The 288,358-nt window shown below is 41.4% G+C and overlaps 2 long non-coding RNA genes across 5 annotated transcripts; one reads left to right on the top strand and one right to left on the bottom strand.

The window, feature by feature from the left end:
* Window positions 1-104,443: 104,443 nt before the first annotated feature.
* Window positions 104,444-243,441, top strand: LOC119567136. Of its 3 annotated transcripts, none has more exons than XR_005226918.2 (3): window positions 104,444-104,594; window positions 227,377-227,520; window positions 242,467-243,441. It is a non-coding gene; the product is annotated as an uncharacterized LOC119567136 (long non-coding RNA). The 3 variants fall into 3 exon arrangements; XR_005226917.2 differs by lacking the exon at window positions 104,444-104,594 and adding an exon at window positions 169,619-169,691; XR_006283679.1 differs by lacking the exon at window positions 104,444-104,594 and adding an exon at window positions 189,973-190,074.
* Window positions 243,442-261,909: 18,468 nt separating this feature from the next.
* LOC119567086 lies at window positions 261,910-265,605 on the bottom strand. 2 transcript variants are annotated; one of them, XR_006283677.1, is made up of 2 exons: window positions 264,732-265,605; window positions 261,910-262,327 (listed from the first exon to the last, which is right to left on the bottom strand). It is a non-coding gene; the product is annotated as an uncharacterized LOC119567086 (long non-coding RNA). The 2 variants fall into 2 exon arrangements; XR_005226801.2 differs by having other exon boundaries at window positions 263,995-265,601.
* Between the last annotated feature and the right edge of the window lie 22,753 nt (window positions 265,606-288,358).

Below are 288,358 nucleotides of genomic sequence, written 5' to 3'. Positions count from 1 at the left end.
GAGGACGGAATTAGTAGTGAATTATTTTAAATATCCTGTCCTATCCAGGGGGGTTCAATTTAGGGTTAGTTTAGGTCTGTTTGCTTTCATACCTGTTAGGTGGATGTTTTAAAGCTTCTTGTGTTATAAAATACTGCACTGTACCTGTGCACATTTAAACATTGCTTATGGATATTTATGTTTTTGCAAACGAAGGAAAAGAGAAAAATGCTGCCACCCCTTGATCCTGATCCTGTGACATATAAGCCAAACAACATAGACTTTTCTAGTCACAGAGAGAGGTTGAAAAGATTTGCAGTGAAAGAGGAGCTGTTGTAATGATATACATGTTGGAATGAAAGGAAGCACCCATGAGATTAATACGTGGGCATCGTGTTCTCAAGAGAACAAGGTTCAATTCCAGCTCTTGTCACAAATGAAATGAGTTTCATAGTTTGTAGTGAGCAGTTATGCATGACACACCAGACCACTATGCTATTTGACACAGAACATCAAGAATGTTCCATCTAGAACAAAGTTAATCCTGTTTGGTAGAAAATAATTCATAGTGCAGCTCCTTTAAGTATCTGGGGAGGATAAAGCCCATAGACAGAGAGCATTGTTGATTGTAAGATATAGAAAACAGTTCTCCTCTCTCATTGTTTTACTTCGTTTGTGGATCAGCAAAGCGCTTCAGGCACCAGTAGTATTAATCTTTCATTCTTTTATTGGCAAGCAATGCATCACTATACAATTCAGAAATGAGAACTATTGCAGATCCAATCTCTAGCCTTTCCTCCCCCAATAACAATTATACTAGTGAGTCTCTTTCCGAGGAGTTATTTTGTCATCTCTGAATCACTGCGTGACTCATACCAAACATGAGTGTCACAGATTATTGATTTTACAATGTTTGATAAAAACTTCATAATAGCAGTGTAATATCGCTGATATATGATTTTGGTGTGCATCTCGAGGAATGCAGTCTTCAGATACATGCTATGTATATTCTTCAGTTTGCTGTTACATTGTCCTTTCGAAAGGAAGGTTTTCCTAAGAATAACTACTGTAATTTGTTTCTCTAATGGACAATGCCAGCCTGGTTTACTCTCCAAATTTATTTCTGGAATGTCTTCTTGAACCATTTTCTCATATATTCTTTTAGCGTTATTAAAGAAATAAAATACGGTAAATTGTTGGGGGGGTTAAAATTTGTGCTAACATTTGCACTCAAGTGCAGCAGTGCAAAATATGCTCAGAATCTGCTGGATGGGAAGGGGGAATCTGGGGACAGAATTGGTTGGGAAAGTCAGGAACAAGATGGTGCATTTAAGAGTCAGCCTTCCCTTTCTCCGGTTAAAAGGATAGGTAAGTTTGTCACCTAAAAGGTATACAATAGTGTGGCAATAAAGAGGGCAAATTGGTTAGCAAGACCCATACTTAATAGGATCTAGTCACCACCATATTGAAACACTTAAACCCTAGCATACTGACTTCAGTTCATGTGTATTTGGTGAATAACCCTATATTTATATGCATATTCCCTGAACTCTGTCCTGACTCCTAGTTCTCCAGGTATGATATTAAACTAGAGCAGTGTCCTATAATGTTTGCATCACAAAAAGCTCTCAACAAACCCGCCTTTTCTTTCCACCATCTTTCATTGTTGCCCTTTTAACTCTAGTCTATACCAATTATCAAGGCCAAGGACGCAATTGATGAAGTGCCAATCTCAACAATGGATGCCGCTTTTCTATCTTAATAAATGGCAGGCAGATAATTTTACTAATCTCTGATTTCTGCAGAGAAGACCTAACTGACTGATATACCTTTCCACAGCTCTAAATCTGAATAGCTCCCATCACTTCTCAAAACATTTCTCTGAGACACATATGGCTTATAGTACTTTTGCCCCTTTGCCTGTTTCTAGATTGAACTGCAACCAAACCTTTGTTTGCCATGAAATATTACTGTCAGTAGCGGTGGGACTTTTTTTAGAACAACAATTGACCTAAACTGGTGCAAGAAAATAACAAAGTAGAGGGAAATCTTGTCCCACAAACCTGTTCTTGCAAAGACTTTCACAGGATTAAATCAATTAGAGTATTGTCTAAGAAGGACTTTCCACTTCCAGGACAGAGTTCACTGACTCTCTTGGTGTCTCCTTGCTGCTAGATAATGGCTCAAATGGTTTCATGAAACAGAAGCCTAGAGTGGTCTCTGTTCCTTCCCTGTTCCACAAGTACTGCTTTGGAAGCTCCAGAAGAGAGCTCCCCCAGACAAGATAAATAATGACAATAAAAAAGCCAGAAACATATATAGATAAATCAACATATTGCTATGTAGTAAGGATAGACTTTCTCCATTACCTTTTTATGGATTGGGAGGTAGTTACTCAGGTTCCCATGGTATTTCTAGATGTCCCCAACAGTTTCCTGAGATTTCCAGCCCAATTCTGCAGACTTGAAGGTTCAGTTTCAAAAAGTATTCAAACCAAACCTGAACTATTGACTCTCTTTAGGTTTGTAGAACACTAGTTCCAATACTGCATTCCTTATGATGTCCACAAAAGCTGTAGCAAGCAATATATGGTTCTGGGTAAAGTCAGAGAAAGGTCATGGTGAAAAGTGCAAAGGTCAAGGAAATGCTTTAAATGCCACAGTCCTCGTTTTGTAGTCAAGCAACCTTTTCTTTCCCATATTAGTTCAAAATAGTTTATATTAGAACTCTGCTGTGAGAGCAGGGATTATGTAATGGATATGCCAGAAGGAACCTATGTAAAAATCTGACTTAACACTTCAGTTTTTAAGGCTTTTCCTTACCTTGAGGAGGGAGACACCTCATAGCCTCTGGACCTATTAAAGGTCTCATTGAATGTTTGTTTAGATTGCTGCTGAGCTTCTGCTGTCTAGTCTTCCATGATATGCACAGTGTCTAACTGGGCATCATTCAAAGTTCTCAATTCGACTGGTTCAGTAGTTACCATCACTTCCTATCCAACCACATGCCAAAATCACAATGTGAAGTTGCAGATTTGGGGAAAAAAATGAACATCACAGAATCCAGGACTTCAGTTACACAAACTAAGTCCAAGTGTTGACTTTCATCCCTGTAAAAATCCATTTTGACTAGTGCACAAGGCCATTTGGCAGTCATTATAATAGTGCCAGAATTGTGGCCAATACCTTAAAAAAAACAGTTTATTAACGACACTGGTTTATAACTTCCCCAGCTGATTTCTGTAACTTTACCACTTTACTTTTAGGTAACTGCAAATTACAATTATGTAGAGAGTGATAAACCTTTAATCCGATCCACTCATTATTAAGCGATCAGAAGAAAAAAAAATCAAAGAGCACAGTGTAGCCTTAATGGCAGTTTTGCACAGGCAGTACATTGTACTAGAAATATTAAAATAGTATTTTCAACATATTCTGGGTGCATTATTAGAGTCAGTTCAAGATAGGAACAATGAACCATAACTATCTTTCTTACGTTTTTTTAAAGTGACTTTAAAAAGTCTTTTATACCTTGTAATTAATTGGCCAACTAGGGAAATCTGCCATAGAAATAAATGTAGTTCAAATAGTCTTCCCTAGTAGATGGCATTTGTTAAGAAACCTTTTTTGAAGACTATTTAAACATGCATGAGAAGCTACCAATTACTTAGCCCAGTGACAGATTCTTATAGAAAAAGCTGGGGGAATTATCATACAATAATAATAAAAACATTGAATATGTTACCTAGGGCATGAGCTTATGTACTCTTGGTAACTTTAGTCAGTAGGCTTTATTTCTAATTAAGTCGATCAATGTGCTTCAGTACCAGTTTAAATAGTTGATTCCAAATTGAAAAATTAAAATTTATTTGCATGAAATATGCAGAGCTGCAAATCTCAAAGTGACATAGGATATTCACCCACAAAGATATTTTTTCATTCCTATGTAGTGCTTGTTCATTATTTTAAAAACACTGCAATGCATAATGGATCAGCCTTTCATTGGGGGGCATGGCTCATCATTTATCTTGCACTCTCTGTCAGTATCCAGCCCAAGCCAGATAAGCTTATGATCCAAACAACGGATCAAATTTGGTGATGAGTCCTGGTCACATGCCACCTGAGGCATGTTGCACATATGTTAAAAGAGTCTTTCTTCAGGCCAATTTCCCATTTCCCCCAAAGAAGGAAGGATGCTTTGTTAATAAAGCAATGTCTGCATCATTTGATACACATGGCCAAGATCTTTGTTCAGAATCTGTGAGGAGTATATTGATCTGTGTTATGAAAATATTTGTCAGCATTCTCCCCGCCATCTTTTTGGCCCTAAAAAGAATGATAGCTGGTCTACTGGTGAGCCATTCAAGATGTTAGGCCAAACTGTTTGCCAGGGTAAGGTAAACCAAGGTTAACTTGAGTACATAACAGCCTGGGGGACTAGAAGTTAAGGTGATTGAAAGAAAAGCACCTAATAACGTATATGTAGATATAAGATAATACAAGCTCCTGCCCCATCTTACCCTACATACATACTCTTGTTTTGCCAGGTCTAATTTCTGACTTCTCAGAGCATAAATTACACTATCTGATTTAATTTGCATCTCCAATTTCTGTCAAATCTGTGTATGGAGTTACTACTGTTGCTGCTTCCAAAGTCAATGGAGGTGGCATGCTGATGGTGTGGGAATGGTAACCCTAATGACGTGGATTGTCATCATAGCCTTTTCATTAACCCTTCTGGATGAAAATAGGATAGCACATTATGGCAGGGGACAATCGATAAAGGAAAAAGAAAGAACAAAAGAAATCCCGGGTAGGGGAAAATCTATATTGCATTGTAATTTATAGATCTATATTACTACAGCAAAATGTTTATTGGGAATCTGATGATGGAGACATTAAAAACTTGAAGGTAGGCAGAGTTGTACCAGTCCCATTAGCGTTAAGGAGTGGAACATAATCCTTTTACAGACCTATTTCAGTAATCTTACTATTCTGGAAGTTTGAGTCTTTCTTCTGTGTTGTGTTGAGGCTGTGTACATAGATGCATGATTGCATGTGTGAGAGCTCTGTAGAATGTCTTGTAATAAAACTCAAACCCCCTATAAAACTCCCTGGGCTTAGTGTAGACTTGTCTCATTACAAAGTAGAAACACATGCTGTGTTTGTTTGAAAGGTCTGATAAGGTTCATCATGAACCTTTCAAAGAAACCTGAGCTTAGTTAAAAAAAAAAAAAAACTTACCCAGTTTATGGTTTTTCATTGAAGTGATGTGAAATTTATGGGGTCGCATGGGTTAGGTGTGAAACCAGGTGAATCTCAGCTGTTTCTGTAGCATTTCACTTTGACTGAAACCAAAGACACTGTGTGAAGTGAAATCAGCGAGTTTCACACAGTTCTAGTGTGTGTGGGTGTGTGAGAGTGCCTTAGGGCTTGACATCCAATCAATGAGCATCAGCATGTCACTTGTCCTAACAGGAAAATAACAGAGAAGCTTTTCTTTTCAGTGTAGTATTATGGGCATGTTAAATAAAATCAACCCGTTAAAATTAAAACATGTCATTTGATGTGTCTTAGTTTTCTGCCTGTTACAATCTGCTAGTAAATTTAAACAAAACTAAAGACAGCTTGGAAAGTCTCTTTCTTTCTTTTTATGTCTGTGTTATGCGGTGGAATTTCCAAGAGGCCCATTTTTGAGTATTAATTTAATTTACTCCAAATCACAACAGGCTTAAATTTATACAGATTCTCAGTCTGGATGCTAATTTGTTTGCCAAAAAGGGTTTTCAAAGAGTAGGGACAATTTTTAGCAGTGGAGAACGTAATTCATATAGTTATGAAAACTCTAGTTTAAAATAATGAATGTGCTTTTTTAAAAGATCTTATATTCTTGGCTTTTGGTTAGTCTAATGTACAATGGGCACCATTTGAAAATAATTATTTATTGTGACATGGTGTTTGGCTTTTTCACAGCCTTTGATCTATTTCTTAGGGAGGATGTTCACTTGGTTTAGATACAGATAAGGAAGACTGGTACATCCCAGGCATGTCTGATATCCCATATATCTTGTAGAGAGGGGACAAAATGGTTGACATGGGACTTGAGGGTGGACATTGACCCAGTTGGGAATGTAACGTGGCCCACAGCTGCTTCCAAAAAAAGACAGTTGAAAGGCTACTAATACCAAGGTCTATTCGGGTATCATAAGAAATGTATGGGCTCAGTACAGCTCTTTATAAATAAAGTGTGCTTACTAGCTGTTTTTGAGCATTACAAAAGACCCATGTGTGGCGGGGTGGACTAGGTACATAGGCCCCCTGCTGGAGGTCTCACAGCCCTGCGTCAGCCTGCCCCAGAATACAGAAGCAAGAAGTCCTCCAGGCAGCCTAGAGTGGCTGCAGAGGAGCGGCCAATCAGAGGGGCTGCTGGAGCAACCAATAAGGGGCCAGAAGGGCCAGATAAAAGGCAAGCAGCAGAGCAGGGTCTTTGGTTGCTTTGTGAAGACTGGGTGGCTAGAAGAGCAGCAGTACTGCAGATAGCTCCCTGTGGAGAGCTCAATGTAGGCAGGACTAAAGCCAAGGGAAGGCTGCTGAAGAATGGGTACCTGACTGGTGGGAAGAGCAGGAGGACCAGTGGAAGGTCAGTGAGGGCATGCTGAAGCCCAGGGGGACTGAGCACAGAACCTAGCCAGGCCAGTGAGGGTACTGAGATGGGCTCTGCTGGTCTGGTTGATGGCTGAGCCTGGGGGGGGGGGCTGCTGAAGCACCACTAGCTGCAGGTACCAGGATGGGCCCTGGCTTGGTGGTTGAAGAAGGCAGTGTCTCTGGGAGAAGCTTTAGAGCTATGGCACCACACCAGGTCTGTGATGAGAACTTGGACTATATACCCTGGAAGGGAGGACAGTGTATGTGGCTGAGCCAGAGGACTGACCTGCTGAAGACCCGCTGAAAGAACATTGGCTTGGGGGTGGGCGCTTGCAAGAGGCGGGTGCCACTCTGATATAAGAAGTAAAACAAAAGCAGGCTCACACCCAACTGAGAAAAGGGGGTCATCCATGAGAGGTGGGTGCTTCCCTGAAAAAAAGACTGTGATGGCAGGCATATTGGCCAGAGAAATGGGGTGCTTACGAGTGGCAGGTTCTGACCCCATTTCACCATGTTTAAGGTATTTTTATTATACTTGCTTCCCAAAAAGTCAAATAGCATTAAGGGCCAAACTTTCAAAGCCACTTTCATGAACATGCCCACTTAATGGCATTAATTTTGGGCATTTAAATGCAGGATTTTTCAGACATTCCCATTGTGTGGCCTTTTCCATTTCTTGTCAACTGTGGTCATTATATTAATATTATTAATTATTATTATTATTATTATTATTATTATTATTTGTAATTACTTTATCAGAGCCCATAAAATTCCATGGCCCATATTAAAAAAGAAATTTCAGTACTTAACGACCTAGCTAGTGTAAATCTTCTGTTGTCTGAAAATTAGAAAGGTAGCAAAACACAAAGATAATGTATTGGTCTGATCTTTTGCATTTATGTATGTGTTCATTTAACATAGTAGTATCTTAGAAATATCATTAAATTATTAAAAATGTGTGGGAGGTAGAGTCCAAGGGTATTGAAAGTCAGAACAGAGAGAGTTAGTTGAGGAAAAGAAACCTCTCAAGTTTTCTTTGATACAATAAGCATGCCTGAGGATAACTTCAGAATAAGTACACAATCTTCTGCCTCTACACTCAGATCATTATAGCTACACAACATGCAGTGGGAAGAAGGATGGTCTCGTGATCAACACACAGGGCTAGAAGACAGGCAATATGGGTTCTAGTCCCAACTCTGCTACAGACTTCCTGTGCAGCCCTGCCCAAGTCAATTAACCTTCTGTGCCTCCTTCCCCTGCCCATCTATAAAATGGGCTTATACTTGCCCACTTCACATAGAAAGCACTGAGTATGAGCAAAATATTAGTAAATCACCAGTTTTAGCTGCGCAAATGCTGTATTTACATACAATAACAGACGGTCGCTGAGGAAGCAGCCTTTGTTTTTTATTGTAAGTCAAAAGAATATCACAAAAGATAGGGTTTATTTTGTAAACCTGCAAAAAAGGTTTATCCTAAACCTAATCCTTCCTAGACAGTGGTGAGAATTTTTCCTTGTGCTTGTTATTCTTCAGATACAGAAGGAGAACTTCTGCTATCCAACCAGAATTGTGCTCTGAATACTGGCATCTTACTACTTTTAGTCAGTGTTTAATACTGCCAGGTTATCCGGGGGGGGGGGGGGGGGGGGGACGGGGACACACCACTGACTGAACTTTAGGTCCAATAGGCCAGAAAAGCAACAATAAGAAATATTTGTAACTAACAAAGCAAATAATTGAATACTAAGGGGAGGAAAAATCTCCAGTGAATTGTATGTATTTGACAAAGGTTTTCTGTTGGCTAAAATATTAATATCCACTGTGCTTTCACTGTATACTTTCTTGTTTGGTGCGTGTTATCCGATTCCACTTTTCTCAGGTGTGGCTTCAAAAGCTTGAGCCTCATTTGGGGGTAGGGAAAAAGCACCACTGAGTAATGCACCTATCTGGAGGTATTATGGCTCCAGGACACTGAGAAAGCAGTGCACCAGGGACACCTGTACTAAAAGTGTGGTGTCTCTCCCTCCACCCCTCTTTACATCCCATCGCCGCACACTGCAGCCCTTTACATGCTGATTGGCACTCAGGGAGGGAACAAGTTATAGCCTGTTCCGACCTCTTCCAGGCATTCTGGGTACTAGTAAGAGGTCCCACCTCCTCCCATGTTCAGGGAAAGCAGGAAGCCACATTATGATTGCCCTCTGCTCTGGACTATACCTTGATGGCATCCTACTTAAGCAACCTCAGTGAATTTAGTGTGGGGGCGGCCATAGTTTGCCTTTCAGCTGGTAACTGAAAATCTTTTGATTGCTGCAGATATATGGTGAAGATGATGATGATGTAACAGTCTCGTCCAGGGATTGGCAACATTTGGCACGAGGCCCATCAGGGTAAGCCCGTGGCGGGCTGGGACAGTTTGTTTACCTGCAGCTTCCACAGGTTTGGCCAATCGTGGCTCCCACTGACCGCAGTTCACCATTCCAGGCCAATGGGGGCTGAGGGAAGGCGGCCAGCACATCCCTCAGCCCACGCCGCTTCCTGCAGCCCCCATTGGCCAGGGACAGCGAACCGCGGCTAGTGGGAGCCACGATCGGCCGAACCTGCGGATGCTGCACATAAACAAACTGTCCCGCCTGCCAGGAGCTTACCCTGATAGGCCACATGCCAAAGGTTGCCTATCCCTGGTCTAGTAAAAATAGGTGACACTCATTGTGAGTGAAAAAGATTTTAGTGTAAATATGCAAAGGCCACAATGCAACATCCAAATGATATAGAAGGAAATCTGGTTATGTCCTAATATTGTATCTTGTTTGGGTGGTAGAACAATTTCCATGAAACTCAGCTCCTGCATGGTCAGGCAACAAGAGGGACTTAGGCACTACACTCTGGATTGCAACACGTAACTTGTGCAAACTTTCTTGTCAAGTGGAATTCACAGTCCTGAGTTAGGCATCCAGGCTCCCTATACAATTATTTCAGTGCGTAAAAATTGGATTCCCAAAAGCCAGCATGCTGAGTGGGGAACCATCTAAGATAGCCAATAGGAAATGCAGAAGACAGCAATGTGGCCTAAGATCTGTCCCTTAAAGGGAGTTAGGTGCCTAATTGGAGGCTGGACAGAGGCACCTCCCTCAACTTAGGATTCCTGTCCTCTTGTGAAGTGAGGCGTCTAAGTCATGTCAGCCCTCCTTCAAGAAAAGTGGTGGTGGTGGTGCTGCATTCCCTGCCCCCACCGGTTAGAGCACTCACTGAGGATGTGGGAAACATGGTTTGATGTGGAGTAGGGATTTGAATTAGGGTCTCCCACCTCCCAAGAGAATCCTGTTCTATTGTGTATAAATAATTATTCATGGGGCCAGTGAGAGAGTTAGGGCTCTTATCTGGGACCTGGGAGACCCAGGTTGCAGTCCTTGATCCAAATCAGACAGTAAGAATTCAAATCTGGGTCTTTCACATCCTGAGTGAGTGCTCTAATGACTAGGCTAACAGTTATAAGTGCAGTGTAACCACATGCACTGGCTTTTATGCAGATTTAGACATGGTTTAAGCATGTCTACTAGATTGGGTCTTGAAGGCAAAACAGGCAGAAGCGTGCCTTGTTTGTGATTCTCGCTGAGGCTTAAATGCAAGATAGGTGCTGAGCTGCTGGATGGTCTCACAGGTTAGGCAGCCATGCACATGCCAAGACTTCCAAAATTTAGGCACCCTGGGGACACTAACAGTGGAAACTTGGGAGCCTACAGGGTTAGACAGCAGCTGAGCAGGGGGGTTTGTAAATGCCAGCGGCACCTAAATGTTGGACTTAGTTGCCTAAGCCCCCCTTGTATATCCTACCACAAGTTGTTAGATGTTTATGTTATATGTATGGAATGCTAGTTGTAATTCCAAGACTGCCAAATACTAACAATTTAAATCCAGAGATCTCATTTCACCACAAATCCTTGACAATGTTGTTACAAGTTGTGCTATTGTTTAAGAATAATATAATTAGGTTCTTCTTGACAATTGAAGGACTGGTGGAATATCCGTGATCTCAAGGTGTTTAACATCTGTTTTCAAAACTCCTGTTGAGTCACGGATATTTGCGCATGATTTGTGTATGGCTAGTTAGGCATTACACTCATATTCAAGGTTAAGAGTGCACAGCTTTAGTGCACGTATTACATGCATTAATAGAGCCTTTCAGTGCCTGATAGTAAAATATCATTCTGCTTGTAATGAAAAAGTATGGATCATTGAGTTATAGACAAGCACTTATCACAGGGTACTTTGATATCAAATGGCAGTTAAAAAAAAAAACTAGACAAACAATGATACAATGGATGGATAAATGCACCAAACCAAGCACAAAATGTGTTCAAGGTCTTGCAGCACTTCTAACTCAATTCCATTTGCCTAATATTAAAGCCGTAGGGAAGCATGGGGACAATAATACAGATTATAGATTCAAATGGTATTATACAACTGGTCCATGAGATATTGATGTCTATATACATAGCTCAAGGAGAAAACAGTGATATATAACATAGCCTAGCGGATGGTAATCTGAAAAATGAGTTTATTTTAGATTTTGATCTGCCCAAATTTGTGGTAGTAGCTCCAACCAAAACCTTTGATATCACTAGACTTGTTTTTAACAGAGTAACTACCTAAGAGTTTTGTTTGAGATGCCACTGTGGCTTTAGAAGTAATTATATTTACTTTGAGGCACACTCAGGAATGTTGGCATTCAAAGGGGATTAACAGGTGTTTGAAGTACTACAGTCCCTCATAAAGGGAATGGTGTGTATGAGGCACAGTTTATTAATATTCTGTTATGCCCAGAATGGGATCTGTTAGCATCAAAATGTAAATGTTTGCTGTAGCAAGGTGGCTGTTTATGGAACGACCCCTCCTGCCCTTTTTAGCTCCTTTTTGCAGGCCCCTGAAGAACTGCACACTGTCTTTCCATGGATAACAACACACCCTGCCAGGGGCTGGTTTAATAACAAACTAGCTCTTAACAACCCTTGTGGTCACAAAATAAAGTCCATCACCACACAACAGTCCATACTTAGTTCTAGTGCCTTCTGTCATAGCCAGAGCTCTTCTGGCATCGTGGATTCTCACAGCTCACTTTCTAACTCTTCCTAGCTGGAGCTTAGCCTTTTGACACTGGCCTTTAGATAGGCTTTGTAGAATTTGATTTTTATTGTTTTATAATTTTGATCTATAATTTATTTTTAAGCATTTTTTTTCAATTTTTATCCATTTAAATTTTCACGGTGGAGAAATTATGGAAAGGTCAGATAAATATTTAATGGTAATAGACACCTGAGATTCAAGAAGTTAAAACTTTATAGCTGTTAAACACAAATTGTCACAAAGTAAATATCCTTAAATCAAACTCTAGTAAGTTCTCAAGTAGCATTTTGCCTTCTTTAATTATCTGTAAATTTCAGTTGTTGATGGAAATATTTTTTTCATCTGTTTGTGTATGGTGAAATTGATGTTTACCAATGAAAATCTAATCCTTCCAAGCTTACCTATTGGCCCCCAAACTTCCTCCAGGTTTCCCTACAGCAGCATCCTGCTCTCTGGGGTCCTCTCTGTCACAGCTCCCCTGGTCTCAGGATCTTTCCTGCACCATTCAGTCTCTGCAATTTCCTGGGCTTCCCCATTTCATTGCAGTCTTCTGCTGTACTTCATAGGGCAATCACCATCATCTTTCCAAGGTGTGACTCACTCGTAATCAGGGTTGGCTCATCCCAACCCTTAAGGGCCATGCCACTCTGTTACACTTACATAATCAGTGGAGTGTCTTGGATCAAAGTTATGACACACATTGCTGGTGTTTTGCAAAAAAGCACCATTAGTTGGAACATCTGATTATTTTTACTGTCCTTTCATCTATGAATTCAAGAGATTGGAATTAGCTTTTTGTGATGGGCTAGGAAATACTACCTTTTAAACGTTATTAAAGATCTAACTTTAAATTCAGAATAATACTTAGAGTTAAGGTGAAAAACACTTTAAGTCAGGTTATTAAAATATTTTTGAAACATCCATTTTTAATTTGAGTGTAAATTAATGCTTTACATTTACATTTAGAGCATGGCAAACTAAAAAATTTGTTTGAATTTTTATAACAGTAATGGTTTTGCTTTAGCTGTACTTATGTTCTTTTTGTGTTGGTTTTCTGTGATCATTCAAGTAACTCTGCCACAGTGTGTTTCAAAAGCACATTTCCAAGTCATGTGCTCAAGTATTGAAGGAAAGCAGATTCAGAGTGGGGTATGTGAATACCTGATTTTGTCACAAACCATGGCTTGAGTTAAAAAAGTAATCATGTCATCTCTCCTTTTCCCCACTCATGTCATCTTGGCACTTGATTGTAATCATTTTTGTTAGCTGCCACCACTTATTTGATTAACTGTTAACTCCATTGTTGCTTGGCAAGATGTAGTCACTTGATATGTGGGGTCTTGCAGTGTGTGAAAGCTGACCTGATATCACTTTAATATCTGAACGAAAGCAGGAATTGCAAGGCAACAGGATATGTCTGCTGTAGCATAATTCAGCATGGCCGATATTTGTGAGGCATACATTTGGTCTTCAGAGGTCATTTAAGCATCAGAGCACTGGATTTTCATATAGAATTGAGCTGGAAATGTTCAATGCTGATATACACTTTGGGATTCTTAACCAGGGCTAACCAGCATTCGGTCATGTATCTGTTATGCCCTATGTGACTTTGTAACTTATTGTAAATTTATCCCAGATTGACGCTACAAATTTAGAGGCTGTTTCTTTTGGTTAATCTGTTTTTTTTCATTGCTATTGTACATAAATTCCTGACTTTTAAATCAGTAATTGTTTTAAATTTATGATTCACCTGTAATAGCACCATTGTCTTGAAAGGTAGCTGACAGTGGCTCAGAGTGACCATGGGAAGTGAAGAATTGCCTAGCTGCACAGGCTTGAAATAAGAACATTGCACAGCTGATAAGTGGATTCATATTGCCTTTGCTGTGGTTTCCAGCAAACCTTATTAGATTCAGGGCTGGAGCTGAACCACATGCTATGTCCCTTGTCAGACATTCTTCTCCAAAAAGGATATCCAATAATTTTATAAAAGTGTGTGCAGAAGAGTAATTGCAGGCCGTATGAGTCTGCTCCACCACAAGTCTCAATATTTGAGTGCCTTGCTTCCCAGATTGTAAATCGACCCCTCTAATTTGCACTTGGAGGACAAGGCAAAACCGAGGCAGTAAGAAGTACTAGTGGATTACTATCTCTGTACAATCACCACGAGTGAACCCCTACACAAGTCAGACTGTTATGGGTAAAGTGTCTAGCTTGCAGACTAAGACTGTGTGTGTGTGTATGTGTGTGTGTGTGTGTGTATATATATATATATATATATATATATATATATATATATATATATATAAAATAAATAAAATAATATACAGTGTGTCCTGCTACAACTGCAATCAAATGTGCAAAAAACAAATAAAAAAAACCTGTAAGTGCACAGTGTTAGGGATTCCTAGTTTGAAAAAATAAACAAGTCAAGAAATGTAAGTATTAAGTTAATAGCATTACACCCCTCTGTGTGGTACTATGGTGTTCAGTTATACATTTATCCAGAAAGCTGAAAATATTCCTAGTCTCTGTGCAATGCTATTACATCAAGGGTCAGGGATTTTCTGAGACTTCAGCTGTGCAACCATACAGATTGTACTAACTTTTACTTTCTCCTCCCCGCCCCCCACCGCCACACCCCTTGGACTTAGTAAGGAAAAGGGGAAAAGCTTAGGCAACTTCATAAAAATTATAGAATATAAATGCTCCCATTTAGGCTTAAGGAAGTACCCACCATGCTGTCTCTATTGGCTACCCTTCACTCTGTCCTGCATTCCAGCACAGCATTTAAACACATTTCACAAATCTCATTGAAGATAGTGGAAACTCACATGCTTACGTGCTTTGTTAGATAGGGCCCTGTATGAAGTGGAAGGTGTATAGAGTATGTGATATAAGGCTATGAGAGGTGGATGAGAGTTCTAGGGTCACCCTTCACCAGTGTTGCTAACTCTCACAATTTTAAGCATGAGTTTAGTTATATTTAGTGTGTGTGTGTGGGGGGGGGGGGTCTTAAAGCCCAGCTCCTGAATTGATTTGATTACATGAGAATTTCAGCTTTTTTTTAATTTTTCAATTCTTCATGTTGGTGGAGACACACTTAAAAATATAACCCAGGCACATTCCAGAAGCTCAAAACATAAGTTTGTGGTGCTTTTTATTTGATTTCTATTTTTAAGCTAAATGGAGGGGGCGGTATGGACTCCCCATCATTGAAGTTTTTTTAAGAACAAGCATCTGCCAGAGATGGTCTAGATATACTTAAACATGCCTCAGCATGGGGTGGGGGGGCATGGGGGAGATGGACTAGGTGACTTGGAGGTCCCTTTCAGCATTACACTTCTAATGTTTTATGATTTTGGGAGGCTCACTCATGATTTTTCAAGGTTTGGATTTGGCAATATTTTGTAGTGTAATGCAGGCTCTGAATACCAAGCGGAAGAAAGGCAAGCTGCATGCTCAATAAGGTGATGGATGCATCTAATGTCAAAATTAATTTCAGTACAAGTGTTTTGAGTTAATATGAAGAACATCACAGGGGGAGGAAACAACATGGGGCAAAAAAAGCCCCAGTCAGGTTCCCACTTGCTAGTTTTATATGTATTTTCCCTTGTTAAAGCTAATTAGTCCATTAATTTTAAACACACATTTGCTGCATGTCAACAGCAAAATCAATTTTTTTTTTTGTAGGACGAAGATCTTGTTGTGGAAAAGGACTAGGGGTAAAATTTTCAAAAGTGCTTAAGTAACAGAAGGTTTTTGTTTTTTTGAAAATTTTTACTTTAAGTCTCTCATAATCAATGGGACTTGGTTTCATAAGTGCCTATGGGCCAGCTTTATAAAAGTATTTGGGGCCTAACTATGCTGATAGGTGCCTAGTGGGATTTTCAAAAAGTCTAGGTGCCTAACTCCCATAGGCACATTAATACCTTTTAAAAGCTAGCCCCAAGTCACTTTTGAAAATGGGACTTAAATTTTTAGATTTGTTTTTGTTTTTGAAATAAATAGCTCTGAACAATTTTAAGCACTATACTTTCAATGAAAATGCAAATACAGTAGTAGCTTAACTATTTTCACATTGAAATGAAGGAAGAAAATGTTGAAATCTAAACATAATAAAATTCAGCTGTGTAAAAACCTGAATATGCAAATCCTATTGATAAATTAAATCTTACAGATCAGTTTAATTAGTACTATTCTCCTTAACACACTTCCTCAGTTTGGTTTATTTTTATTGCTTCAGCAGTGTTTAGTTAGACTAATACATAGATAAATTAAGTATCTGAAGTTTCCAAGTGACAAGCACCATATTTAGCAGGATTGCTTTTATTAGGATTCCTGATTTCAGAGCTAATAGCATACCTTCCATAAGGATCAGCAGCTGACTATCTGACCAATAGGAATTATACTGACAGTTGAATAAAGAATGAGTTAAAAAACTGCATCATTGAGCCATTAGAAAGCACACATTGCTCCATGTGCCAAAGCTGCCAGTTCTGAGCTGTAGCTCACGAAAGCTTATGCTCAAATAAATTGGTTAGTCTCTAAGGTGCCACAAGTACTCCAGTTCTTTAGATGTAAGATAATGCAATTAACACAAGACTGCTGTTTCACCTTAGTGGAAAGGAAAGTTAGTAAAGTGTTGCAATGTGCACCAAAAGTAACACTGATTTTTACATAAACATACCAAAAAAAAAAAATACTTGGAGGCAGAGACAATGTTTAGAAATTTTTAATCTAAAAAGTTAAAATTCCTATAGAAATATTTTGTGCCTATTTAATTATGTTGGACTCTTCCATCCCAGTGGGAATTCTTGCTTACTGTTCCATGTATATAAGTCCTACCAGTCCACAGCAGAGATCCACAGATCTGTTTCCCTGGAATATCAATGAACACACACTGTCTCTCTACCGACAGCTCATTTGTGCTTTTTCTTCAGTGTTGTCAGACTCTTTGCCAATTTCTACTTTATGCTCTTTGATTTAGTCTAGACTCTTGTACCAGAGAAGCTGTTTTATATATTTGAGGCTAGGCTTGAACTTTGAAATAAGTAGCTAGTGTTTTGAGTTGATATCGGCACCTGGCAGAATTATGAATCTGAGGAAAGCTGGTTTCCCATCTTCCATTTACAGTGATAAAATTGATTTCCAGGGAGTTAATCTGGGGAACTCCAAAAAGGGAATTGTATCCTTGTGTGCTATTGAAATAAAGCATTTGCAAGGAGAAGCTCATTCTCAAAGCAATATTCAGTTTAGTAAGTCAGTGTCCTTGTCCATTGATCTCTCCCAGTATGTATCACTTTTTGTTACAGTCTCATTAACAAAAATCCCTACCCCACAACTCAGTATTAACATCACTTGTGATCAGTGAATTCTTATGTTTTGACTCCGTGTCGGTGAACATCTACATTTCTGCTGTTGAATTCTTCAGTCTCCTTGCTTTTTCAAATACCCCAAGAATTGATTTTATTAATAGCTAGGAAAAGTTAGGCAGCAACTTAAATACATAAATTTAAATCCTTTATATACTAAAACTGTTAAAAATTCAGATAAAATGATTGAAACTCTGTTTTTGGTTTTCCTCTAGTTCAGAGGTTCTCAAACCATGGTCCATGGACAACAAGTGGTCCGCGAGCTCCATTCAGGTGGTCCACAGATAGTTCCCTCTAAGGTGCTCCAGCCACACACACAAGAATGAACAGCCACTCATCTTATTAGTGGAGCTGCGCAGGCATGGCTCCACTAGTTAGGTGCCTGGACCCTGGAGAAGATGTACATGTAAGGTGAGGTGGTGGCCTTGGGGGAAGTAGGGGGTAGGTGGGAGGGGGTGAGAAAAGGGGATGGGGGGAATTTGGGATGTGCAGGGCTGAGGCATCCAGAGAAAGAGGTGACTTTCCCCAGCTCCAGGGCTGTGGCTGCCAGGGAGAGACCCCCCTCCTTCCCAGCTTGGGAACTACCATGGCCGGGGAGAGAGGGCACATCCATTGCATTAGAAAGATAAGACTACTCATATTAAAATATGAGTTGTGTGCTTTTATTTGCCAAACAAAAAAAAGTTAAATCATTTAAGGTTTTTCATACACCACTTTTATCCAAAGCACTTTACAATAGTTCACTAACGGTACAAACAACATTTGGAAAGATCATTAAGTGGTCCACCAAGCCCCTCTGCAATTTTCAAGTGGTCTGCAGGGGGGAAAAAGAAATAATTTGAGAACCACTGCTTCAGTCACTTTTTATCAAACCTCACATAATGATATCTCTGAACTTTGAGTCTCTCAGTATGTTGGTATTCTTTTAGATAATTTCTATATATTTGACTTTTGCTCTCAATGCAGTTTTTTGATCTTCATTTTTAATTGTTCACCTAAAGATACAATGATGATCATTGATCTGATGCTCTCATTCAGTGGCTGAATTATTAAATGTTGATAACTAATGGACTGAGAACAATGCTGTTGCTTTGTGTGGACATTTGACTTAATTGTGGTTTTTAAAATTTCATTCAGAAATAATATTGGGGGTGGGAAGAGATGGGGCAAACTAGTTCAGAAAACTAAACATAGCCCACTCTCCTGAATCTCTAGTATACAGAGGACTAAAGTCTTATACGAATTCCAAGCCTTCTTCAGGTACACTCTTCATTATATGAACCATCTTTCTTTCCAAGTTTTATCTTGTTTAGGACAGGGCATATGTTGCATATGCCCTGTCTGTTTTAGTTTATTAAAATTAAATCAATAGCAAACATTCCTCTACTTATAACTTTTATTCCTTTACTTATAAGCTAATGCTGCTTCAGCCTTATCAGTTTCACACACCTTTGTGTGTGTATTCTCTATCTCCATCAAGGCTCATCTCTCCAGTGCCATAGGCTACTACTGTGTGGAATAAAGCTCAAAATCTCAAATGTTGAGACCATCTCAAAAAGGGCTAACAGCACAAAAGGAAAAGAGGCAATTTCTTCTCCTGACCCCATTAGAGGACATCAGTCACCCCTACTTCTACTACTGGTTCTCTTTCTAAATGGCCTTAGGATATTGACAAAGGGGGTCTCCTTTGCCAACTCAGTCTGTACATGTCTGCATTGTGTTAGAGGGTGCAACAGACAGAGATTATGCTGAAAATCCTATAGGAATTCTCATGAATGAGGGAAGGATTTTGGAAGTATTAGGAGTTCATTAGGGCCTGATCCTGCAAACAAATCTGTACCCAGACAGCCTTTGCAATCAGTAGGGCTTTTAGAGGGCTTAAAGGTTCAGCCACAGAGACTTGTTTGCAGGATCAGGATCTAAATACATAGATATTGGTGTTATTGAATCCCACCTCTGCTTTATTCAGAGCTGCCAGCCAGAATGGGAAGGGATTTTTATTTTAGAAACAAGGAGGTGGTTGGAATTCAGCACATAATGACGAGTGTGGCATTCACTAGAAAGTACTGGATTTACTGTATAAGCTCTTAGAAGCTTATATCAGATAGCAGTATATGAGCTGCTAATTTTTTTAATTTTTAATTTTTTTAAGCAAGTTGAATGCATTGTTGGTGGTGGGGTGTGTAACATGGTGTTCATAAATTAATATCTCCTAGTTTAATATGGTGCTCTAAGGTTTACAAAACCAGTGGAGATCATATTATCTTGCTGGTTGCAAAGGCAACTGTATGCACTCATATGCACAGACTTCTCCCTTTTGCTCTTAGAATGAAAGTTAAAATTAAAATTTTTAATTGACCTTGTCTTCCTATACTTTATTGGTGGTCACCACATGATGCTGCATTGCTTTTGTATGCTCTGACCTTTCACAAAGGCATCTATATGTGAAGACAGAAACAAGAAGGCCCTACCATCAGAACCAGCTTTGATGGCTGCATCCTAACAGTGTCCTGCTGGAAGTCAGATACCATTTAATGATTAGAGTTGATCTCCAGTTGCAGCAGGAGACAATATCTCTCCAACAGTGAGAGGATTTGCAGTCTCAGCACCTCTAATGCTTTGTCATAGAGTAGTATGCTATGGCTGAACAACTGGGTTTTTGACACTGACTTGGCCCACTTCCTGTGCATGAAAAAATATTGTCAGTCTTGGTCCTTTGGTTTCAGACACCCTTGAAGCTTGCAAGACAGCATGCTGCCAACTACAAGAAACTCAGTTCATGTAACACAATGATTTCAAGGCTTGTTGCTGAATCCAGTTAAGTGCCATGTCCCAAATACTTTTCATACCTGTCAGTTGCTGAAGGGCTCTCATCTTTAGATCTGTCCTCTTCAATGTATGTATAGTAGCAGCAGGTGCTGTGCAATTTTCCTTTGCTCTGAAAGGCATTGATTGCATAGGAGTTACTGTTGGTATTTAAAATATATGCCTCTCTATTATTAGAGGTAGAAGCTTATTGTGGCTATTTATTTAGTGCTGCTACCTCTGAATCTGCAGGTTTTTTGGTCCAATGACTTAGTGGCTTCTTGATATAACAAATTATCTATCTATAATTTGAAAAGTGTGGCATGTACCTAATGTTGTGCAGTAGCTCTCACAGCGGAGACTGCGGGAACTGTGGGATAGCTACCCACAGTGCAACACTCCGGAAGTCGACACTTGCCTCGGTACTGTGGAAGCGCTCCGCTGAGTTACTTCACTTAATGCACTTAGAGCATTTTCTGGGGGGACACACACACTCTAATATATAAAACCGATTTCTAAAAAAACGACTTCTATAAATTCGACCTAATTTCGTAGTGTAGACATACCCTAAGGCATAAAGATCAGGGAATTACAAGGTGGTGAAGATAAGGTAGTACAAGCATCAAAGGTTTGGTAATGGCTTACAGACCAGGTCACAGATTCAAACCTTGACATAGGTCTGCCCAATTATTTTTATTTATTTGTATTGCTGTAGCAGCTAGGAGCTCCAGTCATGGACCAGGATCCCCTAGTGGCATGTGCTGTACAATCACAGAACACAAAGATGGTCCCTGCTAAAAAGAGCTGCCCTTTGGTTAATCAGCAAACTACATGCTATGAGCTGGTCTGTCCATTGAATTCCTAATGGATAGGTGTGCACATTGCAAAAAAAAAAAAAAAAAAAAAACCCACCACAGTTAGCACTAATTGGCTCCCTCTTTGGCATTCATAGCAGAGAACCCAGAGGGATCCCTGCACAGTGTGGGAGGCTTGCACTTGCCAAGACCATGCCATATCCCTGAGTGGACAGCAGGCTTCAGTTTCCAAAGCTGCTGATTTTGCATCTTATCACACTAACTTCGTTTTGAAAAGGGAAGAACATTCTTGTGGCTAAAACACAGGACTTGGAGTCTAGAGAGCTGGGTTCCTATTGACTGTCAATGGGACTTTGACTCCTCAATGCCTACATTTTGGGAGGGGGGGGAGGGAATTAGACTTAGCCTTCTAAATCAGGTAGGCTTTGCAACCCTGAGTGCGGCTTAAATACTTTTGAAAATGTGGACATGATTCTAACATGTGGTGCCTACCAAGCCCTGTGTTGTACATGAACATCTATAGAATACTTGTAATTTTTTCCCCTATAGGACAATCTCAAAGTTCCATTTTGTTTAGGCACTTCACCATTTTGTTTGTAAGAAGCAGTTTGTCCACCATATTGGTGACCACCTTGAGAAAATTGGCACTTTTTCTCTAAGGCAGGAATGAGCAAGGGTCACATGGCTGTGTTGCCTAGTAACAGGAGAGCATAGACTGTTGCACCCAAAAGGACTCTGTCCTTCCTGGTGGCAGCACAATACATGTCCTAGCCAAGACTTTGAGGGATCTACAGAAGAGGATCCAAACTTTGTAGTTCCAGCTATCAGTTCCTGATTGATTCCTATCTTACCTGTATCCTGAACTCCCATGTCCTCACCTTGCTGTCCTGATGTATTCCATCTGTGATGTCCTCTGTCATGGGTCCATTCCTCTGAACCTGATGCAGTATGCTGTGTACCTCTGTACCTTACCTGTGATTCCCCTTTGTCCTCATGGGTTTGAGACCTTGACTTTGTCAGGTTTTCTTTTGTGCCAACCTGTACATGTATCCCCTTTGTGTATTTTGCTGGGGGTCATAAGTTGTTTCCTGTTTAAGTCACTGTTTAATAAACCAAGTATCAGAGGGTAACCATATTAGTCTTTAAGGTGCCACCAGACTTCTTTTTCTAAATACAGACTAACAGATTTAGGAATATGTTTTTGTGAGTTAAACACTTCTTCAAATGGTTTAATAAACCAGTTTGCTTTATAGTTAATCCTGTGCTTAGTTTTCTCTGTGGTGATAGATGCGGTTTTTGGAGGAATGAGTCTGCTAGGTGGGGACTCTGAGGTGTGGAACCTAGAGCACATCCAGCTAAACATAGGCAAGATCTGAGTTCTTGGTTAACCTATTTCTAGTGACCACAGCAGGACCCCTTTTTGAGTTTGCTACAGGCGGGTTCCGTACAGTAATTAAAATGTTTGATTTGGTACTGTGTTTGGCTTCAGTCCACTGATCATGTAGGTGGGACTGACTCCAGGACACTGGATTGGTAACCTCCAGTTGGATTAAGGGACACAAAGAAGCAGGCCAGTGTGCAGCTGCTACCAACGGGCCAGTGAGCTGTTTCCCCTCTAGAAAGGAATCTAGGAGGGGCACTAACTGTTAGCAGGCAGACAGAATGGGCTGTCAGCACTTGCCAGGAAGAGTAAATCCCAGCTGTGGACGTGAGAGTCTGGTAGTGGGCTGGGAGACTCACTCAGCACCACAAGCCTCTAGTGGCCAAGACACAGTGGATCAGTACTGCAAGTGGCTTGGTGTCAGTCATGCTGGTCTGATCATCTGGGTGACAAGGAGAGGATAAGATTCTCCTCAACTTTGGGATAGGCATTGATAGAACAGTGACCCTGTTTATGGTTCGGAGTACTGGCATAAAAGCGGGTGACACTTGTGAGCTATAGGAACTGACTGCAAGCAGCAGTAGTCCTGACAGAGTTGCAGTACTCCTTTGACACCCACCAGTCGAAGATGGGAGTGTCTCCTGGTTTACAAAACCAGCAGTGAGTGGTCAGTGTGCCAGCAAAAGAAAATGTAGATTCAGTCTGGGGTAAGTCAGGCTTTGAAACAAAAGAAAACGAGTAAACTTTTTAAATCCAGTGGATGGAAAGTGCCGCAAAATTGGTAATCTATTGAGTATTTGGAAAAGTGAAAAATCCATGGGTTTCAGGATTGTTTGCGGGAACTGGTGCTTACCAAACATTGGATTTAAAATGGAAGGAGTTTAACAGCTAAGCCTTAGCCTTCTTATAAAACAAAGAGCATTAATCTATGGTTTAGCTTTAGTGACTAAGGAACTAAGCAATGTGGGACGTTAGAACAAGATCTCCCAGTTAAAAATCCAGGATAGTGAAAGACTAACAGGCCTAGAAAGAGCAAAATAAAAATAGAACCTTTGTCTGCTCAAAATTTGTCATGTAACACTTAGTCTCCTGCAGTGCAAGCTCTAGTTTGCCTAACACCCTCCTTAGCAAAAGAGAAAAGGAGTGTAACACCCTCCATGTGCAGCATGAAGAATCTCAGGCTGCTATTCAAGAACTAGTTAAAGTTACAGGATAGGCGGCAGCAGCCTGTGAACCACATTAAGTGCCACCAACAATTAGAAGCTCTAAGAGATAAGTTAAAAAAGCACATGGACTTTTAGCTGCCATGGAAGTAGATCCGCTAGAGTGGGGAAGAGCAATAACTGAGTCAGAAACTGCAGAGGAGGAGTACAAACATATCACTGTAAGAGGATTGCAGGGAGAGAAGGATAACTGCTGCACCACAGCTAGAGTACCACCTCCTGCTTCTGTAGTGTTACCGTCAGCACCCACCAAGGAGGAAGACGACAGTGACAAGAGAACGCAGCAAGGAGTACCTATGGCTCCGATAACCACAACTATTGTGAATTATGGATCAGCTAAGCCACCTGAGACCCGCCAGGAAATAAAAGCATATACACCAGAACAAGCCAAGGCAATGGGACGAATGCTCGGCTCCTTAAACTGAGACACCATGGATTGGTTGGCAAGAGTAAACTCCTTACCTGGCATGGGAGAGATGATGTGGCAGTCCTATTAAGAGAGTGGGGGGGGCAGGATAGTTCAGTGGTTTGAGCATTGGCCTGTTAAACCCAGGGTTGAGTTCAATCCTTGAGGGGGCCATTTAAGGATCTGGGGCAAAAATTGGGGATTGGTCCTGCTTTGAGCAGGGAGTTGGACTAGATGACCTCCTGAGGTCCCTTCGAACCCTGATATTCTAAGGTCATGAGGATTATATGGCACTACCTGTCAACATACTAGTTGCAGATATAAACAATTGTGTGAAGATGTTCAAAATATTGAAGTTTTATTTTCTTTGATGTAACACCATTGGGAAGTTCTTTTCAGAGAAGCAATGGAATATGGAATGGCCAGAAGTATACCTAAGTTGCAAGAAACTGTTATACTGGATAGCAGGAGCAGTCTCATGTGAGACACCGAAATTCAAGGAGTCAGTGATCCAAGGTCTGCTCCCCATTCTGCAAATTACCATGGGAGCAACTGATCACAAATGCAGTTACCTTGAAAGAACTGGAGGACAAGTTGAGAGTCTTATGACATACAGAAGAAGGCTTTCCCTATACAGCATACACCTTCTTTTGATGTATCAGTAACATCAGAAAATAAGGGGAAAGGTTCAACAAAGAAAAAGGACATAATCAGAGTAAGTCTGTGTCATAAATAAAGGGAAGGGTAACCACCTTTCTGTATGCAGAACTATAAAATCTCTCCTGGCCAGAGGCAAAACCCTTTCACCTGTAAAGGGTTAAGAAGCTAAGACAACCTCACTGGCACCTGACCAAAATGACCAATGAGGAGACAAGATACTTTCAAAGCTGGAGGGGGGCGGGGGAGAAAAGGGATCTGTCTGTGTGATGCTTTTGCCGGGACCAGGTCAGGAATGCTCTCCAGAACTCCTGTAAAAAGTTAATAAGCAGTCTAACTAGAAATGTGTTAGATTTTCTTTTGTTTAATGGCTGGTAAAATAGCTGTGCTGAATGGAATGTATATTCCTGTTTTTGTGTAACTTAAGGTTTTGCCTAGAGTGATTCTCTGTTTTGAATCTGATTACCCTGTAAGGTATTTACCATCCTGATTTTACAGAGGTGATTCTTTTACTTTTACTTTAAAATTCTTCTTTTAAGATTCTGATTGCTTTTTCATTGTTTTTAAGATCCAAGGGTTTGGATCTGTGTTCACCTATGCAAATTGGTGAGGATTTTTATCAAGCCTTCCCCAGGAAAGGGGGTGTAGGGCTTGGGGGGATATTTTGGGGGAAGACGTCTCCAAGTGGACTCTTTCCCTGTTCTTTGTTTAACATGCTTGGTGGTGGCAGCATAGGGTTTGAGGACAAGGCAAAGTTTGTACCTTGAGGAAGCTTTTAACCTAAGCTGGTAAGAATAAGCTTAGGGGGTCTTTCATGCACGTCCCCACATATGTACTCTAGAGTTCAGAGTGGGGAAGAAACCTGGACAGTCTGCATACCATCCTCCGCAAAAGAAGCATAAGACCAACAAATCAGGCAACATACAGCCAAGAGGGAATGAAGAAAAAATCTTTCAGAAACCAGATATGGAAGCACCTTCTTAAATATGAACCTCGAGAGGCCAGCAATAGACTGCCTACTGAGGAGCTGCTAAGGATACTTGAAAGACATGAGGATAAAGGAAAAACAGGCTGTGAACCAAAAGGAAGAGGCATTATTATGAGGAAGCCAAGCTCCCTTAACTTCCCCCAAGACAGCATCTATATAACATGATAAATGGGGAAGGCCTACCACATTGGCAACTGTAAAGGGTGATTTCTGAACATTTAATCAGTACATGCTTATAGATACTGGTCCTGTTTTCTCTTCTATGCTCCAAGGCAGAACCTCAAACAAAACAATTGCCTACTCAAGAACTAAAGGTCCTAGAAGGTTTCAACAGGCAAAGCTTCGTTCCATTTATAAAACCAATAGTCAGTCTAATCGATCCATTCCTCATAACCACATCCTTTGGAATACAGCATCTGGAAAATAAAGGTATATTGGGCATGGATGTGCTGTCCAAAATGATCACTGTGGACTTGCCTAAGCAAGTGCTGCAGCAAGAAGAAGCTAAGGTGAAAGGATGCCAATGGATACCTGCATCCCATTGAATAGCCGCTGTTAAGGCTCCAGAAGCCTTAACACTGCCCAACTGGGAACCTGAAGTTAAGGAAATTCCTGAAAAGCACATTAAGGTGTTCACACAACAAATTGCAATGTAGAAAAAATCGACATCAAGGTTAGAGTAGATGGTCCAGACCGTCGTCCCCAATGACAGTATTGATATCCCGCAGCTGCAGAGCAAGGAACAAAAAACCATAGCCGCTCTAACTGCACAAGGGGTTCTAACAGACTGAAAGCATTTGCAATGCTACAGTTTGGCCAGTCATGAAATCAGAAAAGAATACCTGGTGCCTCACTATGGAATAATAATAATTTAATTGGGTAACCCCTGGTGGCAAAATATAACAGTGATGGCTACAATTATCACAGGAGCTTGTTGGTTTTCAGTAATAGACCTTTTTCACCATCCCATTGCATGAATCTGCATAATTTTGCATTTACCTTTGGCAATAAACAATATACATTTTTGATTTTCCACAAAGATTTCACAATGCGCCTTCAATCTGTCAGGTGTCAAATGTGGGAGACTCTAGAAGATCAAAGTAATTCTGTTATATGGATGATGTATTAATAGCTACAACTACAAACAGTGAGACCCTGAGAACTGTAGATGTAGTGCTAAACCTAGTCAAACTAGATTTCTGGTGAACCCAGTTAAAGCACAGCTGGTACAAAGAAAAGTTACCTATTTGGGTATAGAATTGGGCAGTGAAGGAAGACTACCAGAGTTTTCATTGGTAGAGCTCATCAGTAAACTACCTGCTCTCCAAGATATTTTGGCTTGAAGATCTTTCTTGGGTCTGACTGGTTTTTTCATGAGAATTCATGGAAGGCTATGCTGAAATAGCACAGCCACTATACAGACTACTAAAGGAAAGTACTGGGAATGGACTGACAAACATGATGCAGTTGCCAAATTAAAACAGGCACTGATGGAAGCACTGGCATTAGCATACCCCAAGCCAGAAGCTCCTTTCCAATTAGAGCTGGTGACTACTGCAAAGGGTCTAAGTGCTGTATTGCTACAAGACAGGTAGTGGTCCCGGACCAATAGCTCACGGGTCCAGAAATTTGACAGACGTGGAGCAAAGATTTTCAGCATGTGAAAGTGCTTGCACTCATATGGGTTCTAAGGCATTGGGAGTACATCATCAGGATGTCTCCAGTGGTGGTGAACATCATACTCCCATCAAGTACATTTAGTCAGTCAAAATTAATGGATGGGTGTCAAATCCCAGATTAGCTGCATGGACCTTAAGTCTGTTAAACTGAGAAGTAAAAGTGGGCAAGGTTCCTCACTTGTTAGCCATGCCATATGCACTTCTTGCCCAAGGTGTAAAACACAAATGCCCACTTTCAGAAGAATTACCAGCATTACCAACATCGCCCTTCAAATTAGATATAACCTACCTGGAAGCCAAGAAGCAAGACATAGATATTTGGGCTGTAAATGGCAGTGCCTTATACAGAGATGAACACCCATGAACAGGTTACGCCACTTTACAACTTAAAACTCAAAAGATGCTTCAAGGTAGTCCATCCCTGTTCAGCCCAAGCTGCGGAGGTAATAGCTCTACTTGCAGTCCTGGATGATTCAGAACCATCAAGCCATCTATTTATCTGTTCTGATTCCAATTGAGTAATAAGAGCCTTTGTCGAGTGCCCATCTGGACTCAAAGAAAAATGACCTCAGATGGAAAACCAGTTGCACACTCAAAGTTCCTTTTACATGCATGAAACATTGCCAAGAACAGAAATGGAAAAATCAACTTGTATAAAGTAAAAGCTCATTGGAAGAGTCAAGAAGTTTCTCAGCTAAATAACCATGTAGATAAAAATGTCCAAAGAAGCAGCCTTACTTGGACCAGAACACTGTTGGACTAAATCTGACAATAAGGCTTACCAAGTCCAGCTGCAGAAAATAACTTTCCATGAGCAGGCAGATTTAAAAGACCTTCAGGAAGCAGATCCTGAAGTACAAGAGCTAATGGAAAAGAATGTAAAGGCCATGAAATGCTTCAATAATAAAGATGGAATCATTTTGGCACTCAAGAATCATTCCTGTAGTTGTAATGCCCACATGTTTAAGAAAAACTGGTTGAACTATATCATCAGGGTCACTTTGGGTTGGAAAAAACTGCAGACAGGTTGTCTACTGTAAGTTGGTGGCCAGGAATGTATAAGGACATGGAAACCGGTATTAACTGCCTAGTGTGTGCAGCCTACAACACAGATCATCAAGTCACTAAAAGACCAGCAAGACACCAGCAGGTGGATGGCCCATGGTCAAGACTTCAAATTGACTACATAGGACCATTGCCAAACACTGCACAAGGAAATAAGTATTGTCTCATGATCATCAATGCCTTCACAAAGTGGGTAGAGGCATACCTGACTAAAAACAATACTGCAGTTACCACCGCCAAGATCCTAATGGAACAAACTTTTGCTAGATTCAGGCTTCCTAACATCATTGATTCTGATCAAGGACCACATTTCATGGGGCATATGAGAGCTTTGTCAGGCATTAGGGATACATCAATGCTTTCACATCATGGGCCATCTGCAAAGTGCTGGATTAGTTGAGCATACAAATTGTACTATCAAGACAGCCTTAAGGAAAATAGTGAGTGCAGAGGGCAAGAACTGGGATCTTAAGTTGTGACTAGTTCTAATGGCCTTAAGATAAACAGTTACAGCTCATGGATATACACCTCATGAGGCACTCAGGTAGATTCATGAGAACACCTGAACATTGGTGGATAGGGGGGTGCCTCCTGATAATCATCAACCTCGGGTACTAACAGACAGATATATCAAAAAGCTGCTAAATGACATCTCTTATACAAAAGAGTAGCAGTCAAGTTAAAAGCAAATGCACAGGTAATAGAAAAAATTAGTCTCAAATTAATTGAATGGAACATCGGAGACAAGGTCCTTTACAAATACTGCTTGGAAAAGGGACATGGGTTAAGTCCTAGATGGGTAGGGCCTGTCCCTATAACAAACAAGGTTAGCCCCAAACAGGGACCTTGGTACAAGTGGCTTCATGGTTCACAGTTAAAAACCTGGAAGGGTTTTATAACCTAGGAAGTTAACATAAATTAACCTGCTTTCTTTGCTCATCCCTAGATACAGCTCCTCTACCATCACCTAACCATATGTCTTACTGTTATATTTGCGCTTAACTGTATGTAATGTTATGGATAAGTGATAGAGAACACTATTTGTTGTATGGAGGTACAGGATTAAAATTCTGCAAAAACTCCCAAAGATCTAATATCACCTTATTATCTGGCACGAGGCCATTTCACCATCTGTGTACATAGTGTGGGAGCTGCATTGTGATATGGCAAGAGATTTCTAATGAGTCTCTAATAGCAGTAGCCGATGTGACAGACGCATTAAAAAGCTACTGGCATAAGAGCTGACCGGATGACACACTTTCAAAAGCTTCCTAAGGCATGTACATGGATCTATACTGACTTGTAGTTAAACTGTTTTGAGGTTATAAAGGTTCCAAACTCCCAGATGTGTGTGAGCCTAAAATCAAATCTTCCATCCCCATCAAGTGGGAGTGTTAACAGTAAGTGTGATCTTGCAAATGCAGGTGGAAACTAAAGCAGTAAAGGTTAAACTCCACACTCCTTCCTGTACCTACATAGGTTAATATGACTTGTTACGATAGAAACAGAGGTACCTGTAATTCAGGTAACGTTAATTCATTTTGTTCAAATGATAATCGTAGATGTCCTGTTTTTTGCTACAGTACCATCAAGGTGAATGTTCGTTCAAATGACTCAGGCATATGGATAAGAACAGATAAATATTTGTCTGTTAGCCCAATCTGGCACAATACCAATGCCTTTTTTAGGTTGTGAGCACAGCATTTGTAAAAGAAAATACCAAATGTATGGTGTTAGTAGAGCCTACATATTCACTAAAACAAGTTTCCCGGTCACTGCAGTTAAACAGCAGTAAAACAGAAAGTAGGTACGTGCCCTTCACAGGACCTCTATTAGGGGATGGCAAGCATGGATTAAATCCATCCTCTGAAGGTGCAAAGGCCAAAAGAGATCTAACTGCATCCATACTTGGAGGTGTTGGCACGGGTCTAGGTGTGTTAAACACCATTGATACAGATATATTGGCAGAGAAGTTAAGTGGCATGGGACATGTGTCCAAGCTAAATAAGCCTTTAATGGACTCATTTAAGCAATTTAGCAATCTGGAGTATGAAATTGTAAAAGCCTTACCAGAGTGGTTAAGCATCCAGATCAAAGATCACAAAAGAATGGTCAGTGCTATAGAAACTTTACAACAGAACGCATCTTGGGCATTGGTGTGCGCTCAAGCAGTCATGGTTACTGAGCGTGGCTAGTGATAAAGTCAGGAGTGGATTCAGTGGGACCATTCCTATAGAGTTAAGAAAAATGCTTCTAAGATGTAAACATCTTTAAGGCTAAACATCAGGCTTGGTGGAAGCTTAACAACTTTACCTATGGCTTAGAAACACAATTACCACTTATATTAAGTATATCTGTAATGCCACAGAGCAGTGGATCTATCCACTTATTCCACTGGGAGCTAATGTTAATAATGCTACCCTTATACCTGTGGATAAATGGGTGTGTTGGAACAATGAATGTCAGTGTAAATGTAAACACAAATGCATGCACCTGGGAGCAGGGAATAGGTTATTCTTGTGCTCCTGAAATGTTAAAGTCCTCTCCAAGGCAAATACCATTTCAATTTACAGCCAAGTCATTGGAATCCCTCATCTATTTTGGTTAATAATCACTGTTTGTGTAAGAAGTCGGTGTCAATCCTTTAGTTAATACGTGATCCATTCAAATCTTTGTCTGTCATGCCTATTCAGTGTCAGGTTGTGACATTAACTTCAGTGTTACAGATACCAGTGCAGGATATGTCCATGCAGTATAATTTATATAATGTTGCTCCAGTGTGTCTAGGAGTCAATATAATAGTGCTCCAGCAGATCATGGATGATCCACAGTTAGAACACAAGAGAACTTGAACAAAAAGGGGAAAGCATAATGTTATCCACGCACCATTCAGCTGAAAAGTGCTAAGTAGAGTTCAAAAGGAATCTTCCTTTTCCCATGGGTGGGAAAGTTTGTTCTTCAGTCCAACTAATTATGAACAAGCCTGGCGTGTAATAATTCATCCTTTTTATTCTATTAATAGTACAAGTTTGCTTAATATTTGCTTTAATTGTTTTTCCTGGGTAAGAAGAAGGTTAAAGTTTCTGTAAACCCCATAAGAAACCCATCCTTTAAAAATTTTATGTGGTGGCAATGATGACCAAGGGTCTCATCCCACCAAAGAGGGGAAATGTCGGGGCGGGGGGGAACACTACACGTTCCATTTTGTTTAGGCATCTTGTTTGTCCACCATGTTGATGACCTTCTTGAGACAATTGGCACCTTTTTCTCTCTAAGCTGGGAATGAGCAAGGGTCACATGGCTGTGTTCTGCCTAGTAACAGGAGAGCATAACAGGAGAGCACTGCTGCACCTGAGAGGAGACTCTGGCCTTCCTAGTGGCAGCGCAGTACATGCCCTAGCCAGGACTTTGAGAGATCTACAGAAGACCACAGAAGAGGATTCTAGTTCCAGCTATCAGTTCCTGATTGATTCCTATCTTGCCTGTATCCTGAACCCCTGTGTCCTCACCTTGCTGTCCTGATGTATTCCATCCATGATGTCCTGTCATGGGTTCATTCCTCTGACCCTGGTGTAGTATGCTGTGTACCTCTGTACCTTACCTGTAGTAAATTCCCCTTTGTCCTCATGGATTCGGGACCTTGACTTTGTCAGTTTGTTGTGCCAACCTATACCTGTATGCCCTTTGTGTATTGTTTTTCTGGAGGTCCTATAAGTTACTATTTCCTTTTTGAGTCACTGTTTAATAATCCAGTTTGCTTTATAGTTAATCCTGTCCTTAGTTCTGTGTGCTGATAGATGCAGTTTGGGGGAACAAATCTGCTGGGTGGGGACTCTGAGGAGTGGAACCTAGAGCCCATCCAGTTAACCACAGGCAGGGTCTGAGTTCCTGGTTAAGTCTTTTGGTACATACTGTCGAAGTGCAGCAGATTAGTTTGATTTTAAACAGAGGCAAATTTGTGGAGATGCTATAAATGCAGTGTTTTTTAAAATATTCAAGAATGTGGGAGGTGTATGCACTTGTGGGAAATAGTCATTTAGTGAGTACACATCCACTGAATTATCCTTAGAGCTCTAGAATGTCCTCTTCTGCCAGTTCTTCCTCTCCTGCTACCTTGGTATCCCTCGAGGTTAGGTAAGTCAGAACAATAACGCAGCATTTGTGGTCTTTGTTGTTTAAATCATTTTTAAAATGGAAAAAAGCTCTTGCTGTACACTACTGTGATCAATTTTTTTCTTTGTTACTGGAGATGTGTTGGGACTGAAATCCCTTCTATTCCCTCTCCCTTTTCTTTCACCCTCCAGCTTCAAATATTGATCACCCACAGAGTGGCATTTGCCATCTGTAATGTCACTTGCTGTATGGCCCTTCTGGGTAGGGAAGGCAGTTGTAATTGTGTTAATTTGTAATGCAGATCACTTTGAAGGCATTTAAATAGTTAAATTCCCCAGACAAAAAGCCTAAAGGAGCAGTTAAGGTTGCTGTTCCAAACACTGCCCTCTGATCATTGTACCCATCCCAGAACAAGGGTTAAACCACCAAACTCAAACAATGGAGACCTAGCAAATGTGGAGTTGCAGTCCCCATACAAGCAACCTTTACAAGAATGTGAGTTGCAATTAACAAGAAAACAATTAAAAAACAACCTTGTATGTTGCTGTTTGAGCCTGCAGCAAAGCGATGATTCACCAGTGCAGCGCCTCCTGCTGGTCATCCTGGGAATTAGCTCTCCAGCATATGCACTTGTGCACTTCTGCCAGAGGCTTGCCTGCCCCAGGTCCCCCCATGTCCCTCCCAGACCCTGGTGCCCCTTACCCTGGGGTTCTGCCCCAGCAGTACCACCACTTTCTGGGTCTCCCCTCCCAGGGGAACTTCCAACCCTCTAAGCCCACCTCACTGGTTACTGCCAGTCATCTAGCCCTCACTCACTGGGGCAGACTACAGTCTATAAACCATTCTTCACTGGCAAGGGGGTTTGGACCAGCTGCCTCTGCCTAACCCCAGACTGTACCTCTGTAGCCCCAGTACCTTCTTTAGGCCTTGCACAAGGCCTTCAGCCTGGGGAGTTACCAGGCTGGAGCTCCCCAACTCCTTTTGCCTTTCCCGGCACTACTCTACCTCAGGTACCCTTCTCTCCCAGGCACCCAAGTCCTTTTCTCTCCAGAGCTAGAGAGAGACTGACTCAGCTCCTGGCTTACAGCCCTTTTATAGGGGCCAGCTGTGGCCTGATGGGGGCAGGGCCCTAGCTGTGGCTGCTTCCCCAATCAGCCTAGCCTTTCACAGGAGCGGGCTCTGTACCCTTAGGCTTTGGCGGGGAGCCAACATAAGCATAGTTGTTGTTGTCCTATTCCTTCCACATATACTTCGTCAGGCATGTGGGAAGAAATAATGGCCTGTGTGTGGTGTGGGTTGGGGAGGAGGAATGAGGCTACTTGAATACTTTCCACTTTCCTTTTGGAAATCATACTGTGGGGGGAGGCAAAATAACAGCTCACCAAGCTGCTGCTCCTCTTCCCTTCCCCACCTCTGTAGCTGATCCCTAACCCACTTCCACTTGCTTTTGCTCTCCATTGGGAGTGTAAATGAAAAGGGCCATCAAGTGCTAAGTAAAATAGCCCTAGCAATATATTTTGAAAACAAACCCATTTTATAAATCCATTTGTTCACACTCATCTTCCATCCATGGTGCTCAGTCTGAAAAGATTCAATGTTAAAATGCAGAACATCCAACTCATGTTGCCAAATGTAATTGGCTGCTTTTTTTAAACCAGCCCCTCATTTTGTGCTATTTTGTATGCACTGTGAACATAATTTTGGAAGCCAGTAAATTAATATTTGAAATGTTTAGCAGTCTACTCTGTTGCATCCCTCACGTTTTCCAATGCACAATATACTGTAAGACTTTATCTGAGGAATAAACAGTTTTTGGAGTAGATGAATTCAAAGCCTGAGTGCTCTAGCCCTTTAGTGAATGCAATAAATTTTAGGATAGATTGTAATCCCGTTCATACTTCGGCTTTTAGAATACCTAACAACTTTTAGCAACTACAAATCATTACCTAAATGCAATAGAATCATAGTTTGCACAATAAAATGTCTACATTTTCAGCAAAGAATTTATTTCTCTGTGTAATTCAGCCATAAATATGCATCTGCCAAATATACTTTACCTTAATGTAGTACATAGACCTTTACTGTATTAATTCATTTTGTACTTAAGACAATCCTGTTTCATACATACTGATTGAAGTTGCATCCAGCCTATCACAAAAGATTCACTAGGTTCCTTAAAAGCTTTTATAGCAACATGCTAAAAGGTATATTAAAAATAGAAAAAAATTGATTTTGTGTAGTTATAAATCAAACTCTTTAAGATTTTGAAACTGTGCATAAAGAAGTATTTAATTTGAGAGCTCTTGTTTGGCACTGAAGGAAACTTTAATTGAGGCCATATCAGGCATCCTCCAAAGCCCAGTGAAGTCACTGAAGATTCCCTTGGAGTTCGGTGGGCTCTGACTCAGGACCATAATGTAATGAAATGTTGTTGCCACTGGCCTAGAACAAGATTTAAATTTACTTTTTATTCTACCCACTCCCCTGCTGTTTCACTTTAAAGCCATGAAGAATGCTGAGAATTTTTAACACTGAAAAACCTATGGGTAAAATCCTGACCCTATTGAAGTCAATGGCAAAACTCCCATTAACTTCAATGAGGCCAGGATTTCATCCCAGGAGCCTTTTGTCCAATTTTTCAGTCTCTTAATAGCAGTATTGTACATGCTGTGTGTAAATACAGCAGAAGACAGTCCCTGACCCAAATAGCTTACTCTTATTGAAAATTCCCCTCTAAGAATCTGTTCATGGCTTTCCTTCCCAACCCCCTCTTTTTCCTTTATTTCTGCTTTCCCTCTAACCACAGCAGCCTCCGCTTTTCTGTGCAATACAAAATGGTTTCAAAGTACTTGTTCCCATTTCATTTGGAAAACTGGAAGTCCACTGCTGCAATGTTTCCAAGTTCAACAAGGAGCAGATTGCCTGAGAACATTTGAGTTCCTTCCGCTTTATCCTTGTCTGTAGTGAAAGAAATATGGAATCCTTTTTTAAAAGCATTTTCTAAATTCCACAGCTTACAAAAAGGTGGTGTTTTGGAGTTATTGTGGAATGTCCTTTTTTGTATGGGAACTATTTTCATATCAGCAGTAGTTATGGGCTCTCTGCAGTGTGACAAGATGCACAGCAAGTTCTGTCATATGTTTCCCTGACAAAGATTATCCTCCTCCTTCAGTTGCTAATAATGCAAATTGGCTCTAGCTGGACTCCGGCCATCTATTGTGGGTTGTTTTCAAGCAGTACTCTACTCTGATTTCCCCCGCCCCCCGTACAAATAAACTCATTGCTAACCTTCATTGTGACCTTTCATCCCACTGTGTGACTGGTTTGCCAATTAAACCTACTGTCTTTAGGGGCAATATTGTTATAAAAGGGACAGTTCAAATCCAAAAGAGGAGAAAAATATAGATCTTGCAAATTTGGGGAGGCAGGGGGGAGGGGTTTGTTTGTTTATTTGACTTTTTGGTTTTTGCAGTTTATGTGGGTCCTAATCTTTCTAACTGGACTTTAAGGGACTCTTAGGCCTTTCTGATATTGTTTCCCCTGTTTCTCCCCCCAGCTGAAGACTGAAATCTGGGTACAACTCTAGTTTCAGTAGAGTTTTGCTGACTTGTTTTTTGGTTCTTATGGGGGGGGGGGGAGTTGACCCCCAGGAGGGTCACAAACAGATTTTGGCAGTGCAGGCTCACAACCATCTTCTCTTTTTAGCTAGATGGGAGGAGGTCTTGAAACTATACCTTTCTAACCCTGTGACTCTATGGCATGAAAGAATTTTGAGAACCACTAATGCTAAATGCACAAAGGTGATTAAATATACCTGTATTTTAAAATAAATTATATTTCAAAATCCACTCCATTAAGTAGCCTACAGTAAAGTGATAATGAATATGATCATTTAGGGGCCGACCCTACAAATACATACTTCTGTTTTATTTCACACAATTCAGCAGTCCCATTCAGCCACTGGGTCTATTCACATGCATTAAGGTATGTGCAAGTATTTGCAAGACTGAGGCTTTAATTTCTGCTAAAGCTAATAGATTTGTTTGTGTATATTAGACCTCACTGTAAGCTGCAACCCAGGAAATTGGTACACTGTAAATACTTGGTAGGTCACCAGTTCAAATCTTACCAGGGCTGTAATGACCACAAGTTGTTGCTGTCTGTTGGAAATGGGTCTATATGAAATTAGCTGGTTTCTCTAGTTCCTACAAGAAGTGTCCACATCACAAAAAATATTAACATAGTTGGTGTTAATTTGCATCCTCATTGGCAGCTGGAGGCCAAGGATTTAACGGGCCCCGGAAACTTCTCCATCTTTGAGTTGGTGACCATCTTATTCAGAGAGATGGTGATTCACATTGTGTTGAAGCACAGTCACACAACAACATGGCATGTTAAGTCTCCACTAGTTCTGCGGATAAATTCAGTCTTCAGTCCCATCAGTCACCTTTCACAAGCACTTAAAAAAACCCCATTGCCTCTTATTTCATCAGTCCATCCATCCAGCAATTATTTAAGCTGTTGGAGCACAGGACTGATAATAAGCACTCCTTGTTTCTGCTTCTGGATATGCCACTGACATAAATTGTTTAACTTCTCTGTGCATCACAGCTCCCATCTGTAAAATAGGCATTGCAATTCTGTGTGCTACTGACCTTAAGGTTCTGGCCTTGGCTGACTGTGTAGAAATAAGCTGATTGTGCTATTGAAAACCAGTTCAAGGATGATGCACAGTCCTTTTATATACAGAATCTTTGCAGGATTGTACTAGACTTGTTTGCCTAGGTTACACATACACAAGGTATGTGTGTAATAAACAAACAGTTACAAAAGTGGCATAGAATGTCCTGTGACGATTACAATGTGTAGGCGGAAGGAAGACTCAAAAGCGTAGAATGGATTTGGGAAGACCGAGCAGACTACTCTTACAGAATAATATTAAATATTTAGACAAGTTTTAGTGTAACTTTTTTTTAGAGCATGCTCTCTCTTTGAAAGTGTAGTGGGCATCTGCAGAGGTTTGGCCTCTAAGGAGTTTAGTTGAGGTCCAAGAGATCGAAGATGATAGAAATGAATCTGTGGTGCCTGGTTCAGAAAAATCATCCTGGTCTTTATACAAATGGATGTATGGTGGAGTTTGGGTATGTGATAAACGTGACTTGACCCCAAAGGCTTGAAGTGAGTCATGTGCTCCTATCAGACTGTCTTGATTGGTCAAACTTTAAAGTTGACATCGCTCCCAGAAAAACTTCTCTCAAAAATGATGTTTTGAGGCAATGTTATCCCGTGGTTAGACAGCAGACTCAGAGTTCAAAGGTGTGGGTTCTATACCTAATTCTTCCACTCACTATGTAACCTGGGCAAGACACTTAATGTTCTTGGGCCTGAGTCTCCCCATCTTTAAACTGAGGATAATAAAACCATCCTCCTTTTGTAAAGCACATCGATATTCTCAGATAGCGTACAAAATATTGGTGCATTTCCTGAAATGACATCATGTGAGTTGCTGCCCGAAGGAACTCCATAGGTGCCCATGTTGGACGGGTTTGAGTGAGTTGGACATGAGCAGTTAAAATACAGATTTCAAGTGGTCACAGTTATGTCTTTGACTTGCTGTATTTCCTTGGAAATGCATCAGCTCACCCATTTATAAAACAGACAAAATACCTACTGTACCTCACAGGGGTATTAAGCCTAAATGCTTACAGTAAAATCCTTTGAGGTCTTTGGCTGAAAAGTACCAGAAAAGTGGAAAGTGTTATATCCCTGAAACATTTTGGATAAATGGGGTTTTATGGCACTGCTATACATACAGTTGCTCCGAGTGCTATTTTCTTGTCTGCGGTACCTCAGCTTCACCGGGGATCCAAGAAGGCTCGAGGTCTGCCTGCATGGAGCTCATTGCAGGATTGTGGCCTGAGTGGTGATATGAGCCACATAGCTTTGTTTTAGTGGCAAAACTAGCCTCCAGTATATAAGTCAAAAGCATGTCCTTTTGATATCTCCAGATGGTTTTTTTTTTTTTTAAAGTGGAATAGCTACCAGATGTGAGATTCATCTTAATGAGACATGTTTGACCATTTAAATGTTAATAGTATTAAACATTTTGCCAGAATACAAACCCAATCTTAAATCAATAAAATGTAATTATAGAGGTCAGTAGGGGTTAGTTCTACTTTTGACTCTGTGAGCCCCCAATAAGCCCTCTCTCCCAGTATCAAAAAGTCAGCCAACAAAGTTCAGAACTGTATTGTACTTCCCCTTGCCAGCTCAGCAGTGTATAAAAATGTCAGCATACACATTTTAGGTTCTTTATCTCAGTTTTAAAGGGTATATTTCACTTTAAATGTACAGCTCATTGAGCCTACAACATATGAATAATTTCTATTAGAGCATTCATTTGTTCAGCAAAAAAGTTACATTTCTAGGGCCTTTGTTACCCTCTCTCCTCTGGTTTTCCTACAGCTTTGTTCTGCCCCCCAGTTTTAAGATCGGAGGGGTCAGGCAGAGTCACTCTTTAGACTTTCAGTCCACTAACAGAGTTGTGGGCCTCACACTTTCACTCCCTACTTCTTAACTCTCACAGATTACCTGTGAGATTCAAAATTTCTTAGATTCAGAAATGTCGCAGTGCCACTTTTGGCTTTTATGCCAAACAAATGGTGTTGGACTCTAGCTCTGAGCTGTCAGAGCAGGCTACAGCCCCAAAGAAAAGGGAATTATTATTCCTTCACTTAAGATGGCAGAACACAGATGGTGTCACTGGGAGAACCAGAGCCAGGCCAAAATTAAATCCCCAGCTGATTAGATATAGTTCAAACATAAATTCTGAAAACTAGGAGTGGGGCTGGTGTTGACCTAATTCTCCTCTCCAGGAGGTCAATCTCATTGACTGCCATAGGAGGAGAGTTAGGCTAATGCTGAACACTTTTGAAAACCATGCCCAAGATAATTTGGAAGATAGCAGTTTATGCATTTTGGGATATCTCACCACTTGGAGAATAAACAAAGGGTTGAGGAAACCTTCAAGAATTCCATGTTAGACGGTGGGAGAGCAAGGAGATGATGTGGGAGCAGCTGGTAAAACCAGAGGAATTTAGGAATAGGTCACTGAGCAGCCAGGAAGGGAAAGGGGCCCACGGGGATATAATTCAAGGTAAACACCTTGTAGGCACAGTGGTACATCAGTGAGGTTATGGGGAATATTTAGATGGAGGATGTGGAGAGCCTAGGGGTCCATGCACATTGCATACAGTTCTTCTCATTAGCACATCCTTGACCTTTAATTTAGTGCTGGATTATTACATTTTATGCAGCTTGCCTGGAGAATCTTCTCCATAGGAAAGTAATAGCTGCCTGAACATCTCTTTGAAAAAAATCTAAACTGCCTCTACAAAAAAATGTTTAAAAGCAGCATTTTAGTCAAGAGTTCAAAGCTATTTTTTGTAATATCTCCTAAAAGACTTAAATTGGTATTTTCAAACTAATTTAGTTGCAAGACCCAGGTGGAAATTACAGGAATTAGGCAGCTATCCTATTCCTAGCTAGAAAGGATTCCAGAGATCACATTAGTAACTTGTTGGCAAGGAGAATGTAGATGATAAATAGAGGAAATAGCAGACAGCAGTGGCAGAGGCAGAATACCTGTAAATCTGTATATTTTTGTGTGTATAGATAGTTGTCGATTCAAAATGCGTTGTACCTGAATGTCATGTGCCAGGCAGGTGCCACTGAAGTTCTTGGATTATTCATAGGCTTTTCCATTACCTCGTTGTTGTATCTGAGTGTGTCTCAACAATTTTAGCCTCTCAGTATCTCTGTGAAGAAGAAAAGGAAGATTATTCCCATTTTACAGATGTGGAAACTAAGGCACAAACAGATTAAGCCACTTATTCAACATCAGATAGTAAGCCTGTGGCAAAGTCAGCAATAGAACTCAGATGTCCAGAATCCCAGTCCAGTGCTGTAACCACAAAACTGTTTTTTCTCTCTTCTATAGGTTAAGGTGGATTACAGAACAAATGTAAGAGATATAGTCTCTGGTGTGAAAAGTTTGAAAATCAAATTTTAGCAAGGATGGGATGAGTGAGTGCAACACATAGTGAGCGGGTTGAAGTGGAGGAAAAGGTATGAATCCCACAATGTGAGGTGGTGGTTCTTTTTTGGGCATGTGCACTTCTTGTTGGTTCAACTCAAATTAGTACTTAAAAGTCCTTTTTCACTTTTTGTGGGCATCATGGAAGAAATTAGTCTCAAGACTGTGTCTTGGCAGAGCAGAATAGGCAGGTATGGGTGCAGCACAGAAGAGTCATAATCAAGATGAAAGATACTGGCCAATCCTTTTTCAAAATATTGGTTTGGTTTACTACTTGGAGTGAAATGGAGATACTACCAAGTGTAGGGACCCAGATGTTACTTAAAGCTGTTGATCAAGGAAACCGCACAGAGACCAATCCTCCTCTGTTTTAGTGATTTCCTTAATTCTGTTTATGCTGTTAGGATCAACATGTAGGTGTTCACACTTCAGTGATAATGGAGAATGGCTGTGTAAAGGGACTCACAATTTTGAAATTTGATTTAATCTGGTCTGTAATTGTGTTTCGTAAATCGGGGGTGGGGAGGAGTTGATTCCAGTGTGACCCACAATATTACAAAAAAAATCATTCTTGATTTGAGAGCTTCAGGATGAACTGAAGACATGGTCAAGGGTTTTATTGTTCCCAACACTGACATGTGTAAAGAATTACCAAAGCAGAGTTCATGGACTGATATTGATTTCTGTTAGCTTTTTAATCTTCCCAAGATACACATGGATTAATCTCTGATAATTGTACTCAATTTATGTAAATATAATCATGTACATTAATATATTTTTCCGATCTTACTCATGTAACAGTCTGGATCAATGCTGTTTGGACATGCTAGGCACAATGTGCAGTCACCTACTTTCAATATATAATTTTCTCCCTTCCCAACTGCAATCCCGCTACAGGCCAGTTTACACATTTTCCTCAGTTCATCTGTCTTAGATCTAGGCAGTTGCCCTAAGGAGCAATGTCATAGGTTCCCAGACTCTCAGCTGCAGACTCACAGTGCAATTGTGTTACCCCTTTCTCTCACAAAGGGAGTGTAAGGGATTACTTGAATGGAGAAGGCCCAAGCTTAGTATCTTCCTGACTTCGGGAAGGCTGAAGGGGCCCTTACAACATGGCCCATAGAAGCCTGGCACATATGTGAGAGCGTCAGTACTAATGCAGATGGGGGTGTTTTGCTTAAAGGCCTAATTGATGAGGGAAGACAGGAGGTCAACATTTGACAGCTGGGGTATGGGGAGAGGGCAGCTTGAGGCGTGCATGGTCTGAACCATCCTGATTTTTTTATTTCACCAACTCGTGGTGTTCAGCAGATATGGAGGGCCAATCTACTAGATATTACAAAACATGACCAGACAGGAGTACCGGGACAGACCGTGGAACCAGGACATTTCCAGTTTTCAGGGACACATTGTTACCCTACAAGGGCATTTGCTGTATCCACACTTGAAAATGTCTTCAGAGGGAAATATGTCTATACCCTACTATACATTTTAATTAAGCAATTATATAAGAGCATTTTTATCAAGTGACTAGGTTCTTTTAAAAGCAGGGTAAAAAAAGAACTTCTAAGAATTGATTTAGAATCTCAGATCCATAGAGTCCTTTGTCTTGTTCTTGTAGCACTATAGGTTTATATATAGCATTTCCTCTGTTTCTTGGTTACCTAAGAGAAATTCTTCCTCTCTTTCTAAGCTTCCAAAAGAGCATGTTCAGAAAACAATGGAAATTAGGATATTGGATCTCTCCTAAAATGAAAAAGGCCTATTTGTGTTTTATTGCCTAGAAAAATATTTTAAATGAATTGATTATTCAAAATAATGTATTTAAAAGATAAGAACGGTCATTCTAAGAAAAGTAGTCAAAGGATAAGAGTGTGGACATTAAAAGATGTCTGGAATGAATTTTTGCATACATGACCAAAAAGATTCCATCCCCCTCCCTCTAAAAAAAAAAAAAATTACCTAACCAAATACTGGATTTACGTAGCCAAAGCCTTCTTTGCAATATTTTGGTCCAGATTTTCAAAATCCTGAGAACCTTTTGTTTTGCTATTTGCATGTAGAAATAATTACAGGCATGGATGAGTTCATCTAGATGTCTGTAACTGCATCTGCATATCAAGTAGCAAATGTCTAAATGACTTCGTACTCAGAGATGCAAGAAGTTAGGATGTATTGTAATTAAGGACCTGAGTCTGCAAACCCTTACTCACGGGCTCTCACTCACACAAGTAGCTGCATTTAAATACATTGGATTACTTGCGTGAGTAAGTTGGTGGACTTGCTCCTAGCCCTTAATGTTTAAGACTCATTTGGCAGATACAGAAATGTTCTGAGTTTAAAATTGAGCGGAGAAATCTGATCAACTAAATTTGAGCAAAATCCCAGAAGTGTCTTAGCTTGTATTTTTTTCACTAGCCGGACTGGTTCTATAGGGCGTTGTTGAACAGAAAGAGTTGTCCATTTACATAAAGTCAGTAGAGCTTCACATGAGTGCCCAAGTCCCCCTGTGTTGCAGGATCACCTTGAGTAGTTTGTTAAAATAGCTGTAATCTCAGGCAGATGAAATAATTTGTAGGCCTGAAATATCCAACTAGTGTGGTCTACAAAGACTTCTTTTGGATGGGGGGATCTTTTTTTCCATGTATGTTTTAGAGACTTGTGACTTTGTAATCAATAAAGCTTTGTGATACTGCCCCAGCCCAATATTCCTAGAAAGTACAAACAGTATTAAGGCATTTACTACACAGGATGCATGTTCATGGTCATAACCATCCCTTGGGTTTACTCTTCCCACACAACAGAAGAGGCATTTTAGACTATTACCTATTTTGTCTTTAAACTACATTACTTTCAGATATCACCAAGTGGTTCCTGTACCAGTGATAAAATTATTTCCGTGGTAACTATTGTTTGTGGAGGGGAAGAAAAAGGGAGGCAGGTTTTGGTAAAAAATGAAAATAAGGTCATCCCATACAAGTAGTAATATACATTATAGCACCATACATTAGACTATATTATCTTTATGTAATGTTACATAGAGGTATTATGGGGGTGTTGGTAGTTGCTCCATAGTTTAGGCTGCATTAGTTGCATTGTGTTGTGTATTAAATTTTATTCAACCTCACCATTAAGGGGGTTTAACCCAGATGGTACTGTATGTGGAGTGTGGTGTAATCTAATGTTTAATATTAATCAGAAAAGAACTAAACCAAAACCCCATTAATATAAACAATACTTTAAGTCCAAGGACACAGATGTATTGGAATCATGCAGAATTGTGTGCAGAATTGTTTTCAAAGTCAGAATTCTGCTCTCTATTATTCATGAGCAAGTGACTGAATTTACCTGTGATGTGCTGCACATATTTTATGTTCTGTGTATATTTATTTATCTGGCTTTTGCCATGATGGATAACAAAATTTATACAAAGAACTCAGTACATCAAACAGATGCCAATACATGAACCAGGTATCTTCCATAATACAATAAAAATAGATAAAATTCAATATACATCAAAGAAATGTCAAAAGCAATTGTACGTTTCAGAAGTAAACATTGCTTAAAAATTTATAAACACCCATCAAAATAATTTTGTGGGATAATTTGATAGCACATCTGATATAATTTATTTTAATTTTTATGTAATTTTGTTTAAAATAATATTAGATTTCAGCCACAAAACCTAATATGTTAGAAAAAGTGCCCATCTGTGTAATTTAGTGAGGAATAATCTTCTGTAGTCACGAAATCAAGAGAAATGAGGTTGCTGGGATTCTGGTCTGCTTTAACCAACCTGATATACTTCCCTATGTGTTGGTGAGTCAGCTGACAGTTGGTTTTTAAAAACTGGACTGGAGATCAGCTTCATGGACATTCTTAATCCATCTTTTAAAAGTTTCCACTGCCAAGTCTTTGGTCAGCAAGCAAACTGTGGCTTTGATTTGTTGGCTCATACATAAGATTTTCCCTCTACTTGTTTGCTGTGTTAATTTACTGGGGAAAGGAATTTATTGGCAGTTTTTGACATTCTCATAGTTGAAGGCTCAATGCAGAAAATGAGGGAACAAGCAGCCTTGGCAACCTAAACCAAAAGTTGGTTTTTATGCATTTTTTCTCCTTTTGTGTGTGTACACACACACACACACACACACACACAAAGGGATATACACTGGAGATAATAGGGAATCCCATTCACTTCAAAGGGATATACACTGGAGATAATAGTTTGCAGAATATATATATATATATATATATATATATATATATATTATATATTCTGCAAACTATTATCTCCAGTGTATATCCCTTTGAAGTGAATGAGATTACATATGGGAATAAATATAATTTGGACTAAGGGTTTACAGACTGTCTAATATTTTGAAGAAAATGAATGTTGTTTTTAAAACAAAAACATACAATCTTAGCACTGGGAAATTAGAATATTTGTAGGTAATAGGCTTTGTATGAAGTTGTACCTTCTAATACTCATGTTGGAATATATCAAAGCATTTTACCAAATAATACGTTAGATACGGTGTCTGTGACTGCAAGCATGCCAACCATAATTCAGTAATATGATACAATATAACTTGGTTCCACATAGTGTTTCACACCAACTGTCATCCAGAATATTTTACATTGGCATTGTAATGTATCTTTCTTTCTTCTATTCTATGGCTAACATGTGGGTGAGGATATAAGGAAGTGGAAGCTTAAAATGAGTCTGCTGAGGCTTGTAGACAGCTGTAGGGATATAGCAATTATTCAGCTCTGGCTGCACTGAAAGCACTTTGGTATTAAAGTGATGCTCCTTTATAAAAGAGAATTTTTCCATGTACCCAGAAAAGGTGGCTACAATGTCAGAGTGGCCAGAACCATCAGATGTCCACTGCGTGGCACTTACCTCATGCTTTTGCATACCAACTTTACATTTAAAATCTATGCAGCCAGACATCTAGGAGTTGAAGAGTTCTTTGATCACACAGTGCCTATATTGGCATATTCCCTTCTATAACACACTTGTGCTGGACTCTGGTGCCAGTGAAAAAGGAGTAGAAACTATGCTATCCTAGGAGGAGAATGATGGAGATTAAATAGTAGTCTACTGTAGTCACCGCCCCAGCAAACCAGAATTAAATTATGCTAACCTTGGCAGGTGCATAATTTTTTATCGGGCATTAGATAGGTAACCCCTGTGTTTGGCTCACCCACCCTGAACTCATCCGCAAGCCCTTGACGCTCCCTCCATTTCTTAAATTTATCTTAAAAAAAAACACTTCTGTTTATTGCCTACAATGGATCTTACTAATATGTACAGAAAATTCCTTTTGTTCCTCTTCTGACTGACCTGGCTGCGTGTATCTGCTTGTCTGATTTAGAATGAGTTTCTGGGGACTGGAACCATTCCCACTTGTGTGCCCAGAAGGTGCCTAGTACAGTGTGAATGGTACCATTAATTAACAGTAGTAATTTAAAATCACTGTAATATTGCTGGGACCCCCAGAAAATGTGTGCTTTAAAAGTCCTGTACCTTTGACAGATTCTGTAATCGGAGCTTCACCCACAGACACTCAGATAAATGTTTGTCTGACTTTTCTTATTCACAATTGTTTCAGCTGAAAGTAGATCAGCATTATGTGCTCTTTCAATGTTATAATTCACACCCCAACTGAAGGACAGATCTAGATACTTTTGGTCAGCTCATGACTTCTTTTTGGCCATTAAATTGCACTTCAAAGGCCCTTCTTCCACACTGATGGGAAGTGTAAGAGTGTTCCTTCACGCTTGCATAACCTTTGCCATCAAAGCACTTTACCAGCTTTTTTTTCCTATCACTTCATCTATTTCTAACGTTTGCCTTGTCTTCCTCTGTAGCAAGAGCGTGGCTTGTAACTAATGTCCCTGAAATCCCAGGGGTACAGGATGACTGATAATAAAAGGAAATTCAGATATTTCTTACCTCCCTGACCCAACATTTCTCAGTGAGCAGAGAGGCAAAGGAAGACAGGGCCTGCAGACTCATCTGATCACCAAGTGGTTAGAGGGTACTAAAGCAGAAAAGCTATTTTTGTAGCGTGGGCTGCTGACCACAGCTTTCCTAGCTTGAGAAATCATAGCCAGAGGTTTAAATAAGCTTTTGTTTTTCAAAAAAGTCAATGGTTGTTAAGGGTGTTGAAATTGGAAATCGACTAAGACATTGACTTCTTTTGGAGAAGAAAAGGCATTATGAAAAATTCTCTGAAAAACAGGAAGACACTGGTTATAGAGCTGCCAGAGAAAAATAATTGAAAAATGAAACTGCTTATACCATCCTTTCAGTGATTTGAAACAGTCATCCTGAAGCTTCTCCTTCCTGTCATATTCACAGTTGTTTCTGACAGGTTATTCAATATTTTTAATGTGCCAAATTAGAAGTATATTGGCACTGAAATACCTGAAATGTCTTTGAAGAAGTGAATATTCTGAGATCCCATTACTACTTTTATGGGATAACATTCTTGTGATATACTTCTATGGAAAAAATAATTGGGAGCAGAAAAATGTGTAGAGTTATTGCAGGAGAGGAATGGTTTGGATTTTGCAGAGCTTAAATTTATATACCTTAAACTCATTTAATCATCTTTATCAACCATTTAAGAATATAAAGCTGATACAAAATGTAAAAACGGGAAGAGGTGATAGGAAGCAGCAAAGAGGAAGAGTTTAATTTGAGGACTTGACTTGAAATAACATGTCACCAGATGATCTGGTTGGCTCACATGGAATTGGCAAATGGGTAAAGGGCTTTTTACCTCTAGGTTTCTAGTTCAAATATGGCCAAGGACAGTAGAGACTAAAAGCTGTTACCATCTGTTGATTGTTTTTATACTTGTGCAAACTGAGTTTCAGTTCACAGCACAAAGTAGAACCATTATATCTGGCAATCATTGATACTCTTGGTTTCATTCTCTGTAGAGAAGCTAAGGGTTGAAAAGCATAGAGAATGAAGCATGATACCTTCTCATTGCTAAAGGTGATTCCTTCAGAACAGGATTAATTCTTATTGGCAGAGTAATTCAGGGGTTTACTGCTATCTGTACCATAGATGTCCTATGGTGAATCTAATGTTTCCTGAATACTGATATATAAAATATTAGAATGATTGACAGATCCAGAGATCTGAGGTGAGCAGATTCTGGGGAATAAAAATGCTCTGTTAGTGTAGTCAAGAATTAAAAATAGAGCTGTTTTTCTGGATATGGGTTGTTAGCATTTTCAGTTCCCATCGATCCCCTCCCCCACCAGACTGCTAGCCCTCCCTCCCCCATTTTACCTTAGATATCTTGGGGAAGGAGCCTTGGTCCATGGTACAGTGCCCAACTCCTACTTCATCCTGAAAATGTATGGCCCCTTCCTCTTCTACCTAGTCTCTTCAGGGGCCACTCTGGGTCCCCATTCCTCCTAATCTCCATTAATTTTTCAAATGGGCAGAGGTCTCCTGATCATGGCATCTTCCTTTTCAATTCCATTCTCAGTCCCAAGTTGTTAAGAAGTGTTCTGTCTGTCCCTGCGTAGGCCAGTGGGAGATGGGAAGCTCTTCTGCTGCTGCTGTCAGTAGCATGTAAGCCCTTCATATCATAGAATGTCAGGGTTGGAAGGGACCTCAGGAGGTCATCTAGTCCAACCCCCTGCTCAAAGCAGGACCAATCCCCAGCTAAATCATCCCAGCCAGGCCTTTGTCAAGCCTGACCTTAAAAACCTCTAAGGAAGGAGATTCTACCACCTCCCTAGGTAACGCATTCCAGTGTTTCACCACCCTCCTAGTGAAAAAGTTTTTCCTAATATCCAACCTAAACCTCCCCCATTGCAACTTGAGACCATTACTCCTTGTTCTGTCATCTGCTACCACTGAGAACACTCTAGATCCATCCTTTTTGGAACCCCCTTTCAGGTAGTTGAAAGCAGCTATCAAATCCCCCCTCATTCTTCTCTTCCGCAGACTAAACAATCCCAGTTCCCTCAGCCTCTCCTCATAAGTCAGGTGCTCCAGCCCCCTAATCATTTTTGTTGCCCTCCGCTGGACTCTTTCGAATTTGTCCACATCCTTCTTGTAGTGTAGGGCCCAAAACTGGACACAGTACTCCAGATGAGGCCTCACCAATGCTGAATAGAGGTGAACGATCATGTCCCTCGATCTGCTGGCAATGCTCCTACTTATACAGCCCAAAATTCCGTTAGCCTTCTTGGCAACAAGGACTCACTGTTGACTCATATCCAGCTTCTCGTCCACTGTAACCCCTAGGTCCTTTTCTGCAGAACTGCTGCCTAGCTACTCGGTCCCTAGTCTGTAGCAGTGCATGAGATTCTTCTGTCCGAAGTGCAGGACTCTCTGCACTTGTCCTTGTTGAACCTCATCAGATTTCTTTTGGCCCAATCCTCTAATTTGTCTAGGTCCCTCTGTATCCTATCCCTATCCTCCAGCGTATCTACCACTCCTCCCAGTTTAGTGTCACCTGCAAACTTGCTGAGGGTGCAATCCACGCCATCCTCCAGATCATTAATGAAGATATTGAACAAAACTGGCCCCAGGACCGACCCTTGGGTCACTCTGCTTGATACCGGCTGCCAACTAGACATGGAGCCATTGATCACTACCCATTGAGCCCAGTTATCTAGCCAGCTTTCTATCCACCTTATAGTCCATATCTTCACATAGGAAACACATTTTCCAGTATCTTTGCAATGATGTGCAAGGGTTTAAGGGGCAGCCTAATTAGCACATTGTCCTTTAAAACACCAAGGGGTTCTGGAATAGTATGTTGGGTTCCCTGCTTCTTGCTTGGCAGGAGGTCAGCTGGCAATAAGCAGATTCCCACCCTTCTGCCCGCTGCCTCCCTCCTACACACACACACACACACACACACACACACACACACACACACACACACACACACACACACACACACACACACACACACACACACACACACACACACACACACACACACACACACACACACACACACACACACACACTAAAGCCTTCAAGCAAACCTGAAATGCTAGTGGGAGTAAATTGGTGGAGTTATGTTGAATGAAACAGTAGAGAGGGCAGTAGGTCTTATATTGGTCCCATCACATTCCCAGAGATGCCCAGAAATAGGAGCCCCTACAGGGGTCTGTGGGGTTGGAGTTCAGGGTGGTAATGGAGAAAATAGCTAGGGCTGTGCCATACTGTGGGCAAGAGGGGTTTTTTCCAGCCTCTATCCCCACCTCCAGTGACCTCAGAGGCTGGAAACCTACATCATGCCTTCCCATGAGGATGTGGAGGGACAAAGCAGATAGAGCTGCGCAGCACTCAGTAGTCATGCCTGCCCCGGATCTCACCATGGACCCCCAGAGGCTGGCATGGCCTGCTGCTGCTTTGTTCACGTGAGTGCCTCCTCTTCCTGGCCACTGATTTATAGTAAACCTGAAACTATGCAGGGTGGGAAAAGTACACCTTCAAGGAGCAGTGATGGTGAGGGTCAGATGGGGCATGTGGACTGAGGGAAAGATGCATTGAGGAATGGGGAGGAATACGGTCTGGGTCAAGGAGTGTAAGTTTTAAGCAAAAGTCACAAGACATACCTAATACTACCTTGAAGGTTTTACTTGTTGGTTGTTTGACTGTGAGCTCTGCAGGGCAAAGATGGTCTCTTTTATATGTTTGAAAAAAGCACCTGGCATACTATGGGTGCTACTGCACTATAATAACAAATCAGGCTACTGTGACAAAGGATCTTTGTTTATGTGGTCCATTTAAATCCAGCTCTGCCAGGTTTGTGCAGCCCTACAATTAAAGGCTTTTGAATATTTTTGATGGCCTACTCAAGCAGAAATGTTAAGTCCCGTGTCCGGTAACAAAACTAATCACATAGTTTCTCCCTTCAGAGATTTCCTGTTACAGACTTTGGCCCCAATCCTGTGAAGATTTACACATGTGCTTAATTTTAAGTATGGGATTACTCACATCCTTAAAGTTAAGCATAAGCATAAATATTTGCAGGGTTGAGGCCTTTGACAGCAATTGCATTACACTTCATGCTGTCCTTCTTTCAGAAATTGTTTTGGATTGTTAGCAGAAAGAAATGAGGGACTGTCAAAGTTCCTTCCCCACTCTGAACTCTAGGGCACAGATGTGGGGACCCACTTGAAAGACCCCCTAAGCTTATTTCTACCAGCTTAGGTTAAAACTTCCCCAAGGCACAAAGTCTTTGCCCTTGGATTAGGTAAAACGCTGCCACCAACAAGTGTTTTAGACAAAGAACAGGGAAAGGACCACTTGGAGTTCCTATTTCCCCAAAATATCCCCCCAAGCCCTACACCCGCTCTCTTGGGGAAGGCTTGATAATAATATCCTAACCAATTGGTACAGTGAACGCAGACCCAAACCCTTGGATCTTAAGAACAATGACAAATCTATCAGGTTCTTAGAAGAAGAATTTTATTTAAAGAAAAGGTAAAAGAATCACCTCTGTAAAATCAGCATAGGAAATACTTTACAGGGTAATCAGATTCAAAACATGGAGAATCCCTCTAGGCAAAACCTTAAGTTACAAAAAGACACAAAAACAGGAATACACATTCCCTCCATCACAGCTTATTTTACAAGCCAAAAAACAAAAGGAAATCTAATGCATTTTCTAGCTATATTATTTACTAACTTTACAGGAGTTGGAAGGCTTGCATCCCTGATCTGTTGCCGGCAAAGGTATCAGACAGACAGACAAAACCCTTTGTTCCCCCCACCTCCAGATTTGAAAGTCTCTTGTCCCCTCATTGGTCATTTTGGGTCAGGTGCCGGAGAGGTTAGCTTAGCTTCTTAACCCTTTACAGGTGAAAGGATTTTGCCTCTGGCCAGGAGGGATTTTATAGCACTGTATACAGAAAGGTGGTTACCCTTCCCTTTATATTTATGACAGGGACATACCTGTCTTACAGATGCATTATCAAGAGTGACGTCCTGAGAGATTGCTTTAAAGCAACAGAGGAGCCTGACCAAAATTGGTTTTCAGATTTCAGTTAGTGGAGGTCATTATAACATAGGTATTTGCCAGTTCATGAACCCTTACAGTTCAGAGGGGTCAGCACATCTGTAGTGTTTTACAACATCCTTCTTTCTTTAAGGCAAAAGAGTTTCTTTTGCAACCTAAAATGCTTCATGAATTTAAAGAGTTGACTCTGGCTACATCCTAGCTATGTAGTTATGAATCTTTGATCAGGACTCTCTTTAGTTCCTTAATTTTTGTGTACACCATGAAAATTCCCTTTGTGTGGTGCTCCTTTCTTCCATCCCTAGTAACCATATCCTTTTCTCTCTGTTTCCTGACACCGTATTTGTTGTCATCTATGAAAGGTCTCACCGGTTCCCCATTCAACAGGCAAGGTCCCTGGGAATTGAAAGTCTTGTGTCAAATCCATTTTCTCTGGTAGTAGCCAGCCTATCTTCTTTCTTTAAGGCCCAGTGTGTTCTGCAGCTCTGTCCTCTTTCAAATCCTAGTCTATTGCTTTTGTGTGTGAGACTAAGTCAAATGTCTGAACTAATAATTGTGTTCCTATCTGATATTCACTATTAAGATTGTCCATAACATTAAAATGCTCCATGTGAATTTCCAAGTGCACCAATGTAGGTGTGGGCATTAAAGATCAAAGCCATAAATGATTTAGGAGCTAGTTACCTACAAGAGTGCTTCTCTCCTAATGCCCTACTGCAACAGTTAAATGCCTGCACATGCATTTCAAGCTCCCTCCTGCTTTGAGATGGAGCTTTGAGCCCTTTACTCTATTGGAACTCAATGATCATCCTTCCTTAGTCCACTAGAGCCTTGAATTGTTAACCTTACGGTCATGCTATAAGTCTCATCTCCTGTCCTGGGCATTTGGGAAGGAGAGGCTTGAGGGGCCATATTCATGGTAGGTTCTCTGAGGAGAAGCCTTACTCACTTTGCTCATTCCATCAAAGAGAACTATCTATCATTTGTTACATTGAATAATGTATGAGACTGTTAATTTATTGTCAGCGTGCCCAGAGCACAGAGTGGTGCCTGGTAACTGCAGCAACACCTTTTTATAAATCAAAAGAAAGACTCCTTTAGGGCCTTTCCCATCTTTAAGTTGGGAAAAGTTGAAGTAATAAAGTAGAAATGTGTGAATCTCCAGAGATTCTAGGGATGAGTTAAGATTAGAATTCTAGTACAGATGTGTGACTACAGTTTATCTATACTCATCTGGTTTCCAAAACTTGCGCTGGAACCCTCAAGAAAATAGGTTTCTTTAGAGATTTGCAATATTTCTACGATCACTGGAAATACTGTATGAACAGCAAAGCCAAGTGAATAAGTTTTAACAAAAAAAGATATTTGTTTCATTGCTTTATCTTTGTGCAAACTGTCCATCAGCAACTTTTGATTTTTCTCAAATTTCTTCATAGTGTGAAAGTATCATATTAACATTTCTATGGATAATTCTTTGTGTAAATTGATTATGAGCAGTTTATTTTAAGCATTTGGTATCTGAACTAGGAACTGTGTTGGCTAGCTTTGATTGGACACATGTCAGCAAAGTATGGTTTTTTTATCCTGATTAGATGAGTGTGACCCCTAGAATTGGTCAAATACTGACGGTTACAAATTCAGACTTTGGCTTTCTACAGGTATTCACCAATATTTGCTCTTCCTACACTCATTCCTGTTTGTTAGTAAAGGTATTTATTGACATATTTGTGTAAAGCACGAATGTAAGTTGTATGAACACTGAAAATGTCGGAAGTATTTGCCTAAAAATGAATAGTGAGGCTTCTCTGTTCTAACCATATACCAGAATTTCAAGGGTGCATGAAAAAGGATGATGAAATAAACCAAACTCCTTGAAACAACTCATTTTTAGTTGTTTCTTCTTTTCCTTCTTTGTTTCTTTTTTACCCAAACTAGTTTATTATTTTATCCGTATTACTTAATAATATAGATCACTGTGGACTTCTTATCCTTTGGGGAAGTTTGAGGCTGATAGGCTAAGTGTAGATTTTTTGTTCCAGTTACATTGGTAACTCCCCTGTGTGAACACTTATTTCAGATTAAGAGTGATTTTTTGGCTTAGTTTAGACTGCTTCCAAAGAAATGTAAGCTAAACTGGGAAAAGGCACTTTTATACTGGAATAAGAGTGTCTGGATGGGGAGTTTTACCAGTATAACTGTGGCACTGTAAATTCACATCCTACCTTATACAGCTATAACGTGCCTATATAGACAACCCCTTAGATATCGGTTTTGAACAATCCTTTCCCCTTCGGAACATTCTCAAAGCAGCAGCAGCTGTAAATCAGAATTTTAGGCTGGAGCACCTTTACAAGGTACACTCATGAAATGCCTCCTGACAGCTCAGTGCTATGATTTCTGGCATCACTCAGCTTCTCCTGTTCTTCTCTAGGAAAGCAGGAATCTTGACTCTTTTTAAAATTTATTTAACTTGCTTAGATAACACATCTATATGTTCTGGCCGCTGGGCAATACGATTGTTCCTAGGCTGAAAGTACCACAGAAAGTACAACAGAAACCAAGCCTAGAGCACAGAACTTGTCTGTGCACCCAAACCTCTTGCCAGATTTTTTTTTTTTTTGAGCAGCCTGTTAATGGGTTATCTGGGGCTAATTTTCCCATGTAACTAACAGATCTGCACTGATAATGAGGGTTCTAGGTGATAATGAACACAAGGAGAGCCAAAGAATTTGTATCCTGTGAGGAAGAACTGAGTTATTCCACTTTCCCAAGAAGCTTGAAAAAGAAAGCAGACATCTGTGGTGTGGGATTTTTCCTCTCTTTAAATCTAAAGGACAACAGCAAAGCAATCTGTTGTTTGTATAGAAAAGAGGGCTAGTAAAGAAAGAAAAAGTACACTCAGGGGAAAGTCTGCTCTAAGAAGCCACTTGAAAAATAAGCATGGAGAAACATTTGCACAACATGCATCACAGCAACAATGAAGAGGCAGGAGGGAATGGGTGGTACATTAGCATGATTAAAGGAAGGTATAGAACAGGTGCAGACACTAGAAACTCTCTCAGGAGAGTTCCAATACTACAAGTCCCATGTGCATGGAACACTCATTGAAGAACTGAGCCTGATGGATAGAATTATCAGGATGATGTTTTCTTCCACCCATTTTTCAATGCAAATGGGATATGACTGGTGACAGAGTTCAGAGGGGCAGGCAAAATGGCAATATAAGTCACTTGTCATCCTGCAGAACAATTGTAAAACATTTGAAAGTGAAAAAATATAGACACAATCTTCTTATAGGGATGCTAAATGCACAATGAACCAAAAGCAGACAGTGGATATTTTCCAGTGCCAGAAGGAACCATTGTGACCATCTAGTCCAAACTCCTGTATAATACAGAAATTAAAGGTGCCAAATTTACTTCCCCAGCCAGAGATCTGGTAGGATTGGAAACTCAGGAGCTCTGCCACTATAAGTAGGAGCAATAGCCTCAGGCCAGGGATGTTTAATTTTAAGGTAGTGGAGGACCACAAAATCCATTAAAACCCATTGGCAGGCTAGTATGTGCATGTGTCTGTGGGGGACAGATACATGAGGGGGGTCAGGTTCTGCCCCCATGGGGAAGGTCTTTTCCTGTCCCCAAGGAGTGACTCAGGGACATGGTGTGTTGGAACCTGCCTCCAGGATCGGAGGCTCTGAGGGGGCAGGGGCGAGGGCTCAGAGTGTGAGCCTGTCCTGAACTCACCCTGCAGCGGTGGCTCTTGTCTGGTGACACTAGGTGGGCTCTCTGCTCCAGCCCATTGTCTTACCACAGTGTCAGATAAATGTGTCTTGCACTTGATAAACTTTACTGTTTTTTCCAAACTGTCTGCAGACCCTTAAACATACTTTTGCTCCAGACACAGAACAACTATCTGGTACCCTAAAAATTCCAATGAACCCTGTGCGTATTGTGCTACATGCTACCGAGTACTGCGAGAGAGTTACCAAGCTGAAACACTTTGGCTCTGCTTAGCCTGCTGAGGGATTGTCAGCAGAGTTGTGTATATCTATAGTGTAAAATGGCTAGCCTATGGTATTTGCGAAGTCTACCAATTCGTATGGATGGCCAGAAGTCACTAAAGGAGAAAAGAGATTCTAAATTCTGTCAAACAAGTGTGAGTTTTGTTTTTATGTCAAATCTTTTCAATTGTTTGCAGTTTCCCTGATGCACTTCTATATATAAAACCAATAATGTCTCAGTAACCTTGGTTATTACTGTCTTACTTTTTTTTTTAGGTATCTGAAATTCTCTTTCTCCCAGCACTTTTAAATTAGATCAGAATCTAGCAGGTATACGTTTTGAAATATATTTAGAGGCAAATTCTGCTCTCTTATATCATTCTTGGTCAGTATTTACACCTAAAAAATGCCATTTAGAGACAGACCTAGAATGTTCAATTGTGTGAAGAAGAGTCAACTAATACAAGGATTCGATTTTTATTGGGTGGATCTTTTTATTGTAAGACACCAATAGGGTTTATTGAATACTTTAGGTTCAGTTTTGCCTTGACTTATCCCCTGATTTAGATGTATCAATACTTCACAGGAGTGTAAAGGATCCCCCAAATATTTCCTAGCCTTTTATTTCATCACAGCTTCTCGACTCATTTTTACTTCTAGTCCCTCATCATAGTCTGCCTTTTTAAAATCTGTCCCTTCAGTCATGCCTGAATTTGACTCCTTGACTAAAAGAACAGGAGTACTTGTGGTACCTTACCTAACAAATTTATTAGAGCATAAGCTTTTGTAGGCTACAGCTCACTTCATCGGATGCATAGAATGGAACATATAGTAAGAAGATATATAGATATCTGTATATACACACACACATACAGAGAAGGTGGAAGTTGCCATACAAACTGTAAGAGGCTAATTAATTAAGATGAGTTGCTATTATCAGGAGAAAAAAAACTTTTGTAGTGATAATCAAGATGGCCCATTTAGACAGTTGACAAGAAGGTGTGAGGATACTTAACATATTAATTCAAGCTCAGCAGTTTCTCATTGGAATCTGTTTTTGAAGCTTTTCTGTTGCAAAATTGCCACCCTTAAATCTTTTACTGAGTAGCCAGAGAGGTTGAAGTGTTCTCCTACCGGTTTTTGAATAAACCGATTGACAGAGCCAGAAGTCACCTACTACAGGACAGGCCCAACAAAGAAAATAAAAGAACGCCACTAGCTGTCACCTTCAGCCCCCAACTAAAACCTCTCCAGCGCATCATCAAAGATTTACAACCTATCCTGAAAAATGATCCCTCACTCTCACAGATCTTGGGAAACAGACCAGTCCTCGCTTATAGACAGCCCCCCAACCTGAAGCAAATACTCTCCAGCAGCCACACACCACACAACAAAAACACTAACCCAGGAACTTCTCCTTGCAACAAAGCCCGATGCCAACTCTGTACCACATATTTATTCAAGTGACACCATCATAGGACCTAATCACATTAGCCACGCCATCAGGGGCTCGTTCACCTGCACATCTACCAATGTGATACATGCCATCAAGCGCCAGCAATGCCCCTCTGCCATGTACATTGGCTAAACCAGACAGTCTCTATGCAAATGGACACAAATCTGACATCAGGAATCATAACATTCAAAAACTGGTCGGAGAACACTTCAGCCTCTCTGGCCAATCAGTAAAAGACTTAAGGGTGGCAATTCTGCAACAGAAAAGCTTCAAAAACAGACTTCAATGAGAAACTGCTGAGCTTGAATTAATATGCAAACTAGATACCATTAACTTGGGTTTGAATAGAGACTGGGAGTGGCTGGGTCATTACACATATTGAATCTATTCCCCCATGTTAAGTATCCTCACACCTTCTTGTCAACTTTCTAAAATGAGCCATCTTGATTATCACTACAAAAGTTTGGATTTTTTTTCTTCTCTTCTCCTGCTGATAATAGCTCATCTTAACGAATTAGCCTCTTACAGTTTTTGAATGGCAACTTCCACCTTCTGTGTGTCTGTGTGTGTGTGTGTGTGTGTATATATATATCTTCTGACTATATGTTCCATTCTATGCATCCGATGAAGTGGGCTGTAGCCCACGAAAGCTTATGCTCTAATAAATTTGTTAGTCTTTGAGGTGCCACAAGTACTCCTGTTCTTTTTGCAGATACAGGCTAACATGGCTGCTACGCTAAACCACTCCTTGACAGGGCACTGATGAGTTGCTTCCAGAGCAATTTATTAATTTTTCTTCTTTTGGTTTTATTTCGTGGGGTGATATGCCTTCACTTTAGGGTTTGGGTATGGATTTTAAGTTTTTTTAATTTGAATGGAACTAAAGTGAAACTACCAAAACTCAAGTTTTGCCTGGTTTGAGGTCTGAACAATGGAAAACCACTAGCTTTTGCACTGTTTTTACCGTAAACACTCAACCCGTGAACTGCTGGTACTAGGTCAAGGTTCAAAACTTCATGAGCCTGGACCAAGTTTCATGATTATTACTTTACTCCTTTTGTGGGGTTCACAATGAACATCGTACACCGCTCTAGTTCCTTTCTGTACTGCAGTTCCTTACTGTGCAAGGTCTGTGTTGATATTACCTCTTTAAAAAAGTTTACATTTCAAGCGCTTAAAAAAGAAAAAGAAATGCACCTATGCTTGCTTTTCTGGCTTTTGAATTTCAAGGCTTTTGTTTTGATCCAAGCAATTGGTTTTTTAAAAGTTTGATTTACTGTATGCTTCCTTTTGTAAAATGTTGGTAGATAACAAAATGTAAAAACTGTGAAATTAAATTGTCATGTTCTGCACATGAGAGACTTTTTTTTTTAATTCATCCTCTTGGTTAGCAAAATATTAATAGGAATTTGCAAGAAAGGATACTTCTCACTGTGCTGTAGATCGAACAACAAACAAACAATATGAATACATTAAACCAAAACACAAGGTTTTGTGCCCCTATCGCAAACAAATTCAACTTTTTTGTAGTACAAACATTCTTTATTCCAACATAACTCTTTGTTTGATGTCTTGAACAGGACTGTGATGGTTTTTCTTCTCATTGCTCCTTGTCAGGGTCAGCACATGATGTAGCAGATGCTATTACTGACTCTCCATGAGACTTCTGAATAACTGTACTTGGGAAACAAGGAGCTCCATAAGCCGTTACCATCGCGCGGTTGTCAGGTAGAATAGTTTTATTGCAAGTAGACATAACCCTTATAATTCAATCCCATCATATAGGAGGTTGCAGCCATCCTGTATACTTTAGTGGCAATTTAAAGGATAAATGAAGAAAAGTCATTTCACATCCTTTTACAATTACAGCATCAAATCATATGAAAGAGTCAGTCTCCTGAGAGGTTTCTGCCTTGGTGACAATCTGCTTGCAGGTTTAGAAATAGTGTTCCCATATTCCTTTTTTTTTTTTCTTTGGAAGAAACTGAATTAAGTCAAAATCTGCAAATGAGGGTCGCTCTTCATTAGTATTCACTGTCCAATTTACTAGGCTAAGCATCATAATCAATGCCTCTTGCTGAGACATTAAACTACTTATCCATAATTTTCATGTCTTACGTGTCTACATCTTTCTCCTGCTTAAAAAAAAAACCCTACTTGTGAATTTTTGAATAGTTGTGCTTCATGAAGGATGAAGACTCACTAGAGAAACAGGTAAACTACAGCCTCATTATCTGCAGTGTGATAGCCCCCTCTCCTATCAGTTTTGGAAATCCGTTTAAATTGGATCTGCACCAGAAGGATTAAGGCTTGTGTAAACCCTCAAACTCTAGTAGAAAGTACCCAAATCTATTCTTGAAAATAACTGTTCACATTCTGTTCAATTTGACTATTTTTATACACCCTTATTGTTGATTAACTCCATTTATTGCTCAGCTGAATATTTATACAAAAACCTATATTCACAGGCAACCAGAGGCCAAATCAAAAAATCCAGGAGAAAAATCCAGTTTAATTCTAAAATAAGTTTTTCTTTTTTCCTTTTAATCAAATTTAAATTCATTTTGAATTGGCTGAAATTTGTTTGCTCAACTCAAAACTGTTTTTTTAACTTTTCATTTTAATTCAGCCATTTGGGGTGCTTTCCATGCTCTTTTGTGTTTCTTTTTTAAATGTGCCAAATTTGAAATCAAAATGCCATTTTAATTGGAAAAGTCAAAATGAAATATTTCAAAATGGCTAAAACACAAATTTTCAACTTTCAAAATGTTTCACCTACCAAAATTAATTTCATAGTCCAAAACAATGCATTTTTCAGTGTAATACAATTAGTTTAAGAAAAAATCACCCACCTCTACTTAGAAGCACTGAAGGGAATCTGCCATTTCCTGTGACTCTGATCCATGCCAGTTCTGGCTTTATGAAAGGTAATCTCATCTGGGCCCCATATTAAGAGATGTTGTCCACACCTCATTGGAAGAAGGGGCAAAATGTAAAATGCACTTCAGTTTACTTTTTCTACAATGATCAAACAAAACAATGCCTTCAAGGTCAGGAACAGGAAGAAGCAAACCTGTGATCAGATCACTTTTGAATTTCATAATTATGCAAGGTCCTCAGATACCATAGTGATGAGTGTGGTATAAATATCCCAGCAGACACCCACTCTCTTTTAGAGCAGCCAAGGGATATAAACCTTTTCCTTGTCTTATTGTATCTGAGGACAGAAGTGGATAGCTGAATGAAAAGAGGCTGTACATTCAACTTGGTGGCATTTTTTTGTCCGTAACACAATAACTTTTGAACACCAAATCTGTTCACTTCCAAATTTTCAGTGAGAATCCTCATGATTTGGTGAAATTGGAAAACCACTAAGCAGGTCCAGAGTGCATATTTGGTTCTGCAGGCAGAGGATTCTCTCTGGTCAAAGACCACTCAAGACAATTAAGCAACACTTCAGTTTGCAGCCCTCTGCACCACTAAAATTTGGCCCAGCCACTCCTCCATTAGAATGGCGGGGCAGCCACGGCAAATTTGAGTGAGTGGTGTTGTGACCTGTTGCAGCTAACTGACAGGAAGATGACATAAAGGGACTCCTGACAAAGTACAGATGATATTGTCCCAGGTCTATAGTTCCCTAGGTGTCAGAGGAGTTGGGTATTGGTGCTCACCTAATAATTTTTAGCCAGTGGTTAGAGCACTCACCTATGTGGGTATGTGGGAAACACAGGTTTAATTCCCCCCCCCTAAGGCAAAGGGGAAGAAATTATTTGAACAGGGGGTTCCCAAACCTCTCAGGAATGTGCTTAACCACTGAACTATGGATATTTTGAGGGAGGCCTCCCTCAATCTCTCTTGTTGAAGCTGTTTATATTCTGGATAAATAATGAATCATTGGAACAGGGGGACTGAATGCTGGGTCTCCCACCTCCGAATGGGTGCCCTAACCCCGCAATATAAACCCCACATTCTTTCTCACTTTCTCTCTGGCCAAATAACTCCTTCAGGGTTTATATACAGTGGAACAGCTTCCAAGGGAAAGACTGAGGGACTCAGAACATCAGAATGTAGCATAGCTCAGTGGGTAAAAGCACTCTCCTGAGAGTCTTGGGAGACTCCTGTTAAAATCTTTTCTCCTTCTCTGTCTAAGGGGGAGAACTAAACCTGGGTCTTCCACATTCCAGCGGAGAGAAGTGTACTAACAACTGAGCTAAAAGTTATATCTTCCCTGCCTCTACCTCCAGTTGTTTTTTGTGAAGTGCTAATGCTTGTGTGGTGTTGATGTTTTAAAGTAGTTAATGACAACATTACAAATCTGCCACCACTTTGGTCTGTCCATAGGCTGTAGCTTCCCAGTTGGTGGGGTCAGCATGATGTGCTTTCAAGTTTGACTTGAACTTGTCTTTATATTGTTTGTACTGACCACACAAGAATGGGTGCCTTGCTCTAGCTGGCCATAAAATAATATGTTGGGTATTCTCGAGTCATCCAGATGAATGAGATGCCCAGACCAATGCAGCTGAATTTTTATGAGCATGTTTTGAATGCAAGACATCCTACAACAATGAAGGGTTTTGATATTGGTAATCTTATCTCATTATTTGCCCCAGCAAATAGACCAAAGATCCATATATGGAACCAATCAAGTTTCCTTAATTTTCTGTATGTTTTAAAGGATATATTTTGTAACAATACGTTGTCCATGTCTCAACAATACTGAAGCACTGAAAGCATGACTGCCTGATAGACATTTAGCTTAATGCTTATTTTGACATTCCTGTAGGCTGTATGACAGCATTCCAAATGCAGAGTTGGCCTTGCCTTTGCGATAGGTAATCTCATAATCAAGTGTGGCATTCTGTGACAGCATACTCTTTAGGTAGAAAAACTTCTCCATGGACTTGAGAGGATCTTAATTGGGTAGACATGCACATCCCCTGGCACAGATTGGTGCAGTACTTCAGCTTTGTTTAGGCTGATTATGAAACCAATACCATTGACTGTGCGAGCAAAGAGATCAGTTATAAACTGAAAGTCATCAATTAAGGGAGCAACCAGTGGATCAATCATCCACAAATAAAAGCTCTTAATCAGTAAATGTGCCACTTTTGTGTAAGCACAGAAGTATTGCAGGTTGAACAACTTCCCATTGGCACAGAAGTAGATAAATACTTCTCTGGATGCATTTCGTGACACTGACATAAGCATAGTGGGGGAAAAATAATGGAAGAGAATATGGAAGCCAGCACACAACCTCGTTTGATGCAATTGATGACCAGAAAGGGATCTGATATCTCACCGTTTTCCACCATTCTGGCCATCATCCCATCATGGAAGGGCCAAAGGACAGAAATAAATTTTGTAGGTATCCAGAGATGAGCAAAAGTTTCCAGAATCCCTCAATTTGCAGAGTCAAAATCTTTAAGTTGACAGACACCATATAAAGATCTGAGTTTTTCTCTCAGTTCTTTTGCTGAAGCTGACGGGCTGTGAAGATCACATCTACAGTTTCACATACAAACCGATATCCACACTGAAACTCAGGGAGGATGGTTTCCACAGTATAGGTGCTAGATCTATTCAGTGTTACCTGCACAAGAATTTTCCCAGCAACACAAAGTAGGGAAATACTGGGGTGATTATCACAGTTTGCCATATCGCCCTTACATTGGATATTCTGGAGAATATAGATAGTTAGGATACACCAGAGATTAAATGGGTATTCTCTATTCAGTAAATATGCAGAAATTTTCTATGTTTTAAAGGATATATTTTGTCACCTCATTAATATTCTTGAAACAACTTTGTGGGAGACGATGTTAGAACTGGAATACACTCCATGACAACTGACTTGTGAATGGCAATGCATAGTGAAATGGAGTTTTTGAGATTGGCATCAAAATGAGGATTCATGTTACACCTCACAAAAGCAAAAAATAGGAATGTTGTTCTAGAGTTTTCAGTGTCCCATATTGTCAAAGACAAGGACATTGACCAAGTATGCTGTCTTACTCTATACAGCATTTTAATAGATGCTGTTTTTTATGGATGCAGCTTTATGCTACTGCTGTCTTGGCACAAAGGATGATCCTAGTGAAATGGGATCTGGCCAAGGCACCTCTGGGCTCCAGCCATCATTGGCTTTCTGAATGGGCTCTTGGAGTTAGAAGCAGCCTGGTCATTTGGCTTCTGTTACTTATGTAGAAGTCACAAATGTCTTACAAAGCTGGACCAGAGATGGGTCACTATTGAGTACCATCAATGGAGGAGTTGCTGGCAAAGAAGGAGACCAAACTCAAAACTATTACTCTGGGTAAATATGACCCAATTTTTATGATATCTGTTCTGCCTGTGAATACAGTAACTGGAAGGCTAGTTATTTTTCAAGCAACCAGCAGTGGGAAAAATAATCAAAGGACTACAGTGACTAAGTCTGGATGGGCACACTTTGATATTTATTTGAGTTGACTCAAAACACCAATAAGTGATACATAACTCAACTGACCAATTTGCAAAACAGCCAGGATCTCATCGATTATATTTTACATAATTGCACAAGTGTGCAGCTTGCTCTTTCGCAAAGAGGTAGCCAATTAGCTTAACATTAATTTGCATAATACTACTGGTCCTCAGTTCCACTGAGGGCTACTGTTGAGTTTGGAACAATATGCTGATCTTCAGAAATCTTATTCATAGAAACATCTTATTCTGCTGCCTGAAATCTCTTTTTTCTGAATGAAAATTGAAAAGATGTCTTACATGCTAGACATTAGCGTGTGTGGTCACATTCATTTTCAGGACAGTCCACATTGTTTTAGAAGCCATATGTGCATGCCGATTTTTCTTTTGCTTCTTAGAATTTTGGGACTAAAGGGGTATGCCTAAAAATGGCAGTTTGCACAGATGTGTTAACATTTGCAAAATGGTTTCCAATTTGTGTGCAAATGTGTGTGTGTGGGGGGGGTTCTTCCCATCTGCATCTGGGGAATCCTCGTGTAATATCTTAGCCCTTATTTTTGAAGTGGGCTTCCATGCAGAAGAACCATTGCATGTGGGTTGCCTGCATATATGTGAACACAGCAACTTTATTTCTTACTCTGAACCACAGCATGAAGGAAGTGACTTGGAAAAGCAGAAGATGAATGCTGTCCATAGACTAAGTTCCTTTCCAGCTCATCATACTAAAACATTCTTTAAAGTGTATCCTGACTGGATCATTGACATGAAGCTTGAATCTTTTTTTTATTTTCTCCTTAAAACTTGGATTTAGTACAACAACGAAAATTTAATCGGAAGACTTGTTCATGTGGGAAATGCTTGTCATGTATAGTATAGAAAGCATCCACCCACTTTGCAGTAGAAGTAAATTGTCTTAAAGCTTTACGGAATGCATCTCAGAAGGCTGATGAAAGGGACTGTTGAGAACAACCCAGTTTCCGCTGCTGACATATGGGGCCTACTCCAAAGTTTCCAATTCTCAAACTTCTCAAATTGTATGTATTTTGATGGCACAGAAGGTACTATTAAAAACAACATTCTCTTGTTCAGTATATGTCTCTGACTATGGATGGCTGTTAGCTCTGCTACCTGACTTCGCACCATGTCACCTTGAGCCTTGTGCTGACAGCACTGCAAATGCACTAGGGATAATGTTATTTAAGAGGAAATGTAATCTGAACACTTGGTAAAGTGAGAAGCTTGGGTAAATAATTAAGTAATAGTATAAGGTTTAATGTCTAGATAGTATTTTGGACCACACTTAGTTGGTACATGGATTGCATGTGAAATCCACAATGTACTTAGACAGCAATAAGGTAGGATTCTGAAAAAAAAAATTGAGAAAATCACTTAGCAGTGTATGATTTATTTGGGTTATGGTTCTGTACATATGAAATATGGTTAATGCAAACCGCGACATATTTTTCTGCCTCTGTTGTTGTTCAACCATTCTCCATTTCTCTAAATATATTGTAAATGAAGTATATGTTAGGGAAGTGTACTACTTCACTTCCTTTTTGGTGGTAATTAAAAAAAAAACAACCTAATATTTAAGTTACCCTGATCAGCAATGTTCAATTAATAGTGGGTTGCCTGGAAGTGTGACCATATTTAATGACAACCATAAGAGTAACATCTGTTTTGGCTTACCCAAGCTGCATTGCTGTGAGAATAGTATTGCCTCTGTTCTCAAGCAACTGGCAGACAATGGAAGGTAGGCCAAATATTAATTTCTTCTTTTACCTTCTAGATCATATTAGTTATTTACTGAGTGGTCTTTAAGGCTGAATCGACTTGTATCTCATAATTCACTGTTATTGCAACTTCGCCAGTGGTAGCAAAATTGGAGGCTGTAGTGTAGTCAAGACTTATGCACTAAAGTTCTGAAAAAAGTGTTTAAATTAGCCAGTATAGGTGAAGCGTAAGTTCTGCTACCCCACTCCCTCAAGTAAACAACTTAATTACCAGCTGAGTAAACAATTGATTGCAGTCTTTGAACAAATTGTGGACATTGTCTGACACCAACTGAGGTGTGAATAGCACCTTTACTGTGTTGCCAGCATTTCCTGAGTGTACGGGAAAACTTTCTAGTTATCTACAGGCATGTTACTATACTATCTAACTAACCTATGTATTTAAACACTATCCGCCACCAAAGTGAATGAGCGTCTATAGTGTTGGCCATACTTTCAGAAACTGGTATCTAAGTTGCATGTGACGCAAACAAGTAATTTCACTGGCCAAAGTAGGTAGTTGCACATGGAAGAAGGGTGACTGTGCATTAGAAAAGGTATTCATTATGTATGCATGCATAGTCACTAATTTGTGCACCTGCTCACACATGAGTAGGCAAGTTGTGTTAACAATTTAGGTACATACTTTCCAAAATCCTATTTTTCTCTGAAATGCATGTGGTATTACTCCCTTGAATTTTCATTCCCAAGAATTGAAAAGGCACAGTAGACAGTCTATTAGACACTGCTTGTGGCTAATTACACAGCCTGTGATATTCCCATCAATCATGGTCTTCAAGTAGCTTTAAGACAATATTATTTATCCTGTAGTATGCAGTTCAATGTTAAACTGACTGTTTTTGCAGGAGCACGTGGGGGAATTTACCCATAAGCAGGGCTCATTCATGGGGGAGAATGCAAGATAAAGACCTTCTATAAAGACCAAAATGCAGATTACACAAACACATTTCAGACAGAACAATGCAAAGATTAATTCCATATATGTATGTACTTTTTGGTCTCCATGGTTTCAAAATCAGATAAATGCATTACAGACAAACCACACAACTTTTAAACAAAATAGCGGTGCTGCTTACTAGGGAGAAGTAGGATTTGAGAATAGGGTGGCATTAACTAATTGTAACCATCCATACCATGCCTTACAACAGACACAGGTATGTGCACAGAATAGTTTTAAGATCCTGTAAAGTTGGGGTTCAGGAGATGTAGAAGTATGAAGATATAGTCTTAATTTCTTAGGATAGGATTTTATAGAGAATGTTTGTACAAATATGGAAGAGTTGAGGGTATTGTGAAATGTATTCTAAACAAAAGAAACTAGGCAATAGAGAGGGTAAAACAAGGCAGCTGTGGAAGGGGCAGAAGGAAAGCGGTATATACATTGTTCAGAAAGGATATGGCAGCATCCAATACTGGGCAGTTGGAAAAGATTAGTGAGAATGCAGCAGGTAGTGGGTAGATGGACAGTGTAATGGTCATGGGACTGGGTGCCATGAACACTCAAGTGCCAGTCCAGTTCTGTGTCTGGTATGGCCCTGGGTAAAGCACTTAAATTGTCTGTGGCTTTTTCAATCTATTAAAAAAAATACCCTCTTCAGAGTATTCTTAAAGAGCATCACTAGAAACTTTGGGTGAGATGTTCATCTAAGCACTGGTTGCCTCAACCATACTGCCACATCTCACTAATATGCAGCCTAACCACCTCTGCTAAATGCACAATACAAGGCAGCTCCAACCGTATCATAGTGGGTGGAGCCCCTTGCAGGGCTCTCATGTCTTCCAGTGGGACCCAGCCTATGGTTGGGTGGCCTAGTGACCCTCCACTTCCCCATCTGAACTCAAATGCTATGAAAGCCACAAATGTGTTTGCCTCCAATCAATCTGATCATGATCTATTAAAAACTAACCTGATAATTTGGGGTCTTGTATGTATTGGAATATGTAGCATGTTAACATAGAATAAAGAAGGCTTTAAAGAGCTGCTAATCAGAGAAATGCCCACGTTAAAGATGTCAATCCTTGGCCTCACTGAAACCCATCTTAAAGGTAAGCAGTGAGAAAAGAATAGGCAACTACCATTTTACGTTTCAGGTACTTGGGATATGAGAAAAAAGGGGTGGAACGCCTCTTTAAACATTTTATTTGGAATGTCATTTGAACCAATTTTCAGTCACTACTTAATGTCCAGTTCCAGCATAAGCATGAAAGATTGACAATGGTCCATCTTTCCTATGGTCCAACCAGTGAGACTTCTGATGAAGAAAAGGGAATTCTACAATTATCTCAGCTCTCTTCTTTCAACTATATCAATTTATGACCTTGTCACTCTCCTCAGTACCTGATTAAATCTCTCCTCATTGGAAAATGTTGATCAGCAACTGGGGAACATATCAGTCTGCTGAGCTCAGTAACTCTGACCACAAATTAGTCTTTTCACACTGCCATCTTAGATTAAAAAGCTCAGGCAAAGCAATGATTGCGTTAACAAAATTAAAATGATCTAACCTAAAAAATCAACAGCATTCAAAATCACTAGGCAGTTGAAATCTCTAACAGGTTTGAGGCCTTGCCAGAGAACACACATGGTGAATCCGCCTCGCTAAATTTCAGATCCCAGATAATTGGTCCATCATTGTTCCCCAAAAGAGAACCAAGAAACCCTGGATTTCTGTTAGTATCATAACCATCATTGAATAGTGTTGAACATCTCATTTTAGAGGTAATATGGTCATAAATGATAAGCTAAATGGCACTGGTTATAAAACAGTATATGCAGACCACAAAGCTTTTATGGAAGCCAAAGCCTTCACGAGCGAGGAAGCTTCGACCAGGAATGACATTACCTGCTTGTATAAAAACTTGCATGACTTCACTAAGAAGACAGGTCATTCACTCAGTGTAGTCCATTCCAGTTCTAGTCAGCTAATAAATACAGAAGCAGAGTGCATGGCATGCTAGAGTCAACATTTCAGCCAGCTGCAAAATGCACCCCCAATTTCTTTGCATTGTGACATTATGGCTGCTCTTGAGTTGACCCATTCCACAGTTAACTCAAGCAGCCAGTCTCATTCTGGTCTGTCCAACAGACTCATTCTGTATTAGGAACACGTGTGGATACAGATCCCCAGCTTTATTTCACACGTTGATGGCAAGTTCATTGGGAAATGTTTGGTATCTTCCCCCAAACTCTGTGGTTTGTCCATTTAGTTCTTATTAGGGAAATGAGGTACATAGTTATAGAGATGAACTTTAAAAACCAAGCCCCTTACAGCATGGGGCAAGATTACTGCTCTGCACCCTGGCAATTGGAGCGCAAGTTGTTAGAGAGCTTATTCCTTCTCTCCCACTTCCCTGATCCTTCTCGCATGAACAGAGAGCAACAATACCCGAAGTCCGAAGGTGCAAACAATTCAGTGTTTATTGGGGTGAACTTCCAGCAAGCTTAAATCCAAGTTCCTTTTTCCTTATTTTCGAATCCCAACTTACTTCCTGTTTGACCCTAATTTATATAGTAATATTCTTAGCTATACCTTAACCAATCATTCTACTGAAATTTACCTAACCAATCCTAACATATTGTAACATGGTTAGCTAACCAATTATATCCCACCACCTTAATTAGTTTACACCCAGCAAAATTAATTATACAGCAGACAGAAACAATCACAGAACCAGACAGAGACCATGCAAATAAACAATAGCAACTATAGGAACTATAATGACAAAATAATACAGAAGTGAGGATTTCACAACGACATCTATAAAGACATAAGGGTTTCCCAGGTGTATCTATTGATAAGTGAGTTCTTACCAGACAAACTATCAACCTAAATTTCCTTTTACATCTTCTAGGCTCTTCCCTTTCTCTGGAGGTGATAGATCGGATCACCTTCCTAACAGCCCCATATTGACTAGTTTGGAATGTGAGGATGTGACCGTTCGCTTCCCAGCTTATGGCTGCCTCTGCTGCTTAGCCAAAGGCATTGGCCTAAGAACAGGGCCTCAGACTGTCACAGTGAGAGAAGGCCCTTACACAGATTCTTTCTTGTATACCTCTATTACTAGCTAAATGATAAACATATACCTACATTCTTAAAGTATAGGCCTTTTCAGGCAGGCCTGAATATCTATATCCTAACACAAGTTTGTCCCTTACCCTGAGGGAGAAAATGCTAGGAAACAAACTCTCTGCCTTGCAGCCAATGGGGGAAGCAGTGGCTTGCAATGAGGCTGATGACCTCACCAGTGAGAAGACAATGATGATGGTGGTGGGGAGCAGGTTTACCACCCTGTGCTGGAAGGTGAAGATTGAAGAGTGAGCTTACCTCATTGCATCATGGTGTGAGAAGGGGGCTGGTAGGAATCTCAGCCCATATCTGAAGTGTGGGGTTTGGGGAGTAAACTGAAGCAGACAATGAATTCTTAAAAAGAGGCATAATCCCCAAATAACAAATATTTCTCAGCTATTGGGGGATTTTTTTTCTGCCCATGTGCATTGCTCCCTGGCATAGCTCTTCAGGTGCCTCCATCCTTATGTTAAACCTTGATTGCACTTTCATTTTGGCAGTACTCCCTTTAGCACCTGTAAGTGGTTACATTTTCAGCACGTTGCATGCTGAAGCAGAATCGCCGCTCCCATTATTGTTAATGATGGTTCGGTACCTGTTTCCTTGCATACTGTGCTGAACATTCACCTTTAATTGTCTATAAAATCAAATCACATCTACTTTATCATTTGACTTTGCTCTCACTGACAGTGTTGCAAACACACTGAAATTGCCTTCTCTGGGTATTTTACACATACCCATTCAGATCCCTTGTATAATTAGTGCTAATTTAAGATTCTCTAGCATGTCACGTTGGGAAATTGCTACTTCGGATGATTAACCTGTTAATCTATTAGACCTTCTCCACATTGCTTTTTTCCCTCCTTCCCCTCCTCTTTTGTGCTTTCTCTTGACATTTATTTATTTATATCTCTCATTTGATCATAGTCCTTCAGATGGAATCATACATGTCCTCCAAAGGAGTGGTTTCTATACAGTGTTACAGATTGTCTCTTCTTAATTTATACAAAAGGAAAGAATGCACTAATTTGCCATGTTTCTGTAGGTTTAAGGTGTAATTTTTAAAGTCTGAATGATAAGAGCAAGAGAAAATAATTTGACAGGGAATGGAGGTTTAAAATCTATTAACCTTCAAAGCTTCCTTTTCCTCACTATTCATGTACAGTACCTGCAGACTGGGTATTTATAGCCCCATATACCTATTGACACCATAAGCTTTCAGCATGTAAGCAGTTCAGGAACAGGTCCTTACTGAGAGCATACTTGTCCTTGTAATGTTCCAGTTTCTCTAGGTTTGCTCATTTAGCAAACCTGGAGGAGGTTTGTTTGCTTGATTAAGTTAACTTTTTTCTGTTCTCTGAAATGTAAATATTGTGGTATTTAATTTCACAGTAAATAATCTCTCAGCATGATGAATATATGCCCTGTACCTAGTATCCAAACGAAGAGCCTGATCCTGTGAGTTGCTGGGAAACTTCAGCCCTTATGCAAGTTGAGGGTGCTCTGCCCTTTGCAGAACTGGGCTGTTGGTCCCCATTCCTCTTCACTCCTACATTCCCCACCCAGTAAAAGATGAATTATATTGTGTCTCTTAATAGACATGCTGTATAACAGCTTCTCAGTATGAAGCTCTTCGCAAACTGGCAGGTTCATCATGGGGTGCTCATGCTCCAACTTTGCAGAAGCCAGCTCTTGCCACCTCATACTTGGTGGCAGGGTACTGCACATCAGTTTGGAGTTGATCGGCACACACCAAACTGGTGGATATCCAGTTTCATGCTGCCATGTGTATCCTCTCCGGCACCCTGTGGCTGACTCCACTCCCATGGATTCCAGTTCTGAGCGTATCAGACAAGAGGATATCAGACACGTCATATCAGACAAGAGATTGCCACTGGCAAGTTACTGGAGAAAGTACGTGCCAACTCAAGCGTGCCAGTGCACAATGACCTTTTTAAACCGCCAGCTGCACGTTTGCCATCACATCGCCCATTATGGTCTCATCCACCACACCAGGATGTTAGGGTGGAAACACTCTGGCAAGAGGAATAGATATCTGTTATAATCCCCAATCAGTTTTTCATTGCCAACCCCACAATTTGCCCACCTGGTTTTGACCTGCCCCGTCACCAATGGTCCCTGTTGAACATGTTCTGGACCAGGCACGGTCTCCATGTAGCCAACCAGTATCACTGGAGTCTTCATGACAGCCCTTTGTGCAGCTGTGGTGCAACACAGATGATGACGCACATTGTCAATGAATGGTTCAGCGGTGGCCTAGAAGAACTGCATCACGCCACTGAAGATGCCATCGCTTGGCTAGATGACTATGCACATGTTAAATAAATAAATTGTATGAAATTAAATGATGAACAGAATTTGGTGTGAAAAAAGAGAAATCCATGAACTTGGAATTAATACCTTGCTGTTAAATTGCTTGGCTAAAATGCAGCTTGTTACAAGTAACAATTTTCATTAACTCTGAAATACATATTTCACTACATTGTGTTTGTTTAGAATGCTTTTTGTCGAAGATGAGCTTTTGCCTCTTTGTATACCAACCTATTTTCCTTGTCCTGGTAAGCATTCGTGGCCTATCAAATCATGTTAATTTCTATCAGATATGACCATCAATAAAAAGTGAAGCATTCTGAGTCTCGAGGTGGTATTGGAAACTTTGTCTCCCCACTGAGTTCAATTAAATAAAACTCCATGTATACATGGCACATCTACCCAGGAGGGACTTTCACTGCTTGGCAATCATCAAGGTATATGGAGTGAAATTTAGTAATTTAATGACAGTACATCAAAATATATAAGCTAAAGCTTCTCCATCTGGGCTTAATTCTTTGCTGCGTTAGTAAGCATTCACAATGCAAATGCTACAGGCTTTTCTAGGTCATTTGGCATTATGTGAGAAATCGCTGCTCTGACCACATATGGTGAAGCGTCAGTAGCTAAACAGATTGGAAGGGCAGGGTCATAACGCACTATAATCCTTGAGGACATCAGTTGCTGTTTAGCCAATTCAAAAGCAGCTTGACATTCCTTTCACCAATGACACTGTGTATTTCACTCTAATAGTTCTGTCATAAAAACTAACTGCAGTGGACAGATTTTATATGAATTTCCTGAAGTAGTTTCAGTAGAACTAGACAAGATTTAATTCTAATGTATAGGATATATGCAGTGGTTTACACAGCGGACTATACATTTTGGAAGTAGAATTAATCTCTTCAACTCCTGCAGTTTATTCTGAATGATTTACCTGATCAGAGAGACTAGTATATGTTTTGAGGCATTGTGGTTTAGTGGTAAAAGCATAGGGCTGAGAATTGGGTCTCCTGTGTTCTACTCCCAGCATTAGTCTCTCACTGAATGGAATCAGGCCCTTAATCCATCTGTTTCAATTTACCCATTAGTAATGTGGAGATCATATCCAGCTATCTTGCAAGGGTGGTCTCAGACCTAGCTAATTAATGTTCACAAGGGACTTTGCTTTTTTACAGTGTTTTTCAACTATATACGATGATCCAACTTCAAACCATGTTTTTTGAGAAAGTCTTGGTTGTTTTCTTTTCTTTACTTCACTAAACAATACACAATAGTTCTTACTGGTAGAAGGTGAGTAACAGTGCAAGTAGTTTTCTTCCTTTTGAGGCAAGTTACCAAAGGGCAGTAGTATAAACTGTTGATAGGGGAAGAGTGAGACTGTCCTCTATGTTTCTCCACAAGGGACTAATGATAAGAGGGGGCAGGCATTTCAGCCAGAAATTCACCCTCCCCAAGCCTGGCAGTATTGGGCCAATAAGATTTCAGGTGGCCAACATCTGAACTGTCCTCTAGAGCAAGGGTTCTCAAATTGGGGGCCGGGACCCCTCAGGGGGTCACAAGGTTATTACATGGGGGGTCGTGAGCTGTCAACCTCCACCCCAAACCCTGCTTTGCCTCCAGCATTTATAATGATGCTAAATATATTAAGTGTTTTTAATTTATAGGGGATGTCGCACTCAGAGACTTGCTATGTGAAAGGGGTCACCAGTAAAAAAGTTTGAGAGCCACTGCTCTAGAGTGTTAGGGGGACTAGCAGTCAGGGCAAAGAGTCTGAAGAAAATCAGTGACCTGGACAGTTAAAGAACTTACATACAATAACAGTGCAGATGGGGAAAACAAAGGGAAAGAGGAGTGGTGGGCGGCCAAGAAAGTGCAAGTAGTGATACAAAACAAGAAAATGGCAAGTTTAAGAAAAAGAGATGAATCCATCAATTGTAAATGAAAACAAATACAAAGAAGCAAAGCAAGCTGCCAATCGGGCAGTGAAGGTCAAAGAGTGCTTCAGACAATGTGTATGCCGGCTTTGTAAACAACCCACAGCTGGCTGGCAAAAAGATCTATAACATCGGAAAAAATGCTAAAAGGAAGGAGGATGGTATTGTAACACCATTTGTTATAAATATAAAGGGAAGGGTAACCACTTTTCTGTATACAGTGCTATAAAATACTTTTTTGGGGGGAGGGGGGAAGGGATAGCTCGGTGGTTTGAGCATTGGTCTGCTAAACCTAGGGTTGTGAGTTCAATCCTTGAGGGGACCATTTAGGGATCTGGGGTAAAAATTGAGGATTGGCCCTGCTTTGAGCAGGGGGTTGGACTAGATGACCTTCTGAGGTCCCTGCCAACCCTGATATTCTAGGATTCTGTGAAAATCCCTCCTGGCCAGAGGCAAAATCCTTTCACCTGTAAAGGGTTAAGAAGCTAAGCTAACCTCTCTGGCACCTGACCCAAAATGACCAATGAGGGGACAAGAGACTTTCAAATCTGGAGGTGGGGGGAACAAAGGGTTTTGTCTGTCTGTGTGATACCTTTGCCGGCAACAGATCAGGGATGCAAGCCTTCCAACTCCTGTAAAGTTAGTAAATCTAGCTAGAAAATGCATTAGATTTCCTTTTGTTTTTTGGCTTGTAAAATAAGCTGTGCTGGAGGGAATGTGTATTCCTGTTTTTGTATCTTTTTGTAACTTAGGGTTTTGCCTAGAGGGATTCTCCATGTTTTGAATCTGATTACCCTGTAAAGTATTTACCATCCTGATTTTACAGAGGTGATTCTTTTACCTTTTCTTTAAATAAAATTCTTCTTTTAAGAACTGGATAGATTTTTCATTGTTCTTAAGATCCAAGGGTTTGGGTCTGCATTCACCTGTACCAATTGGTGAGGATACTATTAAGCCTTCCTCAGGAGAGCGGGTGTAGGGATATTTTGGGGAAATAGAAACTACAAGTGGTCTCTTTCCCTGTTCTTTGTTTAAATCGCTTGGTGGTGGCTGCATATCAGGTTTTTAACCTAAGCTGGTTCCCAAGGCAAGAAAGAAATCTGTGCCTTGGGGAAGTTTTAACCTAAGCTGGTAAGAATAAGCTTAGGGGGTCTTTCATGCAGGTCCCCACATCTGTACTCTAGAGTTCAGAGTGGGGAAGGAACCTTGACACCATTTGTAAATGATAATCAGGGAGACTGCTAGTAACTCCTGAAGAAGTAAAGAAGAGGTGGAAACAATACTTTTGAGAGTCTCTTAAATGAGGCACACCCCTTTAGGGTGGAGTTGCCAACATGAGATCCTAATGTGGTGCCTGAGCATGAGGTAACAGAGAAGTAAGTGAGGAAAGCAGTCTAGGAAATGAAGAATGGCAAGGTAGCAGGACCTGACCAAGTGATAGCAAAGCTGGTGAAAGTCTTGGGTGAGAGAGGCATAAAATGGATGAGCAGTGGTTAAATCCACATGGTGAGACAAAAAAATTCCCAAAGACTGGTGCAAGTCTGTCCTGAAGGGAAGCATCCATGATTGGGGAAACTTTTGAAGGATAAAGCTAGTGTAGCATGGGATGAAGATACTGGAATGTGTCCTGGACACTAGGATTAGGAAAGTAGTGGAACCCCCACTCAAACAAGATGGCAAATGTCAGATGCCATGTTTGTAATTTGTCAAGGAATAGAGAAGCGGCTAGAGTACCAACAGGATAGCTTCTTGGCTTTTACAGACCTAGAAAAGGCATACAATAAAGTGAACAGAAGGATGTGCTCACACCAGTGCTGTTGAAATATGAAGTGTCTGAGGATTTAATAACTGTAAGTCCACTGGTGGTGGTCATATTGATGGACTATGTCAGCAGGAAGATCCTGATGGAAAAAAGGTGATAAGGTGCTGTATGCAGAAAACATAGCAATAAAGGCCCTCTCAAACAAAGATTTAGAGGAAATGATCAGCTAAACTGGTTTGGGATGAAAATGAGCATGACTAAGACTGAGGTCATCTGGGTCATTACAGGTGCCACAGGGAGATAGGACCTAGAGATTAGTGCAGTCAGATTAAACCAGACTGACCAGTTTGACTACGTTGGTGGTGGCTGGGTCAGATTAAATGGCGAGCCTAAACATGAGATACAGTCCAGATTGGAGAGTGCTGGAAGAGCGTGGACTAACATTTCAGGGGTAGTGTCTGACAAGTCTATGCCACTGAGACTAAAAGCCTAACTGGATAGAACAGTGATGCATCCCACAATGCTGTATGGTGCAGAAGTATAGGTGATAAAGAGATGGGAGGTTCAACTCCTACAGGTGTTTGAAATGTCTCTGCAACCTAAGAGGAGTTACACAAAGACAGATTTTGAAATGAAAATACAAATTTTTTTAAATGAAAGCATAATGGTGGAAATCAAAGTCCATGATGTGGCTGACAAAATCCAGGAGGTGCAACTTTGCTGTTGGACACATGCAGAGGATGAATGATTGTTATCTGGTGAAAACAACCTGGCTGGAGAGAATGGTAGGAAAGAGACCGTGAGGAAAATCAAGGAAGTGATTGCTCGACTGCATCAAAGAAGATGGTAAGCAGGTGGACTTTATTGACACCTCCAATAGACAAAAATGGTGGATGTTTTCACGATGACCTTACCTCAACTGATAGGATAACGGGAAGAAGAGGAAGCAGTGGGGCCAGAAGGTGGGGCGGGGACAAAGCCCTGCCACTTTTTGTGGCACTGTTCCAGAGACTTGCCCCGCACTGGTGCCCAAGGTACTGCTTCCAGTTCAGGATTTACCTTTTGAAGGTCCATCACTATTCTCAGAAAAGATGGAGGAGATTCTGCATAGTCTGGAAGACTCTAGAGCAATCCTGAAATCCCTGGGCATTTATGCCCTAGCAGTGAAGTGGAAGGTGTTCCACCCTCATCAGTCTCAGCATTTTCAAGGGTTTGCTCCTCAAGCCCAGGACTTAATAAGGAGGAGAAGAGGTTACAAATGGTGACCACTCCTCCCTCTATGTCTGCACCCCTGCCTCTGTGTCTGCAGCTGCCAGTTCGTTGAGGCAGGTGGCATCTTACAAGACATCATTTTGATTGGCAGGTTGGGAGCAGCTTACCAGTTCAAAGAGTGCCATCTTTTTATTTTCCAATTTTTGCAAACTGCCTGTCCCACTTCTGTCATGCTGGGTCACATCACAACAGATCAGTGGGTTCAAAGCACTGTGGAAGTAGAATATACACTCCATTTTATTTCCACCCCTCTCTCATCCCCCTTCCCTGTCCCTTTTCAGGGACTCATCTCACAAGACAGTATTACTGCAAGAGATACCATCACTTCTCCTTGTAGGATCTATAGAGGAGGTCCCTCCTTTGTTCAGGGGCAAGAAGTTTTACTCCCAGTACTTCCAGGTCCTGAAGGTTAAAGTGGGGTCTCAGACCTATTTTAGATCAAATGCAGTTAAACAAGCTCCTGAAAAAAACCCAAAATTCTGGATGGTCACTCTAGCTTCCATTATTCCTTCCCTGGGACCGGGGGACTGGTATGCTTCTCTCAACTTAAAGGACACTTAAAGGACAGTGGCGAACGGGGGAAGTCCCGGATGACTGGAAAAAGGCTAATGTAGTGCCAATCTTTAAAAAAGGGAAGAAGGAGGATCCTGGGAACTACAGGCCAGTCAGCCTCACCTCAGTCCCTGGAAAAATCATGGAGCAGGTCCTCAAAGAATCAATCCTGAAGCACTTACATGAGAGGAAAGTGATCAGGAACAGTCAGCATGGATTCACCAAGGGAAGGTCATGCCTGACTAATCTAATCGCCTTTTATGATGAGATTACTGGTTCTGTGGATGAAGGGAAAGCAGTGGATGTATTGTTTCTTGACTTTAGCAAAGCTTTTGACACGGTCTCCCACAGTATTCTTGTCAGCAAGTTAAGGAAGTATGGGCTGGATGAATGCACTATAAGGTGGGTAGAAAGCTGGCTAGATTGTCGGGCTCAACGGGTAGTGATCAATGGCTCCATGTGTAGTTGGCAGCCGGTGTCAAGTGGAGTGCCCCAGGGGTCGGTCCTGGGGCCGGTTTTGTTCAATATCTTCATAAATGATCTGGAGGATGGTGTGGATTGCACTCTCAGCAAATTTGCGGATGATACTAAACTGGGAGGAGTGGTAGATACGCTGGAGGGGAGGGATAGGATACAGAAGGACCTAGACAAATTGGAGGATTGGGCCAAAAGAAATCTGATGAGGTTCAATAAGGATAAGTGCAGGGTCCTGCACTTAGGATGGAAGAATCCAATGCACCGCTACAGACTAGGGACTGAATGGCTAGGCAGCAGTTCTGCGGAAAAGGACCTAGGGGTGACAGTGGACGAGAAGCTGGATATGAGTCAGCAGTGTGCCCTTGTTGCCAAGAAGGCCAATGGCATTTTGGGATGTATAAGTAGGGGCATAGCGAGCAGATCGAGGGACGTGATCATTCCCCTCTATTCGACACTGGTGAGGCCTCATCTGGAGTACTGTGTCCAGTTTTGGGCCCCACACTACAAGAAGGATGTGGATAAATTGGAGAGAGTCCAGCGAAGGGCAACAAAAATGATTAGGGGTCTAGAGCACATGACTTATGAGGAGAGGCTGAGGGAGCTGGGATTGTTTAGTCTGCAGAAGAGAAGAATGAGGGGGGATTTGATAGTTGCTTTCAACTACCTGAAAGGGGGTTCCAAAGAGGATGGCTCTAGACTGTTCTCAATGGTAGCAGATGACAGAACGAGGAGTAATGGTCTCAAGTTGCAATGGGGGAGGTTTAGATTGGATATTAGGAAAAACTTTTTCACTAAGAGGGTGGTGAAACACTGGAATGCGTTACCTAGGGAGGTGGTAGAATCTCCTTCCTTAGAGGTTTTTAAGGTCAGGCTTGACAAAGCCCTGGCTGGGATGATTTAACTGGGACTTGGTCCTGCTTCGAGCAGGGGGTTGGACTAGATGACCTTCTGGGGTCCCTTCCAACCCTGATATTCTATGATTCTATGATTCTATGACACCTAATTTCATGTGACAGTTCATAGAATCATAAGGTTAGAAGGGTCATCTAGTCTAACCCCCTGACAAGATGCAGGATTTGTTGTGTCTAAACCACCTAAGACTGATGCTATTCAGCTTATTTTTGAAACCTCCGGTAAGGATCTTCCACGACTTCCCGAGGCAGTTTGTTCCATTGTCCTACCATTCTTATGGTTAGGAAGTTTTTCATGAAATTTAATCTAAAACGGCTATGCTATAGTTTGAAACCCATTGCCTGTAATTCATCAGAACCACAGAAAGTTTCTGAGATTCACTATCAGCAGCTCCCATTATCAGTTCAGTCCTCCTTTTGGTCTCTCAGATACCCCAAGTATTTTTACAAAGAGTATGGTGGTAGTGGTAGCATTCCTATGGAGGTTAGGAGTCCATGTAGTCCCTTACCTGGACAACTGGCTGATAATTGGTCGATCCAGTTGGTGTCTAGCATTCGCATAATACAATCCACCTTTGACATGCTAGGCCTCCTGATCAACTCAGACAAGTCAGTCCTGTTGCCAGACCAGAAAATAGAATATATTGGATTGGTCCTGGACTTGACAACAGCCAGAGCCTTACTTTCACAGGCAATGTTTCATAAAATGCAAAGCCTCACTCTGGACTTAAAGGCTTATCCTCTCACCATTGTGGGAAACCATTGTGGGAAACTGTCAGCATTCACTGGTTTGGTCCTGTATGTCAGACTGCTTCTCCGACTACTTCAGTACAAGGTGGCAATGGTATATTCTCCAAGAGGGCACCACATAGACATGTTAGTGTGCATACCAAGTCACATCTTATCTTCCTGAGCTTGGTGGATGACCCAACCAATGTCTGCAAGGGAGTTCCTTTCACCCTACCTCAACAATCTCTTACCTTAGGCCTGGTCTACACTGGGGGTGGGGGATCGACCTAACATACGCAACTTCAGCTATGAGAATAGCGTAGCTGAAATCGACGTATCTTAGGTTGACTTACCTTGCGTCCTCATGCAGGGTCGACTGCCGCTGCTCCCCCATCAACTCTGCTTCCACCTCTTGCTGCAGTGGAGTACAGGAGTCGACAGCAGAGAGATCGGGGATCGATCATTATCCGCCGATCCAGCGGGTAGTGTAGGCATACCCTAGTCACAGATGGCTTGGACCTGTGGCTCACCTGGGATCCCTGCAGACTCAGGGTCTCTGCTCTCCACAAAATTTCGGTCTGCACATAGCCATTAGGGAGTTGCGGTCTAGCCATTTAGCATGCATGGCGTTCCTTCCTCACTTCAGGGGCAGGGTGTAATGTTCTATGTAAACAAACAGCGAGGAGCCTGGCCCTCTGTACTCAGTAGGGAAGTAATCCTGTCCTGTGACTTCTGCATCAGCAACTCTATACTTCTGAAAGTGGCCCACCTCCGAGGGGCTCAGAATATGCTGGCAGGTCACCTGAGCAGGTTGTTTATCAATCACCACGAGTGGTTCCTTCACCCAGACATAGCAAGATCCATTTTCCAGCTCTAGAGGACTCTCCAAGTAGATCTGTTTGCAACAAAGGACAAACAAAATGTCACCAGTTCTGCTCCAGAGCAAATCACGGCCTGGGTTCAGTGATGGATGATTTTTTATTGCCATATTCAGAGGGTCTGCTGCACACTTCCTCCTCCCCACCCGTTCCCATCCTTCTTCTGCTCAGAGTTCTGTGCAAGGTCAAGCAGGACAAGGCCCATCTGATACTGGTTGCCCTAGCATGTCCCTATCAACACAGTTTTCACAGCTCTTGGACCTCTCAATCAGTTCCCACTGTTACTTTTCTCTACACACAGACCTAGTTTCACAGAATCACAGCCTCCTTTTCCATCTCAATCTTCAGGACCTTCATGTGATGTCCTGGATACTTCATTGTTAACATCAGTGGAGTAGTCCTGCTCCAGAGAGGTGCAGGAGGTACTGCAGAATAGTAAAAATCCCATCATTGAGGACAGCTTACCGTGGTAAGTTGAAGAGGTTTTCCTTCTGGTCGAGGCTGAAAAGAATCTCCCCTATTCTTGTTTCTATTCAACATGTACTGGACTATCTTTTGTATCTGAAACATTAAGGATTGACGATTTAGCTTAACCAGGATACACCTGCCAGTTATGTCAACATTTCACCCTCCTGTGAATAACTGCTCCCTTTTTTCCCAACCCAGTGGCCATAAGATTTTTAAAGTGTTTGGACAGACTATTTCAACACATTCAGAGCCCTATCCCACCATGGACCCTGAATCTAGTCTGAGCAAAGCTGAGGTTTCCCCTTCTAGCCTCTAGTGACCTGCTGTCTTTTGTACCTTTCAATGAAGGTAGCATTTTAAAAAGCCATTCTGTTGGCCGGGAGAGTAGAGGAGTTGAAGGAGTTAGTATTTGATCGTCTACATATGTTTTTTTATACAGATAGTCTATCATTGTCCCCACCCAAGTTATATTATGAAAGTGTTCTCCACTTTTAATATCGGCCAAGAAATTTTCTTACCAGCCTTCTTCCCCAAAGCCTCACGGTAATAAGGAAGGGGGAGACACTGCACATGCTAGACATTAGAAGAGCATTAGCATTTTATCTGGAATGGACTAAACCTCTCAGGTCTTCATCTCAATTGTTTATTGCATTTGCAGATAGAATGAAGGGCAGTCCGGTTTTCACTTAACGGATTTTGTCATGGCTATCCAGTTGTGTTCACCCGTGTTACCAGTTGTCTAACATGAAGCTGCTGGATAGCATCTTATCATTCAACTAGAGCCCGAGCAGCCTCTGCAGCATTTCTGGCTCATGTGCCCACATCACACATTTGCAAAGTGGCAAAGTCACACATTTGCCTCCCAGTATACAAACTCAACAGTCTAGAGATGATGCTAAATTTGGATGAGTGGCCCTCCAATCCCTGTTCAGACAGACTTCGAACCCAGTTCCAGACACAACTTCTTGTGAGTTACCTACATGTGCAGTCTCTCAAAGAAGAAAAAACAGTTGTTCTTAAAGATGTGTTGCACATGTCCATTCTGCCTTCCCCTCTCTATTGGAGTCATTCCAGCAGGAAGGAACTGAGGGAAGATTGCGGTGTCTCGGCCCTTTTTTGTCTGTGTGGTGTGCGTGAAAGAGCAGAGGGCACTTGGGTCATCCCAACAGGTACTACAAAGGGTAAAAACTGACAATTGTGCATTGGAGTGCACAAATACCTACAGTGGAATAGATGTGCAACATATCTTGAAGAACAGCAGTTACGGAAAGGTTAGTAACCATTTTATATCATCTAATATTTTAACGTAATGAAAACTGAATAGTCTTCTAATTCATATATGTAATATCTCTTTACAATCATGATGTGAATAACAAAACAAATATTGTATTTAGAGTATGCATATGCTTCTTTGTGTGTCCTGGTAAATACTCCTATGCTGTTGGTGTTTTGCTTTTTTTAAAGTGCAAAATATATTCCATAGCTTATTTTGGGAGCGGGGGGTGGTCAATTTGTTTTTGACCAAGGTGAATTTTGCATTTTGACAACCTTTCATACAACTGTTTGTTTAAAATCCAGATATGTCCAGAACTGCAACTTGATATGTATAGGTGAACAAACACCTATACATATATATAATCATGTACAAATCTTTGTTATTTTATAAAAATATACCCATCAAATATTGTATGTCTTTTGGGCTAGCAGTTGCAGTCAGAGAAAAATGGCTGTTTTCATGTTGTTATCTGCGATGTTCTTCAGCTTGAAATGCAGGTCTGTTAGTTCAAACACTTCAAAACGTCCTTTAATCTCCACAAAGTACTGTACTCCCCAAAGTATCATTCATCCATCTTCAGAATTATCCTGTGGCCTTTTTCCTCTTGACATAATGTTTGTTGCTCTTATTTATCTTCTGCTTTTCTTAATTTTCGGTTGATTCATTAAAATGTACTGGTTGTTTGTTTCACTCTCCCTCCCTTTGGAAATATGCTTTCTCTCTTGGTCCCGCCCCCTTCCCCCTCTCCACCCCCCGCTTTCCCTTGAATTTGTTGTCTTCAATCCTAATTCCTAGGGATTCAGACATCCAAGGTTTATTTCTTTCTCCATTTTTCTGTTTATGTTCTGACATACGCTACAAATCTAGTCTCAAAGTTACTGTCAGCTTTTTCACACATCTCGGCCCAACTCCCCTGCCCAGCCCGTCCTTTCCTCCTTTTTTTATAAATCCCTAAGAAAAACTTGTACCAATAGTATCATTTTTAACTGTGGTTGTATGATCCCCCCCCACAAAGTAACTTTCCTTGCTTTGCCACAGCCTTTGCTAGTATACTTGAAATGTTCACATAATACTATTATACATGATTTCTTGAACTGTTTTAAATGTTCCTAAATGCTTTTATAGGCTCATATGGAGCAAGGTCAGATATAATCCAGCTACATTTCAGAATTGCATTACTGTGTGCAGGAAAATAGTTTCCTTGGGTCATTAACAGATCTGGTGTCTCAAAAAAATTAATTTGTATTTCAAGCCCTTTGCTATCATTTCTCTGTAATTTACAATACTATGCTAAGAAAATTGGTTCAAATGCTTGGCTTGCTCAGATGATGTTTAAATTTTAATCTTCACTGAATAACAAGAATGGAATTCTTTTGTTATCTGTCAGCATTTTATACTGTCCACTGGGAGTCTTGGGTAACTTCAGAGGAGACCCATCTGTTTTGCTGTTCTGCTCATTACGCCAATAGAAAGTCACTTCCCATAGTGTGTAGAGAGCCACACAACACTTTCAGTTCAGTCAGAGAAGAAAATGAAAAACGAACCATCAAGACTAATTTTTGACTATTGTTTCTCCTTCAGGAATTTGCATTTCATGAATAGAACACTCAGCAAGTTACCTTTTAACTTAGTTTTTAATTAGTTGGTGTAATAACTATTGCCTTTGCTGTAGGGGTATGTCAGTATTATTGATATGACAATTAAATGCAAAATGATTAGTCTATTAAAGAAGTACTAATTGACTTGTGTCATACTAGACTATACTATTTACACTTGATTAGTCAAAATAGTGAGTTCTATCTGTAATTATTAGGCTGTGGGTTGCAATTTTATGTGTGCCTTCATATTAATATCTCTTCTGGTTTTTACTTGAGGGAAAGTCTGAATTAATTATTGTATGTTCAGACTGATTTAATTTAGAACAAGCAAAAACGACAAAAGGGTTTGTGTGTTGATTGTTGATACGATAGAATTAAGAGATGCCAGTGGAACAGAGTGGTCAGAGAGGAAGTTTCTAATTGCCAGATTCTTCAGATGGCCTGCAAATTAGTTGGCTGTTTTTTGGTGGTGCCTGCGGGGTCAGGCACTCTGGCTTACAACATGTAATAAATAGTTCATTTTATTTAAAGGAAAGCCTTAATACACACACCAAATCTTTTTTTTCTCCTCCACAAATTCCCCCTCTCTTCAGTTTGTACCTTTGATCTAGTACACCTGATTGTCAATTGCTTTGCATCTTGTGGAATCATTTATATGTACACAACATGGGTGTAAATCCTTTCTGATTTGGCAGCAATTTACGATCGCTTTGCACAATGATAGTACATAAGATGCAAAGCAGTGTCAAATGAGGCCCACTATATTAATTTCTTCCTTTCTTATGCTGTAAACCTATCCCACGTAATTGGCTGTCTTCAGTATCATTGCTGCTTCCTGTCATGAACCCACAAAGATCTCCTATTCAGAAACAGATGCATCTTCCACCAACCTTGTAATGATAAAAACTTGTGAAGTCCATAAATGCTGTATATAAGCATAACTTGAGTAGAAGTTCCAGATGTGAATGTGGTATCCACTAATCTTTCCTTCTTTGTTAGAGTTGAGCTTCAGAGGTGGTCTATATAGACCATTTCTCTTAGGCAATTGAAATGTTTCAGACTGGCATAATTTTCATGGTGATTACAATTTATGCATACAGTAAATTAATTTCTTCTCTCTCCTTGGCAGACTAGCCACAAGGACACTGAAGCGAACACTACTATCCCACCAAGATTTGGGAGGGCAAAGTAAGACTTGAAGGAGATAGCATAAAGTTTTACTTAAAGGATCTTTTGTTTGTATCCTATGGGTCTAATTGTTGCCTCACTTTCCACTTGCTGGAAGAGTCTTTGCTTGTGTGAAATTGCATCATCCATAAAATCATAGAATCACAGATGATTAGGATTGGAAGAGACTTTAGAAGGTCATCTAGTCCAACCACCTGCTCAAAGCAGGATCAATCCCAACTAAATCATCCCAGCCAGGGCTTTGTCAAGCCAGGCCTTAAAAACCACTAAGGATGGAGATTCCACCATCTTCCTAGGTAACCCATTCCAGTGTTTCACCACCCTCCTAATGAAATAGTTTTTCCTAATATCCAACCTAGAACTCCCCCACTTCAACTTAAGACCATTGCTCCTCCTTCTATCATCTGACACCACTTTGAACTGCCTAGCTCCATCCTCTTTGGAACCCCCCTTCAGGTAGTTGAAGGCTGCTATCAAATCCCCCCTCACTCTTCTCTTCTGCAGACTAAATAAGCCCAGTTCCCTCAGCCTCTCCTCATAAGTCAATCCCCATTCTGTTGGATAAATTGGAAGACAAACTGAAAGGGGGAGGAATGCTTAGCTTCTTGTGAAACTTTGTTTTTTGGCCATGAAAAACATGCATCCTGCTCTAACAGTCTCTTCCTAGTTTTACTACATAGTGCAGGATGCATGACTCTAAATTGCCTATGTTCTTACACGCATACACTTTCTTCCCATAATAAAATGGTCTAAAAAGAAGAAAAAAAATCCTGTATTTTCCCAAATTTGCTTGTGAGATACTTGCTGAATTTTCACAAGTTTTCATGAATTCCAAAGTCTTGTTCACAGATAACATGGCTTAAATTTTTCATGGCGGTCATGAGGGAAAATAATAAAACTAAACTAAAGCTTATATATGAACATTTCATGAGGCACAATTAGCATTTTTTGCTTTGCCATGGTGATGGGAAGTGGGTGGAACTTCAGGGCTTCATTTAATTGTGAGCTGTTATTTAACAGTTTTCATTTAGGCAAAGAATATCTGAAATGCTTCATTGTTAGCTAATATTAAATGGATTGGGAACAGAGGAGTAGTGATGGGGTGGGATAAGGGAGGTGATACACTGTGAGTTCCTGAGCGGTGCCACATAGTAGCACCCACTGCTTTGGTTGATGACATGCCACAGAAGCAAGGAAAATTGCTATCAGCTTTGTTTTAAAACTGCCTTTCCATGCTATTACTGGGGAGGAGCCCATCTGTAGTTCTGTGCTGGGATCACTGAACTGGCAGCACATGTTTAGCAGCTGTCTGGTTTCCTACCTCAGTTTTGTTTCTCCCAACCCAAGGTAAACAGAACTACATGACTCATCATATGAACAGGCAAAAACCCCCTTAAGCTGTACAGGTCTGCAGCATTCTTCCTTGGAGCTCCCTGGCAGAGTCAGCAACTGGGCAAGGGAAGCAATCAGGAAATAGCAAATTGAAGGGGGGTTGTATTGTAAAGAAGGGCCTATATGTTTAGATCAGGGATTGGCAACCTTTGGCATGCAGCCCATCAGGGTAAGTGCCCTGGTGGGCTGGGCCAGTTTGTTTACCTGCAGCGTCCTCAGGTTCGACCAGTCGCAGCTCCCACTGGCTGCAGTTCACCGCTCCAGGCCTATGGGGGCTGCGGAAAGCAGTGTGGGCCAAGAGATGTGCTGGCCGCCACTTCCTGCAGCCCCCATTGGCCTGGAATGGCGAACCGTGGCCAGTGGGAGCTGCGATCAGCCGAACCTGCGGATGCTGCAGGTAAACAAACCAGCCCGGCCTGCCAGCGGATTTCCCTGACAGGCCGCGTGCCAAAGGTTGCCAATCCCTGATTTAGATGCTCATTCTGGAACTCTAGCCACACTTTTCTGTAGCTCCTAAATATTTTCACTAGCTGCCTGTGTTAAGGTGGAAGAAAAGGGATAGAAGGGCAACAGTGAAGCTGGGGCTGTTTGCAAAACATTCTGGGAAATGAGAGCAGGATTGTATAGAGCCTTGCAGTTGAGGAATAACTTTTTAAACTCGATATGGAAAGCAAGGGAGGGAAATAGCATTAGCTGATGCATTCTAGGTGGACTGGAGAGGACCAAGATGGAAAATGGAGATATCGGAGAGAAGGTTACAGTGGTCAAGGAGTGAGAAGCAAGATGTGGGCAAATGATTTTCCCATACAGACAGGGGATGAATTGGATTTTTTACATACACTTCTGTGGATATGGGAAAATTCAGGTATTTGGCATCTTGCATGAGTGTGGAGGGGAAGAGGAGCAGCTAAAAATAACTCCAAGTCTAGGATCATGGTGTTGATAGCACCACAATGAAGCAATGTAGTATGTTTCTGATGCACTGTCACCTTAATATAGGAAAAGGAGCCTAACATCAGCATGCTCCTTCAGTCTAAGACAGTTAAACAAAATGCTGGTTCCCAGCAATTCCAATAATATCTTAAGGTCATTTTTTAAAATGGGAGTAACTTGTTATACTTTCTAGTTTAAATGACTTTTCCATCATCCTTTTAGCTGAGCATTTTCTTTTGCTCCAGGCAAATCAATGAAAAATTATATACTGAAATATAAAATTTTGTTTATGTACATTCACAAGAGACTAGTTTAAAACACACTTGATTTGGCAACCTATGAAATCAAATGGTTATCATAAGGGTTATGATCTTTTGTTCCTTAGATGGTACATTCTGCTTATTATTGTTGAACAGAGCCTAATTTTCTCCAAACTAACCATCTCAGGATGATTTTTAAAGCATTCAAATAAAAGAGTCTCTGAGAATGTCATAAAACTTCCTTTAAGAATCGAATTCTAATTATGTACGCAAGAATAAAGCAGTTTGCTCGTGTTTTCCCCCCTTTGTAATATATAGAATGTCAGCACAGTGTTTACTTCAAATTAAGGCATAAATGGAAGACGATAAACTGCAACATATTTTTATACAGGGTCTTTTCATGGAATGCTTCAGCTGCGAGTCAATTGTAAATCTTAAAGCCAAGAAAAAATGGTTTTTTTTAGTATGATTTAAATAAACAATCTCAATAGTTTTTTGGAGGAGAAAATTAACAGTTTAGTAATATGAGTAGCTTAGTACAAGTGAAAGAATGACCTCATGTAAGTCGGAGATATAGGGATTGCAGTGAATGAGCAGATGTGGACATGCTTTTGACTTGGAGAGGTAGAATGGGGCAAATTCCTGGAGAGGTTTGAAAACCAGGGGGGCAATTTTTGATGGTGTTTGGAGATAGCTATTCAGTTCTGACAGGTAATGGAAGGTGGAATGTTTTATAATCACACTTCCTTGAGCATTTATCTAAGTGGTAAGTATTTTTGTTATGATCTTAATAAAATAAATATGAGAAAAGCCCTACAGAATTACAATGTCTAGTTGTTACCTTTTAAAAGAAAGCCACCAGAAATTGTTCACCCAAAAATTCAGGTGAGAAAGTTAATGTCAGAACATAAAATAGTAATATCAAACCAGGCTATTGTTTTCAGAGGTGCTGAACTCCAAATTCCATTGACCTTCATACATACAATGGGTGCTCAGTACTCCTCAGAACTGGGCCAATAATCCACAAGTAGGCTTGTTGGTTCTGTTGCACTGCAAATACTATTCCCAGAATGTGCTGATGTCATTGGTGATGTTACATGTAACGAGAAGTCATGGTTTGGAAAAAAGGTTCATAAATTAAAATTGTTAATCTCAATCGTATTAATTTAATGGGCTGTTCTATCTCAAAAAATGTTTCCAAAATGGCCAAGGAACTAAATTACCACAAAAAGCCATTTATTTCTGAGGGGACATTACTAGTAGTGAAGAGTTCTATATAATTTTAAAATAAGAAACTATTGCAAGTGAATTATCAGTGCCCTCTTTTAATTTGCTTTAGTCTTAAATCTGACGTAGAAGAGTGTGCAAACCAGTGGTTGGTGAATCTCAGAAGGTTTGGAGTTCTGGCTTAAGGGACAGGTAAAGGTTTGGGTCGGTTCACCCAGCTTTAGTACAAATCTGGGAAAAGTTTCCTGACAGGGTAGTCGGTATTTTTGTGTCTTGTTTAAAGCTTGCAAGCTTGAGATGGTCTTAATTAAGCCATGGAGACTTTCAGCGAGAGAAGAAAATTCGAGCCGAGAAAATAATGAAGAAAGCTCTTAAACTGCTGAGATTAATCCAGTAGAAATGAGAGGTCGCATAGTAGTTACTGTTAATGATTTCAGGGCTAACGTACGTCAAAAATAAAAGCTGTCTGAAATCCAGCTATCAATCCAAAGAGGGAATAGGCACATCACTACAATACGGAACATTAGATTTCTAGATGTAGCCAATACTGTATTACAAGCCTCTGCCACTTCATGTCAAAATCACTCTTACCAAGTTGTTTCATCTTTCAAATGTAAGGTTGCAGTTCCTGATTTGCTCTCCTAATATTTACATAGATCTTTACATTTTCAAACCATTCTACAAATGTTTGACTAACCTCACAACAGGAAATGTAAGACTGAGTGAGCATTAATTGCATTACACAAGTAAACATATACAGAGATTAAGGGTAAAAGTGGTCATGGATTCTGGTTTTTGTGTGGCCAGCTTGATGCCTTTCATCTGTTATATAGTGGTGCTGAACATCTGTGACTCATGTTGAAGACCATAGCAGCTGCAAGTATTCATCACTTTTGAAAATCAAACCTAGATGGTATCAAATAGGCTATTCACTAATGAAGGCCAAAATCAGTGGTCACTTATGAAAGTGGCTGTAGGTGACGTTCCAAGGCCACAAAGCACATTCACTTCAGAACCAAAATTAAAACCCTGGTGTCCAAACTCCCAGGCTCATGGTAAATCTACTAGACCACAGTGCTTCCCAAAGCTGCAGAGCTCTGGCCATGTGGTTATTATGTAGGAGGGCTTTCATGGGAGGAGGGAGCACAGTACAGATGCACTGCTCACTGCCTTCCCGTATATCTATATATGGATATCTACATATGGCATATACTATTATGGGAAAAAACATATAGGTCAGTGTTTGTGGGAGCCAAAATTACCACATTCATCTTCTTCCTCAAAAATGCTAATTTACGTGAATGTATTGTAAAAATAAGTTTGCTTTTTTTCATGTACTGCCTTGAGGATCCCATCCTATCTCAGATCTGAGAGCATAAGTATAATGTCTTCCTACTCAAGATTTTGTATTTCTACTCTTAAAGGGGATTTTGTATGCCTTTTCAGTGCAAAGTGGGTCATCTTCAACTGCATGCTGTTAAGCTTTTGCAATCCAATTTTCAAGAAAATTAACCAGCTCTTACTTACAAAGATCATCTGGGAGCCCAAGTAGCCTGAGGTTTTCTACTTGGATCTAGTTCTCGAACATTTCCACCTTGTTTTAGAAGAGTTGATTTTATTTTCTTTAATTATGCTTTTGGAGACATTGTATTAAAACAGTCCTGCTCATTGGCCTGGGTACTCAGGGTATTTTCCATTTTCACTAAGTGACACACTTTTATTTTTTTCCACTTCATATACCATGGGCCTAATCCTTGCTTAGTAAGAAATAAGGATTGAGTTAGGGTTGCCAAACTGGTCCCAATACTATACTAACTGGGAAAGTAACTGGTCAATTTAGGGACCATACTGGCTATACCCAGTTGTCTACTCCCCATCTATCATTTAATGACTCTGAGGATCTATATATCTGGCAATTTCTGAATGCTTAGCTTCCTGGTTCCGGAGGTCAGAGAAGTGTAAGTTTTTGGTATTTCCTTCTTTTGGGTACAGTAAGAATTAGAAGTGGTTAACAGTAATATATCATTACATTCACAATCTTCTGTGAATAAAATAGTTACACATTTTAAAGACCAACAGCAATCTTGCTCCTACTTCCTACTTGTAGAGATGGACCCACAGTCCAAACTTCAATCCAAATTTGGAGGCAGGTGGCTGGATTTGTGGTTTTGATTCAGACCCTCCTTGTTTTGTTTTCAGATAGTGACATTTCATTTGCAGTTCTTCTTTATTTGGGAAAACAAAGTTTGTGATGTAAACAACAAGCAAGTAATTTTTGGATGGACACAAGAATAAATCAGCATGAAGAACATCTCCATTTGAGGTGTCTATCCAATTTTTGCTCAGATAGTATGAGTGTAAAATATCACCATAAACAGATTTTTAAATTATTTTGACTATTTTGCACAAATATTAAAAAAATACATAAATTCTTACACATGGAGGGAGAAGTTATCCCCTTTCCTCTCTTTATCCCTTCCACTGCTCCAGCCCACAAAATAAATGCATACAAACATTACAATTGGCATATTGGTTCCAAAAATGGTGCCTGTAGTCAGTGTGATATCCTGTTTCTGACAGTGGTTCTTTACAGAGAAAGGTATTAGGTCATATAGGGCCAAATTCATGGAGCTCCAGTCAAGTGAATGGAATTTGTATCAGGGATGAAAAGCATTTACTAATATTAACTGCACAATAGCAGTATGTGAGGTTATTGCAAGTTTTGCCCCTTTTGTAGTTGGATTAGGATATATCTGTAGTAACTCTTGGGAAATCTTTACTTTTTAAGACCTTCTACTGTATTTTAGCTAATACATTCAGTTGTGCAGTGCACTTTGGATTGATTCTTTGTCCATGTTCAACTCTTGTATAAGTCCGTTATTTTCCAATGGAAATTATCTGAGGGGAAATTACCTGATACTAGTCCCTAGTATCCAGAACTGTGCACTTCAAATGTGGTGATTGGCTTAGATTACAGAATGTTCAGTACTTCTAAGTCCAAAACGACAAAAAAGGAATATAATTGTTAAAAACCCAAAGGAACTTGGGAGTGTTAACACAGGGAAAGAGAAACTACCAAAAAAAATTGACAAGACAGTTATTGGAATGCACCTAGAATACTATCTGCCATGTTAGCCACCATCCTATGAAAGAGGATATTACTGCTTTGCAATGTTTATAGCATATGGTAACTAGGATGAGGCTAGATAGTGCGGGGAAGTGAGTAATGTGAAAAAGTTGTGTCAAATTTTAGTGGCCCATGTACATGCAAGCTCCCCTCCACCCTCAGTGCTCCAATAGAAATTTAATCCTATTCAAAAATTTCAGAGCCTTTTTTAAGGGTTAATTCTTAAATGAAAACGAGGGAGAATAACTCCCATCTAATTTATTTGAGTGTATCTGATTTTCTATTCCTGAACTGCCCATAAAAGGAAAGTGCATCTTTTATTTTTAATCAGGGGTGAAAGTAACTTAAGGAACTTACCGGTACACAGGGCGGCTGGGGTCCTGAGCAAGGGGTGGGGTGGGAGTCTCAATTGGAAGGTGCGGGGCCTCAAGCCGAAGGGGCAGGGCTGGGGTCAGACTCCCCCAGATGACCCGTCAGTGCGGCCCGGCGGCGATTTAAGGGGCCCAGGGTTTCCCGGCCACCGCGAGCACTACCCCAGGGCTCCGGCAGTGATTTAAAGGGCCAGAGCCCTGGGCCTTTTAAATCGCCGCCAGAGCCCCAGGGCTCCTGGCCACCACTGCTACCCTGGAGCTCCAGCAGCAATTTAAAGGGCCTGGGGCTCCGGCTGCTGGCACGGTAGCGGTGGCCGGGAGCCCTGGGCCCTTTAAATCACTGCTGGAGCCCCGGGGCTCCCAGCCACCGTCGGTACAGTCGTACTGAACCATACTGGATTACTTTAATCTCTGTCTTTAATATATGTGCTCAAAGTCATTCCCAAAGTGTATTTTGTCACTAAATCATAGCTTGTTTGTGGCAAGTATTTGCTACATCAAACTGGAGTTATGGTGGCTACTTTTGATTGGACACACAGTTCAAGGGGTATACTTCTGTTCCCTGGCTAGATTAACATAACCCTTAGAAATCAGATTTCTCATACAAATGCTCAATGTTATGAGTTCAACATTTTGTTTTCTAAGAATACTGTCCAATATTCACTTAACACTTGTTTGTTTCACAGTAAACTTGTTTACTACAATATTTATTAAAAATTAACACAAGAATTGTAAACACAGTCCAAGTAAACTGAATAATTGTGGGGAAAATTTTGCAGTATTGGCCCAGCACATGTTAGCGATGTGGCTTTTGAGGACAGTTAGTGTCTTCTAACCACAAGCCGTACTCCTATCAGTAGTCCTCATCCACACCAGCAGGCACATTGAATTCAATGGCACCCTTGTGCTAGTAAGGGATTCAGGGTAGGGATCTTATCCAGCTTTCATTGGAATCAATGGAAAACTTGGCCACTAGTTTCAACAGATGCATGATCAGGACCTCAGTGAGGGGCTGGCAAAACTGAAACTCACCACATTGTTTGTAAGAGAACTTCACAACATGTGGAAGTTTCATAGAGGAGAATTTTTCTACTGATTTTTCTGTCTTCTACCTACCTAATTAGCAAAAGAGCTTCGCTACTGGGGGAAAAAAGGAGAAGCTTTAAATCCCTCAAAGCCACCTATATTAAGTATTTGACACCCTTGTTTTCTTAAGTATTGACAGGAGTAAAAACAGCTTCTAGGTATGCTTCTAGCCACTCTCATTGTTCCTAATTAGTTTGTTCCCAAAAGATGGATATAACCTGTTCCAACAATTTGATGCAATAAAATCTCATTTTGGTATTAAAAACCATACTGTATTTAGCTATTTATTTTAATGGATTTTTAAATCAGCAATGCATAATGGAAAACAACATAGGTCTTCAAATGTGATCATTGGCTTAGGTTATGGAGTGTTCAGTATTTCTAAGTCAAAAACAAAACAAAAAAAATACAATTTTTAAAATCCCAAAGGAACTTGGGAGTGTTAACGCAGGAAAAGAGAAACTACAAAAAATTGACAAGACAGTATTCTAGATGCTTTCCAACAATTATCTGCCATGCTAGCCACCATCCTAGGAAAGAGAGGATATTATTGCTTTGCAATGTTCATAGAATATCAGGGTTGGAAGGGACCTCAGGAGGTCATCTAGTCCAGCCCAATGCTCAAAACAGGACCAATCCCCAATTTTTTGCTAGGAGGAGGGATAGCTCAGTGGTTTAAGCATTGGCCTGCTAAACCCAGGGTTGTGAGTACAATCCTTGATGGGGCCATTTTTAGGGATCTGGGGCAAAAATTGGGGATTCTATGAATGTTTACAGCATATGGTAACTAGGATGAGACTAGATGGTTCAGGGATGGGAGTAATATGAAAAGGTTGAGCCAAATTATAGCTGCCTGTGTACATGCAAGCTCCCCTCCACCCTCAGTGCTCCAGTAGAAATTCATCTAACCTGAGGCTGTCTGCTCCCTAATAACACAGGGGAAGTGGGTGGTACTAGCATTGTCTGAACAGCCAAGAGAGATAGGTGGCATGGCCGGGGACTTCTCCACCTGCTCAGTGGACAATGCCTGGTTGCGCGGTGCCGGATGAATGCTAAACCTTAAGCTTGTTACCCTTACTTCACCTCCAGGTGTTATGCTGGCTTCCACAGACATAATATCTTCAGTCACCGACACTAGGACAGTGCACCACCTCCTTTTGCCCTACTCCCTCAGAATGGTTCCACCATTAGAAACCCTAAGTAAGCCCTACATAAATGTATCTAACTCATACTTGGCCAAAAAAATAAAAAATAAAAAAATGTTGAAGATCCAAAGAGAAATTATCAGCCTTGGTGAAGCATTGAGAAATCAGGGGACATAATCCAAAAATAGGAAGCTAGGCTTAATTAGGGAACTACTTCATATGAAAGATAATAAACATATGGTGTAAGCTACCAGTGAATGCAACTGCAATAAAAAAGGATATGTTAATTCAAGGGACTTCTAGTTGTGTCTGGAAAGAGAGGGTGTTAAGTGTACTGGTGAAAAAGCAGGTGAGTGGAATTAATATCCACTGAAAAAAGAAAGATCATTGGTCTGCATGGTCTTCTTAATTTTCCTGAAATAGCTTATGTTTTTATAATTATTATCAATAAATGTCTTGGTATTTTTGTTTGTGCATGTTTCTTTCTCCAATGTTAGTGTGTGTGTGTAAAAAAACAAACAAACATGGTGTGGATATTCAATTTTAGGGTCTGAGCCTTGGGTTTTTTCAACTGTTACTAACCAGTTTTCTAAAAAATCCAAATTAAATGTTACCCAAATGTTTCTGGGAAAATGCAGAGTTACTTTCAAACATGCTTAGAATATATCAGAAACTTCTTAGTCTCCTTGCAATTGAAGTATATTGTGGCAGTATGTTGTAACAGAGGGAACCAAGAGCACAGGGTCTTCAAATACATTAAAAATATTCAAGAAGAATTTGTTTACCAGATGTTGCTAGAAGTGATTAATTCATAATCAGGATCTTAAGGATGATTCAGTAACTGACCAACTGGTGCCAACTATTCTGTAGTGTTTTGTTGTTTTTTTTTAGACAAGAGTAGCTGTTTGTGAAAAGCCTGTAGTATGGGAGATAGGGACAGATTTCATCATGAGCCCCCAACAGGCTCTGGGTACCTGACAAGATAGTACATAAATATAAATAAATATGATACATTAAAAGGCAATGTGGGTCAGTAGTGACTAAACAAGGGATGTACATGAAGCACCAAACCCCGGATCACTCCCTATATTAGAAGATTGCACCTTCCCAGCATATAAGCTAAAAGAGAAATAAAAATGTCATGACTTTTGTCGACTGCCTCATATGTGTTTTTCAGTGGAGAATTTCCTGTATCCCATCGTCTTGAGATTATTTTATGAGATGGCCAGTAATTCAGACCTCATTCACTGGGAAGTGAAATAGAACAGCAGACAGTCCTTTGGATAGATAGGCCCATTAACATTTGAGGGTTTTAATACTAATAGTAAAATGTTTAATTTGCCTTGTTAGATAACATGGAAACTGCACTCCAGGAAGTTGGTGCCAATGACTAATATATGGGAAGGCCTGTAGGAGGTGAAGCTGTATAGCAGTGTTGTTCTGCAGTAGTGTAATTGCTACTTATAAACTCTTTTTTTTTCAAAATCCCAAATAAAGCATATTTCGTTGATCAAGCCTAGAGGCCAAGAAGACATGAATCCACATGGCTGTCTGTCTATAGAGTCCATGTCTATTTTTAATCCCTGAAACCTGGTTTGTTTGTTTGTTTTTAAATGGCACATATGTTCTCCAGCCTTCTAGTCTGTCTGGGGCATACCAAATCAATCAATAAAACTGCCAGTGAGCAAGCACAATTCTTCAGGCCTTTCTTCTCACCCCACCAATCAATATCTCCTTATTAGCAGTCCTGATCTTCAGCTATCTCTGGACAGACAGCATGAAGAGGAACCACTCAGATTTGGAGCTAACGGTAATATAGGCATGCCCAGTGTATTGAAGGTAATGAATGCCACACAACTCTATTAGTTCTCTGTATGGCTACATATACATGTGGGACAGTGGTGTTGACAGAATTGCTATATAACTCTGAATATGAGGGCACTTGGTGCTTGTGAGTAATTCCAGATGTGTGAGGGAAAGCAAACAGCTGACTTGAAAAATTATATTGCATGCATTCTTAGATTAGGGATGAGGCAAAAGAAAAATAAGATGAGGAAGTACATTTTGTAGACCCTAAAAATGTATGTCTGGCTAATAGTGTAGGAGTTAGTGAGAAGGCAAAGCAAGGGAGGGATAGAAAGAAAACAGACTTCAAAACCATATTGAGTAAAATGGTAGAAGCATACATAATAAGTCTGTTGAACTGGAGGTAAAGCTTTTCTGAGAATGGTAGGAATATTATTCGATTAAAACAGACAGGATTGAAGAGAAAAATTAGAGAAGGTATAAAATTCAAGAACACACAATTTGCTGTAAGATGAGTGGAAGAAAGGCTAGGGAATGTCTTGATTCTTTGGTGTGGGATGATATTGAGCCTTCAGAGAGAAATGAGGTAAATATTTTGGCTGTTACATCAGAAAGCTTAGTAGATAAGGACAACAAAGCTGGTCAGGTTGTTATAGCCCTCCAGGGCAGTTAGGAAAAGCAGATCAGGAACTCTTTTGCGACTGATAGGAAAAGGTTTGTTTGAAGGCCAGAAGTTTGATCATGGAGGATTTTAATTACTGAGATTTTGATTGTGATAACTACATTATTAAAAAATGTTTCTGCAGATAGTACAGGATTGCTCTCCAACACTATTTGTAGAATAATCTATATGGTCAGAGGCTATTCAGGAACTAATCCTGTGAATGAGGCAAGTATAATTAATAAAGAATGAGTGTGTAGGATCTAGTGATCATAATTTTATTTGAAGTATGCATCTAAGAATAAATAAAAAAGGAAATACACAAGTTTTTGATTGTCAGTCAGTTAATGTTGAGGGAATATTGAAATGCCCTAAGGAGTATTGTATGTAACTGCATAATTATATATGAATTATGTAACCTGGTACATATTAATTATGAAACCTTTAATTGAAAAACTTTGAAATATGTAGGGAACTGTTAGCAACAATGCAACAGAAACCCAAACTTAATTAAGTCAAAAGTGTAAAACCAGCCAATTTGATTAAGTGGTGAATGTAAAGAGTGGTGCAAGCAATACACAGCTGGCTTTTAAAAAATATCTAGTAACAATGAATATGGGAATATCTGTAAAAAAGGCAGAAACAAGTTAATATAATTAAAGGAGTGTAGAGGTACATGGAACAATGAATTACAGAGAATAGTTTAACTAGCAATAATGTTTTCCTGAAGTACACTTGTAGTAGACAGTGAATTAGTCCCCTAAAGCGTGGTCTAGTGCAGATGGGAGTAAGGAAATGCCAGATTTGTTTAATAATTCTAGTTCTGTCTTTCCATTAGAAAAAATACACCTTCCACAAGTTATATTGCTCTTATAATGTATCCTTCTTACCTTACATAGGGTCCCAGTTTTTAAAATTTTATTACATTTTATAGTTTTAAGTTTTACATCAGGTAGAGTAAGAAAAAATAACTTAACTAGGTTGATAGTTATGAATGGTAGCTTTGCTACAGAAAATAGGCATATCAGATTTTATTAGAAAGAGAAAGAAAGAAGTGTATTATAACCCAAATGGGAATAAAAAAACCCAAAACTGTTTCCCAAGCTTCTACATGAGACCCATGTCTAATATCTCAAGAGGTGCTTCTAACTGAGGTTGGTGGGGAAAGAATAAACACTTAAGTGCCTTTCCCCTGAGCCCCCACAAATACAAAGCTACATGAAAAAACAGCTTCTTTTTGGCTTCATTTGAAACTTATGTGTAATTTCTTATTTTCTGTATTAGGCCTGCGCCTGCTTTCATTCTTGTCAATGAAATTTTTGCCCATGGCTTTAATAAGGCTAGATGAGGCTTATGGCTTTTTAAGATGATTTTAGCCTTTACCTATAAAATTGAGAACAGCTGAAACCATGTTGATGTCCTGATAGATACTATTTTGTGAAGTCATTTGTAATAATTCAGTACATGATTTATTTATTTTTTAAAAATATTATGGCATAATCTAAAACTACCATACTAACACTAGTGTAAGATGTAGCACTTAGGGACGTTATTGCAGAATACTTCTGGGGGGAGGAGGAGAGGTTATGTGTTTGAAACTATATCCCTCTTCTACTTTCAGTTGTATAGTCTGCAGGAGCCATCTTTTTGGAAAAAGAAAGGGGTCTGCTGTTGGTGATTAGAGCTCTAAAGGCCCATGAGAGTTTCATAAGCAAAGGGCTTGCAGGATTTGGCCTCAAGTTACTTCCCCGACAATTCAATTTAAATTTGCAGAAAGTTGTTTCCTTTTCACGGGATGCACAGGTCTTTGGGCCAGGCTTTTATCAACCCCGAGAAGTCAATCCAAGAATGTCAGTACATTTGGTGAAGAGTCTCTCACAAAGTGGTGCATGGTCAAGGAAGCAAGTCTTTAATGAGCATAAATCTACTCAAACTTGAGTGTTTTATCTAGTTCTTCCCCAGGTGGCAAATAGCTTCAGGAATCAATATATAGCCATTAAGAGAGACAGATCTATGTAAACAGGCAAGGTGTAGCAGGTCATTGGCTCTCTTCAAGGATATCAAATCAATATTCATAGAAGCATTGAAATACGGGGCTTGAAGGGACCTCAAGCTCATGTAGTTCAGCTCCCAGCTCTGAGGAAAGATCAAGTATATTGTCTGGAGTAGAGCTCAACTGTCTTTCTATAAAACTCCTAGAACTCCAAAAGGCTGGGGAACAACACAGCAGAAAGATGCAGCCTGATGTTCTTTGGAATAATCAGAATGGAGCCTAAACATGTGTCCCACTTCCTTTTCAACAAGTGGATTGCTTCAGTGATTAATCCCTTCTTATTACATGAAAATCCAGAGAGTCTGGCTGAAGCTGTGAGCGAAGGTCATCTCTAGGCCTACTGCCCAACTTATCGCATCATCAGAACTCTCCAGTACTTCACGACGGAAAGATCCATGTTTATAATAATAGCTTCCCATTGGAGTTGCTAGCTGAGTCAATGTGTTCTCCAATATTTCTTCATCATCCAGATCTGCTATATCATAGCCTGATCTTCCCACACAAATGAACAATACATAGATTTAGCAGCTTAGAAGCTATAATCAGGCAACTAATCAGGCTATTCTAATGGTATTCTTCTGTCATTCTGAAAGAATCGCACTAATTCTCTGCCTATGCTAGAATTTAGATCACATGAAAAAGAGCTGGTGCAACTATAGGATAACTTGTCTATTATGTCTCTTGCTATTTACCCAGGACAAAGTCAGCAGGCTGGTTTCAAGGCAAGCACCTTTACAATGCAGGTCTCTGCCATTTACAGTGTTGTCATGTTTCATAAACTGAGGTCAGGGCCAGCTCCAGGCACCAGCTTTCTAAGCAGGTGCTTGGGGTGGCATTTAGAATGGGGCGGCAGTCTGTGTCCCGCAGCAGCAATTCGGCGGCAGCTCCGCTGCTGTTGTGGCGGCAGCGATTCGGCGGCAACTGCTTGGGTCGGCAAAATTGGTAGAGCCGCCTCTGACTGAGGTCCCTTTATAAATATCTATCAAAAGACTTGTGTGCACTGTGGATCCTTGTGACCCTCCACCAATCCATAATTTCCAATAGGGGATTTGCACTTTTGTTGTTTTTCCTTTGAAGCCCTTAATTTCAATCAAGTTCACCTTTGTGGTATGTCATTATGTCAGCACAAAATCCTTGATCCTGGTCATTTTAATAAAACTGCTGGATATTTTAAGCATTGTGAAGTCACTCAGCTGTGTGGATGGATGCTTTTTCTTATTTGTAATGAGGTGCACTGGTCCGTGACACTGGGGGTTTTGCTCCATGTAGTCTTGGAGATGGACCACATTTGTCTGTCAGTGGCAGGGAAGGTGTGGCTCCATTCCTGATAAACCTCCAGTTTTTATTGGCCTCTTCAGCTGCAGACAGGCAGGGAGATCAGCTCCTTCCTGCTGCAGAGCACATTTGAAGAAACAACCTTCCCCCAATCCCCTAAAAATTGACTTGAATGTCCAGGTTTTGAGAGTCTGCCTTGATCAGCAGAGAAGGTTCCCTTTCTCCCCACAGTCACTGGGAATCTCCGTGCTCCTCACTCATCCGCATGGAGTGCAGCATGGTGTAGAAAGCTGAGAGGGAAAGCTGGAAGCTGCACCATCCCCACTCATTGTGTGCCTGTGCCTGTTCTGTGGAGACCCAAGGCTTTCTCAAACACTAGGGCTGGAACAGTGTTCTGCAACCTCCCTCCCTAGCCAGACAACACATAACTGTTGGGGGGGGGGGGGGTGAAGGGGCACAGTTTAAAGGTTCTGATGGTATGCAGTGGGGTTCAGGGCAGGACATATAAACCCTTGCAGAAATCTGGAGGGGCATGTAACACCCCCCCACACACACACACACGTGTTGCCTCTGCTTCCCTGAGTAGGAAAACTTCCAGAAAGCAGCCGCTTCACCTCAGCAGCAAAATCCCTGGGGCTGCCAAAGGCAGTGACCCTGGCACCAGGCATGAACAGCAGCTCCCTCTCCTTCTCCACCCCCTCCCCTTCCCTCCCGAGGAGAGGTGTAAGTTTAAGCAAAGCTTTGGAGGGCCATGGAAGCTTCCCACCCAGCTGCTGTAGCCCATGCTCACAGCCCTGACAACTGATGAGAGACTCTGGGGAGCAGCTGCCCAGCACCTCCGCTGCTGCTTTCACTGAAAAAAAAAAAAAAAGAAAGAAAGAAAAAAAAAGAAAAAGAAAAGCAACTTTCTAGCACTCACAGTAGCCAGAGAATAGTTTGAAAATTTGACCCAAGTGTACCCTAAAGGCTCAAACAACCCAAGAACCTGAAATGTTTTTTTTCATCTCATGATTTTTTTGGTGCCTGATTCATAAGTTTTGAACAGTTGATAATACAAATTATAGTAGTGCCTCGGGGCACCAACTGGGATCAGCGTCCCATTGTACTAGGTACTGAAGACCTAGAATAAGAGACAAGCCATGCTCCAAACAGGTTACAACCTAAATATGTGATTACACTTGGAAAAGTATAACATGGAAAATGTTTAAGGGGAAAAAAAATTAGTCTTCCTCCTGACATTTTCTCTCTATTAATTGCAACTTTTTATTAAGAAAGCTGATGTTACTTGAACTTCTGCTAATGATCTACATTGTGTGCTGCTTTTAACTATTGCTTTAGAGAGAGGCTTTTTTGTTTTAGTCTTCCTTTCCTTTCTGCTTAAAGCTACTTTTTTAGCTTATATGTTAAGGCTCTCTCTGTAAATGTAAGAACACTGCTATGGCATGTACAAAGTGTGACAAAATTTATGGCCTTTGGAAGAAAATAGGTCAATTAAACGTATTCAAGTGTTCAACTTTATGACCTTATCAGCCATGTTTTCACTTTTCTTTAAATCTTTGTTCATTCACCATCAGCACTGTCACACCTATTTTCAGTTATTGAACTGACCTTTGGTTTTACAAACATCAGTAAATCAACCATTAAAATGCAATGAAAATTTGTAACATCAATTCATCATGAAACTCATAGAGACAGTCTGGAGAACTAGATGGTAATAATCCTTCTATACCCTGAATGTGTGTGTCAATATATTATGCACATGTCAATTTATCGAAATGGCATACATATTCCTGAAGAGTCAAGAAGTTCAGAGCTGAGGGAGGTACAGTTAAATGTATTCCCCCTATTTAAAACACTTTAAGGATTTTCTTGTTCATGAATAAGAAACTAAATTGCACTTCATAAAGGTGCCACTGGCAATCCTTAGCAGTAATGACAGAATTAGTCTTGTGGATTTCCCAAGATTGGAAAAGGGATGTATCTTTTTTTCCACCTTTAGGTCCTTAGTTCTAACCAGGTATAGGTTAGTGATGACCACAAGTTGTTAGCATCTCAGCATAGCTGATTAGTCAGATGTGACAAACTTCAGCCTTTCCTAACTTTGGTCAAGTTCAGGCTGTTTGCCTAGAGATGAAAGCTTTTCCCTGAATTAAACTCCCTGAGTCAAATCCTCCCACAGTTCTTTTTTTAATCTCATTATTTAAGTGGAAACCATAAAGAAGTGACTAATGCCTGATGAAAAAGTTTTTAAAATATTCTGCTGAAATTGGAGCAATACTGCTTGTCTTATACCCTGTATCATCTGCTCTGTTTATCCCTTAGCTGAAGTCATAGTCCTGTGTTAGTGACATCCTAATCCCCTCCACTATGTGTAATTAGTGCCACAACAATTAATTGTGGTGTCACAACTGAGGTTTACAGTTTCAGATGGAGAATAATAGACAGCAGGATCTGCTGAACATTAAGATATGTTTTCAACAGAAGTCCTTTGTAATAAAGGAAAAGAATACAGAAATGACTTTAAGAATCTCATGCATTTTACTAGTAGTTAAGCCTCACATTTTCACTTGTGAAATACATGGTAGTATACTGTGTTTACATATGGGTGGATAGAATGAGTTGCCCAAGGCCTCAGAGTAATCTACTGGCTCAATTGAGACTAAACCCTCAAGTTTTGTGACTCCCACTCCAGTGCTATAACTACCACTTTGGGTTGGCACTGGTTGCAAGATTTGCAGGATTGTCCCAGTTTCTTCACCGTTTCTACATTCTTGCAATCATGTCTTTGTTTGTTTTTGGGAGGGTTGTTTGTTCTTTTGTGGGGACACAATGTCAGTAGGTTTGATTGATTAATGGCAAAAAGCTATTTGTGAATAAATGATTTGGTGATTGATGGGGAAATTATCTAGTGACTTATTCATAGAATATTATTTGGCCATTTATCAAACAATTCACGTATTGCAAACATTCATGTGTTAATAGTTTCTTCACAGAAAATTGCTAAAACTAGTCAGAAGTTATTCACAGTGAATAATTTGACGAGCTCTGTTTTATAATTGCTATCTGTATTACAGAAGTATCTAGAGGTCCCAACTGAGATGGGGCACCATTGAGCTTGGAGCTGTGTCTAGTCATTGTAAGAGATGCATGTTGCTCTGAAGAGTTTGTCCACAAATTGCACTTGGGGCCTATAAAACATTGTCTCATAAGGGCATTTCACAGTGTGTTGTTGCTTTGACCCCTTACAGAATTTTGGACACAAGATCATCATGGTACGTTATGACCAGTTGATGCAGTGCTGCAGGTAACTCAGTGATGCTCAAGTTTGTTGAGTCTGACAAACGCGTCACAAAATGAAAACTCTCTCAATATTTTTCCATGGCGCATGAGCAACCCAAACATAACAATTGAGTCAAATCCTCAATACCACTGCAGTGTAGTTTTCTGTGGCTTAATTTTATATTAAATTGAATGAAACATTCTTTAAAAAACATTTGACAAGCATCTGTTCTGAGAACAATAAATCCAGTGACAAAACAGAACAGTTTACATCTCTTCATGAATAATGCTAGTAAATACAAGAAATGTATATAGTCAAATAATGTATTTTATTGTCTCCTGCTATCTGTAGCATTTTTTGGCATTCAGTTTCTGCACTGCCCTGCATACATTGTGTGATATTTTTCCTTTTGTTCCAATACTTAGATGGATTATGCATCAACCATCAACAATCTGTTTATGAAAGAGGGAACACTCTGGGAATTGTCAGTAAGATCGTCAGCATATCAGGGCATACTAATGAATGTTTACCATTCAGTAAAACTGCTGCAGTCTGCAAAAGGAGGTACTTGATAGAGTTAGCTTTTTCTTGAAAAAGAACTTGTTTTTGGGGGGAAATGCCATATTTATTTAAGAACAGTATAAAAAATATGAGGGAGGAGGGGAAAAATGCAAATGCATATAAAAGAGGAAGAAAAGCTCTCTCTCTGTCATTCATACGCAGATCCTAATAGCTCATAAAATATTATGGTATCCTGGAAGTGTAAAAAGGTAACAAGTGTTTATGTTTCAGAACATAAAACTCCATTCGATATCTCTCTTTATTCACTTTATTTTTTTATTTATAACTGCTTTGATACATTACTATATTTTCTTAAAATGTATTCCCAGCCTCACAATTTTTACAAGAGAGAATTTAAGAGGAATGCTTAAAAGGCAGTAGTGGGAGCTGCAGATAAATGTTTAAATTATAAGAAATATTTGCAGCATGTTTTACAGCTTGCTGATATAGTTGCTGTAGTTTCTTCCCAAAGCCTCAGTGTATATAATTTCAAACATCTGCATAACCTGTTTATTTGATTGTTGGTTCTGAGACAGTGATTGGTTTGTTTGTTTTTTTCAAAAGAAGAGGGGGAAAACATCTTGACCTTACTTATTTTGGCACAGATCTAAATTTAATCTCTAATAATCCCTACTAGTTCTGTAGAGGTTTCTTGCATGGCTAATAGACAAGCTAAATATTAACGTATTACATGCAACACAGCATGAAATAGTGGTCAAACTGTGCAGCCTGTCCCTACTTAAAGTTGCATTGGCTGGGGAAATGAATACATCACTGATTTTCTAGCATGGGTCATTTAACAGCATGAAGCACAGAAATAAGATAGCCCCAGAAGAGGTGCAGTCACCTTTTCTGCTCTGCTCTGGTGAAAGCCTGTACAACTGACACAAAGTATGTGAAAAGTTTTTCAGATGGGACTTAATATATTTTCATGACAGTGTTCTGGTAGTATATTTGAAAAACTAGTTTTATATTCTATGGAATTCTGTTATCTTTCTAGTTTTGTGATTGCTGTGTATGGATATAGCCAGTCTGACACTGAATTTAGCTGTAAAGGGGCTAATGTGCTGTAGCTGGGAACACAAATGTGGTCACCTAATATTAAAGAGACTTTCAAGTGGGAGTCCCAGAATGATGTGAAAGGGCAATTTGTGAACTTTTACAGAGCCATGAATGTTCTTACCTACAAGGGAGCAGTTCTCTAACATGTAAAGGGACACTGGCAAGATAAAATCACCTTTTGTAAATGTCCTTTGCTGTGTTACTGACAACACTTGACATTACTGAAGGTGGCAGAATGTTAAAAATCAAATACGTTTTCACCACTGATGATGTTTACTTTCTCCACAGCTTGAATAGTGAAACTAGACTGGTCAGTTATTGACATAGGCCAGGTTCTCCAGAGGACTAGCTCATGGGTTCTCCACCTGGTGGTTCTTACTGGGGTTCAGGGTGTCCTTGTAACATATTTTCCTCCTCTCCCCCCCCCCCCCCCCCGCCACCACCTCTTTTTTTTTTCTCTTTGAGAGCGCTCCCCCATTTTAATTTATTTTTTTGTTCGTTTTGAAACCTGGGTCATGGTATAGAAAAGGTTCAGAATTGCTGTGGTAAGAAAATGCTAATAAGTTTGGGTTTCCACTAGTTCAGGGAAATATTAAAATGGAAATAACCATCATTAAATATTTCTAATGCTATCATGATTTGTAACATCTGCTTTTACAACATGTAAATTAGGCTTTTAGCCAATTTACCAATATCCCTTTTTAAGTTCATAGCATGATTGGACCCATTACATGTACACCAAATTAGTTTCTTCTACAGCTTCTACTGTTAGCTGAAATAATGCAACTTTATCCAAGTGTTCTTTAGAACTCTGAGATCATTTGACTTCAAGGTTTCCTTTATGTCCTTACCATTATTATTTATAGTGTTTGTTCACATTAGAGAATTGTAGGTGACACCCTACTGCTGTGTGGGGGAGAAAAAGCTTCTGCTCAATTCCATGTTCAAATAGAATATCTCAGAGTTTTTTTCCAAAAATCTGTGAACTTTATTTGAACTTGAAAAATGGGAAGGCTCGGGAGGTTTAGCCCTGATGTATTCCATACATAGTAAACACATGCATCTTAGAAAAAAATTACCCACTTTCCTGTAAGTGACTTATCTTTGCAAAGATACCTTTCTCTCTGGGAACTAAAAGGACAATTTAAAAAAAAAATGCTAGAAAAAATATTTTAAGACAGTGTAAAGGTTGTAAATAAATATTGATAAATTCAGGACAACATTTTCCAGAACATTGTAATTCTACCAAATTAGTGTGCAAGTGCTGAAATGCAGTTGAACAATATACTGTGTGAAAGTAATAAAACTGGAAGATTGCACCAGCAATTTCAGTATCCCTTATCAGAGAGCTGTATTCTGACTCAAACACCAGCCTTAACTCTGAACCATTACTCCCACCAATGTGCCACTTCTAACTTTCAAATACACTCCCACATATTCCAGAGAAAAGTCAAAATACTGACTTGAGCACTATAGACCTTACCCAATGTAGGGGAATCTTCCCTGCCATAATGGTTCATGCCACAAACCACATCTCATGTACAACTTTTTGCACATACTATGTACAATTCTGTCTTCTCAATTACCCGCCTTTTGGTTGAGTTCTCAATGCTACCTTTTCACCCTCCCTATACTGGCTAGAGGCTACATACTTCAAATACAGGCCTAATTTCTTCCACATCTACCTTGAACATACCAATGACAAGAGACTCCAGTAAATTTATACCCTCATAAGGTGATCTGTGATTCCTTCTTTATAGTACTTGATATTAGCTGGAAAGGTAGAGGAAGATTATATCATACAACAAACTAAATCATAGAATCACAGAATCATAGAATATCAGGGTTGGAAGGGACCTCAGGAGGTCATCTAGTCCAACCCCCTGCTCAAAGCAGGACCAATCCCCAATTAAATCATCCCAGCCAGGGCTTTGTCAAGCCTGACCTTAAAAACTTCTAAGGAAGGAGATTCTACCACCTCCCTAGGTAACGCATTCCAGTGTTTCACCACCCTCCTAGTGAAAAAGTTTTTCCTAATATCCAACCTAAACCTCCCCCACTGCAACTTGAGACCATTACTCCTTGTCCTGTCCTCTTCTACCACTGAGAATAGTCTAGAACCATCCTCTCTGGAACAACCTCTCAGGTAGTTGAAAGCAGCTATCAAATCCCCACTCATTCTTCTCTTCTGCAGACTAAACAATCCCAGTTCCCTCAGCCCCTCCTCATAAGTCATGTGTTCCAGACCCCTAATCATTTTTGTTGCCCTTCGCTGGACTCTCTCCAGTTTATCCACATCCTTCTTGTAGTGTGGGGCCCAAAACTGGACACAGTACTCCAGATGAGGCCTCACCAATGTCGAGTAGAGTGGAACGATCACGTCCCTCGATCTGCTCGCTATGCCCCTACTTATACATCCCAAAATGCCATTGGCCTTCTTGGCAACAAGGGCACACTGCTGACTCATATCCAGCTTCTCGTCCACTGTCACCCGTAGGTCCTTTTCCGCAGAACTGCTGCCTAGCCATTCGGTCCCTCGTCTGTAGCGGTGCATTGGGTTCTTCCGTCCTAAGTGCAGGACCCTGCACTTATCCTTATTGAACCTCATCGGATTTCTTTTGGCCCAATCCTCCAATTTGTCTAGGTCCCTCTGTATCCTATCCCTACCCTCCAGCATATCTACCACTCCTCCCAGTTTAGTATCATCCGCAAATTTGCTGAGAGTGCAATCCCAACCATCCTCCAGATCATTTATGAAGATATTGAACAAAACCGGCCCCAGGACCGACCCCTGGGGCACTCCACTTGACACCGGCTGCCAACTACACATGGAGCCATTGATCACTACCTGTTGAGCCCGGCAATCTAGCCAACTTTCTACCCACCTTATAGTGCATTCATCCAGCCCATACTTCTTTAACTTGCTGACAAGAACACTGTGGGAGACCGCGTCAAAAGCTTTGCTAAAGTCAAGAAACAATACATCCACTGCTTTCCCTTCATCCACAGAACCAGTAATCTCATCACAGAAGGCGATTGGATTAGTCAGGCACGACCTACCCTTGGTGAATCCATGCTGACTGTTCCTGATCACTTTCCTCTCATGTAAGTGCTTCAGGATTGATTCTTTGAGGACCTGCTCCATGATTTTTCCGGGGACTGATGTGAGGCTGACTGGCCTGTAGTTCCCAGGATCCTCCTTCTTCCCTTTTTTAAAGATTGGCACTACATTAGCCTTTTTCCAGTCATCTGGGAGTTCCCCCGTTCGCCACGAGTTTTCAAAGATAATGGCCAATGGCTCTGCAATCACAGCCGCCAATTCCTTTAGCACACTCGGATGCAACTCGTCCGGCCCCATGGACATGTGCATGTCCAGCTTTTCTAAATAGTCCCTAACCACCTCTTTCTCCACAGAGGGCTGTCCATCTACTCCCCATGTTGTGTTGCCCCGCGCAGCAGTCTGGGAGCTGTCCTTGTTAGTGAAGACAGAGGCAAAAAAAGCATTGAGCACATTAGCTTTTTCCACATCCTCTGTCACTAGGTTGCCTCCCTCATTCAGTAAGGGGCCCACACTTTCCTTGGCTTTTTTCTTGTTGCCAACATACCTGAAGAAACCCTTCTTGTTACTCTTGACATCTCTTGCTAGCTGCAGCTCCAGGTGCGATTTGGCCCTCCTGATTTCATTCCTACATGCCCAAGCAATATTTTTATACTCTTCCCTGGTCATATGTCCAACCTTCCACTTCTTGTAAGCTTCTTTTTTATGTTTAAGATCCGCTAGGATTTCACCGTTAATCCAATTTGGTCGCCTGCCATATTTACTATTCTTTCGACTCATCGGGATGGTTTGTCCCTGTAACCTCAACAGGGATTCCTTGAAATACAGCCAGCTCTCCTGGACTCCTTTCCTCTTCATGTTAGTCCCCCAGGGGATCCTACCCATCCGTTCCCTGAGGGAGTCGAAGTCTGCTTTCCTGAAGTCCAGGGTCCGTATCCTGCTGCTTACCTTTCTTCCCTGTGTCAGGATCCTGAACTCAACCAACTCATGGTCACTGCCTCCCAGATTCCCGTCCACTTTTGCTTCCCCCACTAATTCTTCCCTGTTTGTGAGCAGCAGGTCAAGAAAAGCTCCCCCCCTACTTGGCTCGTTTAGCACTTGCACCAGGAAATTGTCCCCTACACTTTCCAAAAACTTCCTGGATTGTCTATGCACCGCTGTATTGCTCTCCCAGCAGATATCAGGAAAATTAAAGTCACCCATGAGAACCAGGGCGTGCGATCTAGTAGCTTCTGCGAGTTGCCGGAAGAAAGCCTCATCCACCTCATCCCCCTGGTCGGGTGGTCTATAGCAGACTCCCACCACTACATCACTCTTGTTGCTCACACTTCTAAACTTAATCCAGAGACACTCAGGTTTTTCTGCAGTTTCGTACCGGAGCTCTGAGCAGTCATACTGCTCCCTTACATATAGTGCTACTCCATCACCTTTTCTGCCCTGCCTGTCCTTCCTGAACAGTTTATAACCATCCATGACAGTACTCCAGTCATGTGAGTTATCCCACCAAGTCTCTGTTATTCCAATCATGTCATAATTCCTTGACATCACCAGGACCTCCAGTTCTCCCTGCTTGTTTCCAAGGCTTTGTGCATTCGTATATAAGCACTTGAGATAACCTGCTGATCGCCCCTCATTCTCAGTATGAGGCAGGAGCCCTCCCCTCACAGACGTTCCTGCCTGTGCTTCCTCCCGGTATCCCGCTTTCCCACTTACCTCAGGGCTTTGGTCTCCTTCCCCCGGTGAACCTAGTTTAAAGCCCTCCTCACTAGGTTAGCCAGCCTGCTCACAAAGATGCTCTTCTCTCTCTTCGTAAGATGGAGCCCATCTCTGCCCAGCACTCCTCCTTCATGGAACACCATCCCATGGTCAAAGAATCCAAAGCCTTCTCTCCGACACCACCTGCGTAGCCATTTGTTGACTTCCACGATTCGACGGTCCCTGCCCCGGCCTTTTCCTTCCACGGGGAGGATGGACGAGAACACCACTTGCGCCTCAAACTCCTTTATCCTTCTTCCCAGAGCCACGTAGTCCGCAGTGATCCGCTCAAGGTCATTCTTGGCAGTATCATTGGTGCCCACGTGGAGAAGCAGGAAGGGGTAGCGATCCGAGGGCTTGATGAGTCTCAGCAGTCTCTCCGTCACATTGCGAATCTTAGCCCCTGGCAAGCAGCAGACTTCTCGGTTTTCCCGGTCAGGGCGGCAGATAGATGACTCACTCCCCCGGAGGAGAGAGTCCCTGACCACCACCACCCGCCTCCTTCATACAACAGTCCTTGTTTGCCAGAAAAGACCAACTCTGATTATAACCCAGATTGAGGTCCTTTCTGCTAAATGAACGATGTCATTCTGGCATAACTCTGAAATTGAAATAATTCCTTTTTAAAATGCAGAACTCAGTGATGCTATCCTTGACCTGGCTGTAATTAGGTAGTATACATGCCTAGAAATTTACCTGCCAGACAACCCTCCATTGCATTAGTATTTATTCTCTGTCGTTTGGAATGAGGAGCTTGGCTTCTTGAACTTAAATAATTGCATGTGACATGCATGATGTAGCACAGCTAAAAAAGTATCTTTTGTGGACCCAAATTGTGGCACTCAGACATAATGAGCCATATCTGTCCCTGGTGTAAATCCACTGACTCCAGTGCCCTTTCACCTTGGATACCGTGATATACAGGAGCTCAGATTTAGATGATCACAGTGATCCCTTCTGGCTTTATAATCTTGGAATCCTGCAAACACGTATCAGGCATCTGTGTAGTCCCCACTGACGTCAGGTAGACTAGCTTGTCTCACATTTGGGCCCTAACTGAACATTTCTCTCCATTTGGCAGTTTCACTCTACTATTAAACAATTTTCTAGTTATCTACTGACATGTTTTGGTTTCCGGTGTCTAACATGTTCTAGCTGAACATTTTCTCACTTAAAAGCATGTATCAGGCTGCCAGGTAGCATTTTTTTTTAACACAAACTAGCTTCTTTGTGGGATATTTTAAAAACAGACTTATTTTAAAAACATAAGCATATCCAGTAATTACTTTTCAGAATCTGTTCTTATCTACATAGCTTCTGACTTTCTATTCAGTTTAATCTGGAGTGTCTCTAATGTTAACTGTTTTGTACTGATTTCAGTAGGAGTCTATGGGGACCCAGTTATGGTGTCTTTACAATCTGAGATTTAAATGGGGGGAAATATGTAAGGATACAACTCCACAGACAATCTATTATGATGCCAATTTGATGCCACTGTCATTATGGCAGAGAGATTTCAGCATAAGCCTTTGAAGAGCCTGCAATGAATTGTAGAAATAAAAAGGTGTCAATACAAATTATATTGCCATCAGAAAAATGAATTAAACACTAAAAAGGCTTGTAGAAGGAAAATAATGGCTCGGGCTTCCCCCAGATCACAGAAATTCTTAGTATCCCACTATCCTGAACTCAGACCGTGGGCACTTTTGTCAAAAGGGTTATTTGGAGATTGATGTGTAGCACTGCTGTCTTGCTGTCCTTGCTGCTGCCAGGACGAATAGGTGGAGATTTGCCCATCTGTGTATTTTCTTCTTCCTTGTCTCTCTGATATCCTGGGTTGAACATGGCTACAACAATACAACATTGGAAGAGGTCAAATTTTATTTTCTTCTCGGAATTTCCAATGCTATGATATTATTGTTCCTAGTTTAGGGAACGTCCGTTCCAAGTGGGTGGTTGTGATGCAAGTTCCAAAAGTACTGAATTCTTTAGACAGTACTTCAATGGGTAAATTACAGGATTTGGAGATCAGATCACCAGTCATGACTAATTTGCCTATTGTGGTCCTGTTTACTCTATTGTAATAGGGATTATATGTGATTTATTAAAATACACAAGGAAGCACAAGTAACTTCTATTTTGCCCTGGATAAGCGTGTGTGGCCCAGTCTTGGGCTAAATACTGCTACTAATTTTTACAGTTCAGCTGCATTGCAAGATCTTTGTGCAATTTAAGATTTGGCTCTGTACGTGTACTGTGAATCTGGGCATCCATGGGTTAGGGACAAGCGTGCACTCTGTCCTAGTACTGATCTGCACAAAGGGGCCTGAGCCAACCTGTGTAGACCCACAATCTATGGGCAATGGGGACTGACTGGGGGCAAGGGAGGAAGGTGACTGAAAGGAGTTGTGGGGAGGAGAGTGTGGTGTTGTGCACTGTTTTGTTTCATTTTGTTGAGTGATTGGGGGACCACAAAGTGAAGGAAACTCCCCTAGATTCTGCAGCTAAGCTCCTTTTCCTGCTGGTTCTGCCTGTGCTACCCTGTCACCCACCTACAGTACTGCCTCCGTCTTAGTCATCTAACGGGTGGTCCACTTTGTGCAATAAGTTTGTACTCATGTTTTTTAGATACACAGCTATTTTACAAAAGGAAAAATACATATTTTTAAACAGCACTTTATTATATAAGATGATCTGCAAGGGTGGAGGATGGGAAGAGGAAAATATTGAGAGGAAAAATCTCAGAGGTTAGTGTGATAGGCTCCCCTGGGGTACAGCCTAGGACTGTGGGACTGCTGTGCCCCCTGGACTCACTCCAGCCTGGGCTGTCTCTCACAATGCCTTGCTAGTGATCAGCAGCAAGCCCCTCCAGGCACTGTTATCACTCAGCAGAACAGCATGTGGAGCCCCACACCCAGCTATATTGCATGAGTGCTCCCAGAGCCACTCATGAATCACACAGAGAAAAGCGCGAGAGCAAAATCCCCCCAGCTCCCAGCACTGTACCTCAGGAATATACCGTCCTGCACTGCTCAAGGTGGGCAGCGCAAATTTATTACTTGGTTCACCAGTTCAACAATGGAAAGTGGACATACACCAGCCTTTGTCAAACCTGAGCAGATTTGCCCCACGCTTCATAAAAACTCACTGGTAAAGATAAACAATTAAATTTTATTAACTATAAAAGGTAGCTTTTAAGTGATATTAAGTGATAGACAAAAAGTCAGAGCTAGTTACCAAAAGAAATAAAATATAAGCAGGCAGTCTAAACTCTCAACCCTGTTAGGCTGGGCAGCAACTTTTTTCACCCCACTGGATATTGCAGTCCTTAATACACAGGTTTGTTCCTTAAACCTGGGCCAGTCTCATCTGTTGGAGTCCTGTCTTCTTCTCAGTGTCTTGGTTGCTTGCAGCATAGGTGGGGGCAGGAGAAGGGCCTAGGATGTGTCGACTCTGCCTGTTTTATACCCTTGGTCCATGTGCTTGGAAAACACAAGTCCAGGCACATCTGGGTGCATTGCTGAGTCTCCAAGCAAGGTTGAGCAATTCCCCTTACGTGGCCTCACGCAGGTGAGTCATTGCATTGTAGCTCCCTTGCTGGACAATGGTTGTTGATGGGTTCCAACCCCGCCTAGGCGTTGGTTACTTTCCTTGCTGTTGCCTCTTGGGGGGCTAATATCTGTAATGCCAATTTACAGCATGTTTTAGTGACAATCATACAACACAATTCCCTTAACTTCATATACATTAATCATATACACATATGGATAGCGAAATGACTTTCAGAAGATCATAACCTTTCCCCTGATATCTTACAAGGCATGCTTTATATGTAAGATCACGATTATATGAACATGGGGAATATGGGAGATACAGTATGCTCCCCCAAGCTATAGAATGTCAATTAGGATGAAGGGAGAATTGTGGGGTCTCACTTTTATATTTTCTCTCAAGCCCTGTAAATCCTGACTTCAGAATAATTGCAAACCTGAGGCTGCAAATCTGAGGCTATCTATGTATAAGAAGGTCTTGTCTGTGTAAGCACTTCAGTATTGACCCATTTTCTTGAACTATTACATGCTCCTATTTCTCCATCTCAATTGAACATTTTACGGATAAGGAAGCAAAGACACAACCTTTTTACTTAAAAAAATAAAAAATCTGGCATCCATTGATATTGTTCCCTGCCATAAGGTATAAAAATCTGTAACCCTGAGCTATGTCATGTGGTTAGAGCCAAGAAATAGATGTCATATAGGATTGTTGGTCGGTCTTTATTATATGGTGCCAGATGAAAACTTGAACATTGGCAAAAATGTAGCAAAACCACTCACCTGAATCTCTCAGTCTGGGAGGGAACCTGGCGGAGAACTGCAGGAGGTGGTTGCAGCTGTTCCAAATTTTCCTGGGAGCAGAAAAATCAGAGAGGTTGGAATTTTCCATGCTGTTCCATTGGCAAGCCCAGATGCATTAAAGATCTACAGCAGACTAGCAGAACATGAAGGGAACTGAAAATTGTAGGATACAATCATTACAAAATTTCAAGAATATTGTGATCCACGCAAAATTATTGCTTGGGAAAGGCTTTTATTTATTTATTTATTTTTGGCAAGCCAGCAACTGCCAGATAAGACCATTGACCATTATGTAGTAGACATATGTATAATATACATTGTATATGTAATAAAGCTAAGTCATATCATAATGAACATATAACAGACTAATCAGATACTGATTTATTTGTACTATAAGTGAACCAGGTCAAAGCAAGGTTATTAGAAATTGACTTGGCTTTGCAGAATTGGATATTTGGAGGGCTAGTTAGTGAAGACTAAGGTTTTCACAAGCAGTAAAATAATTGAAGTGCTTTGCATCTATTTACTACATATCTAGGCACAGAGAGACTACAAGGGCAGTCAAATGGCAGAAGCCAGATTTGCTACCTATAAATCCAAAGGCAGTTCACAATGTGAAGGTGTCCAGTAGAAGGGAGGTTGTGTCATTCTTGCAAAAAAAGGTAGCATTTTGCAAGAATGTGCTGCTTTTAGCACAGATGGCAAAGACTTAAGGCAAAATGCATTCATGAACATTCAGCTGGAAGACAAAGATCTGATGATGAAGAAATGTAGTTCTTAATACAGCTATAAAGCATGTGTCTGCTACAGACTGATTTGTGAAACTGGAAATATGTGGATAGGGTGAACTTCAAGGTAGTTATCAGAGCTGAATGCAGTTTAATAACTGCAGAAGTGTAAAAAATTAGCATTTGACTTCCCCCAAATTAAAATTGAAAACTAAACTTACATAATGATCACAAAATGAGCGTATGTGGCAAAGAAACACATGAATGTCTGCCCAAAGACTGTATGTTTCTGTAGAGTTAGAAATACCATAAAGCCAAGCCCCATGCTTGGGTTTAACTGTGGTCCATAAATGCAAATTGATTAACAAGTGTGTAAATTGTATAGTGAAAAAGATGCAAAAGATAATCTTAAAGAATGGCAATATGTTTAACAGACTGGGATGCATTAAGAATATAATACCTCACATTGAGAGAGATCTCAATATGACACTGAAAATGCAGGCACACAGAAACTGCATTTGACCCGGTGTCAAATTTCGATGCTATTGAGCAAATACACACACCATCTAACTTGGTTAGCAGTGGGGTCACTGTATTAAAGCCAAATAAGTTAAAGATTTGGGGTCTGGGTCTGAGTCTGTACAAGTGTGAGCACTGCCCCATGAGATGAGGTCATATGATAAGAAAGCTACTAAGATTCGGAGACAGCAATTACTGACAAATGTCCAGCAAGAGGCAGGATAGTCCTGTCCTCAGTCAAGAGAGATCATGTAATGTAATCTACCCTAACCTGCATCCCAGATGTCTGTCTGTTTTATTAATTGGCTGTATGAGTTTGTGGCTGTTTTGATCGATGTTGCACAATATTGGCATTTCATTTACAAAAAATAAAAAGGAAAATGCAACATTAACCCCTGGAGTTGATGGATTCTGAGCCCTATCATATATCAAGAGTATTGATCTTTGTAACCTCTCACCATTTCAGGTGAAAGGCTAGGAAGTAGAGTTCAGTTTCTCTTATCAGCACCTTTATAACATGGGACATACATGTATTGCTCATAATCAAATATATCTTATTTTTACATCTAATTCCAAATCCTTTCCACTGGGTTTGTTACTTAGATATTTTCATTAAAAATTTTACCATATACTCTCACGTAGGAGGTAAAGTACTGTATGCAGAACCACCTCCAACAATCTTCCTTTAAGTAATGTGTTGAGGTCTATGCAATTTGGATTTTAAGCACATTAAGAGTGATCCCATAATTTCCACAGAGGGTGTTGAGTACCAATTTTAGATGGATTTCGTCACTGTTACACGGTTTAATAGTCCTTTGTTCCTTATGATTGTATAGCTACCTAGAAAAAATCTATAACATATGACTTTGTTCTACAAAGTCTACATATGACTTTGTTCTACAAACCATTAATTTATAATCATTTTACATATGTCAGCTACTATAATTATGGTGCAGTGCAGTCTGTACAACTTGACAGTATTTGGCAGAAGCATCTAGTGTGGCTTTTTTATTAGTAGTAGTATTTACATGTCATTTCTGGTTCTATTTTAGTTTTCATTGCACTCACAATTATTCTTCAGACTTAATTGGGTTCCATTGTATAAAACTGGTCGTTATTTGCTCTTTCTTGACTAGTGAATTGAACACCTTTTAATATCTTGCAGCTTTTCAAGAAAAAATTACACACACACAAAATCCATTATACACAAACAGTGAACGTAATGAAGTTCCACTGGAGCTGAAGTAATTTTACACCATTGAATGCTGAGCTCCATTATTTAATCATCTTTAATTATCCTTTTTTTAAAATTACAATCTGAACGCTTGTGTCAAACATTAGTCCTAATTCTGGTCTTCATTGCACCAGGTCTGTACTAGTGTAATTCCTTGATTTCAGCAGATGTCAGGAGTAGAACAGGTCTGTGTGGCCAGATTTTCAAAAGAGCACAGTTGGTGCCAGATTTGCAAAAGAGCTCAAGATGCAGTATGGACCGTTCTCTTCTGGTTATTTTGTGAGTCTAGCCCTTCATTTATTTGTTTTCATTTTTAAAAAAATTAAATGTCCAGAAACAAACTGAAACATTGTAACTCATGTTGAACAAAATATTTCAACCTGGAACACAATTTTGTCAACTTTTTTGATTTGTCAAAAATTCCAACAAAGTTTTTGTTTGTTTTGGTTGAACGTTTTTTCCACCTATTTTTCTTTTTCAGAATTACCAATTAACTGAAAAATCAGTTAATCATCTAGTTCTAATTATGTCTGCATACAGCATGGGAATAGTCGAGTGTTTGTAGCTTCTTCCATTCTCTCCAGAAGTGTTGTCACTCTTCCTTTTGAGTCAATAGGTATGATGATAGGAGCCAATGTGCTGCTGTAGATGTTGTCTTAAGGATGAGACTTAAAAGGTAGGCCCTCACTGCTTATGGTCATTGGTGATCCCAGGAAGCTTTGAAAAAGAGCTGTGGTGATTAACCTGGGTGTCCTTGACAAATTGGATGATTACTGGAGCTAAGGCAATACGTGGGGGGGAATATATTTTTTTAGACTTGACTCCATTTACTACCTTTTTCCTATTCACTTTCCACAAACATTTTGAGTGTTCAGAAATTGCTAGTGTGATAAGCGACTTTTTCAGCTAGACTATTTGCTGGCTGCATCTTTGAATTGTATGTTGATTGTAAAGTTTGCTTATTACTCCGTTGCTTGGTAAGTCATCTGTTGTTTCTGTTCCTTGTCTGGATGACATATGGAATTAAGCAACATTGCGAGCACTAGAAATGTAATATTCGTATATGCAATTAACACCATTCTGATTAGGTAAGTAAGTGATGGCACAAATTGTATGTGACAAAATCTGCAGCTTAAATCATCTGCTGACCACACTTAATTTGGTGAAGATACCATTTCAAATAATGAATGGCAGATACTAACTCTGTTTGCAGACATTTTGAGTACAGAAAAATATTGGAATACATCATCTAAGTTATTCACTCAGTTTTAATAATTACTGAACTGATTCTCTATTTACATAGGTTTAAAACTAGTAGGAGGGAAGAATTAGGCCCTGCATTTTTCACCTTCTAAAACTGCCTATGTAGTTTAATTGGAAACATTCTATATGCCCCTTCTTAAAAACTGTTGTACAATATTGGTGATGTAGAATGGCTGCTGCATTCCAGCCCAGAGGTGGCTGCCTTTTAGTGGTGTGTGAATGTATATCCATATATGTACATATTGGGCATCACAGCAAACTGAGTGGTTCCTTCTTACACAGAGTAGTGGCAAAAAGAAAAAGAAGCAACAGTAAAAAAAACCTGCCAATGGTTAGACATAAGGCAAAAAAATCAAGTAAAATATACTCTCAATATTGCTTAAGGACTGTCAATTACAACATGCACAGGACTAGCACCTGTGTGACACAGAATGCAGAAAGAAATTGGGGATACCATATAGACTTTTCAAAGACAATTCTGCAAATTGAAATGTCATTAAGTTGTGATTCCTACTGGATGAAAAAAGGACAAATTTAATTTAAGAGGCTCAGAAAAAGGAGAAAATTGTAATATATTGCACTTCTTTGAGGCTTTACTGAAAAAGCCCCTTTCATACCCTCGCCTGAGAGCACAAGAAGAGCAGAGATGCATGCATCACCTAGTGATACTGCTGGCTGTAGTCTCCTACTAGAGTGCATTGGGCGCACATACACCTGCAGTGGAATGTATGTGTGTATAACACATCTCAAAGAACAACAATTACTGTCTTTTCCTGTCTTTCTAACAATGGGGACGTTCTTTTAATTGAAACATTCTTCTAAGGCATATTTCCCTGATGTTACTTATACATAATTTCAATCTTAACTCAAATGTATTGTCAGGTTTAATTGAAATATTTGTTTTAGAATTTTATTGCTGGTTCCAACAAATCTGTGTATAATAGTTTTATACCCAGACAGCTCCGTTGAGCTAATCAGTTTCAGTCCAAGCCAACTTGGAATTTATACTAATCAAATCAAGTACTGTCTTACAAACAACCAAAAGACAATCGTTTTGTCTTGTTACCTTTTTTTATGAGCAATTTTATTATAATTCTTTTCCTCCTTCAGATTGTATAGAGTAGGCAGCCCGCATCAAAGAAATATTTTGTATGCCAGTTTACATTGTCATATATTAGACATTAAGGCATCTGTAATGATGCCAAATTGCCAAAAAAGTAAAAATCCGTAATATATATTTAGGCTTCTGCATTTACAGGGAACATAGAAGTATTAGAGAAGTACATTATTTGGACACACAGAAGATTTATGTTAAACTGAGGAAGAATCCAACACTCATTGATTCTGATGATGGCTCCATTCATTAAATTCCCCCTAAATGCTCTGTTATGGTTGCAAAGTCATCATGTGCCATTAAACATTGTGGAAAATGTCAGCATGCAATGATTCAACAACATGAAGAATGTTCAAAGCAAGGGCAAGCAGAAAGAAGCATTACATTCAGGAACATGAAGCTAAAGTAAAGCCAAAATCTTGACTTAATTAACAAAACCAGGAGCATCTGTGTGTTCAGCCATTCACCCTGCTGTACCTAGCTATTGACACTTTGTATGATTAAGTGTTAAGAATGGTTTCAGAGTAGCAGCTGTGTTAGTCTGTATCCACAAAAAGAAAAGGAGTACTTGTGGCACCTTAGAGACTAACAAATTTATTTGAGCATAAGCTGTAGCTCACGAAAGCTTATGCTCAAATAAATTTGTTAGTCTCTAAGGTGCCACAAGTACTCCTTTTCTTTTTGTTAAGAATGGGTGAGTCAGCTTCACTAAAAGTACTAGTTCCCCAAAGCTTTCCTCAAAACTCAAACTCAACTTTTCTAAAGCTCTCTTCCCCCTTCTCCTCTCTCCTTCCTGCCCTGTGACACATGCAATATACCAGAACACACAATAATTACTAGATGTAATTGTAATTTACTAATAGACCCGTTTGTTCCACTAGTATTGTTGAGATTTCAATTTTTTAAAAATCAACACTGTTTCAAATCTAAAGAATTATTATCCCCCATTACTAGTTACAGTTTATTTAGATACATATCATCAGAAGAAAATAACCTCCTCCAGTGATATCTTAGTTTGAGGAATAATTATTTAAGCATTCAAATTTATTAACTGTGTCTAGTTTGAAATTGTGATTGTGTAAAATTTAGAACCAAACAAAACTAAGAGGGTGCTCAAGCAAAGAGTATATCAATAGATGATAGGAAAATAAGCAGACCTCCCACAACCTCTTACTCTTACAAGTACAGCTATGTGGGAACCAGAATTTCCATTTAGCGGGAAATGCTGTGATTTCTAAATTTTATTTTAGTTCCAAATCCAAATTAAAACTAAGAATTTCAAAATGTCCCAAGGAACTAAATTTTAAAAAGTCATTTCAGGTCAATCAAAACATTTTAATTTGGACATATATTAAAATGTAAATTATAATATAAAAAAAATAAAGAACATTGGCAACAAAGTCATTTCAAAATAAAAAGTCAAAATGTTCCATAAGATAGTGTCAGCATCATTGAAACACTTGTTTCAATTCTTTTTTCAAAATGAAAGTTTGTCAAAATCAGCATGTTCCCATGGAAGGTTTTGATTTCAACAAAAAAGCATTTTCTATTAGAGAAATATTCTGCTTAAAAATTTTCAGTCAGCTTTATGTACAAGAGTACTCTGTCTGCATATAAATAGTGTAATAGATAAGATGCCAGTAGATGGTGCCTAACAATATATAGCGTATTTCTCAGGTTTTGTGCGACCAGTAAAATTTGTTGCTGTGTACACTGCAAATACCTTCCTTTGTGCAGCTCTTTACATCAGCTCTTAACAGTTTCCAAATCCAGACACCATTTCCCAACCCAGCTGTCCCATTTCCTCATTAAAACCCCCCACAAGCCCTCGTTAGGAAAAGCCTAGGATATCGGGTGGATGTTTCACCATGTCCGAAAGGTCACCACACCTGGGCTCTTGATTGGACCAAAGGAAAGCAAATTCCAAAGCCTTCTCCAGGAAGATTCAGCTGCCATTTATACCAGAAGAGAACAGTTATCTTGAGCACCTCATATCTGAACTATCATAGCAATACAACATGGTAGCTTCTTCTGTTGCCTTATCCTTCCTCGTCATGCTTATTTCTTCTCCCACTTTCTTTCAGTCAATCTACTCCTATTCTCTTCCAGCTCCTCCAGTACACCTGGGCTCTGCTCAGTGCGGCTGAAGAGGGGGGGTTAAAGGTGCCGGTAGGCCACCTTTATGCTCCCACAGTCTGCTGAGCTACCATAGGCCAGTTGTCTCAGCTATCATGGCAGCACAAGACCATTTCCTTATATCAACAATTTAAAAATATCCCTTCCAGAAATTGGAAAAAGCATTTGGAAACTTGGTTTCCTGGATTTACAGTGGAAAAACTGTCCATTAATCAAGTCCACACAGTTATGCTCATGTTTTCAGCCAGTCAGCATTAACTTAGTGTGGGATCCACTGGGATTGAGTTGCATCATGATTGTTCCCTGACTCTACCCTGTCTGTTGCCAGGCTACATCACTTGTTTTGCGTGGTGTCCTGTATGCACAGTGTTCTCATAAGGGTGGCCAGTATTGGTGTATGTGGGGGGGTGACTATTGCACAATCTGTATTGCGACAGGACCCCCTTTTCATGTCATTAATGTGTGGTTTTGGTTTTCTCTGCCTGATAAGGAATGGAGGGAGCATATGGCTCCATGTAGCATTTTTCCAAATGTGATATGTTTTCAGGAAATGACTCAGACTCTGAATCAGAACATGATTCTTCTCTAAAATGCAGCAGGCTATGCTGGGAGAAGTGATTTTTTCCAACACAAAACCCACCCTCAGTACATTTGTGACACACAGCTCATAATATGAATCAAAGGAAAGGGGGGAAAGACCATTGCTACAACTAATATATTTAAGCCCCCATTTAAATAACTTCTACTTAACCAGTCCTCCTAGTTGGTTGATTCAGTACAGTCATGTTCCCCCAAAAGAAACGTGCATCATATTTAACTCATTCATTTATCTCAAACTCAATATTTTTGAAGCTTTCAAACCTCTCCAAAACCCTTTAGTAAAACAAGGTTTTATTGTAATTAGGAAATCCTTTCCACTTCTATAGTACCTTTCATCACTGGAACTCAAAGCACATTACAAAGGCATAAATCATAGCATCTCCACCCCATATAGAAATATTATTACATCCATTTCATAAATAGGTAAACTGAGGCACCAAGGTGCCGTGTGCTTTGAGCGAGCTCAGCTATTTTCAGGATCAGGGTCCTAGATCACTTGCCCATGGTCTCACTAGTAGTTAATGATGGCTGAGAAGTTTTTTTTTAAAAAAAAAAATCCCTGAATTCCAGTCTTAGTCACCAACCTCCTTTTCTTCTCCATGACAAAATATTGATGAAACTGAGATTTGTATAAAATGAGAGCTACTTTTCATTCTTTTTTAGTATGTTATTTGTATAGGATTAGTTTTAGCAGAAGCCATCTGACCTTGTTAAGTAATATTGCAGTTTTTCTCATGTAAGCCAACTTTACTGATCTCAAAGGTGGTCCACTCAATAGAAAACTAATTATATTGTCATATACTGATTAATAATGCCAGCATTTTTGCCAGAGTTTCAGACTTACATTGTTAATTAATTTAACACTGTTATCAAAGTCCTATTTTGTTTGTGTACTACTAGGGAAACTATCGACAATAATTCCATCCCAAATCAATATTAGATTGTGAATGTGTCTATAGTTGGTAAATATGAACACTTCCTCTATGCTTTTAAAACTGCTCTTTCCTGTTCAATAGATCCTCTCTGTTATTGCTGGAACTAATCTTGGTTCTGGTTTGAACTGGAACAGTGTGATGGCAAAGATGCATTTAATCAATTATTAGGAGCCAGGTTGGTAAAAAGTACATAGCCTTGAATGTGTTTTCCCCATTGAATGCAACATTTGCATTTTTGAGACAATTAGATATTTTAAACAAGTTGACTTATGGGTGAATAGTCATCAAGGGTGTCCACAATTTTATGAGTGGCATAACAGTATAATTTCATCTGAGTGCTGTTAGAATATAGATATTCAGGCCTTTGCTCTCTAACAAGTGCATCCAGCAGTTTGGCTACAGATGTTTTTCTGTACACAAGGATCACCACTATACTTGTCTGAAATTGCCTTTATATTTAAGGAAAGCAGCAAGAAAGAACAAAAGTGAAGTCACCCAGAGAAAGCCCAACGTGTGCATCTCTTCCACAAGGCTTTATCTCCACACAAGCCTGTGCTAGTCTAGTTAATCAATGTGTACTTTGGTGTGGACATTCTCTAATTTCAGTGTAAGCCGGTCTTATTTCAACCTACCTTCAATTTATTCCTAATCGATTTAGCTACACTGAAGTAAGCCTGACTTAAACTGACATTAGTATGTCCGCACACAGGTTTGCATCGGTTAAATTAAAGCGGTGTAAATTCAGACCCTAAGTTAAAGCAGTGCAACCATGTGTATAGACAAACCCTAAGGGCCATTCTAATCAATTGCAATTAAAAATCAGCTGTTGGCCTGTGCCAGCTGATTTGGGCTTGTGGGGCTCAGGCTAAGGGGCTGTTTAACTGTAGTACAGATGTTAGGGCTCAGGCTGCAGCCTGAGCTCTGGGACCCTCCCACCTCTCAGGGGACTAGAGCCTGGGCTCCAGCCTGAGTCCGAATGTTTACACTGCACTTAAACAGCCCCTTACCCCAAGCCGCACAAGATTAAGTCAGCTGGCACAGGCCAACCGCTGGTTTTTAATTGCAGTGTATACCCTAAGAGCACAAAGGGTTTTGTATGCAGGCAAAGTCTAGAGATGTATTACAGAGAAAACAAAAGGCAGCATAATTTTTTTCCTCCATAGTTGCATAAGCCACAAGCCTGAGCCACAAAGATCTGTTCTGGATGTGAACTTTCCCAGGATCCAGGGTACTGGAGTTTGATTCAGGCCCATCTCTTTGTTAAATGTATTATTTCAAATAGTGCATACTTACAGCATTCAAAAACCATATTAATGTTGGATTTCATAATGGAAAGCAGATGAAAAGGCATTTCTGTCTCTGTTTGTAGTATATGTGTGTGTGCACATTCACTCAGCATGTGGGTGCTGCAGAAACTATTTCTATATCAAAGTGAAGTTTAATAATGAGTACTGCGGTTGTGTCAACTCCCAGTAAACAAAGCACAAGAAGTGAGTTTACAGAAGGTATAAAATGTCTGAAGTGCTGGAGGCCCCAAGCAATGCTTTAAGGTTGGGGTGTGTGTGGAGGGGAGCGGGGTGTCGGGGGGGTTCTTTGTTGTTTTTTACCCTGGAGATGGATAAATGTGCCAGCTGAAACACAGGACAAACAATGAAATGGTGACTCCATGTACCTCACAATGCTATTCACAGTGCTTGTTTCAGTGAATTCTAATGACTTTCTGTTCCCTTCCATTTAAAAAAAGAAAGGAAAAAAAAAAGGAGCATTAGAAACTGCATTGTATTATATATTTTCATTCCCCTCTAGTCACTCCTAAAACTGAAAAACACAGCAGGAGCAGACATATAATTTCTGGCTACTTCAGCCTGCTGGGTGTATTATAGAGCTAGAGGCATTACAGCTATAGTGGGACAAAATATTGTCACTGAACCTCAAACTGACCTGGAGTTTGAGGTTTGCTGTGTTTTTGTACCTCTCAATCTATGCTCATGGGGATGTGTATCTAAAATATTCCATTCTTTACCTTATGCTTGTTGAAAAAATAAAATAACCCACCATATACTTGGACAATTAGTCTGTTCTATAGCTTGGGCAGAGAGTGCATGGTGCTCACACACTTCTGTTTTTGAACCCGCAGATGATCAGCTAACATGTTAGTGCGGAGATTTGACACCCTTATCTTTACATTAAGTTGCAAATAGTAGTAGCAGCTATAAATTATTTAGACTTTTATTTTTTAGTTAGTTAGTTATTATCTCAAAAGAGGACTGGAAGATATGTTTAATATTAGGCAACATTTATCTCTGTAAAAAGAAAAGGAGGACTTGTGGCCCCTTAGAGACTAACACATTTATTTGAGCGTAAGCTTTCGTGAGCTACAGCTCACTTCTTCGGATGCATTCAGTGGAAAAACAGTGGGGAGATCTATATAAACAGAGAACATGAAACAATGGGTGTTACCATACACACTGTAATAAGAGTGATCACTTAAGGTGAGCTATTACCAGCAGGAGAGTGCCGGGGGGGGAAACTTTTGTAGTGATAATCAAGGTGGGCCATTTCCAGCAGTTGACAAAAATGTCTGAGGAACAGTGAGGGGGGTGGAGGGGGCGAATAAACATGGTCTCAGCTCTCGTCCCCAAATGCCCCTACTCTACTTGCGCTACATTGATGACATCTTCATCATCTGGACCCATGGAAAAGAAGCCCTTGAGGAATTCCACCATGATTTCAACAATTTCCATCCCACCATCAACCTCAGCCTGGACCAATCCACACAAGAGATCCACTTTCTGGACACTATGGTGCTAATAAGCGATGGTCACATAAACACCACCCTATACCAGAAACCTACTGACCGCTATGCCTACCTACATGCCTCCAGCTTTCATCCAGACCACACCACACAATCCATTGTCTACAGCCAAGCTCTACGATACAACCGCATTTGCTCCAACCCCTCAGACAGAGACAAACACCTACAAGATCTTTATCAAGCGTTCTTACAACTACAGTACCCACATGGTGAAGTGAAGAAACAGATTGACAGAGCCAGAAGAGTACCCAGAAGTTACCTACTACAGGACAGGCCCAAGAAAGAAAATAGCAGAATGCCACTAGCCATCACCTTCAGCCCCCAACTAAAACCTCTCGAACACATCATCAAGGATCTACAACCTATCCTGAAGGATGACCCGTCACTCTCACAGATCCTGGGAGACAGGCCAGTCCTTGCTTACAGACAGCCCCCCAACCTGAAGCAAATACTCACCAGCAGCCACACACCACACAACAGAACCACTAATCCAGGAACCTATCCTTGCAACAAAGCCCGTTGCCAACTGTGTCCACATATCTATTCAGGGGACACCATCATAGGGCCTAATCACATCAGCCACATTATCAGAGGCTCGTTCACCTGCACATCTACCAATGTGATATATGCCATCATGTGCCAGCAATGCCCCTCTGCCATGTACATTGGCCAAACTGGACAGTCTCTACGTAAAAGAATAAATGGACACAAATCAGACGTCAAGAATTATAACATTCAAAAACCAGTAGGAGAACACTTCAATCTCTTTGGTCACTCGATTACAGACCTAAAAGTTGCAATTCTTCAACAAAAAAACTTCAAAAACAGACTCCAATGAGAGACTGCTGAATTGGAATTAATTTGCAAACTGGATACAATTAACTTAGGCTTGAATAGAGAATGGGAGTGGATGGGTCATTACACAAGGTACAACTATTTCCCCATGTTTATTTCCCCCCTCCACCCCCCCACTGTTCCTCTCATGTTCTTGTAAACTGCTGGAAATGGCCCACCTTGTTTATCACTACAAAAGGTTCCCCCCGCCCCCCGCTCTCCTGCTGGTAATAGCTCACCTTAAGTGATCACTCTTATTACAGTGTGTATGGTAACACCCATTGTTTCATGTTCTCTGTTTATGTAAATCTCCCCACTCTATTTTCCACTGAATGCATCCGATGAAGTGAGCTGTCGCTCACGAAAGCTTATGCTCAAATAAATTTGTTAGTCTCTAAGGTGCCACAAGTACTCCTTTTCTTTTTGTGGATACAGACTAACACGACTACTACTCTGAAACCTGTCATTTATCTCTGTAGTAATTCCATTGAGTTCAGTGTTATACCCATAATACATCTGATCCCTTTTGTTTTAAAATGAGTGTGTATATTTAAAAAACCATGAAGATTTAAGCTGTGTTTTTCCATGCAATTCTCCCCTAACTCTTGAGCTATTATTAATTAAATTAAAACAGGTTGTACAAGTTTGATGATTAAAAGACTGAAATGTAGATAGTAAAAGGCCAGAAACTTCCAGTGCCTTTATATGAACAAACCAGCAATCTGTGCTGAAGATCAAAGATGACTTCTGAGTCTTCTCATGATTGACATGGCACGCTCAAGAATAAGAAGGTCAGTTAAGGCCTTCTTTTTATTTTTTGTACCTTAAAAATAAATTTACCATACTGTAATATAGCAATGTTATTTGCAGTGTTCTCGTAGCCAGTGTTGGTCTGAGGACATGACAGAGACAAGTGGGAGAGGTAATATCTTTTATTGGTCCAAATTCTATTGATGGAGAGGACAAGCATGGAAGTTTCACAACGCTCTTCCTCAGGTCTGGAGAAGGTAACCAAGGATTTCAGACACATTGTAGGAGACCATTAAACTGAAGTGGACACTTAACACCTCTGCAGTCATAAGAAAAAGGAAGTTAGTAGGCCACAGAATGTGTTACAATTTATTGTAATGAGCCATAAAACTAGCATCTCTGCTAACTCCATGATTTTTAGTGTCCAGCGGAATTGTGAATTTAAGTTCCCAGGCTTGTTTTTTGAAGATATTGGCCAGGTTTCCTTTGGGGATGAGGTCTGAGAGATCAGAGTTTGGAGTGATTGCTTTGTGTTGTTTTTTTTTTTAAAGTGTTACGATGTTTCTTTTTTCATTTTTCTGTGTGAGAGTTCATTTGAGAGCATAACTATTCTGGTTTCACCAACAAGGTGATTTGCGGGGGCATTTGATGCACTGGATGAAGTACACTACATGTTGTGATAGGCACGTGTAGGATCTTGAAAGGTATTGATCATTGTAGCAGTAGAGATATGCCTCCTTATGCTTGGCAATCTGTTCTACCCTGTGTTTAGCTGTGATACTCTGATTACCTTCTCCAGACCTGAGGAAGAGCTCTGTGAAGCTCAAAGTCTTGTCCCCTCCGCCAACTGAAGTTGGTCCAATAAGAAAATATTACCCCTCCCACCTTGCCTCTCTCATAGTAATGTTATACAAGACATTTATGCAGCAGGAACACCATTCTTTATAACTACCTGCTCCCTACTAATTCTTATCATGGGAACTATTTTTTCCAGCAAACCTTTTGGGGACTGACCTTTTACACTTGGCAGAACTAAGCAGTTTCTGTCATAATGGGGTATTTTGCAATTGGCTGCTGCTTGCGGCATCTCCATGGCTTCCAGCTGAAAAGCATTCTTAACTCCAGTTATATTTCCTCTTTTCTATTCCTGAGGAGCATCACACATTCTCACACTCACCTAAATGCAAAGAAAAGTTTTACATTAAAAAAAAAATAAAATAAAGGTTTTTTGGGGGGGATGGAAATTTTAAAAATTCTCCTACTGGATGGGAAATACAAATTTCAATAGCATTGTGTTAGTGCCTGAAAAACAAGGCATCATTTACTATGAACAGGAAGTGAAGCTGACCATTCTAATTCTGAAGTCCAGGCCAAATGAGATGCAGGATTGCTAACCCCAAGTGATGAAAAGTCCATGAGCTTGGCTTAAAAAATCATGAGATTTTTAAAAATAATGTTAAGTCTTAGCTAATTTTATAAGGGATGAGAAGTTAATTAAAACAAATTATCTCACTTGAAGGATTTTAGGGTGCTGTTAATATGAGTAAAGGTGGGTGATTCTTACAATAAGATTTTTATCTTAATGGCATCACTTTAAGAGGGTTCTAAAATAAGTCATGATGGTAACTATCTGCCTATCATAAAATGTGAATGGATGGTCCCGGAGCCTCAAGCTGATGTCAACTAAATACTTGTACCAGTGTCTGTCATTATACTCATGCAGATAACCTAGAGACGACATAAACTCTCAGGTGCTTTGACTTTTCACAAATAGCAGCAGACGTGAATGAAGCTATCATTCTGACTATCATAAAACATGAATTGATAGTCCCATGTGAGTGCTGTGGGGACATATAATCAGGCATTATAGATGATGCTGGCAAGATGGGGAATTGGGAGAGGTAGATCATGGGAAATTTTACCTTTCTTATATGCACGATCACAGATTTGAGAATCATGAGAACAGAGCTATCCAGTTTTCTCTCCGCCTCCTTTACTGCACACTAATAAACTCGGCTATTAAAACTCTATTTTTTTTAATTACTAATGAGTTAGTCTCATTTGTCAGATGTCGGAAAATGAGACCACAACAGTAATGGCTATTTTTCAAAGCTCCTTTTCTTGTGTGAACAAATAGCTAAGTGGTCTTTGCCTCCCAGGGGGTATGCAGTCAGGAAAAGGTAGAACTAGGCAATTAAGAGACAGAAGAAAGCAGTGAAAAAAGTAAGAGAGAGTCCTTTGAAAATGAGCATGATGTAATGAACTCCTCCCAGCTGTTCTGTGGGGTTCCACTTAATTGAGACAAGGGATGCAGTTTCAGGGTAAACCAATGGAAGGTGCTTGATTAAAACATACTAGCTAATTATAATTCCCCAAGGAAAGGAGAGGGAAGCTTGCTCATTCTGTCACTCTTCAGACCAAGCGCCAGCTGCCATGCCTCCCTTCCTTTTCCCCCTAGTAGGGGCAAAACGGTCCTGCAGAAGAGATCTCCCACTATTTGAGGAGGAGATTGTGTGTAAGTTTAAAATCTGCTTTAAGTTAGCTTTGGTTTGTAATGTAGTCCTTTTTTTCTCATGCTTCCCATTTAACATGTGCTACCAGGGTCCCTAAGCATTGTGGGGGTCTCCAAACATCGCAGACAAAGGATGAGTGAAGAGTGTGGTATTTTCATTTAGTCTTTAATATTGGGTTGGTATTCAGACCTCTGAGTCCCAATGAGAATTCACTATCATTCTGTTCCCTTCTTCCCTGTTACACACACCCCTTTGTGAACTGGGGGATTCCCTCATATTTGTAATCTGGGATGGAAATGTTCCCAGAAATCTGCAACGCCCTGCCCTTCTCTGAGGGCAAAGGGTTCCCTCTTGGAGAACATGGCCCATTTTATCTTCTGGGGCCAGTTGTTTCTGTCCCTTCCTCCCTCAGAGATCTACAGCCATTGCATTGTTGGCTTCTTTCTACATGAGCTATCCTTGAATGGAGCAAGCGTCCTCGTGTGACCCCACCCCTATTCCCATATCCAGTCTGTCTTCTGTATGGTAGCAGATCGTTTTCACAGGATGGAGCCACATGGCCAAAATGTTGTGGTTTGAAGGAGCAGTGGGTTGTCTGCTACCTCTTCATAACTCTAGCAGCAGCCCACTGGTCCTAAGAATGCAAGGCAATAACTGAAGTATATGTTGGGGGCTGATTCTTTCCCTCTCCTTTTGCTATGGTAGCAATTTTGCATAACAACAACAGTCATTGCCCTTTCTGGGTTGGGTTAGTTAAAAGGCTCATTTAGTATCTGAGAATTTAATGTCATTGTAACCCACAGTGATGCAATGTATGTGTCTTTCTCCCATCGTAGGGCTGGCCTACATGAGAGTCTTCTATTACTGCTCGCTAAAGGAATTACTCCTTTAGATGAAGTAATAGTCAGTTACTTCTAGTGCAGAAGGTTCTGGGTTGAAAGTAAAGAATTATATTGTTACCAATGTTGCCTGAATTCCACAGTATCACTTCTGATCTCATTTTGGGACTATCAGACACTTCAGTGTTTAATACCAGCTATTTAAGAAGAATATAGAGCAATCTAGATGCTAAATTCAAGAAAGCAGCAAGCAATATGCAGCTAAGTGTTATATATGTATCAGTTATATTTAATACTTTCTTTGCTCATCTCTTCTTGTTCTATGGTACTTTATTACTGTTGATTTTTTCCCTTGTATGTATCCAGGGTATATTTAAAGGGTGCATATGTCTCTGCAACAAGAGAAGGCAATCAAATAGCTACTTATCAGCCAATTATTTTCTAGAAATATTTTCTTTCTAACCTATTTTCATCTGACCCATTTTCTTTCTTTCTCATCACTTCCTTTCACCATCCAAATTCAAATGGACTGTCAAGATGGTTCAAATACTTCAGACTATTCTGCAAACAAATTATATCTCACTGAGAAAAGGAGCAAACTCAGCCCACTTCCTTCTGTGTGCTCTTTGACAATAGATGCCTGTTTAATCTGCTGGAAGAGGAAATTTTTTTCCTCTAAGGAAAATCTTCTGTATGTTCTCTATGCTGTAAGCTTGCCCAAATCTTTTTTTTTTTTTTTAAATGAAGAAAGATTTTTGCTTTAATGTTAGGTGAAGAACTGAACCAATACGAGATAAGACCTCAGAGACTTTTTTCCTGTTGTTGAACTACTGGATAAGCCAATGTCATTTGTATACCTTGGTTTACATGCTAACTTACCCTCTGCCTTCCACAACAATTGGTGGACGTACCGGAGCATTAACTCTACAATAAACTGTAGTTACACACTAGTGGATAGATAGACCTATGCTGCTGATAGTCCTTATTTATTCATTTGCTTTGTTAGGCTTTATAGTTTTTAACTGAATGTATATGCCTGCCTGATATTATACTGTTATAACCCCTAAATAACACCAAACAGACCTATGCATGGGCCACTAGCAGACTGCCTCTCATGGGCTGATTTCTTTTCCAGCTGTTCTACAGGTGTTCATTCTTTTCATTGCAATGACAAGCCTGGAGACCTACAAAACCAGCTGCTTTTCCTGGGGTTCATTCTCCAATACAGTAGGTGGAGGAGGAAAGGAAAATAGAAGCTGCTCTCAGTGACCAGAGCCACCAGAGAGAAGTGCCCAAGGGAGGGGGCATGAAAGGAGCAGCTGGAGGGTTTGTCAAGGTGGGCAAAAGGACCAGGTGGCTGGGCAATGTCAGGGGAGAAGAAAACTAAGAATGGAAAGCATTTGCAGGGTAAGAAGAGCATACATCAGGGAAATATAATTGGAGAGATGAGGGCTAGCTGGCAGGGAAATATGGATGGGGGACATGGAGAGAGAGGATCACAATAGTTGAGTGGTGGGGATGTCATGAAAAACAAAACAAAAAAACCAATGTAATTAACTTACTTTTCCATAGGGTGAAATACTCACGGTGTCCAAGCTAAATGCATCAGCATACTTCCCTGCTGTTAGCACTCTCTGAAACAATTACTCTGGCACCACGAGGACATTATACAATTGTGAATGGGAGTGAGATGTGCCTGTACAGCTGTGAACAATAGGGATGTATTCGTGAGAAACTCTATACTGACATATGGTTCACAACAGGAAAACTTTGAGACTACCTGACGTATTTATTTTTATTATTTTATCCATCATAATGAAGGATGGATAAATAGAAATGGTAAATTATGTGTATAACTTGACTGCTAGTTAAAACAACAAGGAGTCCTTTTGGCACCTTAGAGACTAACAAATTTATTTGAGCATAAGCTTTCATGGGCTAAAAACCACTTCATCAGATGCATGGAGTGGAAAATACACTAGAGAGGTATAAATACACAGCATATGAAGAGATGGGAGTTGCCTTACCAAATGGGGGGTCAGTGCTAATGAGCCAATTCAATTAAGGTGGAAGTGGGCTAGTCTGAAAAGTAGACAAGAAAGGGTGGAAATCACTTTTGTAGTGCTAATAAGGCCCATGTAACCAAGGTGGCGCATTTCAAACAGTTAACAAGAAGGTGTGAGTATCAGCAGGGGGAAATTAGTTTTTGTAGTAACCCATCCACTCCCAGTCCTTATTCAGGTGTAATTTGATGGTGTCCAGTTTGCAAATTAATTCCAGTTCTGCAGTTTCTTGTTAGTCTCTTTTTGAAATTTTTGTTGTTGAAGAATTGCCACTTTTAAGTCTGTTGTTGAGTATCCAGGGAGATTGAAGTGTTCTCCTACTGGTTTTTGAATGTTATACTTCTTGATGTCAGCTTTGTGTCCATTTATTCTTTTGCATAGTGACTGTCCGGTTTGGCCAATGTACATGGCAGACAGGCATTGCTGGCATAAGATGGCATATATCACACTGGTAGATGTGCAGGTGAACGAGCCCTTGATGGTGTGGGTGATGTGGTTAGGTCCTATGATGGTGTGCCTTGAATAGATATGCGGACAGAGTTGGCAATGGGGTTTGTTGCAGGGTTTGGTTCTTAGGTTAGTGTTTTTGTTGTGTGGTGTGTGGTTGCTGGTGAGTATTTGCTTCAGGTTGGGAGGCTGTCTGTAAGCGAGGACTGGCCTGTCTCCCAAGGTCTGTGAGAGTGAGGGATTATCCTTCAGGATAGGTTGTAGATCCTTGATGATGCGCTGGAGAGGTTTTAGTTGGGGGCTATAGGTGATGACTTGTGGCATTCTGTTACTTTCTTTGTTGGGCCTGTCCTGTAGTAGGTAACTTCTAGGTACCCTTCTGGCTCTGTCAATCTGTTTCTTCACTTCACCAGGTGGGTACTGTAGTTTTAAGAGTGCTTGATAGAGATCCTGTAGGTGTTTGTCTCTGTCTAAGGGATTGGAGCAAATGTGGTTGTATCTTAGAGCTTCGCTGTAGACAATGGATCATGTGGTGTGGTCTGGATGAAAGATGGAGGCATGCAAGTAAGTATAGCGGTCAGTAGTTTTCCGGTATAGGGTGGTCTTTATGTGACCATCTCTTATTTGCACTGTAGTGTCCAAGAAGTGGATCTCTTGTGTGAACTGGTCCAGGCTGAGGTTGATGGTGGGGTGGAAATTGTTGAAATCCTGGTGGAATTCCTCAAGGGTCTAGATGATGAAGATGTCATCCATGTAGTGCAAGTAGAGTGGGGGCGTTAAGGGATGAGAGATGAGAAAGCGTTATTCTATGTCAGCCATAAAAATGTTGGCATACTGTGGGGCTGTGCAGGTACCCATAGCAGTGCCACTGACTTGAAGGTATAAATTGTCCCCAAATCTGAAATGGTTGTGGGTGAGGACAAAGTAACAAAGTTCAGGCACCAGGTTTGCCGTGACATTATCAGGGATACTGTTCTTGATGGTATTTTCCCTGTGTAGCCTCCAGAATCATCCAATCTGGGTCTTTCAGCCTTGAAACAGTATATGGCTTTGGCCCAGTTAAGGATGTAGTCTTCAACTCCAAATGATTCCATGCAGTCCATCCTTCCCTTTGGTACCAGAGGATTTTAAGGCGTATCAAGACCTTTTGTGACACACAGCTGCTTCCCTCAGTATCCAAGTTATTGCAAGAGAACAGTTATTGCAAGAGAACACCTACAAATTAGTGGATAGCCTGCAGCCGTTTGCCCCTGGGAGAGTCGCCCTGACTATCAATGATGCACTTTTTGAATTAATTAAGGCCCTCTGGAGCACATTGATTTCGGCACTGCATGCAGATAAGTGTATGGAAAAGTAGTATTTCATTCCCATGTGGGGATTTGAGGGGTTTTACTCCCATCCTCCCCAAATTCGATAGTTCTAACTACACTGAATGACAGAGCCCAACAGAGCAGATTTAAGTCTATCCCCAAGGATAGGATCTCTAAACAGAATGACCTCATGGGCAGGAAGATTTACACTTCTTCTTCTTCTTTACTGATGTGAATAGCTAATCAGCAAGCCGTGTTGTCCAAGTATGATTTTGTTAACTGGTCCACCAGCCATTTTAATTCAGCCCTCAAGCTGCCCCGGCGAGCAGCGTCTGGCGCTCCAGATGGGGAGCAGGGTCAGGGGCTACTCCACGTGGTTCCCAGAAGCAGCAGAATGGCCCCCTCTGGCTCTTATGTGTAAGAGCAGCCGGGACCTGCAGGAGCAGTGCTTGCAGACAGGGCAGCGTGCAGAGCCACCTGGCCGCGCCTCTGCGTAGGAGCCAGAGAAGGGACATGCTTCTGCTTTCGGGAGCCACTTGAGATAAGCACTGCCTGGAGCCTGCACCCCTGAGCCTTTCCCCGCGCTACAACCCCCTGCCTCAGCCCTGATCCCTGACCCACCCTCCTGCACCCCTCAATCCTAGCCTGAAGCACCCTCCTGCACCCCAAACCTCTCATCCCCAGCACCACCCCACAGCCCGTACCCCCAACCAGAGCCCTCAGCCGCTTCTGCACTCCAACCCCAATTTTGTGAGCATTCATGCCCGACATACAGTTTCTATTCCCCAAAAGTTTGCCCACCCCTGTGTTAAACCAAGCTTTGTTCTCTCTAGCCTCTTTGGTATGTCTACTTTGCAATAAAACACCTGTGGCTGGCTTGGGTAAGCTAACTTGGGCTCACAGGGCTAGGGCTGCAGGGTTATAAAACTGCAGTGTTTGGGCTCAGGTTGGAGCCAACGTCTCAGAGCATAGGCTCCAGCCCAAGTCTGAACATCTACACAGCAATTTTATAGCCCCACAAGCCTGAGTCAGCTGTCCCAGGCCAGTCACAGATATGTTGTTGCAGTGTAGACATACCATTTTAGATTAATTTGGGCTTCGGTCCTGCAAATATGAAACTCATGCCTAACTTTAAGTGTAATAATAGACCCGCTGACCTCAATGACAGTGCTCACATGCTTAAAATTAAGCATGTGCATAAGTGCTAGCAGGATTGAAGTCTTTATTAGACTCTCAAACTCTCATAATTTACCAGCTTGTAATTTGCAGTCTTTCCTTCCATGTTGTTATACCACCTCTGTGTTTGAATATATTCTGACAAAATTGTGATTTCAGGTCTCTGATTCCCATAAGAGTATATGCAAAACTTTTTTGCCTCATGATATTTCACAAAATGGATTTTGTGCCTAAAAACATAAAATTAAAATTTCCACATACTTGAAATCAAATTTCAGAAATTTGAAAACAGTGATTTTTCCTTGAGAATAAGACTAACTTAAAATAAAAATCAGCACATTTTTCAATTGGAAAAATTTCACATTTCAACATGTATTCAGGAAATTGGATAATTTTAATGAAGTCAAAATAAAATCTGAAAACCACAAATATCAAGATTTTAAAATTTTGTAGGGAGTATATTATATTATTCTGTGAGTGAGTTAAAATATAATAGACCCAGTCTTTGACTTCTTTCACCTGAAGCTGTTCTTCTGTGTGTTTAAATACAGAACTGTAATGTTAATTAGCCTGTTTTGAGATAAATACATCAATAGTATTTTATGTTGTCAGAATTTTCTGTTATGTATATTTAAGAAAGAGGGGAATTTTTAAGCACATGGGAAAATTGGTGAAACAACCCATGGCTCCACTCCTACTATTGGATTCATGATGGCAGACCCCTGTGGACTCTCATAAGAATTCCAGGGCATACAGGCTGTGCAGATTTTGGATAAAAACATTTTCAGGTAGAATTTAGAACATTGACACAACTTTTCCCTGTCATTCTAGGACAAGTCAAAGAATCAGCTGATGAAATGATGGAACTAAATAACTGCTGTTTTGATCAGGCTGTTTTTAGCAGTAGTGATGTGGATGTGTGTATGCGCATCTGGCTTTCACCATGATGGAAAACATATTTATACAAAATCCCAGTATAGCAAAAAGATGCTGATCATAAAAGAGGACTACTTATTCAGAATGCAATAAACATAGATAGAAGATAGCCTTTACACAATTTCAGAAGCAAATTCTACATTATAGGAGTAAACATTTCTTTAAAATGTATAAACAGCCATCACGGTCCTTTTTAGATAGGCAGTGTTATCTGTTATCCTCTAGTTTTGGAGTTGTGCATAACTGAAATTTTATATCAGTACTTGCCTCCACACACCTTCCTTAAATATACAGACACACACCTTTTTAATGTCACTTTATAGTCAACTCAATGCAAAGGTTTTTTACTCTGTCATTACTGTCATTTTATATAAAATCATAGACTCAGGGTGATACGGGAAATGCAAGACATGTCTTTTGTTTTTCTTGGCATTTCTGATCCTGTTCAATTTTAAGCTCTTGTAATGAGCTCAGATACTGTAGCTCAAATTCCCTTGAAGTCTTTGTGAAACCTGCAGAGCTCAATCTCTTTGAAATCTGACATGAAAATCCAGGTGTTCTAGGCAAGAGGACAATTCCATTGCTGTTGTTCCTTACTTTACTTTCTGAATTAGCTCTCAAAGCTGTTGTAAAGAATAATGATTAAATGTCTGGTTTATATTTGAGAATGCCACACGGCAAAGTTGCAATAAATAGTTGCAAAGTGAACACCAAGCAAATCTACTATTCATTTTTTGTGGAAAGTTTCATGAAATTTTCTGTCATTACATTCTTGTCCGTCCCCCACCCCAAAATTTAGTGTTTGCAAAATTTCATGAAAACAGTCATTTGGCTATGACAATATACAAACGCATCAAATTTAATCTTTCTGCAGCAAGAACAAATTTTGCTCAAAAGTTTTAACCATTTTCTGTTGAAAATAGGCTTGTTTACAACATTTTTCTGCTGAAAGATGGGTGAAGCTGATAATAAAGTGTGAAAGTACTGAAACTCTGGACATTTCTAATTTCATTGTATTTTGTATTCTATTCATTGTATTGAATATTTTTGCACACCTTGCTGACTTTGTTTCTTACTCACTCCTTGGACCTCATCTTACTGAGTGTTTTCTCTTGGTCATAATTTTATTACTCTCCCATCTGAAAAATATATTTCCATGGACTCACATATATGCATATATAGCATAATTCACTTTAACATCAAAACAAAATCTATTAAGTAGTGTGCAGTTCATATGAAAGTGTAAAATGGACAGGAAAAGTGAGTAACCGGCTGCTAGACTTGGAATTGCTACTTTGATTGTTTCTGACATAGTCCTATGAAAATATTTGTGTGCTTTTAATTCTAGAATCTGAGGCCAAAGATGTAATAAAGTATAAAAACCATAAAGACATTGACGTATGTGGATATCAAAAGGTTCTTTGTTTTTGTAGAGAATTTCATTGCTTTTCTTTAGGAATAAGCAAATGACCCATCCCTTTTAAAGGGTACACATTTGAAAGCCTTACTGTTCACATGGGAATGGAATGTAGTATGTAATACAGCTCATGTGTGATGAAGAGTGCTCCTTGCTGCCATTCAAATTTGCGTGCTCTAATTTCTATAAACAAATCTTTGCACATGCAAAGCATGGACGTAGGTGTGGAAATTGCTATTCAACATGCAAATCGCCATTAGATGCCTAATCACTTGAGCTAAGTTTTACAAAAAGGCCTAAAAACGTTAGTCACCCAGCATCCTTGGTCTCTTTTGGCAATAGCAGCTTTGATTTGTATCCAAAATCCAAATTTTGTGCAAGCAAAACCTTGACCATGGAAAAACTGCACGTTCAAAAAGTTCTACCTGCCATTTTAGTCTGTTTTTTGTCCTATTATTAATCCTGCTTATATTTAAAAAACCCTTCCTTCCCATTAACCAATATCTCCTTCCTGCCATGCTGTCTTACTTTTATATGCCATTCACAATGTCAAACAATATTTCATGGAAGTACCTTACCATGCTAGGAAGTCAGCTATTCCATTATTATGGCAAATCCCTGTGTGTTATCTCTTAACGTTAGTATTTCTTGGAAAGATGCTGCATCTTTTGAAGTAAAAGGATTAACTCTCCACCGCATGTGGACAATGTAATACCCCACACCAAGAAGAAAAGGAGTACTTGTGGCACCTTAGAGACTAACCAATTTATTTGAGCATAAGCTTTCGTGAGCTACAGCTCACTTCATCGGATGCAGTCCGATGAAGTGAGCTGTAGCTCACGAAAGCTTATGCTCAAATAAATTGGTTAGTCTCTAAGGTGCCACAAGTACTCCTTTTCTTTTTGTGAATACAGACTAACATGGCTGTTACCCTGTACCCCACACCCTATGCCAATTTTGGCAATCACAATAGCAGTGATATTTCTGTAGGATGAACAGGGCCAGCTCCAGGCACCAGCGTTCCAAGCAGGTGCTTGGGGCGGCAGTTAGAAAGGGGTGGCAGTTCCTCTGGCCACGGCGGCAATTCGGCGGCAGCTTCTTTGTTCCGCCCGCCGCGGCAGCAAATCGACGGCAGCTTCTTCCTTTTGCCGTCCACGGCAGCAGTTTTTTTCGCTGCTTGTGGTGGCAAAAACTGTAGAGCCGGCCCTGAGGATGAAATAGGGCCATCTCAGTTACACTGGTGCAACCTCTTAGGGCGCTTCTGTCAGTAAATGACGTAGAATTTCAAGCTGTCATTGAGAATTTGGCCAGTATCTCTGCCAAGATGTATACTGGAGAATTGGCTGTTTGTAATGCCAATGGGGTTGTGCTGCCATTATGTTCTCTGGAGAATAGAAATTTTTAAAATCTGCATAGGAGCCTTGTTAGGATTCTCTCCAGCTGTAATTTGACAAAGTTCCATAGAATGAAGTATTTGCTTATCAAAAAAGCTGAAAATGTTTAAAGAATGCTTATCTGCGTTTCTTCTCAGTTTACTGTCTGCATTGGCACAACAGTTGGAAGGATTCCGATTTTAGGAAACTGTGTGTGTTTCAGACTTGCTTCTGCAGTGAATTTTATGTTACTTCTTTTTGAGCTTTGGAACAAAAACTCATTCTCACCTAAGGAGTTACAAAATGAAAAACAGATGATGGATCTGTGTCTAGTTTTTTTATTTGCCACCGTATGCTACAATGGCAATACGTGTCCGTCAGCAAAACAAGGACTTTTGGAAATAATGGCAAATTGTATAGCTGCCATCATCTTCATTCATTTTCCTAGGCACTACTCAATTCCTGATCTTTAAAAAAATTGGGCCACCCTAGGCCAAATTCACCACTGGTATGAGATGTGGAAGTGCTTACATTAGTAAAGAATAGGTCTTTATATGTTCAATAAGTACCAGATAATATGAACAAGCCCTGTGATGATGCTCCCACTGAACCCCAGGTAACAGCTGTGAGGAAGAGTCAGAAACTGGTAAATGAAGCTTGTTGGAAAATTTCCATCCAAATGGACTTGCGATAAAAAATGGAAGAAAACATCTTCAGGGTTTTTTTTCTTTTGCATTTTGCATCTAATTGTGCTGGTGAGGAAAGTCCTTCAAAGTGACAGAGCAGAAAATGGCTTACCTGGGAATGGTAGGCTGGCTCTCATGAAAGGGCAGTATGGCACTGGTTTGAATTCAGAACTTTTATAAGCATTATTAATCATCTCCTTTGCTATGGATCTATTTATTCAGTCCTATGCTACTGACATTCCATTGAAATCGATAGCCTAACTTGTTTCAGCAGTGTAAGGTGTGGGTGTTTATTTCCTAGACATGAGCCGTATTCTTGACAGCAGTTAATTGGTTAAGCGATAGGGAAGCAATAATGACAGTGTTTCTGATTCCACTACAGTAAATTCTCCCTAATCTGCACAAAATACTAGCATTTCTCCCCCTTCTCAGCAAAGATTTAAAAGCTGAGCGAGATGCCATGTTACTTAAAACTTCATTATTTTTTTTTACAAAATATACTCCAGAGCATTTACTAGAACATTATCAAGTATTATCGTAAATAATTAAATTGAACTATAATTGTCAAAATAAATGAATAAAACACATCTGGCAAGCTTTGGCTTTTTAGTCCTTAATTTACAAGATTGGTAATTCACAATGAATCTTCTTGACATTAGTGTGAATAAGCAAGAGCTAGTATATGGTACATGGTTCCTTACCAAGTGTCCTGGCATGCAGTAATGCTGTGGCCACTTCTGAGAGAGCCAGAACCCAGTAAAACATGCATCTGGCATGGAGAAAAGCTTCTGATTGATAGAAGCAGAGAAACAGGAATATGTACACAAATATAAAACAAATAGGTGGTGAAAGATGCCAGAATTTCTGCCCTGTAATTCAGATTGCAAGCATGTGTTTAAAAATGTGAGTCCAACAATACAAATGTCCAACCTTCAAACATTTCCAGAAAACAGCCTGAAGTTCAAACAATGAAGGCTTAAAACATTCAACAAGGACTGTCCATATGCCAGATCAGTTGGATATTGTAATATAAATAGAAAATTGTCCTCTGCACAACTTTGTTTCATATTCTGAATGTCAACTCAGAGACCAAAAAAATCCAACCCTCCAATAAATGATTAATACAAATGTAAATACCTATGGCTATGTGTACACTTGGTCCTTCGTTGGTCAAGGGTGTGAAAAAACACCCCCCTGACTGACATAAGTTTCACTGACAGAAGCGCTGGTGTGGACAGTGTTGTCAGTGGCAGACGTTCTCCCGCCAACATAACTACCTCCACTTGTTGGGGGAGGTTTAATTATGCCAACGGGAGAGCCGTCTCTCATCAGCATAGAGTGGCTACACGGGAGACCTTATAGCAGCACTGTAAGGTCTCTAGTGTAGACATAGCCTAAGTAAAGTAGTAGTAGCAAGCCACTTCAGCCGAAATGCTATGATATTCAGTAGTAAAGATTTCTTTTCTTTTGGGATCCACTAGTAAAAAAAAATGAATAGGGTAACTAGGCTTTAGAGCCATAAACTTCCCTTAAAACATAAACTTCATGTCAACAGAATAAGGAGGTGTTGAAGTAACAGAATGAAGACAGTACATCCATGGCCTAAGATAGGAAAAGCAAATGATTAAATTATTTTTATACTCACTGAAAAAAATCAGAAATGACTCATTGATAATTCCAAGCTAATTGCCTACATTTTAATTCTACCTCTGGCATCATCTCCCACTGTGCTTTTTGGTAAGGAATTTGAGATCCAAGTTTCCAGAGCATCAGCTGTACAGATTGTGGTGGAGCGCTATAGGCATGCACTCTTCTCTGTACACAGGACGGTGGTGTCTATTTTCAGAGATACACTTTTTGTGCCAAATCCAGCTCAAATTTGAACAGAGCTGTGTCAGGCTAAAGTGTTTGGGCAGCAATACTCATTTTAGATGCCCAATTTGCCTCCCTGGCAACATCAAATTGGACCTAGGTGAACATGTTGAAACTTGTGCCATGGCCTCTGGCAATTCCCTGTAATGAGCAATACATGTAACAGGCCATTGGTGCCTGATACATAGTGGTTCTTTAACAATGAATAGATTTGATATTTTTGTGTCCCCCCCACTTCTCCCAAATAGCAATAAATACCTGTGGCTCAAAAGCTTCTCTCAATTTTGCTGATCACAAGTGCCATTTTAAGGTCACCTCAACTGACTGCTGTAATCAACGGGAAAGAGTGTGGCATGCTACTTCTGTTTTCACTGGAACCCATTTTTCGGATCCCAACCTCTGAACTGATCTAACTCTGCCTTCCCATGGTAATTCACATGCTCAGAAACACAGAGCAGAACAGTGAAACGGCCGAATGGCACTTCTGTTGAAAGGCCACCACGGCTCTGTTAAGATAGGAATGAGATTCTATGTGTTATTCCAGCCCCCCAGTTTTTTCTTTGCACAGTGAGTCTCTGACTCACTTGCTACCATTTCCTTTAGCTGGAGAGGAGAGAAGCGCCAGTTGGAGGATATGCACTTATCTCGGCTAAAGCAGAGAGTGTTGTAATATTTATAGGGAAGGTACTGGGAATGATTTTGGGGCAAACTACGCTGTTTGTCCCCTCTGAGAAAGGACATTCTTTACTAGGCAGTCAGGTCTTCACTTGCCTGTAGGCTTCATGCCTGTCTGTGGGGGCTGAGGAGTTAGACCCATGCAACAGCTTAACCACTTGATAGGCAAATTTTTAAAACTTGGGTGTCAATGAATCTGACCAGCAAGAGCTATGCAGGTGCGCCCTATGTTGTTAACATCCATTATTACTAATAAGATGCAAACAGTAATAGGTGCAAAAAGTAACCTGTACAAAGTATGACTGGCTGCTGCAACATCCTGTGATGGTCATACCTGTGAGGGTGACTTCTTGTGCTCCTAGTGATGATGGTGTTAATTCAAGCAGTCCTGTGGGTAGCAGTTCTAAAACAAAGCTTAATTTCATGACGAGGCAGGTGAACTGCCCCATTGAGGAAGACATGAGGCCAGGCCTCTGGGGGCTGCTTCCAGGACACATATGGCCCTCAGAAGGAAAGGATGTGGAAGGCAGTAAATGGCTAGCAATCACTTGACTTTGGAGATCCAGAAAAGATGGAAAGGGGCATCTTTGTGTGTATAAAGGACAGTCTGGCTGGCCAAAGGACACAGCCAAAGTGAAGGACAGTCATGGCTAGCTCAGCTGGTGGCCATAAATAGAGTGAATCTTCATGCTTTAGACACCATATTGATGAATAGCCATAAGCAATTTAAATAAATAATTTATACATCAATGTACCTCTGTTATTGACTTTGGAACTATAATGGCTTGCCCATTGGTTAATGGGAACTGGATAGGACACAACTTCCTGGACATCTGGTTTACATCTGTCTGACCTGTGACTAGCCTACATATGCTTGTCAGCCTGGATGGGTTCCTTTCAATACCAACAGCAGGTCATGGAAGCTTCTCCACAAGTGATACCCACAAGGCGCAACCCATTTGCCTCACCCATTCCATGCTTGCACAGATTTTGCACATGGCCTCTCCAATTAAAAATCCAATCTGATCTCCATGCTTTAGATATTTGTGTGCCTTCCAGCTTTTGAAAATGTAGTTCTTGGCACCACTTTGTGCCTCAGTTTCCTCTTCTGTAAAATTGGGGTAATCATATTTACTAAACACTCCCAAGGAGTGTTGTAGTGATTGATTGATTGTTTCTGAAGCACTTTGAACAATTCTACAGGATATATGTGCTAAGTGCTGTTTCATGTTACAAACTTCACGAGTCAGAGGAAGAAGCTGAAATGTTGAGCATTTATTGTATTCTTCAATGTGGACAGCGAAATTAGACTCTCTCTATTTTAATGAAACTGTTTGATGGCAATTTTGTTTCTGGAATTTTGATGTGCTGCTGCCACATTCAATAATTCACCCATCTTAAATGTTCTATCTAGCTTTTCCTGGGCCACAGAGCTGATGAGCTCCTCTGTCTTTTAGATGTGTGTGTGTGTATATATGAAAATAATATAGAGCTGTTTGAAAGGCGAGACAAATCTGTTGCATTATGGAATCTTTACTGTCCACACAAATGTTTTGCTAGGGAGGGCCATACTGCTGGATCCTGTTGACATTCTCCCCAGTTACACCCTTAGGACACATTCATGAATTTTAAGGAGAGCTCTCTCTCCCTTAGCAGGAGGGACAAAGCAGAGACACAGTCACATCACATGAAGTTATAAGCATTTCTCTGCCTAGAGATCCTGAGTGACTGAGTTCCCAGGGCCTGCCCAAAACATTTTGACACCTGAGGCGGGGAGCTCAAATGACGCTCCCATGACCCCTCACTTGGACCAAAACTTTGAACGGTCTCAATTCTGCCTTCTTCCTGTTCTACTCCTCTCATGGTACTGCTCTGTTACCTACACCAATAAAGGAGAACTAACAATTTAAAATGCCTTGTTCAAAAATTTTAAGTAACACTTAACTTTCAAACACCTGAACAGCAAATGTAACTTTTCTTCTCTGCGTAGTAAACACTGGCGTTTTTTATCTGTTTGAATAATCAAAGTGGTGCTTTCCGGGCCTTCTTGGTTGCAAAGATTTGAACTGCTTCCTGAAGGTCCACAGTCTGGGCCAGCTCATGCTCTATTGAGATGGTTGCAAGGCTGACCAGCATCTTCTGTGTTATTGTGGAGCGTAGATGTGTTTTTATTAACTTCAGCTTGGATTTGGTGTTTGATAGGCTTTATCACCTCCACTCAACTTTCCCATCTTATGGCACTCAGTGGTTTCAGTGTCAGAGAGGATGATCCCAGATGTTGCTTCAAAATTTGCCATCGATGAGTTGATGCAGAGAAGAATACATAGATGCTTTGAATTAGATTAAAAAATTCAGCAGCCTCCCTAGAAGCTGATGCTGCATCACTGACCACCAAGTTCAATGAATGAGAACTGCATGGGACAAAAAAAGCTCGAGGGTTTAACTCTCGGATCCATGTCTGCCCTCCTCTGTTCTTTCCTCTCATGTTGGCACCATTATTGTAGCCCTGATCTCTCATGTCAGCTATCGCAATTCCCATATCTTCCAGCTTTTTAAGAAGCACATTTGTCATACCAGCTCCTGTAGTATCATCAATGTCAATACATTCTAGAAAATGCTCTCTGACGGTCACCATTGCAGGGACGTTTTCACTAGGTTCTGTTGTTACAAAACGCACCATTAAAGTCATTTGTTCCATGTGGCTGATGTCAGGTGTGCAGTCCAGAATAACAGAGTAATATCTTGCTGACTTCAGATCTGCCACAGTCTTCTGTTTGACTTTTGTTGCCAGTAACTGTATGATCTCATTTTGAATTGTTTTTCCAAGGAAGTGGTGTGTGTATATTTCTTGGGTGGTGACTCTTCTGAGCCCTGGTCTACACTAGGACTTTAGGTCGAATTTAGCAGCGTTAAATTGATGTAAACCTGCACCTGTCCACACGATGAAGCCCTTTATTTCGACTTAAAGGGCTCTTAAAATCGATTTCCGTACTCCACCCCTGACAAGTGGATTAGCGCTTAAATCGGCCTTGCTGGGTCGAATTTGGGGTACTGTGGACACAATTCAACAGTATTGGCCTCCGGGAGCTATCCCAGAGTGCTCCATTTTGACCGCTCTGGACAGCACTCTCAACTCAGATGCACTGGCCAGGTAGACAGGAAAAGAACTACGAACTTTTGAATCTCATTTCCTGTTTGGCCAGCGTGGCAAGCTGCAGGTGACCATGCAGAGCTCATCAGCAGAGGTGACCATGATGGAGTCCCAGAATCGCAAAAGAGCTCCAGCATGGACTGAACGGGAGGTACGGGATCTGATCGCTGTATTGGGAGAGGAATCCGTGCTATCAGAACTCCGTTCCAGTTTTCGAAATGCCAAAACGTTTGTCAAAATCTACCAGGGCATGAAGGACAGAGACCATAACAGGGATCCAAAGCAGTGCCGCGTGAAACTTAAGGAGCTGAGGCAAGCCTACCAGAAAACCAGAGGGGTGAACGGCCACTCCGGGTCAGAGCCCCGAACATGCCGCTTCTATGATGAGCTGCATGCCATTTTAGGGGATTCAGCCACCACTATCCCAGACGTGTTGTTTGACTCCTTCAATGGAGATGGAGGCAACACGGAAGCAGGTTTTGGGGACCAAGAAGATGATGATGATGACGATGAGGTTGTAGATAGCTCACAGCAAGCAAGCGGAGAAACCGGTTTTCCCAACAGCCAGGAACTGTTTCTCACCCTGGACCTGGAGCCAGTAACCCCCGAACCACCCAAGGCTGCCTCCTGGACCCGGCAGGCGGAGAAGGGACCTCCGGTGAGTGTACCTTTTAAAATACTATACATGGTTTAAAAGCAAGCATGTAAAAGGATTAATTTGCCCTGGCATTCGCAGCTCTCCTGGATGTACTCCCAAAGCCTTTGCAAAAGGTTTCTGGGGAGGGCAGCCTTATTGCTTCCTTCATGGTAGGACACTTTACCACTCCAGGCCAGTAACACGTACTCGGGAATCATTGTACAACAAAGCATTGCAGTGTATGTTTGCTGGCGTTCAAACAACATCCGTTCTTCATCTCTCTGTGTTATCCTCAGGAGAGTGAGATACCATTCATGGTCTCCTGGTTGAAATAGGGTGCTTTTCTTCAGGGGACATTCAGAGGAGCCCATTCCTGCTGAGCGGTTTGCCTGCGGCTGAACAGAAATGTTCCCTGCTGTTAGCCATGGGGAGGGGGGAGGGTTGAGGGGGTAGCCACGCGGTGGGGGGAGGCAAAATGCAACCTTGTAACGAAAGCAGATGTGCTATGTATGTAATGTTAACAGCAAGGTTTACCCTGAAAGACTGTAGCCACTGTTTTATAAAATGTGTCTTTTTAAATACCGCTGTCCCTTTTTTTTTCTCCACCAGCTGCATGTGTTTCAATGATCACAGGATCTTCTCCTTCCCAGACGCTAGTGAAGATTAGAAAGAAAAAAAACCGCACTCGTGATGAAATGTTCTCTGAGCTCATGCAGTCCTCCCACACTGACAGAGCACAGACGAATGCGTGGAGGCAAATAATGTCAGAGTGCAGGAAAGCACAAAATGACCGGGAGGAGAGGTGGCGGGCTGAAGAGAGTAAGTGGCGGGCTGAAGAGAGTAAGTGGCGGGCTGAAGACAGGGCTGAAGCTCAAATGTGGCGGCAGCGTGATGAGAGGAGGCAGGATTCAATGCTGAGGCTGCTGGAGGACCAAACCAGTATGCTCCAGTGTATGGTTGAGCTGCAGCAAAGGCAGCTGGAGCACAGATTGCCACTACAGCCCCTGTGTAACCAACTGCCCTCCTCCCCAAGTTCCATAGCCTCCACATCCAGATGCCCAAGAACGCGGTGGGGGGCCACCGGCCAACCAGCCACTCCGCCATAGAGGATTGCCCAAAAAAAAGAAGGCTGGCATTCAATAAATTTTAAAGTTGTAAACTTTTAAAGTGCTGTGTGGCATTTTCCTTCCCTCCTCCACCACCCCTCCTGGGCTACCTTGGTAGTCATCCCCCTATTTGTGTGATGAATGAATAAAGAATGCATGAATGTGAAGCAACAATGACTTTATTGCCTCTGCAAGCAATGATTAAAGGGAGGAGGGGAGGGTGGTTAGCTTGCAAGGAAGTAGAGTGAACCAAGGGGCGGGGGGTTTCATCAAGGAGAAACAAAGAGAACTTTCACACCGTAGTCTGGCCAGTCATGAAACTGGTTTTCAAAGCTTCTCTGATGCGTACTGCGCCCTCCTGTGCTCTTCTAACCGCCCTGGTGTCCGGCTGCGCGTAACCAGCAGCCAGACGATTTGCCTCAACCTCCCACTCCGCCATAAACGTCTCCCCCTTACTCTCACAGATATTGTGGAGCATATAGCAAGCAGTAATAACAGTGGGAATATTGGTTTCGCTGAGGTCTAAGCGAGTCAGTAAACTGCGCCAGCGCGCCTTTAAACGTCCAAATGCACATTCTACCACCATTCTGCACTTGCTCAGCCTGTAGTTGAACAGCTCCTGACTACTGTCCAGGCTGCCTGTGTACGGCTTCATGAGCCATGGCATTAAGGGGTAGTCTGGGTCCCCAAGGATACATATAGGCATTTCAACATCCCCAACAGTTATTTTCTGGTCTGGGAATAAAGTCCCTTCTTGCAGCTTTTGAAACAGACCAGAGTTCCTGAAGATGCGAGCGTCATGTACCTTTCCCGGCCATCCCACGTTGATGTTGGTGAAACGTCCCTTGTGATCCACCAGAGCTTGCAGCACTATTGAAAAGTACCCCTTGCAGTTTATGTACTCGCCGGCTTGGTGCTCCAGTGCCAAGATAGGGATATGGGTTCCGTCTATGGCCCCACCACAGTTAGGGAATCCCATTGCAGCAAAGCCATCCACTATGACCTGCACATTTCCCAGGATCGCTACCCTTGATATCAGCAGATCTTTGATTGCGTTGGCTACTTGCATCACAGCAACCCCCACAGTAGATTTGCCCACTCCAATTTGATTACTGACTGACCGGTAGCTGTCTGGCATTGCAAGCTTCCACAGGGCTATCGCCACTCGCTTGTGAACTGTGAGGGCTGCTCTCATCTTGGTATTCATGCGCTTCAGGGCAGGGGAAAGCAAGTCACAAAGTTCCATGAAAGTGCCCTTACGCATGCGAAAGTTTCGCAGCCACTGGGAATCGTCCCAGACCTGCAACACTATGCGGTCCCACCAGTCTGTGCTTGTTTCCCGAGCCCAGAATCAGCGTTCCACAGCATGAACCTGCCCCATTAGCACCATGATGCATGCATTGGCAGGGCCCATGCTTTCAGAGAAATCTGTGTCCATGTCCTGATCACTCACGTGACCGTGCTGACGTCGCCTCCTTGCCCGGTATCGCTCTGCCAGGTTCTGGTGCCGCATATACTGCTGGATAATGCGTGTAGTGTTTAATGTGCTCCTAATTGCCAAAGTGAGCTGAGCGGCCTCCATGCTTGCCTTGGTATGGCATCCGCACAGAAAAAAGGCGCGGAACGATTGTCTGCCGTTGCTCTGACGGAGGGAGGGGCAACTGACGACATGGCTTACAGAGTTGGCTTCAGGGAGCTAAAATCAACAAAGGGTGTGGCTTTACATCAAGGAGTATTTCAGGCAGGACTTCACGGAGGGTTCCAATAAGAAATGGTGCACCTAAGTTATTGTTCTTATTGGAACAAGGAGGTTAGTCTGGCCTCTGATTGATACATGGCTAGATTTACCTCGCTGCACCTTCTCTGTGAGTGACTGCAGTGTGACCTAGAGGGATGAGTCCCCTAGACAGGGGAGGGGGGGAAGCAAATGAGTACAAAACAAATCTGGTCTATTTCTTGTTTTGATCCACTCCATCTATCTTTTACATCTTTGGCTGGCAGCAGACGGTGCAGAAGGACTGCATGCCATCCACATCTCATGGCTGCTCGGCAGAAGATGGTGCAATACGACAACTATCCATCCTCATCTCTTGCCTGCCTGGCAGAAGATGGTACAGTACGACTGCTAGCAATCCGTATCATCTGCCTGCTCACCATAAGACGGTTCAATAGGACTGACTGCAGGACTAAAGAGAATGACCTGGTCAAGTCACTCCAAATTTAGTCCCTGCACCCATGTCTGCCCAGGCGCTCCTGTGGGATAGCTACCCACAGTGCAACACTCCGGAAGTCGACGCTTGCCTCGGTACTGTGGAAGCACTCTGCCGAGTTAATGCACTTAATGCTCTTAGAGCATTTTCTGTGGGGACACATACACTCGCATATATAAAACTGATTTCTAAAAAACCGATTTCTATAAATTCGACCTAATTCCGTAGTGTAGACATACCCTTAGATGCTCCTGGAGTACAGCATCAATCTCAGCCATCAGCTTGACAATTTTAAGGAAGTTTTCATTGTTTGGCACATACAGCTGATCGGAAGTGCCATGCAGTGCTAGGTTTTGGGTACCAAGCATTCTCACAATAGCAATGAGCCTTTTCAGAACATTTTACCAGTAAAGAGACTCTGATGCAATCTTCTCTTGATGCTGATCATCTACGGTGGCCTTTAACCTTAGTCTCATCTCAAGCTCTTTCCACCTATGGAGCGCTCTCTGGTGATTTGCTGCCTTCTCATGGAATGCCAGATGTATAGTCAGATTTTTCCTGTCCTTTGTTCCTGTAGAACCCAAGGTGACTGGAACATTAGACTGGAAGAGTTTGCAACAAAAACAGTATGCAGCATTCTGGGTTTTTGAGTACAAAAGCCATGGCCTCTCCACTTTGTCACCATTTGGGATTTCATGCCAGTAATGTGTTCGATGGAAACTTCTATTTTCATTGTCTTTGGGGAACATGAAGTTTTTCACTTGCTGTGGCCTATGCAATACAAGGAAGTCCCTCGGGGTACTGCTCAAGTGGGTCCACAGTCCTGGATCATCTAGACTTAAGGAACTAAACTTAGCAACAGCTGTTTCTTGCACTTCCACCACACTCTTCTCTGATCTACACTTTTCCTCAGGAATGTGCACGGTTACATCCATTTGAGATGGAGATATGGATGCTGCAGTAGCTGCCAGGTCACCTGCACTCTGACTAACTGGAAGATCAGGCATCACCTCACCACTCACATCCTCACTGGGGCCAGAAGGCTCACAGTTCACATATGTGTCTATGTATCTCAGGAGAGCTCCTTCCTGTTTAGATAGAAAAGCTTCCTTTGCTTGCTTTCTTTTTCTGAATGCTGCCCCAGAGGGGCATTTTCTTCTTTCACTCATGACTGCTGTTCTGTGCCAGCTATAGTGGCTCCAACACTCAATTGACAGGGACAAATAAGCAGGCTGGTAGCAGGGCCTGAGGGAGGGAAGATATCAGCGTCTTAAGGGACTAAGTGGCTCCTACTACTTCAGTTGACTGCCTGTTCTCAAGTGGACCCAGGGAAGCAGCAGGAAACAGGAAGCTCCCTGAGAAGCTGGTGTTAATCAGTCCAGGCTCCTGGGGGTGCTAGACAGGTACATAAGAGGCTCCTTCTCCTCTCTCTCCTTGCTGCTCCTGCTGCTTTCTGTTATTCCCTCTCACCTTTTCTCCTGCCTGCCTGTTATGTCTCTTGTGCCCTCCTTTCTCCAGCACAGCATCTCACCATCTCTGTGCAACCAGGGCAGAGAGAATACATATGCACCAGCAGCAGACACAATTTTCTACACTTTGGGTTCTAGTGGTCCCCCCCCTCCCCGTCTGACACCTGAGGTGGCCGCCTCAGTTCACCTCATGGTAAGGCCTGCCCTGTGAGTTCCTGGTATCAGGTAGCAGTATATTAGCATGTGTTGCTAAGTAGTACACTTAGGCAAATTGTGTGCAGAGCGGGGCAATGAGGATTCAGCACAGAAGATTTAACAATCAGTCTTTTGTGAGCTATTTCAAAAACCCTTGGCCCAGCAAATATTGGAGAACAAGAATAGGAGAATGGCTCTGAATGTGTTTGGATCCAAGAAAATGTTGACAGTAAAGTCTTTGTTTTTGGCACCAAGCTCCAATTTCAAGTTAACTAAGATTCTGGTAGCCAAGTCCTTTGATCCAGCTGCAAATCTGTTAGTCTCCACTGGAACCAGTAGTGGACAGACACGCTAAGGAGCTGAAAGACTTTCTGGAAACAACTGTGTCAGTTCTGAGGAAAAGAAAGGCTAAATTGAAGCACATCTCAGGCAGTTCTTCAGACCATTCTCATCATGCAGATCCAAGACCCAAGTATTTAAGACCTCTAGATTGCTCCAAGGTACAGACCTGAATAAAAGACCATCAGATCTGACCATGACAGCTCAACCACATACTATTACACTTACAGTGCAAATTCATCCAGATCTGCATGTCATAACAGATCCAGCCATATCACATTGCTCTCCTGACAAGAGACTGAGATGGGATGCTGAGCAGGGAAAATCTCCAGAGTCCATATCCCCACCATGTAAAACTCCAACTGGCTCACCAAGAAAGACTGTATCACCACTCTCCATATTTCAGATCCCTACCTTAGTTATCTCTCTGATTGTTTCTGTATTAGATCCAAGATCTGATCCACAATCAGATGTTGTGTTGGATCCAGCACTCCTATCAAAGGCTCCTAAACAGAATCCTCCTCCTTGAATTAACACTCCTGGACATCCTATGTATCAAGCAAGTGATATGATGCCAAACTGGGGTAACTTGGCAAGACTGACCAATGTCACCTTGGATGCCCTGGCCATATAGCCCAAACGCTACCTGGCAATATCATACTAAAAAATCAGACTCTCCAGTGGCGGAACATCTTCCACTGCAACATGCCGGGAACCTGGGAGACAGTGACCATGAGATGGTTGAGTTCAGGATCCTGACACAAGGAAGAAAGGAAAGCAGCAGAATATGGACCCTGGACTTCAGAAAAGCAGACTTTGATTCCCTCTGGGAACTGATGGGCAGGATCCCCTGGGAAAATAACATGAGGGGGAAAGGAGTCTAGGAGAGCTGGCTGTATTTTAAAGAATCCTTATTGTGGTTACAGGGACAAACCATCCCGATGTGTAGAAAGAATAGTAAATATGGCAGGCGACCAGCTTGGCTTAAGAGTGAATTCCTTGCTGCTCTTAAATACAAAAAAGAAGCTTACAAGAAGTGGAAGATTGGACAAATGACCAGGGATGAGTATAAAAATATTGCTCGGGCGTGTAGGAGTGAAATCAGGAAGGCTAAATCACACCTGGAGTTGCAGCTAGCGAGAGATGTGAAGAGTAACAAGAAGGGTTTCTTCAGGTATGTTGGCAACAAGAAGAAAGCCAAGGAAAGTGTGGGCCCCTTACTGAATGAGGGAAGCAACCTAGTGACAGAGGATGTGGAAAAAGCTAATGTGCTCAATGCTTTTTTTGCCTCTGTCTTCACGAACAAGGTCAGATCCCAGACTACTGCACTGGGCAGCACAGCATGGGGAGGAGGTGGCCAGTCCTCTGTGAAGAAAGAAGTGGTTCGGGACTATTTAGAAAAGCTGGACGAACACAAGTCCATGGGGCCGGATGCGTTGCATCCGAGAGTGCTAAAGGAATTGGCGGATGTGATTGCAGAGCCATTGGCCATTATCTTTGAAAACTCATGGCGATCGGGGGAAGTCCCGGAAGACTGGAAAAAGGCTAATGTAGTGCCAATCTTTAAAAAAGGGAAGAAGGAGGATCCTGGGAACTACAGGCCAGTCAGCCTCACCTCAGTCCCCGGAAAAATCATGGAGCAGGTCCTCAAGGAATCAATTCTGAAGCACTTAGATGAGAGGAAAGTGATCAGGAACAGTCAGCATGGATTCACCAAGGGCAAGTCATGCCTGACTAATCTAATTGCCTTCTATGACGAGATAACTGGTTCTGTGGATGAAGGGAAAGCAGTGGACGTGTTATTCCTTGACTTTAGCAAAGCTTTTGACTCGGTCTCCCACAGTATTCTTGTCAGCAAGTTAAAGAAGTATGGTCTGGATGGTTGCACTACAAGGTGGGTAGAAAGTTGGCTAGATTGTCGGGCTCAACGGGTAGTGATCAATGACTCCATGTCTAGTTGGCAGCCGGTATCAAGTGGAGTGCCCCAACGGTCAGTCTTCGGGCCGGTTTTGTTCAATATCTTCATAAATGACCTGGAGGATGGTGTAGGTTGCACTCTCAGCAAGATTGCAGATGACACTAAACTGGGAGGAGAGATAGATATGCTGGAGGGTAGGGATAGGATACAGAGGGACCTAGACAAATTGGAGGATTGGGCCAAAAGAAATCTGATGAGGTTCAACAAGGACAAGTGCAGAGTCCTGCACTTAGGATGGAAGAATCCAATGCACCGCTACAGACTAGGGACCAAATGGCTAGGCAGCAGTTCTGCAGAGAAGGACCTTGGGGTGACAGTGGACGAGAAGCTGGATATGAGTCAACAGTGTGCCCTTGTTGCCAAGAAGGCCAATGGCATTTTGGAATGTATAAGTAGGGGCATTGCCAGCACATCGAGGGACGTGATCGTTCCCCTCTATTCGACATTCGTGAGGCCTCATCTGGAGTACTGTGTCCAGGTTTGGGCCCCACACTACGAGAAGGATGTGGAAAAATTGGAGAGAGTCCAGCGAAAGGCAACAAAAATGATTAGGGGTCTGGAACACATGACTTATGAGGAGAGGCTGAGGGAACTGGGATTGTTTAGTCTACAGAAGAGAAGAATGAGGGGGGATTTGATAGCTCTTTTTAACTACCTGAAAGGTGGATCCAAAGAGGATGGATCTAGACTATTCTCAGTGATAGCAGATGACAGGATAAGGAGTAATGGTCTCAAGTTGCAGTGGGGGAGATTTAGGTTGGATATTAGGAAAAACTTTTTCACTAGGAGGGTGGTGAAACACTGGAATGCGTTACTTAGGGAGGTGGTGGAATCCCCTTCCTTAGAAGTTTTTAAGGTCAGGCTTGACAAAGCCCTGGCTGGGATGATTTAGTTGGGGATTGGCCCTGCTCTGGGCAGGGGGTTGGACTAGATGACTTCCAGAGGTCCCTTCCAACTCTGATATTCTATGATTCTATGCTGATCTGAGGCATCCAGATCTGAGGTGTCTGGCTCCAAGAGCCAGTGGACGTTTCCCTTCCTGGGTGTAAGACACTGTTTGGGGAGAGGAGGAATCTTTCCAGGATGATTTCTAACAAGTCATGGAAGTTGGAACTGGAAAGTGGCTCATATCCAAATAACACTGCAGCTTACTCCCACACTGAATCATGTCCTCCGGAGGAGATGACAATGTCATGAGCTATTGGATAGGAAGATATCTTTAAAATTACCATTAGTGGCTTTGGAAGAGGCCACACATCAAGTTTTTGACATTTGGGGTTATACTGCAAAGAGTAAGGCCTTGTTGTCTATGTGACAAGGGCTCTGGCAACCAGCAAATCCCCTCTGGTCCGAACTGTCATGCCAATCAATTTTTAAAAAGGTTGATCAATTATATCAGATTGCCCATGAGGGATTCTCTTGTTTTCATGTACACCTTCAGCCTAACTCTCTTGTTATAGTAGCAACACTTCAAAGATCTAGGTAAGGTCTTCAGTGTTTTCTCTAAGAGAGAAAAAAGTTGGACTCTATAGGAAGAAAATTGTTGTTTTTTTTTAGCTTCCTTAAACATGCGTGTGGTCAATTATCAAGCAGTTATGGCCAGGCATCAGTTTCAACTGTGGGAGAAGATATTAATCTTCACCAAAAATCTCCAGAGGATAAGAGAAAGTTAAGAGCTCTTATCAAAGAAGCCAAAAAGAGGTTAAGTGTGCTCTCAGGGCATCATTTGATATCTCTGATTATTGCCTCAAGATTATGGCATTGGCAATAGTTCTCCATAGGTATGCATGGCTACAATCATCTTCTATTCCTATTGGAACAAGATTTAAAATAGAGGATCTATCCTTTGAAGGGGATGGACTATTGAATGCAAAAACTGATGAGGTATTTGGAAAGGTGAAGGAGACTCTCTCTGTGGCAACTTAGATCTCTGGGGTTATTGCCTACTTATCGAAGGAAACCACCTTTGCCTGTGTTCATGTATTACAGGCAATACTTTCCACATTCTTTCTCTCTGTTTTACTATACTTAGAAAGATAGTCGTACTATCAACAGCAACACCAAGGAAGAAGAAATCCTACAAGCCCGGGGTGAGGACAAAAAATTCCCCAGCCACATCCTCCCTGCCTAATGTCAGGCCGCAGATTTGATGTGATGATAGAGAGCTTAGAACCAATTTCAGAAAATACAACCCGCATTGTTTGAGACTGTCTGTCCCAATTCTGTGATGAATGGACAACTATCAGTTCAAACAGAAGGGTTTTAGACACAGTAAAGGGAGGTTCTACTACCCAAGTGAAATCCCTTCCTCTATGCAAACCACCCTTCCTCTCCCTTTTCAGGGACCCTTCCTATGAGAGGTTATTAAGGGCAAAAGTATAAACTCTACTGCATGCAGGGACTATAGAAGAAGTACTATTAATTTCTAGAAACAAAGGGTTCTAACTCCCATTACTTTCTAATCCTGAAAAAGAATGGAGGTCTCAGAGCAATTCTAGATCTCAGAGCGTTAAACAAATACATCAGGAAATTTCAGAATGCTAATTCTGGTTCTGATTAATCCCTCTGTCTAATCTGGATTGGTTTGCTGCTGTCAGTCTCAAAGATGTATATTTCCATATTTCCATAGTCCCATAAAACCATAACACTGTAAATATATACTTGTTATCCTTGTTTCAGACCATTTCCAGTATAGAGTCTTACCCTTTGTCCTCTCCACTATGCCTAGGGTTTTTACCAAATACCCATAGCAGCTCATCTGAGGAGGCGAGGGATTTTTGTTTTTCCGTACTTAGATGATTGGCTTCTGAAGGCCCAGTCCAAAGAACAATTAGAGAAAACCATTCAGGTGACCTGTTCTTTGTTTGGAACCCTAGGTCTTCTCATAAACAAAGTTCCTTCTGTTGTCGTCACGAAGGATTCCCTCCATTGGGGTGATCCTTGATGCCATAAATGAAAAGGGCTTTCCTTCCAGAAGAGAAACTAATCACCACCATATAGAGGCTGCTTCAACACCCCTCTCAGAGGGTAATATATTTTCTGATGTTATTAGGCCTTATGGAATCCACAGCATGACTCCATATGCCTGGCTAAGAATGAGACTACTTCAAAACTGGCTATTAAAGAACTTCAAACCTAGTTTGGACAGTATGCAACAGAGGAACCGAGTTACTCCATTTAGCCAATGGCAAATACAAGATGCTCCCATTAGCAAAGGACTTACTGTCCCAACAGAAAGGGAGCGTCTTCCACCCAGGCCTTCAGTCATTACATCTGATAGCTTGGATAATAGGATTTTGACATATTCAGAAAAATTCTGCTCCCTCAAGGTGTAGCAAATTCTAGGTAATGCTCAGCCCCATCTATAAGAAAAAGTTAAAACTTTAAATGGAAAAGATTTATTTGGGCAACTGTTAAGAATGTTGACCCAGTGTCAGTCCTATACAATTTATGTTAGAATATTTGTTACACTTTAAACAATGGGCTTGTCTCTCTCCTCCCTCACAGTCCATTTTCTTGCACAAATTGGTGAAAACCTTTTAAAGAGGGCTTATGAAATCTGCATTCCTTAGTACAGGACCCAGTCTCTCCGTGGAATTTGAATTTAATTCTAATGCAATTTATGTCTTCTCCCATTTGAACCTCTACGGAGCTACTCCTTGTTTCATCTTTCTTTGAAGACAACTTTCATAATACACCTAGAGTTAGTGAACTCCATGTATTGGTGACAGACACCCCTCACCCCTGCTTGGTACTTTTCATAAAGATAAGGTGGTGGTTAGACCACACCCTAACTTCCTTCTTAAAATTATTTCAGTTTCATGCAAATAAAAGTATTAATTTACCTTTATTTTTCCCAAAACCTCATGCAAACAAAGGGAAATCTAGGTTATGTTCCTTAGATGCAAAGAGAACTCTCTTGTATTACATGGACAGAACTCACATCTTCAGGTGCTATTACCTTTAACTGTCAGGCTATTTCAGCATAGTCCCTGTTTATATATGTTTAGACTCTCTATTGAAGAGTGCCACTTTGTAATGTGCAAGGTCTTGAACCCAGAGCTGGGAGTCCCTGGACAGCTGCTATATCGTGGCCTCTACCCAGTGTCTGCTGAAACTAAGGCTGAGAAGCTAGTATGACTATAACCTCAGCCAAGGCTCCACCCACAGGAGCTCTGATTGGAGGATCATCTGGCTCCACTGATTGGTTCAACCATGGTATTTAAGTCAGAAGGAGGCACAGGAAGTTTGTCTGAGCAACAAGGTGATTTCCTGTTGTTGGGCCCTGCTTGCGCCTGTCTCCTGCACCCAAACCTGATTCCTGCTTGCCTCCTGCCTGACACCTGCCTTCACTTACGTTTCCATCATGCCTCTATTCTGTGCTTGATCCTTGCCTCTCCTCCAATTCCTGCCCTTACACCTTGCCACCAGTGGCTGGTCCTGGCTCTGACCCTGCCTCTGGTTTGACCATTGGCTCTGGCATTTGGGATCTGATCTTGGCTCTGACCCTTAGCTTTGACTCCTGGTTCTGCCTCTGGCTTGATCCCTGGCTCCGATAATTGGCAGTTGACTCTGGTTCTGACCCTTGGCTTTGTTCCCCAATCTGGACCCCTGCTCTGCCCATTAGACATGATTCTTGCTCCAACTACTAGGCCAGACTGCCTATATCCTGGTCCATAACACATACTCTCCTCCTGTTCCTCTTGCAGCCCATTCTACTAGAACAGTTGCTTCATCTGTAGCATACTGTAAACATATTCCCCTTATTGAAATGTGCAAGGCTGCTGCTATATGGAGTTCAGTTCACACTTTTACAAAACATGATACACTGGATCTGGCATCCAGGTCTGATATACTGTGTGGCAGAGTGGTGCTCCAGTCATTGTTTAATTAGGACTCTACTCCCTCCTTACAATTTATGGTACTGCTTGCCAAGCTATTGCAAGACTGGGAGTAGGCAGAGGACACTCGAAGAAGAAATGAAGGTTACTTACCTGTAACTGGAATTCTCTGAGATGGACTCTGCATATTTGCAGTCCCTGCCTGCCTTCTCCACACCTGCAGAGCCCGAATTTCAGTGTTACTTGGTATTCTGCTTTAGAGGTAGAAGGAAGTGAGATGCAATGGGTGCCTCGCCCCCTTTATGGCCATGCCCTCAAAACGTGCTCTAATGCTGGGGGGGGGCAGAGGTGTGAGTGGGGCTTGAGTACTTTAACAGGCACTGCTTACCTGAAGATTCCACTGTCCCGGCTGCACCCAGTTGGCACGTCCTAAGAGTGCCATAAAATGCTACATATTTTGAAAAAATCCGGCTCTAAACTTCTCAGATGGGGAACCCAAAATTAGTTGACACTTTTGACGTTAATCTCTCTTCCTTCATTCCCCAGTGTAATATTGGGATGATAATATCACATCACTCCACAGAGGTTTTGTGAAGAAAATAACCATTAAGAACTCGGACACTACACTGAAAGCAACATAGAAAAGCCCACGAGAGAGTTAATTCTGCATTCAGTGCGGGGTCTGAATGGTGTGTAGTAAATAATGCCTGGGGCCACATACTGGATGATGAGGATAAAAAGAAATACTGAATAGCTCCCCTTCAGAGACTAGTGTCCATCCTGTGCACTGAATGAAGGGTCCTGGGGAAAAAACTAATATATGATCATTAAGACCCTGCTTGAATCGTGGGATGATCTTCAAATAATTGTGGCTGAGTTGCAGACAAGACCTGGAAAATCACAGAAAAGTAATAATGGACCTTCATTAATAGTGGTAATTTGGAAAAGCCACATTTGTTGAAGAAAAATTTGCTGGAATGATAAACACTCAACTATTATGTTATGCCTGCGAAATTTTGTCAATTTGGTGCAACTACAGGGCCATAACCATGGTGGGGCGAGCAGGACAGCTTCCCAGGGCACAAACCTGGGGTTGGGGGGAAGAGGAGGGGCAGGAAAATGATGGGGAGGGGAAGTGGTGGGTAGAGCCCTTCAGTGGGCATGGTATTGCCACTCTTACTTTTGCATTGCTGCTGATGGCAGCCCTGCCTTCAGAGCGGGGCGCCCGGCCAGCAGTACCGTTCTCCAGAGAAAATAACATATTGCAACAATGCTGAGAGACTACTGTTGGAATTAGATTCTCCCAGTGTGGTTGAGTTTGATGGTAGGCTGGTCCCTAGTGAGAAGAGGTCATAGGGTTTTTCCCACATTAAACTCCTTACTCCATGAATTCACCAAACGCTCTGCCTCTACAGATGAAAAGGTCTGCAAGGATTGCATTTAGCATAGAAGGCTTGTAGTACTGCTTTATTTTAAGGGTTGGCTATCAGTGATTTATAAAGCTCTGATAATATATTTATAAGCCTGCTACAGATAGTGTACAGGAATGTATGAATACCTTACAAATTATTTACAATGTATTTACAACACAGAGCAGCTAAAACCCATCAACTACCACTGCAAATATTTCTTCCTTTACTTTGTTTTAAGTGATGCTCAGTAGAAATGGCTCAGATAGGTTCAGCTAAACCATTTATAATGAAATGGGCAATGCTGGAAATTAAAAAAAATAAAATCCATTTGCAGGGATTGTTGCATTAATAATAAAACTGCATGTGCCCATAGTATGACGGTTGGAGCTAGTCAGTAAGTTGGTCTGTGTGGAAGAAAGACTCATGCAAATGAAGGGCAGTAAAACTTTGGAAACTGAAGGTTTTGCAAGGATTGGGCCTGAAAGGGAAGTGTGTCCTCTGAACTGCTTTGGATGTTTACAGCCTTGGCTGGAGTTCACAAATCATTTTCTCCTGTAATGTTTCCCTGTCTCCCCCACCCCCAAAAGGTTACTCAATTAAAAAAAACCCAAACATTTTCTGTCTAAAGAGAAGGTTACTCTGCATACTTTTTTTGAAAGGGAGGACCCATACAGACCAAAGCTAGGCTAGCATATTTGGCTGATTTATATACAGTGGAAGCTACTAAAAACCATCAATGCTGGCCAATTGTTACCATGCAGCTATTGCTGATTATATCCTGCTATGCATATGGAGAGTAGCTGTTATATATATCCTGTTCTCCTGTCTACGCCCCCACACGGTGTCTCCTAATCAGAACACAAACGTCTTGAGTGCAAGAAAAACTTTGAAACCAATTATGAGCAAATGGGTTTGAATATAAATAAATGAGTTTTCCTGTCTCTAGTGTAACCTTAATTGGGGGGTGACAGGGATTTGTACTTGCAGTTTGCATGGAGTTCATAGGTTTGATGAATGCATTAATTCATAGCGAAAGCTCTTTGGGGCAGGGACTTTGCATGTGTACAGTGTATAGTACAGGGGTGCGCAAACTGTTTGGCCTGAGGACCACATCGGGGTTGCAAAACTGTATGGAGGGCTGGGTAGGGAAGGCTGGGACTCCCAAAACAGCCTGCCCCCCTCTCGCCCCCTTCCACTTTCCACCCCCTGACTGCCCCCCTCAGAATACCCAACCCATCCAACCCCCCCTGCTCCTCATCCCCTGACTGTCCCAACCCCTATCCACACCTCCGTTCCCTGACAGGCCCCCCGGGACTCCCACTCCAATCCAAACCCCCGCTCCGGTCCCCGTACCCTGACCGCCCCCCCCCCCCTCCAACCTCCACCCCGTCCAACTACCCCCTGCTCCCTGTCCCCTGACTGCCCCCCCCCGGGACCATCTGCCCCTTATCCAATCCCGCCCCACTCACCATGCCGCTCAGAGCAGCATGAGCTCACAGCCCCGCCACCGAGCCAGCCATGCTGCTGTGCTGTCTGGCAGGAGCAGCGGGCCAGAGCGCGGGTGGCTCAGCGAGCTGAAGCTGCGGGAGCAGGGGGCTAGCCTCCCCGGCTGGGAGCTCAAGGGCCGGGCAGGACAGTCCCGCGGGCCAGATGTGGCCCACGAGCCGTAGTTTGCTCACCTCTGGTATAGTACAAGGAGCCCTAACCCCTGAATGGGGTCTCTAGGTGCTACTGAAGTACAGATAATAATAATAATGTGATTCTTTCTGGTTTGGTGTCAAACCCGGCAAAACTATGGAGTTTCACCAGATTTTCACCCAAAACCACATGGGTTTGTTTGGTGTCCATTAGCCCACCTACAGTTGAGGAACTGCTGAAAGGAAAAGGTAGGGTATGGAAATCACAAAGCCTCCCTTACCCTTCCCAGAGAAGGGTTGAAGCTTGTATTTTATTTAGACTGAAGGTCTTTACAAGTCAATAAGTTGCAGACCTCATGTAGCGTATCATAATTAGAGAAAAGAGAGTGCAGAATTTTGCTGTTTCCAGGATGAGTTGCACTTTTGCTGGCAGTGTTAATTAGTCTCGTTCTGAAGATAATTTAAATATTCTCCTTATATCCACCTTGTATTCAAAGGGTTTGCATGAGAAATCCAGAGTTAGGAATTTTGCACAGGCCCTAGAGGCCATCAATGGAAATGAGAAATAGGAATTAAACTATCTGTGATATGGTGACTAATTCTCATGATAGATGGGACTCCAAAAGATTCAACATTTGGCTTTGATTTAGATACTTCCCTTAAGTCGTCTAAGCCTCCTGAGTGTTTAGAAGTTTCCTGGACGTCTCATGATGTTGATCTCCTGAGAGAGCCTGTTAATGCTTCCTGCTTCTGATTCCTCTGGAAATATTGCCTTTCTCATGGTATTTTAGCTCTTTTTGTTCTGTTCCCAGGCAGATCTTGGCAGGGGAGAAGTGTAAAAATGTAAAATAAAGAGGAAAACAAAACAGCTAAACATTTCAGCACTTTCAGAAAGTTTGATTTGGATTAAGTGGTATTTAGTACATGGAAAAAAATTGTTTCTAGACATTAGTGATAGCTCTTAACTTGTAGTGGATGGTGTGGATGTCTAAGCATCAGTACTGGACTATGCAGATTGCTTTGGGTCACAGGTTCAAGTCTAGTTTGGTTGGCTCAGCCCTTTATCCTTCTGAGACTGTTACATTTAGAGCTATGCACTTTACTGTGTGGGAGTCTTTTGGCTGGAACCTTCAACATCTGTCTGCACTTTCTGGACATAAAAGATCTCATGGCACTTTAAGTGACCTGGTGCTGTGCTCTGGTACACAATGATGGGCACAACATAAGAACCTAACTGCAGCTGAATAAATACACTTTTTGCACATTATTGTAGTGTGGACCAGTTGACTGCTAGTTTTCTTCCTAGCAGTGGCTGCATGTTAGTGGTACTGTGTGCATAATATGTTTGGTTTGGGAGGAAAGGAGTTTCACAGAAGTCAAATACTACAATTACGTCAACACGTTTTCTTTGAGCTAAGCATGGTGCAGGTATGCAGCTTTAATTTTGTCTGAAAATTCAATCAGAGGTTTGAATTATATGTTGAACTGTAAACTGTAAAGAACAGACTGAGGGATAATTTCTGCTCCCATTTACACCAGTGTAAATCCACCAGCTTCAATCAATTTACTCCAGCTTTACAGCAATCTGTCTGAAAACAAAGGTTGGCCTAAAAGCCTAAATGAATACTAAACTTTCTCACCTGCCTTAACACATAGACTGGTTTACTTAGTTGATTTGCAGAAATGTCAGATAAATAAAGGATGCAATCACAAGTGCAATTAACAGATTTGAACATTCAGTCTTTTTTTTTTTACCTGCATGTTGGAAGGTCCCCAAATATGCAAATCTTCCCAATTTTTCCTACTGTTTCATCTTCTGAAAGAACAGACAATGCATAACTAGATTCTGGCAAAGCTGCAGCTGTTAAAGCATCACAGCCAACCTCCCAGAATCTACAGGAGAGCACAGAATGAGAAATATGCATGCTCTCTCTCCTCCAGCCTGGCCATCTGTGTATGGACACCCAGCATCAAAATTGTGCAGCTGTGCTGATAATGCCCTGCGGGAAGAGATCAGAAAGCTTTTGATGCAGTTTGCTCCTCTGTTGTCAATTCTAACAGGACACAGAAGCGTGAGTGTGTGTAGGGTGTGCCTACAAGTCAAATACTCTCAAAGTCATTCTTGGACCACTAAAAATCTCTGTGTGCAACAGGGAAGATTTTGGCTTTGGGTTGGCCAGAGGTGCACCTGCACTGATTTAATTACTTGTGTAGGTGGTGAGCAATATCACATGTTCTATAATTGAAGATTTTGTGTCCGTAGCTTGAAACTGAGTGTTTCATACATCACATTAACAACTAGCCTTATTTTACTAAAGCTACAGTATTATAAAGAAAGGAGCCCTAGTGCCTGAAAATTCACAAGGTAAGAAATCAGCTTTATGAATTGCAAACTGAATTTGAAAATAAAGGATCCAATCATTCTGTCATTGGAGTCAGTGGTAAAGTTTATGTTAACTTCAGTGGGAGAAAGAGCAGCCCCAAGATTTTTAAATTAACATTGAAGTTTCTGATGTGACTCATTTTGTGAGAAAGTGACCTTGCTGGTGAGACCTGCTAAAACCTATTGTGGGAAAATGTGAAGCTGGTTTCATTCTTCTGTGCATAAAGTTTTATGGACAAATTCTGCCCTCAGTTATACTTGTGCCCCACCCTACCCAGGGAGAAAACCAGTTTTTCAACTAGGCGAAGAAACATTTTCTTCCAGGCTGAGACAAATTTCAGCTCAGAGGGAGCTTTAATCCCCCAGTTATAAGCAATGAATATAGGTAGGTCGTTATGCAAATGCACACACAAGCAGGGCACCATTAAAAACTCAGCATTTATCACTCTGGGTATACATGGCAAGAACAGTATTTCCCTATAATGAGACTATAAGGAGCAGCTATAATTTACTCAGCTGGTGTAAGATCCCTTCGGTCAATGGATGGCAGGCTTGGTTCCATCCGGTTTTGCCATACCCCCCTCTCTTGTTTACGTGCACCCTACCCTAGAAGTGGAGAGAATATGCTACGGGAGGTGACCACACCATCTCTGCCAGCTTTACATTGTAGATGAGTTCCCTATGCAAGTCTCCAGTGGCTACTTCCAGCCACAAAAGGCCACTTTGGGTCACCTGAGCATCTATGTGGCATACAGAGATTCTATATCAAAACTGAGGTTGTTCTTTCTTCAGAGGCCTAGCCATAATTAAACAGAAAAAATCCCTAATCACAGCCACTTTAATAGCCCATGTGTGAGAGAACTCTGTCTCTTCAATCCGTAGTCTAGATTTTGTGTGCTGCAAATATATTTCCTGCAACCTCTGGCATGTTCAATGACAGCAGAAAAATGTGTGGTGTTACATTAAAACCTATAGAACATAGAGCAGTTTTTTGGGAACTTAATCAAAGCCCTAGGCAAGAAAAGGATGTGTACCATTGATATGTACGTTTTGCTTTTGCTGTAGTTAATGAAAATGTTATGCCAACACTGGTTTCTGTCCCTTATGGTTCATCAATGCAGAACCAATCCTTTTTATTCTTTGTGTTTTTCTTCTAGTAATGTTACTTAATCTGGAATTGAAAATGTTTGATTTCTGTCATTCCCCCCTGGCTACTGTGTTCAAAATGGCCCTTAATTGTTTGCACTTAAAAGAAGGAGAGGGGTGGGAGTTTTCAGTGTTTTATTACATTTTCATTGGGAATCTTTTTTTGAAGATTCCCCTTTTTTATTTGGTTGGTTTTTTTTTTTTTTTTGTTTTATGGAGCCTGTTCTGGCATAACGTTAGGGTTTGAAAGCTGAGCCATTGTCAGACTGAAAGGAATGGCGGGCAGAAAGTCAGGCTAGCGGCGGCATCATCACATTCTTTTTAGCTCTGCTTGTCTCACTAATCAACACCAAATTATTGTAGTTCACAGGGGAAAAAAACTCTGAAAAGTTTCCTTTTTTGCACAGCTCTTTAGGGCAGCTTTCAACAAGGTTGATTTTGCTGATAGTGCTGGATGCTGACGTGCCTTAGTATGCCTTGTATAACAACATACAGCCCACTGCCAACCTCCTTCCTCTAGTTAATGTTGAAAAAGTGGCACTTAAAGGTGTTTTTGAGATTGAGTTTTTTGAGATCTCCAGTTGACTATCTGGTACATTTCTCAGCTTTACACATTTATATATCTATTTTCTTCCCCTGGGCACAATAGATGCCCCTTATACTCCAAATACTGGTAAATCATTGATCAAAATCCAGAGATAGCAGAAGTAACATTTGAAATGAGGCTGTGTGTGGTGAGAGGTGTTAACCCTGGCTTCAAAACTTCATAACTATTATCAGATTGAAATTCAGGCTGTTCTGGACTTGTTTTGGGGGTTTGAATCCCATTGACAATGGCCTAATTCAAAGAGTAGCCATTTAGATAAAGGATGGCTTACTCTTAAAATTTCTCATCTCATCTTTCAATCCTTCCTTTTATGTCCTCTTAAGGTATTTTTATACTTGAGAGTGCATTCCAGCTACAGATTTCAGTTTCATTAAGTATGCACAGTAGAAATAAGAGGTTTGTGATTCTTTATTGTGTTGTCTGTTACAGCAGTAGTTATTGCTAATTAGTGAATACCTACTTAAGCATTGTGAACTCCTTGTCTATGATTTTCTCCTTTCCCTGAATTAAAACAATTCTAATTCTAAAGGCTATGTTCACCTCCTGTCCAGAAAGCCAAAACCCATGAATTGACTGCTCTTGAGATTACAATTCCTGACCTGAATAAGAGAGCAATAAATCAAAGTATGTTCACTGATCTTGAAGCAGGCTCCAGTTGTGTTGAATCAACATGCCAACTCCAAATTGTAATTTCACTAAAAATAGCATACTCGGACAAGTTTGTCAGTTGGCCATCTTGCTTTGTCTCGTGAGTTCTGTCAAGCCTGCATCTACTGTACATAAAAATAATTCAGCAAATCCCTGGTTCATTGCTAGGGATTCCCCCACCCCCCCACCCCCATGTTGCATCCGAAATAGGAGTTTTAAAAGTGTATAAACCTTTATAAACTCTTAATTCTCTTCTGGATCTAGGAAGTGAGAGGGGGAAATGTTGGATTAATATTTTTCTCTTCCTAGTTCAGTAACTTTCTGGAACGGTGCATAGTTCAAGAGTGCAAAAATAAACTAGTATATGAATTACAGTGTCTTTGTTATGTCACATGATACAGTACAACTGCTGCTGCTTCATATTACAGACAGGACAGCCATGAATTACTGTTGTTACCATTCATTACTATATTTCCTCCCAGTCCAGACCTGTCCATAGCTGTTAATTTCACAGTAGGAATAGAAGTCTTCTAGGTCCTGATTTAGCAAAGCACGTAAGCGAGTGGTCCAGTTGATTTCAGTGGACTTCACAGTGGCTTAGAGTTAAGCATGTGCTTTGCTGAATCTGAGACGTAATGAGGAAAAGCCAAATAAAACATACAAGTAAATCTTTGGTTAAAAACTGTCATTTACCCCAAACTTGGCTATTTAGTCAGCCATCTCCCTGCCAAGAAAGTCAATGCTGTTAAGTGCTACACTTTCGCATCAATTAACTGCTACCCCCTCACAAAATGCCTGAGGTTGAACCAAACATTGCTTCATCAGAATTCAGTACCGCTATTGTTCTGTGGAGAGAGAAAACCGGGATTAGAAGAGACAAGAGCACAGGAAAGCAATATATTTTATTTATACATATTACTGTGTGTTTCCTAACTCTACAGTGAGTTTTCCTACTAACTCACTCTAATTACAGTGACTGGCATGTGGTATGTGATGACGCCTCAGAAGAAGTGGAATTCATACAGCTGTTTATATCTGGCACACAGCAGCTTGATTTGCATTTGCTGGCAGTCCTGATTTTTCTTTTTCCTTGATGGGGTAGGGGCATTCTGAGTTGCTCGAGCCCTGAGCCTGTGGCACAGGAGGATTATTTATTAGAGGGAGTGGAATTGCTTTCTGATTTACCCGCAGTTGTGAACAGAGAGAACGAGTTCAATTGCACCAATAAACTGCTTCCACAGCATGCTCAGAGATCATGAGAAAATCCTCATAAATGCCACCCATCTCATGGCCGAGAAACCCTTATTTAATGGCATTCTAAACTGCAGTTTGGGGGTATCCCTCATCATTCCCACTCTTGGTCTCTCTCTTCATTAAACCTAATGGGAGCATTGAGGCTCCGATGAAGAGGAAACCCACAGGGCAAATGACAGAAGCATCTGAACTCTAGGGGGCTTGGTATCAGCGGGGTAGCCGTGTTAGTCTGTATCCACAAAAACAACAAGAAGTCCAGTGGCACCTTAAAGATTAACTGTTAGGAGAGAAGGAAGGAGTTGGCAGTGACAAGTTCAGGGCAATATTAAATTTAATTGACTGATGGACAAATTTCTAATGGCTCTGTTTAGACCAGCAGCCTGAATTGGGAGGATGGGGTGTTATTAAAGTGATAATGGGACCTAAGTACATTTTCTGGGGAAGGAAAGCAGCAAATCTTGATGCTTTGGATATAGTGTAGATCCAAAGAACCCTGGTTTAGTTTGGGATTGCAAAGCCAGAACATTAAAAGTGAGGATTTGTAGAACATAACCCTGGTCTCGCTGGTCCATCTAGATGCTCAGACTGTAAAAGAGGATGCATTATTATTATTTCTTAGGATTGATATTGCAATTGCATCAGAGGCCTAGTCAGTGTTGGGACGTCTTGTACAAGATGCTGTACACACACAGAGGAAAGCATGGTCCTACCCCAGAGAATTCACAAGACAAGTGCCGTGCAAAGAGAGAGGGAAGCAAACTAAAATAAACAATTTTATGTACATTATGTATCAGCACTTACTACAGCCCACTCATCTCCCCATTCAAGGCTCTGCCTCTGAACGGCTGTGTGGCCTCAGGCAAACCCCTTCCCTGCTGTGCCTCACTTTCCCCATCTGTAAACTGGGGATAATAGCATTTACTCCCATTAGTGAAATGACTTGCGAGCTAAGTATGGAAAGCATTATATGAGCGTTAAGTAATAATACTTATATCAGCACCCACAGCCACCTGCTCTCGGGACTCTGTCTTGTCTCCCACATCCACTCCAGACTGCTGAGTGGTTGAGGATGTTGACAGCTTCTCTTTTCAGAGCCAATTGTAGCAGATGATGTTAACTAATTGAATGTGGGAGTATGCAACTGGGAGGATGATGTGTTGATGGTGATCCTGATGTCAGCTAATATTAACAACCATATACGTATGAATCTACTTCTTTACCTTCACCTCAACCTGCTGCTACAAAGAGTGCTGAGAAGGGAGGAGTCTATGACTTTGGTGAACAGCTGGAACAGTCAAACTAAAACGAATTAAAAGCCTTTTCTTCCTGCCTTGCTCAGGTCTGGACTGGACACTCAATTTGCCCTTTGGCTGCCTTCAAGACCTAGTATGATGTTCTTTGGAAATACAGAATAGCTACAAACACAGTAAGAGCTGGAATGCTGGCTGGCATGTGCTTGTGCAGTGAACTGGGATTCCTATCCATATGAGCTCCCTTCTGATTCACTTTGCACCACATGAGCGTAAGTTGGAGCCTTTTTTGGATAACACATACCACAATAGCTTTGTCAGGAAAAGAATAAAAACCCCAACTGCTTTTCTGCTTTTCTGGATTTGGAAACTTGGGGCACTTTGGTTTCTCTACCAATCCAAGTACTCCCCATTTATATTGTGTACATATTAAAAAAAATAGAGGCAGGAAATCAACATAATTTCTTTTTAAAGCAATCATCTAAAAATAACTCCTACTAGTGCTGGTTCTTACAGTCAGACTGCTTTTATTGTCTATAAGCATGTAGCAGGATTTATTGGAATGTGCCTGCATAGCTAAGAAATCTGTTTCTCCCCCAAAGTATCCCCCCTGAATTGGAATGGATATCCTATTACAGTGGCCAAGATGCACGTATAACCTATGTTGGTGAAGAATGTGTGTTGGGAAGAAGGTTCCTTTCTGTTAAGAGCATTACTGGGCATTAATGCAGTTAGATCAAGCCATACATGAGGCAAGTGGGCCAGAGACTTCAGTAATTCATGGCTGTTCCCAGTTTGGTCTTCTCCTTGGGATAGCCTCACTGTTTACAAAGAGCTATTTGCTCCTTCTCAGAGATTGCTTGCTACAATACATTCCCAGTAGTTTCTCTTTAAAATTTATGTTGATTCAGTCACAAGTAAAAGTGGGCTGTGACCTAAAATCATCTTCTCATAACTGCCTGGCTTCAAATGCTTCGTAATATATAAATAACAAAGGAGCACATTCTACTTTCATGTACACCCATCACCATGCTGCCCCACTGAAATGTGGGAAGAAATGCATGTAAGACAGAATTTAACGCTTAACAGCCAGACTTGTCACAATGCCCTGCACTGCTATGAGAGAGACCTCACTTTGATTCCCATGATACCAGTTTCCAACTCAGATCACAGCTGCTGTAAATGATTCAGAGACAGCGTGCTCAGTTCCTGGGAGGAAGGGAGAACTTCATGTTGCTGAAGAGCCACCTCTCTGGTCAGGTAGGAAACAGCACAGACAGTTGGAATAGGGAGTCCTGTTGAAATCTTCTTGGGCGGGAATGTAGTGCCTGTAATGGAGGTTTGGAGGAGAGGAGAGAAGGAAAGATATAATAGGGCCCACTTACCTGAAAATCTTCAGGCTTTAAAAGCTGGTTACAAAGAAATGAAAAGGTTCTGAGAAGAATTGAGTGAAAACCAAGAAAATCCCTTGAAACACAGAATAAAGAGAGGACCACTGAGATTATTTGTAGTGAATATTTATTGCACTGATCAGATTTTTTTAAAAAAATTACTTTGTCTCATCTGTCATCTCATGTGGAAAAGTCTTCTGCTCCAGTGCTGCACAGAGTCTAGCTGAATGCCTGAACTCGGGCATTAAAGCTCCAATAAGCACTGACACTGGACTAAAGCAAAAGCTTTGTCAATGGATATAAATAAACTTTTTTACTATTTCTGAGATTACTAGTTTAAAAAAACAAGAGGCAATAATGAAGTCCCAGATTCTGTGGTGATCTGCATTTTCTTGCCTCTGTATTGAAATTTAGCAAGCTTTTAAAAGGTAGCAAGCCAGGCTATGAAATTGCCATAAATCAATTATTGTAGAATAACTTAACCTCCATGGTCCAGATCATAAGTTTTTATGTAAGCAAAACTTCCACTTCCATTGGGATTTCTGCCCTGAATGAGAGAGGAATAAGGAGCTGTGTGAGAATCAGATGTAAAGTCAAGGTCCACTTGACTACTGAGGTAATGGAGGGTGGTCTCTTTAGAAGGCCCTGACACACCCACAGCAGGGAAGTCAGGTTTTCAAAAAGAGTTGTACATGTTGGGTGTATAACTCCTTTGAAAATCTGGCCATAGGGAGATACTAGAACCTGATCTTTTTTGAAAATCCAGCCCCAATTGTGGGTTCTGAGCACTTAAACATCTGACCTTACAGACCTGAGCCCAAGCTGCGCTGAGCACCAGCCATTCCTGTTAACTGAATTGACTTTCAGCACTAAAAAGTCCCGTGAACTTTTAAAAACAGTTGCAATATTAACCCCATAATCATGGCCAAATCCCCTGATTATATTTTACTTACCAAATTCCCCTGAAGTTTCAGTTAGAGAAGTAATCACTTTCCTTCCTAAACACTACTGTATGGTGATATTAGTGCAAAACAGTTACCATATACCACCCCAGAGGTGGCTGCATTTGATTGTGGCTTGATGACATTGGGGTTGCATATGTCACCTCGGCAGATTTTTGGCCCTACATTGAATCATGAGCTGGTTGAAAATGATAAAAATGTTCGTGAAGAACCTCTACCCACTCCATATCTTAGTTAATTATTCTGTTGATGAGAGCGGAGTCCAGTTCCCTCTCCCCTAAATGTATTGTCTTTTCAGAGATAAGAGGAGCAAAAAGTAGGGAACACTTACTTTTGTCTCTAAACTAAGCAGGTATGGCTTTGTCTCCGAACATACACAGGGAGTAGGTCTGTTCAATAAGAAGGTGCCATTTCTGCAAAGTCACTTTTCAGAATTAAATTTTGCTGTAGCATTTTGATGATTCCACTGAGCTCTGTTTGACTATGGGATTTGCCATGCTCAGGCCTATTCTCCCATCAAATACAATAAATGTCCTGTGCTTTGAATTTCTAGTCTGTCTTGGCTTGGACACTGGGACTTGCACTTTGGAATAAAAAGAAGCTTGTTATCTGGAGAGTGTACTGTGCTTTGGGATTGTTAATTATTAACATTTTTAATTATTTTTTAAAATTATTTATTCTGCTCGCCAGGCATAATAACAGCAAAGTCCCTATATAGAACAGGTTTGGCTGTAGGGGATTTAGCTTGGTTTTGTTTATTATTTCAACAGTTATTTCTCACTTTCCATAATAATGGCAGTTAACTAGGGAAAACCAGAACTATTCTTAGATTTTTAGGAGACTGTTTTTCCTAAAAGAAAAAGCTGTAGGTGGAGTGAGAAAGGAGCAGAAGAAAGGGATATTCATATTTCATGTTCTTCTAGTTCAGCCTTGTTTGTATGATTTTATTTATTCTGTTCCCAAGCACCACAAAAGTAACTGTAACAAAAGGAAGTCTCCCTCTTGATTTATTTCCCCTTGCAGCTTTCCCAAGTTTACAAAATGATACTCCCCTTTATAACCTGTCACTGTAAATCCACCCATGCAAGCTTTGAAAACGGGCGGGGCTTGACAGCCTTAAACTTGCATGTACACAAACAGTTTTACAAGCTGAAAAGCACAGGCCCAGAGAGGCTCCTGAGCTATAGAGATCCTCTTATTGTTCAAACAATTCGGCTTGATGGTGTTGCAAAACAGTCCTAGAAATTTGGAACTGTTTTTTTCTCTTTTATTTGAGCTCCCCAAAGCATGAAATTTCCTGAGAGTCTCTTACACTTTCAGGGTTGTACATCCATTTCTATTCTCATATTTGTTTTGTTGTTGGGCTTGTATCTGCTCTTTGGCTGAAAAACAGCGACGTTTAGCACGTTTCCTGAAATGTGACCGTATTTGCCACTACCAAAATGTATCTTTGGCATGCCACAGTAGCTCTGTAGTCCTCTTAATTCTATTGGAGCACACAGAAAAATAACTGCAGTGCTGGATCTGTCTGATTCTTTTTCCTTAGTCCTTTGCTTGAAGAAAAGAATTGCTGTATGAAGATAAGAGACATACGTGTGGATGACATGATATGACGCGACTTGCCTCTTTTGCAGGGAGTAGATAAATTCCGCTAGAATTAAAAATGAACCTCAATATATCAGGTTTGATTCTTCCCCTTTTGTTGTCCTTCACACCGATTATTGGAGAGAAAGCGCTGGATGCAGAGGGAAGACATGCTTAATGTGTTCACACTGTACAAATCATAGAATCATAGAATATCAGGGTTGGAAGGGACTTCAGGAGATCATCTAGTCCAACCCCCTGCTCAAAATGAGAATCCTAGAGTTCTTCTCTTTTCTCTTCTCTTTTTTCTTCTCTTTGTAGATGTGCGTCAAACTGCACATCTACAAAGGCATTTGAGCTGAAACACCTCTCTCGTTGGTGTAAATTAGGATGAACTGCCTTTCAAGTCAATAGAGTCAGGCTGGTGTGGAACTGATTTAAATGAAAGGAGAATCAGGCTCTTTTTTTTTCTTGAGTACAGATAAAATAAATGGATGTGGTGCTGATCTGCAGCCAGATTGAGACCTATATATAAGATGTAAGGGTTGGGAAAGAAACACATAATTCCTGGGTAAGTGGCTGGCCAAGAGGATTGGTAATGCAATATGGAACCTTTCACTTCTAGAATGCTATTTGAAATCATGCCAATCACATAACTACCTGAAAGGGGGTTCCAGAGAGAATGGATCTAGACTGTTCTCAGTGGTGCCAGATGACAGAACAAGGAGTAGTGGTCTCAAGTTTCAGTGGGGGAGGTTTAGGTTGGATATTAGGAAAAACTTTTTCACTAGGAGGGTGGTGAAGCACTGGAATGGGTTTCCAAGGGAGGTGGTAGAATCTCCTTCTTTAGAGGTTTTTAAGGTCCGGCTTGACAAAGCCCTGGCTGGGATGATTTAGTTGGGGATTGGTCCTGCTTTAAGCAGGGGGTTGGACTAGATGACCTCCTGAGGTTCCTTCCAACCCTGATATTCTATGATTCTATAATCACATAAATTAAGTTACCTGATAGCTGCTTGACCCTGTGTTTAATGAGTTGTCAGTCCAGTTGCTAGTGGATGTGCCCCTTCCACAAAACTACCAATTTAACTGGTACTAACTGATGGTCAAAACAGGAGAGTGAGTGGGCCAATCTCTCACCCCTAGATATGGGGAAGTTTACACTGGCACCACTTATACTGTACCTGTTCTGCAGGTAAACAAAATATATTAATACAGGGCTCTCAGTCAAGCACCTTTTAAGGGCCCCTAAAATTGACAATGGTTTTTAAGTTAAAAAATGTTGGCTCTAAAAGTGCTGTGATGAGTTACTCAGCTAACGACTGAGACTCCTGTTCTGCTGCAAGTATTACCTATAAGAATGATCAGTATTTGATTATTTATAGATGTATGGTATTGCCCAAAGACCCCAGTCAGGATTTTGTGCCTACCTCTGAACTTTTGGATACAGAGATAAGTCTAAAGCTCCTACATAAAAACGTCAGACTGAAAAGGACCTCCTTGGTCATCAACTCCAGCCCTTTGCTATCACATGCAACCCCATCGTATAATTAATTATCAAGCTCCATCTTAAAACAGGTTAGGTTTCTTTCCCCCACTATTCCTACTGGAAAGCTGTTCTAGAACCTCACCACTTTAATGGTTAAAAACCACCTAATTTCCAGCTGAAATTTCTGTGTGACGTTAAAGCTGAGGTACTTATTGGACCTCTTCTTCGCTGCATTAAAATGGAAACACCAAATCTAATACACTGCAATATAAAAAGGGAAACATACAATATAAGAAGAATTTCTAGCAGTTTGTGTCAACTGGTATTCTCATATATATTTCATGACAGCTACTCGCCCACCCTGCAGGTGGACCTGTGACTCTTAAAGGTCACTCAGCTTGGTGTTAGTTATAGTGCTATACCCTGAAAAATGGGCATTGTTTTGTGTGGATTTGTACCACAACGTTTGCAAAGCCCTAGTGCCTGCTCCAGATCCCATTGAGGTCAATGGGAACCTTTCGGTTGACTGCACTGGGCTTTGGATCAGGTCCGTATTGCAGTTGTGTACAGCTCCCTGCCTGAAATGTCCCAAAAAGATTGTAAGAGCCAGCAAGATCTCACCGACTGTCCCATTTGCATCCTATGTTTCTAAGCTGGCAGGAGTACAATGCATTTAACCCAAGTATTTCTGCAATTGTGATGCATTATGATGCACCCCATACTTTAGAAAAAATGTAGATAAATTGGAGACAGTCCAGAGGAAAGCAGCAAACATGATAAAAGGTTTAGAAAACCTGACCTATGAAGAAAGGTTAAAACTGGTCAACTTTCATCTTGAGAAAAGAAGACTGAGGCGAAGCCTGATAACAATCTTCAACTATGTTAAGGGCTGTTATTAAGAGGACTGTGAGCAATTGTTCTCCAGATCCTCTGAAGGTAGGGCAAGAAGTAATGGTCTTAATCTGCAGCGAGGGAGATTTAGGTTAGATATCAGGAAAAACTTTCTAACTGTAAGGATAGTAAAGCACTGGAATAGGCTTCCAAGGGAGGTTGTGCAGTCCTAATCACTGGAGATTTTTAAGAACAGGTTGGAAAAACACCTTATCAGGGATGATCTGCCTCAGTGCAAGGGGCTGGACTAGATGACCTCTTGAGGTCCTTTCCAGCCCTACGTTTCTATGAATCTGTGATTAAAATGACATATCACAATTATAGAGATACCTCTGCTAAATAATTTTGAGAAAATGCAATGTGGATTTTCCATTGGAATTTTGCACAAAGGGCCCCAATCCTGAAAAGTGGTCAATGCCTATAAGTCCCATTCATATCAGGAGGAATTCATCATCCTGCAGGATCTGGTCCTTACTCCAGATCTTTAACCTTACATGGCATGCATTTACATGTGGATATGTGGCCTTTTTTTTCTTCATGTATATTTACACAGTCTTAAAAGGAGCAAATAGCTCTTCTGGATTTGATCCTGTGCTGTAGTAGAGCCAAAAAGCCAACAGAGCTGCCCATGGTAGACTTATCTTATTGTAGCGGGATCCTCCCATAGTGAAGAGCCAGAGTAGCCCTTGACAGCTAGTCCAAATGAGAGCAAACTAGGGCAGGGGGCAACCTGGGGAGCTCAAATGTATCTTAATGTCATCTTTGAACTCCATTTTTCTGAGCTTTTCTTATCACTCTTTATCCACAGCTGAGGATCTGGGCCAGAATATGTAAGGCTTTCTGGAATCAGTTACTATTTTGGGGAAATTTCAGTAGTCTTTGTTTGCATTGAAACTGGTTATCTTTGGCTAAAGTGTGGCACCAACATCTGTTTTATTATCTTCCTATGAAATCACTTTCCCACTTTCAGGGCCAAATCCTTCTCTCATTGAAGTCAGTGGCAGTTTTGTCATTAATTTAATCAGACAGTTATGCCTCCTGTTGTAAATTTTCAAATGTGGCTAATGATTTTGGGTGCTCAACCTGAGGCACGTTAAACAGGCCAGATTTTCCGAAAGTGCTGGGCCCCGTCATCTGAAAGTCAGGCGTCCTTACAGTGTCTCACGTTGGGAATGCTAAATCAATAATCACTTTTGAAAATGCCGATCTTCTTCCATGTTTTGTCACATCTTTCTTTTTAGTTTATATTCCTCTCTTTTTTTTTTTTTTTTTGTATTTAAAGCAATTTGCAAACATAGCCAAGGAAAGCAGTAAAATGTTTATTTCTTAAATTGCATAACATACTAATGTTACACTGGGTTCTTTTTTTGCCATTATAATGAAGTGGTTGTATTTACATAGCAATTTTTGTTTTAGTGGTTTCCATAACAAGACCATCATTTTCTTTAATGTAATCACTGGATGATTTAATTTAATGCCTCAGTTCAGTTTTCCTCTCTTTTGGTGGTCAGGAACAACAGAATGAGAACATCACTCTCTACTTGTCATTAAGTGAGTCAGACAATTGTTAGGCTACATCTACGCTTGAAGCTAGAGGTGTGATTCCCAGCTCAAATAGACATGCCTGCATTTGCTCTAACTGAGCTAGCGTGCTAAAAGAAGTAGTGTAGCTGTGGTAGCATTGGCAGAGGTGAGTGGCAGTATGCACTAGCCTTCCCACAGTAGGGTGACCAGATGTCCCTATTTTATAGGGACAGTCCTGATTTTTGGGTCTTTTTCTTATATGGGCTTCCATTAACCCCCCCCCTTCCCCCCCGCCCCCCAGCCCATCCCAATTTTTCACATTTGCTGTCTGGTCGCCTTATCCCACAAGGTCCAGCTGGGTTTGTACACGGGGAGTCTAGCCCATGTCACTGCTCACCACAGGCCATGCTACTGTAGCTACAATACTGTTTTTAGCACACAAGCTTAATACAAGTTATCATGAGTATGTCTACTTGAGCTTAGAATCACACCTAAAGCTACAGGTACAGACGTAGCTTTGGTGTCCATTATGCTTGTTTGTTTGTTTAAAAATAATACATGGGATATTGAGTTTTCTGAGACTTTTGGATTCAAAGACTTGTGGATCCACAGGGATATGTCCTGGGTACAGTTCTATTCAATATCTTCATAAATAATTTGGATACTTGCATAGAGCAATGGTTTACAACCTTTGTTCATTTAAGACCGCTAAAAATTTTGAATGGTGGTCCGGGCCCCTTTGGAAATCTTAGACATAGTCTGTGGACCCCCAGCAGTCCACGGACCACAGGTTGAAAACTACTTTTCTATGATAATGACAACTTTTCGCAGACCCCTTAGACATGGTCTGCAGACCCCCAAGGGTCCATGGACCACAGGTTGAAAACCACTGGCATAAAGAGTACATTTATCAAGTTTACAGACAATACCAAGTTTGGAGGGGCTGCAAGCACTTTGGAGGACAGGATTAGAATTCAAAATGATCTTGAGAAACTGGAGAAATGGTCTGAAATAAGTAGGTTGAAATTCAATAAGAACAAATGCAAAATACTACACTTAAGAAGGAATAATCAGTTGCACAAATACAAAATGGGTAATGGCTGCCTAAGAAGCAGTACTGTAGAAAATGTAATACTGTTGCAAAAAAAAGCAAACATTATTCTGGGATCTATTAGCAAGGGTGTTGTAAGTAAGACAGGAGAAGTAATACTTCCACTATACCCAGCACTGGTAAGACCTCAGCTGGAGTATTGTGTCTAATTCTGTGCACCCCACTTTGGGAAAGATGTGGAAAAATTGGAGAAAGTCCAGAGGAGAGCAAAAGACATGATTAAAGGTCTAGAAAACCTGACCTATGAGGAAAGATTGAAAAAACACTGGGTTTGTTTAGTCTGGAGAAGAGAAGACTGAAGGGGGGTCATGATAACAGTTTTCAAGTACATAAAAGGTTGTTATAAAGAGGAGGGTGATAAATTGTTCTCCTTATCCTCTGAGGACAGGACAAGAAGTAATGGGTTTAAATTCAAGCAAGGGAGAACTAGGTTAGACAGTAGGAAAGGGAAGTTGTTGAATCTCTGTCATTGGAGGCTTTTATGAACAGGTTGGACAGTCATCTATCAGGGATGGTTTAGATAATACTTAGTCCTGGCTTAGTGCAGGGGACTGGGCTAGATGACCTCTCAAGGTCCCTTCCAGTCCTATATTTCTATGCTCCTCCCACAAAAGCTCCTTGCATACCCCAGACAGGGAGTCCTATGGAGCTATATTCTGCAGTAAACAGAATATGTACATTCCTTGCACCTGGGTCCCGAAAATCTCCCTTTCAGATGAACTATGCTACTTTCACTGTTTTATGGGCTCTGTGGTGCCCGTGGATGTGGATTAGAGGCAAAATTTCTTTCTTAGGGAAAGCACCCATTGAAGGCAACTAGAATGTGCCTGAAGTAGGGCTTTGGGTTTAGGCCCTATGTCCATACATATTGCTTCTTACAGTATTAGAAGCCAGGCAGAAGTGCTGCTCTTTGAATGTAGAAAACCTAAAGTAACTCTGCCTGCATGTGTTAAAAAGCAAGAAAATACCTTACTGATCATGCGCTGTGTGGTGCGGTTGGGGAGGACAAGTGGAAGTTTGAAGCTGACATTTCTCATATGAGAATTTAATAGCTGAGGATTAGTTCAGAAAATGCTTCCAGTTTATCATTTGGGATTTGGGCTTGGGGGGGGGAGGGGGAGGGTCTGATTTTCCTTCTCCTTCACCAACTGAGGAACAGACACATATGAAGAGCATCATTCATAAATGTTTCACCAGAATTCATTAGAGCAAGGCTGAAGGTTTCATTATTCTTTAAGGGTGCATTAATAAAACTGCCATGCACTTTTTTATTACTATATGAATTATTCTGACAGTCAGTTTTCAAAGCCAACATATCAATCACTAAATTAAAAATGTAATAATACAAATTAGTGTGATTCAGGAACCATAGAACATGTCGAACAATATGCTCTCTGTTTGGAAAGTAGTACAGGGCTGTCCTCCAAATGAGGAATGATGGCAAGCAGTGAAGTGTCAAAGAAAAAATAAAGGAACTTAACTAGCATTCAAATAAAAAGGATCTGTTTCTATATATTAAATGTTGTTACACATCTTGTCCTGTGCTGTACTATCCCTTTCGCCAGTATCCTTCCAATCCTTAACATTCAGCCGTAGTGCATGTTTGCAGGAAGGGGTCCCCATCTCATCTGTGAAATGCCTGACACAGTGCTTACATCTAAAGAGACGACAGCAGCACAGAAATATCAGCACAAATCTCATGGCAGTTACTTGTTTTGTGTGTGTGTTTGTGTGAGACAAACTGTATAGAAAATATTTTGAGACAAAACATGTTGCTAACTTACTGCTCCATGAAGTAATGCATCACATGAGGTTGCATCAGTCCTACAGGCCTAATCTAGCTTTCCCTTGTGGGTTTCAGTGCCCTGAGGAGAGAGACAGTATCTGTTCAATTTATGTGAGGAAAGATAAATGGTTTTGCCCTTATTAAATGTAGGGGAGTAGACGAAGAGATCTGCTTTTTCACTCCCTTAAGCAGAAAGTTCTTTCTAACCCTCCTTTCTCCCTCCTCCACTGATTCTGTGTGAACTGTGCTGTTATGGATAACATGTTGAATGCTTGAAATAGTCCAGTGAGGATGAGATAATGAAGCTGTTGCTGCAGGGCAGGACATTCTCAGTGGCAGGCACTTGCCTCTGGAATTTGCTCCTGCCTGATGTATGTCTGAGCCTAGCTGTTTTAAAGCTTTCCTACACTACATCTAGAACCATGTTCAGTGTAAGTAGGCCCTGACACACTTATCTGATACACTAACACTTAACGTGATTGGCATGGGCACATACCATTTTTCCCAGCACATCTATGTGTTGGCCTTGCTGACCAGCTCACAATAACCACATAGCACAGCTAGATTTGTGTCAGTGCATTCTGGGAAAATCTGGGCAGCTATCCCCTGCTACCTTACTGCTGATATCAGAGGAGGACTGTGGGTCCTTTTTTATCTGGCACCATGCACTTTGATATGTCATCCCCCTTGAATAGCAGGGGCACAACTGGCTTATGTCAGTCACACAGATACTGCCAGGTCACACACATGCATCCATAGCAACAGAAGAAATGTGTTAAAGACCCACTCATAACACAGCACATGCATGACATTAGGAATCATATGTGTGAACTGGCAATGGCGGAGAGAAGAATTCAACCATATTACAACCTGCTTAAAAATTTGTTAAAAAACTACAGTCTTAGACCATGATGTAAGATAAACCTTGGTATTCCAGTTTTCTGCTAATGCATATTTCAGAATCCCCTGGCACGTGGTATCTTTGGTCCTCTTAGGGCAATTAGTTTGGCTGCTGCCATTGGGGTCACAGAGTATTTTAAATCCTTGTTCTTGAGAATATGATGTTTGCTCCTAATCTAAACTCACAATGTGCACCCAGACATCATGGTGATGGACGCATTACAAATGAATGCAGTAATGAAGCTATTCTGAAAAGGAATTTCTTACCGGAATCTCATGTGCCTACTTGTGCCTTTGGATAATAGCTGAGATATAATTACTAATTTGTTTCTTTTATGCCTCTAAACTCTCAGCCTGGAGTTAACCACATCCCTGAAGCAGTCACTCTTCTTCCTTTCTTCTGGGAGGCTTCCTGTCAGATAGCATATGTTAGGCTACCTGCAGTCTCATACTGTTAATAAACTGTTCATCCCACTCCTGCATCCAAGTTATCCCACCTTTCCCAGTGTGCAAGCTTGACCAAAAAGATACAAATCCTTAGGATTTCCTTAAACTCCAGATCATCTGTCTTCTAGGATGGATTGAATCACAGTGCTTTACTCTGTTTCTTTGGAACTCAGAATGTTACAGAGCCCAAGTTAGATTAGATCAGTGGCTGGATTCTGCTTTGAGTATATCTGGCTTTTAAAAGCCCACCTCTGTCACTGATTTGTTGTAAGGCTAACTTAGGTAAATCGTTCCTGTGGAATTAACCTGAAATATCTTCTTGCTCTTCTCCATTGCTTTTCATCTGAGGATCTCAAAGCACTTTACTTAACACAGTGGATAGTCAAAACTCCGCAGTAAGGTTGATAGGTATTATTATCTCCATTTATAACATAGGGCAGTGGTTCTCAACCAGGGGTCTGGGGTCCCCTAGGGGGCCACGAGCAGGTTTCAGAGGGGCCGCCAAGCAGAGCCAGTGTTAGACTTGCTGGGGCCCAGGGCAGAAAGCTGAAGCCTTGCAGTGTGGATCTGAAGCCCAGGGCTCCCAGCCCTGCCACCTGGGGCTGAAGCGAAAGCCTGAGCAACTTGGCTTTGTGGGGACCTCTGTGGCATGGGGTCCCAGTCAATTGCCCTGCTTGCTACCCCCTAATGCCAGCCCTGGCTTTTATATACAGAAAAACAGTTGTTGTGACACTGGTGGGCCATGGAGTTTTTATAGCATGTTGTGGGGGCTCAGAAAGAAAAAGGCTGAGAACCCCTAACTCAGGGCACAGAGGCACAGTCAGAAGTTAATGGATTAAATCTTCAGAACGCCCCAGTGCGGTAGATAGATAATATTATCTCTGTTACTGATGGGGAAGCTGAGGGACAGACTAAGGTTCAGGGAAATACACCTGACAGTCTCAGCCAATAGGTGCTGTAGAATGTAAATGAACCATTATTATTTATTTTATTAGAGCAGGGACTTGAATAAGGGATGTGCATGTGTGGCAGGCATTCAATAACTCTCTTACAGTCCCTTGTGCACTTTTGAAAAAAGTCTCAATATGGATATACACAGTAGGCAGCTATAGTGGGTAAATACCGTGCATTTTCAAAATTAGTACTCAAACCAAATACTGCATATATTTACCCGATTGACTATAATAGCTCCAGTGGATAAGTAAATAATTCCTTTTGGGAAAATAGACTAAATATAGTGGTTATGCATATTAATAGCAGAATTGTCATGTGATAACCCAGTGCTATTAACATGTCAAAACCCAAGTTTAATACTACCGTAAAATGGTAATTCAGACAAAAAAACCACTTTTAAACAACATTAAGGACTGTGACTTAAACCCACAAAACTGAGGGTGTTTAGAGTGAAGGCAGAAAGTCTGTAATTAGACAAGTCTGAGTAATGCAGCAAACAAGATGTGATAAGTAACATGCTTTCTCCAGTGCCCCACCCCATTGTGTTACAACTCTGGTAGTATCAGGACATGGGGATGATCTAAAACAGAGTTTAAACCTTTACTGTGATTTAACTCACGTTTGTGGGCTTAAGTCCGATCTGAATATACCGTACTAATATTCCTCCAGATACATCAAACGTGTTGCAGATTTTCTCCTGTTCTGTGCTTTTTTTATTTCCACTTCTAACTGGGCCAGAAAAGATGACAAGATGAAATATAGTGCCCACTTAGGGAAAACATTTAGCTGTGAGATATATTTAATTACTTCTATTAACTGACCCATGGGTAAGGGTCTTTTTTCAGCCAAAAGAGCAGCTTTCCAGAATGGGGACACATTGCAACATTCCATCACTGAAAAGGCTAAGATTATTAGCAGCTCTCTCTGTAGGAGAGACTTCTTGATGCACAGTCCCAATCTTCATCTGCTAGACTAGAACCTCTGCTTCCCTTGGGGTTCTGTCTACAACAAACAAAGGGACAAGCAAATGGTAGCTGGTAAGATCTATCAGAATTTCTGCCATGCAGCTTGTTTCTCAGGACAGAGAACTCAGCCACTGTAATTAGAAGCTTGAAAATAAATATTTGCAAAACAATCCACTCTTACTATTATTGTGTAACCAGGAAGAAAATCCAGGTCTCCTGACTCCTACTCCAGTGCCCTGTTCACTGAACCATGCTGCCTCACACTGTGATACTACCATTTTGGATATGTTTTCTTCTTAGCTTTGTTTAGTGAGGGTGCCGGCCCCCAGGAACCAGAGTATTCTACCCTCACTTTTAATTAAGGAGTTCACTGCTTTCCCATCCGATCTCCAAATTTGAGCCATTTTTTACCTCCCTTCCATCCCCAAATGTCATCATAATATGGTCTCATTTCTCTTGGAAGGCAGAATAAATAATCTGTTCAGACTGTGTAACATGCAGGGAGTGTCTGTATTGTGTTCTCTTCCAGCGATTGGTTCACTAGAGAATTACAGCCTACTACTCCTACAAGCTAATGGAGTGACTCTTTGAGTTGCAGAAGGCTGTGCTGCAGCGCTGTCTAATTGTGCTGGGTACAACCCTGCTCCTGATCCCTGTGGGGGCCATTACAGCAGTATCAGGGGTTATCCTGCTTTATAGCTGATAGAATGACAGGTGAATGTAGTGGAACCAACTTTGTATAAGCTCCCCCTGGAAATCAGTGGGTGTTTGTATAGCTTACAATCTCTTTACAGTATCTCATCTGGGCTGGTCAATTGTAAGCAGATACATATGTTATACAGATTACTATAAACTTAAACTAAACATCTACTAGCTGCTACACTTAATAATTAACCCACAGTTTCTCTGGCTCATTTATGAGGTGGGGTGGAGGGTGGAGCAGGAGCAGGGGCTTTGGGGAAGGGGAGGAGTGGGGGCTGGGCTGGGCTGGGCTGAGGCGGAGCAGGGACGAGAAGAGGCAGGACTGGGGTGGAGCTGGGACGGGGGCCATGGGGAAGAGGCGGAGCGGGGACTGGAGCAGCACGCAGCTGCGTAGGGCACCAGGAAATTTGGTGCCCTATTCAGCTGCATACTTTGCATATGGGTAGGGATGGCCTTGGGCCTAGAATACCGTTTTGGAGATCACGCTCAGGGGTAGGAAATACTCTGTTATATCAGAGTAACTCTGTTCACTTCTGTGGGATAACTCTGGATTTACACCAGTCTTACTGAGGAATTTAGCCCTCATTCAGTATTCTCTTCCTGGCTGTCACTCATAAAGGAAGAGACCATGTGTTCCCTTCCCCCATGGTACATGAAGTCAGGGAGGCTCTGCTTTCCCTGCCATTCACCAGTCACCGGGCGGCTCAGCGCTGCAGTCTGGGTGGAGTCATGGGATAGAATTTTCAAAAGTGCCCAGTGTTGCTCTACTTCTGCTCCCATCAAAATCAGTGGAAGTTTTACCATGGGTTTCAGGGAGAGCAGAGTTGTCTAATGCTGAAGGCTTATGAAAATCCCACTGTATCCTGCAAAGTGTATGCAGTCAATGATTGTTCAACCTCGATTTCTCAGCCGTTTCTCTACTCAGAATACTTAAATTGACCAGAACGGAATTACACCTGACAGTCTCAGCCTATTGGACTGATTATTGGTGAAATTCAGTTTTTATGTCCATGGCTTGGTTTTAGTTTTACCAGGACAAAAATATATCAGGGGAATTTCCCTCTCTCACTAACTGGGCCTAGCACTAGTGGATATGTGTACATAGCACAGTGATAGCATGGAGGAGCAGTGTGATGCTTCACTCCAGTGCCTTTGCTTCTTATGGACATGCTGATAGACAACAGGAGCATTCTCCCCTGGTGTGTCTCAGGCAAGTAGGATCTTTCATACAAAGGGCCAAACTCTCTCCTCTCAGTTCAGCCAGTGCACATTCTGGAATCATTTATACCAGTGTAAGTCCACACTTACCCGAGGGCCAAATTCTGACTTCACTTTTGCACAAGCAAGGACCTCAAAATGTACCCCCAACTGAGGACTCCAATGGAGTTTTGCCAGATTGTTGCGAGCATGTATAAATGACTGTTGAATTTTATTCAGAGACTGTATGTTCAGGGTAAATGATATGCAGCTTTAATGAATGCATCCAGCTTGGCTGCTGTTGTATTATGTTTCTCTTTGTGATTTCTAAAAGGAAATAAGACTCTTTGAACTAAAATGCTCCCTGTGGTTCATGCGTAAAATCTGGGATGGACTCTGCATGGGTCAACTTTGCTTCAGTTGTTCCAAAGCCATGGTCAGGAGCACAGAGATGATCTTTGCCAGGGTGTATGAACGTACCACAACAATGAGATGCTGGCTATGCACAGTATTCCTGATGTGGGGCTTCTTGTGAGGATTTTTTTTAAAGGACAGAGGAAGTTATAAGTAATCTTTCACTCACCTTGAAAATACGAGATATGGGAAGCAATTTCTTCAATTTCTAAGGGCCAGACGGTGGATGCCCTTATGCCAAGGAGCCTTCTCTACCCATTGTGTCCTTCTCTGAAGGGGCCAGGCCCCATCAGGGTGAATGGGGCGGGTAGCATCTTAGACTTTCTCATTGGAGCAGTGAGAGGCATGTGGAGGACAGGGTCTTGTGGCTGAGTCAGCCAGAATCCACCCGGACACTCACACGGCTTTGTACCCTTCCCCCATTTCCTCCCAGTGGCTTAGAGCCAATTTGACCTTGTTCATATACGTTCTGAGTTAATGTAGATTTAGACTTTTGGGCCACAAATTCTGCTGAACAGGAATATTTCATCACCGGTACATTTCTTGGCTTTATATTGAATCTTTGAGAACGTTCTAGTGTCGTTCCTCTGCTTTTTTTTTTCCTTCATGCCCTGCTAAAACCCAGAGACTCATGTCTCTGTTTAATGTGGAATGCCTCACCTACTTAAGAAAGGGTGTAATTCTCTAACTTCATGCTGTGGAATACATGATCAAGCCACTAGACCATTAGTGAGCTCTGAGTCATTATTCTGGCTGAATATAAGTTTCTCAAAGTTAATGGCAAACAGAATTTCATCCAGTTCACATGCTTCTAATTATTATCGGATGGTGTTTATAGGTCTTAGGCCAGTAAAGACATCCAAAAAACTACAAATGTAACTGGATCAGAGAGTATTTGGCTTTAACTAGCTGTCAATTAGGGACAAAATGATGGATTCCAGATCTCTTTCTGAGTTGGTGTGTGTGTGTGTTCATTTCCTTCTTTTTCCTCCCCAAACTCTCTCTGCAATGCAATAATAAGAGGCGTTGTTGCAAAACTATTCTGGCAGTAGAGTGCAAACAAAAATGTGTTCCCACCCTTTCTCCTTCTTTTGGCATAGAGTTTGTGTTGCAGCTTACATCTACTTTGGCTGTGCAATCAAAAGTTACTTCTCTCCTGAAGTAAAAGGATTATAGAGTGAGTTTAGGGGAATTTCACTCAGAAAAAAAATTAGCGCTTGACTAAATGGCGAAATTTACAGGCATAATTACACCAGTATAGTTTTACAGCTATAATTATACCAATATAACTCTCGGTGTGGTTCCTCTTATTCTCAAATTTAGCCTTTCCCCAGTTTAGCTTATGTCACTTTGGAAATGGTCTAATTTGGTTAATTCTAAAGAGGAGTGGGCCACAGGAAGACAATACCAGAGGGATGAACACTGCTGCTGAGGTAGAATCATAACATTGGGAGCCACTCTTTCATAGACACAGATGCCATCATTTCAGAAGCCACTCCACTAGATGTGAAAATCAGAGAGAGAAAATAATCAAGGAGTAATCAGATTGTTAAGAATAGTCAGACCCCATTAGCCCTCCAAATACTCTTAACCATCCAGGTCTTGACCTCCCTTGCCAAACTGAAATGCCTCCCAACTCCAGTTCCACCTCAGTTCAGAACCCTAGATCTCACATGCCTGACTTTCCTTGCTTGCCTGCAGAGGTTTTGGGTGCACTCCAGGAAGCCTTTTAGTGCTTTTTCCCTCTGCAAAGCTTTCTGGGGTGCATTAGTACTACTACAAGCAACATATGGAAAATACATCGGTTCGGGGGATGTTAGTGGTCCTGATGCAAGAAAATGAATAACAGCTAATAGGTAGGGAAAAGGCTTACTCTTGCTCCTCTGAACATTGCACAAGCAAGCCCCAGTTGCATGTGTAGGGTGAGGGTAAAGGGGTGATAGAAGAAAACCCAGTTATACAGACGAATCCCATAGAAATGTAACTTGTATCCCACTATAAAACAAATACTCTGGCCATGTCTATACAAAGGGAGAAGGTGCATTTTTCAGAGTCAGGGCTTTTCTACAAAGAAAAGTTTGACCAGATATCCCAGTACAATTATACCAATATAGTTAAACTGCTGACTCCTCTTCTAATATGAGTGGCTTTTTTTGGGTTAGCTTAAATCCCTTCCAAAGTGACATACACTACACTGAAAAAAATATGTCCACACAGAGAGTTATACTTGTATAATTATAGCAGTTGAAAGACACTCTACCTTATACCACTGTAATTTCCCCATGTAGACAAGCCCTTATCTGGACCGAAAACCCTCCTTAGCTCCTAGACTAGTGGTTCTCAAACTTCTGTACTTGTGACCCCTTTCACACAGCAAGCCTCTGAGTGCGACCCCCCCCTTATAAATTAAAAACACTTTTTTATATATTTAACACCATTATAAATGCTGGAGGCAAAGCAGGGCTTGGGGTGGAGGCTGACAGCTCACCAACCCCCAGTTTGAGAACCCCTGACTTAGACTAACCAATTTATTTGAGCATAAGCTTTCGTGAGCTACAGCTCACTTCATCGGATGCATACTGTGGAAACTGCAGAAGACATTATATACACAGAGACCATGAAACAATACCTCCTCCCACCCCCTCTCCTGCTGGTAATAGCTTATCTAAAGTGATCACTCTCCTTACAATGTGTATGATAATCAAGTTGGGCCATTTCCAGCACAAATCCAGGTTTTCTCACCCTCTGCCCCCCCCCCCCCCCAAACTCACTCTCCTGCTGGTAATAGCCCATCCAAAGTGACCACTTTCTTTACAATGTGTATGATAATCAAGTTGGGCCATTTCCAGCACAAATCCAGGTTTTCTCAACCCCCCCCCTTTTTTTCAAAAAACCACACACACAAACTCACTCTCCTGCTGGTAATAGCTTATCCAAAGTGACCACTCTCCTTACAATGTATACGAAAATCAAGGTGGGCCATTTCCAGCACAAATCCAGGTTTTCTCACCCCCCCACCCCCATACACACACAAACTCACTCTCCTGCTGGTAATAGCTCATCCAAAGTGACCACTCTCCCTACAGAGCGAGAGCGAGTTTGTGTGTGTGTGTTGGGGGGGGGGGGGTGAGAAAACCTGGATTTGTGCTGGAAATGGCCCAACTTGATGATCACTTTAGATAAGCTATTACCAGCAGGAGAGTGGGGTGGGAGGAGGTATTGTTTCATGGTCTCTGTGTATATAATGTCTTCTGCAGTTTCCACAGTATGCATCCGATGAACTGAGCTCACGAAAGCTTATGCTCAAATAAATTGGTTAGTCTCTAAGGTGCCACAAGTACTCCTTTTCTTTTTGCGTATACAGACTAACACGGCTGTTGCTCTGAAACCTGACTTAGACTACATCACAACCAACTAATGCAACTGAAAAAGCATTAAACTGTGTCTACTCAGGTGGCAAGGGCAATTTCCAGTCACGTTAATCTAATTTGACTGAGCTAATTGGATTGTAAAGAGCACCTTCTTCCCCTGTGTAGACAGAGCCACTGTAAGTTTAAAAGATATCTTGGGGTCTATATGGTGCTACGTATAGCATCAGATATCCAGACCATCTCAGCTGTAATTAAAACAGATGTTTTAAAACTTCTGAGCCAAATTCTGCTTTGTTCCCAGTATAAATGTGGAAATTAGAGCTGTGCAAATAGTTTAGAACAAATAATCTATTAAACAGATTTTGCCTCTCTTTCTGTTTGTGAACTGTCCAGCCAGCAGATTAAATTCCTCTTTGTTTACTATATGAAAATACTCAACAATATTTTTCATGAATTGGTGATTTGCTATTAACTCAAAAATTCAAATTTTCAGCTGTTCTGATGTTGCAGGTGGTCAGATAATGAGTCATATAGTACTGTTTCTGTTGTCTGGTAGGATGACTATAATGTAACATCAGATTTCCCATGTGAATGCCTGTAGGAAATGAATTTAAAAAGTGATTTCTGCACATCTTCATCCGTACAAACTTAACATTCACTTTCCTCAAACATTCATGATAGTAAAATTTGATCACATAGGAATCAGTTGCATAGATATGGGCATAAACATACCTGAAGTAAATGTCATTCAAATTAATATTTGTGGGGAATTTTCTGCATTATTTGCTCGGCACTAATTAAATTCATAATTAAATAGCTTATTTAAACCTATCTCTAGTTAGAGACTGGATCCATCTCAGACCTCTGATATGATCCTTGCAGCTGCCTTTTCTCTCTAAATGGGACAAACCAAGATCCTATTACTATTAGTTATTTGTATTGTGGGAGTGCCTAGAAGCCCTTATCAGTGATGGGATCTCATGCTAGTCACTGTATATATACATAATAAAAAGATTGTCTCTGCACCAAAGAGCTTACAATCAAAGTATAAAATAAGAGACAAACAGGTGAATACAACAAATGGAATGGGGGCTCCTCAAGCCCTACATCTAAAAACTCCTAAACTTTCAAAAAGTTTGCGTTTGAGACGTCTCTGTTGCTGTTGTTATAGTATCTTAGTTATGGAGACACAAAAATTCAACTCTGAGATTCACCTCTGGCCTTGGTCATTATTTGGCTGCAGCAAGGCACATGGGGCGTTGGGCATCTGACAGGTGTGTTTGAGCCAGAGCCAAGAATTGAACTAGTCCCCAGTAGTTCCAGTAATGGGGAGGCATAAACTTCTCATCCTCTGTCTTGGCGCTAACCTCCACACTGGTGCATATATAAATTCCTTCCTCTGCGGTAGTGGAAATGGACCAGATTCACTGTTGCGTTGCACCTCATATGGTCATTTACACCAGTGCAAAGAGGGTCTAAAACACTACTAGATCAGAATGCTAAATGGTTCCACCCACTTTTCTCTGGTGCCTGTGGCCACATGAGGTACAGGGCAAGTTTCATTTAATCCCTGTCTGCAAGATACTCATTTGCACACACACTGAAATCCAAATTAGTGCAAGTTAAACTACTCTGCCACTTACCCTCTTTTTATAATCACTTTCTACCTGGTATGAAACTTTACCCCACCGTTTGTCATCATTGGATTTGGCCCAGAGCGTTCCATGGGAGTTGCATTTGCTTATTTTAGACTGAATTTGGAACGATCCATGAATTAATGATTCTCTAATGGTTAAGGTACACTGATGAGCATTGATTAAGCACTGATGCATTCTTTTGAAGCATTGAAACCTTTTGTAGCTAAAATTCAGTATAAATACAGGGCTTGATCCAGGAGCTCTTAATCAGGAGGAATTATAGGATTGGGCCTTTCTGTCTGTACTGTACACAGCTATCCTGTAAGTAGCTACCTTAAATGCTTTTTGTCTCTACAGTTTTGATCTCACATATTAACAGTGATGTAGAATAAACAAAGGGAAATCACTTGCTGTATCATTTGACTGTTCTTTCTAAAGTTACATCTGTATTTATATCACTCTCCTTGGGAGATTCATGCATAAAAACAAGAGGAGAGAAATAAAAAGTTCAGCTCAGTTGGGTGGTGCAGTATTTTTCCTTTTAAAATTGCCTCTTTTTTAACTGCTGTTTAGTTGGTTTTTTTCCTGATCTTGCAATTTTGGGACAATTTGCAGACACAGTGCTCTAAGGAGATATGTACTCGAACAATATCAGGTCATGTTGTTATTAATGGCTGCATTCAGTAAATTACACAATCAAGTCTCTCAGCCTACCAGAAGAAAAATGCTAGTCACTTGGGAATATTTTGTGTACTTGGATTCAGATAATAGTTACTTTTTACTAGCTGTTTCATACACATTCACAGGAGAACTAACCTCTGTGACATGAGAAACAGCAGGAATAGCATGAAACTATCTAAAATGTTGGCAAAGGCAACGCGGTTACATACACTGGGGCTTACTACAGGATGTGCTGTGGGTTGTGATTTGTGATTATTGGCATTCTTTGAAGCAATCAAACTTAAACTTTTTTTAGCAGAGAAAGCACGGAGCAGATTTAGTGGAAATAGAACGAGATTACTTTATAAAAGGGGGGAAACCCAAAGAAATTGACTTCTTAAAGATCTATAATGTTTATATTTCTTTATTTCTTACCATAAATGAAACAATGTGGATGTAATAATGGTAGGCCTGTTCATTGTATGGGCAAAATTTGTGCTGATGTCAAGGGGAGTTCTGAGTGTGCAAAGAAAGCAGAATCTGCTCCTGTTGGCACTAACCCAGACCTGATACTTCACAGTGCTGAATGCCCTGCACTTCTATTCAAGTCAATAGGAATTAGACTCTTAGCTCCTTACAGGGTCAGACCCCCAGGCAGCTTTCAGGCATTGCAGCAGGGTACCATTTTGTATCTACAGTACCTTGGATAGGACAAATTCTACCCTGATTTACAATGGCAACTCTCAGTCAGTGAAGCTGCACAGATGTAAATCAGATAATCTAGTCCAGGGGGTTCCATAACAGGTCTGGATGACTGTAACTGAAAACATCTGGCACCGCTGGTCTAATGTCATGTGGGTTAAGAAATCATTACTAGCAGTGCTGGGTTCACTATAGCTTTAATCATACTGGCAGCTTTCCAGATTGAGTGAAAAACTTGGTAGACAGTAAAAGGCTTAAACCTCTTGGTTTGTTTTCAGGTCTTAGATTCACAACCTATCAAATTTAAACTAAGTTCAAAGGGGGCAGCGTGACAAACACCCACAGATAGGTATATAAAAAGGTGACGTTAACAGCGGGGTAAACATTGGGGCACAGAGGTGGAAGGGAATTGAAAATTACAGTAGGATCAGAAGAGCAACAAGTGGGATAACAGTGAGGAAATCTGCGTAACATCTTAGGTGTCTATACACAAATTCAAGGAGTATGGGGGAATAAACAGGAAGAACTGGAAGTATTCATACATAGGATAAATGATGACTTAATTGGCACCCCTGAGACTTTGGGGGATAAACCTCATGTCTGGAATATTAGTGTAGGGGGTTGTAGCTTTTTTCAGGAGGGACAGGCAGGGAAAAAAGGGAGGAAGTGTTGCAAAATACATCAAGAATATATACACTTGTTCTGAGGTCCAGAAGGAGCTGAGAAGCAGATCAGCTGGAAGTCTGTAAGTCCAAGAGGCATACGAAGTAAGAAATCAACCCTGCATTATCTCTAGAATAACCCACTCCTACACCCTGTTGTTCCATATTTATTATCATAATCAATATCTCAGAAATTAACCTCTTGGAGCCAGCAGGTCTGGGGCTCCTGTCATTAGCATTAACACAAGATACATTATCACAATTTGTCAGAAAAACCCAGTTTAGTGCCAAAGAGTTAAAAATTGCCCATGATCAATGCTCTGGTATGTTTATAGGCATCTCAAACTGTCATACAGAAGTGTACTAAGAGCCAAGAATGACGTTACTATATTTTTGCCTGTATTCTGTACCAATTGCTTTTGTTGTGTCTGCCAATATATTTATATCATTTCTTGTGCATGCATAAAATACTCCTCAACAAAATCTACACCTGTATTTTACTAAGCTTTATTTTACCTATCAATTAGCAAGCTCTGCATTTTGATATTTTAAATTTCTAGTCAATTTCCTAGCTTCACCATGTTTGTTGTTCCAAAAATACCTCACTTCTCCTGCAATATATGTATATATACCTAGAATTCTATAACCATATCATGTGTTTTCTAGCACCTATACAAAAATATATTTAACTTGTTGATCTTTTCACTTCCCTATGTCCTATCTTACAAACTTCAACACAGTGTTCATTGTGGATGCTACGGGCCTGATTCACCACTCCATTACTCCACTTGGTACCAATACCAAGCTACCGGTTTAACTGGAGCTACACTAGTATAAGAATTACAGTACATCTACACAGCAAAAGCTGTGCATCGGCTAGCCGCTCCAAACTAGCTTGAATCCAGGCAGCCTGCATAATAGTAGCTGTGGAAACAGTGTGGTGCAGGCTTCAGCATGGGTAGTACAAGCCCAGTATAGACCGCGGGTACATACTTAGCTTCCTAGCCTGTTTTGAAGCCCACACTGCAATATCTTCACTGCTACCTGGATTCAACCTTTTGCAGTGTAGACACACCACTGCATTATCTCAGGCCATATCAAGCCCTTTATATTCAGATATGTACAGGACACTTCTTCATAATCTTCCTTCTATAAATATAAATAAATGTCCAGGTGAAACTCTGCATTAAAGAACCAAATTCAGCACATTGTAATTATATCTACACAGTATATGCACAGCTCCTATCAAGCTAAGGACCATTTTATTTATTCTTCCAACTGTAGAATGTAAATCCAAGCCCATCATCTATTGTTATTATGTCTGGTTGAAATTTGATTGACAATCATTATATCATTCTGATTTCACTCTAAAATATTCCCAGTCTACTAAAAATATAAGAAGTCGTCTCAGTGACAGGAGTTTACTGACTCTTTACCACCAAGTCATTTCTTATAGCTGAAATTCACCACTGCAGCACATCAGCACAAGACCAGTGAACCACTTAAATCCAGGTAAGCTTTTAAAACAGGGCTTAAATTGGATATAAATAGTTCCTGTTCATACAGGTAAAATTCATCATGTATGTTTTTCTTTTCTCTTACTTTTGGGCAAACATTTAGGTTATTTTAAAAGAAAACGTTTGGAGACACTTCGAAAAATAAAATTCTCATTTTCTGTTTAGTGTTTTCAAAGGGTCCTATTGTACATTTTTACAGAGGGAGGGGGTAAATGTTTGGGTGTTTGGAAGGGCTCCCATTGAAACCTCCCTGTAGCTTGGAAGGTGGAAATGAATGACAAACGAAGAAGAAGGTGGGGAAAATTATAAATAAATAAATCCATGCTCATAGTAGCATTTGAGTTGGGACAATTAAAACAGCAGTAAGACAGCATTCCCCAGGACCCTTGGCAAGAGTCCTGGCTTGTACTGTGCTGTTAATACACTGAGATTGTCAAGAGGATGCAAACAGACCTTTGGCAAAATAACATTGTATCTGTAAACATGATCAACAACTGAGATAAATGGCTTGAAAATGATCTCACAAGAAAGATTTGGCTTCAGCTTTTACATACTCAATTTCTTTGGTTTAATCCTGACCATTGCCTACATACAAAAATATTTCCAGTAACAATTTGCTCCTGTAGACTGCAATATTTATTTAAAATGTTCATCAAGGAGATATGAGTAATGAAAGTAAGGGAAATTTTTCTCCAGGTGTATAGAATTTTAAAATGGGGGGGAGGGGAGGATGAAATTCCATGAACAAATTGTTCATAATTGTTTGAACATCTCTCACATCTACCACTAATGAAACTGGTAGCACAGCTGAAAATACAACTTCATACTCTTTTTCCCTAAGATCTTGGGCCAGTCTCTGAATTATCTTAAGTATCTCTTGTCAACCTTATTCCAGCATACAAAACTACAACAGCTGCAATCCTCTGATCTAACTAATCCTTAACCCTTGCTTCAGAATCTAATTAGCATGACCCTTCTAAAAGAAATGGCTCTCTACCGAGCACATTAACACATTCCTCCATTAACACATTCCTCCAATTCTTTCTCCCTTGCTTCCTCCTTTAGTTCCCCAAATTGTTTTATATTATTCCATTTTCTGAATTACTCTTCACAGAATCAAGTCCTATGATCCCTTGATTACCACCATATTCTCTTCATCCGTTTATTATACATACTGCTTTATTTATTACACATACATACTCCTTACAATTACTGAATTGTATCTCCTTTTACTGTTGGTTCTTCCAAGGCCAGCACCAGCCATGTATCATCCATGAGCTTCTCTAATTTACTTGCTCTTCCTAAGTACATCATCTGTTTCTCTAATTCTGTTGATTGCTTTTTCAGTGCCAGCTAATAATGCTGAGGACAAGCCGCTTCCTATTACCTCAGCTGTGAAACCAAGAACGTCTGAAATCTGTAGCTTGTATTGTATCATTTGTAAACTCCATGGTTAGCTCTGAAAACCGAATATGGCTGTGTCAGGGTTCCTTCCCCACTCTGAACTCTAGGGTACAGATGTGGGGACCTGAATGAAAGACCCCCAAGCTTATTCTTACCAGCTTAGGTTAAAAACTTCACCAAGGTACAAACTTTGCCTTGTCCTTGAGCTGTATGCTGCCCCCCCCCCCCAAGCGGAAAGAGACCACTTGGAGACATCTTCCCCCAAAATATCCCCCCAAGTCCTACACACCCCCTTTCCTGGGGAGGCTTGAGAATAATATCCTAACCAATTGGTTACAAAATCATCAAAGACCAAACCCCTGGATCTTGGAACAATGGAAAAATCAGTCAGGTTCTTAAAAGAAGGATTTTATTAAAAAAAAGAGAGGTAAAAATCATCTCTGTAAAATCAGGATGGAAAATACTTTACAGGGTATTCAGATTCAAAACACAGAGGATCGTCCTCTGGGCAAAACCTTAAAGTTACAGAAAACAGGAATAAACCTCCCTCTTAACACAGGGAAAATTCACATAAAACAAAAGATAAACTAATCCTCCTTGCCTGGCTTACCTATACGGGTTGCAATATTGGAGACTTGGGTTAGGATGGGTTGGAGAAGATGGATTTCTGTCTGGCCTCTCTCAGTCCCAAGAGAGAACAACCACGTAAACAAAGAGTACAAACAAAAGCCTTCCCCCTCCCCCCCCCCAAGATTTGAAAGTATCTTGTCCCCTTATTGGTTCTTTGGGTCAGGTGCCAGCCAGGTTAGCTGAGCTTCTTAACCCTTAACAGGTAACAGGATGTTGCCTCTGGCCAAGAGGGATTTTATAGCACTATATACAGAAAGGTGGTTACCCTTCCCTTTATATTTATGACAGGCTGCAGCTAGGCTTTTAAAAAGAAGACCCTTTCTCATGAGACCATCAGCTTTATCTGAAAGGTAAAGAACCGGGTCAAGGCTAGTTTAGAGGGGAGCAAGTGGGAAACCAAACACAGCTGTAAGAGTACGATTGTTGTTTTGTGTGTGATCATTCATCCAAGTGGCAGTGCTTCCCGTGCCCACTCCTTTCACACTCAGTGACCTCAGCAGAGAACACCTCTGCTATTATTTACGTTGCTGAATGAGTGGTTGCTGTGGCCGTTGTCCAGCTCCAGTACCTACACAGCTGTCTAGTGTCTTCCAGGTTTTGGGTTGTATGGTTGATTTTTTGCCACCCTTATTTGTGTTTGAGATCTTGACAGTAGAATCCCAGAATTCTGACAAGTGATGGCTTGCTTCACGCTCCTCCTCCTCCTTCCAAAGCAACAGCCTCAGACTAGCAAAATCACAGCTTTCAGTCTCATGCAGCCTGAAATTGGGCTTCATTTTCTTGGTCTGCCATGTACTACAGTGCAATGCTCAAACCTTCATTTGGCTTTGAGCTGCTGCTCTGGCAAAAAAGGATTTAGGAGGGAAGCAGCAGATTCTGAAGTAGGATAAACAAACAGATGAAAGTTTAGACCTTGTCATTACAATATTATTTCTTTAAAATGGGAGGGGGAAGGTGAACAGGGCACTATTCTTCCAGGTCTTGTGATCCCGTTGAGCAATATTTGGGGTTCACAGAACTAAGCTGAATCTGCAGATACTTTTGCCTATAATTGAAATCTTGTGTTTGTTTCAAGGATTAATCAGTTTAACAGCATGTTCTTCTAGGTAAAGGGAAGCCTGTGTTATGTGCTAGGGACAGATATATACACATATATATAATGTATGTGTGATATATCCATTTCTGCTCTTTTTTTCACAAGGTACATTTACACTGGTGCTGGAGGTGTAATTTCCAGCTCAGATAGATATACACGTGCTAGCTTTGATCGAGCTAGTGTGCTAAAAATAGAAGTGTTGCGGTGGCATGGGCTGGCATCCCAAATAAATATGTAGGATCCTGAGTGGGACTGTACTCGGGGCAGCTAGCCCCTCCCGCCACCATGGATACATTTCTAGTTTTAGCATGCCAAGCTTGATCAAAGCTAGTTCATATACATCTACCTGAGCAGGAAACTACACCTCCAGCTCCTGGGTAGCCATATGCATAGTCTCACACTGTGGTTTTCACTCTTCCTACTCAGTTTTCCACCTTATTTTTTCCCAATAGAGTTTTCATTTTTTCTCTTTAATTCAAAGTCTCTACGTAAAACACAAAAGCATCTGAGTTGAACTTTCAAACCCACAATGTTTAAGTGGTTTTGAAATTAGACCAGAAAAAATAGGTCTATTTTCCTTTCTACCTGAGCTCTGTTCAGCTCAGTCATAGGACATAGGCCAAGTTAGTTTTAAGTAATGATGTCCTGTACTTGTAGCATTCCCCCTATGCCAGGGGATGTGAGGGCATCCAGGTCACTCACTTAACCAGCAGGTATTTCTGAGGGACTGTTTCAATTGGCTTTATGCTATGTAGCTAGTGCAGCATAAAAGGACCAGAGCGGAACAGAGAATCTGTACTACAATAATATGAAATAATGAAACTGTAGGTCAACAATAACAGCACTCTGCAGAGATCTTTAATGTATTCTAGTCCTTTTGATATAGTCTGTGTTCTATTTGGCTAGAGCATTGCTAGAGAATATTTGAATAATGTTGAAGTGATGCACTAACTGTTTGATGTTATATCAGAAAAATGCATCTCCCACCACAATCCCTCTTGACTGGTCTTTTCCTTTCATACTGTGTGGTCTGCTGTGAGATCATACCTAGAGAGAGATTGTTTCCCCATACTCAGTATGCGGCTCACTGAAGGCCGCATCCCGAGAAGTACTGAGCCACCTGCTTCTGGGATTTGCAGGTATATGGCATCTCTCAGAATCTAGCTATGTGGCTGTTAGAGCAAATCTTTCTCAATTTTCTAGGCTCCCTTAATCTTTTTTTATTTATTTCTGAGCGGCCTAACACACTCACTTTCTTTTTTTAATGTAATGTGTAAACTTCTTTGTAGTTCTTGTGTGGCACATTTCTAATTTAGTTCAAAACTTAATGCTTAGCGAACAGCAATTTTAGCAACACGAACCATGATAAAGAAACCATCAGGAATGTATGAGCAGGCAATTATTTTGCATGAAAGAATTAAAGACCGTGAGAGTGAAAATGCTCATGTATTATCTGCTTTGTGCTGCTGCAAGCCAGCCTAGTTTGTACAATTCCCACCTGCTGTAATATTGTTATTCTTCTGCTGTCCTGTTTCCTCTGTTTTTTCCCTCTGCATAATTATCTCATAGTATCCTGTGTTCCATCTCTTTGCTCTTTCTTGCATGCAGAACATGTTTTCTTCAATTTGTTCTCTTCTCCCTGAGTGTCTTTCTTAAAGAAATCAGTTTACATTGACATTGAGTAGAGAGTAGAAGAGTCCTGCTGGGTGCCCTCACTGTAACCTGATTTCCTCCGTATTTGTTCCATGGGAAATGGTTACCTACAGCGTTTAAACACACTTTTAGACTGCTGATTCAGAACTAAACAACTTAAAAAGCATACAGAAATGAGATTTTTAGGATCATTTGGAATGTTAAGACATTCGCTCAAAGCATTTTCAGACAGCAGCAGTCATAGTTATTTTTACAGAATGACAGTCAAATTCAGAACACAGAAATTAAATTACTGGTTGTCCAAGTCATGCCATTTCCATGCCTAGTACACTCAGTCCTTATAGATGCCCTTCTGTGTACGTGTATAATAATAAACTAGTTGTACTTCTATCTCCTGCCAATTGCTTTTTCTCAAGCTTTAATATATTTTTCTTGCCCAAGCGATTTTTGTTTAATTTATAGAAGCATGTTTCATAGGGACTGGCTTGGTATGTGGGGGGGTGGTTTGGTAATGAAATATGGAGCTGTTCACAAGTCTGGGCTTAGCCCAAGTTAATAGTAAGTAGAAACCATATCTATCTAATTGATATTTGGTGGCTTCTGTGAAACTATTTGGGGGTTTTCAGTCTATATCCTAGTGGAAAAAGTCAACATCACATAAGGTGTCATCACCATTGATAATAAGTTGAATCCTTGTTAACAGTCTTTGCAGTAGGATGAGGAAGTGTTAACTTAATCTGGTGTGTGGTGGAATTGTGCACAGTTAAATAGTCACTAGTACATCTCAGCCCCAGTGGGGGCTGTGTTGCAGTGATGGAAAAAACTACCCTTGTGTGGTTTATTATATCAGTTTAAGATTGTAAAATGGACAGGAATCATATAAATATAAGATCTTAGATAGTAACCAGTACTTTCATAAATCTAACATATTCTAACTAGTATAGTGTACAACACCCACAGAGAGTTGCAGAATTAAGTTAACAAGCTAGAAAAGATTCAGAAATGTGTCATCTGCAGCTGGATAACTAGATTCTGTGGGCTAACTCCTGAGAGGTGATCAGCACCTCTCTGGATTTGTATTCTTTAATGAACCTATAATATTTCCTGGTTCAGTGATTTCAGAAATTGTGTGTCTCTGTGTAAGTGATACACCTGTACCAAGAAGTACTGCCAGCATCATCCTTGATCTAGTTTTGAATGAGGCTCCCAACTTTGTCTCCGTTGCTAAGATCTGGCTAACTGGTACCTCCAGCCCTGGTTTAGTCCAACTAGTTACCACAAGCAATTTAGTGCAGCACAAACCATAGTGGATCCAAAAGCAAGCAAAAATAAGAAAATGGGAGGGGGAGTTGCACCTATTTCCTTATTGCCTGGTCCCAGACATTTGGCTGGACAAGTGCCAGATCTGATTGTAAACTACAGAGTGAAAGTTGAGGATGCAACTCATGTTCCATTCTCATGATCTGTCCCATTGCCTTACTCAACTGGTTGCTATTTTGACGGGCAGGTCAATGAATGACCTTTAGTTTATTTTGGGCGGCTGGAGAAGCTTTTCTGTCATCCAGTTTCAACCAAGAAGACACCTGAAGGATGCCATGGACAGGATCTGAAATAAACAACAGGCTCTTCATAGATGATCCCACTATCGAACTGCCTGGTTTTGTTCCACCAAAGACAGTGCATGACCATCAACCATATTAAGGTGTTACTTGGAACATGTGCGCACCTGATGCACAAATGAAGAAACAAGGATTCACCACAGTGTGAATGTAGAAGCCTCCAAACCATTGAACACATTGTGAACAAGTCTTTTCATTTCCAGACAATATGGCAATGGCACATTCTGCATCTCCTGAAGCCCTTGAATGGATTTGAAACCTTTCTATTGACTTGTAAATGTTGCTATTTCCATATGAAAGAAGAAGAACCCATTTAGTGATCATGGCCTTTTCTATTTTAGGTGATTGCACATGTCCATGCTGCTGTAGGTGTGTGCATGCCTTGTGCACAATTGTCAGAGACCCTTTTCCCTCAGTGGTAACCCATCCAGGCAGTTTGAATCCCCTCTGTTGCCACACATCACTTCATGCTGTTACAGGAAGGCAGAGCTACCCAGATCCCCCTTAGAACCTTCTTACTGCCAGTGACGGTTGTTGGAATGTTTCTAGTCTTGTTATTGCAAGTTTATTTCTGTCACTTGTTATATATAGTCTGTTTCTTGTTTAGTAGTTAGTTAGATATAATGTATAGTTAGTGTAAGGTTTTCATTTTTTAGGTCCGTTTTGGAACCAATTTGATTTTCAGTACTGGGACTGGAGCCATGCCTCACTCCCTGGAGTTCAAGTCCTGCAGGTCATGTGTGAGACCAATGCCAGTTAGTAACCCACACCCCAGTTGCCTAAAATGTTTGGGGGAGTCCCACAGCAGTGACAAGTGTCACATTTGTAGAGGGTTTAAGAAGCCGTCTGGTTCAGAACATACGCTGAGTGTGGCACCATTGGTACAGAGTACATCTCCTTAGATGTCTTTGGCACCACGCACTGTGTGTACAGCACCGAAGAAGAGACACAGATCTGCTAAGAACATGGTATCTCGTCCAGCAAGATCTTCACTACTGAGGCCGGCTAGAAGCAAGAACTCTGGCAGGGACTCTGAAGGCAAGTGTTCCCCAGAGCATTCCGTTGCTACAAAGGATGGGTTCAGCAATTCAGGAACCTATTCCAGATCTGTCAAGGTGGACCCCTGAAGTTCCTATATGTCAGATCCAAGACACAGTTCCAGTACTAATGACACTGGAAACATACGCTGCTGCCAGAGAATTGCTAAGCCTCTTGGTACCAGTATCCCTGACAGTGCAGGAAATGTTATAACTGATACCAGCGACCATGGTCCCTACACCAGCTCTGTAGGAGTATGCAGTATCATTGCTACTTCTGGTACCTAGGAGGTTGGAACATTCCAGGGGCAAGCCATCGTTAGTATCACTGGTACCATGTCTGGGTTTGGCTTACCTATCTCCTGTTCCCATAGGTTCTGCCCCACCATTATCGCAGCACTGTGTCATCTTCATCATATTCAAAAGGGTCCACGGATGTCATAGCAATCCAAACAGTGGGCACTTCGCAAGTGGCAATGGACTGTGAAAACATGGGGCCTATCACCACCATACCAATGGCATTTATGGACATCTTGGGGGGTCCCTCCCCCTGCTAGGACATCTCAACCATCTGAGTTGACTTCCTTGAGGGTGCACCAAGATCATCGGCACTGCACACAATATTCTCCAATACCTGCCACCGGGACTTGTACCAAGCAACTGGAAATTGCTTAGACAACTCCTCCACCTCAAAAGGCAGAATAGTCATTGCCTCAGTGTCCAGGTGTGTCTTCTTCCTCATCATCAGATGAGGCTGTAAAGATGGTGAGTGATTCTCCACCAGCAGATGATTATTGGCTCAACAAGAACTGCATGCAAGGGTGACCTGTTTTAGACATTCAAGCAGAAGAGGCCCACAAGCTAGTGGACATTTTAGCATCTGTGGGACCCTCCAGAGTGGTGCTTTTGATTAATGAAGCAATTCTGGACTGGTTAAAATACTGTAGCAGACCCCTTCTTCCCTCCCACCTAAGGCTAAATGGGCAGAAAGGAGTGGGAGTAGAAGTATGTCCCTTCTAAGGCTAACACCTCTATTCTCACCTGCCTCCAGTCTCTTTGGTGGTGGCAGCAGCTAATGAGCAGGAGAGGCAGGGACACCAAGCATCAACACAAAAGAATACAGAATCAAAAAGGCTGGATTTGTATGGTCATAAGCTTTATTTGACAGGAGGCCTGCAGCTAAGAATTGCTAGCCAGCAAGCTCTCCTAAGTCGCTATGACTTCACCCTATGGGAAAACATCATGAAGTTTATAGAAAGGCTACCGGAGGACTCCAGAAAGAGTTTGATCTCATGGTGAGGAGAGCAAGCTGGTGGCAAGGACAGCTCTTTAGGACAGTTTGGATGCAGCGGACTCAGCAGCTTAATCCATGGCATTTGCCATATCTCTGAAGAGGTGTTTATGGCTGCAGTCTTCTGGTCTTCTTCCTGTAGTACAGCAGACCACCCAAGATTTGCCATTTGAGGGCTTGTCACTCTTTTCAGAAAAGACAGATTATAGGCAACATAACCTGAAAAGATTCCAGGGCAACACTGAAGTCACTTAGAATGTACACACTGGGGACAAAAAGGAAGCAATTCCAGCCCCAGCAGGCTCACAGATATCAGAGCTTTATACCTTGGGCCAAAGACCTGCCAAGAAAAAGGGGCAGGAATTACAGGAGGCAGTCATTAACCACCCTCCCTACCCCCACATCATCTGCAGCAGGAGGTTCCGCTCAATCAGCGGCCCAGTCAAAACATGCATTTTGATGGCTTCTGAAGGGCAGCATTCCAGTAATTATAGACAAATCTGTTCATATTTTTGCCAGTTGTCTATCCCACTTACTTCATGCTTGAACTCGCATCACACTGGATTGCTGGGCCCTAAAAATGGTGGATCTGGGATATTCCCTTCAGATTGGTTCTATCCCCCCTTCCCTGTCCTCCTTCAGGGACCACTCTTCAGCAGGAGGTCCAATCTCTCCTTCTAACGGAAGCAATAGAGGAGAAATTCCTCCATTCCTCAGGTGGAAAGGTTTTTATGCCCACTATTTCCTTATACCCAAAGCAAAAGGTGATCTCAGACCTATTTTAGATCTAAGAGAGTTAAACAAGTACCTGAAGAAAATAAAGTTCTGCATGATTACCCTAGTTTCCATCATTCCTTCCTGAGAACAGTATGCTGCCCTCAACTTAAAGGATGCTTACTTCCATATAGCGATCCATCCAGATCACTGCAAATTTCTCAGGTTCATAGTGAATGGAACACACTACCAATTCACAGCACCTCCATTTGGCCTGTCAGCAGCCCCTTGAGTTCTCACAAAATGTGTAGCTTGATCTGTTGTCTTCATAACGTAGGAGGAGTTCATTTCTGAATGTTCATACATACACACAAGCATATAAGCAAGAGAATACATGTACTTGCTATTGTTGTAATCAATGTATTTGGTAACCAAATTGCTAAACCATCATTAGTTGCCTACATCTAGAAGGCAGAGACAGTAAATAAAAGAGAATATTTAAAATGAATAAAGGAGCAGTTAGAAAATCCTTCTAAGTAAGAGAATTTTCCATAGCTTCTGTCACTTGTTTGTTTACAAAAAAGTAGTTTTTCACAATTGAATTACTGGAATAAACTTTAAAACATTGCATAATGGCTTATAAGCACAATTTTCTTTTGATCAAATTGCGGGCCTGATCTTACAACCCCTCCATGTTTGGACAGTGCATGGAACTCAATGCGGATATGATTTAAGCAAGGACTGGTACATACCAAGGGGAGTTCTGCATGTGACAAGTTTGCAGAACTGAGTCCTTTGCACCTAGTTAAACTGATTCAGATGGATTCCACTGGCATGACTGAAATCAGAACTTGGCACTTTGACTTTGTAGGGCATTCCTGATATCATAATGAATCTGTATGATCAAAACAAATGTGCTCTATAATGAGAAGGACACAAGACAAAGAGGGAAGTAGGGGGAGGACACCAGCCAGAGACTCTCTCTGATATGCTGCTTGCCAAAATGGTCAAGGGAAAAAGGAAGAAGTGGTGAAAAAGGGGGTGTTTTGTCTGTTAGTGTAAGAGATTGCTTATTGCCTGTAACTGCATATGTGGTATCTAGATGAGCTTCAGACTATGTTATACACACTGTTTCTTTTGTTTTAATCTGATTTCTCCTTCTCTCTCTCTCTCCCAGTTTCCAACCCCTGTGGTTTTAATTTATTTAAGAAATGTGCACACTTGTCCCAGAAAAGAGAAACAACAGTAAGTGAAGGAATTGGGTCTGGAATCAATCATCATCTGGGTAGTCAGTCAAAAGGGCACAGGGTAAAGGGTTCACTCCCATGAGGTATGTCACTATAAGGACTCCCACCCAAATGATAAATCAAAAATGTCTGAGATCACAGATATGTGTTACCAAACATGTATCAATTATGGATTATTTGAATGACTCATTTTGTAGCAATCCCTACTCTGGGCGAGAAGACCATGAGTTTAATTCCTACATGATAACTTGGCCTAATACCTCTTACATACACTGCACTATGGTACTAGAAGATTGTCAAAGGTGCTTCAGAAGAGATGTGAAAGTGAAGTCTCCACTTCCACATCTCTTCTGAGGCACAAGTCTGATGGCTGTCTAGGCAAAAGCTAAAAGACCAGTGGGACTTGAACCCATGGAAGTTAAAGATCCATGTCAGTTCTCAGAGCATAGAGCATTTTGGTACCCTGGCCAACATTCCAACCTTCAGTAACAACAGGGCTTAATAGTCAAGGCTGCATGGGAGTCACTGCTGAGCGATATATTTACAGCCACTATACCATCAGTATTTAACTGCTGTAGTCACTTTCAGAAAGTACTTTCAGATGCCTTGGGTGAATAAGGTGCTTATAAAGCCAAATTCTATTCCATATTTGCCTCATTTTTATTTTTATCCTCTGATTGCTTTATCTATAAAGGCATCATGATTCTGTGACTCCCAAGAGCTGAATCCTGAGGCTTTACTTGGGCTTTCATCTTTATTCCTTGAGGTGGAGTTCACATCTGGTGTCTAGGGACACTAAAGTCCCTCCACATAGCATAAGCCCTGCATAGCAACTGCCGGTCAACTGTCTGACTGACCATGCAGGGGTGTTTGCATGTGGTGGAAATAGTATATACCCTGGGGATGGACAAGGGTACAGTCTGTATTCATGCAGATCCAGTGTCCCCAGTACCATGTGTTACGAATGTGGAGGGGCTATGGCTCTGTATACAATGCATTAGTTGTCCTGCACCTCAAGCCTGGTTTGAGGGATGAAATTCACTTCCCAGCCTCTGTGCACTCTTCCTCTATAGAATCCAAATACTTGAGCTTTATGCAAGTGGAGTGAAATTCACTCCCTGGTACAAAGGGCCCACGCAGGCCCCCTTGCACCACTTAACCTTTTAACTTGGGGGATAATTTCACCCATAACCAGCAAGACACTTATTATTAAATTATGACCCCCGAAACCAGAGTGCATATGTGATACAGAGAGTGGGAGTCAACACATAAAATACACTCCGGGAATTGTATCACTTCTGTACGAGAGGATGGTAGCTTTTTTGCCATGAATTTATTTCAGCTTCTGTTTCAGATCTATGTGCAACTGGAACACCTCTCTGTAAAGCCAATGCATTGCCATGCATTGGAAAACTCAAGCTGGCAGAATATAATGCTTCATAGGGAGGTGCTAGTTATTTTTTCAGAATTTTAAAATGAGCTTATTTTTCTCATTATTTTTAATAATTCTTAAATCGTTGAAACAAATTCTGCTTTCTTATGGTTGTCTTTCCCCTCTACTGTGCATTCATTTGCACTGTTTTGTTATTCTTGGGTTAGCTCACTTCTGAGACACTGATCCTGATTTATTTTCTTTAAAAGAAAAGAGTATTGAAGTGTTTGTATCAAAAAATAAACAATATATATATAGTTCCAGCCCATTCGTTTTCCTGCACCATGAACCTGGGTTGTGGGATGAAATTCACCTTCCATCCCCACTCTCCGCTCACCCCATGTATAGAGACCAAATACTTGAGATTTATGAAGGTGTGGCAAATTTCATTCTCAGATCCACGGCCCACTGAAGTAAATAGGAGTCCTTCAATTGGCTTCAATGAACTTTGAATTAGGCCCATAAAGAATTAAACAGAACTCTGAAAATGTGTACTGTATATATAGAGAGAAATTTAGGTCAATTTTTGGACCTACCAACCTTGACAGCTCCCTTTAAGCATCCAGTAAGTCATGCAGAAAATGCACAGGAAAACACAAAGATCAGACTAAGCTCTGAAACTAACAACAACAAACAAAAACCCAAACCATTAATAAAATAAGTAGGCAAAAATAAGCCAAAGTAGTCTTTAAAAATGTGTCAAATAATACTCTCGTGTTGCACAGTTATCTGGGGAGATAACATATTTTGACAGAGAATATCAGTCTATGTATACCGAGGCAAACATTTTATTAAAACAAAATACATCCATTTTAAAAACATGCTAGGCATGCTTTTCCCTAAAGATGCCTCAGAGAAAGATGTTCACTGAATTTCCATGCAACTTGATGAATGTTTTGGAGCTAACAAAGCAGAAATACAATTTTCAACTGGTTAGAATTAGTTTGATCAACGGTGCACTCTAGTACACCAGTTCCATAACTGTGCATCTGTCTTCATATGCCAAACACATACATATTTGTGCTCTATAAAGGAAAGTGCTATATGTTGGGCTCAATGAGGTATCTCTGACTTATTATTTCTATACGTTTGTGTACCTACAAAAAACAACACAGAAGAAACTTGGCAAAACTCTTTTATCAAGTGCGATTTTAGGCTTCGCTGAACAGTTATTACTTATATCACAGACCCTGAGCTCTTGCCTTAACTAGGAAAAAAAGGCGTGTTAGCCAATATATGTTAAAATCCTAGTGTTGAAAAGGCAAGGTGTAATTTTAACTAGGGCTGTCGATTAGTCACAGTTAAGTCAAACAATTAACTCAAAAAATTAATTGTGATTAAAAAAATTAATTGTGATTAATCGCATTGTTAAACAATAGAATACCAATTGAAATTTATTACATATTTTTGGATGTTTTTCTACATTTTCAAATGTATTAATTTCTATTACAACACAGAATACAAAGTGTACAGTGCTCACTTTATATTATTATTTTATATTACAAATATTTGCCCTGTAAAAACGATAAAAGAAATAGTATTTTTCAATTCACAAGTACTGTAGTGCAATCTCTTTATTATGTAAGTGTAACTTACAAATGTAGATTTTGTTGTTGTTCCATAACTGCACTCAAAAACAAAACAATGTAAAACTTTAGAGCAATGGTCTCCAACCTTTTACACCCAAGATCACTTTTTGAATCTAAGGGCAACCCCAGATCTCCCCTCCCCTTCCCTGAGGCCCTGTCCCTTCCCCAAAGCCCTGCCCCACTCATTCAATCCCCCACTTTCTCTGTCACTTGCTCTCCCACATCCTCACTCACTTTCACCGGACTGGGGTAGGGGGTTGGGGTTCAGGAGGGGGTGCAGGCTCTGGGCTGGGGCCGAGGAGTTCACAGTGTGGGAGAGGGCTCTGGGCCGAGCCTGGGGCAGGGGGTTGGTGTGTGGGAGGGGGTGAGGGTTGCAAGCTGTAGGAGGGAGTTTGCATGCAGGAGGGGGCTCCGGGCTGGGGCAGAGTGTTGGGTGCAGGAGGGGGTATGGGGTGCTGGCTCTCGGAGGGGGTCAGGGCCGGGGCTTGGGGTGAAGAAGGGGGGTTGGGGTGCAGAAGGGGATATGGGGTGCTGACTCTGGGAGCTGGCTCAGGGCTGCGGGTTGGGGTCCAGGAGGGGATTTGGGGTGCTGGCTCTGGGAGGGGGCTCAGGGCTGGCGGTTGGTGTGCGGCCTTCTGCTGGGCAGCAGTTACCTCCGGTGGCTCCCGGTCGGTGACAGGCACAGCGAGGTTAAGGCAGGCTCTATGCCTATTTGGGTTCCACACCACTCCTGGAAGGGGCCAACATGTCCCTGCAGCCCCTGGGGTGGGGCGGCGGGCATGTGGCTCCACACACTGCTCCTGCCTGCAAGCACCGCCTCCACAGCTCCCCTGGCCAATGCGTGCTTCAGGGGTGGTGCTTGCAGGCAGGAGCAGCGCGCAGAGGGAGACCCCTCTTCCCCCACCCCCAGGGCCGCGTTGGCCACTTCCAGGAGTGGCGTGGAGCCAGAGTGGGGAGTCTGTCTTAGCAGCAGCCATGCTGTACCACTGGAGATCGCAATTGTCTGGTTAGTGACCACTGCTTACAAGTCCACTCAGTCCTACTTTTTGTTCAGCCAATCACTAAGACAGACAAGTTTGTTTACATTTACAGGAGATGCTGCTGCTTGCTTCTTATTTACAATGTCACCTGAAAGTGAGAACAGACGGTCACATGGCACTTTTGTAGCCAGTGTTGCAAGATATTTATGTGACAGATATGCTAAACATTCGTATGCCTCTTCATGGTTCGGCCACCATTCCAGAGGACATGCTTTCCTGCTGATGATGCTCATTATAAAAATAATGTGTTAATTAAATTTGTGCTGAACTCCTTGGGGGAGAATTGTATGTCTCCTGTTCTGTTTTACCCGCATTCTGCCATATATTTCATGTTATAGCAATTTCGGATGATGACCCAGCACATGTTGGTTTTAAGAACACTTTCACAGCAGATTTGATAAAATGCAAAGAAGGTACCAATGTGAGATTTCTAAAAATAGCTACAGCACTCAACCCAAGGTTTAAGAATCTGAAGTGCCTTCCAAAATCTGACTGGGACGAGGTGTGGAGCATGCTTTCAGAAGTCTTAAAAGAGCAACACTCCGATGCAGAAACTACAGAACCTGAACCACCAGAAAAAAAGAAAATCAATCTTCTGCTGGTGGCGTCTGACTCATATGATGAAAATGAACATTCATCAGTCTGCTCTGCTTTGGACTGTTATCAAGCAAAACCCATCGTCAGCATGGAAGCATGTTCTCTGGAATGGTGGTTGAAGCGTGAAGGGACATATGAATCTTTAGCACATCTGCCATGTAAATATCTTGTGACGCCAGCTACAACAATGCCATGCAAACACCTGTTCTCACTTTCAGGTGACACTGTAAACAAGAAGTGGACAGCATTATCTCCTGCAAATTGTAACCAAACTTCTTTGTCTGAGCAATTGGCTGAAATAGGACTGAGTGGGCTATCTAGTAGGCTCTAAAGTTTTACATTGTTTTATTTTTGAATGCAGTTATTTTTTTGTACATAATTCTACATTTGTATGTTCAACTTTAATGATAAAGAAATTGCACTACAGTACTTGTATTAGATGAATTGAAAAATACTATTTCTTTTGGTTTTTACTGTGAAAATATTTGTAATCAAAAACAGATATAAAGTGAACACTGTACACTTTGTATTCTGTGTTGTAACTGAAATCAGTATATTTGAAAATGCAGAAAACATCCAAAAATATTTAAACAAATGGTATTCTATTATTATTTAAGAGCGCAATTAATTGCAATTTTTTTGATCGCTTGACAGCCCTAATTTTAACACGTTAGCTGGTCGAGGTAAACACTAGGTTACTTCAACCAGCTAACATATGTTAATTACAATTTGCCTTGTCTACACGAGGATTTTAACACATTCAATAACATATGTTAGCTAGTGTGTGTTTAAAATATACCTTTTTTTCTAGTGTGGACGTGACCTTAAAGGGGAATAGAGGAGCCTTGATGCTATTCATTTCTTTGTCCTTATTGTTATTCTTTGACTTCTTCATAGTATTCTCTCTACAAACCTGAGTGCTCCCTATATCCTCTCTGGTCCTTGTTCTCATCATCTCTCATCTGGATCCCAATCCTGCAAAAACTTATGCATATACTTACCTTTGCACGTTGGGATATGCAGTGTTGCTGTAGCCATGTTGGTCCCAGGATATTAGAGAGAGAAGTTGGATGAGAGAATTCCTTTTATTGGAGTGACTTCCATTGGTGAGAGAGACCAGCAGACCTGAAGAAGAGCTCCGTGTAAGTTTGAAAGCTTGTCTCTCTTTCTAACAGATGCTAATCCAATAAAAGATATTACTTCTGCACTGTGAATAGTTAATTTGACTTCAGTGCATGCATCTTTGCAGGAGCAGGGCCCTGATTATTTTAACTTTCTGCTGACTAAGTTACCTGCTTCACATATCTCCCCTCTCTAATTAGTTCATACAACATCCTGCTGCTAAAGTCACTTGCCTTGCTGTCACTGAGATCCAGTATTTGCAAATATTTTTGCAACAAGGTTTGGGGGATGGCTGTTATCTGTCCAAACAATAATGTTCTCATGGAATTAGCTAAAATGAATAGTTCCTATGGGCTCATCATTGTGTGTCCAAACTCCTCAGTGAATAATTGCAAACAACAAGTACCTTTACAGAAATCAGGATCAGTTTGTGAAAAGTCCATGAAGAGTAGCAGAGGGAAGCTAAATTAATCAGTTAATTTATTTGCAATGAATAATTGTACGTTAAATTAACTTTCAAAATACCTTGAACCATTAAGAATCATATCTTGGCAGGTACTGTCTTTTTTCTGTTTGTACATCGTCTTGTGCAAGGGAGTCTTGCTCCATGACTGGTGTTCTAAGGCACTACTGCAATACAAATAATAATACTTGATAATACATCTTTTCCTGTCTCTCTCCTTTCCTTTTATTGCCTGTGTATTTTCCAGCATTGGTTGTAAGCTATTTGGGATAGCAGTTGTATCTTCAGTGTGTCTGTAAAGCAGCTTGTACACTTATTACTCCTGTATAAATAATGAAATATTGATGGTGGGATACAAAGTGAGGAGGAAATATCTGTATGAATTCTGTATGCCTATATTGGGTTATGGGAATATTTACTGTATGACTATATGGAGTTAATTTGCTTAATGCATGGTTTGGTTAAGTTAATAGCAGGGCTGTTAGGAAACAAGCAGGAAGGCAGTGCAATGGATTCAGATAAACTACCTGCAGGTAAACAGGTCAAAGTTAAGGAACGGTATCTGAGCCATTAGCTATGAAGAAGCTAATTGCATGCTCCAGCCAAAATTACACAGCTGTTTTGCCAGTGCTGGGAACAATCAGATCACAGGAGCTGTAACAGTTAAAATTCTCTCTTTGCCCAGAAGTGGGGGATAGTTGTCTGGAAGACGCACGTGAAGTAGCAGACTGACACAGATAGACACCCACTTGGGGGTCTGAAGCAGTTAAGCCTTCTTAAATTTCCCGGGAGATGGTGAGCCGAAGTAAAATAGATGTGTGTAGACTGTTGTGTTAAAAAAATCTCTTCTCTTATACTGTACTGCTCCGACTGTTAAGTTTAAACAGTGCTTTGTTTTAAGAAAGTTGTGTGCTCACTGTATTAACCATGGGCCACACCTCCCAAAGGAAAAGTTTGCAGGTGCCAAACCCAGTCAAACCAACTGAGAAATCGCAGTTGGCACACAAGGTGCTTCAGAGTGGGAGCATCACAGGATTTCACCGGAGATAGGGTGCACTCAGAAAGACTAGTGAGGGGTCAGTTTTGTAATACTGACACAAAATACCTCAGTACTGGTGATGAGAAATAGTTTTTCATTACTCATTCAATTCAGGCCAAGGTCAGCTTCAATGGAAAGACCTGAAAGTTCTGTGGCCTGAGAAATGGTCTGAATGAGACTACTTAGAGAGTCTAGGTCCAGTTAATAGAGGTGAGGCACTCACATCACACAAATATCCACAATAACTTATACTTTTTCTTCACGTAGTGTCCCTATGGGTGTTCCACTCCAGGTACGCGCGTGCCCCATGCGCCTCAGTTCGGAGATTTTAGGTAGCAGTGCCTGTTTGGCCTGCACATGTGCCTCCTGCAGTCCCATGGCTGTATATAGCTGTGCAGGTGAACCACTGTCAGTTCCTTCTCAAAAGAAAAGGAGGACTTGTGGCACCTTAGAGACTAACAAATTTATTTGAGCATAAGCTTTCGTGAGCTACAGCTCAATTCATCGGATGCATGAGTGAGCTGTAGCTCACGAAAGCTTATGCTCAAATAAATTTGTTAGTCTCTAAGGTGCCACAAGTCCTCCTTTTCTTCTGCAAATACAGACTAACACGGCTGCTATTCTGAAACCAGTTCCTTCTCAATAGCCTCGGTCTGAGGCGGTGCCTCAGCAGAGTCCGAGTTGAGCTTACCTCACCTGTATTTCTCTTATATAACTACTTAGTTACTGTTAGTAATTACTATTTGCTTTGTATTAGTTGTAGTAATTCTATAAATTAAAACAATATTTATCTTTATCTATATCTATTTTTATATCTACATCTATATAGTGTGTAAGGACCATTGTCCTTTCACCCTTTTTTTCCTCCCCTTAGTGGAACTTAAATTCTGGGAGGGCATGCCTGGTTCTCCCAGTTTTAAACACTGCCTTTCATCCCATGAGGCAATCCTGGTCAGTGATGGGCACTCCCAGCATGGTCATTGTCTTGGGGACTCACACATTCCCCAAAAGTATAATTTCTGCTTGGCATTAAAATCAAGAGCTAGAAAGAACTGGGAACTTAAGCTCCATGATGGAGAGTTTACTCCAACCAGCTTCTGATCCTAGTACAATGGTCTCTGAGCAAGTGGACCACTTTGACCTCCTTGGTACAGCACTCCCCTAGATCATCAAAGAGGAAGTCTGTGGAATCTTCTCAAAGGACTCTAGGAAATGGTCTTCAGGCCCTCTACTTAGAGAATCTACCTCAAAAGAGATGGGCTCTGATTCAGATACCTTCTGTCACACCTACCCATCTCTGAACCAGGAGGCTTCAGGTTTCTTCAGTACTGTGGTCACTAGCAAGCCCAAGGGCTCAAAGGGTTCCAGCTCTGAAACATCATTACCATCTGGTGATCGGAGCAGCAGGGAGAAAAAGGCTAGCTCTTCTAAATCAGTAGTGGCAGAGTCTATTAGGCCCTCCATACCCAGCACTTTGGCACCACAGAAGGCCAGACCAACAGCCACTATTCATTCATTGGAGTGCGTTAGACTTTTGGTAGCATCAGCTTCCTCTGCCACAGTTACTTCTGCCCAGGTTGCTTCATTGTACTGCAAGAGTTTTGATTCCCTCAGGACTTGGCAATAACAGGAACCCCTGAATCTCATTTGTTCAGCACTGTCCTGTTCCCAGGACTGAGGACCTGTCGATCTCCAGACATTCTCCTGGTACAGACAGAGTCTCTGCGTATCTTGTGAGTGCCTACCCCTACCAAGTGACAATGAGAAGGAAGATGAGGGGATTTCTCATCAGTCTTCCACATTTCCATCCAGAGCTGTCCCTTCCATTACTGGGGACCTTCTTTCCTAAGACCCCTAGGAAGTCAGAATATCCCTATGAGAGACATCCTTAAGATACATACCCTTATTATGGACACCTTTGGGTGCCCCCACCCATGCCATAGGCACCCCCTCATTGGCCCTACTGGGACCCCTGGGCAGCTTACCATCAACCATTTTCCAGGGCCCGTAGTGTTTCTTGTCAGGAGGAGGGCAGACCATCTCTACCAGTCTCTCTCTCTCTAGGGTGACTGATCCACAGAAGGAAACTTTTGAGGAGCCGGAAGCAAGAAAGGACAAGAAGATCACTCTCACAACTAATATCTTTTCCTCATTCCCTGATGAATCCATCATGCCTCCTCCAGCATCCCTGGCTGACAACAAGTCCAGGCTCTTATTAAAAGGATAGCAGACTCCTTACTAATTCCACTTAAGGAGGTTAAGGAGACACAGAATAAATTGCTTGATATCCTGCATACAACATCATCTGCCTGCATCACACTACCTAGTAATGAGGCTCTGCTAGACCCCGCAAAAATAATTTGGCATATCTGAGCCACAATACTGCCTTCCTGCACAAGGGTGGGCAAAAAAATTTATGTTCCATCTAAGCACTCAGTTTTTATTTTCGCACCCCTCCACCAACTTCCTTGTAGTTGATGCTGTGAACAAACATGGAAAAGAACGCCACGCTAAATTGATGTTGTATGATAAAGATCTAAAGCGAGTTGACTTATTTGGCCACACGTCACATTCATCAGCTAATCTATAATTTAGGATTGCCAACCACCAAGGCCTCATGGTGAAATACAGCTATACTAATTAATCAAAGTTGAATTCATGTATTGAGCATCTTCCAACAGAGCAGAAGGAACAATTTCAGGCAATCTTCGCAGAGGGTCAACTGCTGGAAGGAACATCACTGCAGGTGACCCCACTGATACAGGTGTTCGTTCTATGTCCATGGTGGTAGTCATGAAGAGAGCCTCTTGGCTTCAGCTCTCAGGGAAGTCCAAAATACAGTTGAGGACCTTCCTTTTGAAGGATCAAAGATGTTTTCGGTAAAAACTGATGTGTCTCTGCATACCTTAAAAGATTCTAGGGCCACCTTGCATTCTCTGGGAATTTTCACCTCTGCAGAAAAAGAAAGCTTAGTAAGTTCTAGAGGGTACAGAGATCTTGTCCCACTCAGCTTCCTGCCATTATGAACCCCAGTGTAAGAGACAACAGTTTGAGAAGAAGAGACCCGTTACTTCTCAAGCACTGACCTCAAAACCTACAACTTTGAAAGGCCAATTTTGATGGGGTGGTCAAGGTGCTGGGTTTCCACCCCCATTCATATCTGCTGCAAAATCTGCATGTTTGCCTCGCTTCAGTGACTCTCTCATTTCTGACAGGATTGAGAACTTATCACCATGGACACGTGGGTTTTGGAGATCATTTCAATGTTATACTCCATCCACTTTACCTGCCTCCCACCATCCCACCTATCTTCCCCGTCCCTCTTCATGGACCCCTCTCATGACCACTTTTATGACAAGAAAGTGACAACCTCCTAGACATGGGTGCTACAAAACCAGTTCCTGCACAACACAGAGGGAAGGGATTTTATCTCAATACCTCCTTGTTCCAAAAAATAATGGTGGATGAAGATCCATTCTCGATCTAAGATTACTCAACAGATTTGTAAAGATTCAGAAGTTCAAGATGGGAACTCTTGCAACAATAATTCTATCATCGGACCAAGGGGACTTTATCTTGGCCCTCAACTTACAAGCCGCTTATTTTCATATAGTGATCCACTCCTTCCACAGAAGGTTCCTATGCTTCACTCTGGGTCAAGAGCATTTTCAATATAGGGTGCTCCCATTTGTTCTCTCATCTGTGCCCAGAGTGTTCTCAAAAGTTTCTCAGTGGAGGCTTGTCATCTTCACAGACATGGATTTCTGATATTCCCATACCTCGACAATGGGTCTCAAGGGATACTCCTACAATGAAGCCTCGATGACCACTCACAGGGCCATAAACCTGTTTCTCAGAGTAGGACTACAAATAAACATTCAAAAGTTCATGTTAACTCCAGTGCAGTTTACTCAATGCAGTATTGGCCAAAGCATACCTCCCTTTGCACAGGTTCACAGCCCTAGCCATCTTAGCCTCTACAGTCCAGGTCAGCCCCCAGACATCAACCGGAAATTGTCTCCAGCTGTTGGAATGTATGGCAGCTGGTACTTTTTGTAATAAACCATGCAAGACTTCACACGAGCTGCCCTCAGGAGTGGCTCAAAACTGTTTATTCACCAAGCAAACACAGCTTGAACAAACTACTCTAGATGCCTTTGATCATGAAAAAGTCCCTTGACTGGTAAAAGACCCTCACAATGTTTGCACAGGGGTCCCCTTTGCTCAATCATCTCCAATGTCAGTAATAACAACAGATGCATCCCTATCGGGATGGGGAGCGCATCTAGATGCTCACACTGCTCAAGGCAAGTGGGCACCTCTCCAGTCCACTCTGCACATCAACTTGCTAGAACTCAGAGCAGTCAGAAATGCCTGTATCTGTTTTCTTCTACTGTTCAGGGCAAATATGTGAGGATCATGACAGACAGTATGTCATGCATATTTTACATTAACTGTCAAGGGGAAGCAAGATCACCCTCCCTTTACGCTAGTGCAGTGAGGCTCTGGAATTGGTGCATATGAAACCAGTTCAACATCCCATTAGCTTACCTTCTGGACGTGCAAAACATCACAGCCAATCTCCTCAGCAGGTGCTTCTCACAAGTTCACGAATGGGAGACAGATTCCATTACACTCTGCCATATATTTTGATGTTGGGACAACCCACAGATAGTCATGTTTGCCACAGCCAAATACAAGAAGTCCTCACACTTTTGCTCCCGGGTGAACTGGGTCACCACTCCATGCCTTTCAGGGTGCCTTTCACTGTTGTAGGAGTTTAGACCTGCTGTATGCATTTCCCCAGCTCCCTCGATATCCAAGATGCTGTTCAAGATAAGGAAAGTCAAGGCCAGGGTTTTTCTATTAGTTCCAACATGGCCAAGACAAACATGGTTCCTTTACCTCACCCAGCTTGCTGTCTTCCAATCAGTCACCTTCCAGACAGTCCCCCATCTTCTCTCTCATAATGTCAGTCAAATCCTTCGCCACAACCTTGAGTATCAGAGGGATAGCCGTGTTAGTTTTTATCCACAAAAACAATAAGGAGTCCAGTGGCACCTTAAAGACTAACAGATTTATTTGGGCATAAGCTTTTGTGGGTAAAAAACCCACTGCTTCAGATGCTGGTTCTTCAACTCAAGGCATGGCTGATAAATGGCTCACAGGGTTAGAGAGAATGGAAGAGCGTGCTCTTCCATAGTAGGAAACATTCAACTCATAATACCTACCTGTAAAAGTGGATGAGATTCAATCATGGTGCAACCTAAGACATTTTTCATCTACATCCTCTCCATTATCAGGTATACTAGATTACATCCTAGAGCTAAAAATGACAGATCCATTAGAGTAAATTTAGCAGTTATTACGGCCTTCCATCATATAGTAGAGGATTTTTTTAGTTCATCCAATGACAATGGGGAACCTCTTTCCACAAGTCAGATGCCCTACACAGCTTGGGTCCTCAACTTAGTGCTTAGATGCCTCACAAGCCTCCCACTACACGCACACACTTTGAAACTATGGCTACCTGCTCCATTCTACACTTGTTTATATAAAAGCCCTTTCTCATAGTCATCATTTCTGCTTGAAGAGTTGGAGAGGCAGGGGCTGTGATGGCAAATCACTCCTTCACAGTTCCTTTTAAGGTCACATAGCAACCACATCCCAAGTTCTTACCACAAGTATCCTCAGACTTCTGCATTAACAAACCTATCCACCTTCCCATGTTCATCCCTAAATTGCAGCAGGATAAAGGAGGTGCAGTGTTAAATACACTCAATGTCAGAGGAGCATTAGCCTGTTACCTAGACAGAAAACCCTTTGGAAAAATCTCCAAGATTGTTTCTTTCTATTGCAGGCAGAACTAAGGGATCTCCAACTTCCAAACAAATCCTGTGTAGATCGATATCTGGCTGTATTACCTATTGCTATCAGTCTCATGATCTTCAACCTCCTAAAGTATTAACTCACTCCACAAAATTCCTCTCTACTTCAATAGCCTTTCTTAAGACTGTTCCCATCATGGAAATATGTAGGGCCACGACTTGGACCTCCATTCAGACTTTTTCTGAACACTGTGCTGTTAATCATGCCTTCCGATGCAATGTATGGCTTTACTGTACTGTCTTCAATCTTGGAGTTGACTCCAGAGACCCACCCCTTCATAGAGGGTACTGCTTGGTAGTCACATAGAGTGGAGCACCCAAAGGGACACTACTCAAAGAAGAAGAGAAGGTTACTCACCTTGTGCAGTAACTGTGGTTCTTCAAGATGTGTGTCCCTATGGATGGTCCGCTACCTGTTCTTCTTTCCTCTGCTTTGGAATTCTTTACCATGGAGCTCTGGAGTACAGAAGTAACTGAGAGCGGTTTGCCTACACAGCTCTGTATAGCCAGGTGCAGAGCACAGGGCCTCATGGGGTGCATGTGTGGTCTGAACAGGCACTGCTACCTAAAATCTCTAATCTGACGTGCATGGGGCTCATACACACCTAGAGCGAGCACCCATAGTTGCGGCACAGGGTGAGTAACATTCCCTCATAGGCACGTTTGTTGGAATTACTGCAGGTCCACCAAGAACTGAATGGATTGTATGTACTAAAATAACATCCTAAGTGAACACTGAAGCTTTACTTGTTATTGCAAAACTGCTTGCACTGCTGCTACTATGCTGTACCAGTCCTATGGATACACCATCCCATCTACGGACGTGTATACAATGAAGAGTTATTCAAATAGGAAAACTTCATAGCTCCAGAAATGCATCCAAAAGCTTGGATATTTATTTGACCTTTGAAACTTCCTCCTTCATCATTGTGATGTTCTTAAGTGTCCATCCCTTTCTCAACAACTAGATAGTCAAAAGTAATGCTTCAAACTGTATGTTTCACGTAGCACTACCTTTAAGGCAGCTGCTTTCAGACAAATCCTAATATGCTAGCAGTATTGTATAAAATAAACTGTGGTTAGTTGACCCAAGTGTAATGTGTCAGCTAGTTCATTGAACTACAAAATCCACTCCAGAATTTGTGACTCCATTCCACTGAGCAATATAATTAATTCCAGACGTTATAAAGTCCTCTGAGAGACTGTAAAGCTACAGTGAGGTATTAGAATGCAGAGAGCAGAGTGGGTAGTGCATGTAAGCAGGAAAGCTACATCTCCAGTGGGCTCTTAATAAAGTAAAAGTTTCATGATGCAGCCCCACTTATTATTAGCTTATTTCTGTTCCAACTCAGAAATATCACACCTAAGACAATACAAAGGGATATAAAGTTTAGTCGAGCAAAAGAGGGGGAGAGTGGAAGGGAAAAGGTCATGAAGAAATTTAAATGTCAAAGTAAGAATTTTGAAATCAACATGGTTATTGCATAGAATGCCATTGTGATCAATACAATATAGTGGAAGTAATGTCTCTGAATTTGGAAAGAGTAAAATGTCTAGCAGCAGGCTTTTGAACAATCTGTAATCTCCTAATTAAAGTTTTGAAAAGGCCAGGTTATAGACAATTATAGTAAGTCCAGTCTGGGAGACGACAGAGTGTAAATCAGTGTTTCCACATCAGAGAAGCTTTAAACATCTCTAAAGACAGGTAATGCTAGACAGATAATACAACAAAGCTGTGTTGACAACATGATTGATAGGTATCCCTACATAAAAAAATAAACAAATAAAAAATGTGAATTCAGCAAGACACCAAAATTGCATATTGTGGCTTTACAGCATATAGAGTGGAAAATAATAAAATAAGCGGTACAGAAGGAAGCTTAAAGACCCTTACTAAAAAGTTTAGTATGCAAGGTCTACAAAAGAATATTCCACATTAAAAGTAATTCATGTTAAGAAGTTTATTTTGAAGGCTCAAAAGTAATCTGATTAATCATATACTGTACATTTGTATACACCACCTTATACCCTTCAGGATCCCAAAGCACTTTGCAAACTACAAGAATCACATCACTGAAGTGCAGCCACAGTGTCAGCTGTTTCCACAGTAATACTATACAGCTGTTTCACAGAGGAAAGTTCCCTTAATGTCTCCTCTTCTGTTACTGACCAGGACTAATGCTGCTTAACTCATGATAGTTGATAGCTCACAGCCTGAGGTGCTATGGCCACTCACCATGCCAGTTCTTTAAAGAGTGGTATATTAGCAGATCTTTTATTAGCTGCAGTGATGCTAAAATCACTTACAGTAGAACCTCAGAATTACGAACACCTCGGGAATGGAGGTTGTTCATAACTCTGAAATGTTCATAACTCTGAACAAAACGTTATGGCTGTTCTTTCGAAAGTTTCTAACTGAACTTTGACTTCATACAGCTATGAAACTTTATGATGCAGAAGAAAAATGCTTCTTTCCCTTTTTTTTTAGTAGTTTGTGTTTAACACAATATTTAATATTTAATTACAATATTTACAATATTTAATTTTTATTTTTTTGTCTCTGCTGCTGCCTGATTATATACTTCCAGTTCCAAATGAGGAGTGTGGTTGATCAGTCTGTAACTCTGGTGTTCATAATTCTGAGGTTCTACTGTGTCTGTCTCAGGTGGGATTTTCAAAAGCAACCAGATTTCACATAACTCTGTTTTCCAGTTGACTTCAATGGAGCAGTTAGGCCAATGCTAAGTGCTTTTGAAAGTCTTATTCTAATAGTCTATGGAAACATACGCAAGTGTGTGTTATAGGAAGACTGCTTCATTGAGTCAAGAGTCCCTGGATGGAAAAGATTGGGATCAGGACATTTTGGGTTACCTTTCTATTAGGCCTTCACCTCTGCATATGCTATGCTAATTCCTGAATGTTTCATATTCTCATGTTTCGATCATATGAGAACGCACATTTTTCTTCTTGAGTGTCAATTTTTGGAAATTTGTGAAGCAGGCCCAGTGGAAGTGGTGATGTTTTTTCTGTCTAGATTTCCCTTGCAGTGTTACCAAGATAATTGCCTCCACTGTCTAGTATAAGGCTTTTCCCTACTTCACATGCTACCAGTTAAAACCCTTTTCAGACGTTTCATGTTCGTGTCTCTCCATGTACACTGTTCTACATCCCACTAAAATCTCATCTACCCCTTTACATAAACTATAATACTACTATGGAATAAAATTCTCAAAGTTAATTTGTACAAAAACCCCTCAAAGCAGCAGCAACTGACAAACAGGAGGAGAAGTTCCCACTAGAGATGAGTCCAAACCAAAACTTGGATTCAAACTCACCTGGACTTTAGGCACATTCACAACCAAATCCACGTTTTGTGAGCCAGGCCTGTTTTTAATTCAACATGTGGTTTTATCCCATAAGGTCTGCAGATTCTGTAGGCTCAAAATTAGGTGAGCTTGAAAGAAGGAAATATTTGTTCAAATGCTATTGCTGAATAAAATGGAACATGGTTTTGAATTAGTCCCACAGAGTATCTGGCTTCCCACAGGGAATTTTGGGGCTGCCTCCTTTCATCCCCCCTCTCTGTAATACACGTATTGGTGTAATTCCCTGCATGTGTTTAAATTTTATTTAAATTCATGAAGGCACTGAAGAACATCAAGGGTCCAACAGTTTGCAATGGCTAGAATTAACCTCGCCTGTAGAGGTTAGGTATCAGAGGGGACTTGATTGAGGTATATGAAGTGATGAAAACCAATCAGCCCCTCCATTTCTTCCCCCCGCCCCATAATATAGGGATCAAGGGGGCAGTCACTGAAATTAATGAGCAGTACATTTAGAAGCAATAAAATGACATATAGACCTTCTTTACCCATAGTATCAGCAATCTCTGGAATTCACAGAAGTAGCAGGTCACAGAGACAAATACTGGAGCTGGATTTTGAAACGGGTTGGATAATTTTATGACTACTATCATTGCTTGTAGCTGTCATACAAGCTAGGATAATTATAAGAGTAATCAAATCTCCTGCTTTAGGTCATAAACTGGCCACTGTAGGGGGAAAGGCAGAATTTACTCCCACACCACATACCATAGCATTACACAGTTCATAATTCACTACTTGCATCATGGCTGTGTGGGGGTTTTGCCTTGTTTAAAAGAATATTCATATACATAATAATTATTAATCAGGTGCTAGCTATTGCTGCTGGCAGAAAGCTGGCTTATATGACCGAATAGTCTGAGGCAATATAGCAGACTCAATAAGAGTATAAGAAATTGTTTTACTTTTATAACCCTTTTTCTGCCCTGCAATTTGCTGAGTGTACATTCATCCATCAAAGTGGCACATGTGTGGCACACTGATCATATGCTGTAAGTTTCAGAGCTCTGTACAATTTTCATGAAGGTCAACGGGTGCTGCACAAAAATGCATGCCTCCTGAGTATGTACCAGGTGTGATGCTCGAGGAGTTAATAGGGTGGAGATGGTCTGAATCTGATATACACCGTTTCAATTAAACCCCAACTAGCTAAATGAGTTACCATACTTTCTATTTCTAGCCTTGATAACTCTGTTCTTTTTTGTTGTGTCCGGGGCTGCCAACCCTTCAGCAGCTCTGACAAAGGCTGGGTGGCCAAACCATTGGCAGAACCACTGGAGAATGAAAAAAGAATAGAGTGCTCAAGAATAGAAACAGAATGCATCCGATGAAGTGAGCTGTAGCTCACGAAAGCTTATGCTCAAATAAATTTGTTAGTCTCTAAGGTGCCACAAGTACTCCTTTTCTTTTTGCGGATTGTCAAGGTTCCTTCCCCACTCTGAACTCTAGGGTACAGATGTGGGGACCTGCATGAAAACCTCCTAAGCTTACTTTTACCAGGTTAGGTTAAAACTTCCCCAAGGTACAAACTATTTTACCCTTTGCCCTTGGACTTCCACTGCCACCACCAAACTTTATCTGGGTTCCTGAAAAAACGTAGTTTGGAAATGTCTTTCCCCCCAAAATCCTCCCAACCTTTGCACCCCACTTCCTGGGGAAGGTTTGGTAAAAATCCTCACCAATTTGCATAGGTGACCACAGACCCAAATCCTTGGATCTTAGAACAATGAAAAAGCATTCAGTTTCCTTACAAGAAGACTTTTAATAGAAGTAAAAAAAGAATCACCTCTGTAAAATCAGGATGGTAGATACCCTCCAGGGTAATTAGATTCAAAACATAGAGAATCCCTCTAGGCAAAACCTTAAGTTACAAAAAAGACACACAGACAGGAATATTCATTCTATTCAGCACAGCTATTTTCTCAGCCATTTAAAGAAATCATAATCTAACACATACCTAGCTAGATTACTTACTAAAACTTCTAAGACTCCATTCCTGTTCTGTCCCCGTCAAAAGCATCACACAGACAGACACAGACCCTTTGTTTTTCTCCCTCCTCCCAGCTTTTGAAAGTATCTTGTCTCCTTATTGGTCATTTTGGTCAGGTGCCAGCGAGGTTACCTTTAGCTTCTTAACCCTTTACAGGTGAGAGGATTTTTCCTCTGGCCAGGAGGGATTTTAAAGGGGTTTACCCTTCCCTTTATATTTATGACACGGATACAGACTAACACAACTGCTACTCTGAAACCAGAGTAAAAAGAGTCATTTAACAGTCTGGTTTTCTTTGGAAAGGTCTGCTTAGATCCAGACTTCCCCACCATGTACTTCCCTACTTCTTTATGCTCTGGATGAAGTGTAGCATTGTTCAATTAAACCAGCTGTGATCATAAATTTTGGCTGCCTCTGTTTTGCATCCACAGTTCTGCACTTCTTGTAAAGAAACCCATTGAGTTAGACTCTAACTGTTAGAGAATCACACAGTACGGGCCAGATTCTCTGCTGAGCCCAGCTTCCAAGTGCAGGGAGGCTCTGAGGGTACTGGTTGCCATTTTCTGATTCTCAAGCCATATGCCAGCCCCAATGGTATTTAGAGCAGTTTAGGGGCTCAAAGTCTATGGGGACCTCTCCTGGACTCCATTAGCCACAGTTTTGTGACAACCCTTTGCATTCATCTTTGGACTTAACTATCTTGACTAATTTTGTATCATCTGCAAACTTTGCCATCTTGCTGTTTACCCCTTTTCAGGTCGCTTATGAATATGCTGAACAGCACTGGTTCCAGTACAGATCATCGCGGGACTCCGTTATTTATCTCTCTCCACTGTGAAAATTGACCATTTATTCCTACCCTTTATTTCCAATCTTTTAATCACATACAGATCTATGAGAGGATCTTCCCTCTTATACTGTGACTGCTTACCTTGCTTAAGAGTTTTTGGTATGGGACCTTGACAAAGGCTTTCTGAAAGTCAAAGTACACTATATCCACTGGATCACCATTGTCCACGTTTGTTGACCCTCTCAAAGAATTCTAATGGATTGGTGAGGTATGATTTCCCTTTACAAAAGCCATGTTGACTCTTCCCCAATATATCATGTTCAGCTTTGTGTCTGATAATTCTGTTCTTTATTAGAGTTTCAATCAATTTGTCTGGTACCGAAGATAGGCTTACTGGTGTGTAATTGCCAGGATTGTCTGGAGCCTTTTTGTAAAATTGGCATTGCATTAGCTATCTGTCAATCATCTGATACAGAGGCTGATTTAAGTGATAGGTTATATACCAGAGTTAATCGTTCTGCAATTTTATATTTGAGTTCCTTCAGAATTCTTGGGTGGGGTGTCACCACATAAGTTTATATACTAGGACTTCTGGGGACTGGATGGTTAAGGGGCTTGTGAAAAGGGTGCCAGAACCATTTACCTCCGGGTCACTGCTGCAAATCTAGACACGTTTTTGTTATTTGGAGCCTCAGTTTTGGACCTGGACCCCATTGTTCTATGTGCTGTACAAACACAACAAAAATATAGTTCCTATCCCAAAGAGCTTGCAACATAAGGTTAAGACAAGAGATGAACAGACAGAGGGAGGAGCACAAGGAAACATAGACAATATTGGTCAGCATGATCAGCAGCGGTCTCAGCACACTAACTGCCTAACCACGATCATGTTTTTGTAGGAATCATGGCAAAGGAGAGTTTTAAGGAGGGATTAAGACTTAAAACAGGGCCTCTCCTCTACAGTTACTTTGTTGCGAGCTGATCCCCATTGCTTTCAATGGAGTACCATGCAGGAACTGTACATGTTACAGCATCAAGACCCAAGTTGGAAAAGACCAAAACTCAAATAGATCAGCCAAAACTACTAGCAGGGGAAAACCACCATGTTACTTGGTGCCCTTGCTGGCAATTATCATCAGAAAGACATGGATGGAGTAGGCATGGAGAATGATCTCTCCCCTCACTCTTTGGGTTGGTCTCTCCAGGAAAGCTGTAAGATACCTTGACAGGTAAGTGTGGGAAGACCTGAACTGTTGGTGTCCTCCCTCACCTCTCTTGTGTATAATTCCTGCACTGTCATTTCAGCACTCTTCACGATTTTTAAAATGCAATTACTGAATCAAATAATTGTAAATACTCCTGGTAACATAGATAGCAAAATAATTCTTTGTTTCTGTTTTGTACACAGCTCATAAAATATCATCAGATGACGTATGTGGGAGATGAATTATCATAGAGACTAGCTATGTTCTATAACCAACCTTTGTAGAATGAGGCTATAGTGAAATTTGAATTAAGTTCTTTGGGGAGGGTAACATCTTTTTATTCTATGTTTGTACAGTGCCTAGTACAAGGGAATGCTGGTCCATGACTGGGGTTCCAAGGCATTACAGTAATACAGATAAATAATAATAATTTAGAAATGACTTTTACAGTATACTTACTTTGGTACGTTCATATGTTAGTGTAAATTAATCTTGCTACAGCTGTCTGTTACAGCATTTACTATCACATCCATTACTGTAGTGTCTAAATACCTTTGTTTCATGTGTTTCATAGTTCAACTCAGTTCAACAGTTCATCTCTTAACTGATCTGACATCATAATCCTCAGGAATATTTGCAGAAAGACTTCTGCTACTGAGATCATAACTGGAACACAGTACATATTATGCGAAAAGAAAAGGAGGACTTGTGGCACCTTAGAGACTAACAAATTTATTTGAGCATAAGCTTTCGTGAGCTATGGCTCCCTTCATCGGATGCAAGTGAGCTGTAGCTCACGAAAGCTTATGCTCAAATAAATTTGTTAGTCTCTAAGGTGCCACAAGTCCTCCTTTTCTTTTTGTGGATACAGACTAACACAGCTGCTTCTCTGAAACAGTACATATTATGTTATTACTTATTGTTTTAATACAGTGCCTCTATCTCTTTTTCACTTCTGCTGCTTGCATGACTTACACTAGTACAGATACACAAATGATTTCCAAATTTGTCTCTAGCCTATTCCCTTTCATCCAGTCTCATCTCTAGATCTCCTTTATAACCCACCACCATTGCAAAGTCAGTCTCTCTAGTACTCATTTGATCTCCTAATCCTTCTCCTCCACTTCCCTCTGTACTGCCATTGACAATTCCACAATCCTTCCTAGCTTCTGAATTTTCTATCTTGGTGTCAGTTTTTACACGTGTAAATTGCTCTTCCTGTACTAGCATTCCATCCAGATCATCCCATCTTGGAATCCCTCAGTTGATTTACTTTCTCTTACTGCTTTAAATTTAAGTTCCTTGGCCTCACCATAATCTTACCTCCATTTATATTTTTGCTCTCCTTTTCCCTAATGCTCTTCATACTTCCACAGGCTTCCCAATACATTGGACCTCTTTCTGCATCAGTGATGTCACTGGGAACCTTATGTCTCCTTCCCCCACTCTTAGCACCTTCGTCCATGCTGTCTGATCTAATCTGTTCATCTGTGGTCTCTATCATAACAGCCTTATCTATCTTGATCCATTATTGTGCTATCTTGGCTGACTCCTACACCTGGAACAATCTGTCTCCTCCACCAAGGAACTTCTCTGTCCTCCTTCAAATTCTTTCTTAAATTCCATTGGTGAAAGCCTAGCCCCACTGTAGTCGATGTAAAAATGGTAAAATTCCAGTTGACTTCAGTGATTCTAGAATTTCACCCCATGTCTTCAAGAAATCTTTCCTCTCTTCTCCTTGTCAATAACCCATATGCTCTCCCTCACATCAACTATTGTCCAGTATCTTGTAATGTGTGTATATTTTGACTTTCCTTATGTACTGTAAGGTCTTTGGGGCAGGGAACCTCTCAATCTGCTTGTAAAGCACCATGTAAATGTACAGTGCTATATTTTATATATTTGAATGAAAAAACTCAAACATTGGGAAGATGTTTTAATTAACTTATTTTTATGTAACTTTTTAATGGACAAATTGAAGGGATTGTAAGAAGGTAAGGAAAATATATATGAAATTGCACATTAATATTTTAATGTACAAAGAATTAAATAAATATCCTAAGGAAATAATGAAAACATAAGTGATTTGTTCCAGATGATAGTTAAAATTTCATGAAATAAATCATAAAATTTTCATCTTAAATTTGAATGAAAAGACTCCATATGTTGTTAAATGTGCCTAAATTTTAATTCATTTTGAAGGTTATTCTCTCCCTGAATCAACTGAATCATTCTTTAGTTGTTAACCAGTCATTTGTCATAGATAATGACTGAGACTTCCATTCTTGTGTGATCTTCTTGTTTACTATAACTTTCAGTATGTTTTCCCTTCATTATAATCCGCATCCATCCAAATCCAGTGGGGAGACAGTAGGGGAAGAATGGTCCTAAATGGTCAAATAGTGTGACCCCACACGGTAGGGGCAAATTAATTTATCTATGTGGTATAAGTACATTATATCCAAATAAGCAGGGGCCAAATCCAGGCCCCTGTGCCACATTATGTGTTTGGGATCTACATGGGTACAGAGAGAGAGAAATCTTGTGGAGATTACATAGTAGCTACATAGCAACTCTGCTGTTGCAGCTTCCTGGATCCATCAGTAGTGCTCTCACTCCTTCTAAGGTCCAAATCACCCCTAGCCCTCCCAAAATAGCTCTTCACAGTGAGGCCCCACCATAGACAGATCCACAGTACGCATTTCCTGTGCAATGCACTACACCAGTTCTGTTGCTGTCAGGAGCTTCTACAGCCATCAGTTGTCTGCAGGTTAAGTAGGTGAGAAGTATATAGTGACTGCTGACTTGACAGCCAATAGGAGCAACTAAATGCCCACGATTAACTGTTTGCAGGATTGGGAGCTAAGAAGGAAATATTGAAGATGCTGTGGCATTTCAGTAGTTGGACAAGGATCTATGAAGGCTTGGAGAAGGGGACAGTGCAATGTTGTTCAACCTGGCAGAGATGGCCAAAGTTGCACTCACTTCCTATGGAAGGTCAGTACTCATTTATATGGGGTGTGGTCTTGTTCATCTTTGCAAAGACTTACTTCTAAGAAAACAATGCAAAACACCAGCCAGGGGAGCAGCCAGAGGGAAAGTGAGTGACGCTCTTTGATTCCTGGGCATGAATATTCTAAGTGAGACAGGTACATGTTAACTTTACTGCCACCATTTCATTTTAAACTTTGTAGCAAGCATTAGATGCTTTTGACACTCCTGCTGCCCACATTAGCTTTAACAAGTTAACTGCGGAAGTTATTTCATAGCCTTGGGGTCTTTTACTTCAACATGTTCATTCTCTTATCTTTTTTTACAAGTTTAATTAAACACATTTTTAATTAGCAACACACTAATGAATAAATATAAACAGATCTATGCCCCTGTGCACCACTCTGGTGAACAAAGCCTATCAATGTGAATATTAAAAATTAAAAATGACTTTACAAAAGACAAACATGCTGAATAAATAATGACCGCTACATTTACAATGTACACAAAACTAAAAGGGAACTGCTGGCCTCAAATACAGAAAAGCTGGAAGAACTCTGAAATGTAATTTTATTGTTCACATTTTTTCCTCTTTCCTTCCATTAGTAGAGGGGAATGATCTAGTTCTTTTTATTACGCTTGTGAATTTGTTGAGCGACACATATTACAATGGATCACATTTTAGGAGCTGGATAACAGAGAATGAAAAGAAGTACTGCTCGCCAGTGCATGTGGTTGATTATTTTGCCAACCATTTTTGAGCTGATTGGCTTTAAGGGTGCTGCTGGCTTAACACTTGCAGACATTTCCGTGCTTATTGCTTGCAGTCATTTAAGAGCCTCTGATGCTTTTGGTAGTCAGGTGGCTCCAACTCTAATTTTTGCAATTGCATTTTGCCTCCTAAATTTCCCCCTGCCATTTCAACTGAATTCAGTAGTCTTCACTTGGATTCAGTAGTCTTCAATTGGATGGAGCTTTGAGATATGACTTCATTTCCAAAGTGAATGAACTGATTTCTTTATTAGACCAAATCCTAAATGTCCTTCATCAGGCAAAATTCCCATTGAAACCTCTCCGCCTAAGTAAGGACTAAATAATTGCTGCTGCCTTTGGGTTATTGTCTCTAAAATACTTTTGGATCCTTCAGCGTAAAATATGCTGTAGAAATATAATGTGTGTGTTAGGATTTATAATCCTAATTTCTTAGCACATGGAATTAATTCTTTGTTGCCAAGGGGCGGGGGGAAGCCTTGCACAATTGTTGTATCTCACCACTTGAACTCAAGTGACATTTAGCATGCCATAAGTTTAATACACAAGCTTCTGTCTTATGTGAATTAAATAGGCCATATTTTGCCCCAGTTACACCCTTGCAATCAAACTGGTTGCATTGATACAGCAAGATTAGATAGATGCATCTTCGAGTGTAAAAAGCTCTTCTTATCAGTGCCGGAACACCCAATTCCACTGAGTTTTTATACAAAACATGCACATTTGGTGTCACATTTTATCTTAAAATTTAAAAATCCTTCCTTCTTTGCATTAATTATGATCTGTACTCCACCAGCTTGTGTCTAACCAACCCCTGCCAGACGTTAGCAGCACAAATCTGCCGTGGGGAGTGGAGGATGAGTAATACCATGCAGGCTAAGCAACAACCCATTCTCGCCTAAGAATCGCACATTAAAAAGCAAGATGTAGTCTCGCACCAAAAAAGAAAAAGGAAAGAAAAGCTTTAAATATACCATAATCAGGTACAGAAATAGTTTCATTTCTGCCTTTTAAACATAAATATATTCAAAACTGGGCCCTGCACTCAACTTTTAAAAGATTTTTATCTGTAAAAACCTATACCTAAATATAAAACCAAACTCCATAGCCTTGAGCATACACATGATGAAGTTAATGGTAAAACTTCAGTGAGAGCAGGATCAACCTCTTATGCTGAGGATATGACTCCCCAAGGGGTAACAAAGCACGCTCACAGAGTAAAAGTGGCAAGCTATAGAAGTATGTTACATGTGAAGTATACAGGGCCATTTACTGCCATAACATGGTGTGTTGATCAATGGAGAGCTGGCTGGTCACATGGTATGAGCTCCTTCTCTTTGCTTTCACCTACTAAATCACACTGAAAGACTGTTAAAGACACATGGGGATTTTCAGAAGCATTCAGGGTTGGCCTAACTTTGCTCCCAATGACTTCAGTGGGAGTGAAGTTAGGACACTGCTGAGCACTTTTGAAATTCCTGCCCTTCACACTTCCCTGATGCTTCATTTTTGCACAGACAGTTGGTGTATTATACAATCACAACTAGAGTGGGGGTAGTTCTCAGCATCATGACTGTAAGGGGAAGTTGTCCGTGAGCCAATCAATTTGTTAAGATATGGTCTACAGTATGAAAAATCTTGAGGCCTCCTGTCCTAATGGCCTGAATGGGAGTTTCACTTCCAAAAAATGGCAAAATGTGTGTGTGTGTGTGTGTGTGTCCTATATATTCACCTATTGTTACTAAGCAACTTCAGCAAAATGAAAGCTGTGCTTTATGGTATTAATGGAGCAGGTAGAAATGCTGCAGACCAGACCAGTATCTGTGAAAGAGGTGAAAGGGTCTGTAGAAATAATAAAACTCAAAATCAGATCAAACAAAACTAAATTTGGCACCTGGCTTAATATTTCTTTGTTAGTTACCCACACTTTTCCTTTAAGAAAGGAGATAAATCCCAGCAGAATTTCAGACTAATATTATTCTCGTTTCTTGCAATATTCGTCAGAGGTTTGGTGAGAAACTGCCACATTACGTGCACATTGAAAAGTTCATGTGGTGTAACAACCCATTGCCTCTCCCCTCCTGCTGCAGTTATTCAGCAAGGGTGTACGTTTCAGAGTAGCAGCCGTGTTAGTCTGTATCCGCAAAAAGAAAAGGAGTACTTGTGGCACCTTAGAGACCAACAAATTTATTTGAGCATAAGCTTTCGTGAGCTACAGCTCACTTCATCGGATGCATGCAGTGGAAAATACAGTGGAGAGATTCTAGATACACAGAGAACATGAAACCATGGGTGTTACCATACACACTGTAACAAGAGTGATCAGGTAAGGTGAGCTATTACCAGCAGGAGAAAAATAAAAAATAAAAAACTTTTGTAGTGATAATCAAGGTGGGCCATTTCCAGCAGTTGACGAACATGTGAGGAACAGTGGAGGGGCAGGGGGCAGAAATAAACATGGGGAAATAGTTTTACTTTGTGGAATGACACATCCACTCCCAGTCTTTATTCAAGCCTAAGTTAATTGTATCCAGTTTGCAAATTAATTCCAATTCAGCAGTCTCTCGTTGGAGTCTGTTTTTGAAGTTTTTTTGTTGAAGAATTGCCACTTTTAGGTCTGTAATCGAGTGACCAGAGAGATTGAAATGTTCTCCGACTGGTTTTTGAATGTTATAATTCCTGACGTCTGATTTGTGTCCATTTATTCTTTTACGTAGAGACTGTCCGGTTTGGCCAATGTACATGGCAGAGGGGCATTGCTGGCACATGATGGCATATATCACATTGGTAGATGTACAGGTGAACAAGCCTCTGATAGTGTGGCTGATGTGATTAGGCCCTATAATGGTGTCCCCTGAATAGATATGTGGACACAGTTGGCAACGGGCTTTGTTGCAAGGATAGGTTCCTGGATTAGAGTTTTTGTTGTGTAGTTGCTGGTGAGTATTTGCTTCAGGTTTGGGGGCTGTCTGTAAGCAAGGACTGGCCTGTCTCCCAAGATCTGTGAGAGTGAGGGATTATCCTTCAGGATAGGTTGTAGATCCTTGATGATGCATTGGAGAGGTTTTAGTTGGGGGCTGAAGGTGATGGCTAGTGGCGTTGTGTTATTTTCTTTGTTGGGCCTGCCCTGTAATAGGTAACTTCTGGGTACTCTTCTGGCTCTGTCAATCTGTTTCTTCACTTCAGCAGATGGGTATTGTAGTTGTAAGAATGCTTGATAGAGATCTTGTAGGTGTTTGTCTCTGTCTGAGGGGTTGGAGCAAATGCGGCTGTATCGTAGAGCTTGGCTGTAGACAATGGATCGTGTGGTATGGTCTGGATGAAAGCTGGAGGCAAGTAGGTCAGTATAGCGGTCAGTACGTTTCCGGTATAGGGTGGTGTTTATGTGACCATCGCTTATTAGCACTGTAGTGTCCAGGAAGTGGATCTCTTGTGTGGATTGGTCCAGGCTGAGGTTGATGGTGGAATGGAAATTGTGGAAATCATGGTGGAATTCCTCAAGAGCTTCTTTTCCATGGGTCCAGATGATGAAGATGTCATCAATGTAGCGCAAGTAGAGTAGGGGCATTAGGGGATGAGAGCTGAGGAAGCGTTGTTCTAAATCAGCCATAAAAATGCTGGCATACTGTGGGGCCATGTGGGTACCCATAGCAGTGCCGCTGATTTGAAGGTACACATTGTCCCCAAATGTGAAATAGTTATGGGTGAGGACAAAGTCACAAAGTTCAGCCACCAGGTTTGCCATGACATTATTGGGGATACTGTTCCTGATGGCTTGTAGTCTATCTTTGTGTGGAATGTTGGTGTAGAGGGCTTCTACATCTATAGTGGCTAGGATGGTGTTTTCTGGAAGATCACCTATGGATTGTAGTTTCCTCAGGAAGTCAGTGGTGTCTCGAAGATAGCTGGGAGTGCTGGTAGCGTAGGGCCTGAGGGGGGAGTCTACATAGCCAGACGATCCTGCTGTCAGGGTGCCAATGCCTGAAATGATGGGGCATCCAGGATTTCCAGTTTTATGGATTTTGGGTAGCAGACAGAATACCCCTGGTTGGGGGTCTAGGGGTGTATCTATGCAGATTTGTTCTTGTGCTTTTTCAGGGAGTTTCTTGAGCAGATGGTGTAGTTTCTTTTGGTAACCCTCAGTGGGATCAGAAAGGGTGTAGGTTATTCACTTTATCTGATAATCACAAGAGGACCCTGGCAGAAGCAAGCTATAGTTCAAAAAGACCCTCATGTGGGCTAGTAAGTAGGACTGTTGCTGTTGTCAGAGAAGAATAGGAAGAAAAGAGTGAAATGGCTCAGTGTCTGTGTTGGAAAGTCTTTAAGGTGCATTTTGCAGCCTACAAGGCAGTCTGAAAGCTTCCTTGGCTAGGAGCATTGAGAGGTAAATACATGTATTCCCTGCAGTGCTTTACAATTTTAGTTTAGAAAGACTGGGGAGAAATAGAGAGATACAAAATGAATTGAGGACTTAATCAAAAGGACTAAAGAAGAGATAAGCTGACTAGAAAAGGGGGGAAATGCAGGTTAGCAAACAACAAACAAAGAGAGTTTTGAATACAATTACCAAGAAAGAAGGAATGAAATTAGGGCACTGATGCAGACAGAAAACAGGGAGGAAAGGATGAAAAACAAGGCAAGGTTTTGAAAGGATCCATATGGAGTTGTACAGAAGGTACTAGAGGAAGGAAAGATGCAGAAGTTCATCTGTCTCTAAAAACCTAATAGAAATGAGGAATGGAAAACTGGGTCAGGAAAAATGACAAACCCCTCCCAGTCATCCCTTTCTTTGTCTGTCATTTGTGTCTGTTTTTAAAGGATTGTTTCAGGAAAGCACCGTTGGTAAATGACATAATATCCTTGCTCAGAACTGTCATACTAGCAGAGTACCTACCACAGTCAAATGTGAGATGCTAAGACAGTCTCTGACCAAATATTTAGTACCAGTGACCATAAACTAGAGGTGGAAATTAGGAGTCACATAGCACAGTCCAGACCCAGAGGAGTGACTGTGCAACCAGTGTGAAAGAGAAATGATTCAGACAAAGAGACACTTTTTACTCCAACATCCCAAATACAAGGAAATATGTGAGAGAGATTTCCTCAAACTATCAGGAATCATAAAATTTCTCATCAAAAAGTGATGAGGAAAAACAATGTCTGAGCCTGGTAGAAAGGAAAGATACTGCAGAAATGACATTGGACTGTATGAGAGGGAAAAGGAGGGTGAGATAATATCTTTTATTGGACCAATTTCTGTGGGTGAAAGAGTCAAGCTTTCAAGCTACACAAGCGCTCCTTTTCAGGTCTGGGAAAACATCTACAACAACACTGTATTAGACTGTATATCAACTTGCCACTACTTGAGGAATTGACACTGCTGACAAATGGACATGAGGATCAAACCCCAAAGAGTCTGTAGTTCTGCCAAGGGCAGATCTTACGTATCTCTGGCAGATACCTGAGGGGTATCTCTGTCCTTTTTTACTTTAGCAACACTAATATAGCTTATCAGGGATGGTCTAGATCAGCGGTTCTCAACCGGGGATCCGTGGCCTACTGCGGGTCTGCAACCCCTTTCAGGGGGGCCACGGAGCCCTGCGGCTGAAACCCTGTATGTGAGCCTCAGCACTGAAGACGGGAGCGGCACGGGGCTGAAGCCGGCAGGCCCCCCGCCCGAGCCGGGAGTGGTGCTGGGTTGAAACTGGCGCCCCTACCCCAAGTCTCCGAAGCTGGAAAACCTCCCCGCCTCCCAGCCAGAAGCAGCAGGGGGCTGAAGCAGGAGCCTCATTGCTCCCCCTCCCTGAAGCTGGGAGCTACACTGGGAGCCCCCTGCCCATACACACACACACCACCTGTACACAGCCTCTAGCTACCACCTGCCTGCACCCTGAGCTACTCCCTTGCCTAGCTACATTCTGCCTGCACCCTGCGGAGCTGGCTCGAGCCCCACCAGCCCTTGTCCCCCAAATAGAAGTTAAACTATGCCTACGCCCAAGGGTTCCCCCCCCACCCCCGGCCTAGAGCCCTGAGCTCCCCTACCATCTCCCCCCCAGCCAGGCCCTGGCATTTTTATAGCATGTTTAGGGGGACCTCAGCAAGAAAAGGGTTGAGAATCCCTGGTCTAAATAACACTTAGTCCTGCTATGAATGCAGGGCTCTGGACTACACATGACCTTTCAAGGTCCTTTCAAGTTCTGTGATTCCATACTAATCAAGTTTCATTGAATTGAAGACTAAGCAGGGGATAACAGAGATACTGGCAGTCCATTGTTACAGAAAACACCATCAGGAACGGTAGCAGGACTGTGTGAGCTGCATTCAGTTTGAAGATTGATTCCCCCTGTTCAAAAGCAAGTTAATATTTGGTCTAGTCAATGTGTAGACACATAGCAGGTAGATATGTAGGTGAGCCAGTTTAAACAAAGCTTGGAATGGTATCATGATGATACATGAGTAGGTACTGAGAAAGTTTCACTGCATTTCTAAATTAAACTGGAACTTAAAATGTTTTTATCAAGTTCAGAAATGTTCAAATACTTTTTGTTTTTGCACACTTCTGATATCCAGCTAGAAGTGGGGGATAGGCCGCACTGTATTATTGACATGGCGAGAAACAGGAGGTCTGGAAACATTGAAAAAAAGACTTTGGTTCTATGATTCCAAGCTCTCGAAGAGGGGTGAAGAACTTTAGTTCTGAATAGGCACTTGAGAGTTTGGATGTTTATTTGAACATGAAAAGAACAGAGACTTGTCCATCTCTAATACAAACCTCACTGTCCTCTCAGGGATCCACCTTTCTCACCATCTGATTCCACTCATTGTTATACTGGAGTCTGTTGATGGCTGCCAGAAAGCCTCTCTTTGATTTATAAGAAATCACAGACCTCCCTGAAACTAAAGGGTATGCTAGCCACCTTTCATTCATCTTAAATGATGGAGTAATTAAATACCCCCTTGTTTAGAGATAACTAAAACAATAAAACATCTGCCCAAGGCACTGGAGCACATTGAAAGACCGGAAAAAGAACAAACTCAGAGAGAGAATAAGAGAGGTTTTCCTGGGACTGATTGCAAATGCAGGGACTGGGGCACTGACTGATGGAGCTGTGTGTTTCTGTATGTCAGATGCAGACCAAACTGGTAATCCAGGAGAAAGTGAGTGAAGTGTTATACTGGGTGTAAGCCTAGAGAGAGAGCTTCTTTTCCACAAAGGACTGGCTGCAAAGCAGTCTTGGATTTCTGAACAAGGAAATTGTCTGCTGTTATTTGTTACTACTGTGTTAGGGAAAACAGGACATTGTGTACATTCTTGGTAAATAAACAGGATTGCACCAAAGAAATACATGACTTCTCTCATCAATTTCTCCTCCAAATGGAAACTACCCAAGGCCCTGAATATTGGCTAATGATTCGGGCCAAGGGGCAACAGCGCTTCTGCTCTATAGGGGCATTTTAGGTAACAGCACTCTGGTTTACAAGAGGCCAGGATGATTTTCATAAGGGAAATTTACTCAGTCTGCTTAGTTCGACATCCTTCTTTGTGTTGACCTTTCACCTTCATGCCATCTATCAGCCTGAGCTTTACCAGAAGAGTTGGACTGCTAGAGAAGACTGTTACTTATGGTGGGTTAATTAAAGGGGCAATTCATGATTGGTTTGGCTTTGGGGAACATAGATAAAACTTTTCTGTGTCTCTATGTTCTTTGTTTGTATGTCTTTAAAGTGTGCACATACACCTAGAGTCCTGGATAAGTGCTTTTAAAACAAGTTTACTCAAGGAGCAAAAGCCCTGCACACCATACTGTGGCAGAGAGTTAATGTCCCTAAAACAAGGCATTGTCCTATACCATGTTCCCATACAAGAGGACACTTTACAATAGTGACGCTACAGTATGTTGGACCATTGTTGTAAAATACTGATGTATTCCTTCTCTTTTCATGAGCGTCCAGAGGGAATGGAGACAAATAGCATAGAACTTGTGACTTTCTGGTAGGGCCCAGGGCCAGAGTTATTATTCTTTCACTTTTGATACCTAAGTAAAAAGTCAGGCCCTTCATCCACTTTCCTCTCCAGCCTACTGTACGTCAACCACAATGGAAGGGCCCAGATTCTGGAACCCTTCCTCACAAAACAGGTTTTACTTACTCTTTGGTTTCTTGAAAGGATTCAAGGTCCCAAACTGTAAGAGCACAGATTAGATTTTGTGCCAACTTTGGGCACCCAACACAAGAAAACCAGCAACAACAAAAATGACAAGTTCTATAGAAAAGCGGCCAAATGAAAAATCCCAGGACTTCAAAACAACTCATTAGAGATAGACAATAAACCAGGGTCCTCCTTGAAACTGCAACAGTTTCCCAATAATGCTCCATTTCAAGTCAGGAGAGGGAAAGATACTTAAGATATAGTGAAGACTAAATAGAGAAGTTCATTAAATGTAATTGAAAATTACATTAATTAGGTGAGGTAGCAGTGACAAAATGTCACCATTTTGTCCAGAGAGCCTTTAAGACAGAGTTCTGGCTGCTGCTTGTTTGTTTATTTGCTTTTTTGTTTTCTAGTCACACAAATAAAGTTACGTGAACCAAAATAAGAGGCACAAAATGAACTATGAAATTATTAACAGGATAACAGCAGGCCCAGTGCTTAGGACAAGTCATGCTGTCTCTGCAGGTGACAGATGATAGGATTTAGACAACAAATAGACAACTCTTCATTACCATTCTAAATCACTAATCTGCTAAATAAATTAATGCTCTCATCAGTAGCAGTATCATTATATTCACCTCCCATAGTGGCTGCCATTGCTGCTCTTCTGATTTAAGTGATGTGCCCCATATTTACCCAACCTGCATCATTTAGCAATTCTCGTAGGTTCAGATGTGAGAGGCAGCAGCCATAATGCATTCCACAAGTTCTGCCCTTTTAACAAGAGGAACAGTGTTTAGACATAAGCACTGGTTCTCCCTTTTTGGGGTAGGAAGGGAATCATTTATGACACTAAGGATCAGATGCTGTCATACCAGTGTAAACCAAAGTAATTCCACTGAAGTTCATAGAGTTACTGAGTTTACCCTGGTGTACGTGAGATCAGAATCTGGTACCTCTGTACCCAGTTACCCATTAATAACATGGTATCTGAGCAAAGTATGTAGCCCTTAAGTGACTCCTTGGCACTGTAGTTGGATTTTCAAAGGAAGTGAAATAAGTTTGTGACCTAATTACAGAAGACATACCAAGAAAAGGGTGATCAATCTTATATTACATAGCGTGCTGTAAGATGAATTGCCTGTGGGGTCAGGAAGGGATCTTCTTCCTCCTAACTTTATCACTATTGCACAAATATGTTCATTGCTTTGTTTTTCTGCCTCTCTGAAATGTAAGGAATTTGCTACTGCCTGAGGAAGGATTCTGGGCCAAGTTGGCCAATCTGGTGTGATATGGCAATCCTGGTGGTGGTTTGTGCAGTTACTTATTTTTGAAAAGTAGGAGACTATTAAAGATTGAACGAGTTTGGGGTGAGCCTCTGAAAATTCTGTGGCTGATTTGGGCTTTGGAAATAAGAGAACAAACTGCCCAAATGCAGCAGTGCTGGTAAGCAAAGTCAGTTGAGCAGGGAATTAAATGTAATGCACCTGATTCCCTAGATCAAAGGGGTCAGAAATCTCTAACCAGAGATTTTCCAAATGGATATCAGACTGCAGGAACTCTTGTTACCAGTCTCGTAACATTCATCCACCTTTGCTTACATACACTCAGCGTACAAGGTCTATAGCCATTTCCATGGCTTTCCTCAAAAACATACCGATCATCAAAATCTATAGAGCTGTTACTTGAGCATCTGTACATATATTTTCCAAATACTACGCAATAACTTATGCTTCTACCTCCAGTACTGTGTTCAGTTTGGCTGTGCTTTCCGCTGTACTGGTTTGACTCCGAAGCCCTGACCACCTTAAAAGGCACTGCCTAGTAGTCACCTAGAGTGGAGCACTCTACTCGAAGAAGAAGAAATGGTTACTCACCCTGTGCAGTAACTATGGTTCTTCAAGATGTGTGTCCCTACGGGTGCTCCATTACCTGCCCTCCTTCCCCTTTGCTTTGGAGTTCTCTGCCCTGGGACTTCACAGTAGAGAAGGAATTGAAGGTGGTTTGCCCATGCAGTGCTATATAACAACAAGACTAACGCATGCTCAGGCCGATTGGACACTGCTATGAGAAATTGCCAATCAATAGTGCAGGGGGCACTAGCACACCTAGAGTGGAGCACCCGTAGGGACACACATCTCAAAGTTACTGCTCAGGGTGAGTAATCATTTCTTTCACTGGGAGATGTGCCTGAATAAGTAGGACAGAATTGGATCTTCATTTGGAACAGGAGAAAAATTAGGGGAAACATCCACCTTTGTTTTCAAAAGGGGATTCGGATTTGTGATGTATGTCTTTTCCCAAGGTTAGTCAGGGCAGGTCTCTGCAGACCACAGCATCTCCTTCTGTCCTTTACATTTTCAGTAAGTGTTTCACAGGAGTTTGAATGTCCCAGAGGAACTGAGCACTCAGGAAAGAAATCACTCTGTATGTCTGTAATGAATAAAAGAACCTAGATCCTAGAATAAAGAGCAGCCTGTAGTTCATAACCAGGACAAGCTGCTTCATGCGCCTGGAACTTGAGAGGGGATGACAAGCGTATATTTTGGTTGGTGGGGGACAACAGACCATCCTGCACCAGTACATATTTTCTAGCTCCATTTCAGGATTGTTGTGTTAGAGTTGCACTCCTAGCAGCCCCAGCATGAATATTGATTTGTGTGCCGCAGCACATCCTTGACAGACATACTGTAGCTTTTGGAATTCTTACAGCTTGGAAAGAAAAGTCATAGCAGCTAAGAAAAAATGATGAAGGCTGAGCACGGATCCCACCTGCCCTAGCCCTTACCAGATAAAAGGACTATCACAGGAGGAGAAGGAGCAGAAATAGCTATCAAAACAATACATAGAGATGGAGGAAAAGAAGAGTGTTGTGTATGAGGATTTCAGAGAGAGAGGAAAATAATTTTCATCAGAACAAATAATACCTTTAGAACTTTGTAATTTAGAAACGTTGCTACTTCTTACAGGAACAGATAAGATCAACTCCTGCTGCTCTTACTACTTCCATGAGTAAGGCAAGCAGGATTTGACCCGTAATGGTTATGATTCCATCTCCTTTGTAGTTTAGTGAATATTAAAATGTAAACTTTTCAATTAAATTATTATAAAAAATAAAGATGTGCATGGCACTGTAAACACTATGATCAATTCAACACTAACTATCATAGGTTTTGTGAAGTCTGATTCATTAATCTTTCAGATCCTTGGATAGAAATAGCTTTTGAAGTGCAAAGTATTATCATCATTATTATATGTGCATAAAGCAGATTTCATGCCTCAGTCAAAGAGGAAAACATAGCAACTGCTGTACCACCTTCACTTCAGTGTCCCTATCCTCTTTAACTGCTCTCTTTACTCCAGGTAGCCCACCTGATCCATAAATCTCTCAGATTTCCAGCTTCTGATTTCCAGCTTCTGATATTTGTAAAGAATTTATTTGTTTTTATATTTTTGGCAATATGGCTTTCAATTTCCGTCTTTGCCCTTCTAATTTTGATCTGGGTACATTTTACCTAGTGTGCTTTATGCTCCTTTCTTTTGGCTTCATTTGGGTTATTTCCATTCTCTGAGAGATACCAGTATGGCATGAATAACCTCTTGCCATTTAACCATATGGCACCAGACAAATATGTAATAGACAGTCCCTTCCCTTAAATGCTGATATGCAAACAAGTGGGTGTGACTTTGAAGGGATTGGGGGAAGAGGATTAGAGTAACAATGTCCTAGGTCTAGCTAGGAGTATAGTCAGATGGTTTTGAGTCATTGAGGTTGATGGTTTTTTTAATTACAAGACATAAATCAGCAAGTGAACAAAGTAAGTATCACCAATCCCTACTGGCCATCTACTTAGCTATTATCAGAAGGCATCACGGTGCCAGTGGAATTTGAAATGCGATTTGAAGCAGGACAGAATAGTGGCTTTAAGGATTAGTTATGGGGTGCATGCCATTCATAAGGGGTGATGTGGAAGAAAGCACAAATATGCTTACTAGTGGCACCTTAGAGACTAACCAATTTATTTGAGCATAAGCTTTCGTGAGCTCACGAAAGCTTATGCTCAAATAAATTGGTTAGTCTCTAAGGTGCCACTAGTACTCCTTTTCTTTTTGCGAATACAGACTAACATGGCTGCTACTCTGAAACCTACAAATATGCTTGTGGGAGAAATGGACAAATAGGCAACTACCAAACAGCTGGATCATAAGTTTTCCATTGAGTGTGTTGCCTGAAGCTAGAGGGTAGCCTAGAGAGGGTCTGGGAAAGAGCAGATCGAGAGATATCAGTATTAAGAGAAAAGGATAATAAATGAAAGTTAATTGCACATGCTTTAACCAGTTAGATAATATTACGGTAATACATAACAAGATATGCTTGACCTATTCTTCCCTACGATACATGCACGAATAGTTTGAAAACCTAATAACTGTTTAAGTATTCAACTTAGATGACTCTTGAGACAGCCAGCATGTGTGCTGGGGCTTTAGGAGTTCATGTAGTTGTGACTGTGAAATTACAGGATCTTGTAGGAGTGAAGAGCCACCTGTCTGTCCAAACGGTTGCCCTCCTCACAGCTGAAATCTACATGAGTTCCTTAGCCTTATTCTTTGAGCAGCAGCAGCCAGCTTTTGAAAAATTATATCACAGCATGGAATAGATATCTGGAAGAGAACAAAACGCCTGAGTATCCAGCTGTTTTTTCTGCCGTTCATTTTTCTCCCCTCTCTTTTGATAAAATATGGATATGTCAGATTTCTTGGAACAAAGCTGGTAACCTGGGAGGGGGCAGGGAAAGGAGCATTAACTGAACTCCTGTTTAGCTACCTCGCCTACCACTAGTGATGAGAGCCAGTTAAAATACCAGTCCCTGTGGATAACCTCACCCATAAATAAATAAGTGGAAACTGATAATTGGCACTGCAACCCAATCCCTTAAAATGCCAATTGAAATAGAAGGGACTATAAAACCAGTGACTTGAGCATCCAACATATAAAAAGGATCTAGAAAGCAGCGTGGCAAAGATACAAGCCATCTTTGCCTTAAGCCCTTGGTAGAGCTGGCTGAAAAATGAGAATTTTTCACATGGGAATTTTCACGGGGGGGGGAGTGTTGAAGTGTTGGAAGTGTTGAAAGTTTTACTTTCATATAGAAAGTAATATTTTCACTTTTAAAATTAACATTGTCATATGTGCTACTTTTAAAAGTGAAAGTGTTACCTTCTCTCTGCAAGTAACCCATTTTTTGACCAAAAAAATCTTTTCGTTGAATTTTTTATTTTATTTGTAACACTCAGAAACACACCCAAATTGATTGGCATCTACTTTTAAAGCTAAAAGGTTATGTATTTTTGTCTGACCTGTATGGGCTTTTATTGCCTGGTTTGCCATCCTATTGCTCTTCATACCATGCTGCTCAGTTACCTCCTAGTCTCTTTACCTAGCAAGGAGGGGGAGTAAGTGAACAAATAGCAAAACAAAGGGTTTGAAGAAAATTTACATGTAGACATCATGAACTTAAGTGTGGTTCTTCATTATAATGATAGTTGTAGTCACCTGATGAATCTATGAATGGAAGTGGACAGGTAAGATCTATTGTGTAATCCATGTCTTGTGCTCCTCCAGCATTGTATTAAATTAAAATTAACTGCAGAAAAAGTTGTCATAGATCCCATCCTAGTCAAAGGTACAGATGTGCAGACCATCAACTCTCCATGTACTCCAAAAAAAATGGTTTTCAAACAATTCACAGGGAACCTGAAAAATGATTGCTGATTTCTCAGCTAGTAACTATGACCCATTCTCCACCCCCTCCCAATTACCATGAGCACTCTCACTCCTAATTAAAGTACAGGATTCACCCTGAAAAATTGTTTTTTCTTATATGCTTAACATGTCAAATATTTGATAAGTACATTTTTCCCCAGAATATTGAGAAGTGTTGAAAGAGCAATTGGGAAAAGTTCATTAATACCTGAATTAATGTTTTACCAGGGATACATCTTTATACAAACTTCTTTTCTTGTTTCAGAGTAGCAGCTATGTTAGTCTGTATCCACAAAAAGAAAAGGAGGACTTGTGTCACCTTAGAGACTAACCAATTTATTTGAGCACAAGCTACAGCTTACTTCATCGGAATCCTCCAGCTACGACACATACATGGAAAGTTCTATAGCTAATGGAATACAGAAATATCTCACCTAATTTGATATGGAAAGTAGATGGCAGTCCATAAGAAATGGTAATAATAAAGTAATTTTTCGTGCATCTGATCATAAAGAATGTGCTTGTATAGCAGTTTTTACCTGATGATCTCACAAGGATGTACAAGCAATTATTTAAGCCTTGGGACACCTCTGTAAAATGGACAAGTAATACTTTAGTCAAGTTGCATTTTCATGATTATTATACTCATCTTTGCACGTCTAAATATGAGAAGCGTGGTCACAAAAAGCAAGTCATTGAACCAAGGAGTTCTGATTGCCTGTCCCTGGGTTTAACCACTAGCCCATTAACCACATTTGATAGACATTAACAAAAGCATCAAAAAATAATGCACTCTAAATCCTGCAAAGTTAGGCCATTACTGTGACATTTTGGGTGATGGTTTTTCTTAGTGTCTTATTAAATGCAATTTGGTGGTTGCATGTAAGTTGGTTTGTTTTTTTCAAGAGGCTCAACTTGGCAGCATTTCAGATGCCTGGCTGGTAAGTGCTAAACCCATTTATTATTTTATTCAACTGAAAGCTTCCAGTGTCCCCTAGAAGCTGATGTTAAGTGAGGTAACAGTAGAGCTGGACTGACTGTTCTGATGTAATAGTAAGATCATTATTTTTTTATTTTTCAAGTGCTAGCAGCCCTCAAAGAAGTAAGCAAAGACAGCCTAAGAAGCTTCCAGTTGAAAGCCCCAATCTTGCAATGTATTCATGTGGGTGGAACCCAGTGTGAATGGGTGACGGGGATGTGCTGACATTTGAACACTAAATAGGGCTCACAAATAAATACAAATAAGAGATCTGGAGTTGAAAGTAAAAATGCAAGAATAAAAAATGTTGTTTCTCAGCAAGTAACTCAAACATCCTGGTGGTTCCATGGCCTTTTGTTGTTTTAATCATCTCACGTTCTATGGGGATCTTCTTCAAGAATCATAGAAATGTAAGGCTGGGAGGAATCCCAAGAGATCCTCTAGTCCATCCCCCATGTTGAGGCAAGGCCAAGTATACTTCCTAAGCCAAATCAGGGCCAAGCAAAGCCCTGATTTCTTAGATACAACACTCCTAGTAATACACCTCAGAATTATATTTGTCTTTTTAGCAACTGCAACACATTATTGGCTCATTTGGTTTGTGATCCACTACACTCCCCAGATCCTTTTCTTCAGTACGACTGCCTAGCCAGTTATTCCCCTTTTTGTGCTTGTGCATTTGATTTTTCTTTCCTAAATGCTTTTCACTTGTCTTGATTGAATTTAATCTTGTTGATTTCAGACCAGTTCTACAATGTATCATGGTCCTTTTGAATTCTAATCCTGTTCTTCAAAGTACTTGCAACCCCTCCCAGCTTAGTGTCAACTACAAATTTTATAAGCATACATATAAGAAGTGAGTCTTCAGGGGCAATTTGCATGAGAGACAGGTAGCTTGGGAAGGAGGTTTGGGGAGGGCATTCTGTGAACCGGGGCCAGTGTGGAAGGGGCAGCATGTCTTTTTTACTGTTTGCAGATTGTCTGAACAGATCATGATCTTTATGGATTTGTTTGTTCAAAATTGTTAGGTGAATAGCCTTTGTTGGAGCTACTGGGTAAATTGTTTATGAAGCAGTTCATAATGAGTATTTCACTGATTATTTCATATTCTTTATTCATCATTATGACTACATCTCTGGTGTTGTGTTACCAGGTGCAAGATTATTAAAAGAATGTCTCAGTTAGAAGGTGTAATAAGTATCCCATTAGAATAGAAAGTAGTGGCCATAAATATTCAATGAACAGGAATAATCAGTGTCTTCCAGATTTCATGAGACTGTGCCATAGTAGTAAAATCTGATAAAGGGTTAGGTCAAATTGATACCTGACAATACATATAATGCTAAAATCATGAGATATGGCAACATTATTATTACAATTTTTAGATCCATTGTGATACCCTTTACTTATAGGCCAAAGAGAAAAAAGCTTTCAAGAATCTCACTCTCTTTGTGGGGCTGAGCTCAACCACTTACCACTATATCTTGAAGTACAAATAATGACTAATAATAAAGCGACCCAATTTAGATAAGGGTCACATTGTGCTAGGTGCTGCACATACCCATAATAGGAGATGGTCCCTAATCCAAAGAGCTTAGAAACTAAATAGATAAAACAGACAAAGTATGTGAAAATGTAAGTATTATTAATTCTATTTTACAGATGGAAAACTGAGGCACAAATGGTAATAATTTCAAAAAAGTGCCTAAGTGACCTACAAACCAAAGTCCCATATTTAATAACTATCTAGGCACTTAGAAGCCTCAGTCCATGAATCTCACACTAGTTGTTGTTTTTCTTAAGCTGCAGCTCAAGCAGTCATGTGAATACATGAAAATCTGAGCCTGCATTTTTAAAAAAGGAATTCTCTAGCTCTTGTGGTTGCAAAGAAAATCTTGAAACGTGAGCCCTAAAGTCTCAAAAACCAGAAGACAAATAAAAAGCAGTTATTTTTTTGTAAATCCCTTATGATTTTTAAGGTAATCTTATGAATTTTGGGTATAAAGCAGAATGCTAGGCTAACTGTTTAGGTCAAATTCTTACTTTAAGGACTCTTCTTGGAATTAAATATACACTTCCACATCCTAGTATAAGTCTGGCCCTAGGAACCAAACACACACGGGCCCACACCGGAGGGGTACTGAGTGCCTACAGTGTGTGGGAAGGCACTCAGCACCTCATAGGAAACAGCACTTAGTTTCTGCTGACTTGTCAGTTGTCTTATTTGTACAGCTTGTTATATTGCCCAACAGCCAGTATCAGTTAGGTAATCACATCATTGCTTTGAGATCTACTGGTGAAAAATGCCTTATAGGAGCTGAGTATTATTATTAGTTTGCCATTCATGTACCGACCGGGAGGGCATGGATCAATGTTCATGTTCATGGATCAATGTTCACATTCCTCACCAGTACCTTGTCCGGGCGGGGGAAGCTAATGATCCAACCAGCGGATCAAATTTGGTGATGAATCCTGGTCACGTGCCACCTGAAAAGAAGAAGATTCATGTACCTTGCTTTATTAGGCTACTTGAAGCTGTGGGATTTTGGGAGGGGAAGGGGATTTAACTTTGGTTTCATATAGAACTGAAACATCTCAATTTTCAATTTTTTGCAGGTCAAACCAGTGGTTTCAGTGAGTTTTCATGCCATTTCTGCATGCAAACAGCTTTTTGAGAGTGGTATATGCGGGTTAAAAATTGCTAATATGGTATTTTCAGCCCTGGGACATATTGGCTAATCTTCAAACATCTGACACAGACAAAATGTACCATTTGTCACTAAACAATTTTACCAATTGTTGGGACTTTTTAATGTTGGCGAGGGGGAAGAGGAAGGGGGGGGGGGACTGGGAGCTTATAAAATAGCATGATTTGGGGTTTTTATGAAGTTAGCCCATATAATATTTTCCTCTTTACATTTATATTTTTAAAACTTTTGGAAAGCAGAACATCATTTTAGGTGAAATTGCAAAAATACTTACCTTTTTTTTTTATTGATGGTGAAACTTTTTTCTATGCAGCTCTAGTTTAATCATAGAATTTTCCTGAAGAAAAGTTATTACTTTATTACAAAAGTTATAAAATGGCTGTGCAGAATGATAGGGACCCTAGTCATTTTCTGATTGGTAAATTTGATCTTTTGGGCGGATATGACAGCCGTGCACCTAATCCACAGAACATAGCTCGGGGCTCATCATTGAAAAGATACATAAATACTTGGAAATAACCTTTGTCCAGATTGAGTAACACCTTATTTTATGTGCTCCTATTGATTTAAATGAGACTATTCATGGATAAGGTGCTATCCACATGGCCTACTGGTCTCTTATAGTGGCATTCTCAAAAGTGCCTAGGCATCTTAGAGACTAACAAATTTATTTGAGCATAGGCTTTTGTGAGCTACAGCTAACTTCATCAGTTGCATTCCATCCAATGAAGTGAGTTGTAGCACACGAAAGCTTATGCTCAAATAAATGTGTTAGTCTCTAAGGTGCCACAAGTACTCCTTTTCTTTTTGTGGATACAGACTAACACTGCTGCTACTCTGAAACTAGGCATCTTAGGTAACTTATACCTGTTGAAATCAATGGGCGTTAGACATCTAACTTGCTTAAGTGCTTTTGAAAATCCCACTGTTAGGTCCTATCTAATCAGTGGATCACTTACCATTACATGCCAAGAGAGATTTTTTTTTCCCTAACCCAGACCCCTGCATACTAAACCCTGGGTCAAGCTGAGTTCTTTCTGTCATTGTGATTCATTACCAGTAACAAAGATTCTGCAGGGTCAATTTTTTCCTTCCGTTACACCTGCATATACTTCTTGACTTTGTCCAGCAAGTTGGTATTCATTTAACAATTCCATTGGTTCTGGGTGAGCCAAAATGGCATTCAGCTCATTCTGTCTTAGTTCCGATGGCTCAGGAGTGCTAACAGAAATCATCGGGAGCCATTGACACAAGTGAATAACTGGTGCATAACAAGATGTCATTTGTCCATACTCACTTTTCAGAGTACTTGTAAAAGTGCTAGTTAGTATTCTTTACCTATTTATTTGAGCATGAGCTTTCGTGAGCTACAGCATCCGATGAAGTGAGCTGTAGCTCACGAAAGCTCATGCTCAAATAAATTGGTTAGTCTCTAAGGTGCCACAAGTACTCCTTTTCTTTTTGCGAATACAGACTAACACGGCTGTTACTCTGAAACCTATTCTTTACCTGTTACCTGTTTTCCCAGCACAGTACTACTTAGAAAAGCTACTTTTTTTTCTCTCAAAATAAGGTCATGTCTACACTATGAAAGTACTCCGATTTTACAGAAGTCGATTTTTGGGAACAGATTGTATAAAGTCAAGTACATACGTCCACACTAAGCACATTAATTCGGCGGTGTGCGTCCACAGTACCGTGGCAAGCGTCGACATTCCGAGCGGTGCACTGTGGGTAGCTATCCTACAGTTCCCGCAGTCCCTGCTGCCCATTGAAATTCTGGGCTGAGCTCCCAATGCCTGATGGGGCCAAAAATTTGTTGCGGGTGGTTATGGGTAAATGTCGTCAGTCAACCCTCCCTCCCTCCATGAAAGCAACAGCAGACAATCATTTCACGCCCTTTTCCCTGGATTGCCCGAGCAGATGCCATAGCATGGCAAGCATGGAGCCCGTTCAGCTCACCGCAGCAGTTATGACCATTGAAAACACCTCATGCATTATCGTGCCATTTATGCAGAACCAGCACCTGAAAAACCAGACGAGGAGGCGACGGCAGAGCAGTGATGAGGACATGAACACAGATTTCTCTAAAACCACAGTCTTTGACAATTTGGAGATCATGGTATTACTGGGGCAGGCTCATGCCGTGGAACACCGATTCTGGGCCTGGGAAACAAGCACAGAGTGGTGGGACCGCATAGTGTTGCAGGTTTGGGATGATTCCCAGTGGCTCCGAAACTTTCGCATGCATAAGGGCACTTTCATGTGACTTGCTTTCCCCTGCCCTGAAGCACAAGAATACCAAGATGAGAGCAGCCCTCACAGTTCACAAGTGAGTGGCGATAGCCCTGTGGAAGCTTGCAACGCCAGACAGCTACCGGTCAGTCGGTAATCAATTTGGAGTGGGCAAATCTACTGTGGGGGTTCCTGTGATGCAAGTAGCCAACGCAATCATTGAGTTGCTGCTATCAAAGGTAGTGACTCTGGGAAATGTGCAGGTCATACTAGATGGCTTTGCTGCAATGGCATTCCCAAACTGTGGTGGGGCTATAGATGGAACGCATATCCCTATCTTGGGACCGGACCACCAGGGCAGCCAGTACATAAACCGCAAGGGGTACTTTTCAATGGTGCTCCAGGCACTGGTGGATCACAAGGGACATTTCACCAACATCAACGTGGGATGGCCGTGAAAGGTTCGTGACGCTCGCGTCTTCAGGAACTCTGGTCTGTTTAAATGGCTGCAGGAAGGGATTTACTTTCCAGACCAGAAAATAACTGTTGAGGATGTTGAAATGCCTATAGTTATCCTTGGGGACCCAGCCTACCCCTTAATGCCCTGGCTCATGAAGCCGTACACAGGCACCCTGGACAGTAGCAAGGAGCTGTTCAACTGTAGGCTGAGCAAGTGCAGAATGATGGTAGAGTGTGCATATGGATGTTTAAAGGGTTGCTGGTGCAGTTTACTGACTCGCTCAGACCTCAGCAAAACCAATATTCCCATTGTTATTGCTGCTTGCTGTGTGCTCCACAATCTCTGTGAGAGTAAGGGGGAGATGTTTATGGGGGGGTGGGAGGTTGAGGCAAATCGCCTGGCCACTGAATACGCGCAGCCAGGCACCAGGGCGGTTAGAAGAGCACAGCAGGAAGCGGTGCGCATCAGAGAAGCTTTGAAAACCAGTTTCATGACTGGCCAGGGTACTGTGTGACACGTCTGTTTGTTTTTCCTTGATGAAAACCCACCCCTTTGGTTGCCTCTAAATTCCCTAGAAGCTACCCGCCCTCCCCCCTTCGATTACAGTTTGCTTGCAAAGGAAATAAAGTCACTATCGTTTAAAAAACATGTATTCTTTATTCACTGATTATAAAAATAGGGAGATAACTCACAAGGTAGCCCGGGTGGGGTGTGGGAAGAGTGTAGGAGAGAAGGAAAAGGCCACTTCAAAACTTGTTGAATGACAGCCTTCTGTTGCTTGGGCTGTCTACTGGGATGGAGTGGTTGGGTGCCCGGAGCTTCCCCACCCCTCGCGTTCTTGGGCATCTGGGTGAGGAGGCTATGGAACTTGGGGAGGAGGGAGGGCAGTTAAACAGGGGCTGCAGCAGCAGTTTTGTGATCCTGCTGCCATTCATGAACCTCCACCAGATGCCGGAGCATCCCGCAGTTTGATCCCGCAGTAGCCCCAGCATTGCATCATGCCTCCTCTGATCTTCCTGCCACCACCTCTCCTCACGTTCATTGGCTGCTTTCCTGTACTCTGCTATTGTGTCCCTCCACATATTCTAATGAGCTTTGGTGTTAGAGATCACACACGCAGTGCCGGGCAACAGAATTCGGCTTGCAGGCGGCCATGGTAATCCACAGTCTTTCGGCTTCTGCAACCTTCATAACAGCAGTGCTCTCCTCTTCCATATCAAGAAAAGCACGTTGAGTTGGCCGTTTAGTGCTGTGGTTTTCCTGTTAACGTGCAGCAGCAGAAACCAAGCTAACGCCCCACCCCATCCAATTCTCTGGGATGATTGCTTTACCCCTCACCCCACTGCGTGGCTGGTATCAGGGAAGATCCTTCCTAGCCAAACGCGAACAGCTCTGTGTCAGCGCCCCCTGCCCCCCCCCCCCCCGCCCCCCCGCGTGGCTAACTGCGGGGAGGATTTCTTTTCAGCCACAGTCAAACAGCCCAGTAGGAACGGCCACCTCTGAATGTCCCCTTAATTAAATTCCCCTATTTCAACCAGGTTACCATGAACGATATCACTCTCCTGAGGATAACACAGAGAGAGAAAAACGGATGTTGCTTGAATGCCAGCAAACACCGGGACCATACGCTGCCAGGCTTTGTCATGCAGTGATACCGGATTACTTGCTACTAGTATGGCGTGGTAAAGTGTCCTACCATGGAGGACGGAATAAGGCTGCTCTCCCCAGAAACCTTCTGCAAAGGCTTTTAGAGTATCTCCAGGAGAGCTTCATGGAGATGTCCCTGGAGGATTTCCGCTCCATCCCCAGGCACGTTAACAGACTTTTCCAGTAACTGTATTGGCCATGAATGCATCGCAAGTCCTCAGGGCTACTTAATCATTAAAAAACGCTTGCTTTTATAACATGTATTATATTTTAAAAAGGTACACTCACCAGAGCTCCCTTCTCTGGCTTGGTTGGGTTGGGAGGGTATTTCAGTCAGGGTGATAAAAAGATCCTGGCTGTCGGGGAGAACGGTGTGCTGTGTGCTCTCCTCAAGCTCGTTGTCCTCCTCCTCATCTTCCCCATCCACAAAATCCTCAGGCATGGCGGAGAGTACCCCATCATCGGCGTCCACGGACAGGGGTGGGGTAGTGGTGGCACCACCCCCACCCCAGAATTGCATACAGCTCAGTGTAGAACTGGCATGTCTGGGGCTCTGTCCTGGAGCATCCATTTGATTCTTTGGCTTGTCTAAGCTCCTTATGTTTCATGTGGCACTGTGTTGCATCCGTGCTGTAGCCTCTGTCTCTCATGGCCTCAGAGATTTTTTTGAAATGTTTTGGCATTTCATCTTTTGGAACGTAGTTCTGATAGCACAGATTCGTCTCCCCATACAGTGGTCAGATCCAGTACCTCCCGTTCAGTCCATGCTGGAGCTCTTTTTCGACTCTGGGGCTGCATGGTCACTTGTGCTGATGAGCTCTGAATGGTCACCTGTGCTGATGAGCTCGCCTGGCCAAACAGGATATGAGATTCAAAAGTTCCCGGGGCTTTTCCTGTACACCTGGTCAGTGCATCTGAGTTCAGAGTGCTGTACAGAGCGATCACAGTGGTGCACTGTGGGATAGCTCCCGGAGGCCAATACCTTTGAATTGCATCCACACTAACCCTAATTCAAAACGGCAATGTTGATTTCAGCGCTAATCCCCTCATTGGGGAGGAGTACAGAAAGCGGTTTTAAGAGCCCTTAAAAAAATGGTTTTTTAAAAAAAATGTTGTTTTTTAAAAAAATGTTGAAAAAAATGGCTTTGTTGTATGGACGGGCGCAGGGTTAATTCAGTTTAACACTGCTAAATCCGACACAAACTCGTAGTGTAGACCAGGCCTAAGCTCTTGTGTTTCTGGAGTGTGTATTAGCTAAATACTGCTGCAGGGCTCAGCTGCCTGAGGTCTCGCACTCATCCTAACAAAACACGGATGACTTGCACCAGTAACCAGGTATTGCAGGCCCAGTTGTGGCCTATTTCTTCATTGAATTAAAATACCTTTCCTGGACAGCTTCTCAGTTTTTGAGCATTGCTCTCAGAGGGCATGCATTTCTGATCTAGGATGACATATAGTATCAAAAGCTGTGAAAAGGACCTTTAGAGGGGGTATTTATATAATCTACTTTTAGTAAAATTAAAAGCCTTAGTTTGCTCTCTGGCGTGAAATACTCAGAGAATATTTTCTCACTTCCCTTTCCTACACCCACAATTATTTCATGTAAAACAAAATAATTTGCATACACAGTACTTCTTAGAGCACACAAAGAAAAGATTAGCTCAAGCATTAATAAAAGCTATTTGAAATGTCAGATACAAAAGTCATGTTAGAATGTGATTTTCAACTGATCAGTTTCTAAAACAAAATCTAGAAATTCCCCTGAATTTCTGTAAAGTTATTAAGTTTATTAGGGTGGCTTAGATGAGTGGTGATAGGACAGTATGATTTTTCATTTCCAGGTTATTAGAGTCCAGAAATAGTTATTTTAGGATAGCAGTTTGTCAGCTATCTGATTGAACTGGTGATCACAATTCATCTTCCAGTGAACAGAAACACTATCACTGGAATTTATCAGGCACTGGGCAATCTCCGAGAATCTAGGGATTGTGGTGCAAATGCAGTAAGTCACTTAAACACATGCTTAACTTTCAGTACACAAGTAGTTCCATTGAAATCAATGGGATTACACATGCACGTAAGTGCTTTGCTGGATCCAGACCTGTATGTACACGGAGACTAAACTATCATTTTACTCCTAAAGATGGTCTCTCCAGATTGCTCTTGAGGCATCCTGACAGGGTGTATGGGGAAGTCTATACTGTTTGTGCTGTTACCTAGTCGGTAGATAAATAAGCTTAATTTTCCAGAGCTGCCAATCTAGCAACTTTATTGAGCTTAAATTAACTGATAAAATGAAATCAAGTTATTGAGAGAGTGCCATGCCTAATTAAAAGTTTTTATTTTTAAATATTTTATAAGTGAGTCATAACTTCTGAGTGGAATGGGGAAAGTAGATTGATTTGCACCATAATTTGCAGACAGTAAAATCTTCAAGACATAAATAGGAGCTGAGAGACAGATTGTACTTTTCAAGATTGTTAAAGGCTTCTGATGGCACCTTTCCTGGACAACAATGAAAACAAGCTGAAAAAAGCTTTACTAGAAAGAAGAGGTGGGGGGCAGTTTTCTATTATATTACATCTTATTATCATAATAGACAGTGAAATAAAGAAGGGAAAATATGTCAGAGCATATCAGGGGCAAGATCATCAGCCAGGAGTAGAGCAAAAGTAAATGTGGAAGTTGACAGTAAAATCTCAGACTATCAAGACATTGCCACATGGGATTGGGGAGAGGGGGGGCCAAATTTAACATTGTTATTGCCTGCAACAGATAAGAAAGGCTGTTGCACCCAAAGAGTGAGTCTCAGAACCTGCTAACCAAAAAGCTTATGTGCTGTAAACACGAAGGGCAGAGAGATTCTGCTCTTATCTTTGCTAACCTGAACAGGGAACCTCAGTGCAATAACGCTGGGGTAACAGAGAAGAATGAAGCCCAAAGGACTGGTGTTGTGATGGGATCAGATTGACACAGCTGGCAGGGAACAACATGAGCAGAAAACAATGCGAGGAACAGAATTCATACTTTTGAGCACAGCAAACTAGTTAGAGCAACCCAGTGGACAGGAGAAGAAAAATTACCCCCATAAGAGGTAGCAGCTTGGGGATGGCTCTAAACCTGGTACGTGAAAAATAGTAGTAAATTATGTTTTGTTCTCACTGTTAGAAGGAGAGAAAACTATTGAAAGAGGAGGACATAAAATCTAAAACTCAGTACTGGGGTGGACCATGTAATTTAAAGCCTATTTCAAAATGGATCTAAATTGAGTGATGAAAAATAATACAGTAAGAGCTAAATTTCCCTCCTGTAAATAACAGAATCAGTCAGAATCCTCTAAGTGCTTTTGGCAGGGAAAACAGAGAAAATCTCTCTTTGAAAAAAAAAAATGGTACCAACCAACAATTGGTTCTGCTGATAATGTACGGATTTCTTGCCAAATCTTTCTGCGTGGGTGTTCTTCTGCATATCAAATACTGGCTGTCTCTACCTGTGTCTCAAAAAAACCTACCCCTGCTGTATTGTGTCTGACACATTGAAGACTTTAAAACAATATGTAACTCCTCTGAAATAACTCCTGGTAGAAGAGAGTTGATCACCCACTAAAATTAAGCAAGATAAGAGTGTAGTGGGCTTGAACAAATTAAGGAAAACTTAAATTATACAAAAAGACAATGGAAATTGGGAACAGGCAAAAGATTCAGAACTAGATGGGGGGGGAGGAACTCTGATTGGATTCTTTAAAAAAAAATCATTTTCAGCTTGGATAGCATCCATCTAAAGATTTTTCCCCTACAGATTAATAGCATAAAAGTCCTACACTGTGATAAGTCTAATTCAGAGCTATGTTGTGTTTGTTAAATGGAATGTGACAGGGATCTGAAATACTGCTGTACTGCAGAAAATAATTAGTTGAAAGGTAACTTGATAATTTTACCACTGTGAAGAATGAATGGAAATCAACCTTCACTTTAATTATTTGCGAAGAAGAAGTATAATTACCTGCACAAGATAGTAATCAGAGAAAATGATAATACATTCCTCTTATCTAGTAGATAGCAAAGTAGCTTGTTTAATCTGTTCACCTTTGATGTAGTAGAGATAGCAAATTAGTTACTACAGAACCATCTACATTCTTAGGTTACTTGAATATATTTATTTCAATCCCTGGGAAAAATGCTTGTGTGGAAATTTTGAAAAATAAAAATACGATTTGGTATTTATGCATTTCAGCATTAATTCAAGGGCAAAAGTCAAAATACTGATTCAAATGATTAAAGAATTGTGACTATAGTGTAAAAGCCTCAACAGTCAGAAGTTGCTGCCCTGGTGCAGCTTAAAGAAGGTATTGTGTGGTGTTCATAGGCTCATGATCATTTTGTCCCTACTTTCCAAACCAGTGGGCACTAGCACCACAGCTGAGGTAATTCTTGTGAGCCCTAGCACCAGGAATGCCAAGAAGGACATCACAGCATCTCACTATTACTAAAGTAAAGTACAGCTGTATATTTTGAATGTAGTGCTTATGAGGAATGACATTAAAAATGTGGTCCCCACCAGTCCCTTTATGCCAAAGTTCAGGTTAAGTATAGAAAGGCAAATACCGCCATGCCTTCCCCACTGTGGGCATGAACAACTCACAGGCAAGTATGGTTCCACTGTGGGGGAAAAGCGGGGGGGGGGGGGCAGGATGCACGAAGCCTGTGCTAAAGGTCCATACCTGCTACATGTCATGTACCTCTGTTCCATATACTCCACTGCACAGGAGGATTTGTGCTAGAAGCCAGAGGCATGATGACTACCATGCTGCATTGCAGTAGAAGCTGTGTTACAACTCAGTGGTGTGCTAGGAGAGTTTCCTCCTATCTGACGGCCATGGAAAGCTCCTGAATTAAGGCTGTTTAGACAGGAAATAACATTTGGCCAAGAAGCTATATACCTACTGGCAGCAGAAGGCATCCTCCAGGTCAGCTCATCCCTGCTAAAATGGTAAGAACAAATCAATAAAGCAAACCACAGGATTATAAAGCATGTAGAATAAAGTTACATCATGAAAGAATGCAGGGAATAGAACACAGTCAGGAAAATGTTACAGGCTAATATTGGGGCATTTCCTGCCTAGTAAAGCTTCTGAAGTCAGATATACATAAACCTCCCCTGAAAAGGGGGATTTCAGACTGGAAAAAACTTGAAAACAAAGCTTGATCTTTCTTTACTGTAAATGTTGCATTCATCTTATGAATGAGCATATTTGTGGTTGGAGTGGAGCTTCCACGGATTGGCTTCGCCTTCCGTTTGATCTGAGTGTGAGGGGCACTCCTGACATTTCCGTGTGTCGCCAGGAAAATTAGTAGTGATGGCCAAAAGTCAGTATCCACTCCTGGGCGCACAAAGGAAAGAGCAAAGGGGGATTCCACATCTCTCCCATCTCCTCCCTTTAGTCTTGCTCATTTATTTCTACCAGTGGGACTGTGTCCAGTCTCCATTCTGGCCCTCGTAACGGCTTCGCTGCCCGCTCAAACACGAGGACATAATGGGCTAAATTCATCCCGTGTCACTCCACTGAGCTCAGTCGAATTGCACCAGAGATGTATTTGGCCGAGTGTGTATTGCCCCAGCAAGACATTACATACTGTACCGCAGATCCGCCTTTACTACTTATGAATAGATGGCAGCTTACTGAGCCGAGGCCATTTTGAGGCCCTATCTACTCTGAAGATAAAAGTGTGTTAGCAGAGCTGGGGTTTTAAATGTGGTTTAAAGGAAGCAGAGGCTAGCATGATTTAAACAGGGTTTGCCCAGGAGGTGTGGGTAGCAGATAGCCATTTTTAAAGCCATGTTTTTTAAATGTGCTCTGGACTACCTGGGTAAAATGCTTCAAATTTTCTAAGTGATTTAGGAGCCTTAGGCAGGACTTTCAATGAAACTTAGGCTCCTAGGTGACTTAGATGCTTTTGAAAATGTTACCCCCTAGCTATTACAGACTAGTTTTGCTTTCTCCACCCTCACATTGCCTTGCTCCCTTCACCGTCATATACAGTCATGTGGAATGAGTGCAAAGTGGGTGTAAAACACTCCCATCAGGCATCCTCCAGGGACAGGAAAACTCTGAGTGGGGAGGGGTAAGGGCTCCATTGCACAGCTCATCCTGGAGAAGCTGAGTGTTCTGGGGCTGGTAGCCAGGAGCAGCACTGCTTCCTCCCAACAGGAGCCACTCAGCTCTCTGCAATGGAGTGGGGATCCTACAGCCACCCTGAAAAAGAATTAACCTGCCCACTGTCCAGGCACCCTCCACTCACCCTCCTCTGGCTGACCACAACTCCCTGAGCCATCTCCCCACCAATTAGAAAGCCACCTATTCTCCCCTGACAACCAATATCCCCCTGCCCTCTCAGTCCAATACCCCATTCCCCTAAACCCAATATCTCCCTTTTCCTGCAGCCAGCTCTCAGCCCCTATATCCCGCCTTGTTTTAACCCCCAATATCTCCCCTGCCCTCCCCCTACTTAAACCCGGCCCACTTTGTATCCCCCCTACTCGCCCAGTTATCCCCATTCTCCATCCCTGTGGTGCTCACCTCCTCAGGTCTGTCCTAAATGAGAAACAAATACCTGTCCAGGAACCCAGTTTCAGAGCTGAGTGAACAAGGGGGGCAGGAGGCTGTGATACTCCTCCTGGATGTTGCTGCTGCTGCTGTGTGCCAATGGTTACTACTAATGTATACATTTGTTATATTGCCCTTTGTATTTATTCCTCATTTATGTTGAAAAGTGCATCTGCTCTCTGTTAACCTAGAGCAGTGATTAAATGGGTAGCTAACAAGGCTAGCCTCAAACTTCCTTTAATGCAAACATCCAATACTTAATTCTGAAAAATCCTTTCATTCTTCACTTTTCTGATGGATTACTCATAATATCTGCACTTTCTTTCTGTCATTCTCCTCACTATCAAACAAGGATTTTACCTTCATATATTTTCTTGCTCTGTTTCATCCATTTTATGTTGTCAATGTTAACATACCGCCAAATTTTCAGAGAGCTTCTGATTTGTGTGCTTGTAAAATGTACACATACGGTGGTCCATGCATTCACTGGGTAGTTGCTTATGTACATTTGTAGCTAAGCATGAAATCACCCCATTTCCACACAAAGGTGAGCATTCTGATTGCACTGAGTGCAGGCTCCGATTTTCTGAATACATGTGAGGCCATTGAAAATTTCACCTGTAATGTTCTCTTGCATCATCAGACCTACTAAAAAAATACAAAATGAAATTCAAACTACTTTTCCAGACTGGATGATCAATACTTCAGACTATCGTAATAAACCTTGAACAAAACCTGTAAACTGCAGAGTGTCTCTCCTCTAGGGGTTCTGCATTCAGTTCCTCGCTTCAGTGAATCTCCTATGGTAGGGAGACTAGTTATCAGCCCAGTGATCCAATTCTAACGTAAATGCATTCAGATGAGTTACTGTGTAATTACCATTGCTGCAGATATTTACTGTGAAGTTACCGTGTTATGACCACTAAATAACACATGCTAGTTCATGATAATTACTTAAACTTGTGTCACAGTTGTACACCAGTTCTTCTTCACCGATAATATAGTCAGGCACTGTGCTCACATAAGCAATGGAAATTATTCTCTGAGAGCAGAAGTGGGGAGGGCATGGTACAAGCTTAGAAAACAAAGACAACCAAGTGCAGCAAAATGCTTTAGGGGATAAGCTTCAGACACAGGGAAACAGCACAGATGGACAAAAATACCTAAAACCAGAGGTGAAAGTAAGCCGGTACGGCGTACCAGCAAGAGCCAGTATGCCGTGCCTGACCGGACCGGCTTCCCCGCCGGTGATTTAAACGGACGGGGCTCCAGCCACTGCGGGGAGCCCCAAGCCCTTCAAGTCACTGCCGGAGCTCTGGCAGCAGGGCTCGGGTGGTGCTTGAAAGGGCCCGGGTCTCCCCGCAGTGGCCAAAGCCCCTAGCCCTTTAAACCCCTGCCACAGCCTGGCTGCCGGAATCCTGGGGCTCCGGCAGCCAGGCTCAGGCGCGGATTTAAAGGGCCCAGTGCACCTGCCACTGCAGGGAGCCCCGGGCCCTTTAAATCACCGCGGGAGCCCTACCGCCACTGCCCCGGGGCTCTGGCAGCCAGGCTCAGGGGGGATTTAAAGGGCCCGGTGCTCCTGCCACTGCGGGGAGCCCTGGGCCCTTTAAAGTGCCGCCCAAGCCCTGCTGCCGGAGCCCCGGCGTAGTGGCAACAGGTCTCCCGCGGTGATTTAAAGGGCCCAGAGCTCTGCGGCGGCTGGAGCCCCGGGCCCTTTAATTCACCCCTGAGCCCTGGGGCTCCTAGCCACCTCTGCAGCTGGTAGAGCCAGGTTGATTTAAAGGCCCCACCTCTTCCAATTGAGGCCACGCCCCCGCTCAGGATTCCAGCTTACCGGTAAGTCCTTTAAGTTACTTTCACCCCTGCCTAAAACACAAGTAAACAAACAAAAAGCTACCAATGTAGTCCAAGCCTAATCAGATCACAATTATGCTGTGCCCCTAAGGGCTGGGGGGGATAAAATACCTTTTTGTTTTTAAATGCTCTATGACTTACATAAAGAAAGGACAAATTATAGGTTTTGTAGGTCATTGGACTGTTATGCATTATTTTGTATAATCTAAAATAAATGAAATTAGTTGGGTTGGGCAAATTGGGCTCTCGTTAATTTCAATGGGAGATGGATCAAAGCCTTAATGAGATTTAGGCTGGATTTTTCAGAGGGAGTCTAAGGGAGGGAGATGTCCAAGTCCTATTAAAATTCAGACATGCACAAATTTGTTCAGATAAAATAACCAGCCCAAAATTGTCACCTAAAATGCAAAGTGAGCCTATGAATTCTGAACAAGTTCTATTCACTTTCTGTCACTGCTGTGTTTCATTTCCATACACCTGCACCGCCAGGCTCAGCCCAGGAGCACATATGCTAAAATACCATCAGAAACTCAGTCCCTCTAGTCTGACAGACCAGACCAGAAGCTGATAGTATTAGGAGTTTTGTTCTAAAGCCTGGAATCTCAAGATTTTTATCCTAAATTCGAAGAGCCAAGAAATTCCAATAGTTATGGTTCTGAGAGGGATCCTTACTTTGTTTGTTTGTGCTTATCCAGACTCTACCTTTCAAATCTTTTGGGCTTTGCCTATCACTACTACATCCATGCCCTTTGGGAAAAAACGTTATCCTTCTGCACTGACATTTCTCCTGATCTTTCCAATTACTCTAGACAAAAAAGCACAACCACAGCTCTCAAAATCTCATAACTTTCCAGAAGAGCATCAATAATTAACCATTGAATTCAGCTTCTCATTGGCATGGAATACCCAAGGACACAATGCACTGAAAAAGTTGCATGATCCTGACATGACACGCCACAAATAAAACACCAAAGGAGTCATTGCCATCTGTTGTGTCAAGGCCTAGTTGAGGACACTTTAATCTGCAAAGTATAGACACAATCAACTGCAGTGGCTACTTGGAAGTCATTCCAGTCTCTCATAGTGAATGCTATGAATGTTTACCCATCCTGCCAGCTAAAAATCCCTATGCCATTTTTAATGAAATGTTGTTGTAGTTTATGCACAGTAATTTGTTTTATTGGGATTATTATAGTATATCTATTGGCTTTGAAAATGGTGATAGTACCAATGGTGACAGGGAAGACGTGTTTATATCCCATGCAATAAGGTTAACCTAACGATCAGAAGTTTTCAATATAACATGTGCCTGTTTGTCAAATATTTTTGAGCTCCAAATCCAAGTACTATTTGAATTAGGAAGGTTGTGGCTTCCTCGTATCCTGAAACAAGGCCTTTGATAGACTTATTTACTGGTTTCTATAGAAATCTCTGTTAGCTTTGCTTGCCATCCAGGTTGTGAAGGGAAGTTCAAGCATTCTCACACAGTTCCCCATCTTGTGGAAGTAATTAACTCAGAGCAATTTCTCAACATAATTAGTAGCTTTGACAGTGGGCCAAATTCCGACCTGGCAAAGATCAGTGCAACTCCAATGAAAGTCTCTGGGTCAAATTCAATACTTATAGATATAATGGTGTAAGAGAGTTGTTGAGTGAAATTTCATTTCAATGGTCCAAGATGATGGGTGCCACTCTATGTGTCACCACTGAACTTGACCCATAGACACTGGAAACACAATAATATTTTAGGAAGCAAGGAATCTCTCTTGGCAAATTTTTAAATTTATTCTATAATGAACTGTTGTGTTTGAAAAATTCCATAAATATTTGAGCCTGAACTCAGCAAATGGATAAAGGATCCATCTCAGTGGACTTTTTTTTGTTTTCTTTTCTTCTTAGTAGAAGAGAGCTGTATTCTTCTGAAACATATTTACTAGTGTGGGTATAATATACAGCCTATGTGCTTTAAAGAAATAATAAAGCTTAGCATGTCTCACTACTTACTTTTGTCACCTGTAGTATTTCACAATTCTCCCTCAATGAGAACTAATCCCAAATCCTCTTCACAGCTTTTTATACAAGTCATGTTGAGTTCTGTATTACCATGATAAAAGAAAGCAATCTGAAACAAAGTAAGTTGTTTATGTGTTTTGTATTCTATTTTCTAGTGCATTTTCATTTGAATCTCTTATTGTCCTTTAATTTCTTGATAAATTAAATGTGTCATTTGCAGAAGCATCTGTGTAGCTATAAGTATTTCCCAGCTAATCCAATAAAGACAGATTACTTTGATAACACAGGCATTCCATTTTTCATTGCTGGCATCTGTCCATTTACTGAAATCTTTATCTGCTGAAAATCCCTGGAAGGCTAAAGTTTCCCTCAAGTGTAATTTTGGATGCTCATTTGTGCAGCCTAGCCTGTGTTTCTGCATTTCTCCAAAGCAACACAGCATGCTTGAAAGAAAGTTGCACCCATTGTGTTCAGCCGAGCGTTCTGACAGAGAGAGTTCTCACCATGTCTAAAACTTCAAATTGTATTTCAAATTAAACTAAGCCTTATGTTGGTGGCAGGGAGACCATGTTGCTAAAAAGAGACATCTTTTGTGACAAAAGCATTACAGACGCCCAGTGGCAGAGACTGTAAAACAGTTTCCCTTCTGCTTTAATTAAGTGAGCACTTTCTCAAGCCTCTAAACCTCAAAGGAAATCACCCCAATTCCCATTCATCCACAAGCAGCTGAGCTGCTTTATGCTTTACCTAAAAAGCTGAACTGGAAGCTGTTTCAGGGATCCCAGTTCAAGTTTTTAGGCAAGTATAAAGCATATCAAATGGCTGCCATGGAGGGGTAGTTGGTAGGGCTGGAGAAGTGAGTGATGGCAGCAGAGAGAACCTTTGGTTAATTTACAGCCATACCTTTTATTATGTCTTGTAAAAATTCTAATTTAAAATAAGGGTGGGAGAATGTTCATTTATATTGGCCCTGTTTCTTTTTTAAAAAAATAATAAAGCCCATTTTACATGGTGGTCTAATGCATTTTTAGAATAGGTGATTACCTTGGAGCCAGATACTCCTGGGAGTTATTCCATAGTTGTGGCATCACACACAATGCTTAACAAGCAGCGGGCAGTCAGAACAGGACTTTGAACAGTTTCTCTATGGCCAAAGTCACATTGTAGTTTAAACATCAGAAGAGCATTGTGTGCATTTATATAACCTGTACAGTGCTAACAAAATTTATTTACAGTGAGTGCCGCTCAACTCTCATTTCCAGCAACAACCTTCTTTGCCTCTCCTTTTTCATTTCAGCTCATGTTTATAAAATTGCAAAGCTACTAATGAAGCAGACCAAATTTAACAGCAAGTGCATATGTGCAGTACAGGCTAGGTTGAATAAATTACATTGTCACTGTGAATTAGAAAAGCCTGAGGTGGTGTAGGCTAGGATTGAAGGAGAATGTGATGGTCTCATCCTTGAGGCTGAAAGCTGGAGAAGAGGATTGATGCCAGATAGGCTACTGGGCTTCTGCAGATGGCATATAAATTTGTGGAACTATAAGATAGTCTTGCAGTCACTCTCAGCATTCTCTCCTACTCACTTTCTTCTTCCCCATCGTTATTTTGTACACCTCAATTCACTGCAAAAAACAAAAACAAGCAAGTGGTAGAATGCAAAGTTAAGCAATAGGTTCAAACTGGAGATGGATCCAGGATGTTGTTCTGATCTGAATTAGGACATGGTTGCAGTGTGACTTCTAGGCTAAGTAAGAAGTATAGCTCAGGTTTGGTTTTTCATCCATGCAAAAGTCTGATGAGCAGTTCTCATGAGATTTCAACTTACAATGGTAGAATTCTCATGAGATCAGATGATCTTGCAAGATTTCTGCCATCTTCAGTTGAAATCTCACAAGAATAAACTCATTTGTAGATTAAGGCCAAGGGACCATGTGATCATTTAGTCTGGCCCCCTCTATAACACAAGCCACAGAAATTTCACCCCCTTACCCCTGTACTGAGCCCAGTAATTTTTGTTTGACTAAAGTATATCTTCCAAAAAGGCATCCAGTCTTTAGGCTCATCCAAACCAGGACCAGAAAACAAAGAGGCCACTTCTGTTCTGGATCTTAGAAGCACGCCTCCTCTTTGGTGTCTCAATGATTTGGAGATCAAAATTAAAACTGGGTGCACATTTTCAACCAAAACTGCAGAGGGAGGGGGGAATGCAGATTCAACAACCCAGAAAGATTTCATAGATTCATGTCAATTTTATCAAATAGTTTCAATAGAAAAAATAGCTTAAAAATGAAAAAATTGTTTTGAAATTTTCTAAATGAAACAAAAATTTTTATTTGAAAAATTATAATTTTAAAGTTCCCTTTAATATTTAATGAAAAGCCAGTTAAAATGTTCAAAATGAAACATTGTACTTCTAGTTGTATGAAATGTTTCATTTGACCTGAAATTTAAAAAATGGCTTTTCAATTTGTCAAAAATTTTGGGGGAAAAAAGTCATTTTCGGTTCAACCCAAATTAAATATTTTTTTAGGAATCGACACAGAATGGAAAAAAATTTGCCCAGCTCTATCTGAAATCCAACATTCTCTATTTACCATCTCTCCAGAATTTAAAGGGGTTCTGAAAGTTGCCATTTGGGCATCTTCATCTGTGGTTCAAATTCAGAAGAATAAGAAATCTAAGTTTCCAATGAAATATTTAAGAGATCCTTACAGATATGTTAACAGTCCTAAAAGTAGGGGAGTTTTGTTTTGTTTTAAAACCAGGAGAGAAAGTTAAAAACCAGTATTAACAGAAAAGTTTTCATGCATTTAACATTTCAGTAAAAATCTCGTGTATTTTTTTATTTAAACCTTCCCCTTGCCATATTTGCCACCCAAGGGAACCTGAAAGTAAAACTGACTAGAAACAAAAGTTACAGGGCCACAGGCAAGATCTAAATTTATTCAGGCCTTCAGGGCCCAAATTTTCCTCTGATTTACACCAGTTTTATTCCTTAAATATGCAACGTAAGTGAGAGGAGAATTGGACTCAGAAAATGTATAGCTACATATAGGTGTTATACATAGGACATATAGGTATACATATAGGTATTATCCCAAAGTTACAAAAGGAGAAACTGAGACAGATGATTAAGCGGCAAGCCACCAAGGGCTTGTCTACATTGGGGGGGGGGGGGGGGGGGGGAGTTAATCCACAGCAGTTCTACCACCAACCCTGTAGTGTGTAATAGCTGGATTTACAGCAGCACAATTTCAGACTTGAGGCACAAAGTAAGACCAATACATACCTGACAGTATAGCCCCAGATATTTGCATTTTATATTGGACCCTTGCTGGCTGTTCAAACTGCTGAGCAAGTCTCTGCATCTCGGACTCCGACCCATCGCAAACACTTTTTTTTCCCCCCTTACTCTCATAAATATTGGGTAAAGTACAACATGCTGCTATAATCTTTGGGAAGGTTTTTTGCTGCTGCTTCCTCCAACTTATTCCACAAATAGCACAATCTGCCTTTCAAACCGTGCAATGTCCACACTCCACTGTCAATCTCCAACTACGGAAACAGTAGTTAAACAGTTCCTTCCTTCTGTCCAAGTGGCCTGTGAATGGTTTCCTTTACAGGGATGCAGAGGGTAAGCCAGGTCCCCCAAAATAACTGGAGTAATGTCAACACCATTAATGTGCACAATGTTCCTGGGGGCAAACAGTCCTTTCTCCATTATTTTAAATGGAGCAGAGTTCTGAGAAAACCTAGCATCCTGGACCCTTCCAGAACACTTTACATTTATGTCCATAAACCTGCCATGGTGGTCTACAAGCCCCAGGAGCACCGTGGAGACATACCCCTTTTTGTTTATGAATTTTGATCCCTGAAGGGGGATGGAACAAATAATAGGCACATGAAAACCATCAGTTGGCCCCAATACAGTTTAGGAATGCCATGTGTTAAATCTATCAAAGCCTCCTGAGCATTACCGAACCTTATAACTCCATGCAAAAGTACCTTTTCCATGGCATCACACACCTGCATGACAATGGCCCTGTACCTCTGAAGTTAGTTCAGCATATATCTCCAGAAAGGTTGCCTTCCTCCCCTGGAAATTCTCTCATCACTGCATGGTCCTCTCAGGTGTGCAGAACAATCCTTTCCCACTAATCCATGATGGTTTCCAAAGCCCAGAAACAGTGGTGCATGTTGTGAAGCTGCTCCAGAAACCAGTCCTCTAGTATCACTTGCTCAGTGGGTACCTCTTCTTCCTTCTTGTGCCCCAGTTCCACTGCCACTGAAGTGCCTCCTGCTGTTGGAGGAGCTGCTGCCACAATATCTGCTCAGTGGTTCAGCTGACAAAGTCCAAGCCAGATTAATCCATCTTTGAGTGCTGAAATACAGCCCAAGCACCTCTGCACATTTCAGTTCACCAGCATATTGGCATGGAGCATTGTTAACTTCAGGCTGCCTGACAGCAATTTGAAAATCCTGCTCAGAAAGGAAGTAAGATGTGAAGGCAGAAGAATAATAGGATATATGTAACTACGTGTCCCACAATGCAACGAGATGGCCAATGTTCATATGGTGGGTCCTGTGCTTTTCTTGGTGGGGGAGAGGAGGGGCAGTGCCAAGACATCACCCTTTGCCCCTGCTCTTGGGTGCCAAAGGCCTCACTAGTGGCCCAGGAAGGTGGTGGAGGAGGGAAGTGTGGGTGGGGTCTGGGTTTGCTCCTCACTCTGAGTCCCAGCCCCTTTCAACCCCTGTGGGTTTCCTACCCTCTTCCCCCTTAGGTAGGGTTACCCTCAGTCCTTAGATGCTGTGGGAGGGAGTCTCCCTCACTTCAGTTCTCTGATCTTTCAGCTCTTGCAACACCCCTCCAAGCTCTAATCCTTTCTTCTTCCTCCCCTCCTCTGACTGCTTGAAGCAGGGGGGTTTTATTAGGTTCTTGACAGGGCTTAATTGACTACAGGTGCTCCAATTAACCTGTAGTAACGCTCCCTAGTCTACAGGGAACCACACCTTAATTAGCCGACAGCTTATATATTTCCCCTCCACCACTCTACTACTGCTCCCTGGTTCTCCTGTATCACAATAGTGAGAAAAATCCTAGAATGCTCAGCAGAGAGGCAAAGGAGTATGGGATACCCTACATGTACCCCATGCCCTCAGTTGGCTTCAAACTGCCACTATGTCTACACAATGATACACATTGACAGTGTGCAGACTATCACTGCAGTTTGCATAATGCATTTTATCTGGTGTGCAGCAAAAAGCTGCAGATTAACCCCTCCCCCCCTTGTATTTGAGTTCTGAAAGTATTAGGTATGGTTTGAAATTCAGGAGACCTGGGTCTGATGATACTTTGATCCGTGTTCTGATTATACTTTTCTATGTGACCTTCAACAAATTATTTTACTGTTCCTGTCTATAAAAGAGAGACAATGGTATTTTCATGCCTGATTAGAGGTGCTGAGAACACTGATTTAGGCCCTGATTCAGCAAGGCACCTAGGCACATGCTTACATGACTCATTGGCTTTGAGTGCTTTACTGAATGGGACCTTAACAAAGGTGGAGAAGTACCACATATGTTCAGTACATTATTAAGGCTAGGCAGTGGTGAAGATGGGAATGGCATTCAGGAAGGCTTGGCTCCCAGCTGCTGTGCCCATTCCTATAAATCATGTGACCTGTAGTCACCACTTCTTACTCATGCTTGCAGATTTTCTTCAAAATTCCTATTATGGCTCTGTGTGAAATTTTTCCATATAAGATGACTTTTGTATTCGTCTATGTTTCATTACAAGAAATGTTCACTCTTCGGACTTTGTTTCTACTGGGAGTGGGTCGGTAGTGCAAAATCACGACACAAATTGGGGAACATTTTTCACTTCTTTCCACCAACCTATATCTTCACCAATCTCTACTAATTACTAGAGTTGTGCAAATAACCAATTATAGGTTCAGTTGCTGAACCAAAAACTCAAAACATTTTCATTTTAAGTTGACCCACAACAAAGCATTTTAATTTTTTTTTCCATAATGAAAAAGTTGAAAAAAAATTTAGTTCTGGGTCAACCAAAAGTTTAATTTGACCCAACTTGAAATATTTTATTTTGTTTTCTAGAGTTTTTACCTTTTTTAAATAAAATGAAAGTAAAATTCTGAACGAAAAGTAGTTTTCAATGAAAATCACATTTCCTTTTGAAAATGTTGAAATGAAACATTCTGATTTTTTGGGAATTTTTTCTTTCTTTCATTTTTTTCAAATGAAACAATTCAGTAAATTCAACACAAATTCACTAAATGTTTTGGCCAACCCAAATATGCATTTTTAAGTGAAAAAAAGCTTTATCTGATAAATTTCACCCAACTCTAGTAATAACCTATTTTGGAATTTCTCTATGAAACTGAGACTAATGTCCTTACTTTTGCAACAAGCTAAACCAGAAGTGGGCAACCTGTGCCCTGTGGGCCATACGCAGCCCATCAGGGTAATCCACTGGCCGGTCGCGAGACAGTTTGTTTACATTGACAGTCCGAGGCACGGATGCCCGCAGCTCCCAGTGGCCACAGTTCACCGTTCCTGGCCAATGGGAGCTGCGGGAAATGACGTGGACTGACTGCTCCTTCCCACAGCTCCCATTGGCTGGGAATGGCGAACTGCGGCCACTGGGAGCTGCAGGCGGCCGAGCCTGTGGATGATCAATGTAAACAAATTGTCCCACAGCCTGCCAGCGGATTACTCTGACGGGTCACATGCAGCCCGCGGGCCGCAGGTTGCCCACCACTGAGCTAAACGAAATCTTTAAGAACTATAGAAAGTCATACTTTCAGCTCTCATTTGAAAGACTCAGCACTGTGCTCACTCACACACATATTGTGGACATAATTCTGTATGGATTCAGAATGATTAATGCCACCTTGGTTTCCCATGGAGGCCTCCTAGTCAAGTGTTAACTGAGCTCAATCCTGTTCCGATTGCAAGATCTAATGAGATCTGACATGAATTGCAATGGATTATCATATTATACCTTAAATTCTTTGAGCCATTTCTAGGACTCTGGACAAAGACAAAAAGAAAAGGAGGACTTGTGGCACCTTAGAGACTAACCAATTTATTTGAGCATGAGCTTTCGTGAGCTACAGCTCACTTCATCGGATGCGAATACAGACTAACACGGCTGTTACTCTGAAACCTGGACAAAGACAGTCCACTGAAAGAGGAATTGTACGACTGTCAGAAATAGATTGTATGCACAATGGTTTAAACATATCCAGAGGTTTGTATTTTTACAGAATTTACCAAACTATTTAAGGTGAGACTGTAGCCTGTGCTGTGCACTCATGAGGTAAGTAAGAGGATGTAAGGCAGCCCCTTATTCCACTGCACCAGCCACTTACACCATGTGTAGCAGCACAGAGAGGAGACAGCCTCGTTGGAGCTGCTACCTTCTTCACCACCAAGCATGTGAATGGGGAAGGGGCAGGGAATGGGTGGAGCATTGACTCTGCTCCCCCACCCCTCACAATATGCCAGTTGGTGTGCTGGGGGAGGTATGCTCTGCCAGGTATAGGGCTGGTGTAGCAAGATGCTTGGAGACAGCTTATAACAATCAGCGTCACTGTTTGTTTCCTAGCTTGCAGGTGAGACAGTGCAGCTACATGCTGCCCTGTGCACAGGGCAGATTGTAAAATGACAATCGTCCAGATATGGCAAAAATATTTCTGAAGTTTGAAATGTATTTAATAAAGCAAAAGAGGAGGGAAATGAAAATATAGCTGTAAACATTTATGAAAATACAGCACAAATAACTATTACAAAAAAACCTCATCTGGTAAGACAAGAGATGTGACAATCCTTGTGAATTTTTAATCTTAAAAAAAGAACATTACATTAATGAGTCTTCATTATATTATTAAATATTTTACTTTGTTTCCTGTAGAGGGTTTAATTTTTACTTGATGTACTTTTTTTTAATGTACCTAATGGGCTTTTACAACATTTGTAAATGAGGCAAAGCATTAGGAAAATAAGTTAGTGTTAATTCTTTGTATTCATCAGCAATTTGGCCTAATTTATCACAGTGGGGAACAATTTTTTTTTTAATTTACAAGTGGGAAACCGAAGTTCCCGACACAGAAGTACTTCGGAAAAGTGAAATTACCGAGTGTAATCACTATACTTAAACACAGACATCTCCTTGCCTTGGTCATCTGCACCAGAGGGATGACGGATGCATGCCAAAGGATCTCCTGTATGGAGAATTTGCTGATGCTCCAAGGTCACAGAGCCAAGCTAAGCTCAGGTTCAAGGACATTTGCAAGAGGGACTTGAAAACGTTCAGCATTGACACTGCAAGCTGGGAGGATGAGGCAAGTAACAGTCTACATTGGAGAGCTGTGTTGCACCAGGAAGTCAAAGAGGCTGCAGAGAAGTGGATGACCGAGGAAAGAAAAGAGGAAAGTGCAGCAGGCCACAAGCACTAGAGGTGTGCTGGTTTCATTCTCTGTGGCAAGGATTGTCACTCAAGAATTGGATTTTTTTTGAGCCACTGACGATGCTGCAGTGTGACGCACAATAACTGAACCACTTTAGTGCTTACACCATCATCTTCCAAGATAAACAGGTGCCACACAGAAATTGGACCAAGTCACAGAATTTGGATCCAGACTTTAACACGCCAAACTTCAGTGTGGTTCGGTGGTTTTACTTTAGCCCATTATAAAGAGAATGGTCCTTTGCACAGCTAGAATCTGGGTTTTTCATTCAAAACACCCCTTCCACAAAGTTTAGGGGTGTTGGGATAAGTAGTTCAGTTCACACATATCCCTAGTGGAAAAAGAGGAACCATGGAGTACGATATATATTTGCTCCACAGTTCCTTGGTGTCTTAGCAGCTGTTGAATTTACAGTCCGTGAGTCCTCTGCAGCACAGGTTACCAAGGAGTCATTGCAGGGCAGAGATTAGGAGCTAGGACAGTGGTCCCCTGTGTTTCAGTGTGGCTGCCCCTGAATCTGCCATCCAACATCCCATTCCCATGATTCCTGTCCCAGGAGTGGTATACTGGGGACAGGTTAGCACTGGTTTGCAATTAGTATGCTTGTTTCTATGCTACACACATTAGGTGCATGGGGGTGGGTGATTGGACCTCCATTACGAAGATAAGCAATGAATATGATGCAAGCATGTTTATTGTTTTAAATTATGTGTATTTAATTTGACTAATAATGTGATGAATTCAGCAATGATTGTGATCTGATTTTCTGTAGCACCTCTAGCTCACATGGATCTCAACGTACTTTTTGACTTTACTAACTTTTCTGTACAAACAACGGGCTAAGTCCTGAATCCAGGTTATACAGTGGTGTGGGGCATACGATCCCCAACACACTGCGTAAACTATGCCTTGTGTTCCTGAGATGGTCAGGAGTGATCCATTCCTCCCCATTGCTGATGGGTTAGGGGAGGAAGGAACTTGCTTCACTGCTGGGAGGAATGGAGCTACCTGCAGTCTAGACACTAATTCCCCCACTTCCACTGCAAGTGGTTCTGTGTAATATCCCAGGCTCTCTCCTCTCTGCCAGAGTCATGGAGTTTCTGCAGCCTGAGGTGTCCCTAGGTGGCAGGCCATATCTCTTGACTTTGGCATAGAAACCAAATTTGCAAATATACCCTGGGCATGAGGAAAAGGAGGGCAAATTTTACCTACACTGCTAGCTATTTAAGCAAAGAACTATTTTTCCATTATATGTGTGTGTGTACAGTTCCTGATACACTGGTCCCTTCTTGGGGCATTTACATGCTAATGTAATACAGATAGTTAATTATAAATTATTCAGTTTGATGGCAGGGCTCCCTCTCTGTCATCTTGGCTGATAACAGCTGGATGCCTCCCAAAAGCCTGCCTCCTTTCAGGCTGCACAGCCCAGTCACTGTCTTCCCAACTGACTGACAGGATATGAGGCTAGGCATATTTCCTCCCTTGATGTTAATTCCAGTAAGTATGGGTTGAGTGGCATCCAGCCACCAACAGTGCTCCTAGGAAGGGCCTGGGCAGTCCTGTAAAAGCATTGCTTTACTATCCCTTTTGGGGACAATCTAACCCAAATAAATTTAATTTACCTCATTGCTTCAGGCAACACCCATCTCTTCATCATCACTCAAGAAATGTCACATAACTGCCCAGTGTTAACCAATGATGTAATTAAAGATTGTTTCACGCTGCATACGTGTGATGGGGTAGGGAGGTAAGGTGCAGGGAGAGTTTGTACATTTCCTCAGGCCCGTCTACATTAAGGAAATCCACACTAGTGTGACTGTGGTGCTGTGGTTACACCAAAGTAACACCCCAGTTATTTACTGGATTCAGCCGCATTAACGTAAGCCTGCTTTGCGCCACTGCACAGCATCAACATTAGCAGTTTGCACAGTGCTGCCACTCGACTGGAGCAGATTTCCTTATTGGAGACAGAGGCACAGGTTTTTGAGTTTTAATCTCAAATCTAACACTGTATTAAAATCCTTTTTGGCATTGAATTAATGCACCCAACTAAGCAGAGCAAATACTGATGCTCTGTCTGCATGGAATAACAAACACACTTCCTCCCAAACATTTGAATTTCTGTCAAACACATTTTAGCACATTTACTTTTTTTCTTGCCCTCCCCCTTTGTGCATTTTTTAAGCAAATTAACTCTGAAGAAAAAAGTAGTTTACAGATCAAAAGGAAATGTTGAATTATATACTTTCTTATTCTCTCACTCCCAAGACTGGTAAATGCATGTTCTCAAATAGATGCTTGAATGCTGGCACATTTTTCACACTTCTTCACTGATCCAGTTCCAATGTGATTATCTTACACTGTTCATGCAGGAATGTAATTTCTCAGGATAAAACAGGAACCAGAAATCTCCCTCCCTCTTTTAGAAGGTGAGTGTCTGTAAGGATATCAGCCCCATACAGCATCTAGCTGTAGATTCCGGTTGGGTATGCCCACCCCCGTTGCCGCTTTTTCCCCACAGCGTCTAAGATTTTTTTGGAAAGATGAGAAGCCACTGCTGGTTATTGATCTTTTTATTATATGCCTCAACAGGACTAGTTTGAGCTGTGACTCTACATGTGCATTGGAACAATGTTTAATGCCATGACAAAAGGACACTGTCTCCAGGCATCCAATTCACCTGGATCTTCTTCAATTAACTTTCTACAAAGTTTCCTGTAAAACCAACTGACAAAAGCCCTAGAAGACTATTGATAAAGTTATGGGGTTATATGGCACGTCTAGATTTTTCACTAAACTCTATCCCTTCCTTTAAAACCTTTGGTATAACATCAGAATACACAATAAAGACTTGAATGCAGTAATCCTACAAAAACAACAAGGAGTCCGGTGGCACCTTAAAGACTAACAGATTTATTTGGGCATAAGCTTTCATGGGTAAAAAAACACTTCTTCAGATAAACCACTTCTTCAGATGCATCTGAAGAAGTGGTTTTTTACCCACAAAAGCTTATGCCCAAATAAATCTGTCAGTCTTTAAGGTGCCACCGGACTCCTTGTTGTTTTTGTGGATACAGACTAACACGGCTACTCCCTGATAGAAGTCCTACAGTGCTTTTATTTTCTTCCTTATGCTTATTTCTTCCTTAAATTCATCCTCCATCCTGCCTAGCTCTTAGCTTTTAAGGAACTGTTAGGGTCCCAGATGGATGTAATATAGGGAGTACCTTATTCTCATGCTTTTGGTTAAGTGTCTAGTTCATAGAAGATCAGGGTTGGAAGAGACCTCAGGAGGTCATCTAGTCCAACCTCCTGCTCAAAGCAGGACCTGCACCAACTAAATCATCCCAGCCAGGGCTTTGTCAAGCTGGGCCTTAAAAACCTCTAAGGATGGAGATTCCATTCCATGGTTGCTGTGAGTAAGAGCTGGGTGGGGACTTCTGTGAGCAAAAGAGGTCTGGCTTTCTTGGTAATTCAGAGAACAGTAACAGAACATAATCATCAGCCCTTTGCAAGCTTGGCTGTCCCTTCTCTGAAGCAACTGACATCAGGATAACCCAATATGGGCTCCTAGAATCTGACACCTGAATTCCAACCCACACTTTCAAGGTGCAACATTGAGGCTGTTTGGTTTTCCTCTAACTCACGCCTCAAAACAGCGATGGAATTCTTGAGAGCAGGAATTCCCAGCTCTTCCTCAGTCTTATTTTGGGATATTCAGCAAGTTATTTGGGCTTCTCTGTGTTTTATTTGCTCCATCTGTAAAATGGGAGTAAAGCTTATTTCCTGAACCAGAGGCAAGGTGGGGAGGTGAAGAGGCTGATTTGCAAGGTTTAACACATTCATATGTGTAAAGCTCTTTGAGAACCTTGTATGAAAGGGCAAAAAGTATTATTATATGGCTTTTTTCATATAAATATCGTGGAGCATAGTTTTCAGCAGGTCAGTGCTTTAACACATGATCCTGAACATCTTTTGATATTTTTGATATTTGATATTTTGATACTTTGATATTTGTGGTTTAAATCTGAGACAAGTCCAGTTCCTGAGCCTTGGACGTTTCTTTCTACTTTATAAAGTATTTTTTAATGTTTTATTTGGGAGAAAAAATCATAGGTCAAAAGAGGGTAAGGACACATGGATTTTGCTATGTCAGCCTGATTGTAGCTTCTAAAACATATCTGAAATAAATGGGGTCATTGGAAACCTTCAGAAATATTCTAAAGGGTCTAGAGAAAAATTGGCCATGCTGAATCTAAACTTAATTACAGCGTCTTAATTCTGCCATGTGTAAAAGTCTTCAAAAAAGAAAAAAGAAAAGAAAAAGATGTTGTTAGAACTGTTCACTCAGTCTTATTAAAATAGCACTTCTCTGTAGAGAAGAGTTAATCATGATTGCCAGACTAAAAATTCTGTTCAACATAAAGACTGTCAAATCCCTTGTAGCGAACCTCAGCTTAGAGAGAAGAGAGACTGAGATGATGCAGCAATAGAAAAAGTAACTCCAATTGTACAAGTATCAGGGGGTAGCCGTGTTAGTCTGTAACCTCAAAAAAAACAAGGAGTCCGGTGGCACCTTAAAGACTAACAGATTTATTTGGGCATAAGCTTTCATGAGTAAAAAACCACTTCTTCAGATGCATGGAGTGAAAATTACAGATGCAGGCATTATTATACTGACACATGAAGAGAAGGGAGTTACCTGACAAGTTGAGAACCAGTGTTGACAGGGCCAATTTGATCAGGGTGGATGTTATCCACTCCCAATAATAGATGAAGAGGTGTCAATTCCAGGAGAGGCAAAGCTGCTTTTGTAATGAGCCAGCCACTCCGAGTCCCTATTCAAGCCCAAATTAATGGTGTTAAATTTGCAAATGAAATAAAATTCGTCACACGATCCATTGTCTACAGCCAAGCCCTAAGGTACAACTGAATTTGCTCCAATCCCTCAGACAGAGACAAACCTGTAGCAAACCTGGTTGCCTACTCTATCCCCATATCTACTCTAGCGACACCATCAGAGGACCCAACCACATCAGCCACACCATCCCGGGCTCATTTACTTGCATGTCTACTAATGTTATATATGCCATCATGTGCTAGCAATGCCCCTCTGTCATGTACATTGGCCAAACTGGACAGTCCCAACATAAAAGAATAAATGGACACAAATCGGACATCACCTGGTAACATACAAAAGCCAGCAGGAGAACACTTCAATCTTCCTGGACATTCTATAACCGATTTAAAAGTAGCTATACTTGAACAAAAAAACTTCAGAAACAGACTTCAAAGAGAAACTGAAGAACTAAAATTCATTTGCACATTTAACACCATTAATTTGGGCTTGAATAGGGACTGGGAGTGGCTGGCTCATTACAAAAGCAGCTTTGCTTCTCCTGGAATTGACACCTCCTCATCAATTATTGGGAATGGACTACATCCACCCTGATCGAATTGGCTTTGTCAACACTGGTTCTCCACTTGTCAGGTAACTCGCTTCTCTTCATATGTCAGTATGTAATGCCTGCATCTGTAATTTTCACTCTATGCATCTGAAGAAGTGGTTTTTTACTCATGAAAGCTTATGCCCAAATAAATCTGTTAGTCTTTAAGGTGCCACCGGACTCCTTGTTATTTTTCTGGATACGGACTAACACGGCTACCCCCTGATCCTCGACATCATAGTTTGGGCTCATGATAAACAAGCACAGGGGGAAAAACTGAGAAAAAGATCTAGGAAAGACATAACAGCTGCTAACTAACTGTTCTCTTGGTCCTGATTCTGACTGTACATGCTCAGAGAGGAATTCTCAAAAGTTCCATTAGTGGGAGGGGCCGAGGGCTTAAAACTACAAAGATTTATTGCATTAGGTTGGTCAGGTACAGTGTCTATCTTGAAAAAGTGCATCTTCTTCAAGATCAAATGCCACCAATAGCAGAGCTTCCGGCATGAGATCACTTTGCTGATTAGCCAAGGTTGTTGATTTTACTTCAGGAAGCACAGCATTTAAAACAACATGAAAACATAGATGCCTTGACATCTGACAAACTCACAAGGATAGGCATGGCTTTACTGACTGGCATTTCCCTCTACACAAGTAGCTGGATCGGGTGCTTCAGGTACATTTTTGCTCTACCCACCCATTGAAATCAATGAGAGTTTCCTATGTGTGTTGATGGCTGGATGTAGCCTTATGATCTAATTCATCCCCTTATCAATCAGTTATCTTTTAATTGATAAATATTAAGACACTACCCCAATATCTCTTCTGAATAACACTGTGGAATCCATACCAAGATAGGCTCCTCTTTATAGCCACCTGGAGGCAACACTTGGTAAGCATAGGACACTACAGAAGACTTTTGACCTAGGATACTGTGCGGGTTGTCTGGTCTGGCTTTGGTTAAGACAGCCTCATACAATGGCTAGCACAGTTACTTCTCTACATCCATTCTGCTGTTGTAAAGGAGACATGCATGGTCTCTTAAAACAATCCATGCTGCCAGAAAAAGGTTCAAGGAGATTGTATCCCAGAAAGAGAGGTAGTCTCACAAAGCAGACAATCTAACCACAGTTATTGAGTAATGATCAGGATTTCCAGGTAACTCATAGCACTCTGTGGACTTCTGACTCTCACTTCATAAACATAACTATTTATAATGAGCAAAACAATTCCTGGTTCCAGTCTTCCCTTAGCATTACTCATTCTTCATAGACTGGTATCTTAGCCTCTAACAACTACACTTGTTCAGAAGTGCTTGGGTCACTGTCTAGTGGGAGAGACCCTACCCTACCTAGACTTGGGGTTACACCAATGTAAGGCAGGCAAAATTTGGCCGTTGGTATAAGCAGGTGCCACTGCCATGGAAGCCTCTCATCCAAATCTGGCGGTGGCATAACTGTGGATATAAGTTTTGTATTGAGGAAAATCAGGAAGAAAATGGATGCAGGGACAGTGTCCCTTACCTCTCTTTGCCAAAAGCAGGGAATGGGTGACGGGATGGATCACTTGATGATTACCTGTTCATTCCCTCTGGGGAATAGGGCATTGGCCACTGTCGGCACACAGGATACTGGGCTAGATGGACCTTTGGTCTGACCCAGTATGGTGTTCTTATGTAAGTGGATAGAGTAGTGCAACTTGCACCTATTTGGCAGTCAGCAGGTATGCAAAATGAATGTCACTTCAGCACTGAGGTGTCGAGTTTTATCATACATCTTTTCCCACTAAACCCTTCAGCATGTAAGTTCCACCTGGTTTGCAGTTCCCCAAAATGCCAAATAGTGCAGATTAGAGTACCTGACTGCTCGCTGCTTACACCATTGTATAATATGGCCCACACCATATATCTCCTGTTGTCATCTAAAAGGCATGGCACATTTTACATTTGCAAGAGAAGCCGGAGACAGGTTTTTTGCTGATGCAAATGTGTATTAATTATTAATGATAATCATTAGCATTATCATGATACGCTTATATAGCATCACAAATTTATACACATGCCCTGCCTGAAAAGTGAATACCAAAAATAAGACAAACACAGGACACCACTTGAGGAGAGGGAGTTTTAAGGAGATTGCTAATGAGGAGTAGGAGGAGGGAGAATGGATTGCTTGAAGTTCTGGGTTTAAGGATGGATATAACAGAGGAGTGAAGGTGTCTGTGGATGAGGGCCTGGAGAATATACAGAAATAGTTATTCAATATGGAATAGTTCGTGTTTGCTAGTTACTAAAGAAAGGAGGAATAAGCTATTCTAGTTAAAAAGAAAAGTTATTTCCCTCACTGCACTGCATTCAAGACATGCTGTATCTCCTTCCTATCACCCTGCCCCTCCAAAGTAGCGCTTAGATTTTCAGGCCTGCTGTGATAATTACTGCTTCCCTGATTGCCTTTAGCTAGACATTACATTTTTATCATTTTAACTGTAGAAGATGCAGGGGCATAGTGCCTTTCCAGACTATCTGTGCACGTGCATACTCATGGTGGTGACAGAAGTTTATTAAACATATTTGTCACAGCCCTAGTGTGACACTTTAGACCTGAACCTGCCAGGTGCTGAGTGCCTTCCACTCCCACAGCACAGAGGTGCTGACCTCCTGCAGGTTCCATTTACTTCATCACAATTGTGGGTGCTCAGCACCTCTGCAAATCAGGTCCCTATTGACTTCACTTTAGGTGCCCAGTGCCTCACAGGACTGGCTCCTTAGGCAGGACATTTTCAATCATACAGCACAAGTAACTTCATAAATCACAATCATTAAATTGCCAATAGCCTTTTATGTGGCTTCATCAGCCCCGGATTATCCAAGCCCCAAATATCTGCTCATTCCTGAATTGTTTATGATGGGTGATAAATACAGCAGTAATGATAAAAGGCATCAGGGATGTCACAAAATAGCTCCCTTCCTTGTCTCATCACTCATATGCCTTATAATATTTTTCTTCCTTCCCAAATGTCCCAAATATCTTCCATCCTTTGATACTCAGTGCTCCTTATAATAACACTGTCAGTATCTCCTTATAATACTATATATCTGTTCCACATGCTGCCTTTCAAATACTTCTTATAATACTGCCTCTGCCTTCCTTGTAATCTCTCTGAGATACTCATAATGCCTCCTTTCCTTGTCACACCTCTCATATACTCCTTATAATACAACCTGGAACATTTCTGTGCTCACCTACCCATAAAGATTGCCAATGCTCTGAACGACAAAAATGATCTAAAGAAATTGGATGTAGTGAAAAAGTAAAGGTTATATCTTACTGTACTTGAGAAGGATCAATGTGGCTTTCAGGCTTACTAGCCAAGCAAAGACTGCAGCTGCAGCATCATTTGCAGTTCTAATTTGCCTGGCAAATATCATGAAATTTCATAGTTCTGGCCATTGTGTTGCAGGAAACCTGCTCTGGCAGCATACAAGAAAAGAGAGACAGTGATATAATGCACCAGAAGGATTTTCCTGTCTATCAGGCAAGAGAGTTGATTCCCCACTAGATGGTAAGTTGTACATCTTCAATTCATACTACAGCAATGGTTCTCTACAGCTTTAGTTTGCAAATTCTCTGCAACCGCCCTGAAAGCAATGGGCCTGTGCAGGATTTAAATTAGCACAGAATGTGACCCAAACACTTCGGCAAGTTATTAGACTTACCCAGTTTTTGAAATATGAGGCCAGACTCACTAGTGCTGGCACAGGGAAGTGTGAGTTATATCTCTCTCCCACTGCCAGATCTCTATACCCAGGAAAAGATTCTTCACCCCGGGCGGGGGGCGGGGGGAGGGGGAAAGGGGCATGTTATGTTGCCACTGTAACCAGTAGTTAAAGGAGAATGAAATAAAGGGGGAGCTCTCAGGGCATCAGCTGAGGAGGAGAGGGAGCTGTAAGTGAGCACTGCTTACCCAAGCCAGAAAGATGTGGGGAAATTGCTCTCTGCTTTTAGCTTCCCCTTAATTTAACTCAGGATTTCTGCCTGAAGTTTTAGTTTATGCCATGATCCCGTGGGATAGGACAGTACCTAGTTACTGGGGTGATAAGTGCTGTATAAATACTAGACTGACATACAGATGCTGGAGGAGTTATGCTGGCAGAGACCGCAGAGGGATACCTTCAGTCAGATCATCTTCCAGCCACTCTGGCCATGCCCCTTTCCCACCCAGTGCCTCCCATTTTTAGGCTATTCTTGTTGCTTACTGCTCCTGGAACAAGGGGAAGACGGTTTAACCATTTTCCACCCTCATAACCCTCTCCCCCAGTAACCTTTCCACTGTTGGGGACCCAGGTGGAATCTAGCCCACATACTTCTTGATTCTACTGAACAAAAACTTTGGGGAAAACTGGTACTTCCTAGATATGAATGCTCCATGGGAGGAGCATCCCCTTCTTCCTTGCATGGTATCACTGCCAGCCAGTCTGCTGTTCTTTTCTTTTCAGCTCATTCCTGAAGAGTCTCGGGGCCCAAATATTGCTGCTTAATGGGAATGGGCAAACTGTTTTGTAGAAAACAAGGTCACCTTTGGAAGGTTTGCCCAAAACCTCAGTTGAATCCAAAACACTTTTTGGGGGGGATCTGCAACGTTATGATAGGTTCCCCGAAAGAAACTGTTCATGTACATTACTCATATACCCCGTGTCATTTTGCTGTTACCTCTGCTCAGCACTACGATGTCCATCATCGGTTGTTTTAAAAGTGATGTCTTCAACCCTGAGTCCCCATTGTCTGCCAGGCTTGTCTTTATTTCCTCTTGGTCCAGCACTGTTTCACGCTCTCCTCATTCATTATGTAGAGTCTGCACCCCGTCCATTCCCCACCTGAGTAGAATGTACAATATACGAGTTACCATCTCTGATCCTGATTATCCATTCACACTGATGCAGCACCATTGAGACAGACTGGGTTTCATTTACATCAGTGTAACCCCAGAGTATCTACACTGGTATCTGTGGAGTTATTCAGTATTTACATTGGTGTAACTGAAATCAGAATCTGACCCATTGACTTCAAAGGGTTTGTTCTGAATTTATAACAATATGAGAGGAGAATCAGGTGCTCTGATTTCTTCAGGCTTTGAAATTTTCATCCCTCTAGGTGGGTTCTTACTTCACTCCTAGTCAAATCACTAGCTGCTTCCTTCCTTCCTCTGATTTTGCATAACCCACTGAGAAATGGAATTTCTCCTCCAACCCAATCCTTTTATTCTCTGCCTGGTTAGTGTCAGACTGCCTACTCATTGTAGACCTCTCTCAGGCTTGAAGTATAAATCGGTTAGTGATGTGGCTTCATATTGGTTTATGGGTTTGGTTTTTTGTAAATATTTGTATCCGTGTCTTGGTGTTGAGTCACATTAAGAGGAAACCCAGGAAACGCTGATTATGTTAGTGTCATGTAATCTACTGTGGAGTGTGCACTATGACAGTTCTGCAATAACCATTTTACCAAGACTTTGCAAATACCTCTGTCAAAGTATTTGACATTCGCTGATATTAAGTCAAATCTAGTTCTAGATTTTGGAGTCTGATATCATGATTAGGAATATTTCTGTATTGAATCTTTACTCTCAATAAGGCCTGGATTTCTATTTATTTTTTTTCCTCTTGTCTAATTTCATGACATTTTCAGGGAAGTTAATCTGAACATAACACTTGCTGAGGTACAGTTCTTTGCAGTAAAGGAAGGAGTTTGAGGTGAAACAAGATTTTTGAGCATATCTATCACATTATGAACTACAGTAAGAATAGGCTGGGTTTTTTTTCTGAAAGCTCCTGTAAAAAAAATTGATGCTTGATTGATTTCTGGAGCACCTCCAGGATTTCTTCTGCAGTGGTGTTGTGATGCACCAAATCTGTAAGATATGCAGACAGAAAATTCCAGCAGAAACAGCAAGGTTATGCCTACTTTTTCTTTAAATCTGTATCAGGAAACCAGGCAAGGAGGAGCTGGAGAAAGTAGTAGACAGAAGCTCTACAGTGAGCTAAAGAGAGAGGGGGAGAGTGACAAGTATAGCTTTAGGGGTAATACTGTTTTCCTTATTCTAGTAAAGTTCTTTGCTCGGTGACAACTACTCTAGCCTCTGGTTACCAGCTGGCAGACATAATTACATCCTCTAAATCAGCCATGACCACTAAATAGTTGACAGCTGTCATGGGTTTAGGTGTATTTGTTAAAGCTGCTTATATTGATACCAAGAAAAGTTACATCATTTTTATGATTTTTACCCTTGCTAAAAATGGCATCTCCCATTGTTCTCAGCTGGACTGAAGCCAGGCTGTCCTCACTAAGATGCCACCATTTGAACATGGAAGTGAGGCTGCGGGAGTAACGATGGCCACCGACTCCATCTCCCTTTGTTTCCAATGAGTTTAAAACCAAGGTGCCCTCAGAGAAGATAGGTGCCTGCTATTCACCATTTGTGGCCAATGCAGGAGACCATATGGAAACACAGGAATGTGAGGATTACTTTGGGGGCAAGAAGGAAAAGTGCAGCGGGAGACAAGACTGTGGGGACAGAGGAAACTGGGGGATGAGGGGCTAAAAGGAAGACTGTCAGGATTTTGAGGGATGTCTTTTAATTAACTAAACTTGCTATTATTTATATTACAGTAGTGCCTAGAGACATAGGAGCTGGAACTAAGGGTGCTGGGGGTGCTGCCGCACCCTCTGACTTGAAGTGGTTACCATCATATACAGGGTTTACAGTTTGGTTTAGTGGTTCTCAGCAACCCCACTATACAAATTGTTCCAGCACCACTGCCTAGAGACCCCAACTGAGATCAGGGTCCTACTGTGCTAGGATCTGTACGTACACAGAGTGTGAAAGAGGCCCTGCCATGAAGAGTACAAGACAGATGACCAGTGCCTGCTGATAGTGGTGGGCAGAGTGAAGGTAGCGGCTTCAGAAGATGATGCTGAGAATGCTCAGTCCATGTGTGCCCGCCCTTCCCTCATACATCACGTCTGGCTTACAACCTGATTTGACAAAACACACAACAGGTGGGGGGAAAGCAGCACTATTAACCTCATTTTATAGATGGGGAAGTTAGGCAAATTAAGTTTATGAGATTTTTCCAAGTCACAGGGACTCTGTAGCATCGCTGGGATTGAACCCAGATCTCCTGACTAATCTGCTTTAATCACAAGACCATCCTTTGCTTCAGTGAAATGTCAGTGCTGGCCCATATCACTTTAATCAGGCTCTCTGAACCTGTTCCTTTCCTGGTCATTTCCTCCCTGCTGGTATCTGGAAACTACCCTGAAGCCATCCAGAACTGACTTTCCTGAGCCAGAAATACCTCCCAAAACCTCTCATGGCGGCTCACAGACCCAAGCAGTTTTTCTTCCTTTGCCCTTCGTGGGCATTCTGCAATCCCAGTAGTTTTACAGCTCTTTGCAATAGTACTTTGAGCTCTTAACTTTTTTCTACTGCAGATCAGAGGGCCACTCATCCTTGTTAGGCAGAGGTGGAACGAATGACTGCAATATGCTTTCTCCTCTCCCTCCTCCAATTCTTTAGGGAATGGTCCTACCATGCCAGAGTTGCAATTAAATTGGACTGAGAGGTAGATGTAATTCGTAGCAAACTACAGGACGCAGTTTTAGGAACAGCTGATGCCAAACAAGAGAGTCTTAAAAGTAATCTAAAGCGCACTAGAGTCCATTTATATTTCCATGCCTTTTTTTCTCTTCCCCCCTGGGTCACTGCAGAATATCTTGGAGGCCATTCTGTGAAACTATTACCTAATCTTCTCCTTTAGGTCATTTTCAACAGATGCATGTCCAATAACTCTTGGGTGACCATATTCATTAAACAAAAAGCCAAGGACACTTTTTATTAGCGTTATAGTGATGCAGATCAGAAGAGATGGGTCAGGAAAGAAGTCATACAAACTGAACAAGCCCCGCAGAGTTTCCAAACAATTTATTTGGCTGAAATCATAGTATGATCATTGGGCTGTGTCATGGGGTCTATATAGCCCATGCTGGTCTGGCAACCAAGGGGTTAATGCAGGACCTGCTCGCCAGCACTGATTGGCAGTCTCACAGCAGCTGGGAAAATAAAAGAGCTGAGAAGCAAGGGGGTTGCCAAGAAATAAGCAGGCTAGAGAAGGAAAGTCCTGCCCACTAGCTGGTGAGAAGCTGCCCAGAGAAAAAAACCCTAGAGATGGGATGACTGGATCAACAGGCTGGAGAAACCTACAGACCCAAGGGAGAGAAGAACAGGTTCAGGGCACAGCAGAAGGAATTGTTGAGGCTTAATTCCACCAGCCTAGTTTCAAGGCCCTGAACTGGAACCCAGTGGCATGGGTGGGCTGGGGTTCTCTTACCAATTCTTCAATCAGGCCGTAAGAACCAAAAGAGGTGTTCAGACCCCCTGAGAACCAGGATCAGATAACCCTGTCAAGTATAAAGGGAAACCCATGCATGCAGTGGGACTGAAACTAACACCCTGCGAAGCCCAGAATGAGACTGTCATAGAGACTCAGGCAAGAGGGGGTCGACTGACTGCCCCACCAGACTAAGTGAGCTCTGTGCAATGCTCCATCTGACCACAGAGTGGGGTAGGCAAATTTTTTGGCCTGAGATCCACATCCGGGTTGCAAAACTGTATGGAGAGCCAGGTAGGGAAGGCTGTGCCTCCCCAAACAGCCTGGCCCCTGCCCTAATAATCCCCAACCCATCCAACCCCCCCTGCTCCTTGTCCCCTGACCACCCCCTCCTGGGACCCCACCCCCATCCAATCCCCCCTGTCCCCTGACTACCCCGACCCCTATCCACACCCCCATCCCCTGACAGTCCCCCCCCCCAGGACTCCCATGCGTATCCAATCCCCCTGGCGGCCCCACCCCCCCAGAATCTCCGCTCCACCCAACCGCCCCTTGCTTCGTGTCCCCTGACTTCCTCCCAGGACCCCCGTGCTCCCCGCCCTCTTACCATGCTGCCCAGAGCAGCAGGAACTCGCAGCCCCACTGCCCAGTTGGAGCCTGCCGCGCTGCCCAGCAGGAGCAGTGGGCCAGAGCACTGGTGGCGCAGCGAGCTGAGGCTGTGCAGGAGGGGGGACAGCAGGGGAGGGGCCGGGGGCTAGCCTTCCCGGCCGAGAGCTCAAGGACTGGGCAAGAGGGTCCCGTGGGCCGTAGTTTGTGGCCTGTGGATTGTAGTTTGCGCACCTCTGCTATGGAGGGCGCCGTGCCTTCACACATGCATTTGCAGTGCACAGGCTGCAAAACATAAATCATATGACCCATTACTTTCCCTGGTTCAGATTAGGTAAAGGTAGCTCTGTCTAACATAGCAAGCAATGCAAACAAATTCTGAGTTTCCCACTGGATGATAAAATAATATACAAGCTGGCAAAAAACAAGGGAAACTGAAAATATACAGTTCCCTCCTTTCTTTTGTTAACTACCATATATAGTTTCCCTCCTTCCTTTTGCAATGAATCACACCAGGCTGTTGTAATGTCTTGGACAATGCTTCCCTGTGTTCTTTAGCCCGGGACTTTGGAACAAATGAAGTAAAGACAATCCAGATTTTAAGCAAGAATCATTGTGTGCCAGAGCAAGACACTTTAGGAGTTGTTTAGTAAATTGCATGCAACAGAGAAGCTGAATGTACTCAGCAAAGCTACTAGTTGTTAGATAGCCTCAAAAGAGTTACCTTGTGGATCTCCATAATTGTTACCTCTTAGGTGAGTTCCCTATCAAATTGGCTCAGTTTGAAAGTCAAATAGATGATTTTTGTAACTGGAATCCCTGCAATTTCAACCTGGGTTCTGAAGTTCAATCTGGGTTCTATTGTGTCTCACATGGTCACCAATTATCAAGATTCTAGAATCTGAATGTAGCCAACAATTTTACCAATGATGCATAAGAATGGAGAGGATCCAACTCACTGTCCCATAGCTATATTGATTCTGTTGTGCCATCAGCAGTAGACACTGGGTTTTGTTAGTAAAATAAGCAACTGAGACATTTTAAAGCCACCGTTGCACCTCCACATCATAAGTTCTGCTTTGTGCTCGTCAGCCACAGTCATGGATCTGGGCCTGTGGCTTTAAGAAGCTTCCAACATAATTCATATTATTAAATTATCAGTATTTATACAGTATGTACGCTGACAGTTACACAGCCATATGGGAGAAATTGTACAAGAGTTCCATTCATGCCATTCCCGCTGATTTCAATAAGAGAGCCACGCATTGAGAGCTTGCAGAATGGAGCTCTACATACAGGGTCAGATCTTCAGCTGATGTAAATTAGCAGAACTACACTGAAGTGACTGACCATTAATGTAACTGGAGCTATGCCAATTTATACCAGCTGAGGACCTGATCCATAATTACAAAATGTTGTCTTACAGTGAAGGTTTTCTCAGTGAAAATAGATTTTCTGATGTAACACGTTTATTCTTAACCTGCTACTTAGTTACTTTAATCCCCAATTAATTTTAGATCTAAACTTGTATGTAACTTTTCAAATAGTTGCCAAAGTCCACTGTGTCCCCTACCAATCGAATGTGTAGCAGGGAAACACCCCACGGCTGACAGTCTGAGAGCCTGTGCCACAGCTGTATGCGTTTCTTTGTTCACGTGGTAACAGAATCAAAAGAAAATCATCATGAAGCACAATGGTTGAGTTTGGAAATAGGTTATAATAACACTGTTCACAAATAACCCTAAGGGTGGGAAAGAGCTGAACTTGCAATGGGCCCCAATTTATCCCTGGTACAACTCCAATGAAGTTACTAGCACTGCACCAGGGAGGAATTCAATCTGTTGGGTCAAATTCTCTCAGTTATACTTATGCGACTCCCCATAACTGATAACTGGGAGGACAATATGACCCATTCTTTTTAAAATAAGGATTTTTATTGTCATTAACTCTTTGATTGACTTGTTGAAATAATTACTTAAAGCAAATTTGCCCTAGAAATTGATTTTGAAGTTGGATTTGTGAGAAAAGATGAGTCCCTGTGATGGTTTAAAACACAAGACATTTCTCTGTAAGTATGAGAAAGGAGGAGTAAAAGGGGGCTTAATTTTACAGGTCCAAGCTGTCCTTTGTCTAAAAGGTAAGACAGGAATTACCATGGAAACCACTTTACTTCCTTCTCTTCACACAAAAAGAGTTAATTTATATCAGTGTCGGTTCAATTATGATAAATTTGTTTATTCTTGTCTTAAAATAATATTCTGTGTCTCTTTCCAAAGCAGGATAGGTTTCCAATGAAGTGAGCTGTAGCTCACAAAAGCTTATGCTCAAATAAATTGGTTAGTCGCTAAGGTGCCACAAGTACTCCTTTTCTTTTTGTAAAGCAGGATATTTATACATTTCAAAAAGAACCAAGGAAAATGCTATCAGAAAAGGAGTAAGCATTTGTCTGTTTAAATCACAGTTCTTGCTCTTTGTGGCAAACACTTGTATTGCTGTTGTGAAATTCACACCTCTCAGGAGGTAACCTTCTGATAGAATCAGTTGGTTTCTTCTGGAGCATATCCATCTATATATGCCATTTTAGCAAATCTCTTTAACTGGAGACAAAGGAGAAAGGTAATTGTTATCTTTAATTCAAATTGTAATATTTGTATTCTTCCTTTCTCTTGAGGGAAACCTGTTCCATGGATCAGCTTCCCAGACAAGTATGAAAAACAGTTTGCTGTGTTTCAGACTTGCAGGAGGAAAATGGGGCATGATAAACAGCCCTAACAGTTCTGCATCAGGTCTAATACTTCATTCATACCATGTGGAACGTATTGCTTCACATGAATGCAATGTTACATCTACAGTAACCAAATATTAGAGGGCTTAATAATGGGTTTTCCCTGAGCAAAGAAGCTGTGGTGCTTAAACTGCACCTCACCATGAGTAACCCTGGCAGGCATCAATTCTCTTATACTTTCCTCTCCTGCTCCCCTCATAATCTGAGGGGAAGAAATTTACTATAGCCCTTGAAAGAATGCAGCTTTCTTCCTCATTTGTGCATGGCCAGTTATTCTAGCCAGTGAGTGGGACTGACCCAGATCTTGGGTATAGGTCTGGTGTAGAGCACCATGCAGCTCAGATACTGCTCTCCAGATACATCCTCCTACACCAGATCTGTGAGGGATTCCTCCCAGGGTGCCACCTGGAACTGGGGTACCACTGAGCCCTCTGACCCACCCACCTGGGCTCCCTCTCACACTGTGCTGCTGTGACAAGCTGCAAAGCCCTCCAGCCTGCACTTTCACCAGCATTCCCACAGGTAAGGACACACCCAGCTGCAGTTACATGCAGGCTCTCTAACTACCAGCCTCCCAGCCTAGGACCCCAGAGCCGTACTGTCCTGCCCTGGTCAAATCTGGCCGGTATATGGGTTTAATACCTGGTCTGCCTCTCCCTCAATGTGAAGAGGATCATGCACACTTGTGGTAACCAAGATGAGATTTTCCCCAGCTACTTTAGTCAAATGTACACTGGTTTGGATTGAAACATAAAATATGTTTATTAACTAGAAAAAGATAGATTTTAAGTGATTATGAGTGATAGCAAACAGATCAAAGCAGATTATCTAGTAAATAAACAAAAATGCAAACTGAGCTTAACATACTAGATAGGCAGGATATGAAATAACAAATTCTCACCCTGAATGATAAACAGGCTGGCAGATTCTTAAGGCACAAGCTGCCTTTGCTCTGCAGCCTGGGACCATCACTTCCCCCAGTTCAGTCTTTGTTCCTCAGTTATTTCCAGGTGTGTTGTTGTAGGGAGAGTGAGATACCATCATGATGTCATTTCCTCCTTGTGTATCTTCTTCCTACTTGCTGGAAAGCTCTTTTGCTGTGACCTGGGTCAGACAGTTCCCATTGTGTAGTGCTATCTCTGAGAGGTTTCTATTATAGACAGTGATCCTTGGGCTTGGGTGCATTGCCTCAGTAAGACACTGACATTGTTTGGCCTTTTTACTGTTGTACCTGAAAGACTGCATGTCTCAACATGTTTCAGTAACACATGCGCAGCCAAACTTCCTACCTTCCCATACGGCGACAGCACCTACGCTCCAATGAGAGATTCATGTCTAGCCGATCAAGACTTTTAGAATGATACCTCACAAGGCCTACTTTGTGCAAAACATATCCTAATTATATTACAGTGGTGAATAAGGAGGTACCAGGGTGTCACAAGAGCTATACCCAAGATCTGGGTCAGTCTTACTCAGCAGAGGAAGTTGTGAGGTACGGCCTCACTTCTCTGCTTGACTGCGTAAGTCAAGGGCACAATCTAGCCCACAGTAAACACACTGAGCACTAGTAGTGAAGGGCAGGAGGGATAGCTCAGTGGTTTGAGCATTGGCCTGCTAAACCCAGGGTTGTGAGCTCAATCCTCGAGGGGGCTATTTAGGAATCTGGGCCAAAAATTGGGGATTGGCCCTGCTTTGAGCAGGAGGTTGGACTAGATGACCTCCTGAGGTCTCTTCCAACCCTGAGATTCTATGATACTTTGCACTTCTCAAGCCACTATATAAGTAAATTAATGGAACCTCAAAACTCCCCTTTCAGGTAGATAGATAATATAATTCTAGTTTTACAGGCATAGAGAGACCAGAGTCTGTCACAGTCTACACCACATTCTAACCTCGAATGTCATATCCTTATGCTTTCCTATTTACTTCTGCTGTTA

The sequence above is a fragment of the Chelonia mydas genome, chromosome 9 (assembly GCF_015237465.2).
Source record: "Chelonia mydas isolate rCheMyd1 chromosome 9, rCheMyd1.pri.v2, whole genome shotgun sequence".
Taxonomy (NCBI): Eukaryota; Metazoa; Chordata; order Testudines; family Cheloniidae; genus Chelonia; species Chelonia mydas.
The sequence above is the reverse complement of the archived record's forward strand: the minus strand, read 5'-3'. Positions and strand labels throughout refer to the sequence as shown.